Raw genomic sequence first — 288,358 nt, 5'->3', positions numbered from 1 at the left:
TTGGGTTGTGTGAGGTTGTAGGAGATCGCTACAGAGATGTTGGGTTGTGTGAGGTTGTAGGAGATCGCTAGAAAGATGTTGGGTTGTGTGAGGTTGTAGGAAATCGCTACAGAGATGTTGGGTTGTGTGAGGTTGTAGGAAATCGCTACAGAGATGTTGGGTTGTGTGAGGTTGTAGGAGATCGCTACAGAGATGTAGGGTTGTGTGAGGTTATAGGTGATCGCTACAGAGATGTTGGGTTGTGTGAGGTTGTAGGAGATCGCTACAGAGATGTTGGGTTGTGTGAGGTTGTAGGAGATCGCTACAGAGATGTAGGGTTGTGTGAGGTTATAGGTGATCGCTACAGAGATGTTGGGTTGTGTGAGGTTGTAGGTGATCGCTACAGAGATGTGGGGTTGTGTGAGGTTGTAGGAGTTCGCTACGGAGATGTAGGGTTGTGTGAGGTTGTAGGTGATCGCTACAGAGATGTTGGGTTGTGTGAGGTTGTGGGAGATCGCTACAGAGATGTTGGGTTGTGTGAGGTTGTAGGAAATCGCTACAGAGATGTAGGGTTGTGTGAGGTTGTGGGAGATCGCTACAGAGATGTTGGGTTGTGTGAGGTTGTAGGAAATCGCTACAGAGATGTAGGGTTGTGTGAGGTTGTAGGAGATCGCTACAGAGATGTTGGGTTGTGTGAGGTTGTAGGAGAACGCTACAGAGATGTTGGGTTGTGTGAGGTTGTAGGAGATCGCTACACAGATGTAGGGTTGTGTGAGGTTGTGGGAGACCGCTACAGAGATGTTGGGTTGTGTGAGGTTGTAGGAGATCGCTACAGAGATGTAAGGTTGTGTGAGGTTGTGGGAGACCGCTACAGAGATTTGAGGTTGTGAAATTTAAGGTATGGTTCAGAAATCTGATGTCACTTGGGTGTGACATTGGCAAGGAAGTCTCGATTATAGATTTTAATATGAAATGTAAGTGTTATGCAGATATTCTTGCCAATTTTATCAATTCACATTTCGCTAAACCTAATATGTTAAATAAACACAGGAAATATCTATTGGCACAATTTAATTAGCATTTTCGTAGTTTTCTTCAAAACTATTATACCAACATAATGCATGATGACATAGCGTGTATGATGGTAAGTGTGAGTGTCTTCGTCCTTTGAACTATTATTTATCCAAAAAGTTGTATCACATACGGAAATAAATTGAATTGAACTCAATTGATATATACCATTGGCTATATTTGGAATATCTTCTTCAGGTTGTTAATGTCAGTAGAATAGATGTTCTTTTAACACAAATAGTAGAAGATTAGAGTGTGACGTTTCGATGACTACACGGTCACCTTCATCTTATAACACAACCAGTAGAAGATTAGAGTGTGACGTTTCGATGACTACACGGTCACCTTCATCTTATTACGCAACCAGTAGGAGATTAGAGTGTGACGTTTCGATCACTACACGGTCACCTTCATCTTATTACTCAACCAGTAGGAGATTAGAGTGTGGCGTTTCGGTGACTACACGGTCACCTTCATTTTATAACACAACCAGTAGGAGATTAGAGTGTGACGTTTCGATGACTACACGGTCACCTTCATCTTATAACACAACCAGTAGGAGATTAGAGTGTGGCGTTTCGATGACTACACGGTCACCTTCATCTTATAACACAACCAGTAGGAGATTAGAGTGTGACGTTTCGATGACTACACGGTCACCTTCATCTTATTACACAACCAGTAGGAGATTAGAGTGTGGCGTTTCGATGACTACACGGTCACCTTCATCTTATAACACAACCAGTAGATGGTTAGAGTGTGACGTTTCGATGACTACACGGTCACCTTCATCTTATAACACAACCACTAGAAGGTTACAGTGTGATGACTCGATGACTACACGGTCATCTTCATCAGAAAAATGACCAATGCGGAGCACACTAGCACTGGCGTACGTAGTGTACGAGATGGTAAGAAATCGACCAACTGTTTCGGCTTTACTATAGCCTTATGTCATCTGTGGTTTCTTGTCTTTTATTTTGAAATACTAAAACAAAATCTTATTAGTGGGCTGAAGCAACATTTTAAATATGCCCCACGGGGTAATTTATGTAGTAAATGACACGTGTTCGTATCGTATATGTGTGTAGCTTCGCTATAGGCATTCTGAAACCATTCCAATGCAGTGCTGACTAGAAGAAACCACAAAATTGTAGGAGGGATATATATTCCTTACCGTCAAAAATTCTACTTTTTGGTCATGGCTTAGAGCTTTGATGACCAGTAATGGTGAAATATCAAGTAAAAACACACTCTTGACCAACACCCAAATAGGAATCGAACCCATAAATGCGATGTGATAATTCACAGCTTTACTAAACTGACCCAAAAATAAACTCTATCACATCAGCTACAAGACAAGTTTCCCATAGGCCCCCTTATACGGTGAATCCAAGCATACGGTAAAACTTACAGGAAAGCGACAAAATATCATTCATCATATATTTATATTTATAGTCTGATTACACACGTCTCCCTGAGACAAGTCAATAATGAACTTAATTAGGAAAATTCTGAAAATGAATTAAAATCCTATGTGTATTGTTCTTATACATATATACATACACACACGTAAAGCCAATAAATTCTGGTCAGTTCAGAGACATCTGTTACAGTTTAGAGTCCCCGTGGGTTAAAAATGAATGTATTGAAACTAAGCTGTAATCGTTCAAATTATCCAGACCTTTCTATATCTCACTACGTAACCTTGCCAATGGTTACCCAGCGCACAGAACAGTTTGGCTAAACAGATATTATAGAGGACGGTACATGATGCGGTGACGTGTCGTCGGTTGCTGATATGGAACTTCAGTTATATGTCTATTGATTATGTTAATTAGTACAAAATACCTACTAGCGAAATTTTGTTAAGTCTTTGAACACATTTACTCAGTCTTAAACAATCCAAGTAGTTTGGTTTAGAAAAGAACATAACGATATTGTTTGTTAAGTCAATAGCGAGGCAGTTGATTTAATATAAATCGACGCGGCAATCCATCTCGTTTGCCAACCATACGCGAATGAAGAAGAAGAAGAAGAAGAAGAAGAAGAAGAAGAAGAAGAAGAAGAAGAAGAAGAAGGGACCCAGATGTTCAAGCTAGTACCGGTCTCAGGCTAGTACCAGTACCACGCTTCAGGCGTTAGAGCTAGTACCGGTACCACGCCCCAGACGCTAGAGCTAGTACCGGTACCACGCCCCAGGCGTTAGAGCTAGTACCGTTACCGCGCCCCAGGCGCTAGAGCGAAAGAACCGCGGTTCACTTCGCCATTACGGTGAAATGCCCCCCCCCCCCCAACATGGTAAAGTGAAGCCACTTTATATTTTGTTTTCAATTGCTGTATTTACCTATTTTTTTTATCAGTTTACTTTATTATGTTCATAAAGGGGAAATGAACCGCGGTTCACTTTACCATGGGCTTCACTTTACCATACTACACCGGTACAACCCCAAGATGCTCAGGCTAATACGGTACCAGGCCCCAGATGCTCTAATAGTACCTATACCAGGCTCCTGCCGCTCGCTTATACCGGTACCTTAACCTTAGGTGTTTGTTAAAAACTCTGTAGTACTCTGTATACTCTATCATATACGGTATCAAAGCATTTCATTGAACATGCTGAAACGGAAGTGATACGGATACAGATCAGAAAAAATGACAGGTCGCGATAAGTTTGTCTCATCAATAATTAATCATATAAGTACATCACATTTTTACTGTATAGGATTGTTTTTTCACTGAATTAAAGTGATGTCATCTTTTATAGAAAACTGAAAACTACTTGACATTAATAGTTTTAAGTGTGGAAGTTCCACTATCCCTAAACAGTCTTGTCATCTCCTGTATTTATCACAACGTGAAGATCCGGGGTCATGTTAAAGCGGAATTTCCTTGTAGTGACTGGTGGTTACTTCACTGAACAGCATACGGGAGGTCCGTTGAGTGCCATCCGGATGTCGATGATATTTTGTGCATGATTAAATATGTTGAGGTTTCCATTATGTGATATGTAGTGTACTAACTATACTAGAGTTTGTTAAAATTGGACCTATATTTTTTAGCAACAGATCTAAGTACAAAACATTGAAATGAAAGCTTAAATTGACGACGCCGCCGGCTTCAGTTTGATTGCGTGAACTTTACCCATATGAAAAGAAATGAGACTCGAAAAATTGAGACTTTTGTGAATTGAAAGTTACCATTGATAATAAGATCAATTTAGCGCGACAATGCATATGATCCAGTCAAAATATATATGTTTAGGGACTTCCGTAAGACTATGTATTTTACTGTATCTTATTTACCTCGACACGTGGTCAAAACATATGATCAGCTCACTGATCAAAGCAGCCGCCAGCTGTCATTACACGCTTCATTGCACAGGTCAATCGGGGTCAACTGGCCTAATCGAAAGTAGGCATTTAGTAAAGTAATGTTTGGTAAAATGATTTTGAGCTTGCATAAGTCTACCATTAATTCGCAATCTACGGACATTGGAGACATGAAGCTGCTGTAGGAGCCAGTTAGGCCTGAGTCGTTTTCGGCTTTTCCACCGAAATAATCGAAGGCACGCGGTTTCCTGGCGGACTGATCCAACGCACTGCTGTCAGAGGCGAGTGATATCACTCCGCATACACACGTACACATGTCGACTGTGATGCACTACACTTCCTAAGCGATTTAAATTTCAATGTTTATACACAGTTTACATGTAAAGAGTATATCGTCAATGTTGGATTTACAAGCCTGTGTGTTCTGATTCCCTCAAAATGGCATATCTCTCTGAAAAAGTTGTCGTCACCTTTCCAAGCCGGATAGTAGGATGGCTCAATGTTTGGGGTAAGTTGCTGAAACTGATCAATTATTGTTTTTTATATATATATATAACGGTACACTGATATAATGGCGTACCTGTATTACAGGTGACGAGTATTCTTTTGTTTTGACATCTTTGTAATAATATACTGGAAAATGTATATATTTCAAATGAAAGTAAATATATATATTTATTTATAAAAAAAATAAAATAAAATGAAATATATTTCATTAATATTTGTTCATCAGAAAAATCTTATAGGCACAAAATAGCAAACCTAAATATGGGGCTTCTATAATGGTATAGACTGTGTATATTGTGATTCAATGTTACCTGTGTATTGAATATAGAACAATTAATGTACAAAGCTAGCAATGAGTCACATAATACAGAATTGAAACAGAACATTCCTATCTTATTAAACCAAATATATTGTATTGGAGTACCGAGACACAATGTTAGATGTGTCTGTTGTCATTATAAACAAAAACTATTCATAATGTATATGTTGAAGTCTTATATCAATAGAGATGTTGATAGTTTAAAGCATTTTTTTGTCAATTTATGAGACTGCTGGTTTGTTAAATATTAAATACAGAGACATAGATATCACATGTGTTATATGTGTCCCTAGTAAATATGACTAATTATTGGACTGGCGCACAGAAAAAAAAGCATTTGATAAATTCCTCCAAAGTTAGGACAAATTATTTTATATATGTGTATGTTAAGGATGTTATTATTTCATCTGTTTTTTATTTTGTTACATATCAATTTTCTATTCATGTAAAAAAAAAAAGGAAAAAAAAAAGGAAAAATTTCGAAGATGTCAATCTTAGGTAATCAACACTGAGTTTTTCTGCAATTAACAAAATGTATAGATTTTATGAAATACACGACAAGCACATGATGTTCTCTTCAAATAGTTTATTCTCTGCTATTCCAGATACTTGAAGTCGGTACATAGTTTAGCTATTGCATTTTTACCAACTAAGAATATTTTTCATTTTAAGATAGTTCCCAAAGTCACAGGTAGTCTTTGGTTGGATTTCTTTAGTTAAAATCAATAATTAGACAACGTTATCATAGACAGTTTTGACTCAGAGGCTGTGAATAATCAATAACGCACAGGTTTGTTCAACCACCGACTAATGCATGCATGTAAAGCGTGTGCATCTCTCAACAGTGGTGTAGGATTACATGCAGGAAATAAAATATGCATGAAATTTTGGAAACGGGAAATTGAGATTTACCATTTAATGATGTCTTGGAGAAAAGTTGATTTAAGACTTAAAATTTAGAGTGTTAATTAATTTTTTTGTCCCACTAATGGTAGACTTTTGCTCCAAGCATAAAAGTAAATTACATGTACAGAAATATGTGCCTTGATTATGGGTAATCTGTAAAATATTTTTTGTAAAAAAAATCTATCAGTGGACGTGATTTGCTGAAAATACCTATAAAACGGGCTTATCTGTTGAATTTGGTCAGCGAAGTATTTGATTTAGTTCGAATGAGACTACTTTATAAAGTAAATGTCAATGTTTATTTCCTGTTTGCTATAACAGATAAGGCTAGTGGTATTTCCAGGTCACAGATAGCTCCTTTCTCCAATCATTTTTGTTTTACCTGTATTCCATACTGTATCACAGTTATCGGGAGATTTTTGTACAATGTTTATTCTAAAAGATTTTAGGTTGTGGTTTTAAGAGTGCCGGTACAGGTAATCGAAAGAATGTGTGATGTATTTTTCTTAGCTAGAAGAGTTTTGTGTTATGTTATCCATAAACTGAAACATCAGAATGCAGTTTTATTTAACTGAGTATTCTAAAGTGTTTTTACATAATTTCCACTTTGAAATACTGAAAAATAAATCTTAAGTATAGAAAAGCGTCGCTTTCTGAAATAACAACTCTGGAAAATGAGATTGAACTTCCCCATATGTATGAAGTAACAACAGAGGATTAATAAGTATGTTGAAATTTATGATTGGGAAAACAGAGGATATTAAAAGAATTTCAGCATAAGTTTCGTTTGTATATTAAATCTTAGATCTTTCAAGAAACTAATGAAATGAATTCTGTTGGGCCCAGCTGGTAGGCAATCAGTGATGTAAAGTTAGGTTTTGATCATTGGGTCTTCCATTGTAATAAAGTCAGTTTATACAGGTTCCTGTGTACCATGTTTGTTTCTTACTTTAAGGGAAATACTGTTCAGGTTCTAGTTCACAAGGGTTTGATGACAGTGTAACTAGTTACTGACTGAATTAGGGTCACACTGTACAGGTTCTAGTATACAATGGGTTGATGAGAGAGTTACTTGTCATTGCCTATAAGGGTCACTCTGTACAGGTTCTAGTGTACAAGGGTTTGATGAGAGAGTTACCTGTCATTGCCTATAAGGGTCACTCTGTACAGGTTCTAGTATACAATGGGTTGATGAGAGAGTTACTTGTCATTGGCTATAAGGGTCATTCTGTACAGGTTCTAGTATACAAGGGTTTGATGAGAGAGTTACTTGTCAATGACTGTAAGGGTCACTCTGTACAGGTTTTGATGAGAGAGTTACTTGTCAATTACTGTATACAATGGGCTTTGATGAGAGAGTTACTTGTCATTGGCTATAAGGGTTTGATGAGAGAGTTTTGTCAATGACAGGTTCTGTAGGTTCTGGTATACAAGGGTTTGATGAGAGAGTTACTTGTCAATGACTGTAAGGGTCACTCTGTACAGGTTCTAGTATACAAGGGTTTGATGAGAGAGTTACTTGTCAATGACTGTAAGGGTCACTCTGTACAGGTTCTAGTATACAAGGGTTTGATGAGAGAGTTACTTGTCAATGACTGTAAGGGTCACAGGTGCTATATTACAGTGTAATGTTTGGTAGATTTGTCAAGAGCCTGCTATGTCTGGATATAACTGATCAATACTCAACCCAGCACATCATTCAGCTTTTCCCAAATGATTGTTGCAACCAAGAATATTCTGAAGCAAAATAGTCCCTATTCCTTAAACAGCCTAAGAATTACGATTTCTGTTGTTAGCATTCATAAAACAGGTTGGAACAGAAAGGATAAAACCTAGGTTTTAATACCAGTTTAAGTTAAATGATATTGTTTATCAATTCTTTGGCATTCAAACGTGCTGTTCTGATCACTTCCGATTCAAGTATATCTTCTTACCTGAGCTCATAAAGATTTGTGGATTGTCATTCTATTTCAGAATGAATACATTGTTATCTCTTTTTGAACTGGAGACATACAGACTTTTCAAATCAGGAAAGTACTGATTTCTGAGAAATATATAGATTTCCTTAATGGTTTTTAAATCCCATTCCTGACTTGAACTGAGAGGCTGGAGAAGGAAAGTCTGGAATAAAATAGAGAGACTTGAAATTCTACATTATATGGACAGTTCCAGTGAACTTTTGGAAATGGAGAGGTCGAAATTAAAACATGTGATGTATTTTGTAATGATGCTATCAGCTGTCTCTGATTAATGGAAGGTATTGTATTGGGTGTATGACACCAATCTGGCCTGTTCTACATCTGATAGCACCAAACCCCTAGGGTATGTAGTAAATAGACATCACAACACTAGGAGAAAATGGGTTGATGATAAAGTCATATGCACTTGTAGTTGCTGTACAAAACTTCATTTCATAAAGTAAGATTTTTCATTTTGATAGGAAAAAGGGATAGAAATCTTAGACGGATTTTTCATTTTCTATTTTCCCTTAAATTTTGGTGTGATCATTGATGATACATTAGTTTTGAGAGGCAAATTTGTGAAAGACCATTTAAAACAGCATATATCTAATTCTGTTAATGTTAACATGATTTGATCTCATAAACCTGGTGAGTATCAATGATTCACATATGTATAAGGATGTACTGAGTCCATGCTTTCCTGTCAGGAAAATCCGCTACCTATCATCTTGTCTATACTTGGTTTACTAAAGAACTGTTTATCTGTGACTGTTAACAGTTCAATTTATTTGCTGTAAACTCCTTAATTTTTGTGAGGATTTTATTTTTGTTGAAGTTATGGTAACTCTTTGTCCTCAAATCTAAATGTCCACAAAATGACAGACAGATGAATATTTACATAGGTTTTAATCCTAGTGGATTTCATGAGTAAATTTTAACAACAGAATCAAGTGTCAATGAAAATGTATATTTTTGAAAATCCGTAAAACTTGAGGTTCATGAATATATATAGGATTTTACAGTTGTATACTATATTGTTACTACTACATAAAGTTTTAGTTTGTCCGTGGTCAACCTATGCTATGCTATTGTTTTACACCTGTAGTATTGTTTTTGTAGGGCTTATATATTATTAATGGGAAAGTATACTGAAGTATTGTTTCACTTTTTTCTGTTGACCGTAATATTGTTTAGTATGATACAGTATTGTTTTATATGTGATGGGTCTTTCATTGGGGTACATGACATTGTAATAGAGTATTGTTTTATATGTGACGGGTCTTTCATTGGGGTACCTGACAATGTAATAGAGTATTGTTTTATATGTGATGGGTCTTTCATTGGGGTACATGACATTGTAATACAGTATTGGTTTTTCTGATATGATGATTCATCCAACAACTACTGATCTGATCGAGTTGTTGTTCCATCATCAAGCCACCACTGTTCTGGTTGTCCTACCTACCAGGCACAACTGTTCTGGTTGTCCTACCTACCAGCCACCACTATTCTGGTTGTTCTGCTTTCTAAGACAACTCTGCATTCTGCTGTTCTCTTCTGTGCCACCATTAATTGGCTCTCTTTAAACAGCAAGTGCTAATCATGACATTTTTAATAGAAATCCTCCACTGTTACAACTGTCCCAGTAATTCCCTTGTTTTTCCTCCACTTTTAAGATTAACAAGCTATCTGTTAACAACACACCAGGCTGTCACTGATCCTGACCTTTAATCATCTCTGCCCTAGGAGAAAGATAATTGAAAAATTCTTCAAGGTAATTAATGGAGCAAAACTAAACATTGTTGATTAAGTTATTAACCGCTTCATATCAAGGCAGACTGGAATGGCTGTGACCCTTCGTCATTAAATCAATTGTGATATCACAAATTCCTATCCAGACCCTGCGAGGACAGCACCACAGACAAAGTAATAGACCACATTATCATCAATAGTACAGGGCATTAGACCCAGTATTTTTTTCCCTTCAGTTTTTCAAAAGCCAATACCTTTCCAGTTTTTGAAATAACATGCAACTATGAAATACAGCAGAGTGTGGTAAATGGTAGTAACTGCATATCTAGAGCAATATTAACCACAAGTGTAGCACATGATTGAAGACTTAAGCATTAGACCATAGGAATAGGTAGTACTTAACCATTGACTACTGCAGACAAACCACAGAGTAATCCAGTTATTACTGTCTATACTTTCCAATTATTATCACTAAATACGTAATTCACCATCATATTGGGATGGAGGATCTTTAATAATGTTATCTGGTGCCAGAGTTAGAAGTCACTTTTCCCCCTTGGTGTCAGTTAAAAGAGTATCCTGTGTTTTCCCAGCCAAGTATTGACATTTAGATGAAGAAGGTTTCAGTTGATAGGATGAGACAGCGAGCAGATGTGTTATGACTATATTTAGGCATGAAATGGAAGTCATTAACTAGGGTATTGATATGACATAATTACCTGGTACTGTCCTTTCAGTTTGACCAGTCATTGTCCATATATTGCCTGGACAGCTGGTATGGTCTTTGAGAGGTACCATGTGGTCCTGATCACTTGATAAGCTTAATGTTGACACAGATCAGTGGTCACTTGAGTGTTTGATAGCTATATTGTCTGACAGGTAATTAAGACTGGACACCAAAGTTGTGACCAAACTACTACCTTGTTAATAAGTTCCGCCCAACAAATCGTGGCTTTACGCCTCCTTCTGTCACCTGACTTGAGCCTGCAGGGGTTGTTGGTCATGCAATCAATTTACCTGTAAGGTTTTTACCTTGAGTGTGGTCAGCATATACAAATTGTTCCTTAGATCAAAGATGACAGTTTATTGATTGTCTTTGCAAGTTAACGACATAGGTCTGAGGTACATGGCTATCTCATGGCTTTAAATGTCTTATATTTACATATCAAATAAACTGTTTATGTTACGGTGAAAATAAAAACATCATTAGAGGCAAATACGCCAGCACCTTTTCGTTAAAAAAATCTTATCATAATATTTGTGCACGTTATAGTGAAAGGTTTATTGGAATCAAATCAGATGGAACAGAATTTAGTTGCAGGTTTGATCATGTGCAGCCTTTGGGCAGTGCATATGTGTTACGTAGAAGAAACTTGTTTCACTTTGACATTCTTAAGGCCTGAATCAGTCTTGACCTTGAGTATAACCTGTATCACATTGTACACATTGTTTATAATTAGTATGTTATTAATAAACAAGTAATTGTTTACAATTCACATGTGCATGTAGATCAAGAGCGACATTATTGTTGTGTGTACATGTAAGAGTGATGTCAGAATGAGGAAGTCTCTGTAATCATTTAATCACTTGTGTTTTTCAGGGCTACATCTTCAACTACATAGTAACTTTTTAACCCTTATGTGTTGCCTGGCGAGGTCTTGAGCCTGAATTTGTCTTAAAGTTTCTATCAACTACACATATACTTCATTCTTCTGTTTCCTAAGGATGAACACCCTCAGTTTTATTATATTAAGATTTCCCTGTTTCTGGTGACATAACCCTGGAGTGTAACTCAGTGACTTATTATTTAACCTTTGTTTTGAAAGGTTAGATCCAAAAACTTTTCTTCATTAAGTTTTCTGCAGCCTGTAACGTTGATATGATAAACTATAGGATATTATACTGTGATTCTACACTTACACATGGGCTTCAGGATTCTACACTTACACATGGGTTTCGTGATTCTACACTTACACATGGGCTTCATGATTCTACACTTACACATGAGCTTCGTGACTCTACACTTACACATGGGCCTCGTGATTCTACACTTACACATGGGCCTCGTGACTCTACACTTACACATGGGCCTCGTGATTCTACACTTACACATGGACTTATCGTTCCTATCCAGAACCTCACCTTGGTGTAGAATTTCTTAATTCTCTTACACAGAATAGGATACAGCTTTTTCCAATGCCAGATGTCCTTGTCTCACCCGAGGGTTAATTGAGATGGGAAATTTTCTTGTCAGGACAATGATATGACAGCATAGTAACAATTCACTGAAATGAGAGATTCTGATCCGATCCTCTACCCTTGTATTCCCTTATACTTTAAAGATGTTCACTCTTGGTGATACAAGAGTAAGTTGATGAGCTACAACATTACAGAATCATGTATAGGAAATATGATTTATTATTCACTTACATGTAGAGGACTATTCCACCATTGTGTCCTTATTACCATTAGTACAGTTGTAAATTGAGTGTCTGATTCTAATGTTGTCAATTTTACAACAGATATTACCAAAGTTTGTAGGGATCAATTAAAACTGGTGATTGGGCCTTGGGGTAATAGATTGATAAGTTAGACATCCAGTTTCAACTTCTTAGGGCTTATTGAGAATATCAATGAACCTCAGACTCCATTGCCTGTTGTAAAAGATCCCTATAAACATAATTAACATCAATGGTTGGTGTCCAGAGAAGGTGTTTATAACCATATTGACATTACAGTCCCTCCTTACTAGATTTTCATACAAATAAACAAAAATGTTATTTCATAGAAATGGTTTAACACTATTCTGAACGTTTCATGAAAGGTTTAAATTTACATATAAAATTGTATTTGTAGTTGGAAGTTTCCATTGGGCAATTAATGTCAAAATGCCAATTTTTTGTTTCAGTGGACTTCTGTTTTGAAGCTGATAGGTAGTAATGGCTGTACAATAATGGCAATCAAATGACGATTATGTGTCACATTTACCTCACTTCATTGCCACTTTAACATCTCATGACCTTTCAGGGAGGCAATTGAAATCGTGCTAAATGTTTAAAGCTCCTAATCAGGGTCTGCTAACTTACAGGGTGTGCCTATTTTGAAGAGTAGAAAGCTATCTGATTTTCTCTTGTTTTTTTTCAACCGACATCATTTTACCTTATATATCAAGCTTTGTATTAGTAGGAGCCTTTCATATTCTCTACCTCCAATAACAGAGGTGGGCTTATTACAGAAGAATAATGTGAATTTCACTGTAATTTCTATTGTTTTATATTCTCTACCTCCAATAACAGAGGTGGGCTTATTACAGAGGAATAATGTGAATTTCACTGTAATTTCTATTGTTTTATATTCTCTACCTCCAATAACAGAGGTGGGCTTATTACAGATAAATAATGCGAATTTCACTGTATTTTCTATTGAAACTGCAAACCAGATTGTTTTGTGTTGCCCTGTACCCAAAACTTGATTACTGTTTATTATGTAACTGATATGAGGTATTGACTGACTGTTCAGCAATGCTGACCAAAACCTCCTCTTACTAACATTATCCAAGGAGATAGTGATAACATGTATTAACACTTTAGTAAAAAATCACATTTGTTCCTTTCACTCGTTTTATTAACTTTTTACTGCACCCTCCATTCTTCAGTTTTACCATTAAAAGCCTTTCACATTTTAAACATGGCAGGAGACAATGGCTTGACTTGTGAAGATGGTGTAACCTTTTTAGCTAAGCTTTCTATTTCCAGTTTTCTCCAGTCAGCACCTCTCATCAGTTTTTTGGAAAGCTATGTGTCTAGGGAATATTACTCTACAGCACTATATATAAACTAAGAGTGTAATGACTGTCTCCATATAACTCTCCAGGGCTTTTGTTTACCAACACTCCAGAATGGTGTCATATTTCGAACACTACTGATTCTCAAGACTACCAAAGAGAAGAATTAAAATTTCCTTTTAAAATCTAGCTGACAATCATGGCTTAAGTTCAAATGTCAAATGTAGGTAATACTGAGAAGCTGCTGTCTTGGAGATGTTTCTTGTTAACACCTGCAGACTTCAAAGGAGTCGGATTTCATTTGTCATTGCTATCTTTCTCAGAAGTCAAATTACCTGTAGTCAAATTACTCCAATCAAATTACCTCTGTAGATTCTGCCAATAAGATTTAACCTCTGGTAGATTCCTCCAATCAAATTTAAACCCTGTAGTTTCCTCTAATCACATTTAACCCCTGTAGGTTCCACCAATCAAATTTCCCTTGTAGATTCTTCCAGTCCAGTCAAATTACCCTTGTAGATTCCCCCAATCAAATTACCCCTTTAGATTAACCCAATCAAATTATCCTTGTAGATTTCTCCAATCAAATACCCCTGTAGGTTCCTCCAATCAAATTTAACCCCTCAGATTCTTCCAATCAAATTACCAATGTAGATTTCTCCAGTCAAATACCCCTGTAGGTTCCTCCAATCAAATTTAATCTCTTTAGGTTCCTTCAATGAAATTTAACCCCTTTAGGTTCCTTCAATCAAATTTAATCTCTTTAGGTTCCTTCAATGAAATTTAACCCCTTTAGGTTCCTTCAATCAAATTTAACCCCTTTAGATTCCACAAATGAAATTACCCCTTAGATTCGTCCAATCAAATTACCCCTGTAGATTTCTACAACCAAATTACCGTTATAAAACTAGAGTAGACTTTCTTGAGCTTGATGAAGACAAGAAGGCACTGAGTAGAATGTGAAGTTCATCATGGAACACATCAGGTCATACAAATCTCTGTACAAGAGTTCCAGAAATTTCTTGGACATTGCTTGTCAGCACTGGTCAGCAGTCCATCATTATCAGAATGGCAGTATTGGTCTGTTATAGCTGTTCAAAGTAATTCTCAGGAATGGAAGTTCATCATTACATCTAAAAGACTTACAATGATAAGTCACTGATCTGTTTAATCTTATTAATTTGACAATAATGACAGATTAGTTCTTATAGCTTATACTTATCAGTTCTTTTATCCCAAATAAAAGTGAATGGGATTTATGAAACTATAGACTTTATTTATTTTACAAAAATTGCAAATAAGTTTTTTCAACTTATATTTATCACATTTGTTGACGCTGACGGAAGCTCACAAAAGGGTCTTACTGAGGGAGTACCCAGGGAAAACCTAGTCAGGCTCCATACCGTTTCAAGTCCATTTTCGTAATCAAACCCTGGATGTCTAGGTGAAAGACAAGTGCATTACCACTGTCCAACCCTGGGCTTTTTCTATGAGGGAAGGAACCAGAATACTTGGAGAACACTGATATGAGACAGACAGTGTGACTCAAATACATTTCCATGCTGAATAAACTAGCTTAATTTGGTGACAGGTCATGGTACATTGTCCTCTGTTGCAATATGACCAGTCATTTTGTGTTGCTACGGAATATTGTGATAAAAAAAATTAATGATTTATAGTATTACAAATAACATGATATTGTTACAGAAGATGTATACTAGAAAATGAATAAGAAAATGCAGACCCAGTATCACCATTGGATCTGTATAGATAGTGTATTGTTTCATCCAGTTTTCTCCAGACAGAGCAAATGTAATAATAACTACAATCACTGTTGTGTTGGCTGAAAGTGTACATATCAGTCAGAGGTTGAACTGATTCTAGTTTGTCCATAAAACTGGGTTCACATAATCCTCCTGGAGGCAACACAATGGCAGTATGGAGGCCAAGAGTATTGAGGATGAGACTTATAATAGTAGTATTAATTACCTGACTTTGGTGATATAGACATAAATCATTCTGTACAGAATATTAGAGAGATCTTACACAGGATATTGAATTTTGAAAGGAATTAATTTAACTACCATGGATGCTTTTTTTTAATTTTCGTCCTCTTTATTCTTATATTGATGACGTCCCTTTTGATACCCCTTGTTACTCTTGTTTCAGAGTCGTCTTCTCTGATTACAGCCATCTTCTCTGATTACAGCCATCTTATCTGATTACAGTCGTCTCCTCTGATTACAGCCTTCTCTGATTACAGGCGTCTTCTCTGATTACAGGTGTCTTCTCTGATTACAGGCATCTTCTCTGATTACAGGCGTCTTCTCTGATTACAGTAGTCTCCTCTGATTACAGTTGTCTCCGTTGTCTCCCTCTGATTACAGGCATCTTCTCTGATTACAGTTGTCTCCTCTGATTACAGGTGTCTTCTCTGATTACAGTTGTCTTCTCTGATTACAGGTGTCTTCTCTGATTACAGGCATCTTCTCTGATTACAGTAGTCTCCTCTGATTACAGTCTTCTCTGATTACAGTGGTCTTCTCTGATTACAGTGGTCTTCTCTGATTACAGTGGTCTTCTCTGATTACAGTGGTCTTCTCTGATTACAGTGGTCTTCTCTGATTACAGTGGTCTTCTCTGATTACAGTAGTCTTCTCTGATTACAGTCTTCTCTGATTACAGTGGTCTTCTCTGATTACAGTGGTCTTCTCTGATTACAGTGGTCTTCTCTGATTACAGTGGTCTTCTCTGATTAAAGTCGTCTTCTCTGATTACAGTCGTCTCCTCTGATTACAGTCGTCTCCTCTGATTACAGTCGTCTTCTCTGATTACAGTCATCTTCTCTGATTACAGTCATCTTCTCTGATTACAGTCGTCTCCTCTGATTACAGTCGTCTTCTCTGATTACAGTCTTCTTCTCTGATTACAGTCATCTTCTCTGATTACAGTCGTCTCCTCTGATTACAGTCGTCTCCTCTGATTACAGTCGTCTTCTCTGATTACAGTGGTCTTCTCTGATTACAGGCGTCTTCTCTGATTACAGTCGTCTTCTCTGATTACAGTCGTCTCCTCTGATTACAGTCTTCTTCTCTTATTACAGTCGTCTCCTCTGATTACAGTCGTCTCCTCTGATTACAGTAGTCTTCTCTGATTACAGTGGTCTTCTCTGATTACAGTCGTCTCCTCTGATTACAGTCTTCTTCTCTTATTACAGTCGTCTCCTCTGATTACAGTCGTCTTCTCTGATTACAGTCGTCTTCTCTGATTACAGTCTTCTTCTCTGATTACAGTCATCTTCTCTGATTACAGTCGTCTTCTCTGATTACAGTGGTCTTCTCTGATTACAGTCGTCTTCTCTGATTACAGTCTTCTTCTCTGATTACAGTCTTCTTCTCTGATTACAGTCTTCTTCTCTGATTACAGTCGTCTTCTCTGATTACAGTCTTCTTCTCTGATTACAGTGGTCTTCTCTGATTACAGTCATCTTCTCTGATTACAGTCTTCTTCTCTGATTACAGTCGTCTTCTCTGATTACAGTCTTCTTCTCTGATTACAGTCGTCTCCTCTGATTACAGTCATCTTCTCTGATTACAGTCGTCTTCTCTGATTACAGTCTTCTTCTCTGATTACAGTGGTCTTCTCTGATTACAGTCATCTTCTCTGATTACAGTCTTCTTCTCTGATTACAGTCTTCTTCTCTGATTACAGTCATCTTCTGTAGTTACAGTGTCGTCTACTCTGATTACAGTCATCTTCTGTAGTTACAGTGTCGTCTATTCTGGTTACAGAGTTGTCAAAGAGTGGTTACAGAGTTGTCCACTCTGACTACAGCATCATCTTCTGTAGCTACAGTGTCGTCTATTCTGGTTACAGAGTCGCCAAGTAGTGGTTACAGAGTTGTCCACTCTTTTTACAGCCAAGATGCACAGACTGACACCATAATCTAGGACCTGATGGTGCATGGCATGAGGACCTCTATATAGATTTATTCTTGTGAGATTTTTATATACCTCTCCAATTTAATTGGAATAGGGCATTAGTAACATGGTTTTTAACTTTGTGTGATCTTATCTTTCAGATCCCATTCAATTGCCTTCATTTCTTCATTGATTTTACCATAACCTTAATTCCAAGGTGTATTTCAGGATTATGAGATCTTGGTCAATTAAGTTTATCACTGATATTTAGAGATAATGAGCCAGTATTCAGTGTTATATCTGTGTAGGATCTCCACCCATTGTTAAATTACTTGTAAACATGTGGTATTATTAGATTTTTACATCAGATTATCTGATTACATGGTTCCAAGGTCAAGGACAACATCTCTTAAAAATAGAAATTTGATAATTGATTATGTTGCAGATTTTATGGAAAAATCTTTCTTGAATTTGATTCATGATCACTACTGCCCTTAAATGCTGTTACTATAGATAGAAATGCAGTTGCTATAGATACTAATGCAGTAACTATGGAACCAATGCTGTTACTATAGATACCATGCAATTACAATAGGTACAATTCCAGTTAAAAAAAGACACAAATGCAGTTACTATAGATACAAATCTTATGTTGCTGTTGTAGCAAATTTGTTCCTGAACAGATTTCAGCCAAATACTGGTAAATACCAGGAACAGAATTCCAAAAGAAAATTAGACTTGTCCGAATTTCCTGTATGGGTTTGTACTTTTATATTACAGTGTTTGTGCCAAAGTAGTGAAAACTCCCTGGAATTGTAGAAGATAACACTGGGTTGTAACATCCTGTGGCATCAATATCATATATTAACAATATGACATTACAAGAGATGAAACAGTTGACCAGATATTTTAATAGCCTCTACATGGAGATATCTCCTCTTCCAACCACCTCCACAGTGACATCTGTTTCTAAACACAGAGGATTTATCAAATCTTATATCATGTAAATCTCTGTTGGTTGATATACATACTTGTTTGTACTGTCATCAACCTCAGATTTCTGCTGTGTGAAGAAAGTACACTTGTACTGTCACCAACCAGGGTGTGAAAATGAAGACTTTTGTCTTTGTTGCTATGGTATCAGAGAAAGAAACAAAACTCATGGTCCAATTAAACCATTTCTTAGTGTAAGACACCAAACCAACAATCCTAGACCTCAGGATCTATCAGTCTCTTTATTATCTGGCTGCTAAGGTTACTGACATTGTTATAACATTTTTTCTTTGTTTGGTCTTAAACTTATGATTTATTTGATCAATAGACTGATAAACTGAAGTAAGATAAGGGATTTAGCCTTTCTTACTTAATTTGCATGTGTGTATTGATATTGTGAGGAAAGATTGTTTTCTGTCAGTCTATTTCAGACTCCAGCACCATTGCTGAATGCAGTCTGATTTGCTGTATGTTATCTTTCAATTTCTTTCATTACATTGAACCAGCAAAATAGGGCAAAAGTTTGTCATGTGAATTCCTGTCAAACACACTAGACTCCGGAAGACTGCTAGCTTAATATCCCAGACTCCTTATATAACCTGTGGACCTTATAAATTTAAAGATTCCTACAGATGTCAATGATCCAGTGGTTACTGGAACTCTGAGAATCTATTCTACCAGGCACATTCATAAAACTGTCAGGCTTAAGAAAGAATTGGCATGTATCTCGTGCTAGTTAATGCTCTCCTGTACAAATGCTACTGGACAGGCCCAGGATTCCATTATTGGTAGTTAATGGATGCCCTACCAGATTCTGGTGATTACGTTCTCAAACAGACATGCAAATGTAGAATTACTTCCCTGTCCTTGTGTAGGAGACCTCATTAATCTCCTTGATAAATCTGTACGATCTCTAATATGGTTATAAGATGCTGTCATATATTGTGATGTTTCCAATAATGAAAGTGTTCGTAATGTAGGTTTATAAGTATAATTCTTGATTCGGTGAAAAAACTACACTGATAAAATCATGATTGGACGAAATACGGTTATTAACTCCATGGATACTAATGTTGTCTGATATGCTAATCACAAGATGTATATGATTGCTTTGTTGTTGAAGTGTTTTATGGCCCAATGACAGAAAAACTGAGGACAAACCACCAGAAAAAGATTCTCCATATAGAAACACATCAGATTCAATGTAACACGTCATAAACCTCACAGCAAACAAACGGGGGTGAAAACCATTATGTTAGTGAACATCGATTGTATGTAAGTATGAGTGATAAAGAAACTGTACCAAATAAATATACAGTTTCTGTTAGTTACATATACCAGCTGTAAATGGTTGTCGATGACAAATGGTTATTGATAACAATGGAATAGATTGTGGCAGATAACAAAAGGTGATGACAAATGACAAAAGATGATTGTAGATGACAAAGATGGTGACAGATGACAGTAGATGGTAATAGTTGGTATTAGATGACAAAATATTGTTGTAGATAAGGAAAGATGATGACAGATAATGATTGATGGTGACAGATGACAATAGATGACAATAGTTGGTATTAGATGACAAAATATTGTTGTAGATGAGGAAAGATGATGACAGATAATGATTGATGGTGACAGATGACAATAGATGACAATAGATGACAATAGTTGGTATTAAATGACAAAATATTGTTGTAGATGACAATAGGTGGTTCATAGGTGACAAAAGATGGTGACAGATGACAATAGGTGGATGTAGATAACAAAAAAAAAGGTGACAAATGACAAAAGATGATGATAGATGACAATGGATGATAATAGATGACAATAGATGTTTGTAGATGATTAACGATGGTGGCAGATGAAAACAGATGGTGACAGATGACAATTAATGACAGTAGATGACAGAAGATGGTGACAGATGAAATAGATGTATACAGAGGATTGGGTTTGATGAAATTCATATACCGTATTTATTCCAATAAACGCCCCGTCTCTAATAAACGCCCCCCCCCCCCACCTGTTTTTTTAACCAAAATTTTATACTTTCCTCGTTTGTCCAGGATTTTTGTCCGGCCCCACATATGTATACCACAATACCACTTGGTATGTCATCTTTCGGAAGGGGACGAATGCCTGGCATGTGCACAAGGGGGGCGATTTTAGTCCCATCAGCATATGCTGCCAGTGTCACCGTTATTTTTTGTTTTTCGTGGCCAGTACTGTAAACTCTGACCTCCTTTTCCTCCTTTATTGCCATTGTCGATTTTCATGTCAAACCACACTGGGGTTTCGTCCATGTTAGCGATATGGCTATCGGGGTATTCTCGTAGCCGACGCATTCTTAACACGAAATTGAAAAAACTGTCAATACAATCATCAATTAATGAAACTTCATGTTGTGCCACATGCGTAGATCGCCTGAACGAAATGTTATGTCTCTTTTTGAATTTAGAAAACCATCTATATGAGGCTTTGAAAGATAGACTATCATTTGCCTTATGCATACGCAGGGCCTCAAACCGCAATGCTTTCCCAGTCACTCATATTCCGGCCTCCCGTCTGACCTGTAGCCATCTCATCAGATTTTTGTCAATATCTTCATATCTGACATGCCTCCCACTTCCTTTACAGCGTTTAGATGTTTTAGAAAGATTTTTTAATTTTTCTTTGTTTTGACACCAGTCCCGCACTCGTTTTCTGTCAACACAAAACACTTTCGCGGTGGCATGTTTACCCTTCTCCTCTGCGAAAGCGATTACTTTAAGCTTGAAAGCAGTGTCGTAATTTTGTTTTGTCCCAGACATTGTTATCAGGTATATGGGATTTATTAAGAAACAGACTGGCTTATATAATGCTGTATTTTTTTTTATTTTGTTATGCAAACTAGGCCTACAAGCGATGATGAACATTGTGCGTTTTTGACTGAAGCCGACACGATTGACATCGTGTCATTTCATACAAGAATTCAGGTTATTAGAATGCAATTGACAACAATGTTTAAAGCTACAACGATGTTGGAATTACTGCAATTTTCAAATGCATTCTTTGCTGAGTAATTCGTTAGTTTGTTAAACAATGTTTTTAAGTGGCAGCCATGGCATGTCACGACCAACAAATTATGAAATTTTGTGTTCTATTAATTGCCCCCTGTCTGAAAAATTTCACGCCCCTGGGGCATTTATTGGAATAAATACGGTATTACTGATGACAAATACCTACAGCAACAGAATAGCTGATGATGACCAATGAAATGTTGAGGAGAGAAATTTGTTTTAGAAGCTATTTTCTCAAACTAACAGATGATGGTGACAATATTAAAACCTATATACACTTAGATGATGGAATATGTTTTCTGTTTCATAAGTAGATTATCTCAAGATAAACAGTTCTTATTTGCTCTCTTCACACAAACATCTTTTTTTAAATGACGGCAGTTGTTGCTGGTAATTGACTTTTATGGTGGATGAGGGGTACTATAACAAATGACATTTCGCCAATAATATCTAAATTCGCCATTTCCCGGGGGGTTATGTGATAAACTGTCTCCGCAGCTCAACTTTCCAAGGCCATTGTTATATCATCAGATTCAAGATAAAGATGTAACTATTGGCTTTGTGTTGTTATTATTGATTGAGAGAGAGAGAAGTAGTGACAATTGTAATAGTGAAGTAGGGAATGTCTCAGGTAAAGTTAAAAATCTAAATACATGTATATACCCTTAAGTAGTATTTTCTGTGTATATTCAATGCAATGCCTAGCTCCCCCACCTCACACAGTCAGGAGAAAGAAACAAACGTCAGAAGATATGTATATATATGTTTATGCAGTAGTCATAATGAACAATGCACCAAAAAAACTTAGTGCCTATGTTGTGTGCACACCCACATGATACACTATCTAGCCCACAACAGTGTGATAGGATTGGGTGCTATTAAAGCTGTTTGGCTAATATTGCAGATTGAAAATTGAGCTGAAAACTTGTATAGTTACAATTAAATAGCGGCCACAAACACATTAAAATTGATCGTTGATTATAAAATCTTTTTTTTTTGATGAAACAGTTGGTGAGTGTTGTGCCGTGGGCAGCAAAAATTACCTGTATATGTGTATGTACAATGATAGGACCAGATCCGTCACTGATAGGTCTCTCATGTAACGAACTTAAGACTTATCTAAGTCTATATTTTTTGTTTACAAAATAATAGAAAAATTCATGTCAACCACAGTAGAACTGCACATCTTTGCAATAGAACCACACAACATGCACAAAGATGTTCCATAGTTTAAGTATCCAATTTTTTATTGTTTACACATCGTGCAGACATTGTGTGCACATTGTGTCATGTTTGCAATCATACAACTCTACATTAAGACATGTAGGGTCTGAGAACTGTTAAGGTAAAGTCATCGAAAAAGTCTAAGGAAACATCACTGAGGTACTGACTTGTGGAGTGGAATGTTACCTATGGGCCAAGGAAACATCACTGAGGTACTGATTGAGGACTGAAATGTTACCTATGGGCCAAGGAAACATCACTGAGGTACTGATTGAGGACTGTTACCTAAGGGCCAAGGAAACATCACTGAGGTACTGATTGAGGACTGAAATGTTACCTAAGGGCCAAGGAAACATCACTGAGGTACTGATTGAGGACTGAAATGTTACCTATGGGCCAAGGAAACATCACTGAGGTACTGATTGAGGACTGAAATGTTACCTATGGGCCAAGGAAACATCACTGAGGTACTGATTGAGGACTGAAATGTTACCTATGGGCCAAGGAAACATCACTGAGGTACTGACTTGAGGACTGGAATGTTACCTAAGGGCCAAGGAAACATCACTGAGGTACTGACTTGAGGACTGGAATGTTACCTATGGGCCAAGGAAACATCACTGAGGTACTGACTTGAGGACTGGAATGTTACCTAAGGGCCAAGGAAACATCACTGAGGTACTGACTTGAGGACTGGAATGTTACCTAAGGGCCAAGGAAACATCACTGAGGTACTGACTTGAGGACTGGAATGTTACCAAAGAGCCAAGGAAGCATCACTGAGGTACTGACTTGAGGACTGGAATGTTACCAAAGAGCCAAGGAATCCCTGAGGTACTGACTTGAGGACTGGAATGTTATCTAAGGGCCGAGGAAGCATCACTGAGGTACTGACTTGAGGACTGGAATGTTATCTACGGGCCAAGGAAGCATCACTGAGGTACTGACTTGAGGACTGGAATGTTACCTAAGGGCCAAGGAATCATCACTGAGGTACTGACTTGTGGAGTGGAATGTTTCCTAAGGGCCAAGGAATTACTGAGGTACTGACTTGTGGACTGGAATGTTACCAAAGGGCCAAGGAATTACTGAGGTACTGACTTGAGGACTGGAATGTTACCTAAGGGCCAAGGAATCACTGGGGTACTGACTTGAGGACTGGAATGTTACCTAAGGGCCGAGGAATCCCTGAGGTGCTGACTTGTGTACTAGAATGTTACCTAAGGGCCAAGGAAGCATCACTGAAGTATTGACTTGAGGACTGGAATGTTACCAAAGGGCCAAGGAATCATCACTGAGGTACTGACTTGAGGACTGGAATGTTACCAAAGGGCCAAGGAATCATCACTGAGGTACTGACTTGAGGACTGGAATGTTACCTAAGGGCCAAGGAATCATCACTGAGGTACTGTCTTCAGGACTGGAATGTTACCTAAGGGCCAAGGAATCCCTGAGGTACTAACTTGTGTACTAGAATGTTACCTAAGGGCCAAGGAAGCATCAATGAGGAAATGACTTGAGGACTGGAATGTTACGAAAGGGCCAAGGAAGCATCAACGAGGAAATGACTTGAGGACTGGAATGTTACCAAAGGGCCAAGGAATCACTGAGGTACTGTCTTGAGGACTGGAATGTTACCTAAGGGCCGAGGAATCCCTGAGGTACTGACTTGTGTACTAGAATGTTACCTAAGGGCCAAGGAAGCATCACTGAGGTACTGACTTGAGGACTGGAATGTTACCAAAGGGTCAAGGAATCATCACTGAGGTACTGACTTGAGGACTGGAATGTTACCAAAGGGCCAAGGAATCATCACTGAGGTACTGACTTGTGTACTAGAATGTTACCTAAGGGCCAAGGAAGCATCTCTGAGGTACTGACTTGAGGACTGGAATGTTACCAAAGGGCCAAGGAAGCATCACTGAGGTACTGACTTGAGGACTGGAATGTTACCTAAGGGCCAAGGAAGCATCACTGAGGTACTGACTTGAGGACTGGAATGTTACCAAAGGGCCAAGGAATCACTGAGGTACTGTCTTGAGGACTGGAATGTCACTAAGGGCCGAGGAATCCCTGAGGTACTGACTTGTGTACTAGAATGTTACCTAAGGGCCAAGGAAGCATCACTGAGGTACTGACTTGAGGACTGGAATGTTACCAAAGGGCCAAGGAATCATCACTGAGGTACTGACTTGAGGACTGGAATGTTACCAAAGGGCCAAGGAAGCATCACAGAGGTACTGACTTGAGGACTGGAATGTTACCAAAGGGCCAAGGAAGCATCAACGAGGAAATGACTTGAGGACTGGAATGTTACCTAAGGGCCAAGGAATCATCACTGAGGTACTGTCTTCAGGACTGGAATGTTACCTAAGGGCCAAGGGATCCCTGAGGCACTAACTTGTGTACTAGAATGTTACCTAAGGGCCAAGGAAGCATCAACGAGGAAATGACTTGAGGACTGGAATGTTTCCTTAAAATGATCTTATTATTACTCTGTTACTGGCTTTGACTGTGACACAATGTGCTGTTTGTATCTCAAAGAGAAATTATCAACACAAATCAGCCTCTTTGGAATTTCAATTTAATCATGACTGATTTGTTGTTGATTAATTGAATATGAAGCTCATTACCAATTGTTGCCATGACATACAATGGTATGTTTTGTTATCGCTCAGCTTCACCTTTCCTGGATTCCAGCTGCAGGCCACAGTGTGATCAGTGATGAGGTATATGGGAAAAAGGCAAGTTTTTGTGTATGATACATGTGTTCAAACTGGCCATGGTATGAATTCATATGATTAATAGCTGGCTTCAATCTTTTTTGTTTTTGTAGTCTTTGTGATGAGTTTATATGCATTTTTGCAGAGACCATTTGTCAATAAATACCTGAGATAAGGTATATTGATTGAGTTGTAGGTTATGTGAACAATGTTTATTCAGTGATCAACAAAAATACATTGATTTCAAAGACAAACTGCAAATGGAAATTCTGCTTGTAAACTGTCTTTAATCAGCTGTCAGTGAAAACTGTCTCATTGATTGGGTTTTTTTATCTATTTATTTTTGCTCGATCTATAACTACAATCTCTTTTGCTGCTTAGCAGCACTAACAAAAAGGAAGTTTAATTAATATAAAATAACCCCTACACGAAGCTGATCATCAAGCTCTTAAAACCAGTCTTATCACAAATGGATATTTCAAAAAAAACTATACAATGTTTTATTCCCTGATATGAACCTGATCACAACAGGTTTTATAAACATTATCACTAAAATATATATTATATGTTGAAAGAGCAGATTTTATCAAAAATTCATTTTCAATGAGGGCCATATTTTTTTCAAGTTACTTTGTGTAAGGATCTCTTTCAATTACATAGTTCTATATCTTAAACATAGTTTTCAGTGACAAGGTAAGATTACAGTTAGAAGATTGGGTTTATTTTGCGATGGCTAATATTCCAAAGACAGTTTGGTTTGGAGTAAGTCTGGCTGAGATACCAGGAGGTCAGGTCCTGAGAACAAACTGATGAAGACCTATGCCCATCTCTCTGTCAGTCTCAGATCTCTGTACTTCCACATGTACAAGGAAGAAATAGATTGATAAGATTTTTTACTGGTTTCCAAAGTGTTTTAGCTCGGCAAAACCAATCATTAATGCCAAGTTAATTCATACATCAAGATAGGTATCCCCTATCTGGGAGACAACTGGCCCGAGAAAGTATTGTCAGCTTGACCAAGTTTGTTGAAAAGTTAAACATGCTTACAAGTTACACACAGCCTTATTGGTGTGAACATTAATGTATGGATGGCTATATTTTAGACAATGAGGTTATAGGGAACACAGTTGATGTCCTGTAGGTATACTAATTCAGAATTATAAAGGGTAAGCTCGGGTTAGATGGGATACAAACAGTGTATGTCTGCTATCTTTCCGTCCATGTACACACAGAAACTCTGTCTTTCAAATGATGAAACACCGAAAAAGCCCTCTGAATACCCTCTGTAATCTGACCATGCATCTGTCTACATGTGTAAAGGGGATATTAGGGGATCATTTATAAGACCTTGCATGCTGGTGGATTTTTTTTCAAATTTCAAAATAATTTTTATATCGCCAATTCTAGACAAGATGAATCATGATAGCAAGTGTTGAATGTCTATCAATGTCTTTCTCTGTCCATTTCTCTATTTAATGATATCAAATAACGAGCAGATGAAAATTAGTTGATGCAGTACTGCCTTCATTACTACTAACAAAAAAAAAATACTTGCGACAGTTTCCCTTATCTAGATCTGTTTATGCAAGAAATAGAGGTCAAAGTTCAAGCTCTCTTCTTCTTGCTGACATCCTCTGTAACTGTAAAGTTACTGTGGAATATATTTAAATTAAACTTTACAAGATAAGCACAAATGTGACAAAATCTGGTAATGTTACATACTTAGTAGTCATACAGTATGTGTTTTTCTTAAGGTTCTGTTAAATTCAGCTAAATTTTCATTTTTCTTTCTACCTGTTCCCAACAAAATTATATTTCTCTTTATTTTTTAACCAATATGGCAATAAAGATAAAGTGATTTTTTTTGTGACAACCTCCATTTTGTGTATTTGAACAAGCATCACTCTGACAACGGTAAGCTAAGTACCAATAGTTTTTGTATGGTTGAAGATTTGATAGTTTTCCTTGGTGGATGTCATTGTGATTTAGACAAATGATCCTAAAGCAAGCTGTGAGTATCAGATTTAAAAAGATATTAAGGTGACAAGTAATGTTTAATAGATACCTGACCAATCACACTCAAGTCAGTATATACATCCTTATATCATCTTTAGAGGGAGGGATGGAGGGAGGGGGGGGGTTAGGGAAAAAGGGCGTGGGAGAGAGCAACTTTGAACCTTGTATCACAACAAGAAGGAAAACCAAATTGAATGAAAGAGTAAAACCATCTTATGTAGCTCATAGCTCAAATATTGACTCATACATCGTAACCTTGACAGGGATCTATTCCTCTTCAGTGGACTTTAGCCTATATCTGAAACTGTCGAGGTTTAACCTATATCTGAAACTGTCGAGGTTTGACCTATTTTTAAAGGTGTCAAGTTACTTGAGAATATAAAAACACAGAGTAGAAAGGCACTTACTACCTACTGTTTGGGGAGTGGGGGGGGGGGGGGGGGTGTTTGTCTGACTATTGGTCCCTTCCTTCATTCCTCCAATGTTTACCTTCAGATATAAAATTTCTGTTGATAAATTGTAGGTGAATGTTTACATACAGTTATCTTAATTGTTCTGAAATTCCACCTTACATTCTTGATATCAGATGCTGTATCAATATCATATTTCTCTCCTTATGATTGTATTGTTACAAGCCTGTGAGGTCCATTTTAGATACTACTAGAAGATTTGGCCTCATGTTAGGATTATAAATTATGAGTAGTGCATTATAATTAAAATATGTATTTTTAGCACTTCATTTAAGACTACTATCGATTAATGAGATTTTGGAAAGTACCTTTCAAACCAGTAACCATCATTAATCTTTTGTATCTTGGATCATCAGTAAAAATCATCATTTAGAAAAAGATGTATTATATTTTTCATCAAGTCTTTGTAACTTTTTACGAAAAGAAAGAAATAAGTACCAAAGTGTGGAAGTTTAAATACCAGCAATAAAAATTAAAATCCTGTATTTCCTTGAGTTTCAATTTCTGTGGTTTTTCGAAAAGTTCTTTTGATGGACATTTTATTTCAAGGATAAAAATAGCTCAATGAATTTTCATATGAATATATGAATTAAGAGTGCTTATAATATCATCAAAAATAAAACACCCACAAAAATTGATGATTTAGTAGTATATTCTTTATCTTTAATTTCTCTTTAAAGCAAAAAGACCCTGACTCTCAGGATGTTGCTTTTTAACTGTATCGTGATGCTCTACCTAATATTTAATTTGCTAGCAAATGTCATTAATTCCAATATATTTATATACATAATCAATGAATTAGACAGATGTTAATCATAGTTATTATTTGCAGTGATAGTTACTCGACTAAATCAGTGCAAAATGTTTATAACATAGCTACAAGAAAACATAAAGAGATACACTAGTTATCTCTGATCTACCAATTAGATGTACCCAGTGCTGCTGCTTTCCTTTATAAGCTGATGAACCAGCTGATAAAGTTGTACCAAAGCATACATGTGTAGATTCCTTGGATATGTGATGAGAGACCTAGCAATCAAACAGCTGGTACATCTGTGGTATATCAGTCCTTATCACCATAGCCATAGTACCTACAAATGAATAGTACTAGTGACATGTCACCTTAGTGTAGGACAGGGAAATTATTCTTGTCTCTTTGTTTCCAATGTCCAGATTGGAAATATTTGGAACAAAGAAAGAAAGTTGTATGTGTCTGTGTCAGAAAGTGGGATTCAGATATCTGTCTGTCTATCAGACTTATTACAGGATGTTTTATATTCATAGATATCATCATCAAATAGGATAAAAGAAATTTATCTCTCTGAAATACCAACAGGATTATCTCCCCTAGTTGTGACCTCTTTGGCAAAAAGTCACTGTCCTTTGTATGTTTCCTTTATAATATTGTAAAGTATAAATGGTAAGTGATAAGTAAATGTTGAAAGACAGGTCTGTGTTAAAAGTCCTTTGTCTATAACATGTTGTCTGTTTTTAAGATAAATATGACTGGTGAGAGATTGATTTTGGGAATATTGCTGACACCTTTCTTTAGAGGATCAAATACTTTTAATGCTGTTATGGATTTAACATTCTAGAAAACCCTCAACATTCTTTCCCCAAACTGACGTCATTGTAATTGAAACATTTGAAATATATCCTGACAGAGCAAGAAGGTGTTGCTATCAAGCCAAGCGATATGATGCTTGTCAGGAGAGAGAGAGAGAGGGGGAGAGGGAGAGGGGGAGGGGGAGGGAGGGAAGGAGGGAGATTGCTCCCTCCAGTGGTGGTGTAGAACATTGCAGACAAGTGACCATCTTAGATTTTTACAGTTGAAATTGGTTATTGCAATACTTCAAGGATATTCCCGAAGTTTGATGTATATGATTATAGTTAACTTTGTCCTGCCAATGTTTATTGTTGCTGTGTTGACGCACTAGTGTAAACTTACTTTGACTTCTATAGATATGGAGGGAAAATATCAGGTATGTTACAGCATACTTCTGTTAGCAGATGATGTCATTGGTCTGTACATGATATCCAGGAAAACAATTGTGTTACGTTATCTGAATTAGTCTGTGCCAATATTGCGGCTAATATGGATAGTACACAATCAGTGACGAAGGACTGACAATTAAAAGAGGCTCTAAAACCAATTAGATGACAACAAGAAACAAATTACAAATATCACCACTTTTCTGTGGGTTTTAATTTTAGAGATGAAATATCTTTGATTATGAAAATTTAAACACTGATTAAAGGGACTGATGAAATAAAGAAGAACTGATCATTTAATGTAATAAATTTGTAGTGATTTTATGCTGCTCTAAATTTTCTTGATATTTTAAAAGACGAAAAAAATTCTAAAAATTTTAGAACTGAAGTAGGTTTTTATGACTTGACTGATGAAAGCTTTCATCAATTGGCAACATTAGGAAAAGATGTTGATGATGGGAACCGAAACAATTTTATTCAAATCACGCTTTTAAAATTTAGATTCCCTCGAGCTTGTTGTTGTCGCAGCGACCTGTATAGTGTGGTCCAATCTATGGGTGTAATAAAAGTGTAGAGAGTTACCATCTGCTCCACACAAATGACACAACAGAGGAGACTTGGAGAGCAGGCATAATTCAATAGTTTTCAAATAACACAACACCAATATGGCCGTTGGGTGTAAGGTGCGGCTTCAATGCACCATAATCATCCGCATCACACAGAGAATTATCAGATGTTGTGTGAGCCGAAATCGTTGACATAATCTAATTTGTTTCACTTGCTGAAGAATTCCACCAGTCTTTGAATCTTGATGACTATTAAGTAAAGACATTTCACATTCATTTACCACGAACATTTTGTCTTCACGTTTTTCAATCCTCTTTCTTTGCTTTTTATAGTAGTGTTAGTGAGGATCTTTTTCTAATATCCATTCATTGTCAACAGACTGGTGTAGAGAATTTGTAGTGGCAGTCAACGAGCCAAGAGCATCCTGTTTCAATTTCTAGACTCAAATGAATAAACTTTAGAAAGCAAAAAAATTAAGCAATTATGGACTGGTTAGAAAGCAAAAAAAAATTAAGCAATTAGGGACTGGTGATGATGGATTTTGTCAGGTGATGGTCCAAATTAAGTCACAGTGTTGTTTCAGGGGTTTGGCCGAGTCATAGATCTTCTTTAGGGAGATGATTTAAGTCACAGATATGTTTTAGGAGGATGGTGGAAGTCTCAGCAATGTTTTAGGAAGATGATGCAAGTCTCAGCAATGCTTTAGGGGGATGGTGCAAGTCTCAGCAATGTTTTAGGAAGATGATGCAAGTCTCAGCAATGCTTTAGGGGGATGGTGCAAGTCTCAGCAATGCTTTAGGGGATGGTGCAAGTCTCAGCAATGTTTTAGGAAGATGATGCAAGTCTCAGCAATGCTTTAGGGGGATGGTGCAAGTCTCAGCAATGCTTTAGGGGAATGATGCAAGTCTCAGCAATGCTTTAGGGGAATGGTGCAAGTCTCAGTAATGTTTTAGGAAGATGATGCAAGTCTCAGCAATGCTTTAGGAGGATGGTAGAAGTCTCAGCAATGTTTTAGGAGGATGGTGGAAGTCTCAGCAATGTTTTAGGAAGATGATGCAAGTCTCAGCAATGCTTTAGGGGGATGATGCAAGTCTCAGCAATGCTTTAGGGGGATGGTGCAAGTCTCAGCAATGTTGTTGGGCGATGGTGCAAGTTTCAGCAATGTTTGAGGGGGATGGATGGTAGAAGTCTCAGCAATGTTGTTGGGCGATGGTGCAAGTCTCAGCAATGTTGTAGGAGGATGGTGGAAGTCTCAGCAATGTTGTAGGGGATGGTGCAAGTCTCAGCAATGTTGTTGGGGGAATGGTGCAAGTCTCAGCAATGTTGAAGGGGGATGGTGCAAGTCTCAGCAATGTTGTAGGGGGATGGTGCAAGTCTCAGCAATGCTTTAGGGGGATGATGCAAGTCTCAGCAATGCTTTAGGGGGATGGTGGAAGTCTCAGCAATGTTGTAGGGGATGGTGCAAGTCTCAGCAATGCTTTAGGGGACTGTCTCTTTGGAGATTGTAGTGCAATGATTTTGTCTGATCTAACAAATACATGGAAAGATTATTGGGTTGTCAGTCAGCTTACTCAAAAATATTACAAAGATATGTAATTTTATTTGTGATCTGACTGCAGTTTATAATTTTTATGCCTGTCAAATATATAACAGATATATACAAGACAAATAATCAATGAAGATTCTGTATTTTTCTCCAGGAGAAAATGAAATGATTGCATTTGATTATCTATGTTACATTACTTCAATGCCTTGATATAATATGTATGTGGGTAGAAGTGATGCATCATTTTAGGTATCCTGTTTGGTTTCAACGATAAACAAACAGAAAGCTGATACAAATGAGTGCTTTGTGGCCCAAACATACAACATGTATTTAATCATTCCAAACTCTTTCACTACTGTTGAGACCTGGTGAAACTGAATGTATTTTTGGCAAATTTTATCTCTTTAAGTTTATGACCACACAGTCTTCTTTGTTTGAACTGGTATCAGATGACAAAGAAACTCCTAACTCATTCATGTGTGGGAGGAATCAGTTCAAAGGTCAAAGCAGGTGATACATTGAGGTCAGACAAGGTCACCTGTATAAATGTAACTCCCTATTGCAGCTGCTTATTTGAACATTTGCCAATTCTGGCAATTAAGATATTTGTTTGCTAATTAATTCAACTTTTATCAGTTGATATATCTAATTTTTGTGTCCAAGAACTTTGAACTGGTAATTGGACACAGATTATGCAGAAGAAGACAAAAGCAGTTACTTAGTTCCTTTGTTTGTCAGGTTGTAAAATAAATGTTTTTTATAGGTTATTAAATGAAAAATGTGGAAATCAATGAAATGCCTTTTTCTCTGTTGTATGCCAATTTCGTAAAACTTTGAATGAAGTCACTGGTTTTTAAATCACTTGCATACAATTAAATCTAGGAACATTTCATATTAAGTAGGCTTATCAGCATTTACTGTAAACTTCAATCCTGTATTTGTGTAAGTGTGGTACTGCTGTTATATCGAGAAATGTTTGGTTCCCAATATGTTTGATGTTCAGAGGAAGAAAATGGTGTTTTGTACTTATACAATCGTATAAAAGTCTTTGATATCATTCTCGTGAAATCCTGATTCCCCGGTGTATACTAAGACTGAAATTATACGTGGGGTATTCAAATGTCAAATGTCAAGTAAAGATAGCAGACTGGGCTCTCCCTGTGTGGGCACTGTATACCGTTATACCGTTGTTCATATGGTATACTGGACGCTTTCCTCATATAACATTAGGGAATCAACATTATCAGGTATGAAATGTCAATATCATGATAAATTGTAGCATTAAAACTTAAAGAGATATGTGGCAGTGACAGATTGTTTGATGAGGAAATGTCTGTTAGATACTCAGATATATAGTATATGTTACATCGTACTCCCTTACAGTTGGTTTTTGTTCCATGTGTACATTGATATAAATTATAGAAATAAAAAAACTTGCCATTTATCATATTCAGCATGGATATTAAATGATGATGGAGAAACTGTTACATCCATTGTCACATATATGGTTGTAGTTGTTTGTGTAAAAAGCAGTACTCAATATATAACAAGAGTGCCTTATTCACCATCTGTATCAGTTGATTGGTTTAGGAGTTAATTGTAGCTCTCTACAGTTTTAACATATAATGAACATCAAAGTGACCATATGATGTTTCTGTACTGTTTTAAAGGTAGCTACAGCATATAGAACTTCAAACGGTCATTGAAACGGTCATTCAAATGGCTAGCCCAGGTCACTTTGGTAAAACATAAATTGTGAATGAGGACCTGCATTAATCATCTATTGTCACTGTAATGTTATTTATACACAGTATGTACTATATAGTCACCGGTAATGTTTCTAGGCAGTACGGTGTTGAAGGACGTTCCATACATATATTATGTTATCTAACACTCCGTGCCAAGATTACACGTCATCTGGTACAGTTGGAAATACCTGTATTGATATATCACCTGTACAGCAGGGTAATTCCATTGAACCTATATACCTGTCCTGACAAGGACATCTATATCCTAGGTATGTTGGTACACCGTATCTATTCTACATGTATTCTCTTTGTTTATATATAAAACACAAATGTATTCTGCCCTGTTATGGCTCATTAAAGGTCACTGCTGAAGAAAAATGTCCATTTTCCAATAAAATTTAATAAAATACAAATTTAAGTTTGTTCTTTATCCTTAACTGAATATTATATTCAACTGGAGATTAAAAAAATGCCTAATTACATAACTAATGAAGGATAATCCTAATCCAATTGAACATGTCAGATTGACTAGATAACATCTAAATTAGGCAGCTATATTTAGTGTTCCAATTCCATAATGCTGTACGCATAGCACACGCAGTGATGAAAACTACTTTGTCTTGACCTTCTTCCCCTGGTATGGATAGGTTTTATTTATATCGTAAATATCTGTTGATAACCATGATAACAAGATTTTTTCTCTCAAGTAATTATCAGCTGAGTTGATATAAGGTAATGAGGATTACGATATTATGACATGAGGTCGAGATGTAGGTTATAGGGAGAGAGGTCAACGCTATCATGCTTGCACTCTTGTCAATGATATAGGCACTGTGTCACTACTCTCCTATATTTCGTTGATGTAGCCTTGTTTTTCACTACACATCGTCATTAATTGAAATAAAACTTTAGATTGAGCTTATTTGTGGAAAGTAATTCTCCTGGTCAAACTGGACACTTGTTTGTCCAATACAGTTCAGTAGACAGGAATAGACATCTGAGAATAGTGTCTATGTTTGTGTGAAAATAGAAAGTTTGCCTTTATTTTTTAGTTGAGCAGTGACCACCTGGTAGCTTGAATAGATTTTTAGCCCACCATCATCAGATGGTGAACTATTCAAAATCACCCTACATCTGTAGTCCGTCTAGCCATGTATCTGTCTATCTGTACGTTTTTGTTATCGCCTTTTCTTGAGAAGTACTGGATGGATCTTTCTCAAATTTGATATGTAGGTTCCCCTGGTCCCTTGTTTTATATATCTATGTTGGATTTTCTGTTGATTCCAATGTATACATAAATCAAAGTTCTACCTGAATCAAAGTTATATCTCAATCAAAGTTCAACCTGAATCAAAGTTCTACCTTAATCAATGTTCTATCTGAATCAAAGGTATATTTGAATCAAAGTTCTACCTAAATCAAAGTTATATCTGAATCAAAGTTCTACCTGAATCAAAGTTCTACCTGAATCAAAGGTATATCTGAATCAAAGTTCTACCTGAATCAAAGTTCTACATGAATCAAAGTTCTACCTAAATCAAAGTTATATCTGAATCAAAGTTCTACATGAATCAAAGTTCTACATGAATCAAAGTTCTACCTGAATCAAAGTTCTACCTGAATCAAAGTTCTACATGAATCAAAGGTATATTTGAATCAAAGTTCTACCTGAATCAAAGTTCTACCTGGATCATTGTTATATCTGAATCAAAGTTATATCTGAATCAAAGTTACACATGTATATTGCTTCCTAAAACTTTACATCATTAACATATTCATGCATAGTATACATTGTAACAATAGTCGGTGACATCACAATGTTTTACGACAAGACGATGTTGAGGAACAGGTTGGTGATAATTACATAATCATATCTTAGATCTTATTTTCATCGTTATAGTACGAAATACACAGTTAACATTGTATGATACATTCACATAAATACATGTGTGTGGTATGTGTTTGGTTGTCATCATCACCAACACATTAAGTAATGTCATTTTCTATCCGAGAGCCCAGCAGCTAGTTTTTGTTGATGCAGTCAAGTTCTGTTGATGGTAGTGGGTATACTGAGACAAATTTTTTGTATCTTAACAGTAGTTTTATTGTTGTATAGTTGAGTTTATAGTATATTTCTAGCATCCATACAGCGGGCTAATCCTTTTTGAAAACGAATTCAAAAGATTTCCATGATTGAATACATCTTCGTACTTTTTACTATGGCCGTTGTCATAGATGCGTGTATGACCAACATCAATTCCATAGGTTACCAGTGAGGGAACAAGTACTTACCTCTTCGCAGATGACACAAAAGCATTCAATAGCTAACAAGATTTTAAGAATCTGCAAGAAGATATCTACTCAGTACAACAATGGTTGGAAACCTGGCAACTAAATGTAAAACGATGCACATCGGAGGAAAACATATGGTCAAATTCAACTACAAGCTGAAAAAATTAATATCTGTGGACTCAGAAAAGGATATTTGTGTTACGATTGATGATAAATTAACGTTTCATTAACATATATGTGATAAGGTTAATACTGCGAATTCAGTCATGGAAGTATTGTGAAGAACAATGGAATATATGGACCCAGATAGTTTTAAATTGTTGTTCACAGCTTAGATCTCTTTAGAATATGCTGTCCAAGTCTGGAGCCCTCATATGGAAAAACGGCTGGCAGAAGTCGAGAATGTCCACACCGGGCAACCAAGCAGGTACCAGGCCTTTCATCATTATCTTACACAGATCGTCTACAAAAACTAGAATTACCAACATTAGCATATAGAAGATCAAGTGGTGATATGATAGAGGTGTATAAAATCATTTCCGGGGACTATGTCTCAGAGGTCGCAGACTTGTTATCTGTCAATGAAGGGTCGCACACAAGTACAGACATAACTACAAAATATATAATGAATTTTCAAAATTGAACTTAAGGAAGTATTCGTTCACGCAGAGGACGGCAGCCTTCCATTTAATGTTGTAAATGCAATGACAATTTAACAAATTGAACATAATCTAGATGAACATTTGAAAAATCAGCCACAGAATTATTGTTTTAAAGAAGAAATTAAGCTGTGAACTTTGTTTTAGTATAAATTGTATAAAGAGCTGACTATCAAAGGATTGTTAATCCTGTACCTATTTTCTGTACCTTGTCAGAATAAATCTATGTATCTATGTATTTATGTATAATTATCTACCACAAAGTGATACCAACTTTAACCTATAAAGTAATTATCTACCACAAAGTGATACCAACTTTAACTTATAAAGTAATTGTCTACCACAAAGTGATACCAACTTTAACCTATAAAGTAATTATCTACCACAAAGTGATACCAACTTTAACCTATAAAGTAATTGTCTACCACAAAGTGATACCAACTTTAACCTATAAAGTAATTATCTACCACAAAGTGATACCAACTTTAACCTATAAAGTAATTGTCTACCACAAAGTGATACCAACTTTAACATGAATCAAAGTTCTGAAAAAGTTATACCTGAATCAAATTAATACAAACTTATTCCTGAATTAAACTTATAGTGAACCTGAGTACAATTTTACACATAAGTTAAACAAATTTCAAATTTTATGAAATCAGGTTCAGATTTATGCCTGGTTAAAATGTGTTCTTGGTTAAAGATATAGCTGGTAGAAAGTGAACCTGTATAAAAGTTATACCTATAATCAAACTTGTACCTGTTTTTAATCAGCACTTTAATGTTCAAACTTGTATCATAATTTTTGTAACTGATTTTGATATTGTATGGCTGATTAAGAATTCTACAGAGGATTTAATATCCTATTTCTCTGTGGTTAGATATAACAAGAAATCAAATACTCGGTAAAATATTTTACAGTGAATCACAGAAGATGCTTGATATACCTGTATAGTATATACATGGATACCAAAAGTAAAAACACTCTTTAAATTTAATCCTGTGATCTAGCACAAATTTTGCTGACTGCAAAATATCAGGTCTGTGAAATAAAAGAACTGTACAGTATTGTGCTAAGCAACACAATATTTTGACCTCACCAATTCATTTGGACTGAAGTGCAGAAAAGTGTGATTTTTTTCCCCTGTCAAATGAAAGCACTTTATGACCAATAATAAACAGTTTCTTATAAAAGATACAATAATATTAGAACTGGCTGTCCTATTTCTCTCTGTCATGTTTCAGTTTCCGTTCAATAACTGCTTTCAGTACAATTCATTGTCAACCATATTTAGTAAGTCCTGGTATATGCTGTTTCTTTAGACTAGCCCATGTTTCTGCAATATAAATATATATATCACCTTCTTGACAACAACTGCTAAACAACCATATAGGTTGTATTTATCACCCTTGTTGGCCTGGGTTGTCTGTTAGAATTGCACAAGGGCTTTAACTCATGAAAAATCTAGGTGGTGGGGCAGTTGACCTCTTACCTTTTTACACTGGATTGGGAAATCAAAACTTGGTTATCAAAGTGAAAGGGGAATGTTATGACTGGGCCAAACTACTAGTTTCAAGAATATTGAAGTTATAAATAAAAAAATAAATCATGATTTGAGCTCTTAGCCATGTTTCAAACTGGAGGGAGATAAACTTTTAATGTAGCTAGACAAATTATTTACAGAAGCCTTGAAGCTGTCAAACATGTGAAGTATGATAGTAAAAAAAATATTTTGGTCTAGTTATAGTGCTGCAATTAGTAGATGGTTAAAATCCCAATGTATACTGGATTAGTTATAGTGCAGAATTTAGTAGAGGGTTAAAAATCTCAATATACTGGACTAGTCATAGTGCAATAGTTAGTAGAAAGTTAAAATCCCAATATATACTGGACTAGTTATAGTGCAGAAGTTAGTAGAGGGTTAAAAATCCCAATATAAACTGGACTTGTTGTAGTTCAGTAGTTAGTAGAGGGATAAAATCCCAATATATACTGGTCTAGTTATAGTGCAGAAGTTAGTAGAGGGTTAAAAATCCCGATATATGCTGGACTAGTTATAGTGCAGAAGTTAGTAGAGGGTTAAAAATCCCAATATAAACTGGACTAGTTATAGTGCAGAAGTTAGTAGAGGGTTAAAAATCCCAATATAAACTGGACTTGTTATAGTGCAGAAGTTAGTAGATGGTTAAAACTCCCAATATACTGGACTAGTTATAGTGCAGAAGTTAGTAGAGGGTTAAAAATCCCAATATATACTGGACTAGTTACAGTGCAGAAGTTAGTGAGGGTTAAAATCCCAATATATACTGGACTAGTTACAGTGCAGAAGTTAGTAGATGGTTAAAATCCCAATGTATACTGGACTAGTTATAGTGCAGAAGTTAATAGATGGTTAAAATCCCAATATAAACTGGACTAGTTGTAGTGCAGAAGTTAGTAGAGGGCCAAAATACCAACATGTACATTTTATGTAAAATTATCTAACGTAACATCAAATAATAAACCTTGTGATAGACAAAAGGTACGTGTCAGCTTCTTGTCGTGAAATGAGTGTCTGGAACGTTCATTATATTGATCTCACAAGAGACTCCCTCTTATGGCAGTATTAGGTGTGTATTTTTGTCTCTGTTCACAAATCTCATAAAAATTCATAAAATATTCACAATGTCAATAAACCTCATGCTATTAAAACATACACAAAACATTGCTCTTTATTGGCAGAACAATTTGATGCTGTTTCCTACCCTTAGACAGAATGACCTGTCAAAAACATTGCTCTTTATTGGCAGAACAATTTGATGCTGTTTCCTACCCTCAGACAGAATGACCTGTCAAGTGATATGTCATAAATATACTCTCAAGAAAAGTTAAAATGAGTATTCTTTTTCACATGTTTTTCAAAGCTAGATTTAACAGCTACAAGTCTGCCATGCCTTGTGGGAGAAAACATTAATGAGAGGAACCTTATATTTCCTGTCCATTCAATAATACTGTAATATGTACTCCCAAGACATTTGTTACTGAAGTTTTGGGATCAACTGTTGGTATCAGTTTTATTTCTATTTCCGTTGTATACTGAGAGAGAGTTACATTTCTAGTGTTTCAAAAATAGAGACAGTTGAAGAATCTGGAGACCCCTGAAATAGAAACTGTGTCAGTGAATGTTGGTCAGGCATGGCCTCACATGTACGAACATACAGGATGTACTGTCTGGAATCTAACATTTGACATTCTGTGAAGAGATGTCCTGGGGATAACTGAAAAAGAATTGGAATGTTGTCTGAGTTGGAACTGACTGATAGACAGTGATGTACTACATGATAAGAGATCTGTACAATTTCTTTATGAATGTAGTAAATCCACAGAGCAGTGTGGCACGACCTTCACCTTGGTGTGGCCCAGTTAGGTTAGAATCCATTGGACTAAAGTTTGGCAAGAAAAAAACTACAAAGTACTAATAGTTAGATATGGAAGATAAAGTAATTAGTCTTATCATTGACCAACTAGATATCTTAATTCAGTGATTGTGAATTTACACTTTAAATCCAAGTTAAATCTGTTATTCTGAAGTTTAGAGCAGTTTACTAAGAATTAAGAAAATTACTCAGAACTACTATAAGATTAAGAATACTTCTGAAGGGACGTCTATAAACCAAACTGTAGATTTCTAACACAGTGGATACTGTAGAGATAAAGAATTGTGAGTTCCCCTGCTAGTATCATCATTTGAGGAAATAGATACCTTTAATCTTTATTAAATAAACCATCACAGCAAACTTGATTATGGAGATCTGATTCTTTGACTCGCCCACACACTTATACCAACATCACAAACCAAGTAAAGATTCATAACTATACAAGTGAATGAGTACACTGAATTATTCATGAAGTTTTTTTTCTAAATTATCTCATCAATGATTTCTTGATTTTAATTTTCTGTCAATGTTGTTGAAGTCTTCTCCTGTCGTTGTTATTAACTGTGTGAAGTTTTATTAGTTTTAAAGTATTTGATATCATATCATTACAAAGTGCTGCTGCATGTAGTTCTGGAGTCTCTCCCCCGTCCAGCCCCTCATTCATCCCCAAATCTCTGACCAAATATAAGTCATCACGGAGAAAATAACACTAAAACACATTATAATTGTCCTATAATATTAACAGGAAAAGAATTGTTTAGTCCGGTTGATTAATCATGTGTTTAAAAAGTTAAGCTTGACAACCGATGAAATAATCTTTTAGGATCATAAAATTCTGTAAGAATGTTCCAATTATCAAGCCTCTGTGAATTTCTTACTGCATAGCTGTTAGCTGTGGGCAGAAAATATCTTGGACTGATGTTTTAAAGATAATTGGTCCAGATGTCACATGATCACGTTAGGTTGATCCGAGTGAGCTCTTCAGTAAAATAGCCCTACTATAGTCTGTATCACCCACATATCTCACAAAAAAAGTGTGTAAACTACACCAACATTCTCTCCTAGTTTTATCTATTGATCTCAAGGCCACAGCTGTCTGAGGATTTAAAAGTGATACACATAACATCTAATACAATTTTAGTTTCATTCCCAATGTCTGAAGGATTGACTGATAGCGAGGAGATTGTCAATACTGATACATATGTTGTACTCCTTTTGTTGGTGGTGACAAGTTTAATATCACCTAATATTCACTATATTACTGTAGCTTTAACAGTCTATCTGTGGGTGTATAATTGCAGAAATTTGAAGTGAAAACTTGTGAAAGGTGTCAATTTTTAGGGTAATATCCTATAAAGTGTGACATCTCTAATTGTTGACAAAATTGCAGGAAATAACCTCTTGGGATGCAGTTGTTAATGATTCATGTATTTTCATATCAATCATTCATGAAAAAACTCAGTCTTGTTGATGCTATAGTCCCATCTTTACTGGTGGTGTAGTTATGAGAATGACTACTGTAGTCCCATCTTTACTGGTGGTGTAGTTATGAGAACAACTACTGTAGTCCCATCTTTACTGATGGTGTAGTTATGAGAACAACTTCTGTAGTCCCATCTTTACTGATGGTGTAGTTATGAGAATGACTACTGTAGTCCCATCTTTACTGATGGTGTAGTTATGAGAATGACTACTGTAGCTCATTCTGTCCTGTTGGTGTAGTTATGAGAATGACTACTGTAGTCTCATCTTTAATGATGGTGTAGTTATGAGAATGACTACAGTAGTCCCATCTTTACTAGTGGTGTAGTTATGAGAACAACTACTGTAGTCCCATCTTTAATGGTGGTGTAGTTATGAGAACAACTACTGTAGTCCCATCTTTACAAATGTGATTATATTCTTTCTTCATCAATATTAATCTCTCCAATTTCCCTCTATATTGGGTTTGGTGAGATTATCTTTGTTTCCTGTGGTTGTAAATGTTTGATGATTTGACTAGAAAAGCTGTTCTTTGAATTGATAAATGTCTGTCTCTTTGTCTCTGTACTTCTGCCATTCTGCCATTCTGCCATATTCTCTTCTGCATCTCTCTTCCTCCCTCTTTGTACTTATCCTCATATGCTTGTTATTCAGCTGACACCTCCCCCCTCCTCCCCAACCTTTCCTTTAATTCTTTCATTTTACTTTCTCTATCCCTTACCCTTTTGCCCCTACCCCTCCCTACCTCTGTATTGGCTCCTCCCTCCTCCCTTCCTCTGTACTGGCCATTACCCCACTCCCCATTTCTGTACTGGCCTGTTCCCCTCCCTGATTCTGTACTGGCCCCTTCCTGACCCTGATTCTGTACTATGTCCCTCCCATTCCTGTCTCTGTACTGACCCCTCCCCCTCCCTGCTTCTGTACTGGCCCCTCCCATTCCTGCCTCTATACTGGCCTCTCCGCACTCCCTGCCTCTGCACTGGCCCCTCTGTGCCCTCTCATTTAAGTTCTGGTCTCCATGTAACAGTGGCCCACTTTATCATAATATACTCAGACAATTGATCTTTTAAAACCAGACTTTCTACATGTGGATGATAAATTTACCCAGCTTGGTTTTCATATTGGTAATATAGGATATGATTGTCATAAATCTGTCGATAACATTTTAACATACATAAAACATACATAAAACATTTAATCTGATTGAGTTTTCCATCTTTTTATCTGGAAGCAGCTCTATCCATTTCTACGTCCTGTCCAAACTTGTTATTTCATTTACCATTATGTTATGTAAAATATAAAGTTAAATTAGAGAGGCTCAAATCTTAGCACAGTATTCCAGAGGCTGGGGACAACAATAGGTAAAAAAAACAAGCTGTGTAACCGATGAGGTGGACTGTGGGAAAGAGACATACCAGTTTAAATAGCAGTGAAAAACACTACATATGTAGACAACTTCAAAATCAAAAACAGATATTAGAAATTGAATAGAAATATAGTTTGTATGGACTGATCTGTTGATGGTAGACAGGAGGTAATGTCAGATGTCAGATTCATAGTCTGTATAGATCTACACAGCCAAGCACCCACTGATGGACTGCCAATTATCTGTCTACAATTTTATGAGGTTTTCCTCTAATGAAAAATTTATCACTACATGTAAATCTAATCCAGTGGTACGGTTTATGGTGCTGGGAAATGGGCTGCTGTATTTATAGATTTTGTGATGATGAGTGTCATTATGGTTACAGAACACAAATGTATTGGACTTTTTTTTTAATAACTGATAAGTATTTCTTGTAACAGACTCTTGTAAGGATAGGTAAACATTAATATTGAACTTTATAGGACATAAGTATATAATGGTACATGTATATGAAATTGGTACATAGAATAGTTTGTTTAAAAACTGTGGTGAGATGTTCCTTTGGTCATAACACTTGAGATCCCCACCCTTTAAACAAACATTTACTCCCTAGGTAATAACAAGGAAACACTTCAGATAACTAAGCATACTGTGACAATTACTTATCATACGGAGATGAATACTTACATACATACATACATACATACATACATACATACATACATACATACACATACACATACATACTAACTACTATTTCTCCTGGGGTCTGTCTCCATTCTTCAGGAACTGGGTCCCTGGGTCATAATATAGAAACATTTGAGACCCCCTCTGTAACTATATATTCCATACTGCTAATAATGGGTATACAGTTTGAACCAAAGGATTTATCCATCAGTATGATCAATAATAAAAAAATGTTTGGGATTAAAATATGATGTGATTATTGTACTACAGGAACCAGTCTTCCATTTAGAATCTGTGCTTTAATATTATTTGCGAAATTGGTGATTATATTTTTATTTCAATATTTTACTGTGATTGTTTACATATACAGGTAGTGCAGCCATAATGTTATGTTGTTCAATGTTATTGATTAGGTTTATTTTATCTTGTATTGATGATATATCAAAGGCTTCAATATCCTATACATGTAACTGTATAAATATGTATATTGATAAATTGATAAAACTAATCACTCTATGGAATTTGTGGCTTTGAGCCTATATACCCAGACTGGAGTTACAACAAATTATTATCACAATCATAGCTTTATGACGAATATTAAAACAATGTACATACAAAAAGATGATTGCGAAACTTGTTACAATCAGACATTCCAGAACATCATAGACGCCCTGTATATGATAGGTTCTCTGGATGATTTCTTACACTAAATTGACAGATATACTTCAAGGTCCTCCTTTTTCTAACAATTCTTTTATTTTTTTTTCATTATGTTTCGACCCATTTATACCACTTCAGTCTGGAGAATGATAGTGTTAAGGTTTTACAGTTATACCTGATTACATGTAAACTGTGTGGATAAGTCCGTCTACTAGATGGTTCCACTTAGGCTTTATACATTATTCTGCTCTTTGCATCTGATTAGAAGAAATGTAATTTCATAAACATTTTGAAAACAAAATAATTTCATTTTCTTATCACAGACACAGAATGTGAAGTTGAGAGAAACACAGATGGCAGTCATCCCCACATTCCTTGGGAACCATCCTTCCTGGTACTTCGACAGGACCTCATGACACTCACCTGTCATAAACAGGAGGAGGTAACTCTAGAACTGTTTGTTCACAAGTTCTGATTACAATATTCTGTTTGGATGAAAATAATATTTTGAGGAGATAATTAATTTTGTCGTGATATCTTCTCAAATAATTTCAGTGTATTTAATATGCTCTATAATTTGGTAGAAATTGCTGTGAAAGTTGATACTTATTTGAAGAGGAATTATCCATTGATGGAAAGAAATTTCATACAAGGCTTTTGTACACTTCAATAATTAAATATAGATGAAAAAATATTATTCAATTTGATACATGGCTCACAAATAATTTCACTGTTGTAAATGATTGTATTTTTATTCAGTGATAACACTTGATGTCGCTTTAACAAATGGCATTTTGATGTGGCAATGGAGACCAAACATGTATTGAGCTGAAATTACTTTACGTTTGATGTCAAAATGTTCATTTTTGATAATATTTGCCTGAATAATTTATTATGTAATAAAATGGGTCTTGAATTTGTTTCCATTGGATAAGTGATATATGAAACTGGTAGCAATGTTTATGTTTCACGTTACCAAATGCTCAGAAAAATTCTCTGACTCAATTCATTGATCTAATATCAGAGAGAAATTTGTTTAGGATCCTCTATTTATCGATAGGAAAGAGAGAAAAAAATTAGCTTTGTAATCAACAAAATTTATTATTTTATAACATGTATTCTGCTATATTTGCTGTGCCAATATCAGAAACTGATTTAGACAATCAGAGTTGCTTCCCTTGGGTTGTATCTCCTCTAACTGTGAAATGGATTGGAAGGGAGGAAACTCCCAAAGAAAATAGTTTAACTTTCAGCATCTTCTGTGCAATTTAATATTGAATTATGATCACAAATAAGATGCATGAAATCAGTTATTGATTTGACTTTAATGCAGTGATCCTGAAGAAAGTTTTATAGTGTAATTTTTTTTGTCATTTTTAATTCCTTGCAATGTTTTTGATTACAGTACCTGTATGATAAATGTCTCTGTCTACAAAGTGATGATATAATCAAATGATGTATAATTCCTCTTATATGTAAATGTTGATAATTCCAGGGTGCTGATGACCAGCCAAGTCTGAGAGAAGTCCCTACTGTACGATTAGATGGTGGTAAACGAGAGTTTGACAAGCGCTGGGGATATGAGGCACTAGAATCAATTAAAGAGAATGCCATTCAACACGAACATCATTGTCACCAACTGAGTAAGTCAGATTTTGATGTCATTTTATCGGGAGATTTCGACAAATTTAATTTAAACATTTCACAGCAAGGTTAAAAAACCTTCATTGTTGTAACTGGCTTAATACTATTATGCCACTGGTTTTGTAAAGCTTAAATTTCACTGGCCAATTCAGTTGTACAAACTTAAACAGGTCACTGGACAGATCAACTGTACATACCTATAAAAGGATACTTTTCTATTAGTAGCCATGGAATTACCTTCTACCTGTAACTCTGTGGAGGCCAAGGGACCTTTGCCAGTTGTATTTTATAGATCTGTAAATGTCAAATGTTACTGGACTAGAACAAATACACTGACATTTAGGGATTAAAGTTACTGAAAGATATTGCACTGACCAATGAATGTCAAGATTTTTCCTTGCAAAAAGTTGTCTAGTACAACAGCTGTGGTATGATACTGAGAATTATCAGGATACCAATGCATATACAGGAAGATTCAAACAGTAATAACAGACATCAATAAATACAGTGGGATACATACATAGAGCTGTATAAGATGCTTTATCAGAGAAATATTCCAACATTCCAGACGGGATACATCATTAATAGGTACGTCAACAGGACGTAACAAGTCAACACTGTAGTACACAGCTGTCATGTAAAAATGATTTGGAATTTCCGAAGTTCGTTTGTGCTTTGTGTGAATCCTGACGTGTAATCAGAAGGATATAGAGTTGTTATTTTTACCTGGGCTGGATTGGTGTGTCGAAACCTGTCACACACCTTCTGTATTTATCAGTAAACATTCCTCCACAAGTCACTTGTGTATCAAAACAAATTCTCCCTGTAATCAAACGCATTCTTTCTAACTAAGACTTTTTAATCAATTGACATTATCAATGTCTAGAGTAATGAATATGTTTGACCGATCCCAACCTTAGTGACACACAGGTGAAAACAGGCGCTCACTGATACCAATTGATGGTATGATAAAATTCTAGCTTACTCTAGTGAACAATATAAATTGAAATATCTAAGAATGTTCCACCCCCAGGGAGAGTGGGTTTGATAAGTCATGCATCAAGCAGAAGGATTGAGGAGGTATGGGTTACAGATTAACTTTTATTCCTCTGGGAAATTACGGATTGAAGGAATTCTCATTAACATTAGGTCTTATCTTTGTGTTATTCCTTGCCTTACCTGTCATCTTGTCACACCTGTAATTAGTCTACCTGTTCATGCTCTGTCAGTGCTCATCACCTAACCAAGATTATTGTTCATCTTCCCCAGACCTACCTAAGGAACCAATTATGTGTTTGGTCTTCAGAAAGCTAGTTCAGCCTTGGAGGTTTATAATTATGTATTTGCATGCTGATGATGAGGATAGTTGCTAATTGATGTATATTTCACATATTCCTAACAAATTGTCTGTAGAGGATGATCAGCTCCGTACAGAATATCACACTCTAATAAATACTCTGCTGTCTGTAGTCTTAGTCGACAAAATCTATACAGAAATACTAACCGTCAAACTCCAGTTACAATAACAAAGAGCTTGAAAACTGACCATATTTTTAGGTAAGACATTATGTAGGCTGAACATATATACATCAGTCTCTAATTAGCCAAATGTAATTAATAGATAAAATGCTAAATTGTTTCAATTTCTTCTTTTGTTCCAAAAATTACATTGAATGAATATGATTTAATGGACAATATATCAGGCCCATGAAAACCCTATACCAATAGTTTACTGATGTAATTTATGTAAGATATTGCTATTTTCAAGCATAATTTATTTAGTTTCAATTGGGTATAATTCAAACTTTGAAAGAACTATATGTTTAGAATGGTGTTTTGATAATATTTGCATACCGACCCTGATTGACCTCTAGTGGCTGATGTGCAAGGCAAAATAGGTCAAATTGATTGATTTTCTTCTCAAAACCTAGATTTAGCAGATTCAAAAACTCTTCATGGATGGAAGAGTCTTAAGGTGCTGAAATCAGTTTCAAAAGTTTTGATTCCTTTTACCTCAGGTGACTGCCAAGACCACAAGGCCTCTTTCATTTGGATATATATATATGTTGGCATTGAAATGTAGTGATTTGTTTTGTTTCAAAAAAATTTTTCTGCACTTTGGACAAGGATTCTTATCTGATCAAGGCAAAACAATAATATAAACTGTGTAGCTCAGACCATGGAGTTTTTGTTACTTGTCTTTGCTGACATTGGTATAAATTAATTTGACAGAGCTCCATCAACCCAGTAAGCTAGTGTCATGTCATTGCTTTGTATGATAATCGTGTGACGTCAGTTTTATGTTGGCACATTACAGCATGATGAGATGAAATCATTCCTAGCTACCTGAGAAATATTTACCTGTGATAGGCTAGGTAAATGATGTACTAATTGATTCTGATTAGAGACCGGGCAAAATTTAGTTATGACTAGCCTAATACTTCATCAGACTTTACAACAGGGTTGGCTGACTCAAACAATACCGCACAGCCCTGTTATACAATATCAATAAAGATCTAGTCACTCTCAAACCACAAGTCACTTGACCTCCAGATACTGTTAATCACTACAGGTCCCAGATAGGTTTTAGTCACTACAAGTCCCAGTTTCAGATACTGTTAGTGACCACATTCATGGATACTGTTAGTTATTACAGGTACAGGATACTGGTCACAGATACTATTAGTTACTAGGGGCCCAGATATTATATGTCATTTCAGGTCATTTATATCCTTATTTGGTCATTATTGTTTAAAGTTTATTGATTTCCTTGTATCATGTCGTTAGTTGTCAGGAAGTCTTTGTATCCATATTAAGTGATTTAGGTTAGGTCGTTACCCTATTACCTACGATAAATTCCTGTCAATCATTTTTTTTACCAGCAGTAAATAGCAGCATTGAAATGTATGCTGGAGTAACCAGTTCTGTAAATGTGGGACAAGTTGATTTTTTTTTTCTCATGGTGACTTCATTGTGGGCTGATCAAGCTACACATGATTGCTTTGAATCAAATCAGGACATATTTTAATGACCTTTATGTTGTAATGAAACCTGTGCTGACTCTTGAGATACAATAATTCACTGTGCTGTTGGAATTCATAACTCAATAATTGTAGTAGGAACAATATCACATTGCATTGTTTCACATTAAATCTAATTGTATCATACGGTGATTAGATTCTCTGTGATGAAATATTTAATGTTAAAGATTTAATCATAGCTTTGCCAGGGATATTAATTTCCTGTTGTGAGGTAGTAATTCACATGAAGTCTGTTCTGTTTACTGTTTTGCATGTCGGTTAATTTCATCGAAGCCATTTGAGAAACATTTAAATGCTTGATATAAGTGAAATGTTTTTAAATGATTTTTTAACAAGTTATATTTCTGAGCCATGCCTTTATAGTTCAAAGTTATTTTTATGGGAAACGCAGAGAAAGAGCACCTTTTCTGAGACAGTGCCTTTTAAAGATGTCACGGCACCCTTCTGTAGATGATATTGTAATGTGCACAAATTTGTTTTAATTCAGTTTTCAAAGAAAACCTATTAAGTATAGCTTTAAATCAAAGCATGGAGTAATAAAGATCCTGTATTTAATGAATGAGTTGAGTTATAAAAGTACAATCTGGGTTTATGTTATATTGTTTCCTTAAAATGGGTTTGAGCAAGTCTACACCAGCTTCTATTTGTAATTTTAAATATCCACCCAATACATTTTGTAGTAACCATCACCATTCAATACCTATCTTTCTTGGTACATGTCTTGACAAGGTATAGTTTGTGGGAGATTTTAAGGTAAAAACAGGACATTACGTAGGTGTATTTAAGGGGGAGATACCTTAATGAAACCAGGACGATGTAGATGTATTTAAGGCAGAAATACCTTAATTAAAACAGGACAACGTAGGTATTTTTAAGGGAGAGATATCTTAATGAAACAAGGACAATGTAGATGTATTTAAGGGGGAGATAACTTAATTAAAACAGGACAATGTAGATGTATTTAAGGGGGAGATAACTTAATTAAAACAGGACAATGTAGGTTATTTAAGGGAAAGATATCTTATGAAACCAGGACAATGTAGATGTATTTAAGGAGAAAATATCTTGATGAAACAAGGACAATGTAGATGTATTTAAGGGAGAGATATCTTATGAAACCAGGACAATGTAGGTGTATTTAAGGGGAGATAACTTAATGAAACCAGGACGATATAGGTATTTTTAAGGCAGAGATATCTAAATTAAAACAGGATAACGTAGGTATTTTTAAGGAGGAGATATCTTAATTAAATCAGGACAACGTAGGTATATTGAAGGGAGAGATATCTTAATTAAAGCAGGACAACGTAGGTATTTTTAAGGAGGAGATATCTTATGAAACCAGGACCACTTACTGGATAGAAATAAAAGTTTCAGACCTCAAAGATCAAATACTACATCTAATGTAAATGTTTGACTCTGTAATGAATGTACATGTATTATATTTATATACATACTGGTAATCTAACATTGGAGTGTACCAGCTTAATTCAGTGTAGTTTTATATACATATCGGTAATCTAACATTGGAGTATACCAGCTTAATTCAGTGTAGTTTTATATACATACTGGTAATCTAACATTGGAGTATACCAGCTTAATTCAGTGTAGTTTTATATACATATTGGTAATCTAACATTGGAGTGTACCAGCTTAATTCAGTGTAGTTTTATATACATATTGGTAATCTAACATTGGAATATACTAGCTTAATTCAGTGTAGTTTTATATAAATATTGGTAATCTAACATTGGAGTGTACCAGCTTAATTCAGTGTAGTTTTATATACATATTGGTAATCTAACATTGGAGTATACTAGCTTAATTCAGTGTAGTTTTATATACATATTGGTAATCTAACATTGGAATATACTAGCTTAATTTGGTGTAGTTTTATATACATATTGGTAATCTAACATTGGAGTGTACCAGCTTAATTCAGTGTAGTTTTATATACATACTGGTAATCTAACATTGGAGTGTACTAGCTTAATTCAGTGTAGTTTTATATACATATCGGTAATCTACATTGGAATATACTAGCTTGATTCAGTGTAGTTTTATATACATACTGGTAATCTACATTGGAATATACTAGCTTAATTCAGTGTAGTTTTATATACATACTGGTAATCTACATTGGAATATACTAGCTTAATTTGGTGTAGTTTTATATACATATTGGTAATCTAACATTGGAGTGTACCAGCTTAATTCAGTGTAGTTTTATATACATACTGGTAATCTACATTGGAATATACTAGCTTAATTCAGTGTAGTTTTATATACATACTGGTAATCTACATTGGAATATACTAGCTTAATTCAGTGTAGTTTTATATACATATTGGTAATCTACATTGGAATATACTAGCTTAATTCAGTGTAGTTTTATATACATACTGGTAATCTAACATTGGAGTATACTAGCTTAATTCAGTGTAGTTTTATATACATACTGGTAATCTACATTGGAATATACTAGCTTAATTCAGTATAGTTTTATATACATACTGGTAATCTACATTGGAATATACTAGCTTAATTCAGTGTAGTTTTATATACATACTGGTAATCTAACATTGGAGTATACTAGCTTAATTCAGTGTAGTTTTATATACATACTGGTAATCTACATTGGAATATACTAGCTTAATTCAGTGTAGTTTTATATACATATCGGTAATCTACATTGGAATATACTAGCTTAATTCAGTGTAGTTTTATATACATACTGGTAATCTACATTGGAATATACTAGCTTAATTCAGTGTAGTTTTATATACATACTGGTAATCTACATTGGAATATACTAGCTTAATTCAGTGTAGTTTTATATACATACTGGTAATCTAACATTGGAGTATACCAGCTTAATTCAGTGTAGTTTTATATACATACTGGTAATCTAACATTGGAATATACTAGCTTAATTTGGTGTAGTTTTATATACATATTGGTAATCTACATTGGAGTATACTAGCTTAATTCAGTGTAGTTTTATATACATATTGGTAATCTAACATTGGAGTATACTAGCTTAATTTGGTGTAGTTTTATATACATATCGGTAATCTAACATTGGAGTGTACCAGCTTAATTTGGTGTAGTTTTATATACATATTGGTAATCTACATTGGAGTATACCAGCTTAATTCAGTGTAGTTTTATATACATACTGGTAATCTAACATTGGAATATACTAGCTTAATTTGGTGTAGTTTTATATACATATTGGTAATCTACATTGGAGTATACTAGCTTAATTCAGTGTAGTTTTATATACATACTGGTAATCTAACATTGGAGTATACTAGCTTAATTCAGTGTAGTTTTATATACATATCGGTAATCTAACATTGGAGTATACTAGCTTAATTCAGTGTAGTTTTATATACATACTGGTAATCTAACATTGGAGTATACTAGCTTAATTCAGTGTAGTTTTATATACATACTGGTAATCTAACATTGGAGTATACTAGCTTAATTCAGTGTAGTTTTATATACATACTGGTAATCTAACATTGGAATATACTAGCTTAATTCAGTGTAGTTTTATATACATATCGGTAATCTAACATTGGAATATACTAGCTTAATTCAGTGTAGTTTTATATACATATCGGTAATCTAACATTGGAGTATACTAGCTTAATTCAGTGTAGTTTTATATACATACTGGTAATCTAACATTGGAGTGTACCAGCTTAATTCAGTGTAGTTTTATATACATACTGGTAATCTAACATTGGAGTATACTAGCTTAATTCAGTGTAGTTTTATATACATACTGGTAATCTAACATTGGAGTATACTAGCTTAATTCAGTGTAGTTTTATATACATATCGGTAATCTAACATTGGAGTGTACTAGCTTAATTCAGTGTAGTTTTATATACATATCGGTAATCTAACATTGGAGTATACTAGCTTAATTCAGTGTAGTTTTATATACATACTGGTAATCTAACATTGGAGTATACTAGCTTAATTCAGTGTAGTTTTATATACATACTGGTAATCTAACATTGGAGTATACCAGCTTAATTCAGTGTAGTTTTACATACATATCGGTAATCTAACATTGGAGTATACTAGCTTAATTTGGTGTAGTTTTATATACATATCGGTAATCTAACATTGGAGTGTACCAGCTTAATTCAGTGTAGTTTTATATACATACTGGTAATCTAACATTGGAGTGTACCAGCTTAATTCAGTGTAGTTTTATATACATACTGGTAATCTAACATTGGAATATACTAGCTTAATTCAGTGTAGTTTTATATACATACTGGTAATCTACATTGGAATATACTAGCTTAATTCAGTGTAGTTTTATATACATACTGTAATGTAAGTAATGAAATGTTCTAATTGTTTAATTGCAAGGCAAAATTGAGGAAATTCTTCGTTTCTGAATTCTTGTTTCGTAATTTCAATTTTGATGCAGATTTTATGTACATATCTGATATCCTCTGTCATATTGTGATGTCCTCGTTTATTGTGTTTAGGTGATTGATAAAAATGTTATTATCTTTCGATAACACCACGGACTCAGTGATAGGTCTATGGTTTCTGATACTTTACCGTGTTGTATACAGGTCTAAGTCTGAGACGTTAAAGTACAAGTGTGGTGGAGTAGTTTGAAAATGCAAAAAAAACTGTTAAAGGTCTTTCAGTAAGTGGAATAGGTCAGTCTAAATAGCCACGGTTTTGTTTGACAATGAGGGTTTATACGTGGTTGTTCTATCCAGTTAGGCCAGGTGTCATTGTGACGGTACATCCGATTTCTCAGCATTAATGTATTACGGAAAGATTAATTGAGTGAAAATATTTGGTGGCTTGTGTGTCAAATTGTTGGAATCTTAACTTGGGGTGGAAAAATAACAATGTCACATCTCCGCTCCCCAATAATCAATGACCACAGCGTCTATTGACCTAAGCCTGGTGGCCTGCGGTGGTAGTAACTGTATAATGGGTGTCCGGTCTGTGACAATGGCGAGGGGTGTTTGTTTGATTGTAGACTCATTTAGTTAGGGAATGTTGGTGTTATTTTGGAGAACACAGTGTGGACTGATTGTATTAAGTTTAATTGTCGCTAGTGAAACAGCAGATTAAAAGACTTACAGACTCGTCAGTTGGTGATTGATTTGTCATCCATGAGAACGGTAGCTTGTGTTGGTGTCTCTCAGTTCAGTATTTGTGGTAATGTGTTACATAAAATATTTGTTGTGCCTTTTTGGTTGCCTTGGAAACATGAATATCTAAACTTACACTTTTCTATTTTTGTACTTCACTTTAGTACAGTAAATCTATATCCTTGTTCTAGATCATCTTAATAGCTTCCAATTACAAACAGTGCATACTGCACTAAAACACAAAGACGATGTCGCTATACAGTTCATTTACAGGGTTAGTGCACCTCCCCATTTCACTTTTTATTTCCCTCAATCAATTCCAATATTTTCTTAGTCACCTCTTTTCAGTTTCAAAATGTTAAGGCCTTTAAACTTCACTTAAATGTGCAGTTGAATTAATATTTTGACTGTTATATTACTCTAAATTGTATTGACAGGTGCTGTTTATTTGTGTGTCCTTTACACAAACTTAGATTTAACAATACTGCAGCTTATCTCAGATAAGTTTCTATCACATGATAATGAAAAAAATATTATTGAACACAATCATATCTTTATGGATTTTGAAAAATCGTCATGTTTGGAAATATTGCCAAACAACATGTTCAGACTGAAAACTCTGCCAGTTTTGATATTGCTTTGTTATTCTTGGTGTTATATGATAATTGTAGCTTGATTTCTTTGTTTTTTATATTGTAGTACAAATTGTGTGCCTTTGACTTTGAGTCTGTCTTTACTGTAAATTTCAAATACTAAGTTGGAATATTTTTTCAGGTTCAGTGGTCATAGATCAAGGTTATTGTTACTATATAAATTCAGTTTCCATGGTGTTCATTGAGTTCCCTTTGGGTAAACAAACACCAATTGTAGTCAGAGTTTTCTGAACTCATCAAGTACTTGCTGTTCTATTCTGAAGGGATGAAAGGTCAAGGTCACTGTTACTTTAATATAACTGCATTGATCTAAATCTGTCTAATTTTGACACATCCACTCTGTGAATTCTTCATAGCAGTTTTTTTACCCAATTTATCCACATTGACTGTTGGCCATAATAGTTTCACTATAGAAAAGTGATTAAGATTTTAGAGTGAATTGTTTGTTACTTTCTAAAGTGTTGGTAGACTAGCTGTTACTTTGCAGTTAAGGTTCCAAATTATCCGCTATACATTGATAACTCAGAGTCGGTACCAGACACTATAAGCTAATGATGTTGTAGGTTTCACTGTCAACATATTAACTCAGTTGATAGATGGACTTACTGACATACTGGGCTCTAATTGATAATTCATTAAAAACATGAAAGCTGAAAAATTCCCAGTGTCATCAACACTCATTTGTAAAATGGTTTTTAGTCTTTCTAGCGGAACATGGTAGAAGCACATACAGAATAGAGATGATCAGATTCATACTTTATGGAAATGCAGCACAGTTACAGAAGAATATAAGCAGTGTTTAAAGATTTTAACACAACTATCAGTCAGAAATTCATAAAATTACCGATGTAGTATAAAATGAAATATGTCCCCCCACCCCAGAATTCAATTATTGTAATTTTTGATAGCTGTGTGTAATGGCCCTTTACCTTCTCCGTACATAACAATAACATGGCAAATATATTATATTAACAAACATCATTGCATCTGTTATGAAAGCCACAGTTATATTTAGCACCATGTATGTTTTTACTTGGTAGGTATTTGAAGAAGGTGTAAACATACAATTTGTACTGAACAGACCACGGAAAATATTTAAGTTGTACCACTAAATGGAGTAATGGTTTACATACATCTGTATTTAACGAGGCTTGTCAGATGTGCCTCATGTTGAGTAAAATATGTGTTGTTGTGTACATTATATGTGTATGTTTTTCAGCACCATTGATAGAGCGAGACATTTTACACAGCATCTATTTGACAACAATGTGTAAGTCGGTTTCTCCAGATTTTCTTTTAGATTATAATATCTTTTCCCTGTCCATCCATTTAAGACCAAATTTATTGGTCTGTCTTTGATCTTTTAGAAGTTAGGTATATGTTTTTACTTTCGATCCATTTAAAGACCATTTCATTGATCTGTGCATCTTTTGAATTTTACTTTATCAACATTTGAAGTATCTATCTCTGCTCTTTTTGTGACCTCTAAACATTTTTACAGGTCATTTCTGTATCTTTGGAATGGAAATTGTCTTTTTCTATGCATGGATGAAGTAGATTTTTTTAATAACACTTATTTGACGTAATAAAGAAAGTAGAGATCTTTCCATTTGTATACATAGTAGGTTAATTCTTAAATGTGTAGTTCATCTGATCCAAAGGACCAGCTTATGCCTTTGGCACATTTGGCACAGTTATCTGTTGTCCAATAACTTCTTCTAAAACATGCTGCTTGTCATAAACTACCAAATTTGATCTGAGGCATCCTTGGGGGGAAGTGGGTATAATTTTGTACAAATGATGAGTGTGGGGCTCTATGGAGCTGAAAGGCAGTGCCAAATAGGGAAAAAAGGAGTAACATTTTCAAAATCCTTCTTCCATTAGGATGAACAAAATTATACCAAGTATGGTATGAAGCATCATTTGGTTTAGGGGATTATGGGATTCAGTTTTATATAAATCAAGTCTGACCTCGCTAGGAGCAGTGTTGAATAGGGGAATTAGGGGTAAATCTTCAATATTCTGCTTCAGTGTGGATAAAGCAACTAGAATGACTTCATTAGATCATGTGAACATGCAGGTCCCATAGGCCCTATGTTTAATTACATTAACCGACCAGGTAAGCATACAGGTCCCTTAGGCCCTTTGTTTAATTACATTAACTGACCAGGTAAGTATACAGGTCCCATATGCCCTTTGTTTAATTACATTAAACCACTTTTTAAATATTTTAATACTTTGCAGTTTTTATTTATTTTTTAAATTTTTTTCCAATTCCATATTTCCATAAACTTTGAGGTTTAATTCAAAAGTTGTTTATTTTATCAGATAATTTGTTTGCATGATTACATTTTAGTTTTATACAGCCTGTTTATAAGACGAATGCTTTATTTCTTATATTTTATCAAGTACCTTATATCTCCCCCTTGGTTTTGTATCATAATCTTAACATATTGCTTTAAGTACAATGTTTTGTAAATTATATTCCCTCAGTTTAAGCACATGCTACATAACTTAAACTGTGTGTGAAAACAACACTGAAATCATCTCCCCACAGATTAAATAATTTTCTCACCATTTTATATGCCAGGTATAATTTTCTGTGCCTAGGCAGACATCACCCACTCAGTATCAGCAATGGTGGGTTTGCTCATGATTCTCTGACATTTCGGTAATGGGGGGAAGTTATAAGTTAGAAATGGCATCGGTGAGAATCGAGTGTGTTAAGTGATAAACATGCATTGTTTGGCAAGCAGGAACAGACGAAAACTTCCATCTGGAATAATTATTTATGGGATGTAAAACACATCTGTGTGTGAGTAAGCCAATTGATTACGTATTCCTTGTACAACTGGAGTCGAAAGTCTTCATCGGAAAATCCGAGAGTCTGCGGGTGAATTGGACAAAAGTTAGGTCTACATCATCCTTGCTCCAAAGTTCTGCCATTATGAAATAAATGGCAATATTGATATTAAAATTTAAGAAATTAAAGGACATTATGTAATGAATTTTGAATATCAAGACTTAAGATGGGGATGGGTCGAAGAACTTAGAAAAGTTTTGTTATAAAAATCATCTTGTCCCAAGTGCAGGTGTACCAGCAGGGAAAGTGTACATAATCTTTTGACTTTGTTAAATAGTTTCTGATCATATATAGGCTTATAAAGGGAACATAAGATGTGTCAGCTGATACAGATTTAAAATCTAGATCTCGCTTCCCCAGGGATCTCTGTAAACATTGGCTTGGACCAGTTTTGTAGAGACACAATGATGTAGTTGTAACCTTTGTTAAGGGATTACAAACCACCAACATCACCCATAAATCTATGTCTAATTATGATGGATGTCCTCTCCCTATCTGGTGTGTGTAGAATTATAGGCTTGACTAAACTCCACCATACTTAACTATATCAAAGCCTAGAACAAGTTGGTATGATATACTAAACTATCATTTTATTTATTTTGTATTTTCAACAATTATGGTCCATTTTCGGCTTTCCCATATCTGATGAACAACCATTAAACTCCATTTGTTTAGATGGAAGGACTTTTATCGCCTGGACAACCCAACCACCCAGGGGTGAGGGTCTCCATCGTTATATCATCAGTAACATATTGTTGTTCATATCAAGAATCGGTTCTCTAAATTTTGTTTTAGTCGGTGAAGGTCTAGTATAGAAGTTTTAGAAAATGTCATTGTTTTTATCATCAACTATGAGCCTTCAGGCCATTCTTCAGGTCTGACTTAAGTTATGTAGTTAACTTCTATCTCAGTATAAACAGGTGATAGAAAACAAATATCCCTTAAACAATGCTTTAAGATACCTTCAGTATTCCGCAAATCTAGACGACAGGATTTTGGGGGGATATTTTCAGGGGGTCAAAATCAATAAAGAAAAATCCAGGATCATATGAGAATGTATTATGATAAAGGAATATTTAAATTACATTTTTACTTTGAAAATAAATGCTGCATCAGTTGTGACTTACAGAAAAATATACATAATAAAAATAAACAAATAAATAGAGCCGATTTCCCTAGGGGACATATGTGTTTTAAAGATATCTTCCGTGCCAGGCCTTGTAGTACATATATCATGTAAATATTTAGTTTTATCTATCCAGTCTAATATCCATAAAAATTGGCCGCCATATGAATAACACAGATCAGAGGTTACATTTTTGTCTTTCATATTTTTTTAATGTATGGAAATCACTCCACTCCAGATTCTCTAAATTTTCTTATCTAAAAATAAAATATACAGAACTCAGTTCATCCTCACTATCACCATGGGGCTTAAACTAACATATTGCAGCCTTCCACAAACACACCCACTCACTTCACATAGGAAGGGGGGGATCCTTAAAGATCTTAGCTGTTGACAAGACATCAACCAATACAAAATTAAACCTGTTGCTTTCATACATAGGGATGCCAAGATCATAAGATAATTAAACAATATAAAACCAAAGGAGACCATCCTTAAAGATCATAGCTGTTGACAGGACATTAAACAATATAAAACCAAGGGAGACCATCCTTAAAGACCATAGCTGTTGACAGGACATTAAACAATATAAAACCAAGGGAGACCATCCTTAAAGACCATAGCTGTTGACAGGACATTAAACAATATAAAACTAAGGGAGACCATCCTTAAAGACCTTAGCTGTTGACAGGACATTAAACAATATAAAACTAAGGGAGACCATCCTTAAAGACCTTAGCTGTTGACAGGACATTAAACAATATAAAACAAAGGGAGACCATCCTTAAAGACCTTAGCTGTTGACAGGACATTGAATGATATAAAACCAAGAGAGACAATCCTTAAAGACCTTAGCTGTTGAAAAGACATTAAACAATATAAAACCAAGGGAGACCATCCTTAAAGACCATAGCTGTTGAAAAGACATTAAACAATATAAAACCAAGGGAGACCATCCTTAAAGACCTTAGCTGTTGAGAGGCCATTAAACAATATAAAACCAAGGGAGACCATCCTTAAAGACCTTAGCTGTTGAGAGGCCATTAAACAATATAAAACCAAGGGAGACCATCCTTAAAGACCATAGCTGTTGAGAGGCCATTAAACAATATAAAACCAGACCAAAGCTATTCCTGGTTCCTTTATCATCGTGATTAAAATCAGCGATTTAGAATTCTATAGAAAATTTGTGATATAGAAATCCTAGTGTAAGCTTGATCTTTATGTCTTCTATGCAATACAGTGCTTGTTATACAAAAAAGACATAAAAATTGGTCAATTCCTAGTTATTCTTTCTACTCTTTATTAAAGTATGGTTAATTTCTCCCCTTAGTTTTATTCATCTTTACTGTTGAATATTAATTTTGCTGAAATAAAGATAAGAAATTTGATGAAAAATATATTTTCTAATTGTAGATACAAATTGTTTGTTATTTATGAAACCGTACTTTGAACAATCAGACTTTGGAAAGACAGCCTTTGGGCTTTACTTAGTGTTAAATCATCAAAGCATTGCCGATAAAATAAGAAAAGTAAAGCTGATATCTGATAATCTGGTCCAGTCAGAGAAGAATGTCACATTTCACAAGTTTTGTATGAACTCTTTCTTGCAGCAGTGAGTAATTTTGATGTTCATCAGAGTTTTAAATCCTGTAAATACTATGTCTCCCTTGCTGGTTGTAGACCACAGTATATATTTAGTATAAGCTGTTTCCACTCAGTTTGATAATATTGATGTTCATCAGTACATTTATATAACTGGAATAAATCTAAGTGTAAAAGAATGTGTTAGTGTCATACAATCGTGAGTAACCTCCCAGTTTCCTTGGTCGCTGGACTGTATCGATACCTTACGCCTGACAATGTATTGTTAGATGGCACCTGTGTATACAAGCGTCACGCTATAGATATATGTGTATACACCACTGTACTGTGTGTAGCTTCAGATTCAAATTACTTTTGTGTGCCGCGCTTTAAAAACATTACATGTGGGCCAGTTATAAGCTGCCTGTAGACTTTTGGAGGTGGCGAGAAGACTGCTGATGAGTTTGGGGTGTGTGGAGGAAGGTAAACAGCTCCGTTGCCTGGCACAGTACCACCCTAAGGGTAGATGGCTGAACAATTCCTCCCATCTTTCACTCCCTTAGATTTATACTTCCTGCAGGATTTCTGAGATGTGTGTTGATTCTGAGTAAATCCTTACTGATATAACCACTGACAGAGGAGGAATTTTTCAGGGTTAAATTTGGATTCGGACGTGTCTTGTCTTCATACCTATCTCTGGTGTGATTCTATTGTGTACGGTCCATTCAACTCCCAGGATACATAAAAGATTTTACACTGTCTGTCATCACCAGCTCAGGAATGAAAATATGTGATTGTGGAGAATACTGACATAGTATATCAAGCTCCAATGAATTTGATTTACATCTGTGCTCCTAAAGTTAAACAACAAAGTATACACATCTAGGGTACGGATCAGGCAGAGAGGAGTAGCATGGATAAACAACAGCCAATCTAAGTGTCTTGTTTGTTTCTGTTAAAACACAAAAAAGTCATCATGTTCTTTCACCGCTCCAAGAAGTACTCACTGGGTAAGTAGTCAGTCATATCCTCTATACTCTAGTTTGTGGTTGTGAGGTATACCACACCTACTAAAACACCATCGGTGACTCCAAGGATATCAACCGTTATAGGAAACGGAATAGGAAACCTGTCATATATCAATACTGTATAATTAGAACTTTACAGATAACGACCATATGTGATGTTGATAACAATTTCATAATCATGCACATTAATTTTTTCTTCTTAATGTACTCAAGTGACAGCAAAGGACTGTCAGTGAACTGTCAGTTAGTCCTAAAATCAGAAGTTTAACAGTACATCTGTTTATGAGTATGGATGAGAATATGTTCTGTACAATATTTTATACCTCTCACAGATATTAATATCTATCATAGAACTGATTTAAGAGATTACAGATTGTTTTAAAGAAATAGAATAGTGTTTCCCAAAGAATTAATGTTGCTTCCATATATGGACATAACGATGTTTGCTAGATGATGGTCTGTCAGTGACAAATGTTTTATCCAATAGACATAATGACATTTGGATGTATAAATATTGTCAAAAGATTTAGACCAAAATTTGAGTTGTTGACAGATTCTCTCCATGCTGAATTAAGTTCATGTTGTGTCTATTCGAAAGACATAATCAGATTGTGTCTTTTCAAAAGACATGATCTGGTTGTGTCTTTTCGAAAAAACATGACCAGATAGTGTCTGTTCTAAAGACATGATCAGATTGTCTGATCTGTCTTTGAACATGTCTGATCAAAGGATCAGATTGTGTCTGTGCTAAAGACATGTTCAGTTTGTGTCTGTGCTAAAGACATGTTCAGATAGTATATCTCTGCTAAAGACATGTCTAGTTTGTTTCTGTGCTAAAGATGTGTTCAGAGAGTATATTTGTACTAAATACAAGTTTAGTTTATGTCTGTGTGAAAGGTGTGTTCAGAGAGTATATCTGTACTAAGGAGAAGTTTGTGTTAAGATAGATGATATAATTCCTGTTTCTGTGTTTAAGACCAGTTTTCTGATAGTTTCCATATTGTATACTGGTGTTCTGACAATTTCTCTGCTATAGATAGGTATTCTGAAAGTAGTACAAAGTTGGGAATTCTGAGTCAGATTTTGCATAGACGGGAGATATATCCTGTACTCTGAGCTCGGGATGGTCTGATCCTGCTGTAGTGTATGACTTTAACGTAATTATTTAAACAGAATGAGCATATTTCTTGTCTGCATGACTCAAAAATCATTGAAGAATATGAATTTCGACTGAAAAAAATTCATATTATGAAGAGTAGTTATTCAGCTGCCAAGGTGACCTCTCTTGCGTCATCTACCTGAAGAACTGACTCGGATAATTGTTGCCATGAAGGCTTTGGGTATGATCTACTGATGGGTATTTACCCTGGGTAGGCTGTCGACAGAAGTGAATGGTAGAGATAGTTATTACTGTGACTCATGTGGGAAAACTGTATGAAAATCAACCAGTAACAAAATTATTGGTTTTTAATTTCATAAAACTCATTTTAAATGAAAAATTTCACTCATAGATGACTCAATGATAAGAGATAACTATTTACTTATATCTGTATATAAGAACCATGTGATACCTATAGGACAAAGTGAAGACATACAACAGAGTGAGAGTCGGATGACTGCCGTCTAACTTCTATCCTGATCTGGTAAGGTCACACAGTAGAGGACACCTTCAAAGCAGGATCATTGATAAAAGAAATCTGTGTGTATATACTCACACTTATAAACATCTCTTCTTCTGTTATAAAATGTCTTAACTGTCAATTAAAAAAGCTCATGTTTTTGACAAAAAATCACACACAGTCCAGTATGAACCGGTTTGAAAGTTCCATATTTCAGAATCAAGCCAATTAAGTGTTTCGGGCATCAGCAAAAATGACCTTGAATCGCTGAAATAAACCTGATTTTAATGATAAAAAGAGAGCTCTGCTGGTACTGATAGAAAAGTAAGCATCTTATTGACTTTGAACAGGTTGACACATCACAGAGACATGTCGAGGAAAATTTTTATGGTTTTCAGGTTTGATTAACACAGGTCCATAAAGATGTTAATAAAGGGGACAAGCTAGGATATAATTGCTGCCCTCTCCCTATCTTCTAATCTTGTACAACAGGAGAACTTCACCATACCATTAATAATGTAATAAAGCTTGTGTAACCCTGGTAAATACTAGCCGCAATATACTGCATGACTACAGAGAACTTCTCTTTAGCTTGATCTGTTTAGCAACAGACTAGTATACCAGGATTGGCCATGGGTTTGAACCCTAGCGGATACATTGAAATAAATGATGACCTGTAATACATTGGCACCCATGTAGAGACCTCGGAATAATACTGAGCCATACCTCACCAGCATCGCTATAACCCCTGGAAACTCAAGCACAACTTATTTCCTGGAAGGGAAGTATGTTACCCAGGTAAATAACAGCCACAATATACCACTTAGCTAATGAGAATTTCTCTTTAGCTTGATCAGTTGAGCAACAGCCTAGTAAGTCAGGGGTCCCGGGTTCGAATCCTATTGGAGGCATTGAAATAAATAATGACCTCTGTTATACTTTGCATCACTTCAGGCACCTGTTTGAAGAATAAGCACTTATTTTGATAAAATGAGTGAGTTGATGTGACTTGTACATAGTGTTAAATACAATCTCTGTGAATCATCTGATAGAGCGTGCTTTTTTGGTTGGGTACAACTGTTGGTTATCGTTTATGAGAACCTGGTTTGATTCCTGTCAGGCACTCAGCATGAATATAATCATCTGTTAAAGATCAAAAGATTCTAAATCTGTAGTGTGTTAATAATCTCATTATTTAACCTGTGATGTCATAAAGATAAATTTCTGGTTCCACAATTTTCATAAAGATGATATTTGATTTACAAGATAACAATTATGAGTTTAATTTGTTGGAAATAAGGTCATACAGAGGAGTCTTACTCAACTGGTTGTCACTTTCCCCTTCGATTCTATTAGGTTTTTAAAAGGAAGTGATATAACACAACAGTAATGTAAGTAGAGTGAGGCCTGTATGATAAGGAAAATGTTCTGTTATTACAAAATGTGAGGAAAAACAGTTATACTCACAAAAAATTGAAATAAAGAGGTGTTAAGTACATGTTTATTTCCACATCAACAAACTTATCTTATCGATTGAGATTATAGGGGAGCACTAGCCATGGCAGAGAGTCTGTTCTGAGACGTGTAGTAAATCACATGGAGATCTGCACTGCTAAAAACTCTACCATTAGAACTGTAAAGCTTTCTTGAATACTCAGATTTCTCAGATTTCGAAATTATCAACACATGAGGATTATTGTTTAAATCATGGTCTAATGCTGGTGTTTTGGACATGATTCTTGCGGATAGATGTGGAGTTCTCCAATTCTCCAAGCTCTGTCTCCTCTGTCTCTCTATATAGAACTTAATGCTGTAGATCCTCTATTTCTCTGTATAACACTCAGAGTTCTAGGTCTTCTGTCTCTCTGTGTAGAGCTCAAAGTTCAAGGTCTTCTGTCTCTTTGTATAACACTCAGAGTTCAAGGTCTTCTGTCTCTTTGTATAACACTCAGAGTTCAAGGTCTTCTGTCTCTTTGTATAACACTCAGAGTTCTAGGTCTTCTGTCTCTCTGTGTAGAACTCAGAGTTCTAGGTCTTCTGTCTCTTTGTATAACACTCAGAGTTCTAGGTCTTCTGTCTCTTTGTATAACACTCAGAGTTCTAGGTCTTCTGTCTCTCTGTGTAGAACTCAGAGTTCAAGGTCTTCTGTCTCTTTGTATAACACTCAGAGTTCAAGGTCTTCTGTCTCTTTGTATAACACTCAGAGTTCAAGGTCTTCTGTCTCTCTGCTTGAAACTCATAGCTCTTGGTCTAATGTCTCTCTGTGTAGAACTCAAAGCTCAATATACTCTGTATAGAACTCAAAGTTTTATGTTTGCTGCCTCAGCTTATACAACTCAAAGTTCTAGGTCCTCTGTCTCTTTGTATAGAACTCAGCTCTGTAGGTCCTTTGTCCCTCATAGAACTCAATGCTGTAGGTCCTCTGTCCATCATAGAACTCAATGCTGTAGGTCCTTTGTCCACCATAGAACTCAATGCTGTAGGTCCTCTGTCCATCATAGAACTCAATGCTGTAGGTCCTCTGTCCGTCATAGAACTCAATGCTGTAGGTCCTTTGTCCACCATAGAACTCAATGCTGTTGGTCCTCTGTCCATCATAGAACTCAATGCTGTAGGTCCTTTGTCCACCATAGAAATCAATGCTGTTTTTCCTCTGTCCATCATAGAACTCAATGCTGTAGGTCCTCTGTCCATCATAGAACTCAATGCTGTAGGTCCTTTGTCCACCATAGAACTCAATGCTGTAGGTCCTCTGTCCATCATAGAACTCAATGCTGTAATGGGTGAAAAGGATTCTTACTTTAGATGTGACTTAATTGATTGATCAAGAACATGTCATGAGCATGTGAAATAGAATGTGTGCTAATGTTGGAACTGAGTGATGAAGAGACATTGATGAATGAAATGTCATGGCATCATCTGTTAACGTAGATTGAGTCCCATATCCCCTGTACATAAACTACCTTGTACTTTAACGTGATCAGGGATAGACACTATAGTTGAGAATATGTACAGTACTCTTATGTATTAACTGCTGTTTCTCCTCTGAAGTAATTTTTATGGTGCAGCTATTCTGCATTCTGAGTGTTTACAGAAATGGGAAACTCATTAGCCGGGGAGAACGCTGTCTGTCTGGGGAATGAATACATGTAAACTGATGATAGACAACTGGAGTTCTGCTGGAAATGGGAAATAAAAGCACAGCATCTGCACAGGGATTGGTGCATACAGGATACATATGAAATACCAAAGGAGGGATAGGGAAATGGCAGGTACCAGATCAGCAATGGGGAGAGTTACTGAGATAGATAGGCTGGTGAATAGAAGTGTGCAGCAATTAGATGGGACGATGGGGACATCAAGGCAGGGTAGGGTTGTTAATGGAAAGATGAGGTTATAATAGGAGGGTGTGGCCTACAATAAAAGGTGGGACAATGAAGGGAGGGAGTGGCATTAGATTGAGGTAGTGCATTAGATGAATGATGAGGCAATAGTGAACCAGTTAAGCAATAGTGAGAGGATGTAGCTGTAGATGGATGTTGGGACTTGAGATGGAAGTTGAGGCAATAGAGAGAGAGTATGACAAAAATGGAATAGTAGGGAAATAGCAAAGGGTGGTAGATTAGTTAGAGGGTGGAACCATAGAGGAAGGTTGTGGAAGTTATAGAGGGTGAGACCATAGAGGGAGGATTTGTCAATAAAGGGAGAGTGGGGCAGTAGTTTAAGGTGGGGGCATTAGTTAGAGGGTGGAACCATGAAGGAAGGGTGTGGAAGTTATAGATGGTGAGGCCATAGAGACAAAATAAAATGAAAGGAAACACAGACTACAGATTTCTCACCCTGTTATGTGGAGATCAACACATACTTTATTGTTGTTTTAGGTACATGTTTCACCCCCTCCCAGTGTAGGCAATAGTTTAGGCCTTTACATTCCACCTCCTGACTCACAATCTGGTGTCAACGTAAACAATTTAACCTGAAGACCAGGACAAAGGTACCAGTGTCTAACACTTCTCAGGATTATGTAATAAGTTTGTTGTATTGATAAATTCAATAAAATCAGTTTTCTATTTGTGAAAACAGAAAATCTTTTCAACTCCGTGTAATTGATTTCTCCTTTCACGAAAATGCTTGTGATTCAGTCCATCAATTAGTGATAGTGGTGCAAGATTACAAATCTTTTCTAAAACCTGTTATTGTGTAAATGCTGTAATAACTAGCTGACAATATTTGACTGTGTTGTATTAATGTATTTAAAGTTTAAATTTCATTGTAATGGCATAAACACAAATTATATTAGATATCTATATCTAATATCAATGTAAAATGTTCTCAATATTAAATTTAAACTTTTCAGTAGTTTCTTTCTTACACTGACTGAAGATTCTAACTTGCACTTTTTAACAGGTATAATTTAATCAGCAGAAAGTAATACCTTAGTTTCTTCCATTAATTTGTTTGAATTCAATACCGTATTTCACCGCAAACAAGCCCCCCCACCACTTTTTCCAATTTGCCAGGAATAGGGGGGTATTCGCAATTAAGCCCCCCCCTCCTGAGAAAGTTGGACTAAACATTTCTTTGTAAAAATTCATATAATCTTTAGTTGCATCTTACTATATCCAGGGTAGCACCTCTGCATCCCAGAAATGTTTGTCATGTATGTAAAGTACTGTCTTTCTGATGATGAGCATATAAGAAGCTTTAAACAAAACATTTTCTATTGTGTCTCAAATTAACTACAACTTTTTAATTACATCACCTTTTGATAATGAAAATTGTTGGTCAACAATGTCCATGGGAAAAAATCAATGTTTTTGAGTGAAATTTAGGAATTTCTTGTATTTGGTTGTCTGCAAGTTTTAAGTGTGGACACTTTTGCCATTGGTAATAATGAGTTAAACTCGTTTGTGGGTTACTGTACTACAACCACTAGCTGGGAGATCTCGACATCTTAGATCCTGTTTGACATTGCTAAATCAGATGATGGGGAAGTAATATCCCAGCCTAGCAGGTGTCTATGGTGAGATTAAGTGATCGGAGCTCTTCATGGAACATCAAAGTGAGGTTACAAATAGATAACACCATCACTGACGTTAGAAATTGTAGGCCATTCAAAAATGACATCATATTTTAAGCTTAGGAATTTTTGTTAAGTATTCTGTTGATGACTATTTCTTTTAAATTGGCCATTTCAGTAATTTTGTTTACTAAAGCTACATGGTGTTATCACAGTAATATGTTGTAAAGTCACCAGTAACCCCACAGTACTTCTTAGGGATACAACTTCAGGTGTAGGCTAAAAGTGCCCTTATTTTAAAATGTACTGTTGTTAGCTCAGAACATTTTAGAGTTTGAAAAATATCAGAACCAAGCTTTACTACAGACACAGGTATTTTTTTAATGAAAGTTTGATAATAAGACAGTAAAAAAGGCAGCCAGAGTTGTTATATCTGGATTAGTGGTGAATGGATGGTTGGACAGACAGATAAGTGGTGGCAGGTCAGTAGGACAGACAGATTAGTAGTGGCTGGATGGTATAACAGAGAGTTTAGTGGCGACTGGAACATCTGACCACCAGATAAGTAGTGGTTGGATGGTGGTACAGACAGATTAGTGGTGGCAGGACAGTAGGACAGACAGATTAGTAGTGGCTGGACATCTGACCACCAGATTAGTAGTGGTTGGATGGTGGTACAAACAGATTAGTGGTGGCAGGACAGTAGGACAGACAAGATTAGTGGTGGCTGGAACATAAGACTACCAGTTAGGTGATGGCTGGGTTGTCAATAATATTAGTATGGCTAAACATGATTAGGACTGAGACAACAAATTGAAATAGATAAGAGTTTTAATTGATCGCTATGAGGAAGCAGCTTTAACCTTAATTAGATTTCATATTCTACCTGTCATTGTTCGATGTGATGGTTTTACAGGTATATAAAACTGTCCCCAGATACAGTGGTAATAACTGGCTGATTGATGTCACGCATAATCACCTGTCTATTGATTAAGTAAAAATTCATACAAAAATGTAAGGTAAATATTATCTCTAGGGTCAACTTTCACAAACTTATACCAGTAAAATATGTCCTATAGAGGTAAACATTATACAGTTATACAGTCAATCAACTGTCTATTTATAGAGGTTAACTGTCACATACTTATACAGTCAGTCACCTGTCTATTTATAGAGGTATACTGTCACATACTTATACAGCCAATCACCTGTCTATTTATAGAGGTAAAATGTCACACACTTATACAGTCAATCACCTGTCTATTTATAGAGGTAAAATGTCACACACTTATACAGTCAATCACCTGTCTATTTATAGAGGTAAAATGTCACACACTTATACAGTCAGTCACCTGTCTGTTTACAGAGGTAAAATGTCACACATTTATACAGTCAATCACCTGTCTATTTATAGCAGTAAAACATCAGAACCTTTGCAATCAATCACTTGTCTATTTATAGAGGTAAAATGTCACATACTTTTTCAAGAAATCACCTTTCTCTACACACCAATACAGTAAATCACCTGCTTTTCTAATAGGGGTGAAAGGTTACATTTAAAGTATGACCTCTGTATAGAGGTCAGGTATTGTACATGAGGTTAAATGGTACTAAGATACTTCTTAAGCTAAAATGCTTCTTATACAAGACATATGACCTATAAAGGTCAAATACCATATATAGACACATATCAGAGTTGATATTATTGATAAATGTCATATATTAGAGAAATGGGTGAAAATGTGTGGATTGTCCTGTTAGCTGTCTGCGAAAGTCTGGTGAAAACCTAGAGGCTGGTATATAGTAGTGAGGAAGTGACACTTGTTTGTGAAGTAGTGTCACTGGTGCCATTACATTTAAGTACAATAGAAATCTGATCTGTTTTACAATATCAGGCTTTTAGCTCTGTCTCAGTTTATAATGTTGATCAAACTTCATTGTATTTATGTTTACTACACATGTTGATCACTTCAGCATGTATGTTGGTAACACAGGACAGAGGGGGGAATTCTCTGACCAACAATTTACATTTATATTGAAACATGACAAAGTAATATTTATCGCAAATCTTCATTTATACCAGTTTGGAGGAATAAATCTTCCTATTGATAATATTGTTGTTATTGTTTGTAGCAGGAATGCTGGGAAATTTAACTGTTGTGCCGTCTCTGTCATATTTTCCTATGATTAAAATGGTGTTATATTGAAAACACCATCATTTCATTTGTAACTTATTTACTCTGAACTTATCAAAAATTGTACATTTTTATGCAAACTGAATGATGTTAATTGAATGAATACTTGATAAAGTAATGATCATGTGTGACCTTAAAAATTTCTCTGTGTGGATGTTACCAGACTTCTGGCTAATGTTTGAAGATGAAATTGGGCACAGTACACTTGTATTAAGAACAGACTTGTTTACCTAACATTGTTTTGGCAAGTACATTGTTTTAGAGTTCCTTGAAGTTTTGTAATGTGTATCACAGCTTAGGAGTTATATCAGGCTGTTTTATAAATGTATTTTCAAGGTCACCTTTTGAAGGTTGAATTACTACAATTTATAATTAGGAGGTTGTTTGTCTCAGATGTACTGATAAAGCTCCAATATATAAAAACCAACTAGAAAAAAGCTCCAAGATGTGAATACTTTGTGTAAGTAAAACATAACAGGTCACTTTACTAGTTTTTCACCTTCTGATGATGGTCACATGATCTGGTGGGTCACATGATCTGGTGGGTCACATGTACTGGTGGATGACATATATTTTACTGATAGGTCAAATTACATCATTAGTCAATCACAAATAATGATGGGTCTTTTCATTAATAAGTCACATATGTACTGGTGAGTCACATTATTGGCAGGTCACATATACAGGTTAGTCACATTACTGGATGACACGTATGGATAGGTCACATACAGGTTAGTGACATGACTGGTAGGTCTTATTATGGATGGGTGACACATACTGGTAAGTCACATTGCTGGTAGGTAAAATTATTGATGGGTGACAAATACTGGTAGGTTACATATACTGGTTTATCATATGACTAGTAAGTCACATTACTGATAGGTAAAATTATTGATGGGTGACAAATACTAGTAAGTCATTTCACTGATAGGACATGTATATTTCTGAGTAATTGACATACAATGTATTCTTGAGAAAAAATGAAGCTTGATAATTTAAAGCATATTTCAGATTATCAAATGGAATGATTTTTATGAGAAGAATATTTCTATAGAATATCCTTTATTTGATGCTTATAGATTACTATTCTAATGACACTTGTATTTTACCTATTTTATCAGCAATGGTCAGTAGATGTGTCATGAGTCAACATCTGGTCAGTTTCTTAAGTCTTGACCACATGAGGACATGAATTGTGTACTGCTGGACAATAGTGTATCATTGTATTGACCATTCTGTCCAGTTTTATGCAAATATTTGAGGTAAGGGTTTTTATAGTTAGCGTGCAGGTGCAGCAGATGGTGACATTTCTGTATGGCTGGCTCTAATTGGCTGTAATTGACCACTAGGACGGGAAGGTGTTCAGGTAATGAAGACTTAGATCAAGATTAGGACTGTTTCTAAGTAACCAAAAAGTAGTGTAGTAGTGAGACTATAAAGATCTGTGTCATTTCTTCATACTGTATGCTGTGACAGGTAAAGCAATTCTTTTGTGGATTCACATGGAAATTTGATATAATTATTGGAATATGTAGACCTGGATTGTAGACAAGAATTTGGTAGGTAGTTACATGAAACTTAATCTGCCATCGATCTGAATTGTAGAATTTTATGGAAATTTTTTTTTAATATTTATAAAATCTTACATGGTATTTTTGGTCATTGTAGATGTAGAGATGTTCAATGTCATCCAAGATGGCTGCCATTGTTCAAAAATCTCCATCCAACTGAAACCTCCGAGGTTCATGTTATCTTTGTTGGGTACAGTGACACAGGGAGATGTTTGTTTTACTAATTAGGTACAGGTCTTAAAATTTCATTATCTCAGAAATTAATCCACCAGTTAATGAAATGTTAGACTGGTATAGGATCTATAGTCGAACACTTTTAAACAGTTCATGTCAGAAATTTTGCTGAAACTGAGAATAATTTGTAATGTGGGAAACATTTTGTCCCTCATATTTGGGAGATGGATGCAACAAATAGAGAATTTTAATCTATGAGCTCAGAAATAGAGCAATAGGTGGCTACAATTTACAGTAGACTGTTATATATGTCTGCCATTTAGAATAGACGACACTGATGACTACTTTTAAAACTGTTAGGATTGAATGACTGTTTTGAATGTCTACCACTCTGTTGTTTCCATCACACACATGCTTCACAGCCTTATCAACATAATATATTTTTGGTGTCTGACTTTTGTGTACTAGATCGCTGATTTTACTAGATTGTCTTACAGAAATGTTTTACTTTAATGAGGCATTGGAAAAAAGTATACACCATATATAAATCTCTATTGTAGTTAATTGACAAGTGTGATGAAGTACTCCAGAGAGAAAAAGTGGTAATCAGTGATGGAGGTACAACAGTTTTTAGACCATCCATATTGATTACATTGCCTTTCCAGGTCTGTCGTGTTAATCTATGATATTATCTTCAAAGTGTGTCAAAATCATTATTCAAAAATGAAGAGTTAAGGGATTGGCAGCCCTACTCTCTGTGTCTACACACCCTACAGAGCATGCTAATTGATTCATTTGCATTGGAAAGAGATGCAGTTTACTAACTCAGGCCTGTAATGTATAGACAGCAGAACTCTGCCAGGTAGTAGATCAAAGGAGTATAAGACACACTGCCAGCCTGCCCTGACAGACAGCAGAACAGAGTTGTATAAGATACATACTGCCAACCTGCCCTGACAGACAATAGATCAGAGTTGTATAAGACACACTGCCAGCCTGCCCTGACAGACAGTAGATCAGAGTTGTATAAGACACACTGCCAGCCTGCCCTGACAGACAGTAGATCAGAGTTGTATAAGACACACTGCCAGCCTGCCCTGACAGACAGTAGATCAGAGTTGTATAAGACACACTGCCAGCCTGCCCTGACAGACAATAGATCAGAGTTGTATAAGACACACTGCCAGCCTGCCCTGACAGACAGTAGATCAGAGTTGTATAAGACACACTGCCAGCCTGCCCTGACAGACAATAGATCAGAGTTGTATAAGACACACTGCCAGCCTGCCCTGACAGACAGTAGATCAGAGTTGTATAAGACACACTGCCAGCTTGCCCTAACAAACAGTAGATCAGAGTTTTGTAAGACACACTGCCAGCCTGCCTTGACAGACAATAGAACAGAGCTGTATAAGACACACTGCCAGCCTGCCCTGACAGACAACAGATCAGAGTTGTATAAGACACACTGCCAGCCTGCCCTGACAGACAACAGAACAGAGTTGTATAAGACATACTGCCAGTCTGCCCTGACAGACAGCAGATCAGCATTTTGTAAGACAAAATTCCTGCCAACCTGCCCTGACAGACAATAGAACAGAGGCTTGTAAGACACATTGCCAGCCTGCTCTGACAGACAGTAGATCAGAGTCGCCAGCCTACCCTTACAGACAGTAGATCAGATTGGTGTATAAGACAAACTAAAAGCCTGCCCAATTGTTCCTGTCCTACTTTACAGTACCTGTGAAGTCTTTCTTCCGACTGCCAGAAATGTAGGAAGCATTTGTTGCCATGTTTAAGACACGCATATAAAATTCTTTCCCTTTTTTTCTTTGGCATCTTATCATTTTCAAAGTATTTTTTTATTTCAGTCTTTTGTACCCTTTATGTTTGAAACACTTGTATAAACTTATTTTCCTGTCCATTTGATGTTTTTTCATCCATTTCCTCTTGCCTTTTATCTGCAACAGTTTGCAGTTTTCTGCCTCTGTCATTCCGTAAGATTCTCAATACTTGGCTTGTACCTCTCCAATTTAATTTCCTTGTAGCAGCTGATTGTACAACTAGTAGGTAAATACTTAGATTGATTACATCCTACCCATCTGGGCATCAGCATGGTGAGCAAGGTTAGCTTTAAACTTACTGTTAAAATGTATACAGATGTTCTAATGGAACATATCACTGACTGCACTCTATTTGTCTCTCTTAGGTAACCCATCAGCAGAGCCAGGAACATTTAACATGTAATCGCGATTCTTTGGCAGATGTTATAATGAATTAATATTTAAAAAGATTTGTTGTGTAGAAAGTATACCTGGATGTATTGTAGATATGGCTGTACTTAAAATTCTACTTTTCAGCAATCAGAGGTAATTTCCTGGAGCATTAAATCAAGGGTGCTAGCCTGCCTCACCTGCCCTCCTCAACTATAAAACCTGACAGCTCTAATGTGATCTTGTACACCTTCCATCATCTCCACCACATTTAACTTGTTACAAAAATCCCGTAAAGAAGACCTGATGTGTTTATTTCTCTAGCAGTTTTTATATATAGGTCATTAACTTAAAATTTGGCAGAAGTTGATGAAATCACAAATTTTTTTAATGCTTACTTTCTGCACTAGATTGTATGATAACAATCATCAGACTTGTGAACTCTTCCTTTTTCTTTATCATTGTCCTGATCTGTCTGTCTGTCCTTCCATCTGTCTGTCCTTCCATCTGTCTGTCTGATCCTCTGTAATTTTGTTTGTTCTCTCTCAGTGTTTTTGTGAGATCTGTCCTTCCACCTGTCTGTCTGACCCTCTGTAATTTTGTTTGTTCTCTCTCAGTGTTTTTTGTGAGATCTGTCCTTCCATCTGTCTGTCTGACCCTCTGTAATTTTGATTGTTCTCTCTCAGTGTTTTTTAGTGAGGTCTCTTTTGCCTTTTCCTCTTTATCTGTGTTCATCTAGCTTTTCCATTTAATCTCCTGTGATATTGGTGTTTTTGTGTGATTCCTTTGTCTTTTTTTCTGTCTGTTTGTATATCTGCTGGTCTCTGATGCTTCATTCCAATTTGTCCAGTCAAAACTGGAATGATTGAGTTATGTTGTCAAGGTTACTCAGTGTCAGGATGAGGTCTGTTAGGGCCACTAATTGATGGTAGTTAATTGTTCTTGACCGATAATACTGGTGGGGGAACTGATGACCCATGGAAGTGTGTTTCTCCAAGTAAAGACCCTTATCATATTCTCACAGATCAGATTGTACAGGAGGGGAGGAAGGGGAGGTAGGGGGGATTGTGATGTACAATATCCAATGTAATTTGGTGTGTAAACAAGACAGTGTGAAGTAGTGCAATCATCTGTGGGTGTGGAGATGTAGATTGTCGAAGGATTTGATAGACATTTCCCAGTTGGGAAGAAATTATCGTCAGTGAGATCCTCATGGGATGCACTCAAGGAGGAGGGGTCAGATAGAGGGATAGTGACCTTTGATTGTTGATTACAGCAATGGTTACAAAATACAACAGAGGTCTGATACCTATAACAATACACTGATAAATAGAAATCCTTGTCATTGTCATAGTATTAAAGGGAAACAGCTGATTTTAGAACAGTGTCTGTCTCTCCATGGCTGTACAGCTGAAATGGATTACATCAGCCAGAGTTTTGTATTCAGCAAGAAAAGACATTTTTCAATGTGCCCTCCTCATTAAAAAGTTCTGTGTAAACTACTGCTGTACTAAGCTTCTATAGAAATCTGGATGAGTCAGTAACAGTTGTGTGGATATTTAATGACTGGCATTCAGTTACATGATTTCTGTTTGTAGGAAAATAAAGTGATAGATAAATTGTAATCCTGTTTGGAAAATAAATATGAGCCTATCTGTTTAGTAGGTCTCCAACTCAGCTGATGGGGAGGTGGGAAGGGACAGTGTTTATAGAATTTAACAAACAACAGATAGACTTATTGGCAATAACAATATGCTGATGTTTACTGAGTTTGTACGTTTATATGGCTCCCTATCTCTGAAGTTCATAATACCCATAAAAGTGTGATGATAAAAATATTGTTTAACAAGTGATAGGGATACACAGTGGAGTTACTGCTGAGTGAGGATAAAGTTCTCAGTGTAAACGGTGCAAGGATTGATAAACAAACATATTCATCATCCAGATGTACATATTATCTCCCTTTATCACCAGTTATCTCCCCTTATCACCAATTAGCAGTCCTTGTCAAATTTAGAAGATAGTTTTAGACAAATAGGTGAAAACCTATCTAATGGTTATGGAATGGATTTCAGATCCGGTTATTTTAGAAAGTTTCATGATATCATCCTTTGGGGTCATAGAACTAAAAAGCTTACTCTAAGGATTGGTGATTCAGAGAAGTGTAATGTCTATGGATCTACTCATTGGTTGTTTGTTTCTCTTTAATCTGTTTTCCTGTACCTATCAATAGGTACAACCAACATTGTATATATGTAATACACTATATCAGGCACCCTATTTAATGTATGAGGAAAAAGGAATTTTCTGTATAAAGAAAATATGGAGTTAATCTGGTGATGGGATGATTTTTGTTGATATGTTTACTAGCACCTCATCCTTCTCACCAGATTTGAATATACGTTTGTAATCTATCTTATTTGTCAATCTTTGTTTTATTTTGTGTAGGAGTTACCCCTACCTAAGTGTTATTTTGTGTAGGAGTTACCCCTACCTAAATGTTATTTTGTGTAGGAGTTACTGATACCTGGGTTTACTCTACTAACTTGTACATCTGTCACATACTACTCCCTTATTGTATAGTTTATTTATGTTGCTTTTTGTTCATGTTTGGTATTAAATTTACGGTACTTTCACTGCTACAATGAAATCGTAACCCAATATAACATGTATCATGTTATCAATGTGATATCAGTCCCATGTAAAGATCAAGCAGATCTGAAATCATGCATACAAATTATGGAAGTTTAATTTCAAAACTTGAACTTGAACAAAACAAAAAGTGAATTGTTTGTTTTGATTTTAATCAGGAAAATTATATTTTGAACAATTTACTTTGTGAGTGTTCACAGCACATTTGAGTGATCGAAAAGATAAACAGTATTTACTATAGACAACTTACAGTAATACAAGGTTTATAGTCAATGTCAGTATTTATCACAAGAAACCTTGTGTTGTTGAGGACAGAACTAGGTCCAGTTGTTACTTATAAACCGATTGTATAGAATACCATTTCTGTGTTAAATTGTGAGAGCAGATAAGCAAAAATTTCAAAACATCATTACACATAAACAAGCTATAAGTTAACAAAGAAACTGAAAGTTATCAATCTTTCTTTTGGGAAAATTGAAAGTATTCACAGATGTAAATACACAGATGTGTATATATAGATCTGGGATGTGTATATATAGATCTGGTTTTATATGGAGGTAGGTTAGAAATTTGTTTATATGTAAGTAAAATATTGTTAGTTGACAATGAGAAATGGTTAATTTATTATACAGACACTTATGAAGGTTGAAAATTGTCTTAAAAGAATTGGCACTTAAGAAAAATTGATGTTTACAAAACTGTCAGCTGTTCATACCTGATGACCAGGTGTCTGAAGAACAGCAGATGCTACCCCACCATCAGCTGATGAGAAATGGTGTTGACAGAGTTATCTCCCTTCTTACACTAGCTGAGATTTTTTTTTTTTTACAAGACAGTCATGGTCAGGAAAGTCCCTATTACAAAATAACAATGAGGGGAAGGTGGAATTTGATTTGTCTTTACAAGATTAATGCTCGAGGAAAATAATCTACTTAGTGAACTAGTACATGAAATATAGATAACAAAAAAACTACGTTTTCTAAACTTATTGATTTGTTTATTTGTTTCTTGTTGTTTTAGTGACACCAGACCGGTACTGCCATCACCCCAGGCTGATTGACTGCAATGAAAGTTTGCCAGGTAATCTTGTAGAAATGTTTTATTAAAGTGAGGAAAGCGTGCATTGTGTTTTTGAAGTTTCTTGGGAAACCTAGCTCTTACATGATCTGACAATCCTTAGAAATTTGATATTTTTAGTACAGGAAGTGTTACCTTTCTGATATAAGGAGGGTTGAAGGAGTGCCTATTTGATACAGGGGTTGGTGAGTTATTCATTTTAATACAGGGTGTGAGGGGTAACATGCCTTTTTGATATGGGGAGTAAGGGAAGTGAGGGGTTTTGCCAATTTGATACAGGGAGTGAGGGATTATGCCTATTTGAAGAAGGGTGTGAGGAGGATATGCTTGTTTGATATAAGGAATATAAGGTGATGCCAATATGAAAGGGGAAGTAAGGGATTATGCCTATATGAAAGGGAAAATGAGGGATTATGCCTATATGATATGGGAAGTGAGGGATTATGCCTATATGATATGGGAAGTGAGGGATTATGCCTATATGATATGGGAAGTGAGGGATTATGCCTATATGATATGGGAAGTAAGGGATTATGCCAATATGAAAGGGGAAGTAAGGGATTATGCCTATATGAAAGGAAAAATGAGGGATTATGCCTATATGATATGGGAAGTAGGGAAAATGAGGGATTATGCCTATATGATATGGGAAGTGAGGGATTATGCCTATATGATATGGGAAGTGAGGGATTATGCCTATATGATATGGGAAGTAAGGGATTATGCCTATATGAAAGGGAAAATGAGGGATTATGCCTATATGACATGGGAAGTGAGGGATTATGCCTATATGATACAGTTTTATTAAACAAATGTGATAATGTGATATACAGCGGTTTTTATTAGACAAGTGGGGTAGTGTGATATACAGGGAGTTTTATTACACAAATATGGTAATCTACAGGCAGATTTATTACACAGATATGGTAATATACAAGGAGTTTTATTATACATTTATGGTAATTTTGGTAATGTAGGCTACTTCCTGTGTTTTATTAGATACTGCAGAAACACAATGTTTACGTACAATGGAGTCAATGAAGTCAAGAATACAGTTTTTCTATAATCTAATGGTATAAGTGAACAGAACTGGTGTTGGTACACTCAGGTAAAATGTTCCAGCAGTATTATGAATGTAAAACCTGTAGAGAGTGTTGGCTATTGATGGAAGACATTCTTTATATCTGCAATGTGTCTTCTATGTTACTAACACAAAACTTTTATTAGTATTATTATTCCATAAGGAAAAAACGTATAGTGGCAACAATATTCTACAGATGAAATATGCTATCCTGTTAGGGTGGCTTGATGTAGATGATGATTTCACCCATAGTACTAAATACACTGACTGGATTATGTCCATTCTGTCCTCCATAGTACTAAATACACTGACTGGATTATGTCCATTCTGTCCTCCATAGTACTAAATACACTGACTGGATTATGTCCATTCTGTCCTCCATAGTACTAAATACACTGACTGGATTATGTCCATTCTGTCCTCCATTGTACTAGATACACTGACTGGATTATGTCCATTCTGTCCTCCATAGTACTAGATACACTGACTGGATTATGTCCATTCTGTCCTCCAAAGTACTAGATACACTGACTGGATTATGTCCATTCTGTCCTCCATAGTACTAGATACACTGACTGGATTATTTTTACATAGGAAACTAGATAAACATTATGTTGTGTGGGTACTAGATACACTGACTGGATTATGTCCATTCTGTCCTCCATAGTACTACACTGACTGGATTATGTCCATTCTGTCCTCCAAAGTACTAGTACACTGACGGGAATGTGCTTTGTCTGTGTGTTACTGACATTGATAGCTCTATTGGGAACTGTTCTTATTCAGCTAAACCCTGCTCTTAGCAAGATTCTTTATGAAGAGAAATGTTTTCTGATATATGTCTAGAGATCCATAAATATTCATGTATATAGTAACAGAACAGTCCTAATGGTAGTTCGTTATTTTTGTGACGACAAAGCAATCTTTACATTATCTCTCAAAAAATTTCCGTGGACTTAAATTTGGTGAACTAGCATACTTTTTAAAATCTGAACCATCAAATGATAAAAAAAGTTAATTTTTAAGTCTTTATCTTTACTTTTACATAAATCTGTTATTGTTCAATCAATTTATCAAATATCTGTTTCATGCATTTCAGTTGTATTGGCCCTTTTTTCTTTCATTTCTTTAAAAAAATAATCCTAATGATATATCTGTTGATGAGAAAGAATATTTTTAGCTCAAAAGCATGATTTGTTCAAATTGCCCTACAACTTTGGTCTCTCATCTGTCCATCATCTCTCCTTACACAATACTTGTTATAGCTTTTTCTGAGAATTACTGAATGGATCTTTCCCAAATTTTATATATTGGTTCCCCATGGTCCCATTTTTTGCCCTTTTGATTTTGGGGGCTGATTAAAAGAACAAAATAGCTGACAGGCAGCCATCTTTGTATGTTTACTATGTATCATTGTTATTGCTATTTCTTGAAAAGTACTGATTGATCTTTCCCAAATTGTATAAATATTTTCCTTGGTCCCTAGTTGTGTTCATTCTATTGAGAGATTAATTAGGGAAACTAAATTGCTGACATTTATGGTATTGGATTTTATCTGTGAAAGTTTTTGTCAACACTATTTCTGGAGAAGTATGAAGTGGATCTTTCTTAAATTTCATATGTAGTTTCCCCTTGGTCCCTAGTTGTGCTAATTTGATTTTGGCTCTGATTAGAAAAACCAAAATGGTCAGACAGGCGACCATTGTGTATTTTCACAATGAAAGTTTGTTATCTCTTTTTCTTAAGAAATACTGAATGACTATTTCTCAAAATTTGTACATTGGTTATTTTTTCACGCTAGTTGTGTTTTTCTGACTTTGGGACTGAAAAAAAAGAAAAATGACCAACAGGTTTTTACAGTTTAAGGGGAAATTTTTAATTTTCTGTTCATTTTCTGTAATTAAGAGCAAAAACATCAGAACAAAGAGCAATGTAAGGAAAGATCTAATTTTCAAAGAACATTTCAAAAATCAAAGATAGCCACTAAAAGCCCTTGTGGATCTCATGTATTTGTAAGTTCTACATGTCCTCTGTCCAAATTGTGCAGCGTCCATTTCAGGACTGATAAGAAAAAAAAATAGTCGTCAAGTAACCATCTTGGATTTGAAAGTTGAAAATCATAAATTTTTAAAGAGGAATTCTCAAATGTCATAGAATTAAAAGCAAATAAAAGGGAAGACGAGAAAAGATTAAACCTTTAGAGAACAAATAAAGATCCTACAATGGTGGGCACTTGGTTAGATCTCTGGGGTCATTCCAGTTTTCCTGTCAGTCTCACTATTTATCTCCCTTGGTGTAGGAGTGTTTAATGTAAGTTTACACACCCAAATCCTTTCAGTCCCGGTATCAGTTACATTGGCCTTACTATCAATTATTTATGTTTCTGATTTCACTCCATGCAGGCCAGATTTGGTAATAAAAACAAGAATGTAGCCTAATAGTCACAATTAAGCATCCTATACTTGTGATAAAATACCAAAACAAACAAACTCTTTATCATCAAAAATAGGGAGGTGTTGTGGTCATGATACCAAGATATGAAACCAGAAACGGTATAATCTTGTACCTATCAATCAAGGTTATCATCAAAGATTTATCTCGTCCTGTGATCTACCTCTCTCTGACTTTGTGTAATTATTTCTGTTGCTATTTGTTCTTGCGTTTCTGATTTATAATCTGGAAATCTTTTTGTAGCCAGGCTCTTCCTTCGCCACAAACATGTCTAGTAATGCTGAGTCAGGTTTAAACCCCGGAAACAAAATCACAAAAAAACAATGACTTTAATTATATACTTGATTAACTGTAGGAAGATATGTGAGGAAACAAAAAATAAATGCAATGAATTTACGGGAGTGTATCAACTGTAGAACGTCCTTCATCAGCCTATAGATCTTTTTTACATGTGAAGATAGGAGATAGGTTACAGCTGGCTTTATGGATGATAGCATCACAAAAACCAACAATGATTAACAGATTTTGATGCAGTGCACAAGTGTTAATGGGAAAGATTACTAAACTGATATCTTTTGATCTTAGTTTTGTTTGTGATTCCTAGCATAATTAAGTTCAAAGGGCATTTTTAAAAGTTCAAAGGGCATTTTAATTCAGCACAGTTAAAATTATTTTGTAAATATATAAGAATGAGACTCTCTGTATCTGGATAAGTTTTCAAAATATCTAATTGATTGATTAGTTTTGGTCCAAAAAATAAGAAATAGTAAAGCAATATGTATGATACAGGAAAACCATCATTATATATGATTTGTAGCACAGAGTACCCAGGTAAAAACGTGGTAACAGAAGTTGCCATGTCACTTTACTTACAGGTGACTTGTTCTAAACAAGGCAAATAAATCAGGGTTACACAGGTACGCTTATTAAAATGTTAAGGTGGGTGGTCAATTTCTCCGATATATCTTGTTTCACACTGTTCCTTTTAAAACCTTTGATAGAAGTATGTAGGCTTGGGATCAGTGTTATCTCTTTACAACTTCCCTAAATGATTACAGCATGAAGTTAATTCGTTTTTTGCAAAAGTGAAAAACTTCTAATGAAAACATTGTTTAATAGTTAAAGTACTAATGATAACACATTCAGTTAGATTTCCAAAATCTCCAATAATCATTTAAGATTGAATCACTTATTCCCACAATTGGTGGGTATTGTCTATAGTGTAAAGGTTGTACAGTATATTGTATATAGTGACGGTGAGCTGTTAATACCATATTCCATAGGTATCAGACAAATTGATCGACACCTTAAAACTCCTTAGATATTGAAGGTAAAATGCCCTCAAAATCTCTGTTGAGTGTGACACTATATAAGGATGACACAGTCACAACTTCCACCACTTTGGATACAGTTCCTGAACTATACCAACTTTTTGCTTCAAGTTACATCATTTTATAATATGAACGTCTTCTAATACATGAATTTGAATTTGAAAGTCAAACAACAAAATCTGTACAAATGTTGTTTTTTAATTTCTTTAGAAGTATTGATATCTTGATCAGACACCCCCATATAAGGACAAAGAAATATATGTTCTATAAAAAGAAGGACAAAGAAATATATGTTCTATAAAACATAGGAATCAGCAGCTTGTATCCTAAAATAAAGTCATCAAATATTCAACTGATTTACAAATTCTATCGAATATTTCTAACACAAAAACACTGTTTACCATAATCTTATCTTGAATCTAGATGTACACACAAAACCCGCGATTGTCCCTTATCACCTTTCCTATGTACTAGATTATAATTACAGATTAAAGATGTAGAACTTTGTATATGAAGATCAGTCATGAATAAAGATATTGGTACCTATCATAATCTTAACTATAGGCTCAGTTCTGAAACTAAAATTTTTGTCGGCTTTATACTGATCGTAAATCTCCGTCCATCTCCCAGTTTACAGGTGTCACAATGGACTGTGACGAGAGATTATAGGGTGGGATTAACCCTAGTTTGTCAAGGTACACCCCAGGATTACCTGTAATGGTGCTTGTGTGATACACTAATTAGTAAGTGCAATACACAGTCAAGTGGTTTTCTTTGATGGATCCAGGTATCGTGTCGGATCACAAGAGAACACGGCACTGTGTTATATACAGATGTAGAAACTTCAGGTAGTCCCAGTTATCGTGTGGGATCTCTAAAGAACTCGAAACTGTAGACATCAGACCTAGGTAGTTATTGGTCTTGTGATTCATTAATTTATCGACGACAGTCAAGTATAACCAGTACACCTGTGCGTGACGTAGCCGAGGTATATCTGGTCACTGTTTATCTGTATCATATTTAGATGGGACGTGTTTATTTGGTGTCACAGGGTGAAATAAACTCAGTGGGATTATAGCCTCAGTGCACATCCATATACAGGTGATCAGTATATCGTAAATCAAGGTAAGATGTGTTAATGTTTTAATACAAGGTATATGTTTTAGTTACATGTTCGTTATGCAATGCATTTTACTGTAGCCAGCATCAAATTGTTTACCTGCACTAGTGTGTTTATGAAGTCATGTTTATATAGAGCAGGCCTCTGTTAGCATCTATAAGACATTATTTATTATACAGAGACCTGGCGTAAACATGTCTACACACACTTTACCTGGTGACCTATGGTTTACTATAGAAGTTGTATTTATAATGAATCTGTAGGTAGATATAAACTAGGCCTTGTATTCAGTGTTAATGTAAACCTGATCAGTGTTATTGTAAACCTGATCAGCTTTGAAAAGTTATTGTGACCGTACATGTGTTCTGATATTTATTTGTAACAACAATACAGAAACATGCATGATTAAAGCATCACCTATATTATTGTACTGTTTAATCAATATCCTTGAATATAATTTAAAGTTAAAATATGAAAATCTAATAATAATGAGTTGAAATACATGCTATTAGAGTCTCCAAATCTTACAGTTAATAGTATTATTGGGTATGGGATCTCAGTCCTGTTTTAGCTGAGTAAATACAGGCTGTTAGAGTACCAAAGTCTTACATTATGTAATACAGGTTATGGGAGTTTCATTCAATTGGATTCTCCTCCCTATTTAACAGTAGATAAATAAGGCTTTTGGAGTGAGTTGAAATACAGGTTATTTGTAAGGCTATTGGTAGCACACCAGGGGAAAACACATGCCTGGTGAGAGCCCGTACAGGAATTGAACCAAGATCTCCAGCGTGATAATCCATAGCAGTTTGCTCTGTAAGCTGAGTGACAATGACTATTTAACACTATTTACAAGCCACATTGACCCACTCCTTTTACTGAAGAATTGATGTCACATTAGATATTGTATGGTCAAGTGGCTCCTTAGTGTTAGTGGGTTCAGGAAATGAGAAAATAAGTGGCAGTGGCTGTATCTGCCGCTTGACTCTACAAAGTAATTATAATTGTTTTATATCATATCAGCCCTTCATAAGGAGCACTTCGATGGTTTTTCCTCTCCAGCTAATACTAGCACACTCTGTCCTCTGTGGTATAATCTCCTGTGGAGCAGGTTTGTACAGGACATATTCTGCTGTATAGTAAATCAAATCCCATCATCTTTTGCGATATTGATAAAAAAATTGACACCTGCCAAAAAACGACATTCCCTTAACAAAAGTCTTGTACCCAATCAGATGGGAGGACCTAACTGCCATTGTCGGTGTGTATTGCACTTAATTGTGTTCTATTGTAAAACATTCTCCTGATCTAGATCATTTGAGTGTCACATCAATGTTTGGCATGGGCCCACCACCGAAGTGGTCAGTTTCCAGGTGAGATGTAGGTAGAGATATAATATACATGTCTATTCACATATACAATATAAGATAATAGACCCATTGTTATGGGTGAAACCATTGTTATCACAATACTATTGTTCTCTTAACATCTAGTTTGCTTTTTAAAGGATCAATACATCTGGGCATTATTGTACAAAATCATTGTCCTCAAAACTTGCTTCATTGCAGATAATTGACTTCTGTTGTGGTATAGATAAGATGGGAATTCCCCACAAAGGTGCCACTAGGTACAGGTGAAGAAATTATTCATTTATAAAAAACAGCTGTCCTAATACACAGATGAAATATAGCAGTTTAAGATAGACAGATAACATTAACAACAAGCCTGTGTTTGTTATAAACATGGGTGTCAGTATGGAGACTTTTAGTATCTCTACTGTCTTTTGTCACGTTGTTTAATACTATTCACACATAAAGATTTGTAACCTGAGAACAGTTCAATACAAGTTCAATCTCCATTTATTCCATTTTCAAATCTGTAATTTGATCTGTTTAAACTCTGATTTTTATTTGTGAATTTGTAGGAAGTTAAATGTGATTTCTGTCAGTCATTAGGTACAAACATGACACATATTGAGGTGTATTGTTAGTAGTAATTTGTGATTGTCATGAAATTGCTCTGTAATCAAATTTTTGTAAATGGAAGAATTTATATACCATTTATATTTCCCAATAGAAGACATCAAAGTCATATGGTGGTTAGGATTGTACAAAGTGTCACCATCTCCAACAACATGTTTGGTCCATGTTGATTATAAATGCCAGTGAACTGACACGACACTGGTCATCAGAGCTGATCACAATCTCCAACAATATGAACATTACCATTACTTAATACAGAACTGCCACCCAGGCTGGTGTAATGTATCCCTTGTTTAAAATAGATGTATAAATTCTGTTGAAAATGTGCTACAAAACTATTTTGGAACCTTTTCTTCAGGTTGGTAATGTCAAAAGAATAGAAGCTTTTATAACACAACCAGTAGAGGATTCTACTACATGATTTGTTATAAAAACTTCTATTCTATGTACTACAAAATTTCCTTTATTTGTACTTAGAGTTGTCTCCCTTCTTGTAAGTTTTCACATTCATTGCCTAGGAGAACCATCCAGTTAAAGTAGGAATACTTCAGATATAAGAATGGGATTTGTTTAGTTACATTTATAAGGTAATTCTGTAAATATTTAAGCTTTGGACAACACCAGTTGATGTGGGAATACTTGAGCAAATCTAGGAATAATTTAGTTCATGTAAGAATACTTCATTTGATGTGAGAAATGAATGATGACACTGGAATGGATTCTTTTTGAATAAAAGGAAGACACAGAAATTGAACAGTGATATGGCAATTATAATTACTATAAATGACAACACTGTTGTAATGTATAGATGTAGAAGGATGTTCTTGAATGATGACTTCGGAATATACAAACATTCTAGAATAAATTTAAGACATGAAAATACATATCTAATTGGTGGCATTGAAATATGTTTAGTTTAATACTAGAATATTGCAATATAATCGAATATAACATTATGACATAAGAATTGAAGAAAGATGACTATTGACTTAGTGTCCTTGAATGACACCATTGGCATTTATATACAGAAATAATGACACCTTGATACTATGATAGATGAGGTGGCTTTATGATGCAGTAAAGAAATTCCTTTTCAGTATCGGATACTCAACACCACAGAAAGGATGACATTTTATGTTGGTGAACAGAACTGATGTTATTTAACCATACAATTGTACGTATTTCAGATTTAAGCAGAGGTTTCGACAACATGGACCATACTCGCAGGCGACACATTTTGTTCAGAAAGTTTTTCCGTATGTATTTGCAAAAGCTCCTACCTATAGTTGGATGTGTATTCTTTGTATATGTTACAGCACCTGATATTTACCTGGATTTTTTTATATCTACAGTAATGCTTTTGCTGTTTTGCCTCTTTGTTCGGAGATGAGCACTGTTTATTTCTTTATTTGGATGATTACAGTAACAATTTTGGTTGATCTTTTGATCCACTCCTGTCTTGAATGTCCTTGATTTCAGATTTTAAGTTTCCGTTCCATTTTGGTGTTGTGTTATACTTCCTACCTATAAATTTTTCCTCGTCTGAATGTCGTATGGTGACCGCCAGTGAACTGTGATATTTCCCTTTACTGTCTATGTATCACTATACACTTTAGCTTGTCCTGTATTCTATATCTTCCTCTGCTGTTAAATTGAACTGTTCCTAGTAACATTAATAATTGACTGTAATAAAAAAATCTGATGAAATAATATTTCCTCCATTGATGTGAATGCAGATATTTCTATATTGATCTAAGATCTGAAGTTTCTGTGCTTCTAGAAAATTTCTGTATAACTTTCTGATGGTCACATTACATCTTCCAGGCTTATACGCTGTATATTCAGAAATGCAATTTTACATCATGTAAGAAAATGTTTAAATAATTGTCTGAAATGATTTGTTCCTGAGTAAAGTTCTTTATTTTTACAAAACTGTATTTCAACTATTTCATATGATTTTGATACAATTGTGTAACATTTCTGAGAAGAATCATATTTGAGGTATTTATGAATGGATATATGGCTAAAATGTTTGTTGATATTGACCTAAGATCAACAGATAAGCACATGAAGTTTGTGAGATTAAAACCATAGAGTCACTAGGATATTGACTGTCTGTTGGGCAGAGATTTATATTTTATAACTATTGAATCATTAGGATATCTACCACATGTTGTGTTAAAATTGTTAAGATATATGAAATATGTTGTATGGAATTATTTAACTGCAAAATCATTAGGACAGCAAATACATGGTGGACATTAAATATTTACATGTTATGTTAGAATCATTAGGACATTAAATACATGGTGGATAAAGATTTACAACTACAGAATCATTAGGATATTTACTACATGTTATGTTAGAATCATTAGGACATTAAATAGGTGATGGGTGGAAATTTATAACTACAGAAACATAAAGATATCTACTACATTTTGATTGGAGGTTTATAACTACACAATCACAAAGATATCTACTACATGTATAGAGATTTCATATCAATAGGCATACTTTGATATCCACTACATGCTGTGTGGAGATATATTATCATAGAATCCTGAGAATACCTTCTTCATGCTTGGCAAAGATTTTTAAAAGTAAAATCATGTGGATATCTAACATGAGATTAACAAAGTAGTTATATAAATAGCCTCTCAAACTCTAGAAGTTCTACAACATGATCTTTTGAGGGGACTTTCAAAACTGTAGGATTTCTACCACATGATAAAGAGGAGCTTGGTGACTATGTCAGCAATTTGACTGAGGTATTGATCTGTATTGAAGAAAGAACTGGCTAGGAGCTGTGAAGCTTTAATTTAACTGTTTTGTGCAGTAGGTAGGCTTTTACATGAGTACTGTAGCCAGTAGAAAAATGTTTGACTGAGTTGTCTGTCCCTGGTCCTGTATACTGTCAAATCTATTACTGTAACTGAGAGTTATCTGTCCCTGATATTGACAAATCTATTACTGTAATTGAGAGTTATCTGTCCCTGATATTGACAAATCTATCACTGTAACTGAGAGTTATCTGTCCCTGATATTGACAAATCTATCACTGTAACTGAGAGTTATCTGTCCCTGATATTGACAAATCTATAATTGTAACTGAGAGTTATATGTCCCTGATATTAACAAATCTATAACTGTAACTGAGAGTTATCTGTCCCTGATATTGACAAATCTATAACTGTAACTGAGAGTTATCTGTCCCTGATATTGACAAATCTATTACTGTAACTGAGAGTTATCTGTTCCTGATATTGACAAATCTATTACTGTAACTGAGAGATATCTGTCCCTGATATATACAAATCTATAACTGTAACTGAGAGTTATCTGTCCCTGATATTGACAAATCTATTACTGTAACTGAGAGTTATCTGTCTCTGATATTGACAAATCTATGACTGTAACTGTGGGTTATCATTCCCTGACAAAGCTATTATTTTAACTACTAGTTATCTGCCCAATTTAGGTTACCTGAGACAAAGTCTCATGATGACCTATGGATAGCGATTGCCCTTTTTTCTGCAAGAATTGAGAATTATATGATCCCAAACCCACAGGGGCCTGAGGGGTAGGGTCAAAAGTGGTCAAATTGATTCAAATTTCAAAAAATATCTTTTCAACACACAGATATGGTAGAATCAAGTGCTCTTCATGGATGAAACGGTATTATTGTACTATACCAAAATTGTAAACTTCATGACCCTATGGTGTCGTGTTTCCTCAGGCGGAGGGAAGTTTTGCTTTATCTGTAGCTTTTATAGAAAAATTGGATATTTGAGAATAAAGTTGTTTATTTTTCATTGGAAATACCTTGGTAAGAATTAATAGCATAGTATGACAGTTTTTATAGTATGCAAATATTGACACTGGATGACCCCCAAGGGATTAAACCTTATTACCTAAGTCTTACTATCATTAATGGCACAATTTCTTTTTCATGACACTCGAAAGCTTCTACCCTATAAACTTTATATTCAATATTGCAGACCTCAGGTGATTGTCAAGGCCTCTTGTGTGTGACAGCTAATAAGGTACATTATCTGCTCCTGTTTAAAATAATTACGTCCTTTCTATGGTATATTAAAAGAAACTCCCATCAACACTTGATATAGTACGGTATGTAAAGTATTTAATTGAGTTATTGTTTTAAGACATTAATGCTTACATTATTGAGCAGAGCCTGACAGAAATATTTAGAAAATTAAAGTTTTGTTTACATTGTAAACATCTTATAGCCAAGATGTACATGTATATACCTGACAGTTATCTATGGAGATATTATAGTCTAGCTACACAGATAGTGGCTTAAAATTATACTTTGTTAGGTGATATTTGATCGAACAGGATCTGTTATGATTGCTCTCAAAAAATACTTACCAATTCTTCAATTCTAAACCCAGTATAATTGTAATAGGACAGAGTAATTAAACCCCACCTGGGTTTGAACTAAGAACCATTCAGTCTGTAGCTGAGCACTCTGCTGCCAGCCAGGCTAGTAAGGTCACTTGTACTCTCAACTTGAAGTCTTTGTCTTTATCCTACTTTTTTTTTTACTTTAGAAATGATTTAAGATCATTTTTAAACTTCACACAGACATTCTTGACAACACCCTCTAAAGCTGAATCAAGACTTTAAAAGGTCAAAGTCAGAGCAAAAGGTGCTTTCCATAATGATAGGACAATTGTGCATTTGTGTTGTATAAAAAATTCTGACTAAAGTTTACTATTGAATATTGAGGAACTTAAACACAATTCCAGACATTGATCTCTATTGGCCAGTTAAAAGTCGTCATCGATAAAAGTTTAGCTAAGTCATAACTTCAAAATAATTTCAGAAAACTCAATCCAGAGATCTTTCCCTCAAGACTGTCATATGTTCAAGGTCGTCGTCATTTCTATAAAATCTTCACATAGTGATAGAGAAAAATGCATTTCAGTTTCTAAAATCATCTTCAACTGCTTATATACTGACATACACCTGTTAAAATGCATTGTTCATCACTCTTGCATAAGATTTAACCATGTCATACTTCTCCATTTTGGTAAACTGCATTAGAGGAAAATGCTTCTTGACCAGGACTTTAACAGGGAAATCACTCTGATATAAGAATGTATTCTAACTGTAACACAGTGACCTGAATTGTCAATCAACCGTGTCTGATTCATACTGTTGATCTGTTTATGCATGTCTGAAGAATGACTTTCATAGACATTGCTCCATTGTACCATTGAGACCATGTTCAAGTTGCTTGTTGGCTTGTCTTTTGTTCCATTCCAGTTTATGAGGCAGTTCCAGATCTTTGATCTTTATCAAAGCTCATGAAGCTAATTGTGCAGTGGTTAATATATCCACTTCATCAACTTTCAAAAGAGGACCATAGCATGTTTACAGACCAGAAACTTTTCTACAACATTAAATCTCACATCACTTTTAGACTTGTTACCAACCTGTAGGTACACCATATACTTTATTGTTTAGTTTAACTTATCAGGTATGCCTCGTTATCTCTGGACAAGGCTGTGATATGATATAGTGGTAAGAAATAATCTTCAGTAGAAGAGATGATGACAAGGATTAATGTACACAAGTCGTACACCTAAGTGAGATAGATGCAGTGAATTCCCCTGTTCCTATAAGGGAAGAAGTCTTTTAACCATTGACTTGCACTGAGACTTGAGAAGGTATGTGTATTGTATTGATGGACTGTTTAATGAAGTAGATCTTCAAAATTTTGGACATTAAGCTTAGCTGTTAATAAGTAAGGCATATAAATTCAATGCTTGGATGTTTTTCTACATTATAGACAAAGTGTAAACCTGTGTGGTTTGTGGGTTGTTAAGTCTAACTTCATGTCTGCAGTATGAGATACGACTTACTATATATACTCTGGAATGCTCACATATGCTGTTCAGACTCAGGACAGAGGTCATTGGTCTGGTCAGATGGTCAAGGATTACTCATTTATTGGAACCATCTGTTGATGAGCTGGTCTGTATTGACTTACACAGACAGCCAAAGTTAGTAAACCTAGACTCCAGTTCATGGACAGACAAGGTTAAGGAAACCAAACCCCATCAACAGGAGACAGTCTTAGATACCAATACACAGACACCCAAGGTTAAGGATACCAACCCCATTAACGGGAGACTGACTTGGATATCAGAACACAAGACAGTCAAGGTTAAGGGTACCCACACTATCAACAGAAAACTGACCTACATACAAATATAGACAGCCAAGGGTAAGGATACCCACTCTGTCATCAGAAGACTGACTTTGATACCAATACACAAGAGAGCTATTGGTAAAGATACCCACCCCATCAATAGAAGACTCTCTTAGATACCAACACACAGAATACCTAAGTTAAAAATACCCTCCCCATCAATAGAAGACTGACTTAGATACCAAAACACAGAAAACCAAAGTTAAAGATACTCCATCCATCAATAGAAGACTGACTAAACTACCTGTTGTTATTAAGGATTAAGAATATAGATTATTTCCACTTGTTATTCCTTTTGATTAAAATGTATCAATCATTTTTATGGTCATGGAATTGATCATTTAAAATGTGACTTCCTCACTTTAACTTAGTCATAAATATGCACCATTTTCTTCATTGCATAGTCTTTGAAGATGATGATTTGTTTATTTTAGATGAGAAAATACCTTGCCCAATTCCTGTCCATTAATAAAAAAAAATATGAAATCTACTTGATGTCTTTGAAACCAAACCAACAATATTGTTCAAACTGACCAGTCACTGGTAATGCAAGAGTAACAATCCAAACATTTCCTTATTGATGTTCTATAGTGTGTAAAATGTTTGAATTAATTTTCAAGCTATTATTTAAGATTTGTTTGTGAATTAAACGTTTGATTTCAGATAACTTCCAGAGCTTGATTAACAAAGGTTTTGCTATTGTTTTACCTTAATAGCGTATCAGAAACAAATTCTTGTTTTATTATGAACACCGCCTTTAATGTACATGACGTCTTTTGATGAATTTATTGTACGACAGTACTTAGGTGAATCGTCCATGTTAGTGTGTAAAACAAGGAGATATTTTATTCATGAGATATTGTGAACCAAGGCAATGGAATTGAAAAATATCCAAGGAGTATCGGTTTGATGGAATTATAGACCAACATTGAAGGGTCCTAGCTGAACAGACTGTCCTGGGAGTCCTTTTACTCTGCGATGGTTTCTCAGATACAAATAATTTAGAAATGGAAATGTTTGTTTATTGTCGTGGCTCAGGATAAATGATGATATCTTTGCTATCATTTTATCCATCAATGTATTCATGCAGCTCTGTAAAGTGAAAATAGTTCCAGCCCAGTATTTAAGGGCAAAACTCAACTCACATTTAACATTATATATGTAGTTATCATGAAAGATTAATCTGGCTGGCTTGGAAGTGATCGCTGAGGAAAGGACTTTCATAGTAAACAGAGTCAGCAGTCTACCAACCCTTGTTGATGGAATTTATACAAAATCCTAGCACAAGTTTGCTATTTTGTTAAAAGGATATTCTTATGAACCAGGTCAAATGTTGCAAAATGTCAAAAACCGTAACAGAAATATTTCTACAGGCTGTGATATTGGAACTTACTTATGATAATTACAAGCGCAAGATACAGATGTGAGAGTTACCACAAATATTGAGGAAGTGACCAGTGTGTGAGCTACCACAATCACTGTGGAATATTGACAGTGTTATCCGTGTTTAGTTACCACAAATTTATGGAAGTAATCAGTGTGACAGTTACCACAAAAACCAGTGTTGGAGTTACCACAAATTTATGGAAGTAATCAGTGTGACAGTTACCACAAAAACCAGTGTTGGAGTTACCACAAATTTATGGAAGTAATCAGTGTGACAGTTACCACAAAAACCAGTGTTTGGAATTACCACAAATTTATGGAAGTAATCAGTGTGACAGTTACCACAAAAGCCAGTGTTGGAGTTACCACAAATTTATGGAAGTAATCAGTGTGACAGTTACCACAAAAACCAGTGTTTGGAATTACCACAAATTTATGGAAGTAATCAGTGTGACAGTTACCACAAACATTTTTGGAACATTAACAGTACATCTTATCAGTGTTGGAGTTACCACAAACATTGTGGAACATTGACAGTACAACTAATCAGTGTTGGAGTTACCACAAACATTGTGGAACATTGACAGTACAACTTACCAGTGTTGGAGTTACCACAAACACTGTTGAACATGAACAGTACAACTTATCAGTGTTGGAGTTACCACAAACATTGTTGAACATGAACAGTACAACTTATCAGTGTTGGAGTTACCACAAACATGGAATATTAACAGTTCAACTTACCAAGGTGGGAGTTACCACAAACATTGTTGAACATTAACAGTACAACTTACCAAGGTGGGAGTTACCACAAACAGTTACAGTGAAAGTAACCATAGACATCAATAGTTATCAAGATTGCCAATATATGAATATGGAAAATAGAATTTACTGCAGAGATGATGAGAGTTACCACAAACAATGGACCTTATCATGGATTTGTGAAAGTCTATGTTACCACAGAGATCAAAAGAGTTTCTACAAACATTGACAAGGAAAATTACCGCAAACAATAAAAAGAAACATGGCATATTGTTATGAGGTCAACAAGTAGGAAGTGTGGCCTGTTGTTGTAAGGTTGTTAAATAGGATGCTTGGCATATTGTTGTGAGGTCAAGATTTAGGACACTTGGCATATTGTTGTGAGGAATACTTATAACACTTGGATTATAAACAAGAGGTAGAGATAGAATAGTTGATATGTTTCTATATATTTAGAATATTTGACATATTTGTTGGTTGTTTGACAGTAAAGGTATACACAATGATGTGAAGAAATGATATACGAAAGAGACGTGATCTCTGTATGGAAATAAGGTATGGATACTAAGTCAAACAAATTGGTCTGAAATTGATTATTGACAGGATGTTTATGTCTGTGAGACCAGAATAACACCACAACACTGACAGCATGGTTCACATATACACACAACATTCATTTTTCAGACTTCTTATCTAGATACAATACTAGCCTTATTGCTTCAAAAGTTTACACATCACCACTTCAAGCTTTACAATATACACATCACCACTTCAAGCTTTACAATATACACATCACCACTTCAAGCTTTACAATATACACACAGCAGAGTTTCAAGCTTCACAAATACACACAGCACAGTTTCAAGCTTCACAGAAACACACAGTAGAGTTTCAAGCTTCACAGAAACACACAGTAGAGTTTCAAGCTTCACAAATACACACAGCACCACTTCAAGCTTCACAAATACACACAACTTCTAGCTCCATAATATACAAAGCACAAAAAAGATTTCACTCACTCTTCATATTACAGACAGAATTGATTTCAAGATACAAATTTGTACACAGCATCGACTACTGACTAAAAATATTTAGCTTCTTGATTCCTGACCTTTGTTATTACATGTACAGGAAATTGACAGAAGAATACTTCAATCATCTGTCTTGGTTAGTTATAGTGTTAGAGATAATATGATTATATATAGATAGATTCTCGTGTTTCTCCACCTTCATTACGTTGTGTGTACTAAGTGATTTATCTGTAAATAATCTCCCCTTCACATTTGAGTACCGACCAACAGGCATGACCCAGGCCATATAGGTGGTGATTTACTGAGGATGAAGAACCAGCTGACTGGCTGTCTGACCTGAACATGCATTCATTACCCCACCCATTACCTATTATTGTGATAAAACAAACACACTGCAGACAGCCATACATATGTATCTCCCTAAATTGATACAGTACACCAGGTAGCTAGCTGGTCAGTCACTGGGCAGTATATTCTTAGGGTTGTTCATATCTTACGTGGAAGGTGGAAGAGATCCCTAGACTAATTTTGGTGTTCCGAGTTTTGGGCTATGGCAACACCACCACTGGCAGACATTGACTAATTGACAGGGAAATCACAGAAACATTGAATGCTGTTTTGCCTCAGAACATCTCCTGAAAGTCATGGAAACTCCTTTTTTTAGAATGTACAATTAATGGTGATACTAATTGGAACTGACAAAGGACATTTTTCTGTAACTGAGGTTAAATCTTGAGGGAACTCTAGAGTAACATAAATGTGGAATAATCTGTTACTCATGATGGTAAATGTATCGACAGACATGTACTGTCACCAGGATGTGGGAGTATCGCTTCTCAACATCTCCACATCAGCATGAAAACCCAGGATTTAAAGAATACAATTTGTTCATGTTACATCATGTTACAACTCTTGTGAGACTGAAAAACAGCTTTCTGTTTTCTCCAGTAACAGCGTACAGAACCGTTTTCATCAGAGTGAATTAAGTGTGCAGTTTATGTTATGACAAATATGTGTGATGTTCCGGCTCTGATGTGGTGTTTTTATTAGATAAGGATATCTCCACAGATTTCGCTAGGATGTCCCCAGTAAAACTAACACAACTCAACACTGATCCTATATTTTGAGAAAATGATGTAACATTTACTACAGGAAGCTCTTGATGTAAGGAATTAAATACTTTGAAGTAGAAACCATTGGTGCATGAGTTCTAATATTTCCCTGAAGTGCAGTTCATCTTTATTTTATAAAATTTCAGGCATCATCCAAATGGACGTATTTCCCAAGGGGAGATAATCCATTTAGTAGAGGAGAAGTGGAATGTTTTTGTCTATCATTCAATAAATAGCTTTACTGTATCAATCTCTAATGTTTCACTTAAGAACTCAGGAGTGAAACTGGTTTGCTATGGAGGACCTGTTCAGTGATCAGTATTGTTACAGTGAACCAGCAATCCTGAATATTATTGTGGTACGGAATTTAGTGATTTGTGTTCCGTCTCTTTCTACATGTACTATCAACAAACATCAGTGATTTTATTAGGTATCACAGTGTTAATGGTGGTCATCTCCGTCTTCAAATGAGATAAGATGGTCTGATCAATGTGCAAAGCACATGTACATCAATATATGCATCAAGGTTTGTATTAGAGAAGTGTTCTCACAGTAAATGTTTGAATGTGACAAATATCATCGCCGGCTATTGATTCCTGACAGTGTGTATGATATATAAATGAATTACACGGAAACCTGATGGAGATGAGAGACATTAACTAAGCTCACTTCTGGCTCCCGCTCAATCTCGGACAATCAATTTTACAGCAAACTTGGCCCTCAGACATTGTAGGAAACAGTCGCGACAACTCGGATTTATGATATTTTGCGTGGGTGCAAAACAAAGTTAGCCATTAGAATCAACACCATATGTATATATAACTTTACAAAATATAGGTGGTGTTCTTATTAAATGCTAATTGTGAGATATGTTGGAAAGTTTATTCGCACGGAGAGAATGAAATGAAAAGAAATTAACATTATTAAATCGTAAACTGAATCTGATTCAAAAAGATGAAATGATTGAATGCCAGGAAATGAACATGAAATCTTCCAATGTTTACAAAAGGGAAGATGCCATGAAGTTATCATCACAGATTTATTATTATTACAGTTGTCTAATGGAGGAAGAATTTCGAAAATGATCGTGATGACGTGAATTAATGGTCGTCTATTGCAACTGGCGATAAAGCCTTATAAACCAATGCAATTATGGTACCACACAAGTTTGCAGAAGTTCGTCTTGTATTGGTGTGATGAGGATCTTTGATTGAGTGGTTTTGTTTGAATTATTAATACAAAACAATGTGATCTAAAATATGAAGATGTTACGACACCCCTGTGGCGCGAGTCAGATTTGTAAGTGGATTTCTACCTGTATCTCATTGCTACAGTGCCAGATATGTGATAAAAATAGAACTTTAAATGATATCAGACTTGGTAATCAAATTTAAAAGAAGAATTACGAAGAAACTCTGTTCTCAGGGTGTTATGTTATACTGGTATTGATCCTTAATCTGGCAAAGTTTCGCTGATGAGAATATTAGATTATCAGCATTTATAACTTTTGACTCTAAATCAAAGACATTTCTCAGCATGTGTGCTAGACAGCATTGATTTTCACAAGTGTTGATACCCAGACAGTTTGGAATTAAATTGAATTTCCTTTGGTATTTCAAACTCTTGATCTTACTAATGAGGCTGTTTATTTGGAGACAAACAGATTTTAACATCCAGTGTCCTGATTCACCTGTCCAAGGTGATGCTGCAGATCGTCATCATTGAGGATTAGCAACTACAGAATTGTTGGATTAATATCAAAACTCGTCATGCTTCTTCTCAAGTACATTCGTGGATTATGGGGTAATGTTGATTTGTTACATTTAGAGATATTGTTTCATGATGACGTTTAAAGTTTGTATCTATCTAATGATCTGTGAAGTATTATGAACGCGTTTTGACTACACAATCCTACACTAAGACAACAGGACAAACACATTACGTGTGACACAAGGTCAATTATTACAGAACAATGGAAAAAGAATATGTTAATAGTAGTATTTATAGAAGTTTTCAGTATAAACAGGTATTGATGATTTAGAGTAGATACAAGACATTGTAGTGTTCAGTATAGACAGGTATTGATGATTTAGAGTAGATACAAGACATTGTAGTGTTCAATATAGACAGGTATTGATGATTTACAGTAGAAACAAGACATTGTAGTGTTCAGTATAGACAGGTATTGATGATTTAGAGTAGATACAAGATATCTAGTGTTCAGTATAGACAGGTATTGATGATTTAGAGTAGATACAAGACATTATAGTGTTCAATATAGACAGGTATTGATGATTTACAGTAGAAACAAGACATTGTAGTGTTCAGTATAGACAGGTATTGATGATTTAGAGTAGATACAAGATATCTAGTGTTCAGTATAGACAGGTATTGATGATTTAGAGTAGATACAAGACATTGTAGTGTTCAGTATAGACAGGTATTGATGATTTAGAGTAGATACAAGACATTGTAGTGTTCAGTATAGACAGGTATTGATGATTTAGAGTAGATACAAGACATTATAGTGTTCAAAATAGACAGGTATTGATGATTTAGAGTAGATACAAGACATTGTAGTGTTCAGTATAGACAGGTTTTGATGATTTAAAGTAGCTAACAGGTATTGATGATTTAAAGTAGATACAAGATATCGTGTTCAGTATAGACAGGTATTGATGATTTAGAGTAGATACAAGACATTGTAGTGTTCAATATAGACAGGTATTGATGATTTAAAGTAGATACAAGACATTGTAGTGTTCAGTATAGGCAGGTATTGATGATTTAGAGTAGACACAAGACATTGTAGTGTTCAGTATAGACAGGTATTGATGATTTAGAGTAGATACAAGACATTGTAGTGTTCAGTATAGACAGGTATTGATGATTTACAATAGATACAAGACATTGTAGTGTTCAATATAGACAGGTATTGATGATTTAGAGTAGACACAAGACATTGTAGTGTTCAGTATAGACAGGTATTGATGATTTAGAGTAGATACAAGACATTGTAGTGTTCAGTATAGACAGGTATTGATGTTTTAGAGTAGCTAACAGGTATTGATGAGTTAGAGAAGATACAAGACATTGTAGTGTTCAGTATAGACAGGTATTGATGATTTAGAGTAGATACAAGACATTGTAGTGTTCAGTATAGACAGGTATTGATGATTTAGAGTAGATACAAGACATTGTAGTGTTCAGTATAGACAGGTATTGATGATTTTAGAGTAGCTAACAGGTATTGATGAGTTAGAGAAGATACAAGACATTGTAGTGTTCAGTATAGACAGGTATTGATGATTTAGAGTAGATACAAGACATTGTAGTGTTCAATATAGACAGGTTTTGATGATTTACAATAGATACAAGACATTGTAGTGTTCAATATAGACAGGTATTGATGATTTACAATAGATACAAGACATTGTAGTGTTCAGTATAGACAGGTATTGATGATTTAAAGTAGCTAACAGGTATTGATGATTTAAAGTAGATACAAGATATCGTGTTCAGTATAGGCAGGTATTGATGACTTAAGAGTAGATACAAGACATTGTAGTGTTCAATATAGACAGGTATTGATGATTTAAAGTAGATACAAGACATTGTAGTGTTCAGTATAGACAGGTATTGATGGTTTAGAGTAGATACAAGACATTGTAGTATAAAGTATAGATAGATATCAAGGATGTAGGGTCAGCTAAAGGTCAGTGATATTTCACTGTGAAGTAGTCACCAATTGTAAGATTCCCAGGAGATGAGTACTTGGTGATGAGCTAATTTAAAAGATTGGAAAAGCTGATGATATGGAAATGACATTGATAACTGATTCACTAATGACAGGTTTTAATATTCATACCCTTGTTTAGCATATTCCTGCGATAAGTTAATACAGAACTCATTAAGACCTACTCATCTAAGACAGGCAACTGTCATTAGATATCACATTTTGGGATTAGGTCATAAGAGTTATCCCCCTTGGGCCAACAATTTTTTTTTTATAAGACGTCGTTGTTCAACATATTTACATATTAAAGAGTTCTCCTTTTGGTACTGAACTGGTTGGATTTTAGAATTTATGGATGATAATATAGCATTTTAAATGCACTATAATTCATGTCTACAAATTCTGTAAAGCTGAGATGTCTCTTTACATAATGATTATCTCTTCTGTGTGGATTAATGAACAGACTACAAAAAACTGGTTCCACTCGATAGAAGTTTGGTGTCCTAATGTTATACTACAGTAACATTACAGACGTTTGGTGTCCCTATGTTATACTACAGTAACTTGACAAAGGGATGGTGTCATTATGTTACACTATAGTAACTTGACAAAGGGATGGTGTCCCTATGTAACACTACAGAAACTTGACAGAAGTTTGGTGTCCCTTTGTAACACTATAGTAACTTGACAAAGGGATGGTGTCCCTATGTTACACTATAGTAACTTGACAAAGGGATGGTGTCCCTATGTTACACTACAGAAACTTGACAGAAGTTTGGTGTCCCTATGTAACATTATAGTAACTTGACAAAGGGATGGTGTTCCTATGTTACACTACAGAAACTTGACAGAAGTTTGGTGTCCCTATGTTACACTATAATAACTTGACAAAGGGATGGTGTCCCTATGTTACACTATAGTAACTTGACAAAGGGATGGTGTCCCTATGTTACACTACAGAAACTTGACAGAAGTTTGGTGTCCCTATGTAACATTATAGTAACTTGACAAAGGGATGGTGTTCCTATGTTACACTACAGAAACTTGACGGAAGTTTGGTGTCCCTATGTTACACTATAATAACTTGACAAAGGGATGGTGTCCCTATGTTACACTACAGTAACCTGACAGAGAGATGATGTTCCTATGTAACACTACAGTAACTTGACAAGGGATGGTGTCCCTATGTAACACTATAGTAACTTGACAAAGGATGGTGTCCCTATGTTACGCTACAATAATGTGACGGGCGTGGCAGGGAGATGATTTCTCTAGTAGGTTTATAGTAATTTGTGAGTGTAAAGGTTGGGGGAGGGGGTCGAAGTTGTAAAGCTGTGATAGTGATATAATTACACAGACACATTGTACACCTGCAGTTAACTTAGCCAGCACCTGGTATCGGTAGTTAAAACCCAGTCTACCCACACTGATACAGGTGTTACATAACCAGAGGTTGGTGTTGTGTCTTCACTTGATTCATACACATTACTGCTGTAGACCCGACTACTGGCTCTATTGATGTGCTAATTTGTTATAAAGTCTTGACCCTATTTTGTCAGCTTTGTCAAAATCAACAAAAATTATTTCAAGCAGTGTGTTTCTAGGTATCAAATATCTTGTATTAATACTGAATCATTATGTGATAGAATGTTTGTTTAGTGGCTGTATATTCAGCAAAGAAATTAATTAAATATGTGTTATTGAAGAAATGTACTAAGTTGACAGGGCTATATCTGATGCTCTGGGATTGTATTATGAGCATATATGCACACAACAGGTAAAATCATTATTGATGTCTGGTGTTGAAAACGGAAGTAAAAAATGTCTGTATCTCGTATTCAGATCACCAGACCACGTTAACAGGCAGTAAATTAAAAGTGTAAAAAACACAAGCTAGCTGTTTTCAAAACTCATATGCTTATTTGTTGTACGTTTAGGAAGGTAAAATGATATTTAGTGGTAAATTAAGACAAATAAAAAATTTTATGAACATGCAAGAATCAATATCATTTACACCACGAGAATGCACAGCGTGCCGGGAAGCCTTCCCTCTCGCTGATGTTGTTTACATTATGGTTATATTTTGCCGAAGTTATGACGGTTGGTTTTGACTCATCTTTGCCTAACCTTTACCAGCTATTACGAATAAGATTACGCACAGCTTTACCGTCAAAAACTTGTATTGATGGATGCCAAGGATTACCCATTCTCGAGGGACAGTCATTTGTGAATGTTTACATGAGTGAAGCAGGACTACATGGGAAGACGGACTAGGTCTTCTGTAGTCTGTTGAGTATCATTAATCCGACCTGACAAACCTGTATTACCTACATCCCGACATACAGGTGGTGACCGCAGCAGTAAGCCATTTCTGGAAACTTTGATTGTTGTCAACAGATTTGACATCTTTAGATATATATATATATGTGTATGATGGAGTTCCTTTATTCCTAATGTGAAGTGATGGATAGAGTGTTTTACAAACCATGCTATTACAGATACTTGTATACATAAATCTATCATCTTGACCACAGTGCAGGTGATTGAAAGTAGGAACCGTTGTAAAGAAGAAGATTACGTAACAAATCAACTTGTATATTATCAGACATTTTCAAGTGCAAGTCCTGTTAATTGGGGTCATCATGGACTGTTGAGATTTCAGTACAAAACTCACCTTAATAACCGTCCGAGTCCCAAATTAGCAATATATAATACTTGGTGAACTATAACTCAGGATTTTGCTTGCTTTCATTGGTAGAGTGCTTTGTGATAAGTTTGAGCTGTTGAGTTGTTACAGTATACAATGCATTTTAAGTTCTCACCACATCGCGTTATATTTGAAGGCACACGCCTCCATCAGAATTCTCCAATTCTGTTGAGGAGAAAAATGAAGTTTTAGCATGCTACATCCAAATCGTGAAATAGCAATAACTGTAAGAATGCTGGTAGCAAAACTGTAATGTGACAGAGGTGCCACCTAGTGAAAGGCGCATTATGAGAGAAAGTCTGAAGCTGATGTTACGTCAGTGTACATTTTTGGGAGTTAAATATTGAGAGCTGCAGTGTCGCATCTTCAGGAGGTGAGCTGTATCAATTCGAGTGCAGTGGTGAATTGGTGAGATGTTTGTACACTAGTGTGTAGCGATGGTTACCAGGATTGTACCATCTTCAAAAGAAACCTGTTTTTGTGTACTTAACATTACCGGATATACACCTTGTCCGTAGATTGAAGAGGCTTTAGGATAAATATCAGGTAGCACTCTATATAGAGTATTTTAAGAACAAAATCTGACAGAAGCATGTCATAATCAAAGGGAAGGCAAATTCATCTTATAATGATAAATATGTTAAGATAGCACTATTGACTCGCTGTTGCACCCTATTAGACACTGAATCATTCAAGTGCTTAGTTTGCCCACGACTAACTACCCAACACCAACTTCAGCCTAGCTGTGTCGATATACGAGGACGGATATTTTTTATGACCTTTTCCTTATTGATCTGAGGATTGGCCATTTTGCCTGGAAATGAACCACAGTTAATTTATAACAAGAGGATAATTTTGTGTACTTTTCAACAAATCAAATGTTTTATCACAACTGAACAGATTCTTTTAAAAGATATTGATTATGGAGGTATGCATGTAGAGACAAAAATTGTTGTGGTTTTGTGAAGTTCACTAAAGGATTGGTGGTCCGATAGTCTTCATGTTATATATCATCGTTGTTAGTTCATCTGGGTGTTTAAACCTGTATGGAAGCATTTGTTTACCACTTATAACATTCTTGGCCACAGTTGAATTTTATGGACATTAACATTTCAGTGTGATTTATTTGTAACGTAATCTTACAAAACTATTCTGAAACAACGTAGAAGATTAAGCTGGATTAGGGTTGTGTGGATATTTTGTTAACCACTATATCTAAAGCTGTTTAGGAACCGTCAGCGTGTACATTGCCTTTATACAGAGACTTTAAAACTTTCGTAAATTCAACGTAATCATATATGGTGTCAGGATGTGCTAAGTCTGTTAATGAACTGCAGATACGAAAGGGGAACCTAACTGTTCCGACATCACAAAGTAGACCCAACAGGATAGCCATGGACTAAGTGTGATGCTGTAGAACCGACAGGACAGCAATGGACTAAAAATGATGATGTAGACCTAAAAGAACAGCCATGGACTAAAAATGATGATGTAGACCTAAAAGAACAGCCATGGACTGTTTCTGTAGTTGTTTTACTTGTAAAGATGGTTGCTATAAAACCAGTTCTAACTCACATTCTGGTAATATGTCATTCCTCAAAAGGGCCAGCATATTGACCGGTGGGTGTGACCCATCTTCAGGGAGTGACCAGCGCTCCCTATTGTCCAGTTCTGACTGCAGACTGGACAGTCCGTACAATGTTTTGGACAGTCCAGATACAGAGGAGGAGAGTAAGTATGTAAACAGTACAAAGCAATGGTTGGTGTGAGTTGTATTGTTAGTAGGTATTTCTGAACAATCTTTTAATAGCTGTGTCACGGTGATGACGAGGAAAGTTTTGTCTACATAAAGTTTGCAGGTATAGAATTCAGTTATAGCTGTGTCACTTTGATAAATAAGGGTATTAACATTTGTACTTTTAGTATATACTTGTTGAAAGGTTCTGAGGGAATAGTACAGCTCAGGAGTAACCTTCACTGTAAGATCATTAATTTTTGTGGAACATTTATTTTCATTGATTTAGAGTGTACACTTAATCCACAAATTCATATCTAAAAAATGATTAACAATTTAGATACACATTTTCTTAACACTAGAGAAATTTGTTAGTATTAATAATCCACAATATCAAGTTTAAATGAAAATGTGTTTTTATTGAAACCACAAAATTTGAGCCCAACAAAAATATGGGATTTCACAGTATTTGATTTGTTAAGGATGCACTAGTCCACCCAGTTGTGCAAACAACTAACACAAGATTCAGAAACAATTTGTATGTATATCATATTAATATAGATAGATATTCTAGCTAAAGATTTAGAAAATGTTGTCAGAAAACTAGATCTCAAATAAACAACAGTGGATCCAGTGATTTTGTTCACAATAGGCAGGTTAAGATCAACAAGCTCTAATGTTCATAGTATCTGTGCAGTTGTGTCTGGGTGAAAGTTTGATAAATACTGCATTGATGTTTACTTTGAGGAGTTTTGTTTTCCTCAATTATTAAAGATGGACTTGAACTCAAAAAAAAAAAACTTTTGAGAAAATATGAACAGAGAAATCTGAAGTTGGTTTTATGACTTTTAGAAATAATATATCCTTTATGCTGCAAGTTTTTGGTAAAGCCCCAAAACTTTGAACCATAGAAAATAACAAATTATATCTTGATTGCACAGAGTTTAGTTTTGAAAGGTTACACTTTGTATACTGACAGATTTGGTAGAATTTTTTTCAGACTAGAATAGTTTGATAGCATTTGGTTAATTTCCACCATGCATTGTTAGTCTATATAATTGTGTAGGGTACTGTTGCAGCTATTGACTAACAATTACACTTCTCTTATGCATCACCATTCTAAACCCTATTCTGTAACTAGAAAATTGGTTAACAGCTTTTCCTAGACATTTAAAGTGACTACCTAACAATGAAGTTTCTAACAATCAATACATATGCACCGTCTATGATCATTCTGCAGTAGTCTGTCGTATTTATCTTCTATTATCGGTAATCGTTAATTCTTGTGTGTCAGCATATTTGTGTAATTGAGTTTACTGTTTTATGAGTAAGACTATGACATAACAGAAGGAAAGTGGGTGGGTCATATTGTGTTGATCATTTACTGACCACAGATATTTAAAAAGTGGTATTCAAGATGTCAGGTGATCTACTGACCACTGACCATACAACAGTAGGTGAGTCGTCTTGCTAGGTGATCTACTGACCACTGACCATACAACAGTAGGTGAGTCATCTTGTCAGGTGATCTACTGACCACTGACCATACAACAGTAGTTGAGTCATCTTGTCAGGTGATCTACTGACCACTGACCATACAACAGTGGGTGGGGCATCTTGTCAGGTGATCTACTGACCACAGACCATACAGTAGTGGGTGGGGCATCTTGTCAGGTGATCTACTGACCACAGACCATACAGTAGTGGGTGGGGCATCTTGTCAGGTGATCTACTGACCATACAATAGTAGGTGAGTTATCTTGTCAGGTGATCTACTGACCGCTGACCATAAAACAGTGGGTGAGTCATCTTGTCAGGTGATATACTGACCACAGACCATACAACAGTAGGTGAGTCATCTTGTCAGGTGATCTACTGACCACTGACTATACAACAGAGGGTGGGGCATCTTGTCGGGTGACCTACTGACCTCTAACAATACAACAGTGGATTTGTCATCATGTCAGGTGATCTACTGACCACTGACCATACAACAATAGGTGAGTCATCTCGTCTGGTGATATACTGACCACTGACCATACAACAGTGGGTGTGGCATCTTTTGAGGTCATCTACAGACCTCAAAACATGGTGGGTATTATGGTCAGGCTGTCTTTTGTCCACAGATATGAAGAGGAAAGGAGGTGGGGTATATTGTGTTGGACATTAAGTCAAACTCAATCTATCCATAAGTTCTAAATCAGGTTCTGTATTATGGTGTATCATTGAGTTATACCATCCAAGGTTTACCTCAGAGCAATGTATTTAAAAAGTAACTAATATTTAGATAAACCTGTTCTATATTAGGCAAAGGTGACCTGATATGCATTTGAATAATTCAGACCTGTGGGGATGGCCTGTCATTTATGACCTATAGGGATCAATACTGACACCCTGAGGTCTGATGGGTTACTCTACCAGTCTAATCTGCCCTGAGCATCAGTACCACCACGGGGACAGGTAGCCACAGTAATTACAGCACCAGGGGCCTCCATTAGGTTGTTCATATCAATCACCTTGTCATACCAAACCCACCAAAACCACCAAACCCAGTAATTCTATCATACCTATCTTGATATAGGTAATTAATATATGATAATTTATATTCAATTCTAAATTTCATTCTCAATTTCTTAATATATGGTGTAATTTCATATTAGAATTTAGCTCCATATTTGATCATAACAAAAGAGAATTTTCCTTCCAATGCTGAAATGTCTACCTTGACTAAAAAAAGAAACATTCCCATTAATGCATCTAGTTTCAAGACACGAGAAGACACCTGTTTTGCAATATATTGATCAAAGGAAGTTGCCTTTATATATGTACCACTGTTAATGCCCCAATATTTACATGATTTGCAAATTTACCATATTAAGAAAATTTCCACTTCATACTTATACAAAGAAATGATTAAAACATGCTTAAACATGGTAGTATCTATTAAGAGAAAGGTTGTGGGGATATCAAAACAAAGAAAAAATAATAAAAGTTGGTCCCACTTAAAATACAAACCAGAGTTACACACAGTTCAGAAGGTCATCACGAAAAAAAATATGTGACCAATCTGCATACTCAGTCGTACAGGTGTAGCAGACATGTTTACAGGTAAAGTGTGATGTCACATGTGCTGTGCACTTTTCGTGACATCATATCACAGATATACAGGTGTATAGCCATTTGAAGGTTCGCCGGGTAATCTGAATAGGAGGTATATATATTTGTAGTAAATATGAACCTCTCACAGAAATGTCTGAAGGCCTTGGTTCGGCAGAGATCAGAAATGGAGGCATGTTTACAAAAAGTAAATATTAACAACTTTTCCATAATTACCAATGCAGAATATCGTCTTAAGTAGTTCTCAGCTAATTTTTACCTTTTTGCTTTACATATTGTACATTATGTGTATTTTTTCTTTACATTTTTAGTGAAAGTTCCATGTATTGGAGTTTTAAAGTCCTACACATCCCATACAATGTCTTGTTTGGATGAATCATTGCTCTATAAATGTTTAGGGTTTAGAATTGTTGTTGACAAGGAAACATGTGGTAGAAATGGATGTATTATATCTCACTAATGCAGCAAAGCATTGTCAGTAGAAATGGAGGACATCTCAATATTATTTACATCAAAAATACAAATCTGGGCTACAAAGATGGGTGCAGGTGCTGTATTTGCAGAGTAAAGTTAAGGTAATGATTACTGAAATAAGAACAAAATTTTTATTGACATGAACGGACTGATTCATGCTCTGGTTGACCTACTGGTATATATATGCAGTCACGTTGAATAAGGAATTTTTCCTGTTCCTCTATTTGATTGTGGTATTACTCTGTACCCCTGTCTGTACCCCAGTCTGTGTGAGGATTACTCTGTACCCCTGTCTGTGTGAGGATTACTCTGTACCCAAGTCTGTGTGAGGATTACTCTGTACCCCTGTCTGTACCCCAGTCTGTGTGAGGATTACTCTGTACCCCAGTCTGTGTGAGAATTACTCTGTACCCCAGTCTGTGTGAGAATTACTCTGTACCCCAGTCTGTGTGAGAATTACTCTGTACCCAAGTCTGTGTGAGGATTACTCTGTACCCCTGTCTGTGTGAGAATTACTCTGTACCCAAGTCTGTGTGAGGATTACTCTGTACCCCAGTCTGTGTGAGAATTACTCTGTACCCAAGTCTGTGTGAGGATTACTCTGTACCCCTGTCTGTACCCCAGTCTGCGTGAGGATTACTCTGTACCCAAGTCTGTGTGAGGATTACTCTGTACCCCTGTCTGTACCCCAGTCTGTGTGAGGATTACTCTGTACCCCAGTCTGTGTGAGAATTACTCTGTACCCCAGTCTGTGTGAGAATTACTCTGTACCCCAGTCTGTGTGAGAATTACTCTGTACCCAAGTCTGTGTGAGGATTACTCTGTACCCCTGTCTGTACCCCAGTCTGTGTGAGGATTACTCTGTACCCCTGTCTGTGTGAGGATTACTCTGTACCCCTGTCTGCGTGAGGATTACTCTGTACCCCTGTCTGTGTGAGGATTACTCTGTACCCCTGTCTGTGTGAGGATTACTCTGTACCCCTGTCTGTGTGAGGATTACTCTGTACCCCTGTCTGCGTGAGGATTATTCTGTACCCCTGTCTGTGTGAGGATTACTCTGTACCCCTGTCTGTGTGAGGATTACTCTGTACCCCTGTCTGTACCCCAGTCTGTGTGAGGATTACTCTGTACCCCTGTCTGTACCCCAGTCTGTGTGAGGATTACTCTGTACCCCTGTCTGTGTGAGGATTACTCTGTACCCCTGTCTGTGTGAGGATTACTCTGTACCCCTGTCTGTGTGAGGATTACTCTGTACCCCTGTCTGTACCCCTGTACCCCTGTCTGTGTGAGGATTACTCTGTACCCCAGTCTGTGTGAGGATTACTCTGTACCCCAGTCTGTGTGAGGATTACTCTGTACCCCTGTCTGTACCCCTGTCTGCGTGAGGATTACTCTGTACCCCAGTCTGTGTGAGGATTACTCTATACCCCTGTCTGCGTGAGGATTACTCTGTACCCCTGTCTGTACCCCAGTCTGTGTGAGGATTACTCTGTACCCCTGTCTGTGTGAGGATTACTCTGTACCCCTGTCTGTACCCCAGTCTGTGTGAGGATTACTCTGTACCCCTGTCTGTGTGAGGATTACTCTGTACCCCTGTCTGTACCCCAGTCTGTGTGAGGATTACTCTGTACCCCTGTCTGTACCCCAGTCTGTGTGAGGATTACTCTGTACCCCTGTCTGTGTGAGGATTACTCTGTACCCCTGTCTGTGTGAGGATTACTCTGTACCCCTGTCTGTGTGAGGATTACTCTGTACCCCTGTCTGTACACCTGTCTGTGTGAGGATTACTCTGTACCCTAGTCTGTGTGAGGATTACTCTGTACCCATGTCTGTACCCCTGTCTGTACCCCAGTCTGTGTGAGGATTACTCTGTACCCCTGTCTGTGTGAGGATTACTCTGTACCCCTGTCTGTGTGAGGATTACTCTGTACCCCTGTCTGTGTGAGGATTACTCTGTACCCCTGTCTGTACACCTGTCTGTGTGAGGATTACTCTGTACCCTAGTCTGTGTGAGGATTACTCTGTACCCATGTCTGTACCCCTGTCTGTACCCCTGTCTGTGTGAGGATTACTCTGTACCCCTGTCTGTGTGAGGATTACTCTGTACCCCAGTCTGTGTGAGGATTACTCTGTACCCCTGTCTGTACCCCTGTCTGCGTGAGGATTACTCTGTACCCCTGTCTGTGTGAGGATTACTCTGTACCCCAGTCTGTGTGAGGATTACTCTGTACCCCTGTCTGTGTGAGGATTACTCTGTACCCCTGTCTGTGTGAGGATTACTCTGTACCCCTGTCTGTGTGAGGATTACTCTGTACCCCTGTCTGTGTGAGGATTACTCTGTACCCCAGTCTGTGTGAGGATTACTCTGTACCCCTGTCTGTGTGAGGATTACTCTGTACCCCAGTCTGTGTGAGGATTACTCTGTACCCCAGTCTGTGTGAGGATTACTCTGTACCCCTGTCTGTGTGAGGATTACTCTGTACCCCTGTCAGTCTGAGGATTACTCGCTACCCCTGTCAGTCTGAGGATTACTCGCTACCCCTATCTGATGCCTAATTTACAGAATAAGAACCCCTAAGAGGACCCCATGCTAGCTTTCCATGTCAGTGTGACAGAAACATTAAAATAATCGTTAATGTTTCATCTTTTTGTTCATTTTGTCCATTTATTGATTAGCTTGACATGTATCAGATCATGATAAATTTTTTAAACACAAATTTTGGATTGATATTATGGATTTAGAGAATGGAAAATGTACAAATGAATAGTGATCAAATAATATTAGGCCATGAAACTTGATTACAGATAGTGAAAGGCTTGTGATGAGCTCTATCTAATTAATGGGCCAGCAGGAGGTATAAAACCAACAGGCTGTTGTGTTCTCACAGTAGGCTTCAATAATATGGCTGCTACCCTGTCATTTTCCAGTATTTAGAATTTTATTTCTTTGTGTTACTTAATAATGCATAATTTCAGGCCTCTGTTAATCAAGCATTACAGACAATGCTTTAAAGAGGAACAGTTCTGGTAATGATACAGAGAATTCTGAATTTGAAGAATTACAATTTAATTGATATACATTATCAGTGATAATTAAGAAGGAATCAGTACACATTCCTCAATGGGTGTAGAAATAGAAATGATCCAGATGACTCTTCCATGGTTATCTCCCCTGTTTTGTTCTCGTTTGTTTTCTAGATTTTTCCTTGTTGAATGGATTTCTTCCCTGTTACATTAATGTTTCCTGTGTTCTTGCCAGTTTGTCTGTCAGAGTTGTTAGTCAATACTTTATGTGTCTGTTTCTTCCATCAGAAGAAGGTTGCAGAATGGGTTTTTTTCTGCTTTTGGTTTTTCTGTAAATCAAATACTCTGTTGGCTAGTGTGTTTAGAATATCACCTTTGAAAAAAAAAATAGAAATAAAAAATCTTCAGAAATGAATTACTTTCAACTGAAATTGGGATATATTGTATATAGGGATTTTTTGTGTATCTTATTTTTGTGAATTTGTCAACCCTTTGAAAAATTGCAAAAAAAAAGTCATGAATACTTTCATAATAAATAGATACTAGTCGTTATGTAAATTTCTCATTGTGTATGACTGGTCAGTTAAATCTCCACTGATGTGTCTTTAAGCTATGTCCTTTCTAAGGTCTTCAGAAGAGGCCTTTCAAATTTCTGAGGTGATAAAATTGCAAAAAATAAAATATGCAAGAATTTCAAAAGGTTCATATACTGGGATTTTTTTTATAAAGAAATGCATCGTGCAAAAGTAACGGTATATAGAGTATTACAGTTACATAAGGATAATACTCCCAATGTTGGACTCTTCAGAACAAGAATAAATACAGTGATATCAAAAAGTTGTGGGTGTGAATTTGTCTTAGATTTTATCATTGACTTTATTTCAGCCATTCTTCTCTCCTTACCATTCTTTGTTATCTTTTTATTCCAAGATCCATCAAGTCAGCTTAGAGAAGAATTCATCTGTCACAGGACAAACATAATATTTCATTGTTAGGAATTCAATACCAATTAAAAATCAATAAGATCATGTTAGTCATAATTGAAATAATGCCAAATAGTTTGCTTCAACGGAATATTTTTACTAACCTTATTGATTTTTTTAATATTCAGGTGCAACTTCATTGTACTTGCTGCCCATGATAGTTTTATTTCAGTGATTCTCGGTAGATTTATTTTCTTTTTATTTTACATAAAAATAATACTGCTTTTAATTGATGTTTCCCAGGAATTTCCTTTTTCCATTTTGATGATTTGCTGGGGGTTATGTCCCTTTGGTGGTATTCACAGTGGATCTGTGCTGTGCATGTGATTTGATCCATGAGGGTGTGTGATTTGCAATATGGCTATTTCTGTTTTTATGACCCCACAATTTCATGAGGGTTGGTGAGGGAGGAGAAGCAGTTGAAATAAGGCATATAGTGTTAGTGTTAATGCCTATACCCATCCATTCTGTCTTGCATTGAGTTCAGAAGCAATATTTTGAGAACCTCTCTATGGATTTTGGTTTCCCTGTAGTATTGAACGTTAAGATTCATCGGATTCTGGTTTGCTTAAGAACTTTCTTGACATATACCGATTTTCAATTTTGGGTTTTACAACTTTGTTTTGTATTGTGACTTAAGTATACATTTTGCATTGTGTCCTTGAGTGCATTACTATATTTTGGGTTATATTGTTGCCTCCATCATGTGACTGTGGAGTGACATTGTTTTGTGTAGCAGATAAATTTTACACTGTGTTTTGTGTTGTTGCCTGGCACTTTCACCATGTGAATGTGTAGTAACTATGAATTTTACACTCTTTTTTGTGTCGTTGTCTTGTACATCCACCATGTGACTGTGTAGTGACTATGAATTTTACTCTATATTTTGTGTCGTTGCCTCGTACTTCCACCATGTGACAGTGGAGTGACTTTGTTTTGAGTGGTAAATATGATTTCTACACCATGTGACTGTGTAGTGACTATGAATCTTACTCTATATTTTGTGTCGTTGCCATGTACATCCACCATGTGACTGTGTAGTGACTATGAATCTTACTCTATATTTTGTGTCGTTGCCTTGTACACCCACCTTGTGACTGTGTAGTGACTATGAATCTTACTCTATATTTTGTGTCGTTGCCTTGTACATCCACCATGTGACTGTGTAGTGACTATGAATCTTACTCTATATTTTGTGTCGTTGCCATGTACATCCACCATGTGACTGTGTAGTGACTATGAATCTTACTCTATATTTTGTGTCGTTGCCTTGTACTTCCACCATGTGACTGTGTAGTGACTATGAATCTTACTCTATATTTTGTGTCGTTGCCTTGTACTTCCACCATGTGACTGTGTAGTGACTATGAATCTTACTCTATATTTTGTGTCGTTGCCTTGTACACCCACCTTGTGACTGTGTAGTGACTATGAATTTCACACTCTTTTTTGTGTCGTTGCCATGTACATCCACCATGTGACTGTGTAGTGACTATGAATCTTACTCTATATTTTGTGTCGTTGCCTTGTACACCCACCTTGTGACTGTGTAGTGACTATGAATTTCACACTCTTTTTTGTGTCGTTGCCTTGTACATCCACCATGTGACTGTGTAGTGACTATGAATTTTACACTCTTTTTTGTGTCGTTGCCTTGTACATCCACCATGTGACTGTGTAGTGACTATGAATTTCACACTCTTTTTTGTGTCGTTGCCTTGTACATCCACCATGTGACTGTGTAGTGACTATGAATTTCACACTCTTTTTTGTGTCGTTGCCTTGTACATCCACCATGTGACTGTGTAGTGACTATGAATTTCACACTCTTTTTTGTGTCGTTGCCTTGTACATCCACCATGTGACTGTGTAGTGACTATGAATTTCACACTCTTTTTTGTGTCGTTGCCTTGTACATCCACCATGTGACTGTGTAGTGACTATGAATTTTACACTCTTTTTTGTGTCGTTGCCTTGTACATCCACCATGTGACTGTGTAGTGACTATGAATTTTACACTCTTTTTTGTGTCATTGCCTTGTACATCCACCATGTGACTGTGTAGTGACTATGAATTTTACACTCTTTTTTGTGTCATTGCCTTGTACATCCACCATGTGACTATACCTAGTGACATTACTTTGAGTAGTAACTAGGAATTTAACTCTATATTTTCTATTGTTGCCATATTTCCGCTGTGTAACTATGTTTAGTGACTTTGTTTTGCGTAGTGATCGTGATTTATTGGGAAATGCTGGATTTACGAGTGTCACCATCTTACATCAGAGGACCTAACAGAAACAGATTGATGTGCATTCAAGTACACACTAACTACAGGGACCGGCTGTTCTGTACAGTAACCCATAGTAGCTTGTCCGATCTGTTTACATCAAATTAAACATGAGGCTTGTATGCTGAGGAATTTATGGTCGACAAGATGAACCAATTTATATTTGAGAATGGGAAGAACACGATGGGGATTAGTGGTACACACTTTCCCATAATTGTGTTTCTCTCTGTAGGAAACATAAAGAACACATGACATTCTATTGATCTTGTTATATGTGGTAGGGGTCTATGTTGTCTTTGCCTGGTTGTTACACCCTACATATTGTGTAGGATGAGCCCCTCCATGTCTATAGACATTTTCCTACATCTTCATGTGAACAAGTTTTTGACAAATTTGATTTGGATTTGTCACTGAAGGGCCTAGAATGTCTGTAAATAATGGGTTAGTTTTAGCCTATAGTGATGACTAGACTTTACGATGACAAACCATTAATAAATTCATATACTTGTAACGATATAAACATAAGCATTATTCACGTTTGTGGCAAGTTTTGGTGGAAACAGTATTTTATCTTCATATCTCCGTGTCTTGACCTTGTGCAGTTTTTATATCTGTATATTTTCGCTTGCGTGATTTTAATCTTCCATCAGTCCATCACAGTTTTAAATCTTTTCTAGTTCAGTCAACAATTTAGATTCTGTCTGTGGCAGATAACCATTAGTTGCCCCATTTTAATGGTTTTATGGTCGTTAATGCTTTAAGGGAATGAACAGGCCATGCATCGAACCATACAATTATTGCATGCAGAATTGTTATTAGGAGTCAATTGATTAGAGAATGAAAGTTACTTCCCTTATGAAAATCTGGATGCGACCTTGATTTAGAAATGGTCATTATTATGACCTAGTTGCATTGAAATGGGACTTGTGTGTGAAATTCATTTTCCAGGTACATGGCCATCATATGGAAGCATATTTCATTTCTTTATTATGCATGGAATTGTAATAATACATATAGTGGTGCAATTTAAATGTGGTATCCTCCACCTGATTAAAATCTTAGTGAGGACATGGCTATCAGGCGAGATCATTATATCGAGGGATTTTTATAGGGCGGAGGTAATTATCTATCTGATTTTTATTATTTATTTTGTTGGTACAGTGTAAATATCAAGTGAAAATCAGGGCTGTTTGTTTCTTCTTGAAGATCACAGATACCCTGCCTCAAAATAACCAACAAACAAATCTTTACTCGGTTAGCTGTGTCCGATCAGGTGAAACTTGTACCTCAATCAACAGATTATAACAGTTAATTACAGGTAGACATGCAGCACAAAGCAGTGGTATCAGAAAAATTATAATAGTGGTGTACATCTGACAGGTGAAAATACTGTTAATTACTGTTGTTAATTACAGGTAGACATGCAGCACTAGGCAGTGGTATAAGAAAAATTATAATAATGGTGTATATCTGACAGGTGATCATACTGTTAATTACTGTTGTTAATTACAGGGGATAATACTGTTAATAACAGGTAAAAACAGAACATCAGGTAGTGGTCTACATCCGACAGGTGATAATACTGTTAATTACAGGTAAACATGTAGTATCAGGTAGATACATCCTTGTTGTTTGATCTGTGATTGTGTTAAGTGATAAGTCAATAGAAATGTCTGTGTTATATTTGTTTAGAAACAGACACTAGATCATACAGGTGTAGCACAACTTTTCGCACCTGTCTGGCAGATTTCCTGTCCGAATACTTTGTTGATCTTTGTCAACTCTGATAATCTCCCTTTATACTCACTTCCTCTTGAGTAAATATCAATTCTTAGTATTGAGTTTGTAGTCAGTTATAGGGACAGTGTCATAATCTAACAACTAATGTCAGAGTTTATCACCATTAAACACTTCATATTGATGTGACCCTGTCTAATTTCTATACATCAGACAAACTTTCCCAAATTAAACTATTGATGTGACCCTGTCTAATTTCTATACTTCAGACAAACTTTCCCAAACTAAACTTTTGGTGTGCGGTTGCTATATTTGGTATTAAATCTGTAGGTAGTAAGACAGTATAATGTCTGCTAGTGGTACAGACATGTGGTTTAAGAAATTATTCTAATGAGGTCTGTACTCATTGTCATAACAGTGTACACTGACACCATGGTTACTGTACAGTTTGGAAGTGAAGTACATTTTGATAAATTTGATTTGAGGTCAGTGTACTTGTAAGAAAAGACTACGTGAGATTCCCTGGACATATATGAACGCAGTGTTGATATTAAGTGTGGGTGTACATACACATTCCTGATGATGTACTGCTCCATCAGCAGGAGATGTTAAAAGCTGTCCACTTTAAAAGTCCTCCTCGGAAACGGAAAACAGTTGATATTTGACAGCTGACTCCAGATACCTTATACCAGTCTCCATGTTCTACATTAGATAGAACAGAGACGGTCATTATCAGTCAGCAGAATACAGACAAGTATACAACATTTCAGATCACACTCTGTACTTGAATCCATCTATAATGATAAGAGAAGGAGAGATGTCATTGTAAGACTTTAGACAACCTTGTTAGCATATTGTGATGACATGTGAGAAATCACTGCAGATTGTTTAATAGACTTTTTGTAGAAAACTTTCTTTTTCTTTACATCTTTTTTAGATACTTAAGTTTAATATTCATTGTTTACTTGCAGATTCTTCCTATGAGAAGATAGTCCATGAGCGTCGTGGGAGTATGCCATTGGTGTCAGCGGGACTGGACGACGAAAACATGGACACCACCTCCACTCCATCCAAAATAGCAGTGAGTACATCTCTACATAACATTTTAGTTGTGTGCATCATGCTTGAGATGCTGGTAGGATTCCCAAAACAGTTTTGGAGATATGGGATATTCATTGGAGAACATGAGCATTGTATTAAAAAGTCTTAGGATTTGTTTTTAAAGACGTAAGAAAATATTATAGATATCATGTTATTTAATGCCTAATTTATTTTAGAGATATAATAAACCAATCTTCATGCAAATTGCTGAAATTTCATGTTGTTCAAATAAAATATCTGCATTTAACATGAAAGTATAGCAAATGTGTTGAGATTTCTAACATGTGTGTTTATATTGCACCAATATAGACTTTAAAATGGTCCTTAGGTGGAAATTATTATTGTTAAGTGACCAAGAATTCAATTCAGAGATGACATGCTCTAGTAAATACACATTGATACACAGTCAAGTTTTTTGACTGTCAGAGTTCCTTCAGTGATGAGTCTGACTATAATCCTTCTAGTGCTTCACTTAGTCTGCAGGAATCAACGGGAGTTATCCCCCTTCTCATACAAAGCAATATACCTCCATCTTGCAGAATTAAACAACGTTGGCTCAGTTTTTCAGAATGTATAATTTCTTCAGAAATGTTGGGTGTGTGATGTAGTGTGTAGATGTTTGGCAGTATAAGTGTCTAGCATGTAAGCCTCTAGGAACAGATGTATCCTGTCTGATAGGTGACCACAAATATACACAGGACTCTGATCACTGCAGGGCAACGGTAGGGTAGTACTTTTAGGATTACAATTGTTGATAGTTGACTGCAAACATATACAGGACTTTTTATTATAACCACATCCTGGTAATAATTCTGACCACAGGACTACAGCAAGGTGTAACTTCTGAGGTAACGATAGGAGGAGTCTTCAGTTTGTGGTAGGCCACTAGTTGAAAAGGCCTCTGGACAAGAACATATTCTAATGGGATAGCTACCTTACTGGGACTAAAATGTAATACGAATTTTTAAAAAACAACATGTCCAATAACTGTTTGATGTGAAATCAGCAAGGAAATATGAATGCAAGTTTCTTTAAAACCAATACAGTAGCTTATATTGATCAAACTGCCTTTGCATGGCATCTAGAAAGCAGGAGATATCATTTGTACAATATAAAATGCATCGTGTGCACACCTGAACAGCAACCTCAAAAAAATTAAAGGAAACTTGTGAGCGCCTGAGCTTTCACTATTGATTAAATTATGCAGGGAGAATCTTAAATTACATGATGTTGAGCAATATAACCTGTGACTATTGAACAGTGTAAGGTTGTTGGTTCTGCACACATGGGTTTTATGGATGGCTAGAGACATGAAAGATTTACCTGTAAATTAGGGTACTGTACTGGGCAGCTGATCAAACACAGATCAGATGTCCAACACTTTGGTTTTACCGTGCAGAGTTTTATTGGGCACACGAACCCCACACCTGTGTGACGAGGGGACACATGACCCCTGAAACACCTGTTTGATTAGGGACCTTTAAGGTCTTGTCCACTGACAGACTCTTCAGTGATGGCAGTATCTTGTAGATGCTAGGGACCTTTCAGTAACATTTTACTCTCTTGTCAAGTTGAACTAAAATTTCTAAATTAATTCTTAGGCTGTGTATTCTTTACTACATCTTTCCTATAAAAGGTTCTACCTGTATAAACGAAAGGTAATGAAAGTTATTTCCTTATTAAGTAAAGTCATTGACTTGTCCGAATCAGGTTGGTCTAATAAATAAAGTCATGCTTCATAAATTTCTGATAACAGGCATTCCTAATTCAATTCTGTATTAAAATGATACAAAATCTAGTACCTTTAAAGACTAATTAATCTGATGGAAAGAAGTGGGTACACTGGGGGATGTTTACTGACAATATTTCTATTGCAATAAGCAAAGGGGTCAAGGCATCAGCTTTGACAAAAAATAGAGGGTGCATTGGCTTATTTCAGGACAAGATTTTTGAATCTCTACTAAACTCCACTAAGCATTTAGATGGGCTTATTCCTAGGCATGGACAAATTGCTAATGACATACAGCAGTATGTATGTACTTAGAAAATATATGGTTAGTGTCTTTATTAAAGGCGGATGGGGTGAGGATTGTGGAGGGGTAGGGGGGAGGGTGAAAAATATCTGTCCCAAGACAAAATACAGCATATATTATTGTGATCAGGCAGTGTGTGTTTGACCTGACGTTACACTGTGTGATATTAGGATCAGTCCGTGTGTATTTGACATGACGTTACACTGTGTGTGATATTGTGATCAGTCCGTGTGTATTTGACATGACGTTACACTGTGTGTGATATTGTGATCAGTCCGTGTGTATTTGACATGACGTTACACTGTGTGTGATATTGTGATCAGTCCGTGTGTATTTGACCTGACGTTACACTGTGTGTGATATTATGATCAGTCCGTGTGTATTTGACCTGACGTTACACTGTGTGTGATATTGTGATCAGTCCGTGTGTATTTGACCTGACGTTACACTGTGTGTGATATTGTGATCAAGTCATGTGTTTCTAAACCTATGTCACAAAATGTATGATTCATTCTACATATTTCCTTATAAACATTTAAAATCCATTAATATTTCCAGAAGTCTGTTGATTGATTTATTTACATTTTGTGTCAATTTCTAACCTCGGTACATCGATCAAACTTCTCTATCAATAGCGGTGTGTGAATGAGAAGTATTTTGTATAACAAAGTGTTGTAAATGACAGGAAGTTTGTAGAGGTCAGCCAAACGTTTAACTTGGGTTATTTAGCTGTTAATGTCATGGTCTTAAACTGTGAACTAGATGGTCTAAATTGTTCCTATATTTACATAAGGTATATTTATGATATACATTTGCAAATATACAAGAAACTTACCCTTGTGAAGATGACTAATCGCAAATTCAATGATTATTATCATAGAGTATAATTTTCATTTCAATAACTTACAAGGGCATTTGTATTTGGTAATATCACAACTGATAACAATATTTGTTATCTGTATGTATACTTTTTAAGCAATATTCAATGGGCAAGTTTTGCACAAATGATCAAATAATGTCAGCAAGTTTTGAAATGCGAATATTTTAAGAAGGTGATTGATGGTTCTTAGCATTCCTGGTCAGTTTTAATCTGACCTATTACTGTTGGGGCCAGCACACCTGTGTCGAGGCTGTCGTCGGGTGTGTCACCTGTGAAGTAGGCGTGTCAGGTGTCAGTCTGGGTGTCCACACCTCGTACATAACCTACCAGTTCTACCTGTAAACTGTTCGTACCTGTTACACTGATCAGCACTGCCTGTACAAGTCCTCCGCTTAAGGCTTGGTTCGTGACTATCGTATTGACCCGTCTCTGTGGGGCATTTTAAAATTACCTGTGTTTGTGAATGAAAGATGGAAATGCTTAATTAAATCTATGAAATAGAGTTAGGCCTGATGTCAGGTGTTGTACTGATACAGACATTGCAATGTCCGAATCTTTATGAAATGCAGGTGTTTCATTATCTAATGAAAATTTCTAAAATTTAGATTTATGACCTCCATACATGTAATTACTTTAAATCATTCCTAACTTGAATTTGAATTGGTAGTGTATTATTCTGTAATGTATAAAATCAATGTTAATTGTACTAGACTATACCTGTCCATTACTACTGAAGGTACATTAAGTATATACAGGTTTTATTTTCTTTGAAAAAATTTTTTAAACAGTTTAAATCTAATTTATACAATATAACACCATGATAAAATTGAAGGTTCTTTGAGGGAATTTTCATGACGAGGTGTAATTCGGAAGTGTGGTCATAGTGATATCAGATGTGGAAACAATGAGAACATTGACAGATTTCCTATTGTAGTTTTTTTTTTTTTTATTTACCAATGTAAGTAATTCGTATTCATTCTAACAATGCTGTATTAAAACAAATAGACAAACAGCCTGTCTCTAACTACCTATATTTATTTAACCTAGACGAGTAGCAGTCCCTACTGAGATTTACTCCAGTTTACCATGACACACAAATAGGTAGAGCCATCTCACTGAGTAGTAGTAATATGGCAAATTGGTGTGACTTTGAATTCTATTAGAATGCTATCTTGAACAAATTTTCTCAAATTAAAATGTTCAATACTGCATTTAAAACTTTGAAAATTAGATTAATTTTTTTTTCTCTGTATTTAGGCGTCAGAGAATTTTGTTTTTGCAAACTTAATTAAATTGTTGTCTCTGAACTAGACCAGATGACCTGATTGTCCATATCAACTGAATAGATTCCTCGACCTGTGAGTCACCTTCTATAAAAATGCGATTAGTTTTATCATGCTGATCGTTTGATACAGTCAGATCTTTTGGTTGGTTTATCAATCACAGACTCACACGACTTTTACTGGGAATGTTGATGCGGGTACATAGAGTAATCAATATAACCATTATCCTGATACACTTTCCAGGATATTAACTTTAATTACTAACCTGCTTTAAAACATAGGGAGGGAGAACTATCAGTGAGGACTTATCAGGATTAAGCTCCATGTTGCTGAGATTTCGTGACTAAAACTTTGTGATTTTAAAAAAATTACTGACTTATCTTCATGACATAACTGTTATGAATGTAGGATTAAACACAAGTTTATATGAAAATATGCTCTGCCTTATGATGAGGTTGGAACCAAATACCTCCCTCACACTTCAGGCGAACACACTACCACAAGGACACAAAGTTTGACCTTTGGTAACACACATTGTGTTTAGTTGTATCAACGTAGAAATTTGAAAATATAACTCTGTGAGGTCTATAAATTTTACAAAGATGGCTCTGCTAGGAATTGAACCCAGGACCTCTGATGTTCTAGCCTTACACTACCAAATCCACTCACTGAGATCTCACTGATTAAACAGACCAGTATATTGCAGCTTGGGTATATATGTTTTAACTGAAAAACTTTTCATGACATTGATATAAACTAAATATATCTTACCATGTGACTGGAGGTAATTTTTTTGACTTTTGTATTTTTGACATGATGTTCGTCATTAGTGACGTCATTTTTTTTATTCCTTTTGAAGATGTAGTTTTATTCTCATATTTTTTCATAGTTTTCCATGTCTGTGCTACATCAATCTGGATTTGTGGTTTTGAAATGTTAATAAAATTACCTTTTGAATGTCAGGTAGAATGGAATTTAATCAATTTAAAAATTTGTTAGGTATCTTGTTTAAAATTTCACTTCTCTTTTATTCACAAATAGAACTAAAGGAATATAAACCTTCCACATCACTGAGAACAGTATATAGTATCACTGAGAACAGTATATAGTATCACTGAGAACGGTATATAGTATCACTGAGAACAGTATATAGTATCACTGAGAGCGGTATATAGTATCACTGAGAACGGTATATAGTATCACTGAGAACAGTATATAGTATCACTGAGAACAGTATAGTATCACTGAGAACAGTATATAGTATCACTGAGAACAGTATATAGTATCACTGAGAACAGTATATAGTATCACTGAGAACAGTATATAGTATCACTGAGAACAGTATAGTATCACTGAGAACAGTATATAGTATCACTGAGAACAGTATATAGTATCACTGAGAACAGTATATAGTATCACTGAGAACAGTATAGTATCACTGAGAACAGTATAGTATCACTGAGAACAGTATATAGTATCACTGAGAACAGTATATAGTATCACTGAGAACAGTATAGTATCACTGAGAACAGTATATAGTATCACTGAGAACAGTATATAGTATCACTGAGAACAGTATAGTATCACTGAGAACAGTATAGTATCACTGAGAACAGTATATAGTATCACTGAGAACAGTATATAGTATCACTGAGAACAGTATATAGTATCACTGAGAACAGTATATAGTATCACTGAGAACAGTATAGTATCACTGAGAACAGTATATAGTATCACTGAGAACAGTATATAGTATCACTGAGAACAGTATATAGTATCACTGAGAACAGTATATAGTATCACTGAGAACAGTATATAGTATCACTGAGAACAGTATATAGTATCACTGAGAACAGTAGAACAGTATATAGTATCACTGAGAACAGTATATAGTATCACTGAGAACAGTATAGTATCACTGAGAACAGTATATAGTATCACTGAGAACAGTATAGTATCACTGAGAACAGTATATAGTATCACTGAGAACAGTATATAGTATCACTGAGAACAGTATATAGTATCACTGAGAACAGTATATAGTATCACTGAGAACAGTATATAGTATCACTGAGAACAGTATAGTATCACTGAGAACAGTATATAGTATCACTGAGAACAGTATATAGTATCACTGAGAACAGTATATAGTATCACTGAGAACAGTATATAGTATCACTGAGAACAGTATATAGTATCACTGAGAACAGTATAGTATCACTGAGAACAGTATATAGTATCACTGAGAACAGTATATAGTATCACTGAGAACAGTATATAGTATCACTGAGAACAGTGTATAGTATCACTGAGAACAGTATATAGTATCACTGAGAACAGTATATAGTATCACTGAGAACAGTATATAGTATCACTGAGAACAGTATATAGTATCACTGAGAACAGTATATAGTATCACTGAGAACAGTATATAGTATCACTGAGAACAGTATATAGTATCACTGAGAACAGTATAGTATCACTGAGAACAGTATAGTATCACTGAGAACAGTATATAGTATCACTGAGAACAGTATATAGTATCACTGAGAACAGTATAGTATCACTGAGAACAGTATATAGTATCACTGAGAACAGTATATAGTATCACTGAGAACAGTATAGTATCACTGAGAACAGTATATAGTATCACTGAGAACAGTATAGTATCACTGAGAACAGTATATAGTATCACTGAGAACAGTATATAGTATCACTGAGAACAGTATAGTATCACTGAGAACAGTATATAGTATCACTGAGAACAGTATAGTATCACTGAGAACAGTATAGTATCACTGAGAACAGTATATAGTATCAATGAGGATAGTATCACTGAGGATAGGACCATGCTCTGTCGGAAAACCTCTGTGTGTAATGACTACTTGTAAATATTTCACAAATATAAAGGAGCTTGTTTTAATCTTAACGTATTATCAAAATATAAAAATCAGCATTATCTTCTCAATATATATAGCCTACTTTACAACAACAGATGCTTGAACTCCTTAACATACTGATTAAAAACAAGATGCAGAAAATGATCGGCTTTGTGTTATCATCTGTCTAGTGATGCCATTGTATTGATCTCATAAATGTTCGGCAGCTGTACATTTAAGTCTTTATATATAAAATTAATCTTTATAGGTGTTGCTAAGCAACCTCTGTAGAAATGGTGTCCAATTCATTCACAAATGACATGTTAGTTTTATAGGTTTTCTCTTAAAACAGGTAACTTTCACCTGTTTCATCTATGTAATTGCAATTGCAATTAGTGTGTGGAATTATGAATATTTCACAATTATGTCCTTTTTATTAAGTTAGTTTGTAAATATTGTTATCATACACTAAAAAGATCAAAAGCTTCCTGCGATTTTCTGAGTATCCAAATGACTATTAGACTAAACAGACTATTTCAGTCTCAGCTGTATATCCTTGGTACATTCAAACTATCTCAGATATTATTTGATCTCTGTTTGACCTCTTGAAGACTTTCTGGATGATGTTTCCTTAACAGTATTGTTTGTATGACTATGGTTTGGATTTTACTGTACTGTCACTACAAGAAATTACTTCCAGGAAATATAAAGTGAACACTGGATCGAGGAGCTTCTCAGCGTTGTTCTTAGTGATTTGTGATAGGTACAGAATACGTAGATAAGGTTGTCTGACATTATTCAAATAGATTGATAACAGGATATCTGCTGAGGTATATCACTGTTGGTTTGAATTTCTGTGTAAATTAAGGACAGCTGGTGTATCTAATTTCAATTAATTGTGATGATTAATTTTACCTTTTCATTGTTCACAGAACTTCTTCATGAGGAAGGGATTTAAAACAAATTTAAAACGGACTAAAAGTGTAACCAAGCTGGACAGGAAGAGGTCTGCATCCAACATCTCTGAAAATGACACGTAAGTGCAGAATCTTTGTTCCACCTGCCTGTCAACAAATCACTCTGAATTAAAGAATGCCAGAAGTAGAGTTACAAGAACAAGGATAGTGATGGTATCAATCACCATTCATCAGCTCCAATATTTCTCATTTGGAAACTCCAACTTTCTGCAGTGTCTGCTTAAGAGATTATCAGTTTCTGCAGTTAGGTTCCTTCTTTCTGTCAATCTAATCATAGGTCAAGGTCAAAGGTCAATATTTCTGTTACTATAAATAGAAACCATGTTTCTGGCAAACACTATGTGTAGATAAAACTCTAAATTAACACACTGTTTCCTTGTTGAAAGTGCTTGTTTGGGATCACCTTTCACATATGAGGTCAAAGGTTAAGGTCACGTTTTTTTTTACTTATATATACAAAAAATTGAAAATTGGTTTCCATGGAGTATCTTGTTCACTTAATGTTGATTCAACTCAAATTTAAAACCGATCTTGAATTGCTTTAAGAATTCCTAAATAGGAATTCCTCTTCTCATTGGTGATAAAAGATAAAAAGGATTTGCTGCTATTTATTCACTATTTTAGAATTCCAATAAACAAAACATTCTGTGAGAGTTGACAGGTATGGTGTCCCTTTAGCTTAAACCCTGTTTTATTTTACTGGATTGAATCAGAACTTTCACCATTATATTGCTTTGTACCCGGTGGTGTTGTGTATTTTATATAGAGCTGCCATTATATCTATATGCTTCACTGTATTTATATTGTAATGGTATCTAACATGTACATTTAACAGATTGTGTATCAATGTATTAACGTAACACTGTATACTATACCAGTGTAATGACATAACAATTCTCAATATCTTGTAAAAGTTGTGTGTAAGACCTCTCAATATTCCAGCAAAGTCAGGAAGATTCCATTGTTACCAATACTTTTCCCTGGAGATTCAAATTTTCGTTTTTTTGTTGTTTTTTTTTCTGAGAACTATGTAATGTATCACTTGTGTCAGAAGACATCGTAGTCTGATTGGAAATACAAAAGAGTTCCATTCTGTACTGATTAAAATACAAGAGAATTTGACTGTTATGAGACTATGGCATGCAAAGTTTGCAATTGAGTTTAGAAAAGTCATCAATATTAAATCACTGAAATTTGTTGTAAAACATACATCAGATTGTAACAGCTAAAAGTGGATCAGTGATATAGAGTGATGTATGTCCAATATTTGAAAGCTGTTTGGACCCATTAATCTTCAAATAATTTTGACTAGATTTAAATGATGGAATGGGTTCTGCTTTACAAGAAGTCATCCTGCTCATTCATATTTTTATAAAGACCAATGACAAATTCTTCATTTCAATGGCAATCAGTTTAGGTGTTCAAAGTGCAACGATGGTAAAATTTTCAGTTTTGAAATTGTTCTTTTCACACGCTTTATCAACATTTATGTTGTCATCTAAAGTTCAGTCAAATTGAAAATTGTCTTGTAGAAAACTATCAATCGTGATTTTCTCAATACAATCTTTAGCGTAAGCCTTCATTCAATATTGTCCAATATTGTGAAAACCATCTATGTTTTGTTAGGTCACTTTATCACAATGTAAGTTGGAATACATACAGATTTCTCTTGGTTTTATTTCACTAAGATCGAGTATAGAATAGATTTGTATTGTGTCTTTGTTCAGTGATTGATGAGATGAATTAATGTACAAAGAAACAGAATACATGGCAACTAAATACCTCACCCTAGTTGTCCAAAGGCGCAACTAAATACCTCACCCTGGTTGTCCAAGGGCGCAACTAAATACCTCACCCTAGTTGTCCAAAGGCTGGTTACAGGTAACCAGTGACAAGTGAGAACTTTTAAACATAAGATAGGAAACAGTGATCATCATTTCAGAGCTGTAGGTTTGTTAAGACAGGTCAGATTGATATATATTTAGTGTTTATTTTGCATTTAATACTCTTGTTTGTTCAGTGGTGGTGACTTGAGTTTTTCACTTACCGTCAGTTAACTAGTAAATTTTGAATGACTGGGGTCAGATCATTAGTAAAGGGAACACCAGACTTACATTATAACATTACATTTTTATCCTAAAAATGAAATATTTCTTTTAAAAAAACCCAGTGAGTCATACAAGTAATTCTTATGTGTTTCTAGCTGAAATCCCATTCCGTATCAATGGTTATACTATAAAATGGAAAGTTTTTTACAACAAAATATACAGAACAATACAATGTTACAAGGACTCATTATTACAGGTTTTACTGTAGGTGGAAAACTACTTGTAGTTTTCTTCACAAAGTTGTATAAAAAGTTGTATTTTAATTACTTCAAGAAAAACCAAGAAAGAAGGCTTTTTATCTCTTCCTTACTCATTTTTATCTTTCTTGTTGAAATTTGACATAGAAAAAATATCATATGTCAAAATTTCATTCTTGATTTGGTGTCTTGGTGAAAATGAGTCTTTGATTGGCAGTTTACCTCTAATCTTAGTATGACTGACCTCTGGCACACTGACTGACTTCTGACCTCTGATTGAGTGACCTCTGACTTCTGTATGTCTGACTTCTTTCTGACTGACTGACTGATTGACCTCTAACTCTTGTTTGCTCTCTGATTGACTGACCTTTAACCTTTCGCTGACCTCTGGCTGACATGTAAACATCTTTAGTGTCAACCAAAAAAAAAAAACTTTTCATCACCCCACTTTTTAAAAGTTGTAGACAAGGCATTCAGATATTAGTCATAAAGAGGCTGATGTGCATATGTATGCTAAACAGAGTTAAACACTACAGAAGTATGCGGAAAAAACACTTCTTGAATGTTTCTTTCAGGAGTTTAAAGATTACTTAGTAAATGAGATAATACCACAGGAAGCATCAACTATTCTGATTCAAAGTTCATTTACAGGGTTTGTGGTAGATAAGGAAGAAGATATGTTGATAGGATCAGTTTCGGGTGATTGTTTCTTAACTGTAAGAGATAAGTCTTCTGTCTTTCCTGGTTCTGCATCAACAAGACTAGTTGTGTTTACAAAATAAATTCCTGGTGTGTGATAGTGAAGTATTTTGACAGCTTAGCCAAGTGAGTCGGATGTGAATATATTTTGTGCTGACCAGTTTTATTATCCATCTTGGTTCCGTGTGCATTGGAGAAGAATTGGAATCATTACGTTGGGAGATAATGGATGATACAGATTTACTGTTGCGGTTACAGAAATGGGACAAGTAGGTAACTAATTGATCTATATGTCTGACCAATGTGTTGCTCTTAACTGTACACTTTGTCAAAAACTTGTTCAATTTTATCAAATATTAATTTTAGTTGCTTTTATCTAACCTCAGTCTAAGTCCTTTGGTGTTCCAACCCTCACCCCTGTCAGACATTGCCTGTCTTAGCACCCTCTGACTTGTCTAAATGGTCTTTGGTATGTATATGTGATGTGATATCACTGGGGCATTGTCTGTCCTAGAACCTTCTGACTTGTCTAAATGGTCTTTGGTATGTATATGTGATGTGATATCACCAGGGCATTGCCTGTCTTACTTCAGGGGGCTTTATTTTCTGTCCCTTAATGCATTACCTATCCAGTAGCACCCTTGTCTTGTCCCAAAGGTCCTTATTTTTGTCCCCTGGGACATTGCCTGTCCCAGCAAACTCTCTTACTTCAGAGGGCTTTACTTCAGTCCCTTAGGACATTACCTATCCTAGCACTCCTGTCTTGTCCCAAAGGTCCTTATTGCTCTCCCCTGGGACATTGCCTGTCCCAGCATACTCTCTTACTTCAGAGGGCTTTACTTCAGTCTCCAAGGACTTTACCTATCCAGTAGTACCCTTGTCTTGTTCTAAAGATCCTTATTTCTGTCCCCTGGGAAATTATCTGTCCTAGTTCCATTCTTAATGATGTTAGTATCCACATTGTCTCTATCTTCTGCTGTACCCTCTAGGACCTTCCCAGTGACACAATCCCTTCATACGTAATCCCTAGATATCTGTAGCGTGTCAGGGATCTATTAAGAGTGGGTCTTGTTCGGTGTTTTACATATGATGAGCTTTTTATGACGTTGGGCTTATCACGTACTCTACCATTTCCAATTCGTTGATATGCCCCAGATAGTTTATAAATACACGTCAGCGTCATTATACCTACTAGATGCCATTCCGATGTCTGCAGCTTGATATCCCATAATTCTGATGTACGACCAATGAAACAAGATTATAGTATTGATTGATTTGTAAGGATAGTTTTGTAGTGCCCTACCTAATACTTTTTATTGGATTGTGATGGCTGGCCCTCTTCATAACATTAGAATATCTACTTTAAAGCTTGCTGGCCCTGATTATGTATATTGTCCACATAAACATCATGTATTGAGACCTTTCTGACCTTATGATGATTTAACAATTTTATAAAATTACAATAGATAATATCCTACCTTCCATAACATGTGACATAACATATGTCCCATAATATGTAACTGTATGAATACTTGTTCCTTGGACCTTAAGATGTACATAGGCCTCTCCAGATCTGACCATATACAGTGTCGCCTCAACATGAGGTATTAGCTATTGAGGTTTGTTGGCCCTTAAGGAAGAATTTTACCTGATTTGTAATCTGATCTCGTGCATCTTTGGCCCAGTCACCCTGGTGATGTACAATGTAACAAAACTGGAAGTTACAATGGCCCTTCACATGTATATCGTAGCTGCATGAAGTGAAGAATTGTGGGCCCTTATGATGTATACATTATAAAGAGATACTGACTACCCCATAGTAATTTACGAGTTGTCAATATATTGTTTTATCATCCAAAGATGCAGAATATTTAGGATAATACTTTCACACTTCTACTAGGAGTTTGGTTAGGTGCCATATAACTTTTGTAAACCAAACTTACACAGAATTGTGGGAATTGTAGCCACCAAGCTTACACAGAATTGTCAGAATTGTAGCCACCAAACAAACTTACACAGAATTGTCAGAATTGTAGCCACCAAACTTACACAGAATTGTGGGAATTGTAGCCACCAAACTTACACAGAATTGTGGGAATTGTAGCCACCAAACATACACAGAATTGTGGGAATTGTAGCCACCAAACTTACACAGAATTGTGGGAATTGTAGCCACCAAACTTACACAGAATTGTGGGAATTGTAGCCACCAAACTTACACAGAATTGTGGGAATTGTAGCCACCAAACTTACACAGAATTGTGGGAATTGTAGCCACCAAACTTACACAGAATTGTGGGAATTGTAGCCACCAAACTTACACAGAATTGTGGGAATTGTAGCCACCAAACAAACTTACACAGAATTGTGGGAATTGTAGCCACCAAACAAACTTACACAGAATTGTGGGAATTGTAGCCACCAAACAAACTTACACAGAATTGTGGGAATTGTAGCCACCAAACTTACACAGAATTGTGGGAATTATAGCCACCAAACTTACACAGAATTGTGGGAATTATAGCCACCAAACAAACTTACACAGAATTGTGAGAATTATAGCCACCAAACAAACTTACACAGAATTGTGAGAATTGTAGCCACCAAACAAACTTACACAGAATTGTAGCCACCAAACAAACTTACACAGAATTGTGGGAATTGTAGCCACCAAACAAACTTACACAGAATTGTGAGAATTGTAGCCACCAAACAAACTTACACAGAATTGTGAGAATTATAGCCACCAAACAAACTTACACAGAATTGTGGGAATTGTAGCCACCAAACTTACACAGAATTGTGGGAATTGTAGCCACCAAACAAACTTACACAGAATTGTGGGAATTGTAGCCACCAAACTTACACAGAATTGTGGGAATTGTAGCCACCAAACAAACTTACACAGAATTGTCAGAATTGTAGCCACCAAACAAACTTACACAGAATTGTGGGAATTGTAGCCACCAAACAAACTTACACAGAATTGTCAGAATTGTAGCCACCAAACTTACACAGAATTGTGGGAATTGTAGCCACCAAACTTACACAGAATTGTGGGAATTGTAGCCACCAAACAAACTTACACAGAATTGTCAGAATTGTAGCCACCAAACAAACTTACACAGAATTGTGGGAATTGTAGCCACCAAACTTACACAGAATTGTGGGAATTGTAGCCACCAAACAAACTTACACAGAATTGTCAGAATTGTAGCCACCAAACAAACTTACACAGAATTGTGGGAATTGTAGCCACCAAACAAACTTACACAGAATTGTCAGAATTATAGCCACCAAACTTACACAGAATTGTGGGAATTGTAGCCACCAAACTTACACAGAATTGTGGGAATTGTAGCCACCAAACAAACTTACACAGAATTGTCAGAATTGTAGCCACCAAACAAACTTACACAGAATTGTGGGAATTGTAGCCACCAAACTTACACAGAATTGTGGGAATTGTAGCCACCAAACTTACACAGAATTGTCAGTTTTAAAGCTAGGTGCTGGTATCCTTACTTGTTAACTCAGTCAGAAATGTTTCATAAAAGTTTTTTTACAAAAGAAAACCAAATGACATATTTCTCTAAAAAGTGAATGTTATCTCAGAATAATTGTAGACCAGTAACTGAAATCTGATCTGTTTGAAACAGACAGTACTTCTCCAAGTTATTTGTGTATTTTTATAATTTGAGTCACAATAGTCTCAGTTGGTGCTGTCACTATTATTTCCGAGACATTCAAAATCCAGGCTTATAGTTTGCTTTATAAGTGATCATCCATTGGAAAATGTTATAGTCTCTTCGTAAATCATAATCACTCTAGTAACAATATCAGGTAAAAAAAGTCTAACTTTTAATTAAAAGTTGTCATTATTTCCCCTTCAAAATATAAAAAAGAAAACATGCTTTTTATATGAATCACCATTGTTATTGTGTGGTTATACAAACACAAGTAACAAAATCCCTCATAACCTACTTGTATAAGGCCGTCTCTGAGTCACACTTAATTTCCTAAAGAAATCTTTTCAGAGATGTCTTGACACAGATCAAATAATGAACGTGGGACGAGTTTTATTCTTTTAAGTGTACCATAGTCATACTTACAAGGTAAAAAGTTCTATTGCTGTTTTGTCCTGCCTTCATACTTCAGGGTTTCCAGAATATTAATCATGAACTAAGTTTGTGTATTAAATGTTTTTAGTTGGTTGTGTTATGTTTACTGACAATTAGCTGCCTTGGTCAGTGACAGACAGGTGCTTTGTTGTGGACTAAAACATAGCATGACATCAGCACTATCAATGCTGTTGTTTATAGAAATTATATTCTCATCTGCAAGACAAAACATTTAGAAAAATCACGCAAATCTACTAATGTCACTTGACCTGCAACTATACAGGAATATTCATTTAGACTGAATTTATCAGTTAAAAACAAATTATTTTGGAAGCTTTTGATACATTTATCCTGAAAGAAGAATGTAAAAGTTCTGATGGAACTAATGTTAATGTAAACCTCAGTTTAACTTAATTTATAATTTTGTGTTCAGTTACTGGTTTAATCAGTGAGAGGGGAATCATTGTCAGCTGTATACATTTGATCCATGGAACAGATTTACCAATGACTGGTGGTATAAAGTTGGACTTTTTTCTCTGACTAGTAAATATGTCTGTACAGAGAAATAGGAGACTATATCTGATAATTACAGTATTCATGACTGAGCTCTATAGTTGAACTGGTTTAACCTGGAAAATGTTGGAAACTTTTAGTAGTATGAATAAAATCTTATAATTTTGGTGATATGAAAATTGTACGGATACTTCCTACTTGGAGCTTTCAGAGTGTGTGGTCATTCATAATCTGATCAGGTGAGCTCTTTTATACATATATTCTATATAATGCTCACTCCAAAGGCTTAACTTCTATATATATTTAATACAGGTTTATATAACGCCCACTCCAGTGTTAGCATTGTTTCATATTTCTTAGTACTAAGTGGTTTAGATGTTTGAACACATATATTTAAAGGTCTTTGGCAAAATCCCCACTTTCACCTGGCAGACAAAATTTTATCCACGTTCATTTTAGCCTTTGTCCAAGACCCACTAGCATTAATGTATTAACACAATTTTGTATATATACAAGTTGACGGTGACATAATATTTTGATAGGAGTTTAAACCTTAGACCTCCTATCAGGTTTTACAATCTGACAATGTCACAGTGGATCCAGATCTTGACAAAAAACATGTTTCCTCTGCCAACGTTACCATTCCCTTAAAAAACAATGTGGAAAAAAATTTACATTACATTGTCTTTTAACAACTCTCTATCATGTTAAGACTAACAGAATTAACTTCATACAATAGAATATTACTTTTACATCTATTTTAGGCAATAAAGCAAAATGATATGAAATCAAATGAAAAATTTGAGAAACAGTTATGATTTTTGAAATCAAGCTTCCAGCTGACAATGCTGAACAAAGGGAACATCCTATCCTCCCTACAACAGGAGTTGGGCCAGGCCAGATTAGTCTGTGCAGCCCATGCTGTAATGGACTAGGCCACTGTGTGAGGGAGATAGCTCACAGAATGTGTATACATCTAAAGGCGAGCAGTTGTAGTAGCCTGACTCTGCAGAATCTGTGAAAAATGACTGTATTTTACTAATACATTGGGCACATGTTGGATTAATTTTGTGTGTTAGGTTCACTGACAAAGACATGGCTTCTGTAATGGTAAGTGTCTGTATATTTGTGGTTTTAGTCCAAAGAGAATGTTCTTATCTGTAATGGTGCATAAATATACACTTTACATATACCTATTTCTACACCATTAGACAGGCCCCTAAATAAAATCACTTGAATGAGGATTAAGTGTATGGGTTCTGAATTTGAAATGACATTTTGTCTGTATGATATAGTGTGATGATAATGTCAATCCTCTCAGCTTGTTAAAATATTGTTGAAAAAAGGTTAATTTCTGATAGCAGTTGTACAATGACAATAATGTAGAAAATGTTTTTATTTTTTAAATAAGAGTGAAAATTTGCATGAGTGTTCAGTTAAGAGAGAATGGAGCCTACAAATCCTGGCTGGGCGAGAAGACATCAATATCAATCCCTGGTTTCTATACATCTATCGTTGTATACCTCCATTCAAAGTCATCCCTCTTACTACATTGATCACATCTATATATTGCTCCAGTTCTGTATCTTCAGCAGCTCTGTCTTATACGACGACTATAGTGGTCCTACTGTAGGCCACTTTTATACCTTTATCAGAACTGCTCACTCGCAGAATTTTTTCCTTCATCAGTTCTACATTTCATCACTCTTACTCTTTCCTTATATATACCTTCAGCAGTCCTATTCCTTAATCCAGTCAAAGTCTTCAGAAATTCTAATCCTTTACCAGCGGTCCTATATATGTGTACATTTCAGTGCTCCTTCAGCAGTTCACACTCTGTACCTCAATTACAATTGTAGCAGTATTGGACTCAGGATTGATCCTTGTTGACCATGAAACTCATTTGGTAGAGAGTTAGATTGTTTAAATTTTGAAGGATTGCAGATTCAAACCCCGGTCAGACCATGCATTCTACTGTCCCTATTACATTTTGTGTCTGTGACCATCTCTTATTTCAAGTAGGTGAATGCTTGACAAAGTACCTGGGTTGTAATTAATTGTATCTTTGATGGGGCAGACACAGGATGGAGAAAATTAGTGAAACCTGACTTGGTCGATCAGCATTTACCGAGTTGCTCAATTCTTTGAGGTTCATCAAGAGTTTGGGGTCTCAAATTCAGATCTGGCTTTGCATGTTCCACTCCTGGTAAAAATTTTAGTGACATTCAACTTGTTATGTCTGTTGGAACTGTGAAATTATTTCTATTCTTTTCCCATACCTACATTCACTTCTTCATGTTTCCTCTGAAGTGTCAGGGTTATCCTCCATGATAGGTCAGGGTCATTTCCCATGATAGGTCAGGGTCATTTCCCATGAAGTTTCATGGATTTTTCTCCTGAAAGGTTAGGGTTGAAAGGTCAGCCTCAGGGGTATTCCCCTCGACAATGTCAGTCATCTTACCTTGTAAAGTAAGGTCAACAGGATGAGAAAGTAGAAAGAGTTTAAGGGCACAGAGACTGATATCCTGTGCAACTGTATATGTGTGAATATTTCTGATGTAATTATCACATTTACATGTCTTTACAAGAACATTTTAACAAGCTTCGGAGGTTTATTTCCTAATTGTGAAATCTGCTGTCATATCTAATGTAAACAGGCAGAAACACTTGACAGATATATAGTCTTAAAATTTCATCTCTCTGTAGTCTTCATCAAGATAACTTTTATATTTTATTTCTATGTCAAGTATGGAGCAGGATAATAATGTTAGATCTGTATGATATCACGATTCTTTTCATCCTGTCTGTCAAACAGGAAGCCTTGTATTGTATTAGCTGCAGATATGCTGTAATAATTAGAGATCCATGTAAAGTTATTTGTCCAGAATGTTATCTGAGGCAGATGTGTTTTATGTTTAGTTTTTTATGTGTGCCGTTTAATGTTTTGTTGTTAAACAACAATTCCACACCATTTACTTATGATTTAACTGATGTACTGAAGAACACAGGCTCCAGGTTCTATTCTCAGTAATAAGTTAACAATAAAGAAAAAAAAAAATCAGGCTTCAGGATCTGATCTTTGTAATAAAAGCAACAAAAAACACAAGTACACAGGCCCCAGGTTCTTGTCTGTAATAAAGTCAACAAAAAACCCATGTGAACACAGGCCTCAGGTTCTTTTCTGTAATAAAGTCAACAAAAAAACCCATTGGGAACACAGGCCCCAGGTTCTTGTCTGTAATAAAGTCAACAAAAAAACCCGTGAACACAGGCCTCAGGTTCTTGTCTGTAATAAAGTCAACAAAAAAACCCATGTGAACACAGGCCCCAGGTTCTTGTCTGTAATAAAGTCAACAAAAAAACCCATGTGAACACAGGCCCCAGGTTCTTGTCTGTAATAAAGTCAACAAAAAAACCCATGTGAACACAGGCCTCAGGTTCTTTTCTGTAATAAAGTCAACAAAAAAACCCATTGGGAACACAGGCCCCAGGTTCTTGTCTGTAATAAAGTCAACAAAAAAACCCATGTGAACACAGGCCTCAGGTTCTTGTCTGTAATAAAGTCAACAAAAAAACCCATGTGAACACAGGCCCCAGGTTCTTGTCTGTAATAAAGTCAACAAAAAAACCCATGTGAACACAGGCCCCAGGTTCTTGTCTGTAATAAAGTCAACAAAAAAACCCATGTGAACACAGGCCTCAGGTTCTTGTCTGTAATAAAGTCAACAAAAAAACCCATGTGAACACAGGCCCCAGGTTCTTGTCTGTAATAAAGTCAACAAAAAAACCCATGTGAACACAGGCCCCAGGTTCTTGTCTGTAATAAAGTCAACAAAAAAACCCATGTGAACACAGGCCCCAGGTTCTTGTCTGTAATAAAGTCAACAAAAAAACCCATGTGAACACAGGCCCCAGGTTCTTGTCTGTAATAAAGTCAACAAAAAAACCCATGTGAACACAGGCCCCAGGTTCTTGTCTGTAATAAAGTCAACAAAAAAACCCATGTGAACACAGGCCCCAGGTTCTTGTCTGTAATAAAGTCAACAAAAAAACCCATGTGAACACAGGCCCCAGGTTCTTGTCTGTAATAAAGTCAACAAAAAAACCCATGTGAACACAGGCCCCAGGTTCTTGTCTATAATAAAGTCAACAAAAAAACCCATGTGAACACAGGCCCCAGGTTCTTGTCTGTAATAAAGTCAACAAAAAAACCCATGTGAACACAGGCCCCAGGTTCTTGTCTGTAATAAAGTCAACAAAAAAACCCATGTGAACACAGGCCCCAGGTTCTTGTCTGTAATAAAGTCAACAAAAAAACCCATGTGAACACAGGCCCCAGGTTCTTGTCTGTAATAAAGTCAACAAAAAAACCCATGTGAACACAGGCCCCAGGTTCTCTCCTCAGTAATTACGACAACAAAAGAATGTGGATGCTCAAATCACAGGTTCTCTCTTTGTAATGAATAAGACAACAAAAAACCATATGAAAACAGACCCCAGGTTCTCTCTCTGTAATGATGAAGACAATAGAAAAACATGGGTTACAGGCTGCAGGTTTCTTTTCTCTGAAATAAAATGAAAATATCACGAGGAGACGGGACCATGGTTTGATTCATTATAACAGGTGAAGGAATAACATGTTATCTTATCAGTCAGGGACAATATCATGATCTATAAATAGCTTTTTCAAGTGATTCTGACTGTACAAAAAATAAAGGAGGAAAAAATACCAAATTCATTTAAAAATTTTGAAAAAAAAAAAGAAAAAAAAACCAGAGAGACGGGGAGAGAGAAAGAAAGATTTACAAAATTGTTGACCGAGATTTCACATAACCCACTGACACATACTAAACATATTCCCTGTCCCCACCCCCACCCCCTATTCCTAATCTGTATTGGTCCTATCTGTTTGATCTGTCACGAACCATGACAGCTTTTAGCCAAGTTTCACCTCTATTACTGTAAGATGGCATCACAGGGCTTCTGTGTCAGCCATGTTGCTTGATTGATGATGTGAATACATGCTTGGAGACAAGAGAACACTGCACCATCAGGTCATGTGATCCTGGCTCCCCTGTTACTGACTTGTGAAAACATTGGGGAAAATACTTGTAAAAGTGTATTTCTAACTGTTTTATCAATAAAAATGACTTACAGAATTTAGCGATGGATTCATAAAAATGAAAAATAAATCATTGCAGTGTAGGGAACCGCTTTATCAGAATTTTATAGGAAAGGGCTGGAAATGAAATGTGAGATGAGGTCATTTGTCAAGTTGAAATAAATGCAAAATATCAATAAATGAAAAGTAAGCTGTATCAAGGGAATACCTTGGTGCTTTGTTGTTGATGATAGCTGTCATTTTTCATTGGCCATGCATAGAGGGACATTGTTATATAAATAATGACTTCAGAAATAACATAGAATTGTACAAAATATGTTACCAAGAGGGGGGCATTGATCATGTGACAGCTTTACAATGAGGTTTATAGAGCGGGTCGATATGACAGGATTGGTTGGACTAATGGGTAGCTGGCAGACTGGCTGTATGAGATATAGTGGTGAGATATAGTGGTATAATGTGGTTAGTAATAGTGGTAGGATGTGGTTGGACTGATGGTAGCTGGCAGACTGGCTGTATGAGATATAGTGGTGAGATATAGTGGTATAATGTGGTTAGTGATAGTGGTAGGGTATGGTTGGACTGATGGTAGCTGGCAGACAGGCTGTATGAGATATAGTGGTATAATGTGGTAAGGTTAGTGATAGTGGTAGGGTGTGGTTGGACTGATGGTAGCTGGCAGACCAGCTGTATGAGATATAGTGGTGAGATATAGTGGTATAATGTGGTTAGTGATAGTGGTAGGGTGTGGTTGGACTGATGGTAGCTGGCAGACTGGCTGTATGAGATATAGTGGTGAGATATAGTGGTATAATGTGATAAGGTTAGTGATAGTGGTAGGGTGTGGTTGGACTGATGGTAGGATACGACAGAATATAAGTGACTCAGTGGTGAAATGGTCAGTTACAAAATACGATCTCCATGGGCTATTCTTTAACAGTTTGATAAATACAACAAGCTAGAACTATCTGGTAAAACGTAGTAGCATTGTATGGAAGGAATGGTTTATGGTAAACATGTAGTATGAAATATTATAGTAAGACATAGGAGGGCAATGTATGGTATCCTGATTCCGAGGTTAATGAAATTAAATGACAAGGAACCAGGGGATTCCATTTGTAACAGAAAAGTGTAGACCTGTTTGTCAACAGAAAAGGCTCTATGCCATTCTCCCTATATGTTGTATTGTTTTAGAATGTTTATAATATCAATTCCAAGACAAATTGCTTTTGTCAATGGTGATGGTTGTTCCAGAAATAGTCTCTCCCCTGCTGTTAAGTAAGCAGGGTGTTATTGTGTGTGGTTTATGCATGACCTGCCTGGGTTCTCTCAATTATCTATGTTCTAATTATTTGGGTTTAATAGTTGGTAAATCGTGTGCTTTTATATTGTACAGAGATGCTTGATTTACCAATAGGAGTCATTGTCCTGACTTGGCTGTGTTATTTTCCTATTGGGCCAAAACAAACGTTCCAAAATTAATTGATATATTTAGTATCCTGGGTGTGTTTTAATGATGTCTTAATGTCCTGACCAGGAAGCAGACCATTTGGTGGAATCTATTGTTTCCCTGGGTCACATCATCCTAGGACATTTCATTTGTTCTACAATATTGGTTGAGATCTGTATTTAAGGTGCAGAGTGCTTTAACATTTCCATGTCTATTACATGTATATATGTAAGGTCTACAGATGGAGCAGACGTGGGATTGGAAAGCAATAAAACAAAAACACAGCTAAAATCGATACAACAACAATTTTACGGTGATAGGAATCAAGGTCATCACCAGGTGACAATAGCAATGTGATGGATACAAACATTGATTTGATGTTGATACACAGAAAATCTGCCTGATAATGATCTACTACTACCACCAGTCTTGACAAAATGTCTGGGAGGTCTAAAATTGGGTGAAATTTTATACATTTGTCATTTGATGTTTCTTTACCAGACTTTGACCAGAGAAGCTAGCTAAACTGAAGTGATTTATCACCCAGCCTCCCTGGTGTTGTGATGTAGTTCTACTGTTGGGTCACTGTATACATTTTATTAAGTTATTCATCTAGACACTCTCAGTGTTAAAAATATGTGGTTTTGATGTCGTAAGCCTTATTTAAAGCTGCAATCTTTCTGCATCTATTTCACCTGTAAAGGATGCCTTTGGGCCTTCTGGGTAATAATTACTGCAGTCCATGCCTGTCAAGTGTCAATTTTAGTGTCTTGATCTGCAGACTTTCCAGGAGTACCTGTTTCATACTGAAGTTATTTATAGCTTTTATTTCACGCTTCAGATAGTAAGTTTGTTAACACTTCTTATCTACACATCGCTATTTCTGAATGATTACCTAACCAGCTGATCAATCATGCAAATCTACATTGAAATTTCATGGTTTTCGACCTTTGGTACTGGCCTGGCTTAACAACAGTACTTCTTTGTTACCACAATCTCTATGTATCAGATTTTATAATTCCCTAAAGTGTCAAATTAGTACCACTTTGTTTCCCTCCAGAGTGATGGCTACAACATCAGCAGCTCTCCTGTCGCATTGGACTGTGGTCTCCTTTGTCTCCTTGACCACTGGTCAGCTCTGCAGACCACATGTGGTCAGGATAGCTCATTATAGCACCAGGAAGGCTGTAGATATGATTATTTAGGGGAGTTAGGTGGTGGATGATGTAACAGGCAACTTCAATATTCAAATTTTTCCTCTCTTGGATTTGCACAGTTTATTTCTTCTGAACAAACCTAAAATGAAACCATTTTAGATTGGCGTATCTTAGAGAGACCAACTCATCCTCTGTTCTCCTGCCAACAGTCTATGTGTACATAATCCTCTATGTTTCTAATACTAAGCCCGTTTGTGCTACTTGAGGTTCCTGGGTCTCTAGTAGTAATGATGTGTATTGACATTCTTTGCAGTTCAGTGGAATTTTTATTGTGCTGAGCAGGGATGATAGAAAATCTATTTCTTAATGATGTCTAAAACGTGCACAGAAACGTTAGAAATAGAATGGAGAAATTTTAAGGTAGAAAGCCCCAACACATTTTACTGGGTACAGACACAGTCATAGTTATTTCTTCCATAGTCAAGTAATAATGGAAAAAAAATCTAACAAAATATATGGTTTGTGAGTCAGTTTAAAATTTTCATTTTTTTTTTCTTAGTAATTTGTGAAGCGATCATGTTCAAGACATGAATGTACAGATTTTCTTTTCAAAAAGGAGGTATACAGGAGTTGGCTAATTCAATGTTTCTTTTTACCATTGTACAATCCGCTGTTGTATACATTAGTCAATTACCAAACAAATCTTAATGTTTTCTTCATAAGAGGTACAATACTGTGGAACATTCTGCCTTAAACAAATTTATGTTCTACACTGAATGCAAGCAAAGAAATCTCGCTGGATTCAAACATACAGTGTGTGTGTTTTATGTTTATAAAGGAAACTACTTCTTTACAAGGTAATTACTGGAAGGTTAAAGATATAAAAGGCTAGTTTCTAATTTTCCTGTTGTTCTTTATTTTTTGAAGTTCTGTAAGGTAAATGACCCATAACAGTTGTAGCCTTCACATTCACAACAGTATTAAAACCAAATAGATAATGTAATGATCTTTTAACACAATTTGTATGTGGCTAGTTTCCCTCCATAAATAACACATGGCTCCCGTTTTCTCATTGTTCAGCTTTCAGCTAAAATGATTTGAAGGAAAGCTGGTGGTGTCTATATAGTCTTTAACAAGTGATCCAAATCACACTTGACTTGTTCTTAAATAAAATGTGATGATTTTTGATCCTGGTACAGGAGACTGGTGGAGTAGAGACATATAATGTTGTTGCCATAGATACGACCTAACCAGACCCACATGGTGTCTCCACCTGGTGACTGACCTTTTGTTTGACCTCATGTGCGTGTAAAACATAATGTAGACATTGACAGCATACCAGTGTTGAGAAGAAGCACAGGCGTCTTGTGTGCATCAGCAACACTGCAGAGGCAGAGATTTACCACTTGTATCAATACAAGATGTCGAGGTCTTTTTGAAATGATGATGGCTCACACGATGATGATTTCTTTGATGCTTGAACAATGAGTATGGAAAGTTGAATTTATGATTGAGGAAAGGTTTAATATTTGATGTGTCACTAAGTGATATATTACCATAGCTACCAGCCTGATTGTCTGTAGTCTTATGGTAGTTGAACAATGTCAGTAACCCTGTAGATCTACTTTAGAAAGGCTTTGAAATAGACACAGATTTCTTGTTTATTATCCTGCCTGTGATTGATGAAGTATAACTAGTTAGATATAACATTCCCAATATCAGGCCTATAATTCAATATAAACCATTGAGTTTTATGTACAAACACCCCTGTAACTTGTGTAGTTAAAGGAATATAATCTGGACATGGAGTAGGAATTAATCGCTGAGTCAGCGGAAATACCATCCTGTTGTAATCCAGGGTACAAGTTTGATGTTAACCATATGAAAGGCATCTTTTTGTGCAGTGTATGGATAATGAAATGTTGCTGGCATTGTACTTCTGTGATATATCACTACAGCCATCAACCTAATGGTCTACCGAAAATATACATAGTCTTATACTACTGTAGGTCAGTATCATCTAGTGGGTCAGTGGGAGTAAAATATTTATAGTCTTATACTTCTGTAGGTCAGTATCATCTAGTGGGTCAGTGGGAGTAAAATATTTATAGTTTTATACTACTGTAGGTCAGTATCATCTAGTGGGTCAGTGGGAGTAAAATATACATAGTCTTATACTACTGTAGGTCAGTATCTTTTGTGGGTCAGTGGGAATATAGTCTTATACTACTGTAGGTCAGTGTCTTCTAGTGGGTCAGTGGGAATATAGTCTTATACTACTGTAGGTCAGTGTCATCTAGTGGTCAGTGGGAGTAAAATATACATAGTCTTATACTTCTGTAGGTCAGTATCTTTAGTGGGTCAGTGGGAATATAGTCTTATACTACTGTAGGTCAGTGTCATCTAATGGGTCAGTGGGAATATAGTCTTATACTACTGTAGGTCAGTGTCTTCTAGTGGTCAGTGGGAGTAAAATTTTATACTACTGCAGGTCAGTGTCTTTAGTGGGTCAGTGGGAATATAGTCTTATACTACTGTAGGTCAGTGTCATCTAGTGGTCAGTCGGAGTAAAATATACATAGTCTTATACTACTGTAGGTCAGTGTCTTCTAGTGGGTCAGTGGGAATATAGTCTTATACTACTGTAGGTCAGTGTCTTCTAGTGGGTCAGTGGGAGTAAAATTTTATACTACTGTAGGTCAGTGTCTTCTAGTGGTCAGTGGGAGTAAAATTTTATACTACTGTAGGTCAGTGTCTTCTAGTGGGTCAGTGGGAATATAGTCTTATACTACTGTAGGTCAGTGTCTTTAGTGGGTCAGTGGAAATATAGTCTTATACTACTGTAGGTCAGTGTCTTCTAGTGGTCAGTGGGGGTAAAATTTTATACTACTGTAGGTCAGTGTCTTCTAGTGGTCAGTGGGAGTAAAATTTTATACTACTGTAGGTCAGTGTCTTTAGTGGGTCAATGAAAGCTTGTCTATTGTCTTCTTTATTACCAGAGAATGTAATCTACTCATTTCATTGGATAGTTGATATCACAGGGTGACCATTAAAGAGTCACTTTTTATAGACTGGAATATTGCCTGGTAGTATTAGTGGTTTGGAGATTGTTGAATGTCCTTATACATACACTCCTCATAGCAATGATATCATTATTGTTTTCTGTGAGGTTCAGTGGCTTGGTAATGTGAGGTTTATATGCGAAAGAGCTACACATTAAGTGATTACTTTGCTAGCGATGAAGTATGATAAAAAGAAAATTTTTATGGTTATCTGATTCTATGAAAAAGGTTATATATTACTTTCGTTTGTCAAAACATTTCAAGTGCCTATATGCAGCTTTGAAAGGGTTCAGGGTTTATGTCTCAATATATTTCACTATAGGTTACTGTATCATAAATCCTTGTAAACATTATATACTTATGTTTCTATCTCAGATGATTGATGACTTGTGTTTGATATTGGTAAAGGAGTTGTCTGCCCTTGTGGAAGCAACATTTCTTCTGATTTATGTGTACAGCTCAAGTGACCACAGTCCAGTCTGAGGAGAGAAAAAACTCATTAGGACCTGCATGTTTATGAGCACTAGATTGGCCATTCTTTCCCTAGAGATTTAATTAGAAGGGTTGTGGCCATGTTGTCAGCTGATAGATTTATCATTAGAGATGATTAAAAACCACAAGTTTTCCCACCTAGACCTTTCATCTGAGGCTCACCAACATGTCTTAGTAGTTTTTGTCCAGGGTTCCATGATTAATGGGGTCACAGACATGTGTGGAAGGAAAAACAACATGTGTCATTCATTTATCAGCATAGCTTTCTTCTCTACTATATATAAACACATTTATTACTATGTAATTCAGTAAATAGTATCTTGAGCCTGTGACAGATAAAGTTATATTTTCATATTTCCACTATAAGTTCCTACATGAACATTTACACTGGGAAGTGTTCAAGTAGGTATGAACATTTACACTGGGAAGTGTTCAAATAGGTATAAACATTTACACTGAAAAGTGTTCAAGTAGGTATGAACATTTACACTGGGAAGTGTTCAAGTAGGTATAAACATTTACACTGAGAAGTGTTCAAGTAGGTATAAACATTTACACTGGGAAGTGTTCAAGTAGGTATAAACATTTACACTGAGAAGTGTTCAAGTAGGTATAAACATTTACACTGGGAAGTGTTCAAATAGGTATAAACATTTACACTGGGAAGTGTTCAAGTAGGTATAAACATTTACACTGGGAAGTGTTTAAGTAGGTATGAACATTTACACTGGGAAGTGTTCAAGTAGGTATAAACATTTACACTGGGAAGTGTTCAAGTAGGTATAAACATTTACACTGGGAAGTGTTCAAGTAGGTATGAACATTTACACTGAGAAGTGTTCAAGTAGGTATGAACATTTACACTGAAAAGTGTTCATGTAGGTATAAACACATTTAAAATAATGTATTTTGAATCGTCTTTTTAGGTATCTTGTAATAGGAATAATGTTGGCTCATACAGTGTATATACTTCAATTTACAGCTGATAGTAGATACAAACACAAAATGTCACATGAATTTATTTCATATTAGGTTAAACAGATATTCAAGCTGACATGAATGGTTAAAAAATCTCAGTTCAATGCCTATAATCATGATTAAATGTTTTTGAGAGACCTATCAGTTTATGAATGGCTCTCCGTGCAGACTTCAGGAAGGCAGACATATTTTATAAAGAGGTCACCAGGTATACCAGGAAATGTGATGATGGCGGTCAATAGTGAAAAGTCTTTATTGATAAATGAATGGAAAATAGAGCTACAGTTCCACATGATAATGTGGTATGTTGACCCAGTTCACCTGTAGTCTTTCACAACACCCAGGGGACTCATCCATGTTGACATATTAAAACACACTGGCATTTTTATTGGCATTCATATTGATCGGGGAACATGCTCACAATTTACGTGCATGTCAATGCACAGACTCACGTCAAGTAACAAAACATCCTCTGATCACTGAAAATATGTTACTAGGACAACTGACTACAGGAAAGCGGATTAAAAAATTTGCCCTTAAAAAAGGAAAAAAACTTTATCCATGAATTTGTATAAAAGTACATTATTATCAAATCAGTTATGGTTTGTGTCTTCTTTGACTGAGAACAGACGACTTAATGTTTCTGGTCGTTCAGTAGAAAGCACTATAAGTGACTCTAGTCTCAGCAATGTTATAATCTATTTGTCCATCTTCACTCCTAAGAAGATAAGAAAATATATTGTTTGAGGGTATGGAATAATCTTCAATACTTTGACTAAGAACGGTAAAAAGAGTACGGTGAATGATTTCTACTTAAACCAGCATCACTACAAGTCAAAAATCAAGATAACAGGTTTTTTTACCCCAGTAAATGTTAGTATAATAAAATCATGGGGACACAATTGATTTTTTGAATACAGAGAATACGGATTGGTGGTGATGAGATGAGACGTTGACGTGGATAGTGTTTATCAGTGTTTATGTGATGTGAGGTGTGGGGGGGGGGTTAAGCAGTGCCGGATGTTGTGTTCCAGGGTGATTATAGGCTCCAATTTGTCAGTCTTATTGGTGACGTTATCAATTAATGTTCACACCAATGGTCATCTTCTGTGAACTAATGCTTACAGAATGATGTATGGTAGAGAGAACTAGCTCTCTGGGAATAGCCTCCTCTCAGACTGCACTCCAATCTCTTTAAAGTGCAATCCTTTCAATGATATTCAGAAAATAAACATTTGTTATTTTTATTAGTTTTTTTTTCATTTTACATAGAAAAGAAAAAAAATTAGTTCCATATCTTTACAAAATATTATTTAGGTATTCGTTGTTGCCATGGAAACTGCAGCCATCTGTCTGTCATAATGACATTAGTGTTTATAGGAAACGTAAACTATAATGGTTGTAGCTGTCACCAATTTTTCAGATTTTCTGTAAGAAGAAACCCTGTCATAGCCATGTGTTCCCTGATTGTAAACATGGGAGAAGGACTTCAAAGTGTGATAACTTGATGGGAAACAAAGTGTCCTACTTCAATACAAGAAAATTTAACTTAACACCCATATCTGTTAGCTATGAACCTGGAGGCTTTCAGGAATCGTGGGAATAATTCCTTGGAAAATTATTTTGTGATGAACTTCACAAGGTCAGTTGATGTCTCCAGCCCCAGACTTCAGAAAATACCTCCTTGGATGGGACAGCGTGAATACATTCATGTTTCCAGAAATCAGTCAAGTCTTATGCAATAAATCTAATCAACACAGTAAAATATAATTATAACCATCATGTCAAGGTTTCCTTGGAATCTTGTCTCAGCTGATGTTTTTGTGGACAGTGGTCAGTTACTCTGGTCAGTCTGCACGCCTTCCGATATTTGTGTGGACCTTGGTTAGTTACTCTGGTCAGTCTGCACGCCATCCGATATTTGTGTGGACTTTGCTCAGTTACTCTGGTCAGTCTGCACGCCTTCTGATATTTGTGTGGACACTGGTCAGTTACTCTGGTCAGTCTGCACGCCTTCTGATATTTGTGTGGACCTTGGTCAGTTACTTTGGTCAGTCTGCACGCCTTCCGATATTTGTGTGGACCTTGGTTAGTTACTCTGGTCAGTCTGCACGCCTTCTGATATTTGTGTGGACCTTGGTCAGTTACTCTGGTCAGTCTGCATGCCTTCCTATCTGTCATAGCAGAAATTGTTCTGCAGTTTACATGTGTGCGAACCAAGTCTGTGAGTCAGTTCTGATGCATAAACAAGTGAACTATGTACATATGTGTTGATGAAAGATGGATGCGAATGCAAACAAAAACACTTGTGTTGATGAAAGATTGCACATTTGTTACCGATGCTGAACGAACGTGATAAGCTATCATTTTAATTGGCAACATGCTACAATTTTTATCCTGTGGTATCATTAAGCCAAGTTTTATCTGACAAAGTTATGAGAGAAATTCCAGGTACTGGTCTCTTATCACAGATATTACATAATATATTATTGTGACTATATAATTACCAGCTCCATTCTTTCACCACAGAATTTAACCTGTTACAGGATTTAGATGAACACTTACTGTCAAGGTCCTCAAAGGCATTTTATCGTCAGACTAAAGCCGTTATACCATTAGGTGTACCTGTTCAGACTGTGTGGCCATGTATAAATTGATAGATGTAACTTTCTGGTTACATTTTGAAGCAGACGTAGATCGCTTTTCTGTTATCAGTGCTTGGTAACCACAAATATGGAGAACTTCTGAATCCACTAAAACATCTCCATGGTTACTTTACACATAAGATTATCACCTTGGTAACCATAGACCTCAGTAACAGAAACTTGACCTTGGTTACCATGTTTCTTTTAAAGATTTTGCATTAATTTTCTTTAACCTTTGATATGTTCTTCACTGACATTGTAGCATTGTTGAAGGACAGAGATTCTCATATGATCATAGTTATAGAGCAGACATGCTTACATTGTGTTTGGGCTCTACCTCACAGCTTTTTGTCTATATTTATTGTAATTAGTTGAGTTTGAATCATCTCTTTGTTCTTGGTTTCAGATTTCCTAGTTTTATCCCTGAGTTTAATGTTCCTCCTCCTCAACACACACACAAGACATCGTTGAACCTTTGTTTTTACCTTAGAATCCATTAGTAACCTCAGGTTGGAAGGGAAAATATTGACGTAGTTACCATGGAAACCTTTATCAATCTCACTTGGCACAACTAAAAAAGATCTTCATCACACTAGATTCAGGTTGGCTGCTGCTTCAAAAATCACATTTCATTTCCTTCATTAGTGGTATGTTAAGATTGCTGTGACATACAGTATCATAGGTAGACAGAGAGGTGAAGCTCATCCGTTACAACTTAATTACTCCTTTGATTTATAACTGTGTGGAAGGTTGTTAAAAAAAAAGTTTCTCCTGGTAATAAAGAGAGATTGGAAACTATGTTAAACATGTTTATTTTTTAATGTTTTATAAACTTATTGAATGACATATACTGGTCAAATGTTGTTGTTGAGAAGCTTATCTCATTACATAAAAGGTGGACTATTAATATAAAGCTCAACGTTGGTCAAGGCATCAAACTTCTGACATATCTTAAGGGCTACACTACCAATATTTCAAAGACAGGTCACTGTGACCTATATTTTCTGTTTTATCTAGACTTCATAGCACCAGCTAGGTTTCGCCAACTTAATTCTAGGTCTTTCTCCCAAAAATCCATAAAAGAAGGTATCAATATATACAGGTATATATGTACCGATGATATGATGGACTCGTATTTCTGATCACCTGTATTCAGGATATTCAAAATTGGTAGTATGATGGTACACAATTACTTAAATAATGAAATTGTCAGATAAAGTGACAATGTCAGTCAATTTTAGACCTATAATTTTACTATAAACCCCTCCCCTGTATGGTCATTGGTTTGTTTTCTAAAGGTCAAGTTTGGTTCAGGCTTGTAGCGGGCTATGTAAACAGCTAATGTGGAGCTGTGTTGTTGAAGATTATCACTGTTTCTCCCTGTTGTAATTAGTTGAGCATGGCATGCTGATCTTGTATAGGGATGTGTATCACACCCAGACAACAACCTGTTACTGGGTACATTGGCCTGATAAAAGTTTGGTATTCTGGCCACGTCTACAGTCTTGTCTGTGATAACCAAGCTAGAGGAGGTACAAGCATTGGGAGAGGTGGAGGGGCATCATTCTGATAGTGAACTGGCAGGCAGTACAGGTCAGGAAATGTTTTCACTAGAAATATAAACAAACTTCTACAGTTGTACACTCAAGAGGAGTGATGGAGTGCAAATAAATCAGATATCTATAAGATGCACTCTGATTGTCAATGTTTAAAGAAAAGTATACTTAGTACTTAAAGCACTTGTGATGTCATCTTTACTTTCAGCTTTCCTTTGTCAATGATCTTTTGGAATTTAGACTTTGAATGGCGAAAGAAAAAAAAACTCTTCAAATATTTTGAAGTTGAAAATGTTGCACTGTTGATCACAGAGGGTGGCTCCAGCCAAACATGAAACAATGTCCCTGGAGAACAGAGACTGACCTACATAGATAGGGTCTGTAGTATTAATCATAGGGTGTAGATTACAAAGAGAAAGAGGGCTTGACCTGGGGCCAAGGAGGACCAACAATTTTTACTAACATAAAAAAGGGCAGCTGGAATAGATCCAGACGTTTCTGGGGAACCACACCCTCCAATTAACTGGCAGCATGGATTTGTTGTGTCCTCAGTTCCATTTCAGGTTTACACTTAAATTACTCTGAAATACTAATAAAAAATATCTTTCTAAGGAAGATTATGAATCTTACATCATCAGATGTGATAATTACCAAATTAAAAGATTTCAGATATGATAAAGAGATTGCTGTCTATGATAGTAGCAATTAAATTCAAAAATATCATATTTGATTTGTAGTGTGTGATGATAATAAAGATTTGAATATGATTTGTAGTGTGTGATAGGCAGGTGATGAGATACTTCTAACTGTAGACAGGCATGTATTGATCTGGGGTGTATATAGATCTAAACATAGATATATATATACATACCTGTGCTGGGCCAGGTGAAGGAAACCAAGTGTTACCTGATAATGACAAATCATTGCAGTCTTCCATTTGTTTTAAGTTTGTGTTATATATGAGGTCCTCATTGTTGTTCTTTATTTACCTGTGGCTCACCTGTCAGGACGGACAGGTATGCCTGTCAGGCTGTTTGATGTTAGAGACTAGCCGATAGTAGCTGGCCACCTCTGATCCTCTGGTGTTTACACACAGCAGCACCGTGTCACAGCTTACTTCAGTGTTTCACTGTGGCTTAACTCCACGAGTGTTTTACCTCGCAGTAACTCTAGGTCGTGTTTTACATTGTGATTTCCTCAGAGAAAATGGTTCCATGGATTATAGTTGGAATAGAGACTGGACAGATCAACTTGATGCAGTTTGTTAAGAGTGGTCAATAGTATTGTTGTTTACAAACAGGTAGGTTGTCAGTTTAACATCTCTGTGTGTAAATATAGATAAAGAATGCTGTAGTTTCAGATGTGTTTAGTGATTAAAACACATACCGAAAATAAAGAAATGATTGGGGTCACTGTCTATATATAGTAATAGGTATGATTTGTGAGTATATACCCAGAAAATTAAGGTAAATATAATTTAGGTGTGGAGATGTGTAGAAAAATGAGTGAAACATTTCTTGGAATCTTGTAATGGTCAGGTAGTGTTTATAATTAGAGGATGAGCAAAGATTTTTTATTTTACATTTAACTTATTTCTGATACATAAATATCAGTGTATAATCTTGTGATTAATTTATCATCATATTGAAAATGACAGATTCATATTTCCATAACCGCTAAATTGGCAACCACCAGTTCTTAGATTGATTGTATCCTATATATAGTATGGACTTCGGAAACAGTCACAGCCACCCCATTATTGTGTTTTATAAACAATACCAACAACAGCCACCCCATTATTGTATTTTATATACAGTACCAACGTCCTCATCCGGTCAGTTTGACAATAAATCCTATTCCAGTTTATTACTATTTTCTTTCTGTATCATGTATAGCCATATGCACTTATCTATAATTAGGAAATATTAGTGGATACATATTTTTTTAACACTGTAACACAATAAATAAAGGTGGACAATTTTAGACTCGTGTCCTATCAGAACAAATTAATATAATGTATTATATAAAGAGATGTTGTTTATCTGAAGGTTCCAGATTTGAATTACCTATCATAATTTTACCCCGGTTTGATATAAGTATGAATTACCTATCATAATTTTATCCCAGTTTGATATAAGTATGTATGTATGATATAAAGCCTTATTCTTTCATGTGGTGATTTCCCATGAGTGTCCCTGAAAAGGTGCTGATAGAGTGATATCAATAATGACTGAATTCCAGCAGGAATGTAATAGGCAGTTACACATGTTGTTTGTGAAAAACAAACAAGAGTTTTGACATAATTGAAATATTCCACAACCTGAAGTCAAAAAAATGGGAAGAAGATGGAGTATGGCATCAACTACAGGATAAATCTTATTGAAACCATGGAGGAAAAAAACCTGAAAATGTCATTCCATTTCACTTTGTGATGGAAGTTTGAAGTGGATTTTAAATTAGTGGGAGCATGACTATGTTTAAATAACAGCAGGATTGGTGATGTTTTGATGTGGTTCACGAGACTTCGTTGATAAGCTGTAGCTATGGCAGTCTGGTGATGGGTGACTTTATCAGGAATTCTATACATTATTTCTGTCTATAACTTTGTTTTGCCAACATTATTTCCCTCTATATTCTTCTATCTGCATTCCTCATTCCTGGACATCTCTCTCTTCTCAAACTCTTCATCCCCATGCATCCCTGTCTTATACAGCCTGCAGGGCCACCACCTCCCCCTCAGCCAAGCTTCCATTTGATACTGATATTTTGGGGGGGAGTTAGTTATATTAGTGGCCTTTACCCTGGTGTGGCTAGGGCCCTTTCAGGGTCATCAGAAGTTCAACATTCATCCTGGGAATCATTAGAGACTGAAATTTAAGTCCCTCTTGTTTGACCTTCAAAAGGATGACATTGATGTGGATAAATGTGGTCAGTTTTTTAAATAAATGAAGAAAAAATATTGCATTGCTGGTATTAGATTTCCTAGTTGTAGATTTGAATGTAAAATGATATTAGGGTGAACTTTTAAGGTCAGAGACACTTAAAGGACACTTGTACATTCTTTCTGTTGAAAAGCATATTTGCTGGTCGGCTTATTTTACACATGCACCAGCAATGTGTAACAAGTGTTTCTCACACTGTGGTTCACGTTCCTGGTCTCTTTGTGTCTGGTACAGATACTTGTAACAGCCATGTATGTACTGATACACAACATCACCATTTCAAGACTTCTTAGAAAACTACTAAAAAATCTATCACTATGTCTAAGTTTGATAAAACAGTTGGAATATGCCCCCCCCCCCCCCCAACCCCCTACCCCAAAAAAATCCCCTCAATTTCCAGCGATACAGTTATATTACAGGTCATTGTCATTGACTTTTGATATAGGTCAAAGTGATGGATTTTTTATATATAGGTCAGGCTCCTTGACTAGATATGTGCATCTGGTTTTGAAATGATATTGGGTACATGTCAATCATTACATAAGGTACCACATTTGACCAAAAAAACATTGGAGAATGGTAAAGCTTATGACCATGAATAAAGGTCACCTGTTTAAATATTTAACAGTTTGTCTATTAAAGATAACAGCAGAGATCCTGTAACTATGGTAGTATTTGTTGAAATTACTTAACAGCTTATATCGTAAAGAAAATGGAGAATTTGACACATTTAGGTCTCTACATTGTTTGGGCATTACTTGCCTGGTAAGGACAGGATATGGGATGTGGTGTTGTTATCCTGTTGAGGTACATTATAGGGCTGGGGTATTACAGATTTGCCTGACAACATGACAGCTTCACACTAGATACTGTGTCTACTGCTCCACTATCATGTCTTCGTAGGTACTTACTATCAAACAACACCAGGGTATGATACTGGCTTAACATAGTAGTTATAGAGAAATGTGTCACCATAGGTTCACTGTCAGTATTGCATGTCTGACACAAAAAAATGGATTTATAACAAATTTATTTACAGGTATACAGCAGTCAACAGGAACCTTACAGACACTTTAGTTCTAAGATTGCTTGAGGATTTTGCTTAGATGTTTTTTTAGCCTTCATCAACTTACATCATCTTTGTTGTCATGGTAACATCATCTTTGTTGTCATGGTAACCAACCTTTTAAGTATGTGCTTACCTGTGGGCTGAATGGTTTTTTTATTTATATTTTTGCTGCTTATTTTTAGTATTTTCCTTCATTTTTGTTGTGTTTTTATCTCAATTTAGCAACGGTTCAATTGTGGGTTCCTTGAAAAGGACAATGAGCTTGGGACGTCTTACCAGAAAGCGTAATCGCCAACAACCTCCATTTGAAACACCTCCGCCGCAAAACCATCATAGCTTGTGAGTAGCTCCCCTGGATTTTTGTTGCACCTGATTTGCTTGCTTCTTTTCTTTTGGTTTGCAATTTGAACATAATTTTTGTCTTTTCACCTTTTTTCATGATAATGTTTGGACATCTGTTTGGTGTGTGACAACCTCTGCATGTCTACTCTTGTCATCTGATCATCTCCTTTAATCACATGTTAAAGTTGCATCTTGAAATCTAATATGCACAGTCTGTTTTATATCGACTCTGTATATCTATTTTCTCACTTACAAAATATTTCTTGTATCAAATTGTGGCTCAAACTTATTAAGTAACAATTGACTTGTACTTGTCTGTACACATTAAGTAAAAATGATTATTCAAATCATGAAGCTAAGGGAAAGCACACAATGTAGCTCAGTATGATGAATGTAGCTTTCTTGTTTTGAGCGCTAATATTTTCTATGTAAAAGGCAAATTAAAAGTGCAGAGTGCTTCTAATACCAGGTTATACAAATGATATCTACACATCGGGTTCCATAATCCAGCGATCCTTTCACCCCCATCACCAGTGATTATGGTTTTTCTTGGAAACCAATTTGTTTGGTTTTTTTTTTGGGGATGATACAAAACCTGAATTCTCCACTCTATACCTTCTGTTAACACTCAGTCCTTCCAAAACGTTGGCTTGCTCCACAAACTCTCTCCCATTGACTTGGCTTTGCTAGGTTTATTTACCCAGTAGGAAAGGTAAGTAATTTCAGTAGGAAAAAAAATTCTGAATCTCTTGAAATAAAATCGGGAAAAAGTGATTATAAACTTTGAAATCCTTTCATTTGAATGTGTATCCCTATGTTGGACCTGTGGACTAATATCACCAGGGTACTCCTGCACTAATGACAGTTAATGTCTATTCCACCAATCATCATTATAGACTTATCCGTAAGATCATCGTGAACTTCACTGTCAATCTGTAATATATGGCTTATAAATGGAAAGTTAGTTCTGACCTGAACGCTACAGCGGGGCTCTAAGCCTGGTTGGAATATCTAAAGCACATCTCCACACCAAATTGCAAGGTTTAAGGATCAAGATTGAAAGAGAGAAAGCCTTTTTATTGTGGTGTTTGCTAGGGTAAAGCTTTAGAAAACATGTAGATCATGATTGATCAGAGAGTATAAACCAGACTCTGAGGCTATCAACGTGGACAGGATGTAGTTTGTCTGAGAGAATGGTTACCATATTTGGTGTAAATCACTATTAACATGTGACCTTATCATTAGTCTCCTAATAGCTCCTTGTTACCTTGGATCACCAAAATCATTTACTATGGAAATGTTGCTTCCATGTAATAGAGAATCAATAGGTCTCGGGTCAAGGTCACTCAAAGAGAGATTCATTTTCTTTCACTTTTGAAAAGGTCCACCTGTGTAGGGTTATATTTTTGGAAAGGACATGATGAAATAAAGATTACTGGGGTCTCTGGAGTTTCTCACGCTCCCTGGTCTTCCTTTCTGGTCCCTAACACCAAAGTCAGACCTTCTGACATTTCCTGGGTCTGGAAGAGGTCATTAATACCTTCTGTGTGCTGTAATGATTATAAACATGTCAAGGAGGAGTAAATAGAATTTGATAGGCACTTCCTTGGCAGTTAGGCAGAATTACCTCCCCTTGCTAAACTATGCCTTCTACAGACAGAACACTTAATAGTCTAAATAAAAGAGATTTTTCAAATAAAGAATGAGTTATCAATAGTATCATAGACCAAGAAAAAGTTATATTGAACAAGATGGATTTTGTCCCTAATCAAAGAATCTATGAATTTAGCATCAGGTGTCTTGTACTCAAGCTCCATTAACTACAGATATTACATATCTTTACCTGGTATGTATTATCTAGTGACTGAAGCCACAGTTGTCTTTTATACTTTTATTATAAAACTGCTTTTGTAGAACATATACAAGACGTACAATATAGATTTGAATGATCCTGTTTTACTCTCTCTATTTCCTCTTGACTTGTCTTTATGTTAAAATCTATAAATCTCAGTTCCCTATTTTTACAAAAAATCTAATGTATAGTCATGAATGTTTTAAATCTACAACTCTCTAGGTTGCACCTTAAATTTCTATCATTCTACTTATAAAACTCTTCAGTATTGGAGGAATAAAGAAGTGGATGTGTTTGATCCTTAAACCAATAACTTTGATCCTGAATTCTATATGTAAAGTATACACAAATCTGTATGCAAACATACCCATTCTTATATAGTATGTTTATGTTTGGTCATGACATTACTGAAATACTGAAGGTCACAATTTGTGAACCTCACTATCCTCGATCAAATAATTCTGATTTGAAACCTATTTTTGTACTGTCATTCTTCTTACCATAAATATGAAATATTTCCTGAACAGTATACTGTACCACATGTACACTGTATTTCAATTGATTACATATGGAGTTATGCATGAATGAAAACAGAAATATGTTAGTGTATTTTAGTGTATTTCTTGTCTGATACATGTTACAGGTGTAGTGTGTTTGTTGAGCCCACTACCCACAATTCACCAGAGCACACCCCCCTGATACAGAACAATTATAACTGTCTAACATTACATAATGGTAACTCATTTTCCCTTTCATGTAAAGCTAAATATGTAACATGTTATCATCATAAGAATGCCACAAGCCACTTAGACCTATCCTCAAATAAACCAATTGTTGGCTAATAGTTATCATCTGTGGCAGTTTAAGCCAGTTCTGAATCTGCCTCCTTTAAACCAGTCCAGGCTGACCTGGGCTGCATTACTTCCAACAGATTTTAGAAATTACTTCAAGATTTCTTGGCATCAAACAATTTTTTTCAAACAGTACGATTGTTTGATTTCACCATTCCTTCATTCATGGTTTATTCGCTTGTGACTGATATTGTGTTTTGTAAGGGGAGGCCATCATTAGGTTCTCAGCCTGTATAGGAGTATTTGATGTTACAATAAGGTTGATCCAAGAACTTTGTGTATATAGCTTCCTTAAAGAAGATCTCCCAACAATAATGGTCTACAGATGTTTATTTTTGACTTCTGGACTGATTCACTAACCTTTTCCAGATGTAATGTCAGGAACTCAGATACCCAATTCATTTTAGAGTTATTCCCCTTGTTTATTAAAAATTGAATCTTTAATCTTCAGAATTGTTTTCATTATTCAACATTTGTGTCTACAGGTTTGAAATATATCATTCAACTATAATCCCAGTTTTATTTTTGTTTTGAATTTTTTATATTTCCTTATTCGTATAATCACACAGACGAATTTATTATTCACTCCAGATAGAATTATCAGAATGTTTAATTAGGCCTAATCACATGACACTCAGTGTTGGGATGAAGATATCATTGTCCTATCATATCATCATGTCACCACATTAACCTGTTTTTTGCCCTGTAGCCCTTGTGACTGTGCAGTTCTTAATGAAGACAACATCCACACCTGGTACGCAATTCTCCAATTTTCCTAGAAATCTTACTGTCCTGTAATGGTTAGAGCTTACGTCATCCTTCTCCTGTTTACTGTTGCCTCTTCATGTTCTTGTCTGCGTCACTGTACATGCACGCATTGCACTTTTTCAGAAAAGATCCTCATCATTATGTAAATCTCCCAACCCTCCATTTTATTACATAAGCCTGGATCAATTCACAATTTCTGCTTTAAATATTCTGTTTTGCCAATAACATCTGTTATAATGCTAAATGTTAGATACCAGATATATATAATTAGCAGTGGTATTGAGGAAGTTTATCAATTATTTACATCACTGTGTATTTCTATGTTTCTCCCTTGAAAAGAAATTTCAGTTTCCCTTTCCCTTTCCCAATATTTCCCCGATATTGTACAAGTCTTGTCAACATATCTGACAATCCTTCAATCCAATGACTGGCTAGCTCCCCACCCAATGTGACTGATATCCGTGTTGTGATGTTGTTGTGGTCGCAGTAGTGAAACAAACATGAAATGCATGTGCTTGTATTGTGTAAGTGTATCCACTTATTTTGTAATTGTATTATATCTCCACCCATTATCAACTTAATATTATACTGTACAGCTCAGCCTATGTAGATTTCAAAATCAGAAAAGTAAAATTTTATAATATGGTGTATTGAAATGTGTTATCTATAATATACAGTTTCCTGCCTACACTGTTTCAGTGTTGTCCTGGCACAGCTATACCAACAGTTTATACTTAAGAATGGCACAGTTAGTGAATATTAATTTAGACGAGGGTTGAAAAGTACAATGTTAGAGAACTATACACATTTAAAGCTGGGAACCATCTAGAGATGTTATGACATCATGCCTGTACACTTTAATTTGCCCGTGTGTAGTGTCTGATGAGGATGCTTGTGAGAAGTGTTAACACTGACATGTGATTGTCTCGTAGGCATTCAGTGCTATAAAACTATATGAGAACTTGCTAGAGTTAGGGTGCCCTTTGTAAATCTGTTCTTCTCCACACTTCTGTCAATGAAATTCATAAAATTTTTATCATTTCCATAGCTTCTCTCCCACTGCCTTGAGACTTGTGTATTGCCTTATGCCCGCTAGTTACATCATCACTGTTGCATGTCTCTATGGTTACCATTCTGATGCATGAGAATTACACATATTATTTGCAGCTAGTTTTTGTTTTCATTTTTTAAATTCTCTTTATTAGTTTTCATTTCATTATTAGTCAATAATGTTATATTCTTGGCATGTTTTTGCAATTTATTGAATAATTTGTCTGAAAGCTAACAGTGTGATACCTTCTGCCAGGAACAGGACATATGTAAGTAACCATATTAGGCACATTTCATTGATCCAAGAAACAATGTTTAATTGAATATTTTGAATAATATAAGTAAGTTACATGTTCCATATGCTGAAGTAAGATAACATGTATGATTACCAAAGAGTATGATGGGAACTAAAATGATGTGTACTGCCGATTTAGAGCATGATGGGAACTAAAATGATGTGTACTGCCGATTTAGAGCATGATGGGAACTAAAATGATGTGTACTGCCGATTTAGAGCATGATGGGAACTAAAATGATGTGTACTGCCGATTTAGAGTATGATGGGAACTAAAATGATGTGTACTGCCGATTTAGAGCATGATGGGAACTAAAATGATGTGTACTGCCGATTTAGAGCATGATGGGAACTAAAATGATGTGTACTGCCGATTTAGAGTATGATGGGAACTAAAATAATGTGTACTGCCGATTTAGAGCATGATGGGAACTAAAATGATGTGTACTGCCAATTTAGAGCGTGACGGGAACTAAAATAATATGACTGCCGATTTAGAGTATGACGGGAATGGAGTAGGTGCAATCTTAAAATGATATGAAGTACCAGTGTAAAAATGATGGGAATTAAACGATTGCATAATCTTATAGTATCTTGTTGTTATCATAAGTGTTTTCTTGTTTCTGTAAGTAATTCAGATGTAAGAAATAAGTGTGAGTCATTGACTGTAGTAGGGGTTTTCCACTTATCACAGTTTAAATGATAAAGTTTAATAAGAATATTCTGAAAAGTATTCCTCTGTGAGATATAAGTTGTAGAGATTACGATACTGTACTTTACATACATGAGCTGTGGAATAAGCTACTGTAGGCTGCATTCATTCCTGTCTATTGGAGGCTGTAGTTAGGACGCTGTGTGTAATACAAACTGTAAATTCTACTGAAAATGAAACACACCATGGAGTTGACTGTATAACACATTACAGTTTATATGTGTCTGTGGATTAGGGAGAAATTTTCCTGAGCAGGTGAGAAGTCATTTTCTTTTTCAAACCTAATTAGTGTTATACTTGATCAAACATACATGTATATATGTGGTACTTACTACAGAGGGTTAGTGTCTGTGGTTATAACATTGTTTATTGAGAGTGTTTGTGGGATGATAAAATGTTACAAATTTCTCACATATCAATTGATGGTTCAACATATAATCAACACTATACCAGATATCATGGGGGACACATCGATGATGATGATGAAAGTTTTTCGTCTCCCTAACTCTGCCCGTCGCCGGGCAGAGTCCAATCGTCGTACGTCGATTCTCTGGCGAGGGGGACACATCGGTAGGGTAGGACCTTTTATAGGCAATCAAGGTCAGATAGGACTGACTTTATTGGCAACAGTAGTTTTATAGGTAGTGGACATGTAGATAGGCTAGATGGCACTGCACTTACTACATGTCTAATGTGTATATATTTAAACAGGCAGGTGCAACAAATGAAATGAATTTTTTGTTACTGTACAGAAGGTTAATGGATCAAATTTACACCTGACAGTGTGGTATTTGATTAATAGTGTGATAGAAGTGAGGAAGGTATGACACGCTGCCTGCTCTATGTAACAGTACAAAGAAGGTTAATGTTGTGGGCTGTCTCAGAGTAGATGTACCTACTTGACATGGTGTGTGTTTGGTCTTTGTTTGTGTACAAATAAATATAAATGCCTTGTCATGACAGGTAGGTAGTGTAAATAACATGTCTAAATATGATGTGGGTTTTCTGGAAACACTATTATGACTAGATAGGTACAGTAAATAGGATTGTTACGGTCAGGTGAAAATTGATGTGGAGAAGTAGATGTGGGTGCCTACAGAACGGAAGCTTGTCTCGAGTTGAATACAGTGGGATGTATAGCACCAAGGGACAGACAAGGGCTCGGGTCAGGAATAAAAGCTGGAGGAGGGTTCAAATTACAGGTGGAAATATTTGGTATACCTGTGATGTGTCCTGTATCCCTTGTTACCTGTAATTACCAGTCTAAGTTATTCACGCAGGTACCCCTATATATGTCTCCCTTCAGACCTGTTATTAATGAGATCAGAGTTGACTGAAATGATAAGAACACCTAACATGTGATATCTGATCTGTGATGTTTATCACACTTGTTTTCTTCTTTACAAGGCCAGGTCCTGATGTCAGTCTCTCCCCTAGAAGGCCATATCATAATGTCGCTCTCTGCCTTATAAGGTGACGTCCCGATGTCATTCTCTCCTTTACAATGCCATATCTGAATGTTATTACAAGGTCAGGTCCTGATGTCAGTTTCTCTGCTAGAAGACCATATTTTAATGTCAATTTCTCCCTAACAAGACCTGATCCTGATGTCATTTTCTCCCTTACAAAGGTCATGACCTGATATCATTCTCTCCCTAATATGGCCAGGTCTTGATATCATTCTCTCCCTAATATGGCCAGGTCCTAATGTCATTCTCTCCTTTAGAAAGCCATATCTTAACGTTGTTCTCTCCACACCAAACCAAGTCCTAATTTCTGTTTTAATGTAACTCTTTATTTCAGAATTCTTATCTTCACCTGTAAAATAATTGTAATTCTTTACCAGTTCTTGACCCTGCTTCGGATGTGTCAGAGATATGAAATAAGGTGTGTTATGCTTCACTAAAAATGTCCGTTAACGGAGTCAGCAGTCTGATTGCTTCATCCATGTCCATACATACCTGTCTAATATACCTGCCCAGATATTCTTAATCATAATGTAGGTGTATCAGGGGTTCAGTTGAGAGATCAGTACTATTGGATTTAATCATGACATATTTCTTTTTGGTGATTGAGTAATTCATTTTCTCTTTGTCTTTACCAAATATGGAAATATGTTACAAAATACTTTCATACATTTGCATAAAAAATTTTCCCTCAAATTCATTTTCTTCTTTTTTTCTTTTTTTGAAATGAAAGTGTAAGAAAAAAACAATCTTCTCTGAATTTTTAAAATGTGCTTATTACTTAACAAAAGAATATTCCACAAGTATCTTTTTCAGTTCATACATTATATTAGAATTTACACAACTTTGTCAAAAGAAAATATTAGCCAGAATTTGTGGTTATTGTTTTGATACACGGAGGGCTTCCTGCTGATTATTCAAGCACTTGGGGTCATTGGGTGCTTATCGTGCTGACGTCCTTGAGTTACCAAGATATAGGTGGTACCGTAAGTGTCAGTTACTTCCGATGTGACGAAATATAATACCGATTTATGATAAAGAAATATGACGCTTGTTTAGCATATAACGGTACAGATAATAAGTACAATGGAAGAGCCACTTAGGCACACGCTGTATGACACATATTGTTGATTCAACCATTGATATGTAAATTTTATTTACATTTGAAAGACTGTACTATATATTTCATTAGTGTATGGCTTGTGGTAACACACTAATGTAGACTGACACTGTACATAGGGGGAGTCTGAAGGTACAGTTATAGTTCTGTCAACCAACTCTGTAAAATCCCCAACCGCATCCTATGAAAAATAACAAACTATGTGTAATACATGTATATTTATGTTCGCTGGAGCGTGTCCAGCTAGTCATGTGACTGGTAATGTCCTCAGTAACACCTGACATCAGTTTGTTCAGTACTTATATATAGGTATATATTATGACCCTCATCCAATATTGATCGTAGAAGATACACCACATACAACCTATCATGCCTAAGTGTATAGTTAAACGCCTGAAGAGAAAAAGGTACGTACTCCATCACTACTTTACATCCAGATTTCTTCTTGTAAATTGCTACAGAGGAGAATATCTATTGATTTTTATCAATACATTATAAGTACGTAATGTTTTTTATTATACTTCATTCATTATGCAGGAGACTCAGTTCAATGATAGACATGTTTGAGAGAACTAACCTCCATCCCTAATATGTCTTCAACACCAGTTACTTCCCTTCCCTTATTAGGCATCTGTATTTAGTTATCTCCCTTTAGCTTGCTGAGATTTTTCACCATGGAGAAAGGTTGGGTATAAAGTTGCTGACAGCCTTGTTTTCGAGGTAATGCTAACTTATATCTATCCCTACTCATCCGCATTGAATCAAGTTAGAAGGAAAACTTATCTTGGGCCTCTGATTGGTGATAAATCTTTGGTGGAAAAAAAATGTTAAAAATTGAGTGTAGAGAGAGTTTTCTCAAGTCTGAGGGTGCGTTGCTTAAGTCTGGTTAGTCACAGGCCCTAGGTTCTATTGTAGGGAGGTATGGTACAATTCTCTGTATCTTTTAGTGATTCAGGTAATACACATGATACCTTCCATTACTCACAATAATGTACAACTTTTATATTCTGCGATATGAGAGTAAATCAGTTGATGATGAATTCTGTAGGGTTTCAAGGTATATGAAGAAGCTAGGGCTATAATATAAACTATCATGTTGATTCATTCTAAATTCTATTACACAACCTGAACATGTCTGCTATTTGTAGAACAACAGCGTAGTGATGGAAGATAAGTAATTCTTCACAGACAAGAGAAATCTGACAGGAACCTAGCCAGTCCACATCCTTAGACTGACTTATAGGTCTATAACATACAGCAGCTAGGCTTCCATCCCACTGCTTCTTTGTTTTATACTTTAACATCACTTCATCATTAGGATAAGGTTATAATGAATCAGACAGGATTGGTCTGACAAGGTTCCATTCGCCACGAATATGGTAAAATGTTTGGAAAAACCAGTTTTCTTTTTCTAAACATAAGAGATGCTGTTTCTGTCTTCTTTCAGGGGCTATGATTTTTGTATTTCTCTGTATGTGATAAGAAGATCAGGGTTCAGGTTAGGTGGAGGAAGTTCAGAGAGATTTAAGCACTAACTGATCAACCACTGTTTATATTAGATGAGACAAGCGAGTAGGACAGGAAACATCTGGGTCTGTATCGCCCGGTCCCTGGTCACTAACGTTGGTGTACTAGTTGAAAGCTTTACATTAACTACATGACCCGGACTGTAAGTTTATAGAGGAGACAGATCATATTATCATTATGTAGAAAAGGGAGAGTTACATAGCTAAAAATTTCCTCATTATTCAGTCTATGGTGTGTTTGTATGCTGAATTAAATTGAGGATAATAACAGGATAGGAGATATTTTAATTGGTGGTGAATTCCATGTGATGAGAATAGAGTAACATGTGACTAACACTGATATACGTTATCTATTATAGTATATTTGATTAACATATTGGACTAGGTGTCTATGATAACAAATTTCAATTTATTCCATTTTTTAACTGGCTGGTCCATTTCATATAAAAATATTTGTATATTTCAAATGTATTAATAAGGTATATTGATATATTAATGATATAGTGACAGGAACAGTGATTAGATGTTAAACCTTGCCACACATACCTCAGTCTCTTGTTTAAATACATCTCACTCCCAATGGCATCCAACACCCTGGGGTCTAAATCCAGGTATGTTTCTCACCTGTTAATTAGTGAGAAACACTTAACTATAGGTTTGTGTACCTGTTTACAGTTTCAGTATACAAGGGTATTAACACTAGAGTAGACCCACAGGGAGATTGCTTTGCTGTCCCAGCTATATAGGTATCTACCTGTATACAGGTGTACAAGGTCATGTGACCACTGGGTAACCTGTAGGAGTTTGACTATTACTGGTTTATATTAGTCAGGTGTAGGTCTGTCACAGAGGATGGATGGATATGTACCAGGACATACACAGTGTCTCTGTGTTACAGTATTTCAGGGATTTTAGACCTTGTGTTGTAAAATAGACATTCAAACTGGAAAACTTCAACATGGTAAACAAAATACTGTAAGTATATTGTTGAGTTTAGACTACAACTCCTCTCTCTCTACCTCTCTGTCTCTCTCTCTTTCTCTGTCTCTCTCTGTCTCTCTCTCTATGTATATATATACATAGGGAACCATTAGGACAATTGAGTTATTTACATTGAGTGATCAAGAGCTGATTTAAAACCTGATTTAAAACTTCAATCATTTGAATTTTAAATTTCATCAATAGTTCATTCCCAGACAGAGGAACAAGATATCCACATGACTGATGTCAGTAATACAATATATATGTCCTGTTCATTATCTTGTCAAGCATGATAGACCTCTGGCAAAAACTGATTTCTTATTCAAGATTCGCAAGAAATTAAGTGATATTATAATGAGTAGCAGCTCAAAGACAATGAATGTTCTATGTTTTACAATTTTAAAAATTATCAAATACTATTTATCAATCATGATGTCTGAACGAATGAAATATGTGCTCCATTCATTAGTAAGTATCCATAATTACTAAAACTATTGTCATATTTATCAATCTCACCACAGCAGTTCAATTTAATTGAGTTTATTCTGTAAGTTGAAGAGTCAGTCAATGGGATAACAGCAAAACATACAAAGTATTGCATTAATGAAGATCAAGACATGCAGCTTTTGTACAACTTAATGCATGATCCCTTGATCTAGACCCCTTAATCCTGACCCCTTAATCCTGATCCCTATACCTGATCCCTTAATCCCGACCCCTTAATCCTGACCCCTTATACCTGATCCCTAATCCACATGTCCCCACCAGGCACTTTTAGCAGACAGTCTGATTATAATTTTTGTATATCCAAAATATACACACCTTGAGCAATACAAATTTTCATGATACAATTATCCTTCTTAAGTTCCAATTAGCTGTCATCCATTGTCCTGGTCGTTACATAACTGGGAAATTGATCTCTTTGTTGTATAAGTACCCTGGGGAATCTACTGTTTTATTTCACCACTACATTTGACCACTAGGTGACTGAGGAGTATGACACTTACATTACATTGGCAGGGGGCGTGTGGTTTTTGTCACCTCTCCTTTTTATTGTAACTGCAACTGTCATGATTATCATATGACTTTATCAATTTTTTTACAGTGAAGTAAAAGGGATATGAAAATGGCCTAAAAAATTCAAGGAAACTTTATTTATTTTACAACAATTGCTAAAACAAGTTTTTTGGACTTACATTAATCACTCTGGTCAGTTAGGTGACCCCATACCTTTTCACGTCTGTTCCTGGTACGTCAAGGTTAAAGGCGAGTTTGTTACTAATATACCACCCCACCACCCTCATTTAGCCTATACAAGTTTTTTTGTTTTATTCTACTGAAAACATATCTTTTTTTAATAGCACACGTACATATATGTTTGATTATGTACTTACCCTGTTATACAATTATACATCCCTGATAGCCAGGATTATAATTGTATTAACTTACATTTATGAAAAATAGAATAAGCAGTTAACGTCAAATAGTATTATTTATTAGTAATTTGAAAAAAATCTTGATATCAGTTAAAGAGGTTTTAATGTAACTTTCGCAATGAATATATCAAAAGTTATGTCCCTTGGAAGATATTTTCCCCATTGCTTGTTAAAGACAGGAGTTTTATTAACTTTGTACTAATCCCTTATGGCTTGGCAGTGTTTGGGAACATTCTTGCCTCTCAGATGTTGATGTTGGCAGTGCTATATATACACACTAAAAGTATATATACTATAGAGAATTATAACTTCTAGGTCTATATATATATACTGATTTACTGGTTTGTGTATATAAATACTTACTTTGTTCTCCCTCTATCACACCAACCATGCTTCAAAGAAAAATACAGGCAAAAATTATCCTTGGCATTTAAACAGAACAAATATTAGTTTTGGACAAGATTACATTTAGAAAGAGAATTTGAAGGTTAATTTGGTAAGATCATGTATTCTGTTTCAAAAATTTGATGTGATCAATTGGCACAGGTCTAGATCATTTCCCATTCAATTAGGCATTTTGTAGCTTTTAAGATTTGGAAGTAAAAAAACAAAAAGATAAATTGTCTGATTGAAATATACAAGAACTGACTGTGTTATACTCAATAGGGGCATCCTTAGGGTTCTAAATTTACTCATTGTTGAGCGGTGAGTTTAGCTGCCAACAATACAACCTAATTGGTGCTCGTTCGTACATTAATACTCAAGTTAATATCTTAAATAAATATGATTTGAATTTCTCATTCATATGAAGTGTGTTTTTTTAGGCGTAATCTGAACTTGACTATCTGACAGGTCAATGTTCTTTCTAGTACTGCAATAAGATACGGTTTTTATTTTTGCTGCTGAATAAGTGTGATGTCACTTCAATGTTTGTGTTTATGTGTTTGGTCATTAACCTATATTTTTAGCAATGTGTACACAGAAGTTACGCACATAAAACACTTTATTCCATATTTTTACGGAAGGTAAAACATTGTTGAAGGGTAATTGTAACGGGGTTTTTAAAAGACTAAATGAGTCAGTGGAAATAACACCTCAAGATAAAAGGATATTATATATAATGACAGGTCAGTGCCATTGAATGTCAACTTTTGTTTGTTCGTTGACTTTTGGTGGTCATTGTGCTTTGGAAGTTTGATCACCTGAGAAAGATATTTTTATTTTAGTTTAGAAAATACAGTCACTAATGTATCCTTATAAAATTGGCTTATAAATCAAACAACTTGTTAGTTTGTTGTCTTAAAGGTGTGTTGAAAATTAATGATGCAAATCATTCTCTCTGACTTATATTTCTTGATTGTTTTTCACATCTGGTTTCAGCAACTTTCAGAAACAATTTGACTCAAAATTTTGATATTACACACGATCTATTGATAATCAAACACTGGACTGTCCTCAAACACAGAAAGCAACCATTGGGTGTTTAAATATCTCCCATAAGTCTGTGCGGTCAGTATAGTCTATTTTAATGGTCAGTTACATCTGAGACCCTAGCTTCCGAATTGTTCTCCCAGAACTGTCAATGGCATTCTGACTGGTCACTTCAGAGAATAGAGGTCATCATCATTATGGGGTGCCAACCACAACCCTGATCAATGACCAGTGGTGGTCAGTCACTCCTGGGTATTGTCCAGCTTATTGATCTGTTGTTGACCATTATCAGCACTAGTGAAGCAGTGTGTTGTGGTCAGTGTTTTATGGACCATATTGTACTTACCTGCCTGTTGTAAATCACCTGTAATATTATGTACCTATGACTCCAGTGAGACAGGTAACATTAGGTGTTGACAGGTGTGTAACATTACAGGTGTTGACCTCTGGATGTGCTGGCTCTACTAGAGACTATATGGCCATCAGTTCTGTTCCTGTCATGTCTTGGTAACAGTTTAGATATACAGTTTAAAACTTTAGACACCAGGAACAAGAACAACAAAGACTTTCACAGTACTTTTGGATTCATATTCTGAGTATGTTAATGGTGATTGATAGCAGTGTAAGACACAGCACCTTTCTTATATTGGTACTTAGCTGTTTGTGATGCTTCACCTTTGCAATGCATTTTAGGTAAGTACCTGTCTACTATCATAATCAGTTTGTTTCAAGTTAAAATTAAATTGTTATTAATTTCACTATTAAATATAAAAATGTCCACTGAACTGTGAACAGTTTTAATAGGCTTGATTTAGCAGTAGCTGGTGTCAGATATATGTATTTTGTGGTTTTATTGATCAGCTGAGATCCCTCATCAAGAACTGAGTGTCTGAGAGGTGGATCAAATCCATGATAAAGCAGGATTTTCCAGATATATAAAGATATCATCCCTCCTGTGTCCGACTGGAATCGGTGGATTTGAGAATTCTACTGGTGCCACACGACCATGAGACAACAACAGCTGTTGGTAATCTGTGATTGTTAGAGATTTGTTCCCATAGCCTGGGAGTGTCTCGGTCACTATCACATGTTAGAGATCAATATATATAGCTGTCTTACCACGGCCAAAATCAATGGTTGTCAAATGTGCATGTGGACACTGAGTCAAGATTATCATGGCATTCTGTGTGTCTGGACACACAGCTGACCATTTAGGGATGATATGGTTTAATTTGTGGTCTGGATTTTTGTCTATTCAATTGAAGGTCATGGCTTGTATATGGTAATTTGTTACTACAAACAGGCAGTGAAACGTGGAATTGAGTTAAATTCAATTGGGTCATAGGCTTTTTCTATGTCAGTCAGTACTGTAGACTTGAAAAGAATTGAAATTTGTAGAAACATCCGATTCTGGAGACCTAGTTACAAACAAGGGAAAAATAACAAAGTTATTGGTAAGTGAAATTGGAAATACAAAAACTAAGGGGTATTGTGAATCTTACCGAGAAAATTTTAGTTTGAGATTTTGACAAGTTGTTGATGAGAAGAGCTAGGTCCTCTATACCAAAAATAATCCCAAAAGCCATTTAAACTGTCAAAGTTTACTAGGCCAGTCAATTCTGTGTCCATATGGCTATATTGTAGAATTCTGTTGGAACTCCACAACACACAGTAGGCAAGGCAGTTATCATGTCAAGTAAAATCAACATACTATAATAATCCTCAGAAATCAATGTATTGCCACTGTATACTAACGATAATCAACAGAGGAGGGTCATGCTGACCCAAAGGTCATAAAACATTACCCCTGTAGATCATAAAAACACAGCCGGCAGACATGTGTTCTGGGTAGTGTCTGTTAATCAGATGGGGACTAAAGCCAATAGGATTATAATGACCTGATATGAGATCTGGAATCCTGCTGTCTGTGTGTTATCATTCAGGGATGCTTATAGAGCTGTCCATCCATTAATGGTGATTATATCCACCAAATTTTTATTAAATCATTCATGCTTTTCCAGGAGGAAAGTGAAAAATCAACATAAACCAGAACATTTATAATATATAAAAATTTGGGTACAATTGTGACAGGTGATTCAAATCTGGAACTTTCAGATCAACAGCTTTACTGTATATGATGCATTCTATTAAATTATTGATATATATATACTGTATATGTATATTGTACTAAATGTGTACTAGCTGTGCCATTCTGCCTAGGAAAACATTAGAAATGTGAATGTAGTTCAGTGAGAGAATCCAGATATGACCTGTGTATTGTATATTGTGGTTTTACTGGTTGAAAGTCTGTTCTAGGTTCTAGGTCTGTTGTTCTGTACTGGTGGGTAAAGTTGTAGGAGTTTGCACTGGGGAATTGACCTTCTGTTATCAGTAACACCAGACTTCAGTTCAAAACCAACCAATCACTGTCTGTTGTGTATAATTCAAATCTCAAGTCATACATACTGTAAGTACTTTATATAAGTACATTTATTGACACTCGCTAATTTATATAAGTACATTTATTGACACTCGCTAATTAAGTTATCTTGTCAACTGTTTGTTATAGACTTACGTGGGATGCACTTGATTGTACCTATACTGGTGTTATCGTGAGAAGCCCTTCATGTGCTTACAAATGAATGCTAATTGTTGCCTTTTAGCAAATTGGAGTACCCATATTAACACATACTTCATATACTAAACATGTAGCCATATTTGAACTCTGTGTTGTGCTATATTCGTCATGCCAACACAATATACACAGGCAGATGTTGGCTCCTAACAGTTATCTTCGCCCATTCTTTATGGCTTAGTGTATCTGGTAATGAGGCTGGAAGAAATTAGCACATTTAAGTGTTGTTATTTCAATCGGTGTGTTAATAGGCAACTATTTGGTACATTGTTCAAAACATGCCACAGCTTTCAAAAGCAGGAAATCTTTTTATAAGCAGATTATATTGAAGTTTCATTAAAGACATTTCTCTGTAAGATCCACATTCTTTCTGAGGAGCTGTCAGTGATGTTAGTATGAATATGTCATCATTGTCAAAACTTGGGACACCATGGACTGATATGGTTCTTTAATCAAGTATCCTAATTGAACAAGAGATGTTCACATATCTCGGTAATTTTGAGATGGGTAACTCCACGTTATCTCACATACTTATCACAACCCAAGATTCCATCGCTAACTCACAGCTGATATATATATGGAAACCTGTCTGTAGCTGTTTTATAAGATGTTTTATTGTCTCTTTTAACTGTACATTGCCGTTTGAATGTTTTTTAATAACCTTCATAGTTCTTTTTTCGTAAATATGAACACATGCATTTTGTGGTTTTTCAAGACTTAGTTCTAGGATTACGACAAGATTAGAAGAAAGTGCTGCTGAGTATGACATGTATTGTTATATTCAGCACTCCCCTGGGCCTATCAGCTGTCGAGGGGAGTGAGCATCTTACACACATGTATCATACCCTTGTGTAATGCACGTGCAAATGGGAGGGGAAACAATGCTGCATTTAGACAAAACAAGAGAGATAAAGTGACACACACATGTTGGTTTAGTTAGCAAGCTTTGAGTTAGTCGAGTGATTTGACTCATGACAGGGTATACTCATGGAAGGAGGGATTACATAGACTGCTACCTAACCTGTGTTCTTTAAAGTTATAAACCCATAGATAGAAGATGTTGTTCTTGTAAGGTCCTAGGGGGACTTTTTCATAGAAGTGACCCTGCACCTTTACTACAGAAGTGTGATCATTAATTGGAAAAGTATTGGAGAACTGGTGATACACAGACTATATGATATGTGTGAATTAAGTCATGCATGAATGAATGAAAATGTATAATCAGTTGTACTATAGAGGTAATGACTCGAGGAAGAAAGGAAACAACAATTAGTCATCATGGTTCATAGATTTTACTGAAGAAATATTGACACAGTTGTTCTGTGACAGTGTGAGATGTATGTATAATCAAACTGGTGACTGGTGCTGGAGGTCATCAAAATTCATCAGTTACACTGCAGATTATCAGCAAGTATTGGAATTAAGGACAGAATTTCTGTACTGATGGGCAGGAATTTCCTCTATTTAAACTAAATAAGAAGATAAAAGGTGAATAATTCTGTATTGATAGAAACAGTTTGGACATGACAGCTTGTGTATGAAGAACTGAAGTTGTATGAAACAGGACATAGGCCAGTATTACTTCAATAACTTCTGATGGCCTAAGTGGGTGTGTTGGTAGCCAGCCATTGTATATATAATAAGGATGTAGTACCTTTCCACTTGACTTGTGTGATAAAAATGTTTATGATATAGAGTCCATCTGGGATAGCCTCACCATCCTGTGTTACTTGAGGATATATTATCAAATGGGATAGTTCTATACTACTGCTGTACATGAGGAACTAAGGAACAAGCTGTGTCAAACATCAGCTGGAAAATCAAATTGTGGTTGATAATAGATATTGTTGTGGCTGTGACATGTTCATTACTCTGACCTTAGATGTGTGAAGTAGACCTTGCTTGGTTTTGTACATAAAAACATTGAGAAGGATCATCAAACTGCTAACATACACCAACATATATATTTTATGTGTGTCAGAGTCGTCAAACAGGAGTTGTGGGTGTATGTGGGATTTACAATACGATCTTTCTCTAACTTGGATTCGTGCCATGGTGAAGACCAGTTGTGTGTAGAAATAGTGTCTAACCTTCTGTCATTGTTTTCCTGACATCTATAGATGCTGTCTGATGTCACTCCTTCCTGTCACTATAGCTTCTGCAAATATATTGAATATTTATCATTTACCTGTAAAGGAAAGAAACACAGAAACAGTTAATGTGCGTGTGTGTGCAGACACATTTAATAGTGTGCTATTAGTGTCAGCCATAACACATGTATTAATAATGGTATAATTACAACTACAGCGACCAGGTGTGGCAAGGTGAATCTATAAATAATCTATACCTGTCATATACATAAGAAATCGTCCTTATGTATCACCAAGGGGACAAAGCTAGTAAATTTAGGAAGCTATAACATACAGACGAGATCTGATGTAGAATTTCTAAACAGTCTTCCTTGCTGCTGCTAACATATCATCATTAGTCTGAGGTGATATGTACAGACACACAACACAGGTATTGAGGGGGTAACACAAGTCAGTGATGCTTCACATTTACGTGGGTGATACCTGCAGAATCAAATCTGGGATATTACAGATCTTTGATGTTCAATGAATATTTACTTGATATGCATCTCAAAGATTCTGTTGATTAATTTTAAGAACTTTATCTTACCTGAAGATTTGATACCTGTGATATACAGGTGTGAATCTGTTACCTGTAAAGATATTGGGATCAGTACATATACAGCTGCACATCTAATGTCATTACTGATTAAGAGATAGGATATTTATTATAACCATACTGTTACCTGTGAATCTCTTACCTGTCTTTTTTACCTGAGATCAGATATCGGCTAATGTCAGCGTTTTATTCTAAGTACATCCGGCGTTTTACATGTATACATTGAGAGTGGCTGACAGTATTTGTGTAGGGCATTACTCATCTCATGGTAGGAAAAGACAGCCAGACACCTTGACTGTTTCGAGTTTGTCCCGAGTCTCCGATGGTCATCCTCAGTGTTGTGTTTTGGCGGTAATTAAGTGCCAGGATAGGTTATCGTACCTATGCATGAGATACCTGGCCAATATTTCGAAGTGTTGAGGCCAATGCCAGTGTGGTAGTGTTTGGCTTATGGATGAGACATAACATTTATTATTATTCTATTTGAGAATCGTCTAAAGATGTGTCCGACTTGAGTTGGCAGAGGTTGTGTTGACCAGTGTCCAGTCTTATGTGTCTGCATTACTGAACATTGATGAAGTTACCTATGGCAGGTCACAAATTCTTCTACTTGACATGATTTGAAAGATCATCATAAAAAAACCTTTCATTTCTGTCACAATTACATACTGTGTGTTCTGTATATACATGTGGTTTAATAACCTACCTCAGAAAATCCTGTGAAAGCCTATTTTTACCACTGAAAACTGGATGAAAGGATAACGTGTAAGGGACAGATTTTCTGTTACATAGTGGAGAGTTTATATTGGTGTACAGTTACGCTGTGATATTGAAGGGAAACCGAGACCATGAAATCATATTTACCATGAATTTGTGTGAGAATTAGCTCAGTTACCTGTGATATAAGTGGTGTGGTGTAAAAAACATATACCTCTGACCCTGAATCTTGATATTAATGTAACAAGTAGTGAAAGTTTTATATAAAAATTGAGCATGCATCGCATCTGTGTCTGACGTATCATTAACACACTAACAATGACATACCAGGAAATACTTCCTTGTGTACATTAGCAATACATCTCGCTATCGACAGATCTAACGTTTGTGTGATTCTCTGGCGAAGCTGGTAATATTCGTATCAATATTGACAAGAGAAAATGCCGTTTGATAGGAACAAAAGTGCTGTACGGACTATGCCGCCCTGTGGTAGACACAGGAATGGCGTGAGGACAGTACCGACATTTCAGAGATTTATGAGTGTTCCCTTTGACTGGCGAAGTAAACTCGACTTATGGGTTGGTGTTTTGGTGTATCCTTTCAGGTCCATCATCAACTCTCGCATCAGGTCATCTCGCTCACATGAGTCGCTACTGACCAACTCTGTGACAATGCACTCAATTGACCTTGCGTCCCAGGAGCTGGACATCAAGCCCTTACACAGCAGCATTCTGGGACAAGATCACTGCTTCCAAGTCGCAACCTCACATGGAAGTAAATACATTTCCTGTCGCACAGCAGAGGAGCGTGAGAAGTGGCTTGGCAGGTAAATATACACTTTACATACAATTTTTGTTAGAATCTACATTTTTTCACTCAACTTTTTACTTTACAATGTCATGTAACACCTACTGTAAATCTGTGATGTCAAATGTATATCTTCAAAACTTCTTCCGAAAACAGTATTGATTTCAACACAATCTAAGATAAGTCAAAACAACGTTTCTCAGGTAAGGTCCGTCAATACTAATGTAAACGTGATTCATTCAACATCATCATCAACATAATCATTCTTGTTATTATTATCTAAGTTAACAAAGTGCTGAATTAACAAATCCACAGCAGTTGCTACGTATTTTAGCAAAACATTTTCAACATGAAAATGGCAAAATTATGAGGAAAATATGAACTTTTGCTGTGTTTAGCAGGATTTGTGTGAATTTCTGGTCAATATTGAAACATTTTCTTTTAATATCAAACAACAATTTTCATTATGATAGAGTAGATATTACTAGAGTGGTTAGAGACAGAACTTGTCCTTGTTTATAAACAGTGCTGTAGTGCTGATCACTACTAATGAATATTATACCCTGACACAGTATCCACCTTATCAATACCTCTACACTGGAACATTATACCATTCACAAACAGCCTAATCTCTACTCTGACATAACATAACCATTACAAAAATCTGGTTTCCATGGAAACATGACATCTGACTGTTTGGGAAGTAGGATGGATTTATTAATGTATTCGTCAGCATCAATGGAAGTGATGATTGTGTGAACATTAATTAATTATATACGAGTCTGTCATGATTATGTATGCATGAGTTAGCAGTTTGTCGTAGTTTGAAGACATGATATCACAATGACAGACCCTGTAAGTGATGCTAATCATATGGTTTAGCTTATCAACCTTTTAATAAATCCTTGGTGTTTGCCATATGTCCGTTTATCAGTCTTAGCCTACAAAACCAGTGATAAATTCCTCCATTTTGTTTGCATTCGTAGGAGGTTAATCTTCGGCACGTTCTTAAGACAGCATTGTAACGGAAATACATCCTTCATCCTCCCACTCAAATCAAATAATCTTTAACTTCACACGAAACAAAAGAGACAGATACCTGGAACTTGGTTCACTTGTACTGGAGGAGAGGCTGAAATGCCGTGCCGGAATTGATGTTAGGGAGCTTTTGATTTATTCTGCCCACATTTGTCTTCCTTGATTTGATTTAAGTAGGCTTCATTCGCTAGTCTCTACTTACTCAGGTGATCGATCGATTATAAAATGTTACAATTTTTGAAATACAGATTTTATTGTGATACATCCGCCTCCATTACGATCATCCATACATCTCTGAAAAGAAAGTCAGGTCCTGGTTTATGTATAATCTACCTCACTTTGGTGAAAAGATAAAATCTGGAGATCTATAACGTTTCTGTTTTACTGCACTTGGTATTAGCCTTTAATGGGAAAATATAGCTGCCCAACAATAAAAATATGTTGGAGGTTTTAAATTTGTTATGCAAAGGTTAAATATCTCTGTATTAGTAAATTGATCAGTAAATCCCTCAGCAAAATTTGTTCATCCATCAAAAACGATTTTACTGTACCAATAAAAAAAAACTCAACCTTCATCTATCTGAAAGGTTAGAAGTAGATGGCTTCCTTGGAGAATATGTTCAATCATTTCATCATTTATACATGGGTAATATAAATAGTTGAATGTGGATACTGAAGCATACGGGATAATCTTGACTTGAATACAGAAAGATTAAATTTTACATGAATATGGCTATTGATATATAGGTAGTGATAAATATGGGTCAGTGAATCATTCCATTGTTGAACTGGAACGTCTTATAGCCCAACTAATCCTGTCAGGAATTCTTGACATTTCTTACTGGGAATAAGCAATCAAATAAATGTTAGTTAAAGAATAGATATTTTCAGATGAAATATCATCCAGAATACAATACAAGGTTTGAGGATATCTAATTTATCTTTACAATTCACCAACAATGAACCAATACAATATATGGACCTTTACAGAATCCGGATCAGAGAAGTGCTTTACAGCATCAGAAGAGTGTTTTAACAGAAGCTAGTGTTATACAAGTGTTAAGCTGATTGTTTTGGGTGCCTCATTAGTACTAAGTGTATGTGATTCTAACTGTTCACAGATAACATCTTATTCCACACTGGTCCATGTGTTCTCTTCACACATGGTCCTGTCTGGTCTGGCTACCAGCCAGTCTGTGTCTGTATAAAGGTCCCGACTGTCCGCTCCCAGTCTACACTTTCACCAGACAGACACTTATGGTCCAAAGTACCTGTGACTGTACCTTAAGTCTGGTCTCCCGCACTCTAGATCATGGTGCTTGGTCACCAAGACTAAGCCTATTTCTCTTGCCACAAGTTTGCCAACCAAAACTCGATTTGGCAAATCATTAGACTGGTACTTGTGAGTTATCCCAAGCCCTTCATCACCAACAGATGTTTGATGAGTTGACAATGTATACTGTCTGTACTGTTTTAGATAAGGCTGATTGATCCTGAAGTTGAACAATCCAATATGTAAATCAAAGTGATAAGTTGTGGTATATAATATTGTGTATGTTAGACGGAGTGATACTTTGTAGAATGTAATATTATATAATAATGTTTATCACTGTGATAATTGTAATATGTAATATTATATGTATTTTAGTCAGAGTGATGTTTTATACTTTACAGCCTCAGAAAGACCGTTCAGCCAAACCAAGACAATGTCAGAAGAACAAACAACTCTCTTAAACTCTGGGTCAAAGAGGCTAAAAATGTCCCCTCAAAAAAGAGGTAAGGAATTTCACATAAACTCTGGGTCAAAGAGGCTAAAAATGTCCCCTCAAAAAAGAGGTAAGGAATTTCACATAAATTAATGTACTACAGGGAGATCTGCACTGTTCCTGTGGCTTTGTTGTCACTGTCACTGTAGGATGTAACATACTTCCTTCTGATAGATTCCTTATTGTTCTGAAATTCTCTAGATTTTAAACAACTTTCCTTGAAAAAAAAATAAAGATTTTTAACGCAAAATACATGTAAGCTGAGAGTAAATCACAGTTAAAAGTTACAACAGACCAGGGACTAAGATATAATGAAGTTATAAAAACACTAAATTCTGACAGATTTATTTCCAGAGAAATCTGACATGATTTAGTCTGCCTAGATGGCTTACTGTAGTTTATCTCAGTCATTCTTAATTCTCTTTTCAACCTCAATGAAATGCTATATCGCATGAAAACAACAGGTTTATATTTAACCACTAATAAAGTAGCCATCTTATGAGTTTGTTTGGTCACAGTTCATTACCTTTGTCACTTTAAGTACTGTAGCTACAGTAAGATTGATGTAGATGTAGATTGGACACGTTTACTTTATTTGTGATACAATCAAATCCTGTGACAATATGAGAGGTTGGGAAAATGTCAAGATATATCAGATTCCTCCTACTGTCATGGTGTGCAAGGTCCATCATAGGATATTGTTCAGTACATCTGGCTAGTTAAACAGCTATTTAGACTATAGCAGTTTGATTTTTATGGATGATGTCGCCAGAGAATCGATCTTTCAATTGGAAAATGCCCAGCAATGGGAAGCGTCAGTGGAGATGAAAAACCAGCATCATTATCATCATCAGTCGTTGTGGACAATCCTTTGTAAATCTCCAACCCTGATTGGTTGCTGTGTAAGACCACCTGGAAATATCAATATATTTAGCCAAGCAAAACTGTTCTTAAGTTTGTCATTTAACCTTGGAAATGGGCTGACTAACTGATCTGTAGTAGATGCTATGATGGTAGTTAAAGCTAGGCTTGCCATGGTGTGGTACATGGGTAAAGACTTTCAGGTACACTATTTCACATGTACCACTGATTAAACAAAGCTGGTGTTGAGGGGATCCTTGACGTCATTCATAAACAACAGACAAAGATGCTGATAGGGTGCTTTTTCTTTTATATATATATAATAGCTCAGTATTACATGTAGATTACTTGACCCTAACTGACCTTAAGGTCATGTGACCTGTTCCACTACAGTCAACTGTTCTACTTATACATACTTCTGATGACTGCACCCTTTTGGTGCATAAATTGGTTGTACAAAATATGTAGGTTAAAAGCATGTACTTTAAGGTCTGAACTTGGAGACATCTAGCACTTTTCTCAGGAAACCACTTCCTCTTTTACAAATAAAACAAGACAAGAAATAATAAATATAATGTCAATATTTCCTCCTAATTACTCAATTTATAGACAGTGATTTACAATTACATTAAGTTAATGTTAAATAGGGGTAAATAATGACTTTAAAGATAAACAGTTAATGTTTATACCAAAAGTGTTGAACAAGAAACAGATTGGATGTTTTGACATACTGTGGCCAGGAGGTCAAACACTACCTATCCTTAAAGTGAGTGGTAAGGACATCAGATGAAATCTCTGTCTTGCATCGTTTGATTTCACTACCCATGCTGATTAATAAGTGATATATGAGGAAGGGAGATCATCAGATCTTTTGATGTGAACCCAATATTTTCATAGAGTTACATCATGCTGGTCAGTAATGACGAGATCAGGAATGTGTATAGGTTCTGGTCAAGCATGAACTGTCAATCCAGTACTAAATTGATCTGGTCAAGCATGAATGGTCAATACAGTCCTAAATTGATTTCATCTTTAGCACATAAGTGACCGTCCTTTAGATGTTGTCAGACCATGAGTGGCCTGCCAGAGGGGTCAGGTGTGTAATAATGACCAGGGGTCGTCTTACCTTGTACTGACGTAATTACTATAGCTGTTGCACATTGTTATTATTGTCACCGTAAGAGAGAAGTACAATCTATCCTGGCCCTTTGTCAGGGGACCAGATCCTCACACATCGTATAGTTATACATCATAATGTATAATACTAGTGGTGAAATCACTGACCCTAAACACCTGTTATCAATAGCTGTATCCTTAGTAATGATCACCTGTCAGCATCGGTCAGTTTTCAGAAAAGCTTCAACTATCCTGTTTCATTCACTATACTGAAACTCCTGGGAAAATTTTAATGCATAAAGAAATAAGGTATTAAATTGCACCTGTTTTTACCTGCAGTGACAGATGTGAACACCTGACTGAGACTGTGAGAATTTATAAGGGTCATCTCTCAAAGGTCATGTTAAGCCCTGTACATACTAGGTACAGACACAATGTATCTCTGATATCCATCACTCTCAGTATTGCTAAAAATGTAGATGAATTTGAAAAAACTGGTCATCATGGCATCAGTTTTAATTTGTGAGAAATGACCAGAGATAGATCAGTGACCAGTTGACAAGATGTCAAATTATGGTCAGTCATTAAGTGACTTCCTGTTCAAATCTACTCCCTAGGAAGTTTATAGGTTAACAAGTCATTTTTGGGAGGCTACTTTATAATAGACTAGGCTGACATGGTCATCAATATTTAAGATTTATTAGGAAAAGTGATCATGCATGCAGTGTTCAGTATTTTCCATCACATTTCAAACTGCAGAGTGAATATGATATTCCACAACATATATATGTAGACATATCAAAGTAGCATTTATATATACATGTGTATAAAATTATAAAAGGAAACTTGATGAGGTACCAATATCATGACTAATTTTTATTACGATGGATGGCACAAACAGGATGACCATGGTACATACATTAACTGTTCAGTGTATACCTGTGTATGAGTGACAGTTTGACAGAGGCCAGTACTCTCTACCTACCCCCTACAGCAAGCTAAATCCTACCAACACTACCTGTCTGTCAGGAACATGTCAGTCCAGGGGGAAAAAGTTCAGAATTGTAGATAGAAAACATATATAGACTTGTGTATGATTGACAGTAATATCACTATCTATATAGGACAAAATATTGGTGTTATTTTCTTATTCATGACCCCTGTGCAGAGTCCAAATTAGCATGAAAGATGTTTATTATGAACATAAAAAGGAAAGTAATGTAAACAGACTGGTTTCATGCACCCTTAATTGATGTATGTAATCATATGGTTAGTGATTCTATTCTTCCATATAACAGACTAATTTTGTTAGAAGTTGTCTGAGAAAAAAAGTGGGAATATTCTACAATTACCACTATTGGTAAAAAATAGACCTCATTGTGACCAGAAATCACCTCAAGCTGTTTTGATCTTTACACACGATCTAAATATATGGAGTGTCCTGTGAAAATTTGGTCAGTGGGAAAGTGTGGTCAGATTGTGAAGGGTCTTGGTCCTTGAGATGTAAATGTGTCTCCTTACCCAGTAAAGATAGGACAGGTGAGGTGATTTATCACTTAACTATTGTCCACCCTAGCACCTGTAGCACCTGTTAAAGGCAGAGGGATGGGTAGGCCTTGACACTTCTACCCCAGACTGGACTTAATGGTCAATTAAAAGTCACTTCATGTCATTTAATGGTCATTTGTGTTTAGTTTGACAAGTCCTTCAGAGTGTTAGGTATTCAGGGAATTTGGATTTCATTTGATACTGAGGTAGAATCTGTAATGATAATTGAGTGTTAAATTATGCTTCTTTTGTATCCAGGTAATCAAACAGTTGGTTTCTAAATCTGACGGGTCTGTCCTTGACATAGCATTTACTGACATAGCTAGTCAGCAAATCTGTACAAAGTTGTAACCTTTTCCACTGGGACCAAAAAGGTTGTGTATAACCTTCTACAACCCAGTTTGACCTCTAATTTGCAGAAATAACATTCTGTTAATCTGAATAATTTCACTTTCACAAGTGATAAGATCATGTGTGTGTGTTTCATGACTTTTGGTTTCCTGTGGGTATTCACTTACTGACCTCTGCCATGAGCTTTAGCCAGCTGCTAATCATCTAGACCATAGACTAATATATTCAGTCCGATCTTTGTGACTCATTACCATAGGTATTATATCTAGTCCTCAAACCTTCACTGTATCAGGATGGTGATCACTTTTTGCTTCACTATTTTACAATAAAATACTATGAAATATTTTAGAATATTTTCGTTTATTTACAGACAATAGATGTGTCACTTATTGTCCTGCCCATCCTATGTACCATTTGTCTGTGACATTATCAATCAATACATACCATATTTCTGTGATATACTATGTAGGTAATACTAATTCCTCTGTTGTTGTATATTATATATATATATCAACATTTAGCTCTGATTCTCTGCCTTTGTGCAGCAAGTTCTGACATCCATCTTAGACCTTGTGTGATTCCTGTCTATCACCATCAACAGAACTGTCATATGTTAATGCTTTCATCACCTTGTGATAAGTAGGTCACTGTGATCCACATTTTTGGCTTCACAAACTTTGGTTAAAGGAGACTTTGGTGGTAATAGATGAACATGTGTAGAATTTTCTTCTTTCCATGTCGCCAGATCACTGACATTTGTCAGTGAGATGATCCCCGGCAACAAGAGGTGTCGCGGAGACGGAAAACCTGTAACTAACTAACTACTTCTTTCTTTAGTAAAGCATGTCTTTCATCTGCTTTGTCTTATTGTTAAACTGAACAATATTTTTTGTACAGTATCTGCTACAAATTCAGTGAATACTAAATGTGATTTTTCTTTGTAGGTATTTCTGTGAAATATCCCTGGACAAGACTCTGTATGCACGTACATCCAGCAAGACCAAGGCAGACATGTTATTCTGGGGTGAACATTTCGAGTTCAAGTAAGCCTATCCATTCCCATCACACAACCCATAATCTTCTCAAATCTGTATGTCCTAATTATGAGGTAACTGGGAAGGGATTTAGCCCAGTGAGTGAAGGTTTAGCTGAAGCAATGGAAAACAAAATCTTGGAAAATGAATTAACTTCTTTCTTTGCAATTAAGCAGAAGAAATATTTAGTGATGAACAAAAAAAAAATGCATTAAAACAAACAAATTTTACATTTTGTAATTGAGTTTGTGTAAGTGGTTCACAGAGCACAGCGATAGGTCCTCATTATGTGTGAGGTAATCAGCACTTCTAGGCGTTGGATTGAGGGATCTGTCTCTCGAGAAAATACTGATTGATGATCCAAATTATCAGTTGAGCCCCATTTTGTCAGTGGTATAGGGTCCTATTGATTCTGTAAGGAAAGACGAAATCTTTGACAGACTATAAAATTAATTACAAGTGTTCTTCACTAGGTTAGAAAAACAGCAATTATTGAAGTCTCTAAATCTGCTTTTTTAGGCTAAATTCTGGATATTACTAGTCATGGAAGGTTTCAAATTCCTAATAGTTATGGTGTGTTGTCAGGGGATGTAACAGCAGGCAATTTCATTCCGATGATTAACATTGAATCGTTAGTATCATTTACTGTAGTGATGTTATGGCAGCATGCCTTTTCAGACTTTTTAGGTTGAAATGTATTTTGGGTTTTTTTTTCAGCAACTTACCTCCATTAGAAATTGTCACCATCAACCTGTTTAGAGAAGCAGATAAGAAAAAGAAGAAAGACAAAAGCTGTCTCATAGGTGAGTATTGTATGGTGTGAAATTGTGTGTGACCTTGACATTGTTTGATATTTTTTAATTTCTTATAACTCATTTGCCAAAAATTAACAGGGTTATGACTTTGAGCTTGACCTTGAACTCGCACATGGTTGTGTGACCTTGACATTGTTTGATTGATACAAAGACTAGGCTATGCCACAGACTGAGGATGTAAATAACTGATTAGGCTACACCACAAAATGGAGATGTAAAGACAGACTAGGCTGCATCTCTGACTGATGATGTAGTTAGCTTAGCTACACAATGAACTGGTGATGTAAACAACAGACTTGAATACACAACAGATTAGTGATGTAAATGGCTGACTAGGCTACACAATGAACTAGTGATGTAAACAACAGATTACACTACACCCCAAACTGATGATGTGAACCACAGACTTGGCAACACAACAGATTAGTGATGTAAATTATTGACTAGGCTACACCACAGATTGGTGATATGAACCACAGATTCGTGATGTAAATGACGGACCAGACTTCATAATGAACTGTTGGTGTACACAACAGTATAAGCCAAGCTGTGTTATGCGACATGACATATTTTGTATTGAACTTAATTAAATATGTGTACTGTGATAGAGCCTAGTACACCTTGAGTTGTGTATACAGTGGCTGGCGCCCAGTAAAACACAACCTCAGGCTAGGCCAAGCAGTGAGTCATAGAGGTAGGTGTTAGGTGTGTGGGGCTACTGATGCTGAGGGTGCAGGCCTTCTCTTCACAAATAATTCATTACCTAGTGTGTCGTAATTGACATGCCTGTGTCTAGTATACTTCAAACATTCTCGTGTGTGTCATGTAACATGACTTTACACCATATAACAGGACAGATTCCACCTAATTTGATCTGTAGGACACGTATACTTTGGATAAGATGACAAGGTTGTGTTTACCTGGGTTACTACAGTTATTAGTATAACAGTTGGAAAATAAATTTGATTTATCAGAGAAAATATCAACATTAAAGTGTATATTAATCACCTTAAAAGCTGGCTTCCTATGGCCTTTACACGCCTTCCTTAACAAGAATACAGTTTTATCAAAATGTAATTCTGCTGCCAGGTTGTGTCTAAAATCTCCAGTGATTCAACAGACTGCTTTTGTTTTAAACTACCAACATATGTATCCTTAGTGATATGAGGTCTTATCACTGCCCTTAGTAACCCTTAGGTACTATTAGATACTGTTTGTTGGACTGGAAATCATCAGTCCCACCTGAAATATCAGTCACAGATGATAGGTCTTCTGGAGATTCTGGTCATGCAACTTTTGAACATTTCATGAACCCAGCTCTCTCAGGCTCCGCCATGGTCAGGAGATGAAATAGAAACCAGCTCAAAGGAGCTACCAGGCTAATGTCTCTGAACTTTAGTCCAAAACATTATGAGTCACATGATAACTTAAAGGTCACTTGTTACACAGATACCCATTTAAGTCTTATTTGTCCCAAGATATATGTTAAAGTCAGTCACTCTAACTGTCTGCCAAAGCTAATTCATGGATCACATGCGGACCATTTTATGTGCTTCTCATTGAATTCCAGTAAATTATGTACTGTTGCTATTTTGCTTGGTGTGATTACTGTACAACAAAGATCGGCTCTGGAATTAACATGTGAACAGGTTCTTGTTTAGGGGTTGCCTTTGGGAGATAAATGTACACAGGCAAATTTACTGGGTGGGACATGTACTTTAGTGAAGAAAAATCGAGTTGCATGTGATTGTAAAATGGCCAACAAGCTATCAGCTGCTATCATGATCCACAACACTAACTCCTCTTATGCACCTTTGAATTCTGGGTCTCATTTGTCTTGATGTTTCTGGAAAGTACAAAAAAAAGGTTTACAAAATGGGTTCTGTAGGAATAACATTCACAGCATAGGGTTAGGACAGAACCATTTAGAACTGAGTGGTCTATCAGTCAGAATCTTCATGATCACTAACTGTCTGGTTCTGTCCTTTTTTATAATGTACATCAGATGAAATGAAGTGGAACTTGGTTTTTTCTCTTTATCATTGAGTATCTGAAGAATTCATAGATTTACCAGAATCTGTCTGTACCTGTACTTGTCATAGCGTGTTTCATTTGTTAGAGATTTCAAGAACTTCAGTAACCAAACACTGATTTTAAGTTGGTTGAGATTCTGAACATTTTTGAGAGACAGTAGATAAAATTTATCTACACATAGTAAACTGATCAATTGGCAGAGTTCCAATTCTGAATCTTACAACATCAACAACATGTCTGTGAGGAAATCAGTTTCCCATCGGCGGTCAGAGGGAAAATGTTGTGTAGAAAATCTGGATTTGATTGATTAGAGCACCAAGAGAGATCTGACTAATCTAAAGACTCCTCATCACTGTAGATCTAACATACTTAAACAAGTGTGACTATTTGATATTTTTAGATTTGTTTGTTTTGACATGTGTTTATCTTTCTTCCATAGGTTATGTAAATATACCAGTGGCTGACATTTGTAACAGACAGTTTGTAGAGAAATGGTAAGAGATTTGTCCTTTAACTAGTTATGTTAAATCCCAGTCTATCTGATAACTGCTTGATTGCTGAAAGTGTCATGAGCTTTATTGATTAAATCCTGTCTACCCAATCTACAAATTCTTGTCCCTGTTTGGTATTATTATACACTATAATGACTCTGCTAAAATTGTGTGCAGGAAATTTCTAACAGCACAGTGCTAATTAAACCAGGAAAAATTAAGTTGGTTGTTTGTTGATTAAAGTGAGACCCAAATTTCTCTGTCTGCAGGTACACCACGAGTTCAGGGACAGTGGGTAAAATAGGCAAGGAGAACAAGAGTGAGCTCCCCTTGGTTCGATTAAAGGCACGTTTCCATGTAGTGGATATACTTCCGATGGAGCTTTACCATGACTTTACACAGGTATGATCAAGACTTTCTTAATTAATTGTTCTTGTTGTTCAAAGATTTATTATCATCTGTAATCTTGCATATATTTCTTCATTCAGATCACTTTTCAGTAACAATATAGATTTGTTTTTAAACAGCCATTTAAATCATGTGTAATGTCAAAACTACTGAGTCCAATAGAGATTATGTTATTTTACCACCTGCAGTACCTGAGTCAGGACTACTGCAAACTGTGTGAGGTCCTAGAGCAGATTGTCAGTGTCCGAGAGAAGGAGGAGTTAGCCACAACTATGGTCCACATAATGCAGAAGCTTGAAAAGGCCAAAGATTTCCTGTCTGATGTCATTATGGCAGAAATATCTCAGCTAGGTAAGGGAAATGATATATATAAGGCAAAATTTTATCCAGGATCAGTGGCAGAAAACACTACAGACTGGATATAACACACATATAGACTAGGTTAGTGAGATGGAGATATATATGAATATAACATAACACTACTACCGTTTACTTAATTATGTCATTAATATCAATGTTCCCTTTCTTTGTTTATTTAAATATGATAGGTATAGGAAGTTTGATTATTTGTTACAGAAAATCAGAACCTGACATTCCGTGGGAATACAATAGGGACCAAAGCAATGGAAGCTTATATGAAACTTGTCGGAGAAAAAGTAAGTAATGTGTACTTATTATTGTGTTAAGTTTGTAAAATATGTCAAGTCTCTTAAACGTTTTAGTTCATGTCAAGATACACTATTTCATTTGACCTTAAACAAGAATATGTATTATTATCTTTCGACTTTCAGTATTTGCACGACACACTGAGTGATTTTGTGAGGACAATTATCGACTCTGAAGACGACTGTGAGGTGGATCCCACAAAGGTTATGAATCCTGCCCAACTCAATAGTCACCAGCGCCTCCTGGATATGTACTGTGAAATGGTGCTTGCTAAGATCATCAACTCACACTGCTACTTTCCATGGTGAGGGCCATTACACGTACAGTGCAAGGGACATAACTCTTGTTCTGCTTTTAAATTTTGACAGGTTTCTCTAAAAATTTTTTCCTATGAAACTTAATGAAACATTCTGTATTATCTGCTTGTTTCTCACAGTGAGCTGCGAGAGGTGTTCTCGAGTTTCCGCGACCACTGTGATAGGACCAGTAAAGAGGATTTTGGAGACAATCTTATCAGTGCATCCATCTTTCTGCGATTTTTGTGTCCAGCCATTTTGTCTCCAAGTCTTTTCAATCTAACACAAGGTGAGTCTGATTGAATTACACCTCACCAACTGAAGCATGATGATATGATACTAATAATGTAAAGATTGTGAATTTTTCAAATTGACATTAAGATCTGTCACTCACATACTGTATATATATAATTTTTTTTTCTTGTATATTTCAGAGTATCCCCCAGAAAAGGCAGCCAGGAATTTAACACTGATTGCAAAGACTGTCCAGACACTTGCCAACTTCTCCAAGTAAGTCACACATCAAGAAAAAACTTCTATAAAAAATATATATTGATGTAAAAACTAAATAAATCAAATAGATGAGACCAGACTTTGTTAATACAGTTACTTTACATACCTGTACCAACTTCAAATGCATGGAGTATCAATTGACTTTGGGTTATCTCTTCAGATTTGGAGGAAAAGAAGAATTCATGACATTCATGAATGAGTTTTTAGAAAGACAGTGGGGCAGCATGAGGAGTTTCCTACAGCAGATCTCTGTAAGTCACATGTTACAGTCAAATGACACAGATCCTAATGGAAACTCCATTTTTAAGATACAAATCTTTTATTTGAATAAATGTTGTACATTTATTTGAAGCATGAAATAATCTTTGATTAATGGAGATACAATTTACATATTATAGAATGGTATTTATTCATCATAGCCACCATCTTCCTTTGACACCATCACCATATAGAATCCCTTACATTGTAATTATGTAACTTGTACTGTTGGTTGATAGAGCACGGAAGGATCTAACCAGTTTCTGGAGTTTGATGGTTATATAGATCTGGGTAAGGAGTTGTCAGTTCTACATGCACTGCTGCTGGAGAACCTAGGAAAAGCTGACAAGGTAAGCTCTCCCTCTCTGTGAGACTCTTTTGCCTAACCACTTCAGCACCAATCATGAGGGTTAAGGAGAAGTTTACCGACCCTTTTCCACAGATTCTGTTTGATAGATTGCTGATAAAAAACATGATGCAAATCAGCAAGAGAGATACAGTACAAGTTATCCAATGTGATGGTTTTCTGTCCGAGATCTAATTTAGATTTCTGTGATATGACTGGAATGAAAGTGGTTTTCAATACAAAACAGTTAATTAACATAGATATCTGACATTGTCTTGTTGAGATTGTCTTCTGATTGGAAAATGATTTTTTTTACTTAAAAATGTAATATACATTTTAGGAGACCATTGCCAAACTGGGGAAGCTTCCTGTTATCCTAGAGAGTGTGAGTCAAGCTTTAGATGATCCAGAGGTGGAAAAACGTATCCCAATAAAACACAACAGGAAGTCGCAGATTTATGACAATCAAGTCAACACCCCACAAGCAGGCACCTCTCCGACAGAAGTCCTTCGTGAAATGTTACGTCATTGTGGGGAGGAGGACATCCCTGTGCTTTCTGGTCGACGAGGTGCAAAACACAGTTCAGTCCATAGTAGTTTTGATGGGAGCACAGGTGGTAGTAATGGTCGCAATCCTGCTAGACATCGCAACACAAACGATGATTATGTCATGATTAGGGCTTTAAATTCAAGGAATGAGAGTGAAGTGTCGGATGTTTCTGTGAGTTCACGTTCAAACACATTAGAAACGAACCAATCGTGGAATGAGATAGTGAATGCTGCAGAAGGACTGAATGGGGAGTATATAGATTTGTTATCTTACATTGATGAGGATCAACAAAACTCCAGCATGGAACTAGAACACAACATGAACGGTAGCCAAATGTCGATCAGCCAGATTTCAACAATAGCATCCTCTGGGTATCAGTCATTTGGTTACAGTCAGTCTAATTCCCCGGTGGAATCCTCCAATCAACAGGATGGTAACAACCGTGATTATTCGTCCAAGTCACCCTCTGGTCATCACCACCCTATGCAACCTTTGTCCTTTTCGAACCCTATGTATCGACATATTCACTCGTCCTCTAGCTCTCAGCATGGTGGTACCCCCACACCTATGCAACAGGGCTCAACCAGCTCTGGTTCCCTCAGCTCTGAGGAAGACTCCAACACTGTTAAACACAGAAGTCCCATAAAACATGCTGACAGAGGGGAGTCCACCTCTTCTACATACAGTAACAACGGAAATGCTGACCGTCTCCGGAATCTTGCTCCCAAACTATCCAGTAGCAGCAGCAGTGAATCTCTACAGGACCATGACAGACATCGGTTCTCTCGGTCCTTATCAAGCCCTAATAATGACCTGGTGAAATTTTCGTTGGACTTTCATAGCTCCTGTCCATCTCACATATCTGAAGACTTTAATAATAGTAATGTGTCATCTTCGACAAATGTGAACAACTCATACTCCTTAAATCGGGCTCCATCACGCCCTCATGAACTTTTACACACAGGCAGTGTGGATTTTACATACATGCGACAAAAGTACGGTGACCAAATGCGTAGGACAGCTACAGACTCTAGGATATCACAGAACAGTACACCTGTACACATGCACAGTGACAGTGGTGTGTCCATGTCCAACAATCGTACACAGATGTCACCAGAGGATAGTCCTGCTCATCGCCGACTGTCGCCACAGACCACTGTTCACATGGGCATCCGGTCAGTGCAACGCAAGATCCATGAACAGGAAAAGACGAAACAAGAAGTAAGTGAAATCTGGATTAAAAGAGAAAGTTTTACACATACTTAATTTTTCAAAATCAAATAAAAGTGCCCAATAGTGACTAATAAGCATAATGTTGATCAGTACATCCAGGAAAACTACAATTAGCACAATCATATTTTAGCACGATAAACATGTTTGCATATGTTACAGTATGAACAAGAGGTGGAGGTGCTAAAACAGCAGGTAGCTGATGCCCAAAGACGTCTACAAAATGCAGAGAAAATGCTACAGGAACAACAGTCAGGTACGCATCTGTTAGTCGAGGACTGGCAGCTTCGCCTCGAGGAGAGCGAGGAACGAATGAAAAAGCAGCAGACGGACAAAGATGACCAAATGAAACACATTATACAAAGGTTTGTATGTACTGTGCACGCCATGCTACACAGTGCTACATGTAGAGCTAGCTATCTATCTGTATATATGGTGTTAGGTGGGTGTAGCCTGGCGAGTCTTGACTGGCTTCAACCACGCAATCACTGGGGCGGAGTCACGGATTGTATTACTGACACACACACTGGACGGTGGGTACTAACAATCACGCTTCACTGGGCATTCTGTCTATCACCATGACTACCAACATGGTTACTCTGCAGGTCCTCACTTGTCTGTCTGTTTGTCTTCTGTGTAAATAGCTGCTAATTGTTATGGCAACAATACCCTGTATGAATCCCTGTAACAACATCTTGCAAGTTCTTCTCCTAACAGCATGGTCAGATCTAATGTTCCAGACGCATACTTCCTCTATATATCAGAACAATCTATAAAACTAGAAGGATTTCTGTTATATACTGTATATATTCCTTCTTCACTGATAACTGTGTGTTGTGTACCCTGTAACAATAGAATGTACAGACCCTCTAACCTTTTGTTTTCTCTGTCTGTAATCTGGGTCCTTGTCTACCTACTAACAACATGGAATGAAGGTCACTTAACTGTCTCTTCAATATCTAAAATATATTAGCTTCATCAACATTGAATTTTTGCATTTGTAATTACCAGGTATTGTACTTTGAATATGTCTTTAAATGGTTTATATTTCAATCTACTTTACAGTTTTATTTCAATTATTTGGTATTCACATTTGAGAGTATATTTGCAAGATTATTTTTTCCTATATACGTCTAATTCTGATTGTGTATATAAACTGGTTTTTATATGTATGGACAAAGAATATATGATTCTGTTTCTCTTTTGTGTGTTGATTTTATCTTCTGAATGATTTTTTTTTCTGTTCAATCTGATCAATGTTAACTGTTGCATGGTGTCTAAACTGTCTGCATTGTTGGGACAAGAGGTCAAACAGGGTCACAAGAAAAGGCGAGTATGTGATCAGTGGTCACTAGAACAGTTGTTGATGAAAGTGAACTTATGGCAACAGATTCAATATAACCTTGGTCAGGATGTCTTATTGTAAATAAGAGAATTTTATGTACCCAAGTAAAAGATGAAAATACTTTTTGTTTTGAAATGTTGCCATTTGGTCACTGACCTGGATAAGGCAATTTGAATTGGTAGGAATATAGGAGATAGAAAAAGAGGATAGGTCTGTCAGCTGTTCTATACACCAAGGTCTGTCAGCTGTCCTGTACATCTGGTCCATCAGCTTTCATGTACACCTGGGTCTGTCAGCTGTCGTGTACACCTGGGTCAGTACGCAGACCTGTACACCTTGGTCTGTCAGCTGTTCTGTACACCTGGGTCTGTAAGCTGTACCGTACACCTGAGTATGTCCACTGCTCTGTGCACCTGGGTCAGTGTGCTGTCATGAACACCTTGGTTTGTCTACTGTCCTGTAAACCTTGGTCAGTCAACAGTCTTGAACACCTGGGTCTGTCAGCTGTCCTGTACACCTTGGTCAGTGTGCAGTCTTGAACACCTGGGTATGTCCACTGCTCTGTACACCTAGGTCAGTGTGCAGTCTTTAACACCTAGGTTTGTCTACTGTCCTGTAAACCTTGGTCAGTATGCAGACCTGTACACCTTGGTCTGTCAGCTGCCCTGTACACCTGGGTCTGTCAGCTGTACTGTACACCTTGGTCTGTCAGCTGTCCTGTACAACTGGATCTGTCAGCTGTACTGTACACCTTGGTCTGTCAGCTGTCCTGTACACCTTGGTCTGTCAGCTGCCCTGTACACCTGGGTCTGTCAGCTGTACTGTACAACTGGGTCTGTCAGCTGTACTGTACACTTTGGTCGGTCAGTTGTCATGTAAAGGTTCAGACTGATGTGTATAATAAAATATCACTCGTTCCTGCCCTAAGGTAAGTGAGGGAAGCTGATCATTTTGAGGTCAAGGTAAGTCTTTTTAAATTTCTTCTTTTTTTTGAACTTACAAATTTTTGGTTTTGCACTTTTGCAACATTTTGTACTGAAATACCTCTTTACTGATGAAGCATGTTGCTATGTTTGTCCTTGTAGACTCATGACAATAGAGAATGAGCAGGAGGAAATGGAAAAAATTGTACATCAGAAGCAACGTGTGATTGAAGCCCAGGAGAGACGTATTCAATCCCTTGACAATGCCAATGCTAAACTAATGTCTGCCCTCAGTCAGCTGAAGGACCAGTACAGCACATCTCAGCCCAGAAATGGTATGATTGGGCCCCTTCGCTCTAAACTGACTCCATCGGAATTTGCAGAGTTTAAAACAAGCTCTTGCTAGATGCAACAAAGTGCTGACAGTTATTCAATCTGGTTTCATGTGGAATATTAATCAGCTACAGGATTTAATGGTGGGATTTGTGTGAACTTCCCTGCCTGGCTTTTTCAAATATTCTTTTTCTCAGATTGTGTATGGGATTACATTGGCCAGTGACTGTAGTCACATGATATTATAGCTGGACTGTAGGGTATACAGATACTATAGGACATGGACAGCTGTGTGTGATTTGAAATCACTAAAATGGTCAGTACATGATTCAGCCAAAATGACATCCAACAGGTTACACTGGGGTCGGACTCCTTGTTATGCGTCTACCATATAATCAGTGCTACCAGGATAAACTGGAGTCAGAACCACCCATTTATCAGTTGTATATCAACAATATAACAAAGAAAACAAGATCAGAGCAGGCTTATATAGGCCTAACATAGGCATATTACAGGATGACAAATCAGGCTTACATTAGCCTACAGTGTGACATAGGCCTACTGCAGGTTATTGTAGGCCAAACTTCTGCAGAATGACCGCCTTACTACAAGACGACTGAGCAGGCTTAGGTAGGCCTAAATGCAGGACCTCATGTAGGCCTTGCTACAGGATGGCAGAGCGGACTCGTTGGCATAATTACTGGACAACAGAGCCTGAAAAAAGATGACACAGAAGACTTATTTGGGCCTACAAACTACAAGCAGGATGGGTCTTTAGGCCAACTACAGGCTGGATTGGTCTATAGGCAACTACAGGCTGGAACTGTTCTATAGGCCAATTCAAGTCTAGGCTTGTGTATAGGCTATAGGTGTATCCTCTGTGATTGGCAAAAAGAAGCAAGAAAACTGTTTCTAAAGGAGGATTGTTGTTGTCTAGTACTATATTTATAAACATGTGTGCTTGTCTGTGATTAGGTGGAGCACTTAAATGTATTTATTTATTGTTGGCCTTTTTACCCCTGTAACCCATGATAGAAGGAAAAAAAGAGGGTCTCTGTCAGGATATATGGACCCAAAGAAATATACGAGTCCAAAAACGTCCTGTAGGATACAGAACTCTCAGTATACTGTGGATCAAGACAACAGTCCAACATTCACATATTATAGATATTCCTTATTTGGTGCATGGGTCAAAATAGAAAGACAATTCTAAAACAATTTGACAGGGATCTTCAAATTCTGTGCAATAGTTTCGCCTTTTGTTCATGTCATGTAAATTACTTATATATAAAATATTTGTTGTTCATCATTGAAAAATGAAAGTGCATTAAAACTATGCATTATATATTAACTCTGTTATTTATGTTAAACTGCTGTGATCATGAAACTTACTGAATCAATTGATCTGATTATGATGGCATCAGTACTAGTGCATTCAACGGCAAAGAAACTTATACTAAGGATATACTTTGTCCTCAACCTTAGTACCGATAGTCATGAAAAATAGAGTGATCTCCCTTGCTGCTGGAGACGCTGCTGTCTGTTTTTTAGAAAATGCTTTATATGGCATAATAATTCATTTTGGTAAATGTGTTTGGTTAGACACCGTTTAGATATCACCTACATTAAGATGTACTCTTCTTCAATATCTGGCTTAGTGCAATATTTTCTTCACTAAAAAAACCTTACATTTTCACCGTATCAGTGGTCAGTTGACAGATTGGTTTGTGTTTAGAATGTCTGCATTTGTTAGGAATGTTGTGCAAGTAATCGTTGTCAGGATAGCAAAGTCAAAGTTGGTTTGTGGTACTGGTGTAATAAAAAATGAATGGTTATGATACAGTCAAATTCATTTTTATCTCTCGCCAGCAAAGAAGTTGTACAGGGGAATAAAAATACATCATGCATTGCATAACTCTGTAATGACTTTCGCTTCTGGTAGAATTATATACCAAGTAAAATATTCCTTTACCTTGTCTCTGTTCAAACAGGCAATTTTTAAAAAAAAATCATGTTTCTGAAAATGTCTGAAAAAAATGTCTCATTGTATGTAACATATATAGAGAATCCTGTTTTATCTACAACAAAGCTGCCAAAATTATGGATCAAAATGATCAGACATTTCCAAGGCCGAGGTACTTGTTTTAACTACACATAATATTCATAACACTTAATTGGTATTTTTCCTGTCTGTTGTGAAAGGTCCATTAATTCTACAATGGAATATGAGTGAGTTTGTACATGTAATTGACAATCTCTTGAAATTTGAGAAAAGGTTTTAAGTGTACTCATTTAAAGAAGAACCATACTTAATTATTCTTGTGCTGTTGATCAAGAATTGTATTCTACTCAGGATAAAGGTACTGTAGACTACGTACACCAATATTTTAAACTGGAACTTTGTTTCTGATGTTTCAGCTCCTGGATCAAAAAAATTAATACACAATTTACATGCATATGGAGCTGTCTACTCTGATGATAATGAAACATTTCTAAGCTAAAATTATTTCATTTGTTCACAGTTCCTGAATCATTCACATGCCAAATGGTTTATGTACAAAAATCCAAAAAGTTAGTTTTTCAAATTCAGAATGATGCATTTTTGGCTGTATAGTACGTTTGACCCGGTATTGGCACCACTATAATTTACACATTTACTGGTACTCTGTTTACACAACAGAGTCTGATGGCATTTAGACATTCAGATTTAGTTATCAAGTCCCCTGTTAATAAATTTTAATATTATTTGATTATTTAATATGAGTTGACATAGTTAATATGGCTGAGAAATCCTTGATCGCTTATTGTAAATGGTATATATAATTTATATATCTTTAATCCTCCGGATACAGTGGTGTCTGAGAACAGCCCTATGGTATCGGGATGTATAGAACTTGTAACAATATTACCATACAGTAGATGCTTTCATGAATCGGTATGATTGAAAGAAGAGTGCTATATTAATATTTAGCCAAAATCTAGTCTGAAAATTTGTAAGTATTTTTGATAATATGGAATGTTTGGCCAGAAGAAAGAGAAACTGAATGAGAATATCTGGTCATTTCTCCAGGTATATATAAGGGTCACTTGATGTGAGTGTTAAGTGTGTGATGTGCGCTGATAAACGGTATGGTCATTGTAGATTGTGTCTAGTTAACAATACATAGAAACTTGCAAAAATTATTTAAGCAAATGAAATGAAGGGAAAAAGTAAAAACTTCAAAACTGAAATCTTCTGTTGTGTTTTTTATGACTTATCCGTGTTTATCCTATGACTGCTGTGTTAATCAGCGTGTTAACTTGTGTAATATGACTGATGAAGTCAGGAGATGATAATAAAGTGATGTCACTAACTCACTGAAATGCATGACAGCATCACAATGAAGATCATCTTAAGAGCTATGATGACAAAAAAAATGACACAAAAATCATGTTTTCTGTAATATTTTGAAACGTTCCTGAGACCATATTGATCTTTAATTAGTTTCCTCATTATACATGGTGTACAGAATGAAACTCATCACAAAGTTATCTTTTATTTTTGTTTTAGAAATTTTATATAAAATTGAAATTCTTATAAACAGAATTGTTATACAGGTACTTAGCCATGCATTAGTTAGATCTCCCAACACGAAACACTAGTTGTAATATTAAGTAACACTAATGAATCAGACTACTAGTGAACTAGCTAGAAATCCATCCAGTCCAGTCCTGTGTACACATTCATTTCAATTAAATCACAAATATAGGTATAAAACACTCATCATCAAAAAGTAGAATCTTAAATCAAGTTTTGTTTAACTTGCCATAGATGGGTTGGAGATGTGTAGACTGCACAGCACTCATTTTTTCCTCCAGTATTACTCCAGTGGTATACCCTCAAAACCTCTGCTTGGACTCTCACCAATATGATGCATTGCTTGAATACAGAGTGACTTATCCAAGGAAATGACTCCCAGTGGAAACTGGTAGTTGTGGTTTAAAAGCCTTCTCATAAATACCTGGTAGCAGTATAGATTGTAACCAATTTATGTGAATCCTTATTTGGGTAAGATGTCATAATATTTCTTAAATAAATCAAGATGGGTCAGCATGACAATAGATGGAGATGGTCTATTGTGAAAAAACTAGTACACCATCTGCTGTTTATAACCCTTGGGTGGAGCCTAACAAGAAATATTGAATATCATTAATTTCTCAAAATAAATTCTCTCGATTCACAAACAAAATACTACCATAATTCAATGCAACAAAATTTATTGCTACACTTTAATTGGGTTATCTACAAAACCGTTACAAATTTTAGAAATAGCTGCTTACCAAAAACATTGTGTGTTTGGTGTTCATTCTACCGCAATTGTCCAAGCTAGTTCATTCCCTATCCCTTGGGATAAAGTACCCAATTCCATCAATAATCATGTTCAATGCGTGATCCCCATCCCACCACTATATACAGTTTTAGAATTGGTCTGGAAGAGATAGATATGCTTCTACGGTCTAAAATGGAGCAGTTGTTCCTCAAAGAAGTTTCTAAAATTATATCTGATCTTTTATTTCAACCAAATATTTCATCAGGCATCACTGGGAAATAAAATGATATGAAAATATTGTCCTCCGATATGAAGAGACTACACATGGAATTCACGTATCTGGTAAGCATATAATATCGTTGTATGATTGCATGAATTGGCATTAGGATATGATACTGTATTAAAGACAATTTATGATAAGTATGTATGTAGATAAGCTACACTGATGAACACTTCTGATAAAGGAACCTTGGGAAATGTGTGTTTGCAAGCACATACGGACTTTTAGATAATTTAGCAATTTGATATTCCAATGTGCAACCCTCTAATCCAAAGGCTGGTTTTGGAATCTTTCACAAATATACGATACATCAATAATTTCATGTGGATTCAGATTCAATGCGTGAACAACGAGATAGATTTTAGACATGCTAATATTGATTTTACAGAACCTATTGTACTTTTTTGTATTTTTGCCGATTTTTAAAGGATAGCTGTTTCACATACAAGGGACCGTTTAAAGTATAATAAAATGCACCAGTCTATCTATGTACCTGTCAAGTATTGTTATTTTAGTATATGGAATTTAACATATAAATCATTTCCTTGTGACAATCTCATTTCCTCATCGGTATCCATCATTTTATATACCTACACAGATTTCGTTACAAGTTACCAGTCCGCATGCAATATGACAATAAATTACGTTGGAAGGGAGGTAACTCTAAAAACTCCATTGTTGTGATGGCTTCAAAAGGCATCGTATTAGCGAATGCTTCAATTTCAATATGACATTTATACGTTTCTGACTTGGCCTATACTGTATGTTGCCAGGTTCGCGCTGAGAAATATTAAATACGTAAACTTCATGTGTATTTTTTTTTTATTAAAAATTCATTTTGATGCATTGTGCTTTAAAATTTACAATTTACTCGGTAGAATTTGTATTTGGATGCATGGCTTAACGTGTCGTCAGTGAAGTAGAAGACGTTTTTCTTTCGGGAACATAGCATTTAGTAAGTTAAATATGTGTGTCTCTTTCATTCCTCAGGCTTCGTTTCCTCGTGTTGCCATTCTTTTAAGAAGTTATCTAATATCAACCCTTGGATCTCCACCACAGGCACTCGAGGCCAGGATATTATTTTTTAAACATTGATTTTTGTTTTAGCACTCATGACTGACGTTATTTAAACGAAATATCAGCAGAATTCAAGTTTATGTGCCGGTTGACAAATCCGAGGTCCACGGTCATTAAAAATACACAAGGCAAGCAACTCCAGATTTTAAAAAATCGACCCCTCGCTTGGAAACTGGCTCAAAAAAAGTAGTTATGATAAGTTCCTTGTAAAACAATATGTATCCGTAGGTAGTGTGTATATTTACCTTTTATTTGGTGCATAACATTACAGGCAACGAGAAATTCACAATACGTACATGAGATTAACATCTCAATAATCGGAGATTTTATCGTCCATGTAATTATCTTTGACGGAAGTAACATGCCATTTCAAGGGCGGTCACTCCGACTTTTTGGGAGAGGAGTTCCGGATAGCACTATACCAGTGAACAGGTAAGAAAGGTTCCGATGTCATTTCGCGCGTAACTTCAAAATAGATATTTTTATTTCTACAAATACATTTGCGGGGATGGAAAAATAATGGCTGGGCAAAGAAAGTCCACAGTTGCCAACTCGGATACAATATCATGGTAAGGGATTATACAGAATGCATCAACTTTCAATCAAGCTGGCGGTAATGAGAATTTTTTTTCAAAAAAAAAATAGAAAAAAATCATGCAGATAATGAAAAAAGGGCGCAATTTATGAAAAATATCGTGGGGGAAATATATTAACTTAGAAATTGGAAATTTAATGATTTTTTTTCTATTTTTTTTTATTTTGAAGTTACGCGCGAAATGACATCGGAACCTTTCTTACCTGTTCACTGGTATAGTGCTATCCGGAACTCCTCTCCCAAAAAGTCGGAGTGACCGCCCTTGAAATGGCATGTTACTTCCGTCAAAGATAATTACATGGACGATAAAATCTCCGATTATTGAGATGTTAATCTCATGTACGTATTGTGAATTTCTCGTTGCCTGTAATGTTATGCACCAAATAAAAGGTAAATATACACACTACCTACGGATACATATTGTTTTACAAGGAACTTATCATAACTACTTTTTTTGAGCCAGTTTCCAAGCGAGGGGTCGATTTTTTAAAATCTGGAGTTGCTTGCCTTGTGTATTTTTAATGACCGTGGACCTCGGATTTGTCAACCGGCACATAAACTTGAATTCTGCTGATATTTCGTTTAAATAACGTCAGTCATGAGTGCTAAAACAAAAATCAATGTTTAAAAAATAATATCCTGGCCTCGAGTGCCTGTGATCTCCACAGCTGGAGAAAGAAGGTATCACAAAGCCAAAAAATGTCGGTGCGGTAGTTATTTTGGAAATTCGGTATTTGTTGTATGTAAAGCACTTGTTAAACAGAGCGATAATGAACCTTTGTATACTTTTAAAGTAAATCACCAGGAGAGAGTGTGGCATATATTTTCATTCACTTTTATTGATGACACGACGAATAAAAAAACCCACTTATTTCAAGATAGAAAAGACACACAAGTAATTATCAACATTTTATTACAAATTTAGAAGATACTGTAGAGTCAAATAATTCTTTTATAGAAACGGTTACATTGTTGAATTCCGAATCTCATCTATAGTAATTAATGCCTTAACCTTTGACCTAAGCGACGAATGAAGTGTGGGAAGAATCAGCTGAACATTATCATTGTTCTTTATCAGCAACTGAAATCAAAAAGATTAAAGTTTTCAGCGAGAAAGAAATGGTGAAGTGCGGAAAAAAATGGCTCGACAGAACTGTATATGTTATGTGAAACCGATCTATATCTATAGTAAAAGTAACCCGTTTCACTTTGACTTCTGAACATGAAAAGCAATTTCATGGGAACGTCGGTTCGGCACTGAGCGGTCCTCATAACTGATGGAGAAATTTTATTCGGAAATGTAAAGTGGGACTGGCGGAAAAAAGCAATCACTTTCCGATCTTCGATCAAGTAGAGAGGAGATGGGGTTGTGGTATTCTCTACAAATTGGTGAATTCAACAAAGAGTTGCTTCCCTTGGATTGAAAAATATCTGATGTGTTGTACAATGTTTATTTCTCTATACTACAAAGTAGAACATTACGTAGATATTCCCGTTGATGTGGCGTGAATTCGCAGTAACTTAATATGTACTTTGTTAAAATCAACTTAAGTCCTGGTAAATAACATCAATCGATCACATGAAGGTGCTAATTACTATATAGACAAATACAGAATCGTAGCTAACAACGGGTAAGCTTTTTACCAGAGCCCACAGAGCTACAAGAATTGTCTGAAACCAAAGAATAAAAATCGACACCATTTTCACAACAAAATGACACATGTAAGTTAATCTAAGGTTAATAAGATCACAAAAATAAAGGCATCGGTTTACTAAAATATCCCTGGCCTAAAGCTGTCAACACATAAAAAATAAATCGATGTTTGGGTGAAACAGAGAAGAGCTACTATACAGATATTCAGTGTAAAAGATTTCGTGTTTAGATAGAAAGAATGTATATGTTCTTGTCAAATCTCCATAAGCACTGTCAAATTCGGTTGATGATATGATGGCACTTCATCTCTTTCAAGATAGCGTGAAAACTTATTTTCCCGCGCCGGTCAAAGATCGAGAATTTCAGTAAAGGCTTGGACCAACTTGGTTAAAATTTCATGATTTACTATAACAGTTTGTTACCAACCACCAACTATATATAATACATCTATATTTTACTCTCTGGTCTCTTATTACTATAAAACATGGGTTAAGGTTATATACTTTGTGTGGCCACGCCTTCTTTTCAGTTTCAGTTCCAGCGGGAAGTGTTCTGTAAGATAACCGAAATTTGTAAACAATTCGGGTGTATATGGATAAGATTTGTAAGTTAACAATTCTCATTGTAAATATATGTAAGGAAGGGAGATAATCATAATATATATATACATGTATTTTTTTTTTTAATTATTGGAAATATATATATATAAATTGAGAATGTGGCACTCACTGGGGTCATAATACCGGTAAATCAGTTTCACTCCGATCAGGTTTTAGTTTCGGTTTGTTTATTATCATTATGCCTTGCGACACATCAGAATATAACATGGCATTACATTGATACAATGCACATCATGATAAATACATCAGATCACAGCGAGATACATCACAATCGTATAAAACTATACAATGACATACATTGTAGAAATATAGTATATTACAATGAGTCGATTTAGCCTGAAACAGTAACATTTAATACAATACTTTAATTAAGTCCATTTACTTACTACTGAAATATCCGTAGATATCAATTAAACTCTAGCATGAAGACATCTCATAATTAAGTATATCATAGCAGATAGTGAAATACACATACTTCATTGTCAATCATGGAATTTACAATTTTTCATCATACAATATAATGCCTTACATTATTTTATTTTTTTCGGATGTATAAGTAGAGTGTTGCAACAAAAAGCTTGCAATGATATGCAAATACAAAATTATAAAATATTGACTAATTATTTCGTATTTTGAGTGTCTAATAGCTGAATCAATTTGAAAACACTTTGTCTTTTATAGTAATACGGCTTGATGTACTGGCTTCATTGGTTGTTATAAAAGTTTCATTTCAATATAAAATGAAATTCATATCTGATGTCATTTGAGTATTTTATCACTATATAGGTATCTATATGTTCCTTTTTCGCTATTTAAATCACGTGAGCTTAGTCTAAAGTGTGCTGTAGTCTTTTTGTAAGACATAGAAATTGATTTTCTTAATTAAGATTGCATAGTAAAATTATCTGTAAGATTTCTGTAAAGAAAACCGTTGGAAATTGTTTGGGTGTTTGTTTATATATCTTGCCGATATATATTGTAAACCCTTGGTCAATAGTTCTATAAAAATGTCTACTACTTCTGACAATCGCAAAGATAACCCAATCCGTTAATGACGGAACTGTTTTGAGTCAACTGGAGCCGTACTTATTTTATCAGTACCCCGACGAATAACGTCGTAACAAAGAAACATACATGATGAATCATTGTTATTATAAGCGAAATATGGAAGACAAAAACATGAAAAGACAGCAAGACTCACAGACATTTCAAATATATTTCTTAAGTCTCTGTAACCCTGGTAAAATACTAGCCGCAATATACCATTCGGCTAGAGAGAACTTCTCTTTAGCTCGATTGGTTGATCGCCAGACTAGTACGCCAGGGGTCCCGGGTTCGATTCCTGATTGCGGAGGCATTGAGATGGAAAAATGACTTCTGTTACATCTGTAACGTTATTCAGAAACCGATTAAATGAATCGTCAGCGCTGCAGGAGACGCTCACCCTTCCGGAACAAATGATCTTACTCTCATTTTACTTCATCGTCATATTTTTTCTGTTGTTCATATGTCATCCTCGTTTGGTCTATTTTGAGCGCATATCACTTCAAATATAAATAAATTCAATAAGAAATGATGTACGATTTAACTTTACGTAGTCTGGCTTGACATGAGGGGGAAAAAACTAACCAGTGACGTACTAAGGATGATGTCACATTCCACGTGGTTTGTGACGAATCTGAAAAAAAAACACAAATAAAATTCATTATAGCATCAATCAAGTCCTACGTGAATCTTGTTCGCACATTCTATAGCAATAACCACGCTAATTAAAAGTTTAACTATAGCGAGTGGCGTCCTGTGTTACGTCATGGCTCGTGCCGTGCTGCGTAGCAGGTCGAGCGACCACAGGTAAACCCAAGCATAACTAACCGAAAACCTGAAGAAGCCATACCATGAATTAACAGATACGTTAGAAGTCGTCTGCCACAGTCCCGTGGGTTATACTGACCGTGTCATCCACTACCGACGGATTATCCTCACACTCGTTCTATGTGAGGAACACGTGTACTGTGATTTTCCTCTCCAATTCCCAAAATTTGTGTGTGATGACAATGTAGTACCTTAGAATAGTTACCGAGAGAGAGTGAGAGAGCTCCTATCGATTTTTGTTGTACGTCGCTCACTGTAGCGGTACGGTGGATATTCGGAGTCTATGGAAATCCTCGCTGATTTCAGCTAGCAGGATGGCTAGCTTTTGTTATCCTGTGTGAAAATAGTGTAGTGTGGTGTCAACATCGATTTCTACAGGTGTAAAACGGAATGACATCTACCATGGAACATCCCGTGGAAGATCAGGTATGTAATAATCTGTTCTAGATACCTGTAGTGTAGAAAGTACATGTATATTTGTATGTAGTGTCAGCATTATAACAGTACTGATATAGTGATCATGTTTCTTTGTCACCACGCTTCACCAAGTCTCGGATACTCACCTACACTCAGGTAAAAGAAATGTTTAAAGTGTAAGTGCATTCATCATAATTTGGAAAATAAAAAAAATACATGTTTGCATTTCCTATATAATTCATTCCTTCAGTACATACAACATAGAAACTAAAAATAATGAATTATGGTTTAATTGACTCTCCTGATTGTCCGTTATAACAGAAAGAACCTGTTAATGAAGCTGCAACATTTTTTTTTAATTCCTAATTGCTAACAATGAGGTTTAGATAATCTGTTGTGTTGGTACCCTAAAGGAGACCTTAGCCTAAAAGCGCTCATACAATCAATGCTGTTAACACTAAAGAAAATAAAAGAGAAACTGAGGACATTTCCACTGGTAAAGCGTATTGCTGCTAAATTTCTCTTGACTCTGCCCAGTGGGTTATCTACTATGCTCAACCAGCGGTCCTGAGTTCAGTTCCTATCGGAGACATTGATAAACTAATGACCTCTCTTACATACATACTTACATGGAGAAGTGTATTAAGACATATCTAAATCTTTGAATTAATTACCATATGCTACTTACATATATACCTGTACAAAGGTAATAAAGGTCAAAGGTTTAGGTGAGGCTGAATGTTTTTCCATAATTAATACAAAGTCATGTCTGTTTACTGATTTGGCTAGATGTATAAATTAGTATGAATTGAATTTGTATAAACAATGGTATTATATATTACAGTTCGCTAAGTAAGACAGGTGAATCATTGTAAGGTGACAGTGGCCAGGTAAACAAATTCCTATACAGGTAACTGTCATCAGCAGCAGATGTATCATCACCTGGAATACATACGTATTTCCACCTGGATGACATAATCCATGTTCATTAAGGTGATTTATATTTTCACCTGCTGACTGTCTGGTAGAATTACATGAACATGATGCACTGTACCGTGATTACACCAAAGTTCTCCAGACTGTGGTAATCTTGTAGAACCTTAACATGGCTGTTAAGTATAGTAACAGAGGTCATTATTTATTTCATTGTCTCCGCTAGGATTCAAACCTCGGCCCTCTGGCTTACCATCGTGTCATGTTCAACTAATCAAACGAAGGGAGAGATTTGTGTAGAAGATTTTTATGGCCACCTTGGTATTGTTGCTAGAAGTATCATGGAGTCTAGCAGTGCAGATGTTGTTGTTTAACCTTCCTAGTACTATGTCCTTACTCTTCATCTAACAAGAAGTGACCAGACAACATCTATACTGTTTATACATTACTAATACCAGACTTGTGTATTTCTCCTAGAAAGATTAGCAAAAATTAATGGAACTACCCACATGGACGCAACTGCCCACACGGACAGAACTGCCCTCACGGATGGTGGATCTCATTTTCTTTGTATGGTCTTCATGTAACAGTTAACACGGGGAAATGTTTTTATCCATTACAAGAACAAAGACAGTTAAGATTTTTATGAATTTTCATGAAGAATACAAATTTTACCATGTGGTCTGAGCCCTTGTTAGAGGAGATGTAGGTGGAATATTCCTTCTGTCTGTGCAGAAACTGTGAGTTTTATAGTTTTGAGCTTTTGAATAGTTTCTTGCCGTTTTTCTAGTATTGCTGAAACTGGACTGGTCAGAAATTTAAAGCCAGTGGATAATAATGGTCAGTTTCAGCAAACTGAAGTATCAAACATATTAGTATTAGCAGGCTCTAGAACTAAATTTCTGTTTTATGGTAGTGCTGGTCTCACAGTGCCTATGATGGAATCTCCGCCTCATGTAACATTATTGTAGCCTCCATATTCTGATAAATACAGGTATCACATTAATCTTAGACAATCACATTTTATTGGTGGTACCAATAATATCAAATTTAAATTGGGCATGCAGATGTCAGGAAGTGCAAAAATTTCTAGCCTTTACTCCAGCAAGAGAGATTGAAATTTCTCATTCTTGATAGAAATTTGAGGACAAAACTTCACCAATCTTTGTGACTTTCAGAGCACAAAATTACACCTTTTGCTTGACTTCAAGGAGAACATTTTTGCCATCAACATGCATCTCTGGAAATTAAGTTCCTACACAATTTTGAGTAAGTTTTCATCTTATTCACATAATACTGGGAAACAGAGTTCCACTCAGAGATTCACAGTTTCTTGTCTTGCTTGAGTCAGTTGCTCTGTGGGATTTCACCTTCACCCAGGTTTCAAACTTTACCTGATAGCACCAGTTTCACATGAAACAGTGGTTTTATATTTAAACTCTATTGACAGTGAATTGAAAGAGATAACAAAATGGAACAAATTTTACTTGTCAGATATGTGTTTGTGTCAATATTGGTACCAATGGTCATGTTTACTCAGCTTTATGAGAACACAGGCATGAGATCTATAGGTTATGTGTGTATGGCCTGCATTACCCTGAACAAGATAATGGAATCAAGTGTTTTACCAATGCCTGACCAACTGTCCCTGTATCACATAATATTGCGACGACACTGGAATGAAGTAAACCATGTACGTTAAATAGCGGTGGTGTTTGTCAGTAGTCTTCAAGGTCGTAGCTGTATTGTTGGTATTTAATGGTCTATGATTACAGTCGAGGTAGGCGAGGTGCGATATTACTTGTGATATAGTCACTGTCGCTCTCTTGGCTACGATTCTGAGATTACGAGTATCCGATAACACAATACAGAGATTTTCTACATGATTCTATTAAGCTTCGTCATAGTGAGCAAATGTTCGACAGGGGAATTCATTTCCATTGTGATATTTAAAAGTGCAGGAAATAACTCCACTTAACAGAATTATTCAACTTACGCAATCAGAAAAATGTGACGATGTGTTATTATTTCGTGATTTTCTCTTATCTTAAATTCTGAATAGGATGTGTATGAGCCTATACACTTTTGGAAGTCACTTTAGTTGTGATATGTATTAAATATGCAGAAAACTGAACAGACTCACTATGCAAGGGAAAATTTAGCACAGCGTTTTCATTTGAAAAGGGACAGTTGGTTTTGAATCACAGTAACAAGTGCACACATTATTACGCCGCAATTAATGGGAATGATGTAATGTTTTTACAGGCATGTGTTAAGGTTCTGCACTACTGACGAGATATTGTACATATCTTTTAATAACCACAGGATAAAAACTCAAAATCTGACTCAAAGTCAAGGATGGGCTTACCATAATTTCCCTGATAAATATTGGGCAATACACAGTTTCGAAAAGTCTTGTTAATTTTTATGCTTGAAGCGATGACCAGTAAAACCAATTTATAGTAAAATACACGCTATAAAGATCATTGTATATAGGACTACAAAATTTGACTTAGTGTACTTTATCTGTATCCCATGTCCCAGGTTTACTTATACATGCAGTACCTTTATGTAACTAACCTTTTAACACATGACATGTAACAGATGTGACCCAAACAATGTGATCACATGTACCGATTTGATAAACTAGCTCCAGTTGTTGGATTATTTATTTCTTTGGTTTATCACTACATGAATAGCTAGAGTCATTTCAAGACGTAGTCCCGTTGTAGTAGTTGGTGGCGGACTCACTGAACAACATGCAGAAGGTCTGGCACATACTATTCAGCAATTTGGGAAAAGCGTTTTGTCCGAGAACACAAGTATATCATCTATCACAAGGCAGTCAGTATACTTGGCTTCTTCGAAATACAGACTGCCCTGAGTCTCGAATTTTCACCAAAGGCTGTAAAGTCTGATGCTGTACTGAGCTATATCAGTGAAAGAGCTGACTCTAATATTGAATTCATTTGAAGACTGACAAGTTAAACTGATACAGAAATACCATCTGTTTGATCACCAGCTGACATATCTATGGATATCTTTTTGATTATTTGAAACTTTAGAAAAATTGACAATTACTGCATTTTTCTATGATTTAAACACCATGCACACAGAAGTTGCATCCACCATAAACCTCTATCATGCTTCCTGCAATCCTGCTTGGCCCCAACCAGTGAGTCCTCTTCCCCATTTTTTTCCTACCCCACCCCAGGCTATGGAATAGAATAAGAAGACGAGATGGGAAGTGAATTTTAAAATGAATCAGCATGCCCTCACTGGTGTACTTTAAATACCATGTCCAAGATGCCATGTTGGGAAAAACCAACCCTGAGGCAGCCTTGATTTAAACACTTCATCATGCTGGGTTAATGGCCAGCCATTCATTTAAAAAAAAATCATGCACACATAACTTAGCTTGTTTCACAAAATGTGCACAGGTTGATGGCCAGGAGTTGAATTATGGCTGTTAAATGGTGGTGATAGCATTGGGTCAATGTAAGCAACTGTTGCCATCAAAGTGGGCGTGGTTCTCATAGAGCGGAAACAGCAACGCTTTATGTGAGGTTATTAAGAAAATGTTTTTGCCAACTTTATTTATATCTGAAAAATTCGGAAGAAAAGAAAAGAAAATGAAATTGTAATCTGATAAATGTAAAAAGAAAGTGTAGCTTTAAAAAATCTATAGTAATTTTAGAAGTAGAGCTACTTATAAGCCAGGCCTCTTGGTGAGGGACCGCAGATAACAACAGGGATGTAAATACATGTAGGGATAGTTAACAATAGTTTGCCTGTCATTCATTACTTCTTTGTAAGCTAGGAAAGTTGTCATGAATAGTTAATATTAGTCATTATTAGTAATACTGATTTTTTTTAGCAGGAAACATTTTGTCGGCGGAAATATGAAACTAGACAGGTCATATGATCTCATGTAATCTGCCTGAAATCTAAATGATAGATTTTTTAACTGTGATAATACAGTAGGCTATGTATAGCTGATATTAAAGAACAAAACATAAAGTGTAATTTTACAATAGATAATCCGAACACAAAGTGAGAAAATCCAAACACAAAGTGGTTTTCACCAAAATGAAACTTAGATCAACTAGCAATTAATTCAACAGTAAACAATTAGATTTCAATACACTTACTCTAATTAGACTTTTCATTTCAGTAATAATTACCATAACTTTAGTATGCAAATATAGTACCTACACCCATCTTTGTATCCCAACAACAAAAGATTCGAAACAATACCGCCCTCCCTACGATCCATGAGCCATCATGGCAGGAACGCAGAGTGATCTCCCTTCCTCTTATAACCTTTATGGAGTAGCCCTCGGAGGGGCAGCTAGGCAGATAAGGAAAAGGGGAGGATAGGGTGGGACTCCATAAAGTTATGGTAACTGGCAATAGCTGTAAACAATTAGATTTCAATACACTTACTATAATTAGACTGTTTTTATTTACCGATACAATATCTATATTTAGTAAACAAAATAGTAAATTGTACATTCCTCTGAGGTAGTTAATAGGCATTGTCACATACCTGATCAATAGTCATCTAGTGTAAAAACTCATTCTTATTTTTGAAGAGTTTCAGTTTTTGCTATATACATTTATGAATGTATGTTAATTAATATCTACATTTACTTACCTAAATAATAGCTATACATTCACAATGTTATACCCAAAACAATTTCTAATTATAATTATTTGTTGATGCTGATTGCCCATTATTGTATCTCCCCTCTGACTGTCTGAAGGTGGCTGGTTTTTTCTGTCCGATGAGGTCGGTCAGACTTGACTACAACTTGACGGCCTCCTTACATTCAGACATCTCCATGGCTTTATCAGTCATCTCTGACCATATTTCTGTGTGTGGGCCATGGGGGCGGACATGTGTTGGAGGCTGATCATATCTGGAAACACATACTAACATGTGATTGTGGAGACAGCTAGACACAAACTTTGTCACTTACATATATGTAGAGTAAGGTCAACTAGTGTAAAAACTGTGCATGTGCAGCTATTTTTGAAGAGTTTCAGTGTTATATGTCCTTCAGAAATTTTGATGAGAGGTAACATGGTATGGTGTCATCCATGCGAAAGTCCATTGTAAACTTTCATTTGTGTGGAGATCTTCTACGACAGTTTTCAGCTGTTCACTTTGGAACTTGGTAGGATTAATCACCGTGATATGGTGTTGTATTTTCCTGAAAAAGCAGTTTGATTCTACATTAGTTTGAAGAACAACTCCCTTATAGCTTTCATAATGTTAGTTTCAAACTTGTTAGGTTTAATCACCAATTTATTTAGACAATTTTTGAAGGAAGTATTGCCCATAACTTTTTTCAGAATCTTGATCTTGTACAGAGATCTCCTCCTCAGTTTTTATCCAATACCTCTGATCTAGCTTGATGGACTGTAAAATATTTTGTTGTCATGAATTTTTATTCAAGAAAATTTCAAAGAGTTATTGCCCTTTGTTTTTTTATGCTTTTTAATTTAGTTCCGAAGTCTTCAACCCATCTCTTCAAAAATTGGTGTGTTTTTATTTATCATTAAAACACATAGCTCCTCCTCAGTTTTTACCTGATAACTCAGATATAGCTTTATAGACTGTAAAATTATATTTTGTTGTCATGAATTTTTATTCAAGAAAATTTCAAAGAGTTATTGCCCTTTGTTTTTTATGCTTTATAATTTAGCCCAGAAGTCTTCATTCAACCCATCTCTTCAAAAATTGGTATGTTTTTATTTATCATTAAAATACATAGCTCTAATGTCCCCTTTCCACTTTGACTTTTGGCATGGGTTATTCAGTCAGATACCAATTGAAAAGATCCATAACCCAATTATACTTATTGCTGTTCATTGGAATAGTCACCATTTGACATCCCCTTATCCTGTATTAAGCCATGACCAGTGGTCTTGTGATGGCTCCTTGGACCATTTACAGATAAATAGGGTATAGTCTATTTCATGTTTTCCATGAATACATATTTTTGTTTTATATACGATCAGTTAAACCACAGAAAATTGAAACAGAAAAAGAAAATCCATATATATTTATTGTACTAACATATTTACTCTATTTAAGTGTCAGAAAAAACATTGTGTTGTCAACAAAAGAACAATAGGTACAGAATGATGCTTTGGACATGTAGGATATACATTTATATATTCTTCGGATGTCTACATCAAACACTTACTTTGACAGTAAAACAACAATAATCAACATTGCCTATTAACCCACTGACAGAGTAAACGTGCGACCAATGCACATCTTTACCTTTGGTAGGGCTCATTTACTGTCATGACCTTTGACACATAAAGCGAGAATCATATTTTCTTACATCAGTTTTATGATCTGGCTCTGTCAACTGTTGTGGTCTGATACCACACATACCACAATTATAGGTATGATAATATAGGCTAATGAATCCAGCTGTTATTGTAGAGTGTTAAACATCAAAAGTGGGTTACTGTGACCTGTTTTTTTACCTTGGACAAAAAAAATCGAAATATATATTAAGGAATTTGGATAGTTTTACATGATGTTCTGGCAAAGAAAGACTGAGTCGTGTCATGCTCATGTATATGTTATAAGGAGCAAACCATGTTGACAGTAAATAAGCACATTTTTAAGGAGACATGGCCAGTGTTACTGTGTTTACTAGATAAGTTCTGAAATTTGATTCATGGGTTTAGTTTGACGAGCCATGTCTTACTCTCACGAGAAACAGTGATATGAACAGTTTAATTCATTATTTGGCTCTACAATATCCAATTCATCAAAATGGTATCTGAATTTAACTTCTACTCACTTGTGAGTCTTAAACTTTTGTATCATCGTTGTAGGTACCTACAGTTTCTCTATCAATACAAAAGAAACAAAACCCAAATTTCTATAAAGGATTTTTTACGACCCATTTATGTGCATGGGATCTTACATTCTTTCAGAGTGTCAAATGTTGTTGATATATATGTATTCAGATTTGTTACGACATCCTGATAATTGTTTGGATTGAAATCTAAGTAGTCATTCTTACCTTACCAGAATGCTTTTCTTGTGAACTCTTTGTTACATCATTCCAACTGGTTGTCATGGAGACTGAGATAGGATGGATGCAGTGTACAATATCCAGATTTTGCTATAGAAATCAAGTTCTTATGTATTTTGATCAGTTATTTATATCTACATCCTCTGCTAGATCTTCAGAGTGATTCTTTCTCAAGTCTGTTTTATATCATTCTCTAACTGCTTTGTGTCATGATTCCATTACCGTGGTAACCAGTGCCTTTCTAAACTATGAAAGGACTCTGGTTGAGCTAAACATTGACGGACATTTCTTCAGGACTTTCGGAAGAATGTGCATATCTCTAATCGTTGTTTTTGAATTTTTCATTATGAATAAAAAACTACGAGGTCTTATTGGTACTGAATTATAATCTTTATAAATAGCTCTTATTTGTCAAGGTCTCTTAAAATACATGTTTTTTCTGTCTGTCTGATCTTAAATTTGTTCGGGTTAAATTTAGCTCTGTTGTTGTTTGTCTGGTCCAGAGATGTGAAAGTTTAGAAGCTTGTTGTCTATGTCAGGTCCAGATGTTTTTAGTGTAGAACCAACCCTGTTGTCAGTGTCAGGTCGTCACTTTGTTAGCGTAGAATCAACCCTGTTGTCTGTGTCATTTCCAGACTTTGTAAGTGTAGATCCAACCCTGTTGTCTGTGTCAGGTCCAGACTTTGTTAGTGTAGAACCAACCCTGTTGTCTGTGTCAGGTCCAGACTTTGTTAGTGTAGAACCAACCCTGTTGTCTGTGTCAGGTCCAGACTTTGTTAGTGTAGAACCAACCCTGTTGTCTGTGTCAGGTCCAGACTTTGTTAGTGTAGAACCAACCCTGTTGTCTGTGTCAGGTCCAGACTTTGTTAGTGTAGAGCCAACCCTGTTGTCTGTGTCAGGTCCAGACTTTGTTAGTGTAGAACCCACCCTGTTGTCTGTGTCAGGTCCAGACTTTGTTAGTGTAGAACCAACCCTGTTGTCTGTGTCAGGTCCAGACTTTGTTAGTGTAGAGCCAACCCTGTTGTCTGTGTCAGGTCCAGACTTTGTTAGTGTAGAACCAACCCTGTTGTCTGTGTCAGGTCCAGACTTTGTTAGTGTAGAACCCACCCTGTTGTCTGTGTCAGGTCCAGACTTTGTTAGTGTAGAACCAACCCTGTTGTCTGTGTCAGGTCCAGACTTTGTTAGTGTAGAACCAACCCTGTTGTCTGTGTCAGGTCCAGACTTTGTTGGGGTGTACTGTTCAACATTTTCTCCATTCCAGGCAATATTAACATGCCCAACCTAAATGTATTGACAATGTTGATTGGATTAAGATATAAAAAATATGCCTTAAGGTCGCTGTGGATAAGGAAGCCATTTTTCAAGTGTCACTTATTTCAACATCAATATGTTTACAATGATAATAAACTTTCCGAAAATGGTAAAAATGTTTGTGTTGAAGTGTTTTGGTGTTTGTTGACATTTAAATACGTCTGTTTTCATGTGGTGTTATATATTCCTGGAGGGGTCTTATTTTAACTTTCAACCATGTCTTGTCTCTCTTGTCAACAGCTATGTATTAACTGCCAGCCTTACTCAGACTGACCCAAACCGTGTAGGTGTCAGAGTTTAAAATGTATTACCGGTTGTGTCCAGGTCTATATTGCACAGTGAGACAAAGGTTACTTTCTAATAAACTACCTTGTCTAAATATTTACCGAAATTTGTGGTAAAGTGCTCATACAATAATGTAACATATTTCCTGGGTTATAAACTGCACTGGTATATAAGCCACAGAGCAAATTTTTAACGATTTTTTTATTTGTATAAACCACACCCATTCTTACAATGTGGTAACCATAATGTTGACCAAAGTTCGTTGATATAACAGACAACAGAAGGCAATTTATCATGAATTTCAGTGAAACATTTGATATAAGTTTACTAGTGAATTATACACAGATAATCCTTTATTTCATTGACGTGTGTCAAAAACGTAAAATAGCCATTATCAAACTCGTTTGGCCTGAAACCTTTCAAAGATGGTCTAAACACAGATGTGGGACCTGACATTACATACAGTTTACTAAACAATAGCTCCATCAGTATCTGAACTGTTAAATACTAGCAAAGACCCTTGCATGCTGACAAAATTCTTATAGTTCTATATATCTTTTTATAAGTTGCACAAAGCTATTCTTATCGTAAAAGCAAGCATGGCGGTCTTTCTAGAATTTTACCCAATGACCTGTCAATTCCAGGATGCAAAAGGCTGTTGTAAACTTTTGCTATGGCTTCAGAAGCAATCACAAAAGATCAGAAGATGATATTGTGTTTCATATTACAAAGTATGATTAATTAAATCTACGAGAATGCTGTTTTTATTTCAATCTTAAAATCTTAAAATGGTTGCAAATTGCGGTTCTAGACAATCTGTTTCAGTCACAAACATGTAACATACATGTACTCATAACAAAATCTCGTACTGGTTTACTGGTGTCCTTTGTTTAAATCACTACTTTTTATTCCTTCTGGAAGAGTTACATGTTACAACAACCAAAATTATCAGTGTGGGAGGTCTCACAGGTTAATATTGCATTTGATAAAATGGCCATTCCAAAATACGTAATAGTCTGGAACCGATGTCCAGACAATATGCTTCATTTTTAAATTTGTTGTTCTTCCAATTTTTTTTTCATCCTTATATAACCTGCATTGGTATAAAAGCCACATGCCCGACTGCCGAGGAAAAAAGCTGCGGCTTGTAACCCAGAAAATATGGTATGTTAATGACTTAGAATAAGAAATATCTTCAAGGATAATTGTACAAGTGCCATGTTTATGACGCAAATAAAAAGCAATATGCTTGCATTACACCAGCATACCAGCTCAATCATCCTGTTATGGAGGGAGTCATTTTGATCTGAATTTTAGACAAATTTACAGTGACTCTTTATAAATTTAGATCATAAAATTGAACTGATACACTAGATAAAGGAGCTATTAAGATATACTGTATTAAGATCTTTGTTTAGGAACACACTTTTTTCTGAGGTTTGTTATCACCGATGTGTACAATCAGATCCATTGAAATAAATAGTATTTATTTGGATTTGGTTGTTAACCTTAGATTTGTCACTAATTCAATGTCTCCTATTCATGAGCAGTTTTTTTAGTCGACGTGTGGAATAGCTTTTATCCCCGCCTCAGATGAGATTAGGCTATGTCTGTCTGGTCATGGTCAATTTTGTTACCTTGGTCTCATGGACCTAGTGCGTCGAAGGATTTGTAGTGATGTCATAAGTCTGATGTCAATCCTTATACATTTGTATTTGCATTGAATTAATGTCCCACCTTATGAACTTTTTATTAAAATTATCTCCCTTTATTGTGTCCAGCATTATCCCTGATGCAGTATTGACAAAGTATCAACATCATTTCATAACTACATACTTGTGTTTATACACATTCAATCATTGTCAATTATAGCCTAAATTATCAACTTGTGAGTCTGATAAAGACTCAAACTCTTACGAAATATAACAGCTGTATATCACCTTGGTGACATGTATCCTTAAATACATTTTAAAGTAATAATTATATATAGAACTGTGTTCTAATATGTATATTGTGAGGGCCAGTTTAAAGTTTTAAGAGTGCTTTCTCCCTTTTGTCAAGACTAAGACCCCCTGAGCTTATGCTTACAGAAAGATATACAGTATGATTATGGACTGTATTGTATACCTGTGTTTACATATGTTCTAATACTTCCTGATTGTACAGAAGCCAGCATAACATTTTTAACTGCTTAATGTTGTATGTTAGATAAGCTCTTAACCTTCAGTTGCTGACAATATGTGTTACTGAATCTATAAGCTGATTGGTGCTTTAACAGGAGTGCAAAAGGTTAATCATGGTTTTGGCAGAAAACATTCAAACTTAGATGTAATGTCATTATAAGTTAACTAGAGCTGATGTTTTATGTGAAATATTCTTAACTAAATGTGACATAAAAACTACTTTGACATTAATTACTGTGGACTGGCACGACAGCTGTTCAGATTGAGCTTTAAATCTGGTATAATGTTGGACTCCAAACAAACTGTAACAGAACAAGATGTCTGCTGTTACATAATACACTACTGTTCTATGTCAGATAGGTAGATTAGTCTTGTGTTTTAAAATGTTACAAACAAACAGTTTTTATATGCCAGTCCATACAAAACTGCTCACTATTTCCTTTACTTGATGATCTGTACACATTTTTAAGCCAGAAATCTTGTATATGATGTATGTCAGTGCACAATTAGCTGTGTATACCTTAATACATACAGCAAGACTACAACAATATATTCAGATAAATGTTCTTTTGTTTTACTGGTACTTTCTATGTCTTCAACTTGAATGGTTTTAACATCAGCTTAAGTGATATGACGATAATTTCATGTCAGTAAGTATTATGATAGCATTGTAACATGTTAAGAAGCATCAATTTAGGTCTTTGTTTGATTTGAAGGATATCAAGTATTTTTTTTTAAATCTTTGGTCTTAGTTTCTTTTGACCTGTTGTCAGTTGTTCATGTTGCCTCTCCTTTGATTTGGTGTAACAATAGTTGATGTTTCCTTCCTTAGGTTTGGTTTACCTTAACTGATGATGCCTTTATTCGCTAAGGGTTGAACATGGCTGATATTGCCTGTCCTTCTGTGGTGGGTAAACTTGGCAGATTTTACCTGTCCTTCTGTGGTGGGTAAACTTGGCAGATTTTCAGATTTTACCTGTCCTTCTGTGGTGGGTAAACTTGGCAGATTTTACCTGTCCTTCTGTGGTGGGTAAACTTGGCAGATTTTACCTGTCCTTCTGTGGTGGGTAAACTTGGCAGATTTTACCTGTCCTTCTGTGGTGGCTTCTGTGGTGGGTAAACTTGGCAGATTTTACCTGTCCTTCTGTGGTGGGTAAATTTAGCAGATTTTACCTGTCCTTCTGTGGTGGGTAAACTTGGCAGATTTTACCTGTCCTTCTGTGGTGGGTAAACTTAGCAGATTTTACCTGTCCTTCTGTGGTGGGTAAACTTGGCAGATTTTACCTGTCCTTCTGTGGTGGGTAAACTTGGCAGATTTTACCTGTCCTTCCGTGGTGGGTAAACTTGGCAGATTTTACCTGTCCTTCTGTGGTGGCTTCTGTGGTGGGTAAACTTGGCAGATTTTACCTGTCCTTCTGTGGTGGGTAAACTTAGCAGATTTTACCTGTCCTTCTGTGGTGGGTAAACTTGGCAGATTTTACCTGTCCTTCTGTGGTGGGTAAACTTGGTAGATTTTACTGGTCCCTTTTTTCTGGGTGAATTTTGCGAACATTGCCTGTCCTTTTGTTTTGGGTGAACTTAGCTGATATTTCTTATCCTCAGATTTTCAATGTTGATGTTATCCTTGTATATATAAGTATCTTCTACCAAATTTGTCTTTTATTTCATCAATCAAATTTTAGAAAGTAAAATTAATGCCACAGATGTTTAATATATAGCAATATCAATACCATGCTGCGGTCGTCATTTCTCCATATCAACCCAATATCTAATGTTAATTTATTATATGTATTATGAGATGCTCATGGTTATATTGTATACCTAGGTTTTCAGTATCGAAGATGGACACCTATATAGTACAATGATTAAATATAGTTCCAATCTCAAAGTCACAAGGTCCTTGCCACAGCCTTTCTTCTTGTCACCCTTTATTAACTCTTTGGTGGATAACACAATTCTTTATACCCACAAACGAAAAGTTCTTGTATCATTTACAATGTCTACAGGAAAGCAGTTCCAATTGAAACATTGAAATGGTAAATTTACTTTTAACTTTAGGATCGCGCTCATTATTTTGAATAGATCAACATTTGTAAATATAATATTTGATGTATGTATAATCTCATGAACAAACTGTGTAGGACATGTATGAAAAAGCCATATTTTTGTTAGTAAGATAGTTATCAGAAAGTCCCTTACATCAGTCAACACTTGACAGTGTTGTAGACCCTGGAGTACTGGGCCAGGTGAGGACTGCTAACTTGAGGAAGGTGTTATTTGTGTTACACATTGAGCCAAGTCGTTGAAGATCAATATTTACCTCTCATTTGATAAAGTTTACCTGAATAATTGATGTCCACCTGGATATATGTGGACCTTCGCCATCAAACTGGATGTGTAAAGTATTGGTAAACACAGGCGAAGAGATTGAAAGCCTCAGGACTTGGCCTGGTCTCAGTCATGATTATAGGATGAAATTTTTAGATAGCTTTTTATGCCCCTGTCCTGAAATAAAGAGATTGTTGTAGTGTCCATGTCCAGCTGTATGTTTGTCCATACAACTCGGTTTTGCTAGCACAGTCTAATACCGTAGTTATCCATCAATGAGCCCATGCCTTATTCATGCTTACCGGTCCATCCATATCTATTGCTATTCTATAGAAATACCTAGAAATAAAAGTCCTTGTAAGCCCAACCTCTCACTTCTATTAAAGAAGTGTTGCCTTTGACCTCCTGGGCTTTTCACAGAGTAAATACAGAACACACTAGTATTGACTTTATTTGAATTAAGTACCACATGCTATGTACTTGAAAGGGTTATGGTGTAAAAATCAGTCAAAATTTCTTAACAGTTAATCACAAATGACATGACGTCTCCTACAAGGTCATGAGAGATAAAACTTTAGTGTTGGCATGCCAAGTTACCGTTACATCTTGGTCCATTTTAACTATTTCATTCATGCAAGATTTGATCTCATGGACCATTCACTTCTCTCACAGCTGTTTGTTTTCTGAATCAACCATCTTTATTTTAAATCAGATTCAAATGATCTTTGTCATCTTTATGTTTAGTTTGTTTACAGAAAATCACAATCACATGGAACACATCACTGTTGCTTTAAAGCCTGTATATACAAATGTGTCAGCACAAAAACATATTGATCTTTTCTGTCTAGCAAAGTACAATGTAGCTTGGCAACAGCGCAATTCCAATGACATTTGAGGGTTCCTTAGTCTCAAAAGTGTTTTAATATGCTGTAAGGTTTTCTTTGTAAATTAAAGCATCTGAGCCATTGATTAATAAACACTGTGGAATTGATAAGTTCAATTTACCACTAATACTGTAAAAATGATGGCCATGATCTTTGCCACATCTAGAAGATAATTAATTTTTTTCATTTTGAGAAATTAAGAGATGAAGGTTATAGAGTCAGGTTAAAGGTCAAATTAATGTTCACCCTGTTTGGCAAGTGATAGACTTTGAGATTGAGATTTTTAATCGTTCATGTATGAAGGTATGAATCCAGCTTATTGTGCTATCAAACATAAAATATTCAGTGTTATTTATTAACTGTATATTCTGAATGTGTGACAACTGCATATAGCATATAAATTTACACCTGTAATGCAGATTTTATGGAAAAATTGCATTCCTATGACTTGTTAGTCTTCTCTTAGGAATATTTTATATATCATTTTACATGGAGATATGATATAATGACATGTAACACAGTTTTACCAGTGTTCAAGAGACTTTGTGTCTCACTTCAACACAACTTTTTCCTCAACAAATGCTGACCTGGCTGTCACCTCTGACCTCAAGGCCTCTTATGTAATCATGGAGGGTCCCTTACAACATTGATAATAATCATTATCCCCTAAGGGTGGTGATTTGTGACCGTTTAACTGGATTTACTCTGATATTGATCAGATCAGATCATAAAACCAGGTCTACCCCCTGGATGATTATAGGGTTGGGTGGACACCCACAATACATCATTGACCATGGTAGGAAGTATAGGCAAACAGGAGCCTATCAGAATCACTGCTCCAAAGATATATATACACAGTTTGAAAAAGTTGCTAGATTTTCGAAAGAGAACATAGATAATATTGTGAAGGGGCAGTGGTCTGACAAATTATAGATAAGTCCTCTTGAAAGTTAAATAACCACTTTGCATGTGCTGATGTTTATTTTGAATACAAAATCAAATGTAAGTTTACATTGAATTCATAGAGTCTTTGAAACTTTATTTCTGAAAGCTTTTGATTTAGATATAAATAAACGTTTAATTTCATGATGATTTCAGATAAAAATTAAACTGACTGACTGTATGATTTCTGATTAGAAAAAATGATCTGGGGACCTGCCAAATAAAATTGTGACCAAATAGTTTCAAGGAACAATGTGTCTCTGCAAAGGAGCTCCTCAGTAGAAGAAACAATACAGGTATTTTTTTTCAATCAAAGAGAAATTTTGTGGAAGATAGTACTATAATGTCCATCATCACATCTGACCAGAAATCTCACTTTAAATTGAAAGCATATTGGAGAATTAGTTATAGGTTTTCTCTGTGAGTGACTCTTTCCCTCACAAGATGAATATCAATATTGTGATGTGTGTGAAGAATTTCATATCTGTTTACTAAACCATGTTGATTACTTGTTACATCACTACCTATTAGATCATCAGTCTATCTGTGTGTCGGGACATATCTATCCTGATGACATCACACCCTGATATAACACCCTGCACTAAAATGACCACTGGCCATTTAGTGTCTGGACTACCATTCTGGTGTAGAAGTTATGATACAGCTTGTTTATACTTCAGTCTGGTCTTTATTGACTGTTGTAAGGGCTCTCTAATTAGACTTTGGAGTCGAGGAGATGAAAGATTTAACCTTACCAGTACAAAAGGTATGTCTGTATCACTGTAGGATTCAGCTTGAACACTTTCTGATTTTTGGCATCAGATACATTATAGAAAAGGTTGCCACGGAAAGAGTAAATTCAACAGACATATGCCCTTAAGTAGAGATGTTTTAGAGCTATGAAACTGGTATTGGCCCTGAATTTTTATGTTTGGAATTTTGTTGAGTAAGCTTGTCTGCTTTGTAGAATAGGATAGGATCCAATATCAAATGTCGACAAAGTGGAAAGCAAGGAGATTGTGTGGTAAACTTGGACGCATGACAGGATGAGAACAGGAAACACAAACAAGGTGTCTACCAAACCTAGATAGAGAGTCCAGTGTTATCAATAAAGACGTTTTCTCCACCCCTTCATACCAAGGTTGAGGAGTAGTAACGGATACACAATCAGATCTTATAGTTTAGATCTAGCCAGAAAGACTATTGGTTCTCTGGTTCAGTAATAGTTTTATCTGCGAAAGGCATTAGATTTGTTATTTCTTTAATGTTACCTGTTTAAACCCTTAAAAAGCCAGAAACCTGTGAAAAATAAGTCATTCAGTATGATTTCACTGCATGTGTACATAAAACACACTTGGTGTACATGTTACAAACTAACAATCCTGGGACCACATTATTTGAGAGCGATTTACTTGTTGTGTAATTACGACATAATCAAACCATTGAAGACTCTTTACTGGTTTAAAGATGAAACTTCTTAGGATGGGCATGTTCCCACGTACCTCAGAAAAAAAATAATGACCAAACAAGTCACTTTGTCAGCTTCAAGATTAGACATAGTTAATACCATCACAGCTAGTTTATCTGTGGGACAATTTAAACAGAAAGTTCCAACAGAAATGTAGACATCACCTTACACACAAACAAGCAACGTCAAATCCTATCAAATTTGATTTTGTTTGTATAATGTAATATTTTATCTAGAATTGTGTGGTTTCTCTATATGTAATGTTATATCTAATAGATCGTTATATGTTGTCTCTCATTTCATACTTGAACTTCCTATTTATTTTTTCATTTTTTTTTCATTTCAGGAAGAAAAGATGAGGATCCTGTTTGACAAGAACAAGGAAGATTTGAAGGAGAATGGTATAAATCTAGAAAGGGATACAGAACTTCTCATCATTGAGGACTTGCCCTCACCAATAGCAATGGAGACCTCAGACTTCAATGGTAGGTCTGATGAAACAATTTCTCCAGATCCTGACAAATCAGACAAGTCTCGCACAGACACTGGTCTGGGTACCTCTGAAGATCTGACCATACCATCCTCTCCTCTCACTGAGGATTGTGTTTCTCCATTGATGGAGGACAATGTGTTTCCTGACCTTGAGGACTCCAACACAGCCTCTCTAACTCAGGAGATTAAACCGTCCTCTGACCATGTGGATCTTGAAGATTCTAAAAACGGCACTGAGAATTCTAATTCTCAATCTAAAAACGATCTAAACAGCTCAGTGTCAAATTCAAAATTTGCTGGAGAGTTGCAAAAGTCTTCAAAAGAGTCCTCTGAAATGAACAAATGTAAAGAAGATGATGATATTAAAGAAGACTCTAGCCAATCTAATGTTTCAGCAGGCCTTCCACCAATCATGGAGGAGGTTGCATCAAATATTCCACCAGTCAAAGAGGAGATAACTCCAATCATCCCACCAATTATTGAAGAAGCTTCAGAAGATGTTCCACAAATCATAGAAGAGGTTGCTGAAAATATTTCACCAGTCACAAAGGAAATTACATCAAACATTCCACCAGTCAAAGAGGAGCTAACAAAAAATATTCCACCAATCAGTGAGGACGTTACAGATAGTATTCCACTAATCACAGAGGAGGTTGCAGCAAACATACCACCAATTGTAGATGATATTACATCAAATATTCCTGTTCAGGAGGAATTGTTTCCAGTGGTTGATATTGAGAGTAATGAAGATATTGTTCCAGGGAAATTTGACGACAGTTGCTTAGAAACGCAGGATAAGGATGGTGTAGCTGAGGTAGTCTCCTTGGTTACAAAGGAAACCAGTGTCAACACTGCTGGAGAGCATTCACACACTTCTTCATCTGTAACAACAGAGAATTCTAGTAATGACATAGTGGAGGCTAAGGATTCTCATGACATGAAGAAAAAAGAAAACCCAAATAAGCTCACCATAGACTCTGTTACCGTTAATTCAGATTCGCTTGAAAGTGTTGACCTTCCCGTGACCCCAGGGTCACAGGGGTCATGTGACCCACCAATGACTCCGAGCTCCATGGCAGCAGATTTCACAGTAAGTATTCTTTACCAACTGCATTTGAAATGTATGTCTCCTGAAACTGTAATGATTAGAAATTATGAGATGAAAATGGTAAGGCTGAAAATAAATTCCATCCATTACAGCTATGTTAATTTGACATGAATTCAATCAAAGGTCACGATGATATCAAACTGAAAGGTCATGATATCTTCACCCACTGGACACAGTGATAGAACTACTTTGGGATCTAATATAAAGAAATATTATAAATATGAAGTCATCAATATAACAGGGAATTTATGTCTTTCTCAAACTTTTCCCCAACTAAAAACGTACTTATTGATGAAAACTGGTGCTTAGGTATAAACTTCCTCACTACGCATTGTACATCTCGTCAACTACATTGGCTGAAGTAATTATAAGAAAAGGTTTTTTAATCAATTTGTCTGCTTTCTCTGATGACTTGATTTGATAACCTGTCAAGACAAGCATTACGTCAGTAATGGCTGACCATTGTTTGGTTGTGTGGGACGAGTTCTGACGTAGGAAAATCACACCTTTATGTAGATGTCTCATGTTAATGTTTTTCCGGTTAATCTGTGGTTTGTATGTTGTAAACAATTTGAAAAGGGAATTGAAAGGTTGTACATTAAAAAATGAAAGCTATTAATTTTCTTGTGGCCTCCTTGTAATGTAAATAACCACGGATGGCTGTTTTACTGTATGATGTTTCAGTAATTTTCTTGTCTTTTATATTCGGGGGAAATCTCAAAATGTAAAATTGAAAAAGTGCATTGAAAAGAGGGGTAATTGAAGAAGACTAACACAAAAATAGAAACAGGTTAATCAATGATGGCAGTCTTTTACTGTCAGGTGCCCTGCTATTTAGGGATTGGAGATACTTGATCTAGATAGTAACTGTATCGTCAGATCTCTATCGACCTTATCCAGACATAAAAACGTGAATGATGATAACGGATCGTTTTAACAAAAACAAAACTTTGTAAGACTTTATAGTTCTCATTTCACTAAATTTAGGTATTAGGTATATTTTGATTAAAAAAAACCCAATGTTAAGATTTTGTTATGTTTATCAATGTGAAAAATATAATGGCTGACAAAAATCCAATAAATGTGTAGAAACATTGTAGGTTTGACACTTAATTTAACATGAAAAAAAGAAAGATATTCACATAATTTTATTAAATTATGTACGTATGATGTTATAAGCAGGAAATATTTTAAGTAGAAAAGGAATCTAATGGTAACTCTTTACCAAGTAGTTATATATATGTATACAAATTTAACATGCTATTGAGGAAACTGTCTCACCAACAATCAATGCATAAGATTTACATACTTAAGTATGACTACTTTAATAGATCAATTAAACAGAAATTTTAAAAGTGTTTTATACACTTAAGGTTAGATAAATGCTAAAACTGTCATTTCTGAACATGTACATTGATTTTACAGATCAATTCAGACAGGAAATTTTAAAAGTGTTTCATACACTTAGATTAGATAAAGGCTGTCATTGCTAAATATGTACATTTTGTATTTGTTAATTAAATACATACCTAAAGTTAGTGTAAGGATCATTATCAAGTTTATCTAAAATGATCTCACATTTCAATATATTTATTGGTGATCTGAATTTTAATAAGCTTACAGTATGAATTCAGCAATAAGCCCATACTTGCTGATAAGCCCACCCACATGTATCTAAGTTTTATGAGAAATGTAAACCATTACCGGTACTATATCATTGTACTGTAATAACCCCTCCCCATCTATTGATATATATTGGTATATATATATATAATTCAATTAAGAGCAACTCTTTTAGTTGCCATAGTGTTTATATATGTATATAAACTTTCTGCATTTTACAACTATTGCCAAAGAAGCTTTAAGCGTGGGAAATGGAGGTGGGGGGAGTGGGGGGAGTTGGGGGGGGGGGGGGGGGGGGGGGGGGATATAGATACCATAATCCAAACCAAATGATCACTCTTTATCAGTATTAAGGCAGTGAAATGTAAAATATTGAAAATAAAATTTTATTTATTAGGTAATACGATAGTATGCATTAAAACATTTGTTTTTTTCTTAAGGATATATATATATATATATATATGTTATAGAATATCTAGGATATAGGACTTGATTCCACGCATATATGAAAGGAGCATTATGATTTTTTTTTTAAAACAAACTGTTGGTAACTGTGAACAAAATATGACAAGTTTTGAAAATCTCAAACAAATTGTTAACTTGTATATTATTCTGTATGTCACCTAACATGTTCTAAGTACATTTTTGACAAAAACATACCTGAAAACAATGTTTTGCCAGGTGACTTTAAATCTAAGCTGATGATATTTTGTTTCTGTCTTTTATTACATCTCATTTCTTTAGTGTTTGATGGGATGATAAAAGTTTTAAATTCCAATAAAAAATTACGACCATCCAGATCTGGAGGCAGTTATCAAAATAATGATGTATAACCCTTGTAAAATACTAGTGGCAATACACTGCTCTTTTGGTTGATCGATCAAGCGTCAGACTCGTAAGCCAGTGGTCTCGGGTTCGAATCCAAATGGAGGCATTAAAACATTAATGACCTCTGTTACTGATCTATGCGGCCATTATAGTCCAGGCATTGATTTATGTACATATTGAGATAAATACAGAACCACCACACCAGCCAGTATTAATTGAATAATGATAGAGGTTACCAGAGTTCATACACCTTTATCTACTTTGTTACCTGGCTGTGGGCTTTTACCAGCTTGTTTTACTTGCTGATGTTTGTAGGGGGCCAAAGTAGTAAATGGTTAACTCTGGTCTCCCGCCTCTAATGTATTTACTAGTCAGATAACACTCACTACTTACAAGGACATTTATTCATGTCTTTTGTGACGTTAGAAGGTACAAGATGGACAGCTGACATCAAACACATAAGACTTGAAGCATATTAATTGAAGTTTAATTTCTTGGCAGCTATGAAATGCTAAGAAGTCTAGCCAGTCATCCACATTATAATCTTGTATGTAATCCTGTATGTAAATAGTAGTCCATGTCTGCAACACCATTTATTAATTAAATCATTATTAGAAGCTTTGATATCAAAAGACATTTACCATGTACTTTGCTATGTATTATATGTATGTGGATATCAATGCCCGTCGTATTATATATACCTGATCAGTGGAGGTAAATACAGTGTGTACCTGTGGTTCACCTACGAGCCTTCGTCAGTACAGCCAGTATATATGATTACCTTGTGGTTAACGGAATTCTCTCTCAACAATTCGACTAACGTCATCTAATCACCTGCTATGATAGTAAAATACAAAACTCAAACAATAGATATATACGTTGAAGATCAGGCGGGCGAGTGTATTTAATAAGTCTGATTCAGCGGAAGTGAATAATCTTAAGACGTAAGAGGAAATAGTCAAAGAAAAGCTGGCTGTTCTAGAGTCTGAAGTGCTTTACAACTCCAATGTCAATAACAGTGAGAGGGGTTGGTCTGCATGAGTTATACAATTTGATATGTGGTCCTGCACTGATACAGACCATCTACAGGAGAGCAGACAACATGTACTGACGGGTGTTTCTCTATGATGGGATCTTTACAAACATACAAAAACTGTGAAACACTGGATTAATTAGTTAAATATTAAGTGAGTTTACTTGGAAGATATGGGAGCAATGGAACACCAGAATGATATAAAGGTAAATATTGTCAGTAGATTTAATTCTAAAATATCTTAAAAATCAAACACAACAGTAAAGAAATTTTAGTATGACACCTGTGCCAAGGGATTTCAGGCATATCTGATTTTTTAAAGGTTCATTACCTCATAGGTTAACAATTATATTTACTTACTGGAGAGTAGTAAAGAGATATCTCTACCGTGGGGATAATTATAATAAATGCAGGTAATAGAATATTTATAAAGCAGATTTAACAAAGGTACAGGAACATTTAGAGTCAGGGTCAGATGTACAGAGTTTGAAGACATAAATACAGATTATAATCATGTTACTAACAGTGACAATTATAAATTTACAGTGATATGATAGAGACTAGGGGTATTTTTATCTTCCATTTGTGATATGATCTGTTTTTATATGAAATTTAGTTAGTGGATGGGGTGGGGAGGAGGGAGGGTCTACAGAATACCCTCTAACATGGTTCAGTGTGACAGTGGAAGGGAGTCTACGGCATACCCTCTAACATAACACAGTGTGATAGTGGAAAGGGGTCTACAGCATAACCATAACGTAGTAAAGTGAGAGGAGTATGATGGGGGAGCTGTGGGAAGGGGGGTCTAAAGTATACCCTCTACCATTATACAGTGTGATGGTTGAAGTGGGTCTACTTCATACCCTCAAACGTAGTATGGGGGGGTTTGGGGTTAGGGTTGGGGGGTCTTAAGCATACTCTCTAACGCTACAAGTGTGATGGTGGAAGGGATTAACAGCATACCCTCTAATATAGCACAGTAAAAGGAATATGATGGGGGGGAGCTGTGGGGAGGAGGCGGGATTGGGTCTACAGCATACCCTCTTAACATAGTACAGTGTGATGATGGAAGGGGGTCTACAGCATACCCTTTAACATAGAACAGTGGAAGGGGGTCTACAGCATACCCTCTAACATAGAACAGTGTGATGGTGGAAGGGGGTCAACAGCATACCCTTTAACATAGAACAGTGTGATGGTGGAAGGGGGTCTACAGCATACCCTCTAACATAGAACAGTGTGATGGTGGAAGGGGGTCTACAGCATACCCTCTAACATAGTACAGTATGATAGTGAAGAAGAGATTTAGTCAGCACACCCTCTCAATAACAGTGCTGAATGGATGGAAGGGTTTTGTACCATTTATATTGTTCTAACATGCAACATACAAAATATGAAGGATATTGGTGGAGCAATATATAGATTGAATATGGTTACTATTCCAGTACTGAACTGTTGGTAGTAGTACTGTTTATTACACCAACTCTGATTGGTTCATTCTGTTAGATTTTCAGCACTGTATTATTTCTTACCTGTATTCTTCCCTGTTACCTGAACTCTTGATTGGGAATAAGTAAAGATTGGTAAAGTTACTTTTCTAGTTGTTAATTATGTAGGCTAAGCATGAGCTAAATGTATGTAAGTACTATATCTCACTGACAAGATTACATTGATGGTGACTATTATCATGTACTCGGGAATAAGAACTAATCAGGTCATTATCAGATGTAATTATGGTGATCATTGTTCTTCCAATTACATTGACTCTTTACTGAACAAAAATAAATCCAGCAATCATTTTATTATGATATAGAAATAAAGCGAGCCCCAAAAGCTTGATTAGACTTAGATTTCATATTTTTAACTTTTTATATTTGTGTGTGTAGAGATATTTGTAAGACATTACCGCAGCAGCGTTAATGTCCTGTTTAAGTATGTTTAAGCCTTCCAGGCAGTCATGCTCTTCAATTTGAGTCTGCAGTTTGAAACTGATTTATTGCATATATATGAAATTTTACAAAGAGATGAAAGCCTTATAATTATTTTTTTCTCGATGAAGAATCCTTCCGTTCTGATTTTAACTTTAAATGCTGTGTAGTTTAATGATTAATGAGATGTTGCCTGGAGCAGTTACCTAGTCACCATGGTAATGTATTTGGTCATGGTGACAGAGGTGACACCATGCTGATCAGGTCAGGTTGTTACCTGTTAAAAGTAGATCTATCAATCTAATATATCATCATCATATTACTGCTTTAGGGACACACACAGTCGGCCATACACAGTCAGTCAAACGAAACCATTCACGTGCAGTCAGTCACATGTAATTGGTCACACACAAATCCAAAGTGATGTTGGCTACCTTTTGATTATAACCTCTGTATTGGAGCGTTCATATATTCTTGGACTTAGTTGGTTAGAGTAGAGGTGGTCAGGTGGTTGAAGCGTCTGACCATCGTCATCACTATCCCGTCATCTCTGGGTTGTAGGTTCAGAGTTGGTTAGAGCAGAGGTGGTCAGGTGGTTGAAGCGTCTGACTGTCTTCATCACTAGCCCTTCATCTCTGGGTCATAGGTTCAGAGTTGGTTAGAGCAGAGGTGGTCAGGTGGTTGAAGCGTCTGACTGTCTTCATCACTAGCCCTTCATCTCTGGGTCATAGGTTCAGAGTTGGTTAGAGCAGAGGTGGTCAGGTGGTTGAAGCGTCTGACTGTCTTCATCACTAGCCCTTCATCTCTGGGTCATAGGTTCAGAGTTGGTTAGAGCAGAGGTGGTCAGGTGGTTGAAGCGTCTGACTGTCTTCATCACTAGCCCTTCATCTCTGGGTCATAGGTTCAGAGTTGGTTAGAGCAGAGGTGGTCAGGTGGTTGAAGCGTCTGACTGTCTTCATCACTAGCCCTTCATCTCTGGGTCATAGGTTCAGAGTTGGTTAGAGCAGAGGTGGTCAGGTGGTTGAAGCGTCTGACCATGTTCATCGCTAGCCCTTCATCTCTGGGTCGTAGGTTCATAGCCTACATGGGGCAGGGGATGGTTTTTCTCCGTGGCACTCTGACTTTCCTTCACCATCAATAATCTGGCACATCCTTACATGACCTAGGCCATGAATGAAACATAAAGTAACAATAGATAAATTATATGAAGATAAATAAATCTTTGACTTTGTTGAAGATTATGGCATATGATATGTACTTTGATAAGCTGATCAGAAAAGGCTTTAGGTGTTGTTATTGGCTCATCAAGAGATCTGAATTGTCAGATTTGCAGACATGAACATCGTTGAATGATGATGTTTCTGATAAGTCATTCAGAACTCTGAAACCATTAATCAGGTTACATATCAAATGAATCTGTAAAAATATTACTGAAGCAAATAAATGTTCTCTTGTGAAAACTGGGGTGTGGATTTGATATGATTATGAACATCAATGGCCTGACAAGTCTTGACATTTAAAATTCATGTATACAATTTATGGCAAGGGAAACTGGAGTTATTTTCAGACATGAATTATATGAAGACATTAAGTAGTGATGGTGAGAGAGTAAGGTTATACTAATGACTGGAGTACAAAAGGTGGTGTTTATTTACCAGGGTCATTGTTTATGACCTTAAGAAGGATTTATGATACATAGGTCAGGACCTCCTTATCCATGCTTTACATTTATCCAATTATAGTTTGTACCTAAATACCTCATGGTAAATATTGTGGCTAATCTTAATGTAGTAAGTATCATGATGTTTTCTTGTTTACTGAGCTATCAAATATTTTGGGAGCATGTATAGGTGCTGATCAAGAGGCAGAAATTTTGTCTTCTTGTAACAGTGGCATCAGGAGTTGTTCTCATGGCTTTTCAGAGACTCCATTTGGCTTTGCAGGTAATGAATCCACAAATTAGATTGTAGTGGAAAGAGTTCAGATCAACAAGTTTCCAACCATTCACAGCTTATTGGCAGAAATGTATTATTGACAAAGATTTAAGCAATGACTACATTCTTTCTTGGTATAGTTTTATTAAATACTAAATTTTAAACGGCTCTCAAAAGAGAACAGTTATCATACAGTAGAGTTTTGGTAATGTCCAACGGTTAAACACTGATCAAATGAAAGAAACAGTTACCATAAGGGCAAAGTAATCATCTCCTATACTGCAAAAGGGAGATTAACTTATAAATGTAGTAATACAAATTTCTTTCATCGTCTCACCTGTTGGTCCGAAGTGAAGGTATTAGAAACGTTAACATGCTCTACTCTACCTTTAATGCCAGATTATATTGCATATCCTATTGAGAGATTCCACCTGGATTTGTGTGGAATCTCCGAGAAGTTTAGAGGTTATATTCAACTAAGTTCATTAAAGCTATGATGTTTCACATGGAATTTTGCACACAAGTATACTTGTATAATAATGTAATACACTTGTCTTCTTAATATTTTTTTTCATTTTCCACGTTGACCTCTATTACCCCAAGTTCATAAGGTGACAGAAACTTTATGTAAACCTATGTTTAAGGTTTGGCAGATTGAAAACAAATACTGTTGTTGCTTCTGTGTACAGATCAAAGAACATCTGGTGTCTATACCTGTAATAGAGATATTTAATATGTACCTGTTTTTTAATATGTACAGGTAAAAATAAGGGCTCATCATCAAAAACAAACAAAAAACTTTAAACAGAAAATACCTGACCAGTTTATAAGCCTTTATATATAAACTGGTCTATTTCCTTTTTCAGACATGTCATTTCATGTAACAGCCTTTTTGGGTAATAACTTTGAGTGCTTAAATGTTTATACCAGAGGTTGATGACCTCCTTATCCTACTTCAGGTTATAGGTCACTTTTCCCCATCAGGGTTTATGTCACCTGTCCACCCAGGTAATACATCATCAGTGATACCTGTAATAGAGATGTACCCAGGTTCTGCCATTGCATGTCCGGCTCTACATGAAGAATAGAGGTGTTTTTGTTTTCTATATCAATAATATACCTGTAACAACCATAGCCAGGACTTGGTATTGACAGATCATACAGAAGTTCAGTAGACCATACATTTAATTGTTTGATGATAAGCAGGGTATCTATTGTAAGTGACCTATGGAACAGACCCTAGTGAGCAGATCTTGTCAATGTTATTTTATAAGACTAGATTACAGTATACCTCTGTTTAATGTTAACAGCATTTAAACAGTTGCAAAATATGCAGTGCCAAACAGAGGACAAATCTGTCAGTGTTAACTGCAAGTGGTGGAGCTGATCATAAACAGCACCTATCAGTCAATGTGTATTCTGGGTGCTACTCCTCAAACAAAGCCTGCAATTCTAACTGCTAGTAAAAAGAGATGGCAGTTAACACTCTGTCAATAACCTTACTTATTGAAGTATGTTAGCAGAATGGAATTATCAACATGTGGTCTTGTTCTCATTTCTGTCAGAAAATAATTTGTAACAGAGGAAACCATGAATCTACAATTCATTGCAATATAGAATAACCATTAAATGTGTTGGAAGAATTTTTCATCAGAATTGTTAAAAAATAAATGCACTCTTCATGCGTTTTTGTTGGATCATATGTTGATGTGTCTGTAGGCCGTTATGTTGTGGCGAAATATGCATTTCCGATTTGATTGTCACAGTGGGGAATGGCTCTATACATTAGCATGACAATATGGATCCTTCAGGTCTCCTTGCCAACTCAAGTCTATTCCATTAGTCCAATGTTCCCTTTTACAAAATGGTTTTGTCAATCAGCAGAAATGTAATTATGGGAAAACATGTGTGACTAATGCCCTGTATGGTTTTTTCACTGATTTAGATTGTGATAACAAGATAGAACCCTTTATTGAAAACTGTAAATTTTTTATGTCTGGATTCTTTATGTGGTAAGAAGGAGATTCAGATCAATGGGAAAGTGAATTGATTGGAGGGGGAGAAAAAGCTAGCTCCATAAGATACTCTGAAAATTTTATTGTACTTGTGAAAATCATATTTCAGCTATTAATGCAAGACCTGAAACCTGTAGATTTTCTGTGGAAAGCCAGTGATAAAGACATTGTATAAAAGCCTAGGAAAGCAGGAAGTGATTTTGCTTTAGAACAGTTCCACTGAGGATTGTAATTGCTATCTTTAGCAACAGGCATTATTTAAAGCATGACAGTGTATTACTTAAAAAAAAAGGAAAATTCTTAGAAACCTCAGCAACTCTAGTATCTGTGTTACACAATGTCTGTACCAACCAGAAACAAGTGTATTGATTCCTGATGGTATTGATCCAGTGTCAGTAGTGATAGCAGCAGAAAAACTTTTACTGACCTAGTGAGAATTGTGGCTGCAGCAAGCACACCCACGCACAATACAGTCTATTTTTTAAACACCTGCGCACAAGTCATTCTACACCACTTCACAACCATCCAGAAAAATTGCAATTTGTTTGATTCAAACGGTAGTTAATCAAATATGCAAAATGTTGCACTATGTATGCACCATTCTGATGTATATATTTTGTATGTACCAGTCCATTAAAATGTAAAGTTATGCAACATGTGTGCACCAGCCAGACCATTTAAATATGCAGTTTGTACACTAGACCATCAATCTATTCACCATGTGTGTACCAGTCCATCAATCTATTCACAATGTGTGAACCAGTCTTATAAACTGCACCATGTATACAGTATGGATGCACCAGTCCATTAAATTATACACGTGTGTATCAGTCCATTAAATTATACACATGTGTGTACCAGGCCATCAAACTATACACATGTATGTATCAGTCCATTAAATTATACACATGTGTGTACACTAGTCCATCAAACTATACACATGTGTACCAGTCCCTCAAACTATAAACATGTGTGTACCAGTCCATTAAATTATACACATGTGTGTACCAGTCCATCAAACTATACACACACATGTGTACCAGTCCATTAAATTATACACATGTGTGTACCAGTCCATCAAACTATACACACACATGTGTACCAGTCCATTAAATTATACACATGTGTGTACCGGTCCATCAAATTATACACATGTTTGTACCAGTCCATTAAATTATACACATGTGTGTACCAGTCCATCAAACTATACACACACATGTGTACCAGTCCATTAAATTATACACATGTGTGTACCGGTCCATCAAATTATACACATGTTTGTACCAGTCCATTAAATTATACACATGTGTGTACCAGTCCATCAAATTATACACATGTGTGTACCAGTCCATCAAACTATACAACAGGGATGCCCTAGTCTAACCGACTACGTACCATGTACATTTTATATATATATATATATATATATATATATATATACGTTTTCCACTTCTGCATCATGCAGTGACAGGACCATTACTTACTAATTATTTTTTATATATAACAAATTGATCATAAATATAAAGATGTTTGGTTTTACTGAAGTAGAAATACAACAAGAAAGACAACTGTGTATATGACTATCCTTAGGCAATCGTTCTATGCTTGTAATTTTCTCTTTCATGGAGGATTGATTTGACCTCATTTTTGACCCAACAAAAGTTACTTGATAAGGATGACCTACCTGGTTTGTAGCAATGACCTTTGTCACAATAATTATAGATACAGATACCTGACAAACAAACCAGTCTATTTTTCTTGACACCAAGCAATCAATCAGTGAATGAAAAACATGTTTCTAGATCACTTAAAAAATATCCCGGGGCACAGTACATTCTTTGTGACTATCAGATTTCACTGTCAGGGTGACCTCTAAATCTCTTCAAGTTTTCATTTTTAGCACAAAACTTTGTCCTTTGTTTCATTCACTATCAAGCAGGATTGATTTCTTTGTGAATGTAAACTAAGGAAGAAGTGCAAAAGGTCTGCTCAGTTATAGGTTCCTGAGAAGCTACAAAAGGTCAGATTTGCTCTCTCCATAGGCCACAGAATGCCTGCCCGATTTGCACTTTCAATAGGCTACAAAAGGCCTGCTCAATTTGCACTCTCTGAAGGCCATAAAACGCCTGCTCAATTTGCACTCTCTGAAGGCTATATAAAACGCCTGCTCAATTTGCACTCTGTGAAGGCTATATAAAACGCCTGCTCAATTTGCACTCTCTGAAGGCTATATAAAACACCTGCTCAATTTGCACTCTCTGAAGGCTATATAAAACACCTGCTCAATTTGCACTCTCTGAAGGCTATATAAAACGCCTGCTCAATTTGCACTCTCTGAAGGCTATATAAAACACCTGCTCAATTTGCACTCTCTGAAGGCTATATAAAACACCTGCTCAATTTGTAAAGGCTATATAAAATGCAATTTGCTCTCTATATAAAACACCTGCTCAAGGCTATATAAAACACCTGCTTAATTTGCACTCTCTGAAGGCTATATAAAATGCCTGCTCAATTTGCACTCTCTGAAGGCTATATAAAAGGCCTGCTCAATTTGCACTCTCTGAAGGTCACAAAAGGCCTGCTCAATTTGCACTCTCTGAAGGTCACAAAAGGCCTGCTCAATTTGCACTCTCTAGAAGACACAAAAGGCTTGCTTGATTTGCTTCAAAAGGTCTGCCCAACTTGCACTTTCCATAAGCCACAAAAAGCATGCTCAGTTTGTACTTTAGGTCACAAAAGACCTGCTGATTTTGTGCTTTCCAGAGGCCACATGTTTTTTGCATTGAATATGGGCCATAAAAGGTGTGCTTAATTGACACTCTTCTGAGGATATGAAATGCCTACATGATTTTCATTTACCAATGACTAAAAAAAAGGTCTTGCTATTTCGAACTCGTATATTGAGCTAACCAGAGGCCTAAAAAGCCCTGAATAATGTATTGATCAGGGACATACAAAACTACCTTAATTAACATTGACCAGGGGACACAAAGGATGGCTTGCATTGTGCTGACCAGAGGCCTGCTCAATAACATGGAATGCATTTCTATTTTCAAACATTTCTGTATATTTGTAATTGTTATGGTATGGATACTCTTCGTTAATGATAATTGTTCATGGTATTTGGAAGTCAGATTTATTCATTAAAGTCAGCCTGAAGGTGTCTGGAATATATTTCACTACATTTGTAAATTTACTCATAAAGAAATATGGAAATGTTGCTTTCCAAGAAAAAATTCTGTCTAATTTACACAGTTTCTTGTTTTTTGTGATTTAGTAATGTAACATTCAGTTATATGTAGTAAAGGGTGTGGCTACAAGTCTTCCTCATAATTTAAATTGGAAGGAAGCACCATGCAGTCTTAGTGTCAGTAGGGTTGAGTGTCTTATCATCAATTTACCTGTCTCTGACTCACCTTTACCTAGCAACAATTGTAATATTATATGCAACTTTACAAAGTCTTAAAAAAAAACCAAAATACCATCATTTTATTGGCGTTTTAGACTTAGTCTGTGTTTACTGATTAATGGTAGGCTAAAACTGGATATTCTGTTATTTTTTTAACCGTTAATATATGTGTACAAGTGATATTGAGTGCATTTCTTTTCAGTTTAGGAAACCTCCATTGAATATTGATTGCTAATGGATGAGCACCTGGATATGGGTTAGTGGGATGGGCTAGTTATCTTTGGGGATGAATGTTTTACTTATACTGTTATTAAGATGCTTAGATTCTGTGCTTTACACAGAAATGCTTATAATGAAAATTTGAACCCCCCCCCACCCACCCTCCATCTTTTCCTGCTTCCCCATACATGACATAAGTGCATGAATTATGACTTAACATTAACCTTTGACCTCAGATGACCTTGTTACAGAATGACAGGTAACAGAAGAATCAGCCATACATTGCTAGCTGACAGAACTATAAGTAGGTGTTAGGTGATGACAGCTTTTATCTTCAGGTCTGAATCTTCTTGTCTCAAAATAGCCACATATAGACTCTCTACTTCATAGATGGGTCCGTTAGTCCTGACTACACTGCTCATGTACAGAAATGTACTTAACTGTAAAGCAAAGACAAAGTAACTGAGAAGGCGGTCCACTCTACCTACAGGTACAGTTGCCATACACTTTACCTAAGGTCATAGTGACTGGTGGAGTTGTCATACACTTGACCTGATGTGAAAGTGACCTGTAGAGTTACCTCACATCATAATGACAAGTACAATTGTCATACACACTACCTAATGTCATGGTAATAGTTGAGTTGTCATACACTCTACCTGACATGGCGACTGGTACAGTTGTCATACACACTACCTAATGTCATGGTAATAGTTGAGTTGTCATACACTCTACCTGACATGGTGACTGGTAAAGTTGTCATACACACTACCTGACATGGCGACTGGTACAGTTGTCATACACACTACCTAATGTCATGGTAATAGTTGAGTTGTCATACACTCTACCTGACATGGTGACTGGTAAAGTTGTCATACACTACCTGAACTTATGATGTAGGTATAGCTTTGTTCTATTTAATCTACAACCATATCTCAGTCTAAACAGAAGGAATGATGAGTTACAATGTCACCTGTATCGATGGTCACTGCCATTTTGACCTCCTTTGGTGACAGTATATAGTCATTTATATAACCAGGGCTACCTGAACTTTCAGAAGTTATCAGCAGTTTTGTGGGAGGGTGGTGCTGGAGGGAAAAGAAAGGTATATATGGACGATTATAGCAAACTACATAAATTCCATCAATAATTATACATTAGTTTATATATATATACTACACCATAGACCACAGGTCATAACAATAATAGTCCAATGATTAATGATATTTAATAAAGGCTCCAGAGTTCTTGTCAGATGGACAGAATGACACCATTTCAGACAGTTGTCTGCTAAATAAGGGCAAAGATTAATGCAAGGGTTGACATTTGTCTTATAACTTTAATGTATTGCTGAACTCTAGTCTGTACTGTGATAGTGCTGATGGATGTTTGTGGAAGGTCATATCTCCAGTAGGTGTGGTGTGTCTCAAGTGTTGTCCTTTGGGCCTTGAAAGTTAATCATGACAATGTTTACGTTGATGTTGAAAGAATGTCTCTTATTTGATGTTTTGATCATCTAATGTGATGCTACATAATCCCTTAAACCACTGTTAATGCTTTGTTCACCAGATACTTTCTGTAATGACTAATAGTGTTAATTTTCTCCCTTACAGTAAGTATAATCAATTAATGGTATTGCCTGTCCATGGACTTCCATAAACCTCGCCTCCTCATCGTAGTAACTATTTTCCATAGTCAGTTTGTTTTATGTAGATTTAATAGTAAACATTAAACAACACAAATAAATTAAAGATGAAATGTAACCAGAGGTTCAGATATGTGCTCCTAATTTATCTTATATCATATCTCTTACTTATGTACACCTTGATTTGATCTCCTTTACCTTATCAGGCTGTTTTCTAGCTCTACACTTCCTGGTTCGATATTTTCTTCTTGTCTACTATATAATGTATTGGTATAGATCAAGAGTCCCAATGATCCAGATCAATCATTGTCTTTGGAAAGTGCTAAAGGCCATTTATCATCTGAGTTATTTCTTCACTAGTATTTTGTTTCAAGTCCAGGACAGGATGTTTCCTGTCTGTTAAGTTGGGAAACAGACAATTACCTTAATTAAATATCATTGACAGCAATCCTTCTCCCTATTGCTGATAAAATGTCCCTAAGGTAATCTAATGATGATTTTATGTCAGATTTCTACAAGACTGGAGGAATTGCGTATATATTCACAAAATATATTGTGGATATGTTCTTTCCGTCTTTTTCAGGTTGATTAAATTTTTACCTGTACTTGTCTAATTAGTAATAAAACCTACGAGATTGTAGGCAACACCCCAATTCTTAAGTGTTAAACTAGACATTTACTTCTTTAACATTGGCCTACTTCCTGGTCATGTCAACATAAAACGTTATCGTACAGATGATAGGACCAGGTTTCAGGGATCAAAGTGAATCTGTCAAACATTCACCTATCATTCATTACAAAAATTATTTGAACTGTTTGAGTTCTGTTTATAGTTTCACTTTAGAGTCATGTTGCATTCCAAATATGGAATCTGTTTGATCACATTTTGTTTTGGTGAAAGTATTTGTCTTCAGCAAATTAATTTAGCGGGTAGTACTGCAAAAATTTAATTAAGAAAGAAAATGTTTACTGGTACATTTTGTCACTTATAGAAAATTAAAAAGAAAAAAAATCAAAGATTGCAACAGTGTTGATCTTGTGTTTGTACAAGAAGTTCTATATGAAAGACAGTATGTTATTTTTTTTCCATATGTCTGACATAACACTTCATGTATTAGTCTTGTTGAGGTTTTAAGACACAACTGTGTTGATAGGATGTTGTTCAATGGATTGAATTTTATCTCACTTTTAATCTAGACATGCAAGTTAGTATAATTTTAAAAATGTGCATTGTATATCATCTTTAATGTCAAATCTGTCTTCAAACAAAAATGGTCACCATGAAAGTATCTTTCAAGATTGGTAACCCAGGGGAGCAAATGAATTTGAATATTAGTAAAATATTCCTAACTCATTTACCCACAATATACAAACCTACTAGAGATTCCAAGTATGGGACCACTTTTAAATACTGGCCATGATACTTATTTTGAATTGAGCTAACCTGTAATAAGATGCTACTATGTTGACTGATTTGCCTAGGTGGTCCTACAACACAGGTCTGACTGTATAATCACCATTTATACCTTACTGAATCATACTGAGTAAATCTGTTCCGGTCTCTTCACCATCGCCTCAACTCTGATATGGTATTATATGTATCAGGTATTCTGTGGTGCATAAGGCTTAATGTTGTTATATTATGCAGCAGGTGGTATTTGTATCATTGTCACTGTTGTCACCATTCAGAATGGTGCAGCCTACTAAAGATTGTAATTATCATAAAACTACCTAATAAAGATGTTTATGATACTGATAGATATTAAATGTGCTTTTACGACATTTCGTAGGATTGTGATAAGTTGATTTTTAAAAAGATTAACAAGTTTTTTCCGACTTAAATCACTGTTGTTGGCCTGGATGGAAGCCTGCGGAGGTCATTATGGGGGAGGAAACTGGGGAACCCCAAATAAACCAACATGGTCAGGCAGGCGACCCTGTATCTTTTCTCATTAATCGAACCCTGGAAGCCTAATTAAAGGCGAGTGCATTACCAATGAGCTACTTGAACACCCAGTTAGTCTGCTAGTTGTTTTGTCTGAGAATTCTGTATTTCCTGATGTTTTATTTGTTTCAAATTCACTGATTTTATCACTAAAACTACAAACATTTTCATTCTTTTTTTATTTCAAATAATATTCAAGACTGGAAATAAGATTGTACTTCATTTAATATCTACATTGAACTCGTTTTTTTCTTCTTGATGCACCATGATGTATAACTGACAGACACATGTTAACAGCAAAACTAGCAGCAATCTATCCTGAGGTGCCACAATATGTTCACTCTTTATGATAAAATATCTGAAGACAATTCCAGGCAATGGCTGTTGAATGATTTGTAATTTTTGTGCAGTTTAATGCCATTGCACTAGACTGACTTTTGCTGTGTCTGGATAGAGTGTCAATTCAATAAGCACAACTTTCCAGTTTGTTCATGCATGAATGAATGCTCTGTCTGCACCTTCCCTCGTGTGGGATGGACTTTGACCTTTCCAATGTGATTTGCCATGTGTTGTATTTCCAATAGTGTATCTGGTAATGAAGTTAATTGTATTTTTACAAATGTTTTGTTGGCACTCCTTACTGACACACCTGAGATGGTAGAAGAGTTACATAACATTAATAAGAATGCATCTTATTTCTTGCTAAATATGGAGTTAGTGCCCTTAGTTTAATGTACATATATATATATATATCTATGACATTTTGACAGACTGGATCACCTTAAAACCTCAGATTTTGCAGTCGAGGTATTGTTTAAAGTTTTGTATAGAAATAGGATGTTGCAACCACTTTACAGAGTTACAACCCTTTGTAGCACTGGGATTGTGTATTGTATAAAATACTCTGCCTTGTTGCTGTTACAAGTTGTTTTTCAGTGTGCAGATATGTGACATACCAGATAAAAGATAAACAACATTTGGACATTTTTACATGAACTTAAACTCACATTATACCTCATCATGAATATAAATTCCTATGTAGTAGAAATTGAGCTTAAGCTTTGAAATATCAGACTTGACCCTTGGGTTTTCATCTTGGAGTGCAAGTGTTGAATTTGGCACATGCATGTTAGTTAACAAGGAAAAGCATGTTTGTTATCAGCCATGGTTTCTTTGATGTCGGCTGTAAACCCCATATTTTATCCACAAAGCTGTGTTCTCCTAGATTAATGAAATGATCTGGTTAGAGATTAACATCATCACATCTCAGTAGGGAAGTTCAAAGGAAGAGATTTAACAATGTTGTGTAATATAATGTGCATGCTTTTACATAGATTTGCATGTTTTGAATTGATGGTTCTGGTATCAGCATTTATGTTCCACTTTCTAGATCATCTCTATTCAGTTCACTATAACTTTTCACAGGTTTTTTGGCTGTTACACAATTAGCAATGAAAAAAATCAGCCTAAATATATTGTGTTCTAGTTGAGAGGGTGTGAGGTGAGGGGTCAACCTGGGAAACATATTGGTTAATATACTGTCATGGGGGTGATGTGGTCAGTTTAGCTAGCTTCTTGGAGTTAAGATATGGAGTGAACAGTCTGGTGTTTTGGGTCCTTCTGGAGTGAGAATATTATGTGGTCAGTCTAGCTGGCATCTTGTGAGTCTTGGAGTTTGGACCTTGAATGGTTTTGGGTCCTGGAGTGTGAATGTGATGTGGTCAGTCAAGCTGGCATCTTGTGAGTCTTGGAGTTTGGACATGGAATTGTTTTGGGTCCTGGAGTGTGAATGTGATGTGGTCAGTCTAGCTTGCATCTTGTGAGTCTTGGAGTTTTGACCTTGAATGGTTTTGGGTCCTGGAGTGAGAATGTGATGTGGTCAGTCTAGCTTGCATCTTGTGAGTTTTGGAGTTAAGATATGGAGTGAACAGTCTGGTGTTTTGGGTCCTGGAGTATGATAGTGTTATAAATATTATCAGTTTGGCCAGCATCATGTTGGATATACATGTTTGATTTAGGAGTATGAAGCATATTATCACAGCATCTGTCCTGTATATCCTTGCAGATGTGTGGGTGTGAATATAGCTGTCATACGTAAGTTCAAATGACTCTGCATGTTTATATATCCTATAGGGGACTGTTAAAGAGAGTGATATATTGAGAGATTTACAATGACTATGTTTAATTAGTCACGATAAAGACACGATCCTGACTAGAGATTTTATGACATGTAAAGCTATATTCCTTCATTATGTATTTTGTACATTATTAATGTAAATGAAAACAGAACAGGAGTATTACATACACTTTCTAATTAATCTTACCCAACCAGGAAAAAAACCAATTGTAATCTTGAAAGGACAGGACCTCATATCGTGTCTTACTACTGTTAAAGGCGGATACAATTTATGGAGAATCAAATTGATTATAAGTCTCAATATATGCCTGTTCTATGATTACCTAAAGCATGCATGAGTTGATAAGTGGTGATCATTTTCTCAAGCCTGAGAAGACTCAGAGCAGGTATTATGTATGTTAATCATTATAAGGTCCCTATTATATATTCAGAACACCACTTCCTGTTTACGTACAAAGTCATAGCTAATCCTAGGTTTTGGGGTGGTTTTTTGGTAAGGTTATTGAACCTCTATGCATCTTTGAAGTACATCAATCTCTACTGATCAGTAGGTTTCATAAGGTGTTCACACATTACCTGGGAGTGGCACGAAGATAAAAGTAAAAATCAATTTATTTAAATCTTATAATCATAGATAATCAACAGGAAACATTCTGTCACATGATAAATTTCAACTACGTTATTTGATTGAGTGAGCTCCATTATCACAGTGAGAATTTTTAGTACAATTTCCTTTATTTCCTTTATAACAACCATGAATTAAAGAGCGATGTTTTTAATGTTGAAAATAATTAGCAACTGTGCCCATATTTTAAGGACAAAGACAATCCTACTTTCAATGTAGTACCTGTCTATAGAGTATAATACACTGGAGGGCAGTTATCACTAATTTAAGGCTTAAGGGACCATTTTACATTTGTAGGTGTCTGTCATTTATAACTACTTAATGGCAAAGTAACAGATCAAGGTGCCGGTTGTAATTTTGCTGAATCATAACCATGTTAACAACTACATGCTATACAGTACAGTAATTTCCGTACTTTCAGTTTGATAACAATATAAATAACGGCATCTGTTGTTTATTTATTGGATTTCTCAGTATTATGACTCTTGACAATGATAATGACAAAGTAAACATGATACCACATATAGGTTACTAAAACATATAAACGTCAGCTGTTTTGTTTCTATAATGAGGAATATTTATGAAGAGTTTTGTTATGCGGGATCAGGTGAAGATTGTCAAGGTCAGGTTTTACTATATAACATGCAAAGTCATCAGGGAGAAAAAATTTGTAAATATATAAATGTATTTTTTCTCATCTGTCTGGATTTATAAATATATAAAAATAAAGATTAAAAACACTACTTAAATATATAAAAATAAAGATTAAAAACACCAGTGTTGAGCAATAGTGTTTTTCTCTTTATCTTTATATGCTTAAGTGAAGATTAAGAATGAAACACTAATGCTTGAAATACTTGTGTTTGGATCTTTTTTTTTGTATAAATTACTTTTCATTTTCTACTACTTTGGCACACTCATACAGTTCCTATGGAATCAGAATCTTTGTTATTTTGTATATCTAATTGATTTAAACTATTATAAGTGAGATAAGATAGGAGATGAGTATTGTAGATGAGCTGTCACTTTGACTATTTCTGAAACCTTGCTGGAATTATCTAGTAATATGTAGATCTCAACCGACTCAAACAGCATGGAAGATTTATCTCCCTTGATGATCATTACAGGTTTACTTGTATCAAAAAACAATTTTGTTCTCTCTCATGGAGCCAAAGACTAAACAGGAACATGAATAATACCGAGAAGCCTTCTAATACTTTGGAGTTTAACAAAATTTCTTGTTAATAGTTTCAGTCTATAGAATTTATGTGTTTATGTTGGTATATATACGTACTAAAACTATTAGGAATTTCACAGAAACTTAAAGTAGTTTTTGTAGCCCGAGTCTACTGATACCAGTAACCTATGTTAAATGTAGCGTAAAATTAGATATGCCTGTGTTTGATAAATATGTGTGAAAACAAACCAACATTATCAGTGATCTGTGATAAATCAGAAATCTGGAGTGTGACTCAGAAATTCTGACCCAAAGTCCTGCCCTCCCCTGACACTTGGCCCAGTAAGCGTTCCATAGCTGGTCTCACACTACAGAAAGCAATATGTGCTAGACACAGTGGCTGAACAGGCCTTTTAGATGGAAGGCAAAGTTACATTGCCTGAGGTTTTGATTAAAAACTAGAACTGTTATGTAATAATTTGAGATATACTAATAAGATATTTTGATTTAAGTGATTTAGAGATATGATGGGACATAGAACATGTGTGTGGGTAGTGTGGGGATCTAGGAGTATTGTCAGCTAAATGTGTAGAAATAAGGAATTGATATGAGGAATGGAGATCAGTAATTATTTGTATAATCATGACACCAGATTTCAGATGACATACAGGCAATAACCCTTAAATATATCATAGATGAGAAATGGATAATTGAAGTATTTGCTCCATTGGGTCTCATTTTCTTTACAAATGAAGTTTTATGATGACAATGGTATTTCACCCTATTACAACACACGACCCATGCTTACTGGAAGCAGTTGTACACAATTTCACCCTATTACAACACATGACCCATGCTTACTGGAGGCAGTTGTACACAATTTCACCCTATTACAACACATGACCCATGCTTACTGGAGGCAGTTGTACACAATTTCACCCTATTACAACACATGACCCATGCTTACTGGAGGCAGTTGTACCAGGATACCCAAGGTTTATCATATTTTCTCTACCATAGCAGGATTCAGTGGTTCTCACTATCTCTTTGTTATCATCATGTGTTAGATTCTTACATATCCAATGTACTCTGGAATTAAACATCCTGTATGCTAAATATTCAAAACACTACAGCATTCTAACCTGCTTATATGCAGAGTAACTGCCCTTGAATTTAAACTTGAATTGCCTCCTTTGTGATTTTATCTTAAATAGGAACAAGAATTAATGAAGTCTGACTGTTTTAAACTGATTACCTACTCTTATGAATAAACTCATTATATACAGGACTTTGGTTGTCTTCCTGTTCTAGTTTTAATATACAACAGATCACTAAGGAAAGCAGGATATATGATAATCATTTTGTCTGTTTGTCCAGGCTTTGGTCCACGATAACCTTGTGTTCTTGATAAATATCTTATGAACCCAGATTTAGTTGATATTCAAATCATTACATCTTTTGATTTTATTGGTTATAAGCCAAGGTTAAAGGTCAAAGGTCATAGGTCATCTTTAACCATTTTCCAAATGAAAAACTAGTATTGTACAAGATTCCTCATGAGCATCTTAACAGTTTAGGTCCTAGTATACCACAGTATCCCGCTGTAAAGTTTGACACCACATTGGTGGTCATTGGTAAAAGTTTAAGGTCAAAGATCTCTGTTGACCTCATTTGAAATAATAAACGTGTACACAAGATACTTCATGAATCCTTTAATAGATTAACTCCTCAAAAGATTTTAATAATGGTATATTGAATTAGTGTACACTCCTGGCTAACCTTTGCTGTCCTTGTACCACTAGAAGTGTTTCTTTAACATTGTTTTTGAAATGGCCTTTTTTATGTATTTTAGGAATAAGATTTTAAAAAAGTTATTAGACTAAGAATGATGTTGAGATTAGAAATCTGTTAAAGGTTGTGGACTTTGTTTGACAGGAAACCATTTATTCTAATACATTTCTTTATGTAGACTGTCAATCTGCTTTTTGCCCATCAGGCAGACTGTAAAATGTCCCCTAAATTCTGACCTTCAACAAAAGAAGTTGTCATCAAACGAAACTTTTTAAGGCTGGGCACGAGGTGATGGAAAAGCATTGTGCTGACATTTTAATTCAATGCTGTATTCTACCCTACACAAAATTACCTGATCTCCTCTAGTGGGTTCTTCCGTTGGCACTTGTTCACATGAGAAAATCATGGGCTGTTAAAGTCTTTGTCACCATGGAAACAAGGCTTACAGGGGTAGTTAGGATAATCAGTTATTTTTATATCCCAACAAAGTATGTGTAAAAAGGTAATTATAAGAGTTGTTGAAGGTCATTGCGGATGACAGCCAATACTTACCTTGTCACACCAAGATAGTGTCTAGGCTGTTTACCCCGCTTTCTAATTACGCTATGTTGTAAAAAATCTTTTCATCAATCGATTTTCGTTTTAGAGCAGACTTTATTTCCCAAAGCAATTAGAACTGTTGGCGACAAAATGCATGTACAGGTGATGCATGTTTCTTCAAACAGTTGATAGGTGGAGCTGTTACATAAATACATGTTATATTGGCATTGATTGATACGGTCCACTGCACCTTCAACCACAACCTAGGATGCTATATGCTGGGCACATGAGGATGACATGTTAGTCAATCTCTCTAGGATACTTTCAGGGTTTGCAGGCATGGTGCAACAATCACTGTCTAGTACACTGCTTTGGCATGTGTTGGTTTCCTGGTAAGATGAACTATGTTGATGCGTTTAGTATGCAACAAGTTTAGTACAATATATCAGCACATCACATTGAACACAATGTTTGTTAGTTTATTTGCTGAGTTTGTTCTGTGAAAGAGCCAAGCTCATTTTGATTTAGTTGAGGTCTGTGTTAGCTGATTTGTTCCACAGTGATGTACATCCACTGTCTGGTACATTGTAGACTGGGTATCTACTGTCTGGTACATTGTAGACTGGGTATCCACTGTCTGGTACATTGTAGACTGGGTTTATGTGAAGATGAGAACAATGTACACCCACTGTCTGGTACATTGTAGACTGGGTTTGTGTGTAGATGAGAACAATGTACACCCACTGTCTGGTACATTGTAGACTCTGTTTATGTGAAGATGAGAACAATGTTCATCCACTGTCTGGTAAATTGTAGACTGGGTATGTGTGTAGACGAGAACAATGTACATCCACTGTCTGGTGCATTGTAGACTGGGTATCCACTGTCTGGTACATTGTAGACTGGGTATGTGTGTAGATGAGAACAATGTACATCCACTGTCTGGTACATTGTAGACTGGGTTTATGTGAAGATGAGGACAATGTACACCCACTGTCTGGTACATTGTAGACTGGGTATGTGTGTAGATGTGAACAATGTTCATCCACTGTCTGGTACATTGTAGACTGGGTATGTGTGTAGACGAGAACAATGTACATCCACTGTCTGGTACATTGTAGACTGGGTATGTGTGTAAACGAGAACTATGTACATCCACTGTCTGGTACATTGTAGACGGGGTATGTGTGTAGATTGGAACAAGCTACATCCACCACATTTGACATTGCACTATAGGTATATGTATGATATGTGTGAATGAATGTGGATGATTCATTTTCTTTCTTGTGTTGCGATTATTTATTGATAGTCATGTAATGGTGAGAATAAACAATTTGTATAAAATGTTAAAGAAAACACATGAATGTACATGTAACATTAATTTCTACAATAAAATGATAATCTAGTCTGTTGAATAATAAAACATTTACAACTCTGTTATATTCAGGCGGTAAAATAAACTAATATCATATTTCCTCACTCACAGCTGTGACGGGGTTTGTAAAATACGTATGTTACAATCAAGGTGTAAACAAAATAGATTTTTGATTTGTTATATATATGTGATTATTTGCTTATTGTCTGACATGTCAGCTGTGACCATATTCATGTTGTGGTAGGATACTTAAAAGCATCAACAGATGGTGAATGATTGGAGAAAAATAGTATTTCTCTTACCAGAAGCTAGAATATTTCATTGCATCCATCTGCAGTGTTTTTTTTATTTATTTATTTTTTGTTTTTGTTCTTGAGGAGGATGTTTGTTGTTTTTTATTTTTTATGGTATTTACACAGCTGCAGACTGCAGAAGACAATTTATTTACACAGAATATTTTTAACTAAGCACTTTCCTAAGAATCATATCACTACTGGATGGGCATACTTGAAATGATGCAGCATTATCACATGCTGTCAGAAACCATTATTTAAGCACAGCTTTAATTAGTCCCTTCAAGATATTGTAAAAGCTTTCTTCCATTTTTAAGTCTTTCTGATATATGTCTATTTTTTAAGTCAACCACGCTCAAAAAACTTTACTTATATGTATTACACAACTGTTTAATGGAAAGTTTTACACTTATCTATAAAGTTATACCATCGCACCCCAAGTGTGAAATGTGCAGGTTTTAACTCATAGTACTCGTTAAAACATTTACTGGGTAGATACAATTTGGGTTGGGTATCAATGGGGATAATGTTGTGTTTGATGGAGTGTTATTCATTAGAACTGATGATATAATTGCTTCATGTCAATTTTCCATAGAGAAGATTGTAGATTCTTGTAAGAGGACATGTGACCAGCACAAATTACTGATAAAGTAAAAATGTATGTCCGGGAGATGTAGGCATTTTACCTGACAGTTCAGATCTGTTCATATCCTTAATTCAACGCCCAAGGTCAGAGAGACTCACTCCTTTGACTACAACTGTGACAATTTACACTTTTTAGTCCCAGCAAGCTTTAGTGATAAGAGATTCTAGTGTTAGCTGTCCATTTGTATGTCTGTATAACATCCAAGTCCATCTTTCCTTACCAAGGGTTATGGTCCATCTTAAACACTTCTGGCTAACAAAGGTGATCTTGGTCAGGTTTTACATTTAGTTACATTTCTCTAGAATCTTCAGTAAAAAAAACCCTATTAGTTACATTTGTCTGGTATCCTCAGTACAACCCCTATTAGTTACATTTGTCTAGAATCCTCAGTACAAATCCTATTAGTTACATTTCTCTAGTATCCTTAGTACAACCCCTATTAGTTACATTTCTCTAGTATCCTCAGTACAACCCCTATTAGTTACATTTGTCTAGTAGCCTCCGTACAACCCCTATTAGTTACATTTCTCTAGTATCCTCAGTAAAAAAAAACTATTAGTTACATTTCTCTAGTATTCTCAGTACAAACCCTGTGTGTATCAATCTCGGACACTCATTGAGGAGTACAGTACAACATTATGACACTAACTGAACAAACTACTCTGGGATGAACCCTTCATTGTTGATTATGAATGGTTACCACATGGGTATACTTTTATCTGTTATTACTTACTTCAGGTAGGTATTGCATTTAAAGTTGAATGTAACAAATTGTATAGAAACACCAAGAAGAACTCTCAATAAAAATTCAATTTTATGTCAACTATTGAATGACCTATCAGTATCTCTAATGAACTTTGAATCAACTGTCTCCTGATAAACAGTTGTGAACCAATACATATATAAGGAATTAAAGGTAAACTCCTTTTCTGTCCCATGTCAAATTGAATTGTATCTATATTTAATAATGAACATTTGAATGGTAATTATACCACCTCCACCCACCCACTGTCCCTTCTCCCCTGTTTTGCAGAAATTTGGGTTGCCATGGTAACCAGGTCACTATATACACAGGCTTTTATGAAAATAATTTAGTCTGGACAACTCCTCCTAAACCTGAAAACTGATTTCAGTGAAACTTCACAGGAATGTTAGGGACCATGACCATAACTTATAAATGCCTGTAATTTGACACATGAGATGTTTCCAGAACCATTATTAAGGAAACATGATGGAGGTTTCTGATTGGTCAAAATTGATATATTGTCCTATTATACTGAAAATTTATATATAAGGGTTTAGAGGGAAAGCAATTACAATGGTACTATGTTTAAAAAACATCTTATGTCATTTAGTTGGTAACCACGTAAGACCCATCATTAGATAGATTATTTTTAGACTTCTCTTAATGATATGGAAAGATTTTTGTAAAACAATGACACCATTTTCGAAAAATGAAATTTTTGCCATTTGACTATTTTTGATTCAGTGATGGGGCAGGAGGGATGGGAGGGGGGATTATTAGTCGACCATCTTGGCAACAGTTCTGGTTTGTGAGAGATAGTGTGTAAACAGTGAAGCTGCATTTTTTAGTTGATTTATGAAGGTACAATGTTCAATACCAGATGTTTGTTTACTTGCACATTTAGTGATGCACTGGATTTTGTCATATTAATGATTTATGTTCGGCAAAAATTGTGTAATAGTAAAATGAAACTCTAGAACAGTAGTTATGAACACTTGAAATCAAATCAGGTTCTGCCGTGCTCGCCTGTCACATGTCTCAAAAACTAAAGAGGAAAAGAAGTTCTAAATAGGACTTGTCAAGGGCTTGTGATTGAGTGATAGAATCTGTTGTTGTTATGCCATCGAAGTGACAGATCGGAAGATTCACATGTCAGATGCGTTACTTTCTGATACTGCTACATAGACAGAGGAACATACAAGCTACAACACGTAACAGTGCAATAGGCTTTGTCATCATCAAAGGCAAAGTCTTTTTATCACAAGATTGGTATTGATTAATGTTTGATGCAATCTTACTTGGCAGGTCTGTCACAATTCTGACATAGTTGACTTATATATTTCCTTCATAAAGCCATATTAAGTCATGCGTCTCTACAAAACTACTCTTTATAGTAATTAGATATTACAAAATTTTATTTGAATTGCTGTATGTTAATTGCAATTTTAAAAACAATGTTGTTCTGTTCTTTTTTTTATATTTGTGGAAATTGTCAATTAATTAACAAAATATTTTATTATAGGCATGTTATTTTAATTTCATTGTGGATGACATTCTCATTTTCAATTTCCAAAATCCTTTGTATTGGTTAATACCAAGGAATTTCTTTCATCTTATCATACTAAGAAGATTAGATATTGTTGAAATTGCTAAATTTCTCATGCTAAAAGTGTGTCATTTTTCTGTCTTTACAGTCTCATGAAGTGCAGACCTTACAAACAGAGCTCCAGCAGACACACAACATTGTCAAACAGCTGCAGGCCATCATCCTCAAGGAGCGCGTCACACACAACCATAATGTTGCCATTCTCAAAATGAGGCTTCAGGAGAAAGAGCAAGAATGTCGAAACAATGCAGCAAGATCAGACAAACAACTAGGGGAGGTAATCGCACATCTTCTCCTCCTAGAAGGCCAATTAAAGAAGGAACACTCTCAGGTTCGCTGCAAAATGGCCGATAGTGAAAAAATCATTCAGAAACAAGAAGAAGATATTGAATCTCTGAAGGAAACCAACCAAAGACTGTTAGAGGCAGTGCGTGATGCCTACGGCAGGAAGGGAAAAAATGGAGTTATGTTATTGGAAAATTTGAGTGATGACAAAACTGGGTCTAGCGAAAGTCTAGAGAGCCCCACTTTAAAGTCGCCACCATCTTTAAAATCACCCCTGAAAGGCAAATGGGGGTCAATGAAGGATAAAATGACCAGAAAACACCGAAGTAGTTTGGATTTAAGTGACACAGATTTTGATGGAAATCAAGGTCTGTTGATTGGCCGGCAGTATGGAAGCCAGGAAAGCCTACTAATGATTGGTAGAAAGTCTAAGGAAATACGTGAAGGACGAGACAAAAAATGTCGTAGTATAGCTGGTTATCCAGACAGCTCACTGGTTGGACTTATGGAAGTGCCGGATGAAAATGAGAATCGGCTGGATAATTTCTCACATTCCAAAGTTTTGAGTGGAGGGATTGGAAATAAAAACCAGCGTGAAAATGTACAGAATACAAATACTTTACAGGTTTCATTGAATGGAATTGAACAGTCCTCTGCTGGTTTGTTGTCAGCAATCTCAATGCCAATATTGTCACAGACAGATAAAAATTCTAACCCAGCTCCAGCAAAGGAGAGACCAAAGTCCATATCAAGCATAGAACACATATCGTCTCATGACAGTGGAGGTACCCCTGATCTTCCCCCACCAATGGAGGCCTACCCCCCACCCCCTAAGTCACCAGGAGCCACATCCAACTCCAGTATTTCTGATTCATCGAACCCATTCAAAAATTTGAAAACTATATTAAAACGGAAAGGAAGTAAGATCAAGGGAAAAAAGCGTTCTGTAACGATGGCTGACTCACCTAGCCAGGACTATCAGGCCGCTGTTAAAAAGCATTTTGAGAAGTATGACATGTCGTGATAAAGAGTGCTGCTTCATTTGTAAGCAATTATGTCAAGTGCTTTAAAATGTGTCTTGATTCTTTGGGACAAGGATAAAGCTGTCAGTGAGGACATTGGTCGGTGATAGAGGAATCTCTGTCCACTTACATTTCTGGTGAATGAATAAGTGCTTCTTAATGTTTGAATGTTTTAGAGATAACTTGTGCCATATTCTGGTTATTGTTTAATCAGAGGAATCTCCAAGTAGGATAACTTCTAATATCTTTCTATAGACAGCCTGGATAAAATCAATTACACTGATGCCAGGAGGAAGTGAATCTATACAACTGTTATCTGTTGCTAAACACCATAAAGAATATTTTGAAAAAGGAATTCATTCCTTGATTAATTATCTCCTTGATCCATTAAACCACCCAGTATTTATGAAAGTGTACACAAAAGTACATGGATACAATCTATTTCAGCGATCCAAGTAAACTGAAGAACTATTTCATTGTTAGATTTTTGCAGTCATTTGCAGTCATCTTCTTTGCTGTAAATAGCCATTCAATAGTACATGCAATATACATTGAAAGAGTACAGGTAAACTTTGTACTATGGAGAACTTCATCAATTTTTTATAGTGATCAGCTGTATTGTATCAACAGGTGTGATATACAGGTGTGGCATACATGTATAGTATACAAATGTGGTATACCTGTAGAGTATACAATGTACTGTTTGGGTATGATGTACAGTAATGGTAAATGGTACTTGTATGCATACATATATATAGTTAACACTATATACAGGTGTTGTGTAGAGGTATTATGAACTGTTAAAAGCGTACAGTTTTGGTATACAATTAGATTGTACAGGTATGATGTACAGGTATGATGTACCAGTGTGATATACCAGTGTGGTAATATACAGATATAGGAATGGTATGTAAATGTGGTATTATATGGAGTTATACAGGCAATGATTTAAATTTAGGTACAATGAAATCTAGTTTACCATATATGGTTAACATTAAGGAAGCCCAGGTATACACCGGTATGTACAGAGTTTGTCTCATCTACATGATTTATGTGCAAAAGGAGTTGATGCGCATGACATGTTGTCTTTCATTCTTCATGCAACTTATATAACATTTGCATATATTTTATGTGAATTTATAACAGACACAAATGGTTATGACCTTTTCTAAATGAATAGTAAGTAGGTCTATTCTGCTGCGTCTTGTGATGTCAAGAACCTGCAGTTTTATACAGGTTTTACCAGTTATGTTAAAGTGTGTGACAAATAAGTACAAGCCATTTCAATTGTTCTTTCATTCATTTAATCCGTAATTCTGTGTGACTGTACAAGCCTAATGAGTCTGTTTCTCAGTATGTTAAACAATGGATATTTTTCAGAACCATATCAGAATTTTTTCTCAAAACTTCTTTATTTCCTGTTTATGGTGTTACAGCGATCACAGAGTTATATCTTCAATGCATATTCATTATTATATATTTTTTGAATACCCGTCGTACTAATAAGTTTGAGGTTGTTGTGATAATCCGTCCGTATGTCGGTCCATCTGCCTATTAAGTTTAGACCTTTACCTGGAATCAGGTATATACATTTATGATATAAGTAAATTCAGGAGTTGTGTTCTGAAAGATGTTTCTGGTATACTCATCCCTGCAGAATTCAACATCATCAGTCCTTTGTCTAAAGTCAACAGGCTTTGTGACCAGTCAATGGATCCTGTGATACATCACATGCCGATTCAATTAAGGAAGTAGAATTGCACACATCTGATGACTTGACATGAAGTGATGTTTTACTTTTCTCATAAAACATTAATGTTTCCTTTGATTACTGAATCAAGAAGTATGGAATTTTATATAATAATGAACATTGTCACAGGTTTGTTTGATAATTGAATGTTGGGAATCCTTTAAATACTCTAAAGGATTTTTCATTTGTCAACTTGATTGAAACCCATTTTATAATACAATAAATGTATTGATTTGGATTTATATTACATGTGTTGTCTCCCTTGTACCTCACTGACTACACTGTATGATAGAAATAAGGTGATATTTCTCCTCATAGAAAACAAGAGTAGTTGTGTCTGATTTTAATCAAATTAAATGCTAACATGTGAAAATTTTTAATCTTATGAAGCCATTTGTTCTTAACATCTTTCTGCAGGGCTGGTGAATATATAATGGCCTTGCCCGTTTGGCTTTCTCAAGAAAAGGAAACTAATGTTGCACTTCAAAATCCCTTGGCAGTTATCAGGATATTAATTTTATAGGATCAAATTCCAATTGATGATTAAATTCTACTTCATTGATCCTGGAGATATCACTTGTCCAGATAACAGAAATGTTTTGATTCACGGGTTCCTTTGTAAACTGTGGTACAACTCTCTTGTGGTATTTATCTAGCAATAAGCCCATGTCTGATGATAGGCCCACCCAAATATTTTGTAGTTTCGTTACAAATGACTACATATGCTAAATGGTTGTCCTGTAATAAGCCCACCTTTTATGTTAGTGGGCCATTTTAAACTTATTGCAGGATAAAGAGAGACTGCAATGGCTGTGGCCATTGGTTAAGGCATAATTCTGTCTTTATCACTATCCCTCCACATCTGGGCCACAAGTCCCAGGCCTACTTAGGACATTCGATAGGTACTAGCCACAGGTTGGTGATTTTTCTCTAGGAACTCTAGCTTTTCCTCCACCGACCAAACCTGGCTCCTCATTAAAGAACACTTGCTATTATTAGGACATAAAGTAACAGCAAAGTGCTGGATAAACAGAGTCATTTTCATCACTGGGTTTTATTAATGTCTCACCCTCACATTGTAGATAAAAGTCACCATCTACAAACTATCCACATGGTACTGTTAATCCTTTTACTTTCACTTTATTGTGTTGACTATATGATGTGGCTGTAGGTTTTAATCATGTATACAGATCTTAACAATGGAGGATACAGTTTCTCAAATTTATAAGTAAATTTCAATGAAGAAAACCAACATTGGTGAAAAATAAAACTCGCCTATAGGACTGCTCATAGATTAGTGCAAAAAGTGATATATATATTTTACAATACTACATGATGTGCTTAGATTGTGAATGTAAGATGAGTGACATGGTAATGCTTTGTGAATTGGATATGGTTTTACTGTCAGTTAAGTACTATGTTGCTGTGTAAAATGTACATGGTGTTGCTGTGTAAAATGTACATGGTGTTGCTGTGTAAAATGTACATGGTTTTGCTGATATATATAATATGACATACTGGTAAGGATTTGATATGATCACTTCTATTTATATCATCAATTCATAGAAATTTTGTTCAGTAGAAAATAAAATCCTGTGCTTTGAACTGTTTCATCTTTGTCCTGTGTATTAATACAGCCTTTTAGAGGTCAATTACACAACCATTTAACACATTTGACCACAAAAAACTCCAATGTTTGATTAACACAGGTAAGCTAAGGTGAAGGTGTGTAGAGTTTGGTTGAATGTTTATATATTTTTATATCAGTTATTTATACCGTGTAATTAGCGGACATTAGATATATTTTAGTAAAGTGTTTAACACTTCAAAAACATGGAAGAATATCTATTAGATAAATGAGACAACAAACAGGTAATTGCTTTAGGTAATCAATATATAATGTCAATTTTAGAGAGATGAAATGTTAAAACATATAGAATATCTAAATATATAAAAAGTGACAAATATAACTGAAATGTACATAATTTAGTGCAGATAATTAGTAAAATGATAAATTTGTGCATCAGTATCGAGTGCTATTTATAAACACTATCTAGAAGCGACCTTTAGTGCAATCATTACTCAGTACAATGATTTCACCATGAAATGCACTTTAATACTAATTATATGACGTAAATGATATTTCAGCTGAAATCTGTAGTTTTACATTAATGTTATTGATTAAAAGTCCTTTTAACTTGATGGATCTTTAAAACTTTCTTTTATCATTGATTTTAAATGGCAATGACTGATGTTTGACCACTGGGTTGGTGACACTAATTATAAACACAAGCACGAATAAGATATTCTTAGTTTGAGTTAATAGAATGCATCGCATGCCAGTTTTGTTGGTTGGGAATCTAACTATTCTCATCCTAATTAATGTAAACTTATCCTTTCTTTACTGAATTTAAAATTAATCCCGGAATGCTATTATTGAAAACGTTCTGTACTTACAGTGATGGGTCACCTTAAGAATTCAAGGGTTCAGTTTTCAATGAAAATTGAGCTTTTGTTCTTTTTTTTTCCCTTTTCATTGACATGTTTCAGGCATTAAATCTTTAAATTGCATTACTTGTACTGTTTGGAATGTATAGAAATTTTAATGGCACGTCAATCTCATTTGGATGTCTTGTGTTACTGTGGTATCTGCTAACATCTATCCCGATGGACTATATCTAACAGCAAGGTCAAGGTTGTTGATCGCGTGATGTTAACTTCAGCTCTACAAGCTGTTTCACAGTAAATAAATAAAGGGGAGTAATTTTTTCCTGTATCGAATGAAAACCCATAACATTATATCGTATCATCTGTTACCTGTCCATTTGTACTACTTTGTAAAGCAGTCACAAAATAGTAATAACTTCAGTAAAATTTTACAAAATAATGAAAGATTGAATATCAAATATGTAAGAAATTATCTACATATACAACCAAAATGGAAAATAAAGTGTCACCAACAAGTTGAAATTTTATGACTTTGGCTTTAAAGAGTTTTCAGCCCTAAATATCCATTTCATTGTGACGAAACATTAAACCAGCAATAAAGCTATAAAGAACTAAAAGAAATTTACCATTTAGTGTCATAGGTTGAAGGTCAAGGTCACTGTTACTGTCAACTGAAATTCTTTGCCATCTCAGTACTGGCTTCATTTTCATGCTGATTTAGATGAAATTTTATACAAGTGTTTTGTACACCAAGAAAAAAAATTGTCACTGGCATTCATGTGTTTTAGATTTAGATTAGCAGTAAACACGTTTCCACTTATATCACATTTAACAAGAAGCTTTGATGAAACTTGAATACCTGGGTAATTTAAGCACAAAACAAATCAACTGATATTTGCTGCATCAGACCCACCTGACTGTTGGTTAAACAACTACATTTTCTTCAAGAGAAGTTAACTTTAAAAACATTCCTTAATTGAATTGATTAATTTGACAGAAATTAATTCTCATTATAACACTTATATTACTTCTCAATAACGAGCCATTTGAGCATATTAATATCATTACGTGATATAAACAATTTCCTCATTCTGTCTATAAACAGATACCATGATTGTTCAAATTTAATAATCAAACATCACACTTTAATCATCTACTGGTTATAAGAACTTTTATTCTATAATTAAACTCAATTTGATTTTGACAATACATGCATGTTGGAAATTATTTTGATAGCTAGTCAGTAATAAAAATATATTTGTGCCACTTTATAGGAAATCAGGCTTTTATGTCTCCAGGGTAATTTCAGAGGCATTAAACATACAAAAGGCCTTGTTTATTAATGAAGGTATGAGAGAATGGATGTTTATGATGTTAGGGCTGTAAATATACAATCCCCATGTAGATCATAGTTGTGTGGTAGATCATGGACCATCTTGTGCTGTCTTTATTGTGTCCTTGGACAAGACAATTTTACTTCAGTACCCTTAGATAACATACCATGGGCCTCCCACATGGTGTTCAGAGAGGTAACTTACAAAGAAAACCTGCCTCAAAAATTCTTATGACTTTGAGGTGATAAACTGGAAAAAACAAAATCAGATAACTTAAAGTGTGATGTTATACCCCTTGTGTGCCACCCTTTAAAAGAAAGACATGCGATCAATATATATATATATATATATTGATATTACAATAACGGGTATTAGTTCCATTTCACCACTGTTTCTGTTCTTTTTTTTATATTTTTATGAGTGGTTGGGTGGCGTAGTGGTAACACACTTGCCTTTCACCGAGGCATTTGGGATTCAATTTCCCATAAGGATGTGAAAAGGTATGGTGTCACCTATCCAACCACATGGGTTTTCCCAGGGTATTACTGTCTCCTCCCACAGTAAGATCCCCCTAAGAGCCAGAAAGAGTGATTAATATTGGCTTAATGCTTGTCCTGCAATTATTGTAAAATAGATAAAGTTTATATATTCATGTATTTCATGATATTTTGCTGAAGATCATCTTTTATTGTTGATGTTTTTATTATGATTTAGCATCAATCACAAATAAAACAATTACATAATCAATAACTTTTGTTATGTCTTTTATGATTGGATAGATATAAATATATGGGGGATACTACATATAAATATGGGGGATACTACATATAAATATGGGGGATACTACATATAAATATGGGGGATACTACATATAAATATGGGGGATACTACATATAAATATGGGGGATACTACATATAAATATGGAGGATACTACACTACATATAAATATGGGGGATACTACATATAAATATGGGGGATACTACATATAAATATGGGGGATACTACATATAAATATGGGGGATACTACACTACATATAAATATGGGGGATACTACATATAAATATGGGGGATACTACACTACATATACATATGGGGGATACTACATATAAATATGGGGGATACTACATATAAATATGGGGGATACTACATATAAATATGGGGGATACTACACTACATATAAATATGGGGGATACTACATATAAATATGGGGGATACTACATATAAATATGGGGGATACTACACTACATATAAATATGGGGGATACTACATATAAATATGGGGGATACTACATATAAATATGGGGGATACTACATATAAATATGGGGGATACTACATATAAATATGGGGGATACTACATATAAATATGGGGGATACTACACTACATATAAATATGGGGGATACTACATATAAATATGGGGGATACTACATATAAATATGGGGGATACTACACTACATATAAATATGGGGGATACTACATATAAATATGGGGGATACTACATATAAATATGGGGGATACTACATATAAATATGGGGGATACTACATATAAATATGGGGGATACTACACTACATATAAATATAGGGGGATACTACATATAAATATGGGGGATACTACATATAAATATGGGGGATACTACATATAAATATGGGGGATACTACATATAAATATGGGGGATACTACATATAAATATGGGGGATACTACACTACATATAAATATGGGGGATACTACATATAAATATGAGGGATACTACATATAAATATGGGGGATACTACATATAAATATGGGGGATATTTAAATTATGGAATTGGAAAACTTTGCTGAAGATTGAAACTATTTTGACAGACATCGGGGAAAAAATGAAGACTGCTCCAGCAGTAAAATGCACCAACAGAGTAATATCTTGTATAGTGTACATAGTTCTTGAACAATTTTGTTGCCATGCTTTGGAAATTTGTGAAAATTGTAATAATTTACCTATTTGTTTCTAATCAGTTTCCACAGTGAGAACTTAACCACCACAAAAATCACCACTAGAATGATAGCATGATAAATGGACGAAGTTTCAGTTAGAGATCTTGAATATTATTGACATTTTACTCTGGAAACAGCAAAATTTGTAGTTTTACATGTTTCCATGGTAACAAAAAAATAATTACAAGGGGTTAAGAAAATTGGAACTCCTCCACAGCGAAAAAAAGGACTACCAGATTGCTGGCTCCATTGATAGTTGTACAAACTTTCAGATAGTTATCTTGATCTGCTATTGAATCGTGCTTCAGACAACTGTAATTTGTAAATTTGCCTCTCTGTTTCCATGGTATCAAAAAAAATATTTGAATAAAGAATAGCAAAAGGCATCGCTAGAGTACTTGCTTGAATAACTGTACAAAGCTCGGATTTGAAAAATGCTCATGTAGAGACACTCGGACAGCCCAATTCAATGACCCCCTGCAAGCACATTTCATTTTGGATAAAAACAAATAAAACAAATTTATGATATGAGGACATCTGCTATGAGTTTACCTGTATAACCTATATAACAGGAGGAATATGTTTATAGAAATTATTTATGATTGTGTTACATGTTACATACACAAAATATATGCCTGTCGTATTATCTGATCCTATCATTAATTGTGACTTGATTGGCTGCGATCAGTCTCTCTTGAACAATTCCAGGAACTGTCCAGTCAGTCTCTCTTGAACTAATCCAGAAACTGTCCAATCAGTCTCTCTTGAACAATTCCAGAAACTGTCCAATCAGTCTCCCTTGAACTAATCCAGAAACTGTCCAATCAGTCTCCCTTGAACTAATCCAGAAACTGTCCAGTCAGTCTCTCTTGAACTAATCCAGAAACTGTCCAATCAGTCTCTCTTGAACTAATCCAGAAACTGTCCAATCAGTCTCCCTTGAACTAATCTAGATACTAACTGTCCAATCAGTCTCTCTTGAACAATTCCAGAAACTGTCCAATCAGTCTCCCTTGAACTAATCTAGATACTAACTGTCCAATCAGTCTCCCTTGAACTAATCCAGAAACTGTCCAATCAGTCTCCCTTGAACTAATCCAGAAACTGTCCAATCAGTCTCCCTTGAACTAATCCAGAAACTGTCCAATCAGTCTCCCTTGAACTAATCTAGATACTAACTGTCCAATCAGTCTCTCTTGAACTAATCTAGATACTAACTGTCCAATCAGTCTCTCTTGAACTAATCTAGATACTAACTGTCCAATCAGTCTCTCTTGAACTAATCCAGAAACTGTCCAATCAGTCTCCCTTGAACTAATCTAGATACTAACTGTCCACTCAGTCTCCCTTGAACTAATCTAGATACTAACTGTCCAATCAGTCTCCCTTGAACTAATCTAGATACTAACTGTCCAATCAGTCTCTCTTGAACTAATCCAGAAACTATCCAATCAGTCTCCCTTGAACTAATCTAGATACTAACTGTCCAATCAGTCTCTCTTGAACAATTCCAGAAACTATCCAATCAGTCTCCCTTGAACTAATCTAGATACTAACTAACTGTCCAATCAACTAATTCCAGAAACTCTCTCTCCCTTGAACTAATCTAGATACTAACTGTCCAATCAGTCTCTCTTGAACTAATCCAGAAACTGTCCAATCAGTCTCTCTTGAACTAATCCAGAAACTGTCCAATCAGTCTCTCTTGAACTAATCTAGATACTAACTGTCCAATCAGTCTCTCTTGAACTAATCTAGATACTAACTGTCCAATCAGTCTCTCTTGAACTAATCTAGATACTAACTGTCCAATCAGTCTCTTGAACTAATCCAGATAACTGTCCAATCAGTCTCTCCTTGAACTAATCCAGATACTAACTGTCCACTGTCCAATCAGAAACTCTCTCTTGAACTAATCTAGATAAACTGTCCAATCAGTCTCTCTTGAACTAATCCAGTCTCTCTTGAGAAATCTCTCCCTTGAACTAATCTAGATACTAACTGTCCAATCAGTCTCCCTTGAACTAATCTAGATACTAACTGTCCAATCAGTCTCTCTTGAACTAATCCAGAAACTGTCCAATCAGTCTCTCTTGAACTAATCTAGATACTAACTGTCCAATCAGTCTCTCTTGAACTAATTCAGAAACTGTCCAATCAGTCTCCCTTGAACTAATCTAGATACTAACTGTCCAATCAGTCTCTCTTGAACTAATCCAGAAACTATCCAATCAGTCTCCCTTGAACTAATCTAGATACTAACTGTCCAATCAGTCTCTCTTGAACTAATCCAGAAACTGTCCAATCAGTCTCCCTTGAACTAATCTAGATACTAACTGTCCAATCAGTCTCCCTTGAACTAATCCAGAAACTGTCCAATCAGTCTCTCTTGAACTGAACTAATACTAACTGTCCAATCAGTCTCCCTCTCATCCAGAAACTATCCAATCTAAACTAATCTGTCCAATCAGTCTCTCTTGAACTAATCTAGAAAACTGTCCAATCAGTCTCTCTTGAACTAATCTAGATACTAACTGTCCAATCAGTCTCTCTTGAACAATTCCAGAAACTATCCAATCAGTCTCCCTTGAACTAATCTAGATACTAACTGTCCAATCAGTCTCCCTTGAACAATTCCAGAAACTGTCCAATCAGTCTCCCTTGAACTAATCTAGATACTAACTGTCCAATCAGTCTCTCTTGAACTAATCTAGATACTAACTGTCCAATCAGTCTCCCTTGAACTAATCTAGATACTAACTGTCCAATCAGTCTCCCTTGAACTAATCTAGATACTAACTGTCCAATTAGTCTCCATGGAAATAAAAAAAATAATCTGTCCTCCATGCCATCATGTCTCTCTGGAACTGAACAAAAAATTACTTTATAAAAATCAGTAAAACAAAGCCAAAACTGTTTAATCAGTCTATACTTATCCTTATAACTCAAAAAAAACTCCTAAAAATCCCACCAACTTCTGGACATGAAACTACACTGGTAATCAATATCCCAAAAACTTGACTGAAAATTGTTCAGCTGATCTCCTTCTCTCAAACTACATAGTATTTGCAAAATATCACTGAAAATTTCTATGCACTGATTTATGATAACAAAATGTTCTGTCTTGTCCTTTTTGAACAAGTACAAAGACTGCACTGGATGACTTGAAAACTAAAGATTCTTCAGGACAAAAAAAATAACGAGGTGAAACCCCCGGTATAAAAAACAGCAGATAATGAAGTATGATAGTCTAACCTCACCCCTTTGTCTATACATCATGAAACTGTAACTAAAAAGAACAGACAAGTTGTTTGTCATAGATTATATTCTTTATTTGTGCCCTGTGTTGTACTATTGTGTCATCCATGCCTGACTGAGAGCTCATTTAAATCAGTCACACTTGAGCAACTTCTTGGTGTCAACTTGGTACAGATATATTATAAGTGTATGCCAGGAATAAGTTATTACTAATTATAAAACAGAAAATGATTTATATTTAATTGTCTTAGTGCATGTCTGGGAAATTGGTAAAAAACATTCAACTAGGAGATATTGTATTTCTTAGATATGGGAAATTACTAAAGATTGAATTATGCAGATTTACATTTTTTATGGTGTTGAAATATTTTCAAACCCACTTTCACATGTTGAAGTTTTGAATTAAGTTAATTAGATAACATTTATGCGTACCAGGTTTGACGAATGTTTATAATGAACATTCAGTTTGTTGTTTTGACAGTTAAGTGATCTATGGTGCCTCTATAAAGAGATAAGGTTAAAAAAAACAAGAGTCAGCTCTGCTTCTTGGTGTGCAAAATCAATCATCCGCTCAGAAAATAACAGATTATCTGCTCTACCATGAAAATCAGTACATTGAAAAAAATAGACGTATTCTACAATGTACATGTATTTCATGCTATCTCCATCAATATAAAGTCGTTTTAATTACAGTTACTTGTAAATACAATGAAATAAACAGCATAAATAATCAAAAGAGTCATACAGATTTAATCTACAAGATAATTGTAGATGGAATGTGTGCTAACAAATCGTTTAAGGTTGAAAGAGTAGTCTCCCTTGTTCTCAAAGTCGGTTTCTATCAATTATTTGTTTGGTAATGCTAGTGCTTGTGACTGATAACCAATCGACAACAGTATCCGGTCCCATCATTTTTTATGATCATGCGAATCAATCACCTAAGTCCCATATCAAATGTAACCTCAATGTTGAATAATATTGTTAAAAGAAAAAAAAAATGCAAAGATACTAGAGTAGTGACCTCCCTCGCAGGAACTCTTCTTAGTCAGAGATCGAAAACTATCACTTCCGACGGCGGGATTGATGGTTTCGGTTTTGTACATTACCTATCTTTGTCCAGATTACGATTGTTTCATGATGATTGTGAAGAAAATAACTATTTCATCTTCTGTTTAAATCAACAAAAAATACATTTTAAGAAAAATGGCAGGCCTAGAAGATCTAGGAATCCCGGGAGGCGACTATTTACAAGAATCACTGACTAATTGTTCCGATCCTCTTCAAGCAATCGAAGAATTCCAGACGGAAAATGGTATCCTGCTGCCCTCACTGCGACCAGCTCTCCCATTTCTGGATTTGCATGAATTCAAAAGACTTGATTTCCATAACTCAGTGTTGGAAGAGCTTAGAGATAAACTTGTCCAACGGATCTCAGAACTCGCCGATAGTGATGACGAAAAACGATTTGAAAAATTGGAATCACTGCTTACGAAAAGTTTTCCTGTAGTTAAAGTGAAAACACTACGACCAGTTGTTATGGCACTTTTGAAACATTTGCCAAAGATCGATGAAGATTATCTTCGAAAAATTCTAGATGATAAAGAATTGTATGCAGAAGCAGCTACTGAAGTGAAGAGACAAATTTGGCAAGACAATCAAGCATTGTTTGGAGATGAAGTGTCACCGCTTCTATCACAGTATATCAAGGAGAAAGAAAGTGCACTGTTTGGGCATGAACATGCTTCACTGACATTTTTTTTACCATCTCCAAGAGTGAGACGGCAAAGTGAAGTGGTACAAAAATTGTCACACATGGTTGGAAAAAACGTGAAACTTTATGACATGGTTCTACAATTTCTCAGAACTTTGTTTTTAAGGACAAGAAACACTCACTACTGTACCTTGAGAGCAGAACTTTTAATGGCTCTTCATGACCATGAGGTCAATGAAATTTGTGCCTTAGATCCGTGTCACAAATTTACATGGTGTGTTGATGCATGTATCAGAGATCGCTTCATTGATTCCAAGAGATCCAGGGAATTGCAAGGTTTCCTAGATGGGATACGAAAAGATCATGAATTTGTGCTTGGGTAAATTAACAACTAGCCTATTACTTCCTTCTATTGTTAAGACTGAAATAAAGTTTAAAAAATGACTTAATATAGCACCTACCATGTATCATGAAGTTTCAATAAATACTTTATATAGATGTTTAAATATCCTAAAAATGTTAGTAATGTTTTGTTTTTACTGTACTTATACATAATGTAGAGTACTAGTAACATAATAGATTTGAAGAAGAAAAAATGCACTCCAATCAGATGACCACTACCTTTGTCATTTTGATATATTTGTAAATAGGCGTTTCCTTTTTCTTCACAGAGACCTTTCTATGATCCTTTGTGACCCATTTGCACTCAACACTGTAGCATTATCCATGATGAAGAACTTACAACATTGTGTTAACAATGAAGTCATGCCAAGGGTAAAGGATGTATAATATTTTGATGACGAGTATTAAAGCCTAACAACATTATTGAGGCCAAACAAAAATATTTCCTGTTTCTGGTAACCCAACCTAACCCTTTTATTTTGTGCCTACCCATTTTTTGAAAGCATTTTCCAAAGCAGCACTGTTTAAGTGAAGATCTCTCTCTTATATAAACCATATAAAATTATATGTTGAAATAATTGTTTTTGTTGCCTACCTACCTACCATAATTTTTTTCAGCATGTTCCAGGAGACATGTATATTTTTGTCTGGCCTTAGAGTCCTCCCAATCTCTATTATCTATTCATATCATATGCTATTATGTAAAATTCTTTTTGAGCAAATTATATATACATGTAGTTGAGCACTTTGATTAAATTTTGATTAAAAAACTCTTTCAGATCTTACAAAACAAAAATTTACTTTTTTTTTAAAAGGTACTGAAATCTACTAGTGGTCAAAATAGCTATAGGATTTGCTGCTGTTTCTATGCAACATACCTAAAATACACAGTAATCTTATATATATTTGTATTATACTTCTGAATTCAATTTCTGTTTATGAATGAACTGTTTATGTACAGGATAGTACTGACATTGTGCTACTGGTACGGATGATGGCCTTGGGGCTTGGAGCATGGGACATGATCGACAGTCAGTTATTCAGGGAGCCCAAGCTGGTAAGTTAATATGACTGCATGGATTTTCCATATTGAATGAATCATAAGTTTGAAGTTGGTAAATGTAATGGAACATTGTTTTTCAGGGCATACCAATGTTAAAAAATGTTGGCTTTTTAGCACATAACAATTTTTACAGCACAATACAATATTGACAGATTTGTCCCTGGTACCACTTGCAGTAAACATTGATATTTGTCCCCCCTACCACTTGAAGTGAACATTGACAGATTTGTCCCCAGGTACCACTAGCAATAAACATCTTCAGATGTGTTCCATACTACTTGCAGTAAACATTGTCAGATGTGTCCCTACCACTTGAAGTAAACATTGACAGATTTGTGCCCAGGTACCACTAGCAGTAAACATTGACAGATTTGTCCCCCCTACCACTTGAAGTAAACATTGACAGATTTTTTCCTGTTTCCACTAACAGTAAAAATTGACAGATTTGTCCCTGGTACCACTCACAGTAAATATTAGCAGACTTGTCCTCTAGTACTTGAAGTAAACATTGACATATTTGTCCTCTACTACTTGCAGTAAACATTGACAGATTTCTCCTCTACTATTTGCAGTAAACATTGATAGATTTGTACCATACCACTTAAGGTTAATGATTATATTTTTGGTCTTGGTTTTTTCAGGACATACAAATATTCAAAACATTGTTGGTTTCAGGACATACCAAAATACACTACATTGTTGGTTTCCAGACATAACTATATTCTCGACATTATTGGTTTTTCAGGATGTGCCAATATTCACAAAATACCTACCAAATATTTTGTCTATGATGGTGGAGGACCACACTAGGAGTATATGTTCTCGGATCCCAGATGAGCCTCAGCCCACACTGAAACAGCCATCTGAGTTATATGCTACATTTATCAAAAGCAACAGCATTGCAAGTCTAGTGGCTATGTACTACACAGCACAGGTAATGCTTCATCTTTTTACCCTTAAAACCCACATAATGTGCACAGTTTTCTTGAAAATAAATGTCCAAAGTGGGAGGGTGCACATATAATGTAGCGAAAAGATTTTCAATTTTTATTTTCATGGTGAAATCAAAGATTCTATGAGGCCACCATCATTAATAACAGGATTTTCAGGTACTCAAAACTGACACATAAATGAGATAATTACTGTATATATTAATGCAAACTTTTAGAGTCATTGGGACAAAAGGTTTGAAAATGTGATAGCAACTAACAAGACAGAAAACTAATGATTGGAAAAGACAATGCCCTCTTTTGAACATTGAAAAATATGTTGTTTACAATATGATTATCTTTTGAAACACTTAGATGTTTAACTGTTAAGAAAATGAAGTTTTGTCTGTTTATGAAGTATAAGTAAAAGACTTTGTACTATGGACATGCATAAATGAATCAATTTAGGATAAGTAATACATATACTTTATATGGACAATTGAAGATTTAAGCTGTTTTTACCAATACTTCACTTCTGGGTATCCAAGAGTTGTAAGTTTCCTGATTTTAAATTACAAGAAATTTCGGCTTTTGAGTTATTAAGAGTTGGAACTAACAAAAGTCTGAATGTAATAAAGAACAACTATATGTTGATACACACCAGTGTTAAATTATTTGTTATTTGTAGTAGGAAAAAGGGGTATTGTATCCTTTGTGTAAATCAAATAATTTCACACTTTTGGAAATGCAATTTAACCTCGTGTACGTAAAGAATTGAAATTTTAATTTGACTTGAAAGTTTATTCTACTGTAATTCCTAGTCTTCATGGTTTCAGTTTATAGATTTACAAGATAATTGTATTTACTAATGAGAAATATACAGGGTTACTTACTTGATATTACAGGCAAGCCGAAGTCGTGACAAATTTGCCTTGTGTCAGATCCTACCAACGCTCATCCACTGTGAGAATGAGAGAGCATCAGAGGACACCTTCCTTCACACCATCATCTCATATCTTATTCCCATGGCAGAGGATTTCACACAGGAGGACATGTGTGTTGTAGTGTTTGATGATTTTATACTGGTAAGTACTTCAAACTTCCCTTAAACACATACTAGTAAGTACTCAAATCTTCACACTTAACAATGTTGTATCATGTATTTAATTAATTCTTTGTGTAATTTAGCATCTGAGCACATAATAATTCTTAATCCATGGATTATTGTCCAGGGGAGGTAACTCCACAGTTCTCTCTCTCTCTACATGTGCACACACTCAATAAAGTATAGCTATAACTATCTTTATAGATCATGTACATGAATATGCCTGTGGAACACAAATCCAAACCAAGAAGTAGTTAAACTCTAATTCTTGTCATTTCAGTTGATTTATCAACACTATCAAAACAAGGACTGAGCTATACATTTTGTAAAAATAATTTCAAGACTTTGATCAAAACAGTTCAAATGGAAATTTTTATTAAGCAAATTTGGACTGCAATAACACTCCCTTGCACAATGTGGTATAAAAGAAGAATTTTGTTATGGTATAATTTTACGGAAACTACTGACTAAAACCAAAAATAAAAAATGAGTAAATAAATAAATATCAAGAACACATTACAAACAATAAATTTTAAATCAGTACATGATGAAGTTGTTCTTCTCGCTGCTGTGAAGCTTTATATGTACTTCTTCAGTTTTTGACAACCTTTGATATCATCATTAATTTCATGTGGTAAAGCAGTTTAAAGGAGTTTAGAGAATTCAAGACAAACCATGAATAGAGCAAGAGAATCATTATCTTCATGAAATATTAATAATACATCAAAATGAATCTTTAAAAACTTTTGGCAAATGTGATCTTCCCACTTCCTTGTTTTACAGCCATCAATATCAAAAGAAAACATGATGAGACACTTACTGCGACTATTATGGCACATCCACCATAAGCTACCCCCAGCACGCCTTGAGGCTCTCATGCAGTCCACCGCCCCAAACAATGAGGTAAGACTCCACAGAAACACTTGTACTACCAACCTCAGTCATAGGACTAGACACACTTCACACTACTCATTTGTATGGATGTTTTCTTTCAATCAATTGTACTTTGTAACATTACATGTTGCATTAACTCATTTACCTGTCTTAAAGACTTGTGTGGTTTGTGTGACATTTCCTGTCAATTAAAATTTGCTGTCTCATTTATATTTCAGCATAGTGAAGCTGTTCATATGACCTACCAACTACTTGCGGATAAGATTTCCTCTTATGAACCAAGTCCAGCAACTCCACCAGAACAGCTTGACTCGCCACTGATGAGTGTCCCTGCCCCTACCCCAGCTCCTTATTAATGTTGAATTCCAGGACTATTAAGAAACAGATGTTTTGTGTCATTTACAAGGCAAACTGTGGACCAATATCAAAATCAGACCAATAATGTCATTTTCTATCATTTTCTTGATTTCGTCTTGTTTAATGTTTCATTGATCAAATAAAGTTTCGTTGTACATATACATTGCCAAATTCTACCTAGAAGTATGAGGGATCTGATGCAAAGTTCAGTCTCCAAGAATTTTTTTTAAAAACTAAAGAAATAAAACTGATTAATGTTCAACAGTTGTGTCCTTGCATTATAGGAGGCTGTGTCACTGAAATTGAAGTATGTTTTTATTGTGAGTTTATCATTAACATCAAAGTGACGATCAAAAGATAAAAGTTCTGTGGATGTTAAACAGCCTGAGTTCAATGGACATTACAACCTAATGCATGCATCTTGTCCGATCTGATCCAATACATACCTTGTGCTCAGACAGACTGCAAAATCCATCGGATATCTGTTCCTGTGAATGGGAATGCTTCCTATCCTATGTCAAGAAGAATGTGTCCTTTATGAATATAGCTGGTAAAATGATAATCCAACAAGCATTTAAATCAGGTTGTGATATTTCTATATAAAGACAAGTGGGATAAAATGAAGCAATATGATTGGGTGTCAAGGAAACCTGGTGGATTACATGTCAATTCTGTTTCTTTAATGACATGATTTATAAAAAGGTAGTGAGGTGTTTTTGGTACATGTGATATGTGAAATGCTATAAATCTTAGATTTAGTGTTGAGTTTCAACATGTATTGAAATAAACGTCTTAACAACACTAATTTTGTGTTCATTATTGATATAATAGATAATCTCTCAATTGGAAGAAATGAAACAAAAGTTTCTTTAGCTGTTGACTAGGTGTGAGCATTTTTTCTAGAGCTAATATGGTAGGGTTTTGTACATATGTCCATTTTTTGTAAAATTTTAGTTCTCTGATCTCTTCAAAACTTGTTAAGCTTTATTGTTTTATGATTTGTACTTCTCCTTCACTGTTTTTTCAGCACTTCAGTCTAGTCGAGAGATGTCTTCTTACATACACATGTACATCTATAAATGACCATTAATGTTGAAAGAACGTTCAGAAATCTAAAACCAAACTCCTTTCACGTTTTTTATTTTTTATTCTGATATTCAAGATGACTCCTAGTAATCATTTTGATGTTTGGACAATAATATTAAAGTTTAATTGAGGAAAATAGTGGTATTAAACTTCAGTACATGTATTGATATTTTTACAACTTTTTACTGTAATTATTAGTTTTAACACCATTTTCACTTTGAAAAGACAATCTCGGATCCTGCGATCAATATTTTATTAACACACTACTACATGAATCATTACATTTGACAATGGCTGTTCATTAAACAGACTATTAAGGGGAAAAACAAGAAAATGTCAATCTTTCAAATAACAAAACAAAATCATCAGTCTAACTAGATATCTTTCACCCACAGATCTTCAGGATTACAGTGTATTTAACAACAAAGTGCTACAAAATTTCTGTACTCCTTACACCAATTAGTTCAGAATTTAAACCTTGTGTTTTAGTTCATGAAGAGAGTACACTTTAGTGTTTTGTGTTATCAATCCAACAACAACAATTTTTATTTTAATCTAGCAGCAAACAGTGCTGGTGTTGTGGAAATTATTACACAGCTAAACAACAGCCAATCAAAAGCAGATGAATAAATTTTGGTGATATCGTTTGATCACTATACTGTATGTTCCTCACAAAAAGTCCAGAAGGCAAGGGTATTGCTATAGGTTAATTTTTGATAAGGAATCAGATTGTTATCATCACTTTGAAACTGGAAGTCTGGGGTGGATACAGAGATGTAATTTCACTTAGCATCATTTGGGTCTTGTACCACACACACACTAATAACTGAACATAGTACGTCAGACCAGTCTGAATTTCAGGGTTGTAGGTTTAAGGTCAAGGTCAGAATTATTTTTTTTTTTAGAAAATTCTTGTCACCATCAGCAGTTCCATTCTTTGAGGAGCTTTGATCAAACTAGATACCATCTTTTACTGCACAATAATCAGAGATAAACTGTTAGGTGATTTGTTTCGTTTGTGATGCCTTCTTTTACTGAACTGTAATTGATGAGAGCGAACTTGTTTATTGTCCAGTTAATATTACATTATATGTATAACATTTTACAATTAGAAATGCTTGATTCAATCAGGATTGTCACATAATATACTTAAGCTATGTAAACAGTAAACCCACCCCAGTCAAACATTTGCCAAAATTATAACATCATAATAGATCAGACCTAGTTGTACAGTAGTTGTAATGTTTGGTAGGAACGTAAAATATGAACCTCCGTCGATAAAGAGCTACAGTTTCAGGTATCATCCTGTAGGCCTGCGTCAGCCTGATCCATCTGACATTTAAGTGGTGATGTAATTGTTAAATACCATTTCAGGGAAATGATGTATGCACATGGCTAGAAATGACCAAATGGTGACATATTTATCGCACAGTGTCATCTGAATCATAGTATCATTAGGCACATGTTGTGGGGAAGCTATGCTAGAAATATCTAGCTGCTGTTCTGTACTTTTCAACAAAAGTCTGATAGTCTTGTATATATAATAACATGTTGATATTGATGATTGCATGTTTCAAACTCCATGTATCTTTCTCTTCATCAACATCAAGATGTCGACTTCATCAATTAATGTATCTTGATGAAGCTTGAATTATTTTTGTAATAATATGAATAAAGAATTATTGTAAGCCTATCATAGCCCTCATGTCTTTTGTTTAGTTGAGAGGTTCATAATTCCTATGTAAATATTACATCAGGAGTTTTAAGAGCAAATGTTTAATAAATTTTCAGCCTCATTTCAAATTTTTTTACAGTTTTCAATGGCACAACTAGTCAACATGACACTTTATTGGGAATCATGATCATGTGACCTTGTTACAACCTACCAGAGAGTGTAAGATATATGATTTTATAAAAACGTACAATATTCATAATTCCTTGGTACAATTGTATGCAGAGAAAAAAATCCTCATTGTTAAATCCGCCCTAAGATATACATAAACATATTTCAGCTCTACTTTTCTCCCCACGGGCAAAATGATCAACGGCAAAGATAAAGTGTGATGATATCACTTGTTTTACAGTATGTGTCTTGACATATTGGACAAAGTTCATTTACAATATAATTTAACAGATCAATGATAAGTTAGCAGATTGGCAGGTTCAAAATGAGAGGTAGATTTGATCTGTGATGATTAGACAGGTTAGACTCCTATGTAGGGCCTGTTATTGACTTGTATACCTGACCTCTGACCTCTGACCTCAATGCCTGGCCCCTGAGTGGATCTTCTATGTGTTTAAATGTCAAGTTTTATAGTTTAGATACAATTTTCATGATTTTTTTATGGTTAACTGTGAATGATAAGGTGTTTTAACAGTTCAATGGGTTCCTTGATTGCAATCTGGATTTTTTTTAACTAATAAATACACCTCTCACATTGTATAAAGTGTCTCTAGCAGTGTAATGATACAGTGTCACTAACAGTGTAATGATACAGTGTCACTAACAGTGTAATGATACAGTGTCACTAACAGTGTAATGATACAATGTCACTAACAGTGTAATGATACAGTGTCACTAACAGTGTAATGATACAGTGTCACTAACAGTGTAATGATACAGTGTCACTAACAGTGTAATGATACAGTGTCACTAACAGTGTAATGATACAATGTCACTAACAGTGTAATGATACAGTGTCACTAACAGTGTAATGATACAGTGTAATGATACAGTGTAATGATACAGTGTCACTAAAGTGTAATGATACAGTGTCACTAACAGTGTAATGATACAGTGTCACTAACAGTGTAACGATACAGTGTCACTAACAGTGTAATGATACAGTGTCACTAACAGTGTAATGATACAGTGTCACTAACAGTGTAATGATACAGTGTCACTAACAGTGTAATGATACAGTGTCACTAACAGTGTAATGATACAGTGTAATGATACAGTGTAATGATACAGTGTAATGATACAGTGTCACTAACAGTGTAATGATACAGTGTCACTAACAGTGTAATGATACAGTGTCACTAACAGTGTAATGATACAGTGTCACTAACAGTGTAATGATACAGTGTAATGATACAGTGTCACTAACAGTGTAATGATACAGTGTCACTAACAGTGTAATGATAGAGTGTTACTAACAGTGTAATGATAGAGTGTCACTAACAGTGTAATGATACAGTGTAATGATACAGTGTCACTAACAGTGTAATGATACAGTGTAATGATACAGTGTCACTAACAGTGTCACTAACAGTGTAATGATACAGTGTCACTAACAGTGTAATGATACAGTGTCACTAACAGTGTAATGATACAGTGTCACTAACAGTGTAATGATACAGTGTCACTAAAAGTGTAATGATACAGTGTCACTAACAGTGTAATGATACAGTGTCACTAACAGTGTAACGATACAGTGTCACTAACAGTGTAACGATACAGTGTCACTAACAGTGTAACGATACAGTGTCACTAACAGTGTAATGATACAGTGTCACTAACAGTGTAATGATACAGTGTCACTAACAGTGTAATGATACAGTGTCACTAACAGTGTAATGATACAGTGTCACTAACAGTGTAATGATACAGTGTCACTAACAGTGTAATGATACAGTGTCACTAACAGTGTAATGATACAGTGTAATGATACAGTGTCACTAACAGTGTAATGATACAGTGTCACTAACAGTGTAATGATACAGTGTCACTAACAGTGTAATGATACAGTGTCACTAACAGTGTAATGATACAGTGTCTAACAGTGTAATGATACAGTGTCACTAACAGTGTAATGATACAGTGTCACTAACAGTGTAATGATACAGTGTCACTAACAGTGTAATGATACAGTGTCACTAACAGTGTAATGATACAGTGTCACTAACAGTGTAATGATACAGTGTCACTAACAGTGTAATGATACAGTGTCACTAACAGTGTAATGATACAGTGTCACTAACAGTGTAATGATACAGTGTCACTAACAGTGTAATGATACAGTGTCACTAACAGTGTAATGATACAGTGTCACTAACAGTGTAATGATACAGTGTCACTAACAGTGTAATGATACAGTGTCACTAACAGTGTAATGATACAGTGTCACTAACAGTGTAATGATACAGTGTCACTAACAGTGTAATGATACAGTGTCACTAACAGTGTAATGATACAGTGTCACTAACAGTGTAATGATACAGTGTCACTAACAGTGTAATGATACAGTGTCACTAACAGTGTAATGATACAGTGTCACTAACAGTGTAATGATACAGTGTCACTAACAGTGTAATGATACAGTGTCACTAACAGTGTAATGATACAGTGTCACTAACAGTGTAATGATACAGTGTCACTAACAGTGTAATGATACAGTGTCACTAACAGTGTAATGATACAGTGTTACTAACAGTGTAATGATACAGTGTCTAACAGTGACATTGTCTGTTACCAACTCAGTGTCACAATCCTAGTATATACAGACTTATAAAGCAACACTTCCATCATACCCAATGTAAACATATAGATATATATTTATTCTGGTGTGTTAGGACGGCCTACTGTAGCCCAATTAAATGGAGAAGTTTGTACACACCAAGATGGTCAGTCTGTCAACACAGAGGCCATATTGACTGTTACAGCAATGGACATACACACTGACCCAGGTCCCCTGTGGTCTGAAAGCCAATCAGTGCTGTAATGTCCAGTTAAATAAGCAATTAGGTCTGGACGGTATAGATCGAGATGGTCATTATGTAGATACATTGTACTTATAGGTAGATATAGGTACACAGGTAAGTACTGGCACCAGACAGTAATCTTACCTAGTTAGCACTGATATTCTTACTCTTCAGACAGTAGAGAAGATGTTACACTCCTGGAAATAAGATCATGTGTACTGCTATACCTGTGATAACAACACCAGTGATCAATTCATGTTTAAGGTATGTTAATTTACATAATTTATTATCTTAACAAAGGTTTTATGTAGGTAAGTCTAACCTTGAAGTGTACATTTTCATGGCAATGCCTCTAACTGAATGAACCATAGGAAATGTAACTACCCAGGTACAGGTATGTAAATCACTTCTAATTTGTGTGTAGATTATCACATCATCGTTATAAAGAAGGTGACAGTACATCTTCGAAAAGTGTGGTGTTCGTCTGTTTATTTCAGTTGAATTAATATGTACGACCTTGATAGTGGTATGTATGACCTTGATGGTGGTATGTATGACCTTGAACGGTTATGTGTGACTTATACAGTGATATTGTAGTGAGATATGACTATAATAGTGGTAAACCTTTGACGGTTGACTGACCGTGACAGTGGTAAACATGACTTTGATGGTTGAATGATTCTGACAGTGCATGCTTGTGACAGTGGTAGCCAGTTAGATTTAAACAGGCTACATTCAGATAGTATCTCTTTGCTGGGTTGTGAATGTCCTAAAGTCTTCCTGCTGTTTATTGATCTACAATTTGACTGCACCATCAATGCCAATATCTCTGTAATACAGTTTATGATCTTTCAACTTATCTAGACATTTTGTGTGTAGCCTTGGAGTATGATATTAGACCAGCTAAAGGGTTAGATAAGGATGACTCACAGAGAGGAGGGGGGTTATACCCAACATTAAGTCATAAACACTGTTTCAAATGTACACCACAGGGTTTCCTTTAATTGCAATCTTCAAAACATTGTGAAATTTAGTTCTTCAATGATGTATCTGTAAAAGCTGAAATAATGGCTAATATTCTTGCCTATGTGAGAAGTTCACCGACTAATAGTAACTTATCCCTGGAAATCGTTCTTATCAAGCAACCTCCTAAAACATATCCACATACCTACCCGTATTCACGCCAAATCACCTGTCATCACTGACAATCACTGGTGAAGTGGTGCTTCAGTGTGGACAGACCAGAGAAGAATATATGTCATTGTTGTATTGTTAAGATGATACTTCCTGTATGCCTACCGTGTTATGTTACCAATTCAGAAGTGTTAAGTACTTTTCTGTGATGTGCAACCACTGTGAAGAAAATCTGTTGTTTTTTTAACGAAAATTTTCCTAAAAGCTAAAAAGCTGTCATTGTCACTTTACGTTACCAAGACTACAGTCCAGTGATGTGACGGATAACTTCATCGTCTTGGCATTTCGTCCACAAGACTTGGTGATATGGAACCATTGTCAGAGTATCTTCTGTCTTCGTACCCTTTCCTTTACAACTGTCTCGGTAGTCAACCACAGGGCTATTTTCCACGTAATGACACCTAATGACATCAATGTGTCGATAGGTTGTTAAACCATAAACAAACAAATCTGGACGTCGGATAGTTACCACTCCATGTCCACAATACCGGTATACAGATCTCCATACGATATAAGTCGGAGGGATATGAGGCTACGTATAAGTTACTGTTTATACATGTAGAACGAGAGAGAGAGAGAGAGAGAGAGAGAGAGAGAGAGAGAGAGAGAGAGAGAGAGAGAGAGAGAGAGAGAGAGAGAGAGAGAGAGGGGGGGGGGGGGGGGGGGGGGGGGGGGGGGGGGGGGGGAGAGAGAGAGAGAGAGATGTGGCTAGGTAGTTATGAATAAATGCAAATACAAAACCGACATCATGTTTTGCCCGCGATGAGAAATTCGTCCACGCGCAGCCAGTTAATTGATATTTGCAACATATCTTGTAATTTGTAATTATGGAGAATTTATCGTCAGTAAGACTCAACTTCAGACATGGACGTCGTTCGTGTCGGTGGAACCAATGCGGTGACAGGGAAGAAAATGTCATCTTTTGAAACATTGTTCTAGTAACAATAATCAGATACCTTAAACAAAGTCTATAAGATAAGTCACAGTCCCAGCGATGTGTGGATATCATACCGGAAAGTTGGATGATTCAAACCAATATGACATTAAATGTGGGTAACAGTTTAAATTTCTTTCAAAAACTGCTTATTTGACCTTTGGAATGACCTTGAACTAAACGGTATTGCCGTGAATGAGACACGAGCGCCGTATCATCCACCTACCAAAATGTCTATGACGTGTTAACCTGGGAACACATTTAACTTGTTCTGGCTGGCCGGAAGGCAGAAGAGTGGACAAACTGACCAGCTGCATTTTTTTCCATTGAAGATATGGCGAGATTCAAGAGAGGAAGTATAGACTCCGAATCAGGTAACTTATCTCGCTGTCACGAAATGATATCCCCTGTCACTCCTTGACCTCCACACAGGCAAAACCCAAAATTAGCTGGTCATTTTATTGCTTATCATGTCCTTTCTCTCTCTCTCTCGGTGGCTGCTTTGTGTTGTAGTAATGGGGTACTGTAACCAAAACACGTGGTTGAAGTGATCTCGATAGCACGATGTTTACGCTACATACAACTGTAATTACTCCAGTCCAAAGACCTCCTTATCTATTTATCTTTTTCACGCTTCACGTTTTCACGAGAACTTTTACTAACAAGAAGACATACCTAACCCATTTGTGGGTGTCATTTGGAATTTAAAAGTACCATCTCTTTATGACCCAGAAAACCAGGGTCCCCATTAACACGACCCATCACTCAATGGGGATAATGCGGACTATTTACATGGACGGATAGTAAAATACCCTAGAAATAAGCAATGATAAAAGACACACTTTAGTCAGACAAAAGACGCACTGTCCAGCTAACTAGCGATTTCAAACATAGTCGGGGGTGCATTACCGAGAGCGGTACGTAAATAATTATGTGGAGTTATACCCCGGGGTGCGAACGACGCGACACGCCCGCATAAACTGTGATAAAGGACTGTGATTATAGGTAAGGATTATATCAGAAAGTAAACATTGTGGCATGACACAGAAATAGGCGCTCTTACGAATGTTTTGACGTTCCTGCAGCGTCTTGGCAAGTGACAACAAGAGGGGACCGTCGTTTCGTTACTGCGGATCCGGATACGGAATGGCATATACATCCGAGTAAGTTTGTCTCCTGTGTGTTTCCAATCATATATTATACTTATACTAGCATGGTGATGGTATCAGGTTAATGTACATTTATATCAAATGTGTGTGTCATGTTAATATAAATCTAGAGTATAGCATTACAGATTGATTCATTGTCTACGCGAACTGTTCCGGCTATTTTGTAATGGTCGGAAGGACGGGGTTGGGGGGGGGGGGCAACAAAAACTAATGACACATTCATCGGTAACAACTCAAGGATTGACCGCTAAATATAGATTTAGAGATTTTATCTTTGATTATGATTGTAGGCCGTGGCCTTTGGCCATCTCGGGAAACTTACTGTAATGGTCATGTCTGTAGAACGTGGTCATGCTCCATTTCTGGAAACTAACTGCCAATGACCATGTCTGTAGACCGTGGTCATTCTCTATTTCTGGAAACTGACTGCCAATGACCATGTCTGTAGACCGTGGTCATTCTCTATTTCTGGAAACTGACTGCCAATGACCATGTCTGTAGACCGTGGTCATTCTCTATTTCTGGAAACTGACTGCCAATGACCATGTCTGTAGACCGTGGTCATTCTCTGTTGCTGGAAACTAACTGTCAATGACCATGTCTGTAGACCGTGGTCATCCTCCATTTCTGGAAACTAACTGTCAATTACCATGTCTGTAGACCGTGGTCATTCTCTATTTCTGGAAACTGACTGCCAATGACCATGTCTGTAGACCGTGGTCATTCTCTATTTCTGGAAACTGACTGTCAATGGTCATGTCTGTAGACCGTGGTCATTCTCTATTTCTGGAAACTAACTGTCAATGGTCATGACTGCATACCGTGGCCATTGACTATTGGTGGGACCTGTCAATGAATATTTCTAACATCGTTTTTCGTTCTACTACATGAAGACTATAGGTAAACATCAGTTTTGGAGATCACCGACCAATGGTCAGTAGTTAGTGGTTATTCCTGGAATTTTTTGTTTCTTTCTCACTTTTACACTATCATGACAGAGCAGACGTTTATTACGATTACAAGGAGAATAAATTGGTAGAACCTCACATGATGAAAGGAAGTTCCTTATCACAGAAAAAAGCGAAATATCCCCAACGTGAACTACGGCAGATCTGACCTGGCATGACCGTACGTATCAACAGTAAATATCTGTTGATCCTCGTCTCACCACAGTTTAAACTCCTAACTGTGTGCTGTTTTAAGGTTTCCATACATGAAAGGTAGATTGTTGATACAGTCCTACGTGGTACTCTCGGTTGTTAAACAACGTATTTGGGAAATCGACGTAATCATTGCGTAATGCGGAGTCAATATACTATGTAAATTAGCACCAACAATGCAAATATCATTTACAGATTCGAGTGCCCAGTTAAAGGGTCATGGTCCCCATTTATGAAATATAAAGACGAGTCAATTTACATTGGCATGTTTCTCTCCAACAACGCCCAGACAATACACGTGTCTTCTTTTACAGCCTCTTTCTCATTTTGTCTGTTTCATGATTTATTTGTCGGTTATCTACTGATAATTAAAATTTTAAATGCATTTTAAAACATGTAATTTGAAGCATGTCCCTTTAACAAAAATCAATTAGCCTTGCTATAGAATTGATCGGTTTTGTAAATAAAAGTGGTTGAGAAAGTCCGACAAAGATGATATGTATAACTACTATATACAATAGTTCTGACGTGTGGTGAAGCCCCTGAATCGTTAGAATGGGGCGGATATTAGGACGAGAAAATCAATGGCGATGACAAAACTAGCTGTGCAATGGAGAGGGATACGCGATGTAAGGGCTAGATATGACTTTGACTTACGAGAGAAGTGACACACATGTTGACTGTTCAGTTACAACACTACTCGTTTGAGTGTATAATTTGCATGTGATTTACAAGCTCTCTTAGTTCACGGCATCAAATTTCATGTATTGTTTGAATTCATGAATCGTTTAAAATCATTTGATGGATGTAAATTTGAACTGTCTAGTCTGATTTTTCCGATCTGTCGGTACGTAATCTTGACATACGATCGAGCAACGATCCTACCAAACCCTTCACCAGTGTAAAAAGATTTTTTTGTATATTTGGACAGGCTTAAGAGACAGCATACATACCCCTGAAGAGCTCGACAGAATGGATTATTTGACACGTGGATTATCAGATATAAGCAGTCAATTATGTATTGAGTTTCGGAGTTAAAAAGGCAGTGATTCCAACACATACAACAGTGATATATAGGTAACAATTTCATACACAGAATTCATCTTGTGTAAGTCTTGTTTAAGTGTTGTTATAAAGTGTTTTTAAAATAACTTTTAAAAATACTTATCTTCTAAGATACAATTTTGTAAACCATGCAACAACAAGAAAATATATTTACGGTGGATGTGATCGTATCTCTTTGTTAACTTCACTGGATAATACCGGGGAAAATATTTCAGACTTTGGGAGAAACAACAGATCATTTTCTCGTTGACACGATGGATCTTAGGACACAACATCCTTTGTCACGGACGCTATCCTCCCCACATCTCAATGGAACTGTAGCTCAGGCAGCTCCACAAAAAGTCATGTTGAACCTGGCGAGAAGGTCCCCTTCCGAACCCAGGATGAGGAGGTATGTATAAGTTAGCTACGTCACGGTAAAATATATGAGTTGATGTCCTTTGCTATGTACATGTACTCATACTGAATCTTGCAAAATACTTCAAAAAACCAAACAAACAAACAAAAACAAAATAATAATAATAAAAATAGTTACCAGATGCTTGAACATCCACAGGTAAAAAAATATAATATATATAACCCACTTCTTATGTCAGTATTATATTATATTTGATTAACGCCTATGAGGTCTGATATTGCTCATTGTGTTTTGAGTAGAAAAGAGCAATTTTAATTATATTTATTTTCATAACAAAATGTAAATAAAAAAAGGAGGAGTACCAGTACAGTTTACAGCCAATAAGTTGTATACCCTTACAAAATGCAGGTAGTTCAAGATCGTAAATCAACACTGACTCATTATTGGTATAATAAATCTATCGTGTTATTAACGGTAGATAGATAGGGGCGGTATTAACATGGACGTCTGTATGACCTCGAAGGAGTATGGGGCGGGAGGAGTGTAAAACATATCTAGGTCTACGATGTACATTTATGTATGTATATATTTATTAAACGTGTATTTTTCTTGTATTTGTGGAGAGTAGATATGGAACGTAAATTCAATCACAGGCTTTTTTAAGTCCTTGATTCAATTATTTGGATCTATCTTCAAACAAACTTAGGTACGATTCATTTATACCTATGTTAAATTAATTTAAACCTAAGCCATGATATTGATTGTACCAATATGTGTTCAATTAAATTATTTCTGGGTTCCATTATTTGAAAATATGTACTCCTTAAAGGGTGCACATTTCCGCGGGATTTGTCATAGTCAGTGTTCAATGTGAATATAGTATTAACTCTCTCCCTGATGACAACTGTGGCACTGTATCTTGACTGCTAAGACTCTGTTACCGAATTGGCATGTCCCTGTGTTAGTAACACGCGCCGGGGTTAATGGGTACGGATCGGAGTTGCCGGGTTATGGTGACCTTCACCCTGTGGTCACAGCTTCACGATCGGGACGTCCAGCTGGGTGCAAGCAGTTGTAGAGAAAATCGGGCGATGACAAGGCTGCACGTGAGAAGACCGGACATGAGAAACAAGACAAATGGTAAAAGATGATTCAGCGAGCACAACAGATGGTTATTTTTAGTTTTGGTACTAGACAGAATTTCGTTTTCTACTTGGCCGCCGTCATTATGGCCAAAGACTCATACGTATTTCATGTTGTGTAAATTAGACCACATCTCCGAGCTACCATATCCACCATCCTTACAATCCTTGTCACATTTCTTCTCTCTTTCACTAAAAAATATCGGCATCCTTTCATTACAACAGTGATGAGTAGGTCTTTATTCCTGTAGATATAAACTTTCGACAAGAGTTCTTTTGTCGTTGATAAATGATGAGGGTTAGAAGATGGAATGTCCACCACAAAACCACAGGCGTGTGTCTGTGGTGAGAGAGGACATTAATTATAACCTGGTTCACAATTAAGTGTCTTGTCAGTGAAAAGTTGGGGGTGGACGATACACACGACGTTCAGATTGTCACCATTTATGGTGTTGATCACAAAACAAGGAGACATCGGTTTTTATAAATAGTTTCATTTAAACACAAGATATGAATCTATTTGGTGAATTTAAATCTACATTTTAACAAAATGCTGTATTATCAGATATTTAAATTTCAATGATGATAATGGAGACACAAACGGCTAATTTTACAGTAAGACAATCAAGAGTCAATTTCCTGGGAGCTCCATGTCACCTCTATATATGGTTATAATGACAAATTTGGCTTCTGTTTCCTATTTATGGTATAATACACATCACAGCAATTAGTATTTCCGGAGACTGTCATGTTTGTCCTATTTCTTTATATCATTGATGGGTAGGTCTTAATCCCTGTACACACTTGTGTTGGTGAAAACTGGTGTATTATAGTATAACTTTATATATGGCAGTTTGCAGTGTATACCTGAAGTCTTTTAGCAGTAAATCAGTATAAAGTTAAGAGTTATCAATGTTGTACCATCATGAAGATTCTGTCTGGTTTGAGTCTGTGGGGTAAGTTACAGTTTATTATTCTGAGAAACTTCATCAGTTTTAATAGTAGAATATTTATTACAATACCTGTATAAATACAAAAAGTAATGAGGCTATTTAAAGTATAGATGTAGCTCCCCTGTAATTATAGGAGAATTTAACCATCATTTACATTTGTATGCATTGAAGTTGGACTCTATGCAGGTGTTCACTATATACAGTTATTCACTCTATAGGTGATATCTTTATATATACAAGTGTTCACTATATACAGGTATTCACTATACAGGTGATATCTCTATATATACAATATACAGTTCCTCACTATACAGGTATATATACAGGTGTTCATATCAGGTCCTATATATACAAGTGTTCACTATATACAGGTCCTCACTATACAGGTGATATCTCTATATATACAAGTGTTCACTATATACAGGTATTCACTATACAGGTGATATCTCTATATATACAAGTGTTCACTATATACAGGTCCTCACTATACAGGTGATATCTCTATATATACAAGTGTTCACTATATACAGGTATTCACTATACAGGTGATATCTCTATATATACAAGTGTTCACTATATACAGGTATTCACTATATAGGTGATATCTCTATATATACAAGTGTTCACTATATACAGGTATTCACTATACAGGTGATATCTCTATATATACAAGTGTTCACTATATACAGGTATTCACTATACAGGTGATATCTCTATATATACAAGTGTTCACTATATACAGGTCCTCACTATATATACAGGTGATATCTATTCTATATATACAAGTGTTCACTATATACAGGTTGATTATTTAAAAGACAATATGATGACATCATAATTGATGTGACATCATCATACACATGATAAACATAGACAGCAAACGAAAAGTGATTAATTTGTATATGTACAATTATACATTCAATTTCATGCATACTCTTAGTTATAGATTTATTGTTGGACTATTATCAAAATCACATTTAGAACCAAATATGTAGCATAGTACATTTTCATATATCACCTTGACAAATATATTTACACAACATAATGTAGACAGGTGTCTTTATAAGATATGACAAATGTTCTGTCTAAACAGGAATCCTCTATATATGGGTGTCTCTGTCTCCAAATGTCGTAAATCTTCCTGTTGATTACATGTATCCTGTCATTAAGGTATCATTACATGATATAATGATGCCCTGTGATCATGTGATCCCCCACCCACAGGACTTGGACGAGGGTAGTATTACAGTAGTGTGTGTAGAACATACCCAGATGATGGCTGTATCTGTCTGGGTATCCTTATGACTTCTTGTCACAAAGTATCTTATTTGTCATCGCAGACACGTAACATTACAAAAGTTATACAATTTGCTGTTTGGTGTGTCATGACTATATTCCATTAAGCATTGCATTATGTATATTCAAACAGTTTTAATAGTCCTAAGCGTTACTTCTGACAATAAATCATTTTGGTTGGAGTCTGTCACAGTCTGTAAATGTGTTACTGGTATTTGTGGATGACAGATTTTTTAATAAGAAAGTAGAACTTGGCAGATAAATTTCTAAAGTAACAACTTGTTAGGTAAGTTGATCGTCCTCATACGTATAAAATTTTACCAGGGTTTGCTCCACTGAAGGTAGACATTACATCTAGAATGTGTTGCTATCTATGTATGGGTCAGTCAAAGGTAATGTTGGTACATCAGGTTCCCACGGAGTTACCTCCCCTGGCAGTGAATGGAGTCAGATCTGTGAAAAGCATTTGATTCAGACTTTTATTGTAAGAGCTGCTTTAGTGAAGCCAGTGAAGTATGTGTTGAAAGGTCAGGTTTAAACGGATGGTGACCACTGGCTATTAAATATCAATCTCAGCAATGTTAACCTTCATCAGAGCAGGTTATGACCTTTATGGGTTTCCTGTCAGCTTGGGTTTGGTTATAAGGACAACCATAGAAGAATGTGGACCATTATGTTTGTCAATAGCAGTTTGGAGTTTATGAACGGATGTGTATGTGTTCAGGAACTGTCAACTCATAAAAAATTGTTGTGAAGAAAGAATGTTTGCAAAGTTTGCTTGCATTTTTGAGTTAAGTTTTGTTTAAGATCACATCTTTTCTGTTAAGTGATATCGGTATATTTCTCTAGACTCTTCAGAATCTTACAACCAAGGAATATATCTAAAAACTTTGCCATCTGAAAAAAAAGCTTACATGATTAATTCAAGTGTGAAAGAGTGGAAATTCTTAAGTCAGTGGAGTAATCTTAGTGAATGGTGATCCTGGACTGAGAGGTAGCGTGATAAAATGGCTACTTGTGGATCAGTCTCCTGGTGGACTATCTAGGTGAGATGTAACCTTGTTTGTACTGAAGTTAACTTCTGTGACATATTGTGGAGAGAAAGTTGCTAATCTTGTCCTGTGCCACCGTATAGTCTGTGTGTCAAATAAGGTCATCAGTGTTATCATCAAATGTTTGATGTAGTCCACAGAACTATGAGAACATCAGAGTTTATCAACAAGGATATGCTGATATTGCAGCTACCAAGCAGAGTCAGAATCTGAAACATGTAATTAGTCATCAAGTTTAAGCTGTGATGGACGTAAGAGATTAGTTAAGAAGTATCTTTGGTGCATCAGAATTGACATCTATACAGTAACACCTGAGGTTTGATATTCGGGTTCTCGACCTCTTAAGTCGCTGAAGTTTACATTTTACATGAGAAATATGGATGACCAGTTCTTGGCTGCTATAGAGAGGCTGGAGAACAGGTAAGACTAGTCACATCTCTATGGGGACATATTCTGATACTACCTGGCAAACTAAATCAGAGAGTTCATTACTTTCAATAAACCAACTTTCACTTTAAACACTCTTCCTGAAGTCAGCTAAGTTTCCTGTGAATGATTTGACCAATTTGCTCATGGTTTGTGTAATATGTGAATAGTGGTGATTTGCAGGTAGACATACAGTATATATATATCAAAAGGGCAAAGAGTTGTCAAAAATATCACTTATAACTGGAACCTTTTAAATATGATCGTGAACTCAGGTACACATATTTACTTCTTTCCATACATCAGTACAAAGAGCTTCTACAATACAATGTACAAGAAAATCTCTGCCTGGCTGGTATTTATTTCTAATGAATAACTTGCATCAATCTTTTATCGTGAGCTAGGAAATGATAAAATTCTTTCATCAAGGTGTCAATAGGTTTGCAATGCTATAGAGTTGTCCGTAGGGATGAAATAAATCTGTATTTAAATACAGTATCAAGACATTCAATTATAGTGCATGTTTCCAAAACACAAAAAAGTTCATGACATCTGATCCTATACCCCCAGGTGGAAACATTATTGAGGCACATTGGGGGCAAATGTAATCTGTTTCTCCCTATCTTAGTGTACGTAGGATTATAGTAAAGCCAGAACAGTTGAATCAGCTCTGTACCATTTGGTTGTACACTCCGAGATCCATATGTCAGTGCTTGTATGTTTCATGTTGGTTATTTTGTCTGATGAAAGTGATTATGTAGTCATCGAAATGTTACACTCTAATCTTCTACTAGTTGAGTTTTAAGATGAAGGTGACAGTGTAGTCATCAAAATGTCACACTCTAATCTTCTACTGGTTGTGTTATAAGATGAAGGTGACCGTGTAGTCATCGAAACGTCACACTCTAATCTTCTACTGGTTGTGTTATAAGATGAAGGTGACAGTGTAGTCATCAAAATGTCACACTCTAATCTCCTACTGGTTGTGATATAAGAACTTCTATAATGTGTTCTATGAGGTGAAATACTATCCTTTTTCTGTGGAGCAGATAACTGGCATATTACACTATTATTTCTGACATTATGCAGTGGCATATTGCATGGGCTCTTCTCTTTGAAGTGGAATAATGATAAGCTAGGCTGTCCTTTGATAGGTGAACTATCACACAGGATGTTGTATTAAAAATGGGTATAAGGACAGTGGGATGTTTTCCAGAAGATCAGAATACATCCATGTTAGTCAGTTCTCTGAAATGTTGGATATTCATTGCTAGACTGCCTTCTACAAAGTTGGACATTTGCATGCTTCTCTGCCTTAGGAATCTTAGGAAACATTCATACTTTGCTGTCTAATTGTCTAATAACAGATAAGATACTCACTGGTTAGTCTCTCCTCAAATAGGCAGGCTAACTGCTTATAAGTCTCTCCTCAAATAGGCAGGCTAACTGCTTATGAGTCACCCCTCAAATAGGCAGGCTAACTGCTTATAAGTCTCTCCTCAAATAGGCAGGCTAACTGCTTATGAGTCACCCCTCAAAAAGGCAGGCTAACTGCTTATAAGTCAATCCTCAAATAGGCAGGCTAACTGCTTATAAGTCAATCCTCAAAAGGGCAAGCTAACTGCTTATAAATCAATCCTTAAAAAGGCAGGATATCAGCTTCTTAAGACTGTTATCAAGAAGGGAGGATACTTATTAGACTATAAGGCTCCCATCAAGAAAGGAAGATACCTGCTTGTTAGACTCTCATCAAGAAAGCAGGATACTAATTTGTTAGACTCTCATCAGGATAGAGGGGATACTTCCTTATAAGACCCTCATCACAACGACAGGGAACAAGTTTGTTAGACCACCCTAAAGAAGGCTGGACCCAAGCTCATTAGTCTCTTCTCAAGATGGCCAGATACTAGCTTATAAGTCTCTTCTCAAAAAGGCCAGATACCAGCCTATAAGTCTCTTCTCAAAAAGGCCAGATACCAGCTTATAAGTCTCTTCTCAAAAAGGCTGGACCCCAGCTTATTAGTCTCTTTTCAAGGCTGGATACCAGTTTGTTAGACCCCTCTCCTCAAGAAGATGTGATAGACACAAAGCTAGCTTTTTAGATTCCCCTTAGATTAGATAGGAGATACTGCTAGTTGTTAAAGTTTGTTTCAAGAATCTGTCTGTAGAACAATAAACTTTAAATGTTTTCTGAATTCCTAAATTTCTAAAAAAAAAATAATAAAAGAATATTACTGGTATGTGTCTGTGGGGTACTTGGGTGTGGTTTATAGCCCAGAAAATTTGGTAAGTATTTAGGGTGATTTATATTTCAGTGTGTATTGTATACTAACAGGTTTAAAAGAGCACACTGTGTTATATATAATGGTAAGCATCAACGCACAATATCCCCGCTCATTAGATCATTTGAATGTGATTATTGTACTATGTGTATGTGTGATTTGTGATGGAATTAGTCTAAATTGGGTCACAATCGGCAGTAATAAGGCCATAAATTTGTGTCACAGGTAATGTATAGTAGGCTGACTTTGACAGTCTGTTACACATGAGTGCTCATGACACTAAATTGTTTGCTTACTAGACTTGCTGTTGTCCCGGAACTTAAAAAATATTGGTAGATGAAATCTTTATAAATTGTCAGAAAGCTTTATTAGATATGTTTTGTTGTAGTACTATCTAAAGCTGGTAAAAATGTAAGTTTGTTTAAATAAAGAACTTGACCTGTTACAATTGTGTATGCATGCGTAATTCTTACCTCTCTACAGGTAAAACAAATATTTGTTGAAATACAGTGTAGTAGTAGAGATCACATGCACATGTTTACTTACATACAGAGTGACACCTTTTGTAGGCTCCTTCACTTTAACTGCTAAGGTAAAACATATTGTAACCTTACTGTCTACTTATGTATGGATAAGACAGACTGAAACTGCTACATTTTTTACTTTGTTTATATCAATACACCTACTTTTATTAGATCTGACAGTATCAATGACAAGTATGAACAAATTATATTACGTTTACTTTCACAAAACCTTCAGTGTGGTTCAGACTATGTCTGTGATGTGCTTTATTTAGTAAATCTTTAATAAAGATGTGACGATATGATAATCTGCTCATAAGATATGATATAGGCAGAGTACATTTTGAGTTTGATGATTTGGGTCTCATGCCTCAACATCTATTTCTTGCCTCCCTTTGACACTTAATTTAGTCAAAGAAATGTGTGATCTTGGTTTTCTACTTATACACACAAATACTAGTTCTGAAGTACTTTTACAAGATAAACACTATATCTCTTTGATCTGAAAGAGGAAATGAATACGCTTGGGTAATTAGCAGATAGCTGAACCCAAAAATATACTGAAGATATTTTTATATGAGTTAAATTGAATATAATTTATTTATACATGTTGAAGTGAAATTACTGATATCCTATCTTCTTGTTCTATATGAATTTGTAAAATGCAACTTTTGGCACTAACAATAGCCATACAGGAATCTGTCTCTAAATATATATACCTGGCAATGCTTTTGCATAATCATGCCATGAAACATCAAAGCAAATAGGTTACAACATGTATTTAATGGACAGAGGTCTAACTGCCATCCCAGGAGAAAATGCCATGGAGATATCCTTGATTATATAGAACAATCGATATTCAACTTAAAGCTAAAAAGAAATATTTCTCAATAAAAATGTTTGTACTGTGTTGGAGTTATCTCCCCTTTATCATTTGATTTATTTACATC

The 288,358-nt window shown here is 35.8% G+C and overlaps 3 protein-coding genes across 12 annotated transcripts; all 3 read left to right on the top strand.

Annotated features, from left to right (window-relative positions):
• Positions 1 to 60,942: 60,942 nt before the first annotated feature.
• On the top strand, positions 60,943 to 195,424 carry LOC132544688 (disabled homolog 2-interacting protein-like). 10 transcript variants are annotated; one of them, XM_060208318.1, is made up of 23 exons: positions 60,943 to 61,494; positions 77,977 to 78,036; positions 87,186 to 87,254; positions 117,302 to 117,411; positions 125,439 to 125,542; positions 153,817 to 153,933; positions 157,349 to 157,393; positions 174,069 to 174,290; positions 176,984 to 177,085; positions 181,896 to 181,994; positions 182,703 to 182,788; positions 185,274 to 185,328; positions 185,595 to 185,727; positions 185,922 to 186,084; positions 186,310 to 186,389; positions 186,525 to 186,703; positions 186,836 to 186,984; positions 187,130 to 187,205; positions 187,369 to 187,459; positions 187,706 to 187,816; positions 188,153 to 189,583; positions 189,755 to 189,848; positions 192,023 to 192,107. In XM_060208318.1, exons 1-23 carry the CDS (start codon positions 61,461 to 61,463, stop codon positions 192,028 to 192,030), a joined length of 3,618 nt encoding a protein of 1,205 aa, XP_060064301.1. In that variant the 5' UTR covers positions 60,943 to 61,460; the 3' UTR covers positions 192,031 to 192,107. The 10 variants fall into 10 exon arrangements, with proteins under 10 accessions (XP_060064301.1, XP_060064295.1, XP_060064297.1 ...); XM_060208312.1 differs by having other exon boundaries at positions 60,944 to 61,494; positions 189,755 to 189,957; positions 192,023 to 195,424; XM_060208314.1 differs by lacking the exon at positions 87,186 to 87,254 and having other exon boundaries at positions 60,944 to 61,494; positions 189,755 to 189,957; positions 192,023 to 195,424.
• A 7,539-nt stretch (positions 195,425 to 202,963) lies between these two features.
• LOC132544657 (uncharacterized protein DDB_G0284459-like) lies at positions 202,964 to 252,419 on the top strand. The gene is made up of 3 exons (XM_060208280.1): positions 202,964 to 203,027; positions 220,766 to 222,001; positions 249,625 to 252,419. The coding sequence occupies exons 1-3, from the start codon at positions 202,992 to 202,994 to the stop codon at positions 250,843 to 250,845; spliced, it is 2,493 nt and encodes an 830-aa protein (XP_060064263.1). The 5' UTR covers positions 202,964 to 202,991; the 3' UTR covers positions 250,846 to 252,419.
• Positions 252,420 to 262,720: 10,301 nt separating this feature from the next.
• LOC132544687 (negative elongation factor B-like) lies at positions 262,721 to 268,867 on the top strand. The gene is made up of 7 exons (XM_060208310.1): positions 262,721 to 263,695; positions 263,988 to 264,090; positions 264,680 to 264,775; positions 265,527 to 265,715; positions 266,616 to 266,795; positions 267,599 to 267,718; positions 267,928 to 268,867. The coding sequence occupies exons 1-7, from the start codon at positions 262,809 to 262,811 to the stop codon at positions 268,063 to 268,065; spliced, it is 1,713 nt and encodes a 570-aa protein (XP_060064293.1). The 5' UTR covers positions 262,721 to 262,808; the 3' UTR covers positions 268,066 to 268,867.
• The last annotated feature ends 19,491 nt before the right edge of the window (positions 268,868 to 288,358 follow it).

This window comes from Ylistrum balloti, unplaced genomic scaffold (assembly GCF_031769215.1).
Source record: "Ylistrum balloti isolate Yb309-2 unplaced genomic scaffold, AGI_CSIRO_Ybal_v1 Utg369806, whole genome shotgun sequence".
NCBI classification, from domain to species: domain Eukaryota; kingdom Metazoa; phylum Mollusca; class Bivalvia; order Pectinida; family Pectinidae; genus Ylistrum; species Ylistrum balloti.
The sequence above is the reverse complement of the archived record's forward strand: the minus strand, read 5'-3'. Positions and strand labels throughout refer to the sequence as shown.

What these genes read in the sequence shown, in the direction of transcription:
- LOC132544687 (XM_060208310.1), top strand. Translation starts at nt 262,809, where the DNA reads ATGGCAGGCCTAGAAGATCTAGGAATCCCGGGAGGCGACTATTTACAA. An exon ending in TATTCAGGGAGCCCAAGCTG is followed by an intron (nt 264,776 to 265,526) that starts GTAAGTTAATAT and finishes TTGGTTTTTCAG; the next exon opens with GATGTGCCAATATTCACAAA. An exon ending in CTATGTACTACACAGCACAG is followed by an intron (nt 265,716 to 266,615) that starts GTAATGCTTCAT and finishes TTGATATTACAG; the next exon opens with GCAAGCCGAAGTCGTGACAA.
- LOC132544657 (XM_060208280.1), top strand. Translation starts at nt 202,992, where the DNA reads ATGACATCTACCATGGAACATCCCGTGGAAGATCAG. An exon ending in AACATCCCGTGGAAGATCAG is followed by an intron (nt 203,028 to 220,765) that starts GTATGTAATAAT and finishes TTTTCATTTCAG; the next exon opens with GAAGAAAAGATGAGGATCCT. An exon ending in CCATGGCAGCAGATTTCACA is followed by an intron (nt 222,002 to 249,624) that starts GTAAGTATTCTT and finishes CTGTCTTTACAG; the next exon opens with TCTCATGAAGTGCAGACCTT.
- LOC132544688 (XM_060208312.1), top strand. Translation starts at nt 61,461, where the DNA reads ATGTTCTTTCACCGCTCCAAGAAGTACTCACTGG. An exon ending in CCACTCCATCCAAAATAGCA is followed by an intron (nt 117,412 to 125,438) that starts GTGAGTACATCT and finishes CATTGTTCACAG; the next exon opens with AACTTCTTCATGAGGAAGGG. An exon ending in AGGAAAAGACGAAACAAGAA is followed by an intron (nt 189,584 to 189,754) that starts GTAAGTGAAATC and finishes CATATGTTACAG; the next exon opens with TATGAACAAGAGGTGGAGGT.